Below are 264,278 nucleotides of genomic sequence, written 5' to 3'. Positions count from 1 at the left end.
GCTACCACCCTACCCCTTGAGCCACAGTGTTACTTCTGCTTTTCTAGTGGTTAACTGGTGATAAGAGTCTCATGGACTTTAGTGCCTGGGCTTGCTTTGAACCGCGATCCTCAGATCTCAGCCTCCTGAGTAGCTAGGATTACAGGTGTGAGCCACGGTGCTAGATAAAAAGGCACTATCTCTTAATACCAAATCAAATGTATATCAGTCTGAAACACTTGGCTGTCAGTGTTTAGAAAACACTTATCACATTGCTGGAGATTAGTGTTACCTCAGCAGCTATACAAACAGGGTCACAGGCTCGTTTTACACATGCAGGCAGAGAGGTCTGAGATTACTGAGCTGGTCTTAGAAAGCAGATCCTAAGTCTTTTCTAGCTATGAAGAACATAATATTAGAACATGAAAAATGAAAGGCTAGTGAGCATTATATGCACAACTAGTAGTCCACCCACTAGACTGCCTCAGTAACAATTACCATTTGCATCAACAATTTTACTTAAAGTGCAGCAGGATGGAAACTCCTCTCCATAGACCTGGCTGTGTAGATGACTCTTCTGAGGAGAAAATGCATATAGGACAAATTCCTAACTGTTGGAATTGAAACAAATGGGTAAGGAATGTGGCAAAAAGGGAAATGCATAGTAGGACAGTACTATTTGCATTAAGTCAGGTACAAGTGGCTGCACAACTAGCAGCCAAATTGAAAGATCAGTTCCTAATCTCCTAGCTAGTTTACAACTGTAAGCTCGCTAGTCTGCAACAACTAAAGAGAAATTCCTTCCAGTAGCTCAGAGGATGGACTGTGAATACAGGTGCATCTTCATCAGTTTCATGGTCAACAATACTACGAACAGTAGGAATGTTTATTGTTCGGCCTCTCAAAGTGCCAAGTTGATAGCATTTCCAGAGATGCTAACATGCAATCCAGGCCTATAGTTGTAGTCAGAAATACTGTTTAAAATGGCATGGCTCAGATTTTCTTCCACATACTAGTGATACATAAGGAATTCTTATCTGAGATGATTATCTTAAAATGACTTAAGACTAAAAATACTAGGCTATCATTACAAATTTTAGTGCTTGTATACAAACATAAATGTCTTTCTCAAAAATACAAATTTGAAGTAACCAGACAGACTTAGACAAATGTACTTACAAATTAAGAATTTATTTTAAAGTTTTCATATTTTTAGAAATAAAAGATTTAAAAAACAAAAACTTTGCAGAAATGATAATTTTGTTATATCCTAATTGTCTAGGTGTTCTGTAAATTAATATAAAAATATACTTTCAAATCTTTATAGGACAAAAAGAAAACCACATTAATCACTCGATACTTTTGAAGTTTCTTTACTCCTCCCACAGATGAACTCACAGATATAAAAACTGATTTACACTCTGAAGTACAAATCTCCAGAAGCCACATAATTACCCAGTTTTGTTACCTGTAAACTTGCTATACAAATTAAACATTGTAATTACATGCAAAGCTGTTGTAAAAATGTACAGAAGTACATAGACTTTGGGGGAATTATGTACTTTTTAAGTGACTGAAACTTTTAGTCGTAAATCTTTGAAGAACTGTGAGGTAAATTTGTCAGTAATCTCAAAAATCTCAGCCAGGGGAGGATCCTTCCTTTTTCTTCCACGTGGTTATCCCAAGGAAGGCCTGATGTAGTACGAGAAAGTATTTTATAGACCCACAACCCAAGTTTATTGTCAACTAAAGACACCGCCTCTGATGTGGATGGTTTCATTCAATCCATGTTCTACCAACTTTATATCTTCTAGATCATCTTTTATGATGCTAATCAAGTGGCTGAGGCCTTCCTGTTGTTGTTTCAAATGCTAGAATTAAAGAAAATAAATGTTAATAAAACACTGATGTACTGCTGTTAGTTGGTACTTTATTTAGAACTCTTGAGTAGTGTTAGGGCCCTCAGGATAATTTCTATTTTATAGTTAAGGAAATGACATAGGTAAGTAAGCTGCCCAGAGTAGAGTTAGCCAGGATCTGATTTCCAAACAATGTATTGTTTTATTTTTTTCAAAGATAAGGGGTTTCATAGTTTCATTCTTATTGCACATATAACCTTTAAAATACAGCTCTGTGTTATGCTGGTACTGTTTAATTTTATTTCACGCACTTAATGGAACTATATATTTTCCAAGGATAGTTTTTAAAAACATAAAACAGCAACACCTAGAGCATATAATACAGAGTCGCTGCTTATAACCAACCACCTGCAATCCTCACAGTAGGCAAGTCCAACCTGTGTCTCACAAAATTTACCATCACACTACAAATGAATATAAGCAATAGCACTGCTGTTCTTCCTCACAAGGTGAACCTTAATGGTGGATGAAGTTCTGCTTCCAGCACAGTTTCATGAACGCTTATTTATTTCTTGGTGTGTGTATATGCTGGTCCCAGGACTTGAACTCAAGGCATGGGACCTGTCCTTGAACTTTTTCACTTTCACTCAAAGATAGCACTCTGCCACTTGAGCCATAGCTCCACTTCTAGCTTTTCGATGGTCTTACAAACTTTCCTGTGTGGGCTGGCTTTGAACCTTGATCCTCAGATTTCAGCATCCTGAATTGCTAGGACTACAGGTGTGAGCCACCAGTGCCCAACTATTTTCTGTTTTATGAATAGTAGCTCCCTATAGGACTTCCAGTGACACCTACCTGCTTGATTTCTCGTAGTAGATCTGCATCTACATAGTATCTTTCTTCAGATTTGACTGCTCCAAAATGATTCTGCATTCTGATCTGGGACATCAGTTCATTTAATCGGCCCTAAAATTTAATCAGAATCCAACAGCTAAAAACAGCAACCACATTTTTCTTGTGCAGCCACAGGAGTTTTAATTCCCTGTGCCATGTCTTCCCCTTTTACATAGTGTTTTTCATTTCTTGTCAGGATATATGCCAAAGCACGATCTTATTTTCTGCTTCCTTTGGTAGCTGGGACGACTGGAACCTGCCACCAATGCTCAGTTTTGTCCTTGGAGAAAGGAGTCCAGCAGGCTTTTGTGCACTGTCTTACCTGGACCATGATCCACCTCCTCTTACCTCCAAACTCCCGGCCCATACTCCCAGTTTTGTGTGAAAGAAAAAGTTTGTTTTGAGTCATTTTCTATTCATGATCTATATAACTCCAATATAAGCCAAAAGAATCACAATTGAGTTTAATCAAGCTTTCTTACTAAAGTAAACAAATGATTAACAAACACAACTGTACAAAATTTGTTTAAAGACCACTTAGCACTTTCCTGCAGATGCACTTGGAAACAAGCTGGTTTTACAATCTTAGAAATGGTTACCTTGGCCGGGAGTTTGGCCTAGTGTTTAAAGCCCAGGACTGGCAAAAAAAAAAAAAAAAAAAAGAAATGGTTACCTTGAACTGAGTAGGTGCATTTAGTTCACACTGAATTGTATCTAACTGAACCCGCAACTGCTCTTCGTCAGCCTGGATGGCATAACCACTCTTTCTTTGAATTTCTTGTTTGATTAGGACCTGTACAAAGAAAAGTTATCAGTACTAATTATAATCATTTCTTCATTTACACAAGTCATTTCACTATAACTGCTGACAAAAATCAGTTGAAAGCTATACTAACAATACAGCAAGACTCAACAGTTCAAGACCTGAATTGTTTCTGTCCCTATTTTAATTAGAGTAGCAGTAGTAAGGGACATACATTTTTTTCTTTTTGCCAGTCCTGGGGCTTGAACTCAGGGCCTGAGCACTGTCCTTGGGCTTTCTCAAGGGTAGTTCTCTACCACTTGAGCCACAGTAGGTCTGGCTTTTCTATATATGTGGTACTGAGGAATCGAACCCAGCACTAGTCTACACTCCCAGCCACTAGGACACTTATTTTGGCACAGAGTTTTCCATCCTTCATTTTCTCTCAGTTTTCCCCCTCATGCTCCTACCCAAGTTGTATAGTTCATTTCCAACAGTGTCTAGTGAACTGCTGACATTAGTTCACCATTTGTCCCTCTGGTTTTTTTTCTTGCTTATCCTTCCCTTCCCCAACCAGATAAAACTAGTCCAGCTTCTGGCTGCTTATTTTGGAGCTGGGAGTCTCCTGACTTTTTCCACCTGGACTGGTGTTAAATAATACTCCATATTTCATGCTGTTACCTCGAGTAGCTAGGATTATAGGGATAAGTCACTGCATCTGCCTAAAACTGTAACACTACAAAAAAAAAATAGGTTAACATAATACCAGTTTTATTTTTAAAAGGTTACAAGGTTTGAAGTTCAAAAGGGCCCGGCGCAAGCCAAGGAAGGTATATTCTGCACCACTGAGCTACCTCCAGCATTAAAGGTGTTCTTGTTTTGTTCTTGTGGTAGCAAGGCTTGAACTTAGGGCTTCTTTCTTGTTAGACTGGTACTTCCCATTTATACCACGGCTGTAGTCTTTTATAGCTTTATGATCTGAGTAGGGGACTGCTTTTTGCCAGGGCTTTGATGGTGATGCTCCTATATACCAATGGATAGATGTGTACTATGCAGCCAGCTTTTTACTGGTTGACATGAAGTCTTGAGACTATTTTGCCTTGACTGGTCTTGAATCATGATCCTCCCAAACTTGCTAAGGTTGTGGGCATGAGCCACTGTACCCAACTGAAATTTTTATTAAGCTTTTTGTATTATGTATTATGTATGCATCATGAAATAAATATGAGAATGTGTGATTGGAAGGATTACAGTTCAACCTTTTAGTAAGACCTCATTTCGACAAGCCAGCTGGGTGTGATTGCACGCTTGTCATCCCAGCTACAAGGGATGCATGAGGTTTGCAGCTGGAGGCCAAAGATGGGTAAAGGTGTAATACCTTTCCTGGAAAAACAGAAAAGGTGCTGTGGGTATGGCCCACATGGTAGAGCACCTGTCTAGCAAGCATCATTTCCTGTTTTCAAACCTCTGTAAGAGTAATGCCGTGTGTGTGTGTGTGTGTGTGTGTGTGTGTGTGTGTCAGGCAAATGCTCTCATTCTTAAGGCAAACAGTGCTGGCTTAGTTCACTGTCCTGTAGCCTTCTTGTCCATAAAAACACAGAGCAAGCCAGGAGCCAGTGGTTGAGGCCTGTAATCCTAGCTACTCAGGAGGATGAGATCTAAGTATCATAGTTCATAGCCAGCTCAGGCACCAAAGTGGAGACTTAAATCCTTCCCATTTTCCTATGAGTATAGCTTTTGATAATTGGTTCTGATATGTAATAATTCTATTCTCATAATAGTTTAGTGCTTCTGTTTTTCACTAACCTGGAAGTTCTATTTTTCAATGAACAATGACTTTCTTCTAGCAGTCAAAATAAAAACTTTGTATTCTCTTCACCTCGTAAGAGAGAAATGCTTTGATTTCTAAGTTTCACAAAGGAAGTTTAGTTTCATTTTCAAGCTAGTAAGTCTTTTTTCTGTTACCCATTTTGCATATATTTCACATACACCATCTTATAAATGTTGAAAATTATCAGAATTACTACCTGTAAAGTTCTATGGGACAGATCCATGAGTTTCCTCTTGTACTGTGCAATTTTGGCCATGGTTGTAGTCTGATTCTTTTGTAGTTCACTAATATCTTCAGATATAATCTGTTGGAAAAAAATATTTTTTGCTTCACTCGTCTCATAGACACGACTACATAGGAACTCATTACTCTCCTAGGATTTAATCCTGTGCTGGGATTAAAGGCATATATCATGACACACGGCTGAAAAACGTGTTTTGTTTTTTGGTAAATTAATTAAGGATATCACAATTATCTAACAGGTTCACTTATATGTAAAGTCTTATTCTGAAATGTTTTTCATCTTCCCAAATACAAAGTCTTACTATTTTATATTCCTTCCCTTCTTATCAAAGTACTAAAAATTTCTTTATAGCTTCAGAGAATTCAGAGATAAACCAATATTATATATAGTAAAAATAACATTTCAGAAACAAGAAACTTTAGATAACATTAGAGAATAAGATGGAAAATGATGGGTAATGGGCCCCATATTCCAGGCTACTGAAGCCAGAAAGTATAATACAGTGACATAAGTGTCACCAGGGAGTAATCAGAGAGAAAAAATTTCACATTTCTATTTCCAGTTTTTTTGGTACCAGTACTGGGGATTGAAATTGGGCCTAAGCACTGTCTCTTAGCTTTTCCTGCTCAAGGGTAGTGCTCTACCACTTGAACAACAGCTGCCCCACTTCCAGCTTTTTGCTGGTTAACTGGAGATAAAGAGTCTCACAAATTGTTCTGTCCAGGCTGGCTTTAAACTGTGATCTTTAGATCTCAGCCTCCTGAGTAGCTAGGATGAGCCCCTTGCATCCAGCCATGCCTCTGCACTTTTTTTAAAATATATTTTTATTGTAATTAATAGAAGGGTTACATGATATTTGCCAGATAAATGGTGCCTTAATTCCCACACATTGATACCCTTTTACATGTCATGGTCCCCATTTCCCTTCCCCCCTCCCCCACCCCTCATCTTGTTTTCCCCCGTTCCCTATCCAATTTCAGATAACCAAGCCTCTGCACTTTTATTTGTTCTCTATCCCCAAATCTTATTCTGATGAAGCCTTAAGATACAAACATGAAGTCTCCCTGTTAAAGCAGCCCAATCAAGTTTAATCTCATACTTGTCACTGTATGCCACTGGCTTATTTTATCAACATGCCCTAGGAAAGAAAATTAAGACTGCAAAAAATTTTAGCATGCGGGCACATAAGTGGAGAACCTGTGCCAATCAACTTTTGTTGCTGCTGTTGGTTGTGGGGCTTGAACTCTGGGCCTTGGCACTGTCCCTGAGCTCTTCAGCTCAAGGCTACCAGCCTACCCTTTGAGCCAAAGTGCCACTTCCAGTTTTCTAGTGGTTAATTGGAGATAAGAGTCTCATGGGCTTTAGTGCTGGGCTGGCTCTGAACTGCAATCCTCAGATCTCCAGATCTCAGCCTCCTGAATAGCTAGGATTACAGGTGTGAGCCACTGGGCCCAACTTGTGCCAATTAACTTGTAAAGAAATGGACAACAGGATATTAGGAGGAACAAAACCAGGTAGCCACAATACTGTCACAATATTCTATAAAAGAATACTTAAATGGGGCCAGGAGCATAGCCTAGTGGTAGTGCTAGCTTAGCATGCAGAAAGCCCTGGGTTCAATTCTAGGTACCACATACTCAGAAAAAGCCAGAAGTGATGCTGTTCTCAAATGGTAGGGTGGCAGCCTTGATCTGAAGAGCTCAGGACAGAGCCCAGACCCTGGGTTCATGCCCCAGAACTAGCAAAGAAAAAAAAGACTTAAAAACTACTTTTATGAGCCAGGAGCCTGGCCTAGTGGTAGAGTGCTTGCCTAGCATGCATGAAGCCCTGAATTCCACTCCTGAATACTACATGCACAGAAAAAGCCAAAAGTGACACTGTGGCTCAAGTAGCAGAGCTCTAGCCTTGAGCGAAAAGTGTCCAAGGACAGTGCCCAGGCCCTAAGTTCAAGCCCCAGGACTGGCAAAAATCAAAAACAACAAAATTTTTATTACTTTTTTTATGGTACTGATCCTGGGACTTGAACTCAGGGCCTGAGCACTGCCTTTGAACACTTTTTGCTCAAGGCTAGAACATTTTTGCACAGAGCTAGCACTCATTTGAGCCATATCCTTAAAATTTCCCTTTAAAACTATTGTGAAAACACATAAAGTTCTCAGTGATTAAAGAGATACAAATTATTCATAAGTGACATGTTTAAAAATTCAGTTTTCCACCAGACATGGTGGCTCATGCCTGTAATCCTAGCTTCTCAGGAGGCTGAGATCTGAGAATCGCAGTTCAAAGCCAGCCTGGTCACTAAAGTCTGTGAGACTCTTATCTCCAATTAACCACCAGAAAGCCGGAAGTGGTGCGGGGGGCTCATGGGGTAGGGTGGTAGCCTTGAGCTGAAGAGCTCAGGGACAATGCCCAGGCCTAGAGTTCAAGTTCCCCAACAGACCAAAAAAAAAAAGAAAATCAGTTTTCCACAGATTAGTCTTTACACTTAGCAATTACAACCCAAATTATAGCATTATGAAAAGCTAATTCCCATCCAAAGCTTTGTTTTGGTGGTACTGGGGGCTTGTTCTTAAGGCTTGGCAATTAACTAGGCAGGTAGATGAATCACCAGAAAACTGGAAGTGGCACTGTGGCTCAAGGGTAGGGTGGTAGCCTTGAGCTGAAGAGCTCAGGGACAGCTGAGTCCAGGCCCAGCTCCCAGGCCCAGAGATAATAGCATATATAGTAAAATAAGTAAATGTAATCCCTCTTTATATTTCCAGTACTAGAGAATGAATGGCTAATTGCTTACATCTAATCTGGTCTGATGCTGCTTAGTCATCTGATCTTGAACCTTTAATCTTCGGAGGAGTTCTTTGAAGCCCACCATGGGTACAGGAATTAACCTAAAATGCAAGTAATCAACATTCAGGTTTGAAGCCTAACACACACACACACACACACACACACACACACACACACACACACACACACACACACACACACACACACACACACGATATAATGATTTAAACAGTAACAGTCAAGTAATTTTACATCAAATTTCTAGATCCACAATTTTTTTTTTTGGTGGGGCTTGAACTCAGCCAGGGCACTGTCTCTGAGCTCTTCAGCTCAAGGCTACCATCCTACCTTTGAGTCAAGCCCCACTTCCAGTTCTCTAGAGGTTAACTGGAGGTAAGAGTCTCAGGTCCTTCTGTGTCTGGGCTGGCTCTGAACCTTGATCCTCAGATCTCAGCCTCCTGAGTAGCTAGGATTACAGATGTGAGCGACTGCGCTCAGCCATAACTATAAAATCTGATGCTACATTATATTCAACCTCCCTTGCTTGTAAAAGTGAATATATTTTTGTCTGAAAAAACAAAAAACAAAAAACAAAACAAAAAAACCCCAAAAGTTTGGCCTAGTGGTAGAGTGCTTGCCTAGCATGCACGAAGAGCCAGGTTCAATTCCTTGGTACCACATACACACAAAAAAAGGTGGAAGTGGTGTTGAGGCTCTGGTAGAGCTTTAGCCTTGAGAAAGTCCAAGGACAGTGCTCAGGCCCTGGGCTCAAGCCCTGGACTGGCAAAGATAAATAAATAGAAAAAATAAAAATAACTACAAAAAAAAAAAAAAAAAAAAAAAAAAAACTCCTGTAATCTTAGCTACTCTGGAGGCTTATCTGAGGATCAAGGTTTGAAGCCAGCCTGGGCACAAAAGAACTTGAGAGTCTTATCTCTAATTAACCTCTAGAAAAAAAATGGGAAATGGGGCTTGGCTCAAGGGTAGGGCAGAAGCCTACCCTGAGCTAAAGAGCTCATGGATGGTGCCCAGGCCCAGAATTCAAGCCCCATGCCCCCCCCACCACAAAAAAAAAACAAAAACAAAAACAACTTTCATATTTAAATGCAAACACAGTTAAGGGAACTCAAGATTTCTCTTTCCCTAGCTCATACTTTAGTGTTGCCTCTTACCACAACAGCTATGTTTTTAAATATGATGAAGATGAAAGTAAATTTGCCTCAAATGTAAGAATTAAAATATCTCAGTTCACATTTGTTGGCTTCCCAAGTAGTAAATATTATACATATTTAGATGTAGGATACACTTACTTTTCAGAGTCAGGGTTATCCACCTTGGCTTGTTCCCAAATAATAGGATCAACACCTACCACAAAGAAAAATTATTTTTTCTAAAACAAGTTTCCATGTTTATATTACTTATACGGGAAAGGTGTCCCCAAGTTAAAACCCCAAACTCAGAAGCTATCATAAAAACAAGTATGATCATTGTAAAAAATTTTGTAAGGTAAAGCTAAATAAAAGTACAGACTGAAAGGCTATAACCTAAAGGCTTCTGCAATATAGAGAGCTCTTATAAATAAAAAGACAAAGATTCTAATAGAAAAGGGGAAAAGATAAATAGTAAATAGGTAATTTACAAAAAACAATGTGCTAATACACACAGGAAAACGCAGATTAAAAACAATTTAGTGGCAAAAAAAAAAAATCCACCAAAATCAAACTTTCAAGAATGTAAATCACAGAGCTTTCTTTGAAGGGCAATTTGGCACTGTCACACTACATATCTGACATACACAATCTTGACCCAATTTCAACACCGGAGATCTATTCTAAAAATGTAGACACCCATGTTTTCAAAGACATTTTTACAAGGAAGTTATTATATTGAAAATATATGCCAGGCACTGTGACTCATGTCTTGTAATTCTAACTAGTCAGGAGGTTGAGATTGAGAATTGTATTTCAAAGCCAGCTGGAACAGAAATGTCCTTGAGACTCTTATCTCCAATTAAACACCAAAAATGCAAAAGTGGAGTTGTGGTTCAAGTGGTAGAGTGTGATCCTTGAACACAAAAACTCAGGGACAGCACCAGGCTCAGAATTCAAGCCCTAGAACCAGAAGAAGAAAAAAAAGAGAAAAAGAAAAAAATAGAAACAATACTATAAGAAAACAACATAAAATCTGTAAAATATACTATCTGGTACAATTTGTCTTTGTCTTCATTTACTGATATGAAAATTATTAAGAATTACTGGAAATTCCTTGAACACTTGTATGTTAAACTTGTCATTTAAAATATGATGTAAGGGGCTGGGAGTTTGGCCTAGTGGTTAAAGTGCTTGCCAAGCATGCACAAAGACCCGGGTTCGATTCCTTGTACCACATACATACAAAAAAGCCGGAAGTGGTGCTGAGGCTCAAGTGGTAGAGCTCTAGTCTTGAGAAAGTCCAAGGACAGTGCTCAGGCCCTGAGCTCAAGCCCAGGACTGGCAAAAAAAAAAAAAATACACACACACACACACACACACACACACACACACACATATATGATGTAAAAATCAACGTTAATAAATTCTTAAAAAAAAATTACTGGAAATGAACAGGAAAGGGGTGGTAAACATGCAGTATTAAACTTTTTTCACTGTAGCTATACCACGTATATCTGTTTACATTTTAAATTACAGATAAAGGAACAGAATTCAGCAAATTTTTAATAATTTCTTCTAAGGAAGAGATAAAGGGGAATATAAAATAGACTACTTAAGCTGTCTATAATCATTTTTTTTTTTTAAGGAATGGTAGAAAAGCTGGGAGTGTGGCCTAGTTAGTATAGAGTGCTTGGCTAGCATGCACGAAGCCCTGGGTTTAATCCCTCAGTACAACACACCCAGAAAAAGCCAGAAGTGGTGCTGTAACGCAAGTGGTAAAACTCTCTATCCTTGAGCTGAAGAGCTCAGGGACAGAGCGCAGGCCCAGACTTAAAGCCCCATGCAGGTTCCATTAACACTAATGACCAAAAAGAGAAGGATCAAAATAAAATAAAAGATATGATGTAATTTAGAAAAGAGAGAAGGATCATTTATTTCAAAAGGTTTCATTTTCTCAACTCTCTGACTCTAGAAACATACCAGCAGGAGGATTCTGTAAAAGCTGTTTGATCTGTGCAGGAGAAAGTTCTGTTCTTGTCATAGAAAGTGTGACACCAAGTTGCTGCAACTGTGTTTTTATATTGGCTTGTTCAAAATGGGCAAAGAGTGTTGTAGCTGGAACTCTCCTTGAGGTACCATTAGGAGAACGCTCAACAACATAAATGACAACTTCTGTCCTGGAGAAAAATGATCAATTCGCAAAATATTGAGCATGTAACTCATAAGCCATATAAAATATAATTTTTTTTATAAAATATAATTTTAAAAGGGTGTTTAACTGAATTCAGAAATAGTTCCAACATGGAATTGAAATGTTTTTCTCAAGTCTTAGAAAATGTACTTGCACATTATGTTCACTTGTAAATGAACACAGATCCTACAAAGTGTAATGGGTTGCTTCTTTGCAAGTAAGACCCAAGAAGAAAAATCTGATTCAGTTACTGTATCTCACTAATAATAAATAATAGTGAAAATTCATCTAACTTTAGATATCCTAAAACAAATGTCTTGCTGCTGAAACTAAAACTATACATAGGCAAAGGAAGTAATTGTAGTTAGAAATGAATAAACACAAATAATGTATCTAAACATGAATAAACACAAACAGTAGTTAATAAAACTCTTTGTGGCAGCACATAATTTGCACAAAGCCACAGTAAATGTCTATTCCAAGTCCTAAATGAAAATCTACAAAATTATTAGAATTTAATAAGATGAAATAAAATACTTGAAATATTTCTATAAACACTGGATAATAACCAGCTGAATAACATTCTATCCTAAATTTAATTTTATCTCAGTAATAAAAACACTTTCTTTTGAACCAAAGGCATACAAAATAAAGGGTATTCTATGTGTACTTACTGGTCATCAGGCAATGTTTTAATACCCTCTACATTTACAGTAAGGGTCTGGTTTCCTCCCAAAACTTTATGAAGTGATTCTACCAACTGCTGTTGTTGATTTCGAATATCTGTTTCTTTTTTGTTGAAAACTAAAACCACTAGACCATCTTCATCTTTATTATTGGGCATACAACTATAACCTACAGCCTGTAAAAATGACAAAATAAATTACATAAAAATTTGTACAGACCTTAACATGTAGTATTAATAGCTTAATTATCTACTAAAATAGGAAAACAAATTAATGTCTGATAAATCAAGGGATTAATTAGTCCCACTCTTCTTTATCTAAAGACCTCACATTCATAAAGAAAAAACTGTTGGCCTGGACTGTGGCCTAGTGGTAGAGTGCTTGCCTAGCATGTACAAAAACCCAGGTTCAATTCCTCGGTATCAGACAGAAAAAGCTGGAACTGGTGCTGTAGCTCAAGTAGTAGGGCATAGGGCACTAGCCTTGAGAAAGCTCAAGGAGAGTACCCAAACCCTGAGTCTGAGTTCAAGTCCTGGTACTGGCCAAAAAAAAAGAAGGGGGTGGGGTAGGGGTGGAGAGGAAAAAAGAAAAGAAACATTGTGTTAATCAAGAATAAAATAAAGCTAATACAAGTGGCTTTAAGCCTTTAATCTTAGCTTACTCAGGAGCCTAAGATTTGAAAGTGAGGGTAGTGCACAAGGTATTCTCAGCACTCTAGGGGCTAAGGTAGGAGGATCATGAGTTCTAGGACAGCCTCGTCTACTACATAGTTAAGTTCAAGGCCAGCCTGAGTCATAGAATAAAACCTTGCCTTAAAAAACATACTAGGTACATAAATATTTGTACAGCATGCTTATGGTCCTCAGTTCAATTCCCAACACCTCAGGGGAAAAGGAAAGGAAATGAGAGTATGCTGTCTAGTGACCTAAATACCTGCTACTCAAACTGATGAACAGGTTATCTGAAGTCAACCTTAAATTAGCCAAAGAACCAAAAAGATGTTTTTAAGGGGGTGTATGTGTAATATTCTTTTGTTGCCTTTGACACACACCTATATGTAGCAGGGTTAGACATGCCTAAGAGAACTCTCGTCCACTGACTGGTATGCACTTTCTTGGACAATGTTATACAAATACATCCAGTTTTGAATCCTGTTTTTACAAGTCCCCAAAACACCACTGTGTCTCTATAACATTTTTCAATCACCTGTTAATCATTCTAATCATACCTTCCTTTCAGATAGTCTGCTTACTCTAGAACCACCATATGAAAGAAGTTACTTTAGGCTGGACGCAGGCATGGTGGCTCACGCCTGTAATTCTAGCTACTCAGGAGGAGATTTGAGGGTCCTATTTCAAAGCCAGCCTGGGCACTGAAATGTCCAGAAACTTTTATCTCCAAATAATCACCAGAAAACTGGAAGTGGCGTTGAGGCTCAAGGGATAGGGTGATAGCCTTGAGCTGAAGAGCTCAGGGACAGGGCCCAGGCCCAGAGTTCAAGTCCCACGACAAAAAAAAAAAAAAAAGAAAAGTCACTTTGACTTTATACTTTTTATATTCTTTAAATAAAAGTACTAAGAACCAAGCAACTGTTTTCATGATGTAATTTTACTCTGAAGCCAAGTTCTTGCTTATACTTTCAAATGAAAATCAAAAACAGTATTATTACCTTAAATCGGCAAAAGGGATTTTCTTGTGTAAATTCCACTGGGGGAATATTATTGTTGAAATATCCTTTTCCTGTTCCCCAAAAGGCCTGCAGTTGATTCCATTTTGCCAAAATAGCATCTCTCTCATCTCCCAATAATGTTGGAGCAGAAAGAGCACTTGCAGTATTTATCAGTTGGTTGGACTGGGTAGGAGCTTGTGTAGGCTGACTGAAGAGACCACCTAATGCTAAAATAAGAAAAATTACTTAATTCATATCTTGGCATGGAAGAAAACAATGTACCACCACCCCCTACAAATTAGCTCCAATCTATAGAACCTGTATGTTATCTTACACGGCAGAAAAGGAGTTCTAAGATGTGATTAAGTTACGCATGTTTTAAGAGAAGGTTTACCTGGATCAACACAGCAGGTGCAGTAAGTGTCCTTTAAAGTGAGATGGAGCTCATCAAAGGAGACTTGAAGACAGAAGTGGTTGATCACTTGCCCAGCATGTACAAGGACTTGGGTCCAATCCCCTCTAGGTGTGCATACACATGCATGCATGCACTATGGAGAAGGAGCCAGAAGAAATTTTGGAAGATTATAGAAAGTAATGGCTCACACTTGTAATCCTAGCTACTCAAGAGGCTGAAACCTGAGGATCACAGTTCAAATCCAGCTGGGGCAAAAGTCTGTTAGACTCTATCTCCAATTAATCACTAAAAAACTGGAAATGAGAACCATGAGTTTGGCGTAGTGGTAGAGTGCTTGCCTTAGCATTCATGAAGATCCGAGTTCAATTCCTTGGTACCACATACACAGAAAAAGCCAGAAGTGGTGCTGTGGCTCAAGTGGTAGAGCTCTAGCCTTGAGAAAGCCCAAGGACAGTGCTCAGGCCCTGCGTTCAGGGACCAGAATTGGCAACAGAAAAACAAACCTGGAAATGGAGCTTTGGCTCAAGTAGTGGAGCTCCAACCTTGAGCAAAAAAGGCCAACTGACACTGTTCAGGTTCTGAGTTCAATCCCTAATGTGGCACGCGCGCGAACGCGCGTGCACACACACACACACAATAGAGGGTGAGTACAGTGGTGAAACTTGTAATTCTGGCACTCAGAAGCTGAGGCAGGAGAGTTCAAAGCCAGTCTGGCTAAAAAGCAGACTGTAATTATGAGTGCCTATATTTATTTGCAATCACAAATAGAAAAAAGGAAAAAGCAAAGTCTAAAATCACTAGAAATAAATAATAAAGATCAGGGTGGAAAATAATGGAGGGAGACTAAAAGAACAAGAATTAATAAACAGTTGGTTCTGTTAAAAGCACAAACCTGGCTGGGCACGGTGGCTCATGCCCGTAAACCTAGCTACTTAGAGGGCTGAGATCTGAGGCTCAAGGTTCAAAGCCAGCCCTGGCACAAAAGGACCTGAGATTCTTATCTCCAATTAACCTCTAGAAAAAAAAACAACAAAAAACAAAAACAAACGGGAAGTGAGGCTTGGCTCAAAGGTAGGGCGGTAGCCTTGAGCTGAAGAGCTCAAGGACAATGCCCAGGCCAAGGGGTAGGGTTGTAGCCTTGAGCTGAAGAGCTCAGGGATGGTGCCCAGGCTGAGTTCAAGCTCCGTGACACCCCCCCACCACCACACACACAAAGACAAACCCCACAAATCCTTGGCCAAACTAACTAACAGAGAAGAGACTCCAAAAAAAGAGGGGGGGAGGTAGGACCTACCAAAACAGAACCAATCAAATATAAATGACCTAAGCATATCAATTACACTAAGACTGAAACAGTAACAAAGGAAAGCCCAGGCTAAATGGTTTCACTCCTGAATTCTACCAGACCCTTGAAGAAAAAGTAATACCAGTGCTCCTAAAACTAAGATAGGAGTATTTCGAGATGTACTGTATAAAACTATTACCCGAATAAAAAATAGATGAGTGATGTACCACAACAACAATAACAAGCTACAGACTACCTTCCTATACAAGATTCACAATAAAATATTTGGGAACCAAATTAAACAACACATCAAAAAGATGATTAATTATTTTCATTCAAGGAATGCAAGATAGTTTGGCATATACAAATCAATTTGGAAGCGTGGCTTGATGGATGCAAGACCTGAGTCTCCAGTATCATTCCCCGCACCAACAAACCCCACAAATCAAGAGATGTAATACTGTATATTGATAGGACATCATATCATCATCTCAACAGAGAGCAAAAACTCAGCATCCTTTATGTTTAAAAAGCCTGGTAAAACTAGGAATAGAAAATCATACCTCATCACCACAGCTATATATGACAAATCTGTAAGCCATCATCATACTGAATGGGAAAAGGCTGAAAGCATTAGCACTAAACCAAGTAATGTGACAAGTGTCCACTGTCGGCACTCTTATTCAATATAGGGCTTAAAATCTTAGCCACCGCAAGAAGAGGAAGAAAAGAAATACACACAGGAAAGAAATCAAATTATAGCTTTTTGCAGTAAATGATCCTAAGACCCAAAAGCTACTGCCCAGAAACTCTTAAAGAGATAAACATTTTCAGCAAATACAAATCACACACAAAAACCAGTAGCTGTTCTATATGCCAATAAGGAACAGATTTGAGAAAGAAATCAAGAGAACAATCTATCAAATAGCCACAAAACAAAACAAAGAAGTGAAAGATTAGACATGTTGAAAATTAACTATACAACTTGTGAGTGGGGGTAGGAGGGAAAAACTGGAAGACAGAAGAGGTGATACTGTCCAAAAAGAAATGTACTCTGTATCTGACTGTTTGTTACTCCTCTATACATCACTTTTACAATAATAAAAATAAAACCAGGCACTGTGGCTCATGCCTATAATTCTAGATATTCAGGAGACTGAGATATGAGGATCAAGGTTCATGCATGGGCACAAAAGTCCCTGAGACCCTTATCTCCAATTAAATACCTAGGCCCAGAGTTCAAGCCCCATAACTGACAATAAATAAATAAATGCATACATAATACAGATTTTTAAAAACACTGAGAGTAATCTACAGACATAATGCAATCTCTACCAAAAGTCCACAGGAAAAAAATCTTAGAACTTCATATTTATGTACAAAAGATCTTACGAGCTGGGAGCCGGGTGGAGCTGGTACCTTGGCTCAAGCCTGTAATCCTAGCTACTCAGGAGGCTGAGATCTGAGGATCAAGGTTCAAAGCCAGCCCAGACACAAAAGGACCTGAGACTTCAATTAACCTCTAGAAAATGGGAAGTGAGGCCTGGCTCAAGGGTAGGGCAGTAGCCTTGAGCTGAAGAGCTCCAGGACAGTGCCCAGGCCTAGGGGTAGGGTGGTAGCCTTGAGCTGAAGAGCTCAGGGACAGTGCCCAGGACCAGAGTTCAAGCCCCATGACCCTCCCTCCCCCCAAAAAAGATCTTAACGATATCTGGAACAAAATTAGAAATGCTGGAGTGTTGGAGTGATTCACAACATAGTTCAAGTATATCTTTGACACTACAGATCTCTTTCTCCCCCGCTTCCCTTCCCCACATTCTTCCTATCCTCCTCCACCCTTATTCCTTCTTTATGTCAGTCCTGGGACTTGAAATCAGGGCCTGGGCACTGTCCCTGAGCTGCTTTTACTCAAGACTACAACTCTGTCACTAGAGCCACAGTGCCACTTCTGGCCTTTTCAGTTTATGCGGTACTAAGAAATCAAACACATGCGTGCTAGGCAAGAACTCAACCACTAAGCCACCTTCCCAGCCCTCCCGTAGCTTTTTTGCTCAAGGCTGGCACTCATCACTTGAGCCATACCTCACAGTCAAAGACCATAGTCTGAGACCAGCTCCATCAGGGGAAAAAAAAAAACACAAGATCCTATCTGAAAAACTAAAGCAAAAGAAGCAGAAACTCAAATGGTAGAGCTCCTACATAGACAAATGCATAAAATCCTGAATTTAAAACCTAGTGTTGGCCTGCAGACATTTTCCAAAAAGAAAGAAAACAAACAAAAAACATGCTGCCAAGGATATGGGGAAAAGAAAAGTATTCATACTGTTGGTGGGCAGGTAAATGAGTTCAGCCATAGAGGTATCTCAAAAAAGTAAAAGTTGGGTTCAAACATCATGATGAACAAAAAAATTAAAAATGAGTATAGACTGACAAGATGGGAGACACGTAGACCCAGGATTTCAGAGGTAGAGGTAGGAGGAGTGTGACTTTGAGAAAAGCTGAGCTATATAAGACCCCATTGAGAAATAGAAAAAAAAAAGAATTACCATATTTAAAGTCAACTAACAATAGACATCTGCACACATGTTTAAACTGTGACACTATTCACAACAGCTAACTTGTAGAATCAATCTTTGTGCCTATGAATGAATGGATGAAGAAATGTGGTATATGTACACAATATAATACTTAGCCACAAAAGAAAACCATGTCATTTGCAGGAAAACAGAATTGGAGATCACCAGAGTAATCAAAGTAGTAAGTCAGACTCAAAAACAAATATCACATGTTTTCTCTCACAAGAGGAATATATACGTATGTGCACATACATGACACATCAAAGTAGAAGACTCCTTGGGAAGAAGATACCAATGAGAATTGGGACAAGAAAAAGTAATTTGCAAGGTGCATATGATTAAAATACACTGCAGACTTGTATAAAATGCCATAAATAATAAATTTTGTCCAATTAATATATAGTTAAAAGGAGGAAGGAGGTTTGAGAGTTAACTTAAGAGACTAGCACTGGCTAAAATGGAACATTATAAATACCAAGTGATAAAAGGGGGGGGGCAACAAAAGAAAGAATATGATTTTCTTGACAAAGGTGTTTCAGGAATCAAGGTTTTAAAAAGCACCATTTTTTAACCCTAATGAAACAATGGGTCTAGGTAATGGCTGCTACCATCATTACAAAGATAGTCAAATACTTCTCAATTCTACTGAGATGGGGCTGGGAGTTTGGCCTAGTGGTAGAGTGCTTGCCTAGCATGCACAACACTCTGGGTTTGATTCCTTGGTACCACATACACTGAAAAAAGCCGGAAGTGGTGCTGTGGCTCAAGTGGTAGAGCTCTAGCCTTGAGAAAGCCCAAGGACAGTGCCCAGGCCCTGATGTCAAGCCCCAGGACTGGCAAAAACAAAAAAAACCTCTGGAAGACAAAGGATTATTTCAGCAATTTTAAATATGAAAAAGAGGGGACCCTACAGATTTAAGAAAGGTAAAACAACATTATACTTTACCTACCTGAATGAAAATGTTATAAAGAAAAGCTGAGTACTGATGACTTATACCTGCAATTCTAGCTACTTAGAAGTCTTAGATCTGAGGATCTTGGTTCAAAATCAGCCCAGTCAGAAAGTACATATACACACACACACAAAATGAAGCCAAAAGTTGAGGTCTGGCAAAAGTGGTAGAACAACAGCCTTAAGTGGAATAAGCTAAGGGATAGTGATCAGTCACTGAGTTTAAGACCCACTAGTGGCAACAGAAAAAAAGAAAAAAGAAAGCAAAAGTGACTAGAAGTTTGTGTTTGTCTTATTATTAAAGCATGTTAATGGAAATAGACAAGAAAAATCAGAGGTGAAAAAATAACTGTAAAAGAAGTGACTTCAAGGGGGGATGTGGTAGATTTCTGAAATGATTGACAGAGTTCATCTTCTGAAACAGTTACAATGGTGTTTACCTTAACACAGTTCAGTCAGTTGTGTTCTTGAACAGTTTCTCTGTACATGTCATTTTAAAATCAACAAAAAGCCAGGAGCTAGTGGCTCACACCTGTTATTCTAGCTACTCAGGAGGCTGAGATCTGAGGATCGAGGTTCAAAGCCAGCCCAGGCACGAATGTCTGTGAGACTCTTATCTCCAATTGACCACCAGAAAACTGGAAGTGGCACTGTGGCTCAAGTGGTAGAACAGTAGCCTTGAGCTGAAATGGTCAGGGGCAGTGTCCAGGCCCAGAGTTCAAGCTCCATGGCCAACCAAGACAAGAACACCACCACCACCAAAACATTTGAACTGAATGATTCTAAACAGGGTAATGGTGGTGTCAATCCGTCATTCCTTAATTGCTGTCAAATATGAAAAAGGCCTTTGGAATAGGTATTAAAAAAAAAAAAAGAAGAAAGAAAAGAAAAAAGAAGCTAGTTGGTTGCCAGTGGCTTATGCCTGTAATCCTAGCTACTCAAGAGGCTGATATCTGAGGATCCTGGTAGCCGGCCTGGCCCAGGCAGATAAGTCCCAGTGAGACTTTATCTCCAATTAATCCTCAAAAACTGGAAGTGGAGCTGTGGCTCAAAGTGGCAGAGCAGATGCATGAGCAAAAGAAATCAGGGACAGTTCAAACCCCACAACCACCACCCCCAAAAAAGCAAATCCATTAACGTGCTTCCCACTGATATTATAGCTATTGTTGTGGTTTTATATCCAAAGATGAAAATCTCATACTCACTAGTTTGCTGCTGTTGCTGCTGCTGTGTATTGAATCCTCCAAATCCTAGGCCAGTTCCCAAACCAGTACCTAAACCAGTACTAGTTCCTGTTGCCGTGCCAAAACCAGTACCAAATCCAAAACCTTTGTTCTGAGTACCACTGAAGAGTCCTTTGAATAAAAAACCAGATTTGTATAAGTTAAAAAGAAAAAAACAATCTCTCCCACATTTTCTTCTACAAATGACTTGGGATAACCTTACCAGTAGTGCCTGTATTTGCTGGGGCAGAAAAGCTGAATGCAGAACCTGCACTGGTCGTTGTTGTGCCAAATCCTCCAAACCCTCCTAATTAAAAAAAGAGTTTAAAAAAGAAAGATTATTTTGTATACATAATGGTAATTTCTCTTTCACTTTATTTTATAAGTAGTCACTAAATATAGAAAAAAAAAAACTTGATCTAAATTTTTCTTTCCCTACCTTCATGATCAATTAAAAAAACTGTACTGATAATCAAGAAGTCAATGTATTACAACTTAAACAGTTTAAGTAGGACTATCACAATGTAATACATGCCCTTTAACATTTATACCTAAGAAGATGTATTACACTGATATAACTCCAAAGTGACTATGTACTTTTAGGATAGAGATTATATATTCAAGATTCACTCTAGTAAATGAGTAAAACTAGACATTTCCTGGCAGTAGAACTGTTTGTGAAATTTAAAAAATGGCGGCAAGATGGGGTGAATTTGATTAAAGTACATTACATGCAAGTAATACCACAATGAAATCTCTTTGTACAATTCATGCTAACTAAAAAAAAAAAAATGGTAGTAGTCTCTAAAATTTCAGCAGATTATTGTTGCAGAATATTAGTTCAGCAAGGTTATATGCTCACATCCCCTCCCCCAAGAGAAACAGGAATCTAGGATTGGATTTTCTATGTGATTTTTTTTTTTTTTTTGCAATGTTAAGGCTCCAACCCAGGGTCTTGCACACATGCTAGGCACATAGTCTACCTTGTGCTACATACATCTCTAGCTCAAATTTCAAAGCCTAACTTAATTTAAAAAAGATATCCAGGGCCTGGTGTTTGGCCTAGTGGTAGAGTGTTTTTGCCTAGCATGCACGAAGACCCGGGTTCGATTCCTTGGTACCACATACATAGAAAAAGCCAGAAGTGGTGCTGAGGCTCAAGTGGAAGAGTGCTAGCCTTGAGAAAAATCCAAGAACAGTGCTCTGGCCCTGAGCTTAAGCCCAGGACTGGCCAAAAAAAAAAAAAAAAAGATATCCATTTCACCATGTCAGCAGGGTAGTCAATTTACAATCATTGGTGAATTAATATATCTGTGCTAGCCTCATTTTCTCCCTAGTCTATGTCTACTTTGCAAAAGGAATGTATAATGATACTAAACAACGTGTTTCCTTAAATGAAGAGATGAGGAAAATCCCCAAGTGGAGTCAATAGCAGGGAATGGAATAGGTCTCTATATCACTGTGATAATTCAGATAAATTTCACTTCTAGTAAGTCTAGAAACAAATTTAATTTTAACTATATTTAACAACAAATGAATGGAATAGCATGCTATCCAACTAAAACTGTTTTTTCAGTTACTGCTAGTCTTTTAATGATTATCAATGGGGTGTCAAAGACTTTCAAGATAAATGCTTGCCATTAACATCAATGCCAATTATACTTTAGAAGTTATTTTTCTTTCTTGGTACTAGTACTGGCAATGGTACCTGGGTGCTGTCCTTTCACTCGCTTAAGGCTGGCACTCTACCACTTGAATGACAGCTCTGCTTCCAGCTGTTTCTTTTTTGTGTGTGGTAGGTGGAGATAATGGTCTTATAGACTTTCCTGTCTAGGCTGACTTTGAACATTAATGCTCAGACCACAGCCTGCTGAATGGCAAGGATTACAGAAGTGAGCCACTGGTGCAAGGCATAACATCAGCTAACTTTTTTTGTGGGGTGGTACCAGCACTAGGACTTTAACTCAGGGTCTGAGTGCTGTCAAGATTGTAATTTTTAAAACCATCTATTTCTTTCAACCAGTAATATTCATCACTATTGTAACATGAAAGATACAAAGTAAAAAAAACAATTACTTTATATTAATCACATAATTATGATGTAGAAAATTAAGAGTAGACTGAATGTTACATGTGCAGGCACAACCCAAGAGTCTACTTACTTATAGGTTCTATTATAGTACTGCAAGTTAAGCATATTCTGATAAAAGGATCTCAAGTATTAAACACTTGTTAAATATCTTCATTACTCCTTTCTTCTATTTTCATGACATATTCTGAACTGACTACACACTAAAATACTAGTTAACATCATATTCTGAAATATTCAAAATATTTTATTCCCAGTAATGGTTCTGCACAGATTGAAAATCAAACAAAAAAAAGTGGCTGGGTGTGGTGACTCACACCTGTAATCCTAGCAACTCAGGAGGCTGAGATCTGAGGATCAAGGTTCAAAGGCAGCCCTGGCACAAAAGGACCTGAGACTCATCTCCAATTAACCCCTAGAAAATGGAAAGTGGGGCTTGGCTCAAGAGTAGGGTGGTAGCCTTGAGCTGAAGAGCTCAGGGACAGCGCCCAAACCCAGAGTTCAAGCCCCATGACCCACAAAAAAACAAAACAAAACAAAACCCAAAAAAGTAACCTGGAATTTCTAGCAGATTTTTCTTAAAGGATATAATTATATACAGTGATCAAAATAGACATATCTCAATTCAAAACTTACAGTGATAATTCTAATGACATGAAACCAAGCAAATATCAATAGGTTTATTTATTGTTGAATTACAACATGGGTGACTTTATTTGAAAATGTAGAATTCAAAATAAAGTTTTACCCAATGCCAATTTCAAGCAAATCACAAAAGGTAAAGATACTACTAATATACATGCCCATTTCAAATATATCTCAATGGGTTATTTCATCTTTAAAATTTTCAAATTGTTTTCAACTTAGATGCTAAGGTGATATTCACACTGCAGCAACAAGTGAATGAACAAAATACATGACTTCCCAAATAAGTTTACAGAAAGAAATATCTACCAGGTGCATATAATTGGCATGGGCATAAGTGGCATAATGTAAGAGAATATGAAGGATAAATTCATATACGAGCAGCTGACGAAAAAGATTTACCTATGCATTGATTGTAAAGTACATATAAGCCTATTTTAAATTTGAATATATATCCAATATAGTTTATATTCTGCAAACTTCTGCAAACTTCAAACCACATTGTAAATGTCTTCATTTTGTTTTGGCACTAGGGTTTGAACTCAGGGCCTCTTACTTGCTAGAAAGGCACTCTACTACTGAGCCATGCATCCACCCCCAAATACATTTATAAACAAACATAAAGAGGTCTAACCTATCTCTTGGAACTTAGTTTTATTTAGCAGAGTAAACTGCTGAGAATTTCCAAAAAATTCAGTGTGAAGAACTGGAGATCTTTTCTACAATTATGTATTTAAGAACAAAAAAGAAATAATTATACAGGTGTATTTAAAAAAAAAAGACAGTGTACTGCTGTTCGTATAAGACTTGTTTCTCTTGGAAACACAAGGACAATAAAATGAAATTCCAATGAAAATGCAGAAAAAAATGAAGAATGACTGCGGGAGTCCAAGAATCTCTGGAAAATGATCTTGACTGGTTACCTTATACTTTGGAAGATATAACTAATAATTTGAAAGACACATTCATTTTAAATAAGGATCTATTCCTAATCATTTGAAAGATGTATTGTTTAATTGCATGCAAATTGAATAAGGCAACATTATAACCCTCAAACCTTCCAAAACCCCCATTTTTTAAGTCAAAACATGACTGTTAAAGGAAATTTAATTTCCTTCCCTAATCAGACAAGTAGTCGTTCTTTCCCCAACACTCTCGGAACCACGAATTATTCTTGGACTCCAGCTCCCAACACTGGTCACACATACGACCCACGGTAGGTACCTGCACTTGCCAGACTGTTACCAAAATTGAAAGGAGTCGCCGAGGTAGTGGAAACACCGAAATTCCCAATATTAAAGTTCACTGCAGGATTAGCAGTTAATCCGAAACCCCCAAAATTAAACCCACTGGCGGTGGAGTTGGCAGTCTCAAGCCCACCAAATCCTGATAGGCGTGTAAGGCAGAGAAACAAACAACATTGGGGAGGGGGGGGGGAGAAGAAGAAAAGGAAAAGAAAGCAAGATAAAGATTAGACGACCCAACAAGAGGTTTCACCTGAACCAGGGGAGAGAGCGGAGCTGGGGATGGACAGGAGGCGCTGGAAGCCCGGCAGCGAAGACCACGGGGGGTCGGGGCGCCAGCTCCGGCCCCTCCAGGGCTGGGACCCGAATGCTGCAGCCCGGGGCTCCCCAGCCCCAGCCCCTGAGGCTGGGCGAAGGCCAAGAAGGGCGCCCCCGCAAAGGGAGAGGGGAGCAGCCACGCACCCCTGCGGGTCGAGCTTCCCAGCGGCGAGAAGCGAAGCCCCGGGGACCCGCGGCCCGGCGCGGACGCACGCGCGGAGCCGCCCCACACCTCCAGGTGGGGCCTCGGGGCCCCGCAGGCCGCCGCCCGCCCTTTTCAAATGCCGGGGTTTCCGCGCGCGTGGTCTAGAGGCTACGACTCCCCACGCCCGAGGGGCGGGCCAAACGCATGCCCTCCTTCCCGAGAGAAGGGCCGGGGGAACTCACCCGCGGGTGCCGCCGTGGCTGCAGCAGTGCCGGAGGTGCCCGAAGGAGTCCCAAAATTGAAGGCCATGTCGCGGGAGCAGCAGGGGCCGAAGACCGAAGGAGCTGCTCCCGCGACGCGACGCTCGGCGCACCCCCCTCTTCCGTCCGGCCCGGAAACTGCAGGCGGCGCACCAGAGTTCCGCCTCCCAGACGTAGTGTGGAAGACGGTAGCCAATCAGAAGCTTAGTAGGTGGAGCCCGAGCGGGAACGCCCCCGACGGTCACTTCCGGGACGCTCGTGGCTGGTCGGCGCGGGGTGTCACCGCCGTCCACTGTGCTGTGCGCGGCCTGGGGATCCTTAGGAAATGCTGCAGCGCGGACCTTGGAAAGCAAGTCCTCCAGGCTTGCTCCTACTCTTCTCCAGTTCCCAAGCCTTGGCATCACAAGCCATCCATTGGTAAAGCTGGAAACCAGAATCTCCTACGAGATCCCCCTTCCCCTCACAACCCAGTCTCCATCCCTGTGGCCTACCGGAGCTCTAGGAACCTTGCAGTAATTAACGTTGTAGTGATTTGCGTTGCAAACATATAAAATAGCCGTGATTCCACGGTTTAATGTTTGCATAACTGTGATGAGCACTGTTACATTTTCAAAAAGTACAAGGGAAATCAGAGTAAAAAGCTTTCCTACACCCTTACCTCCTGCCCATTCAAATCACTTTCGCATAGTTGATTTATTTTAAAGTTTAGTCCTGCCAGGCGCAGTGGCTCACACCTGTAATCCTAGCTACTCTGGAGGCTGAGATCTGAGGATCAAGGTTCAAAGCCAGCTCAGGCACAAAAGGACCTGAGACTCTTATCTCTAATTGAGGTCTAGAAAATGGGAAGTGGAGCTTGGCTTAGGGGTAAGGCGGTAGCCCTGAGCTGAAGAGCTCAGGGACAGCGCCAAAGCCCATTTCCAGCTTTTTCTGTTTATGTGATACTGAGGAATTGAGCCCAAGGTTTCATGCAATCAACTACTAAGCCACTCACCCACTAAGCCACATTCCCAGCCCATCAAACTCCTTTTTTTTTTTTTTTTAATTGTCAGTTGTGGGACTTGAACGCTAGGCCTGGGCTGTTGTCCCAGAACTCTTCAGTTTAAGGTTACCGCCCTATCCTTTGAGTCACAAAGCCATTTCCAGTTTCTAGTGGTTAATTGGAGATAAGAGAGTCAGGGACTTTAATGCCTGGGCTGGCTTTGAACCGTGATCCTCTGATCTCAGCCTCTTGAGTAGCTAGGATTGCAGGTATCAGCGCTCAGCCAAGCTCCCTTTTAAAACTCAGCTTGTAGCATAATAAAGTTACATATACCAGCACATAAATTTTAAGAATTCTAAAAGTAGTATTCAAATAAAGAGGAGTCCTTCATTTCCATTTACTCCCTTTATTTCCCATTTCTCCCTACTTTATCATCCAAAATAAATCAATGGTAGGTACTTGTGGCTCACACATGAAGCTGACATCTGAGGATCTGTTTCAAGCTAGCCTAGCCTATGCAGACAAATTTGAGAGACTCTTATTCTCCATCTAAACAGCAAAAAGTTGGAATTGGAGGTGAGGCTCAAGTGGCAGAGCACTAGACTTGAGTGATAAAAAATTGAACAAGGCATGAGATCTGATGTTCAAGCCCCAGGACTAGCAAGAAAATAAAAAATGTCTGTAGGATGTGGAGTGTGGCCTAATTGTAGAGTTCTTGCCTAGCATGCACGAAGCCCTGGGTTCAATTCCTCAGTACCACATACATAGAAAAAACCAAAAGTGATGCTGTAGCTCAAGTGGTAGATCACTAATGTTGAACAAAAAAAGCTCAAGGACAGTGCCCTGGCCCCAAGTTCAAGCCCCAGGACTGGCAAAAAATAAAAATGTCTGTAGATGCTTATATTAGTGTGTGCATGTGTGTGTGTGTGTGTGTGTGTGTGTGTGTGTGTGTGTGTGTGTGTGTTTACCAGTCCTGAGGCTTGAACTCAGTCTGTTCCTGAGCTTTTGTACTCAAGGCAATCAAGCATTCTAACACTTGAGCCATGGCTCCACTTCCAACTTTTTGGTGGTTCATTAAACTCCAATCTTCATATTTCAGACTCCTTAGTAGCTGGTATGACAGGTATGAGCCACTAGCACCACTGTCTTTGTTATCTTTTCACAGTTAGTCTACATCTCTCTTGGCTGGCAATGTTAGTTGAACAATTTTTAGTTAGAAATTCACTATTGCCCTCTAGCTAGCGAGAGGGGCCAATGTCACTGGCAAACTGTCAGACTGTTTTAAGAGATTAAGAAGAGTCCTTACATTGGCAACCTGAGATAAAAGTGGCTAAGTGCAGCCAAGGCTGGCTTCTGTCAAATGTGGCTTTGTTTGAACAGACTCACCAACTATTTCAATATTTTTCACAGCTCACAATCAGAATTCTAGGCTCACAATAACAAAATGGATTAATACGGGGCACATGTGGCTTGCAAAGTCAGAACTGTTTTCAATTTGGTGTTTTGCATAAAAGTTTTCCTCCCTCGCCCTGGAGCTCTGCAGCAGCCCCTGGTTTCCCTGATCATCTGATGATGGTCTGGAACAACCATTCTAGGCTGTATACAAGTGAGTTGGCTGGGACTGGGGTCCTCCTTCTAGGGAGTTAGGCATACCCAAACCACACCCCCATGTCTGGCTTCTTGTTGATTATTGGCGCTAATAGTCTTATAGACTTTCCTGCCAGACTGCCTGATTTAAACCCTGATCCTCCGATTTCAGCCTCTTGAGTGCTTAGGATTACAGGCATGGGTCATACTCACCTGGCTGGCTCTGTACATTTTTTTTCTTTCTTTCTTTTTTTTTTTTTGCCAGTACCTGGGGCTTGAACTCAGGGCGTGAACACTAACCTTGGGCTTTCCTAAAGACTAGAGCACTGCCACTTGAGCCACAACACCACTTCTGGCTTTTTCTATGTACGTGGTGCCAAGGAATCAAATCCGGGTCTTTGTGCATGCTAGGCAAGCACTCTACCACTAGGCCAAACTCCTGGCCCCCCAAAATAAATTTTCTACTCTTTGATTTAAAATATTTAGTATACTTGTATTATACTACAAACTTCTATGCATATCTTTGGACAAGAAATTGGTGCAAGGAGCTTTTCTGTGACATGACCAGCAGAAACTAGATTTGGGATTCCTAAGAACATATGCTAAACAACCAAGTGACCCTGATACCTGAGAACATATATAACACTGAGCGAGGGACTTTATGATTGCTCCAGATCTACTCCGATTTCAGAAGTAAGATGAAATTTTGAAAACAGGAAAGGTTTTAATGATCATCTGAATTTAAAATTTGTAACTTTAAGCAGGGAACTGGTGGCTCATGCTTATAGTCCTACACAAGAGGGTGAGATCTGAGGATCCAGGTTTAGAGCCAGTCTGAGTAGAAAAGTCTGTGAGACTCTAATCTCTAATTAACCAGCAAAAAAATAATCCAGAAGCAGAAGTGTGACTCAAGTGGCAGAGCACCCGCCTTCAGTGAAAAAGCTAAGGCCTTGATTTCAAGCCCCAGTACACACACACACACACACACACACACACACACACACACACACACACACACAAAGTGGTTACTTCAGTCCAAATATCCCTACAAACAAAAGTCCCAGAACCTACCCAACATATCTCTCATCCTCCACTCCTCTTGTGAGTGGACTTTTCTACATCTTAGTTGGTGTTCCTGGAGGCAGACTTGAGATAGGGATGTTGTGTGTGGAGGATGCTAGGATGGCGATGCACTGGATAACAAGAAGGAAATGCTAAAAGAAACCATTTCCTAGTCCAGTAATGTGTACTGTACTCTTGGGGGCTGTCTGGATTTTTGACCTTCTGTGATGAACTCTCCCTCTGCTCCTTGTGAGGCTCTGGAGAAAGTCCTGATGTAGAAAATCAGAGGATGGAGCCTGCATGGAGCACAACCACCAGGCTGCCTGTAAACTGTCTTTCAGAGGTCAGAGGTAGCCCAAGAGGTGGGATGCAGGGTCCTATCTGTTAGGGGCATTTTCAAAGAAAACTTTATAGACAACCTTCTTTCCGGTGACATATGATTTCCCAGTGCAATTTTATATAAAATTTTATTAGTAAAACATTTCATTGCAAGAAGGGTAAGAATAAAATCAGTCAATAATCACATGAAATGAACCAACTATCCTGCTGAGATAGGCACGAACGATTTTCTCTAGATAATGCCTCAAGGTCTAACTATAATGATCACATTTTTTTCAGAATTCATTATCTCAAACAATTTAAGTTTAAAAATTAGCCTCCCTCAAGTAAAAACCACAATAGGGGGTTAGTCATGTAGTGCTGGTTCTACTTGATCTTTAGTGATCTATCTGCAACACATGCAAGTAAAGTTTAGTGGGAAATAAAAAGTGGCAAGACCCATTTCTTGTCCTGTGCTCAACTCCCTTTTTCTTGCCTGCCATTCTGTGATGGAGACAATGATTTCAAAATTTTACAAAGCTCTTGAGGTCTTTCCCCAAGCAAATGGGTACATTCCTTCATTCTGAGGCAGTCTATAATTTTGACTTCAGTTTATTTTCCAAAGAAAAATATCAACTGTGACTTCCAGTCATCACTATTAAGGATTACGATATGAATAGGAACTTAATACATGTTTGGTCTCATTGCCATGTGAGAAGCTGTCTAAATGTATATATCACTAGCTAGTATTTACAGCATTTAAAAATCTTCCCCAGATGATTATATCCTGAAAATAGGATTGAATCAGTGAGTATACAATAGTTTATCAATTTATTAGTGTGTATAAGTTGATGCATAAAGACTAAGACATGCCAATTATAAAAAAACAAACTAGGTATTTGCCATTAATGACGACCAAATATTTTCAGTTAGTTTTTTTTCACATTTTGGTGAATCAGGGTATGTAACAGTTTTATCTTGGTTTATAGAAAAGTTGAGAGTTTAATGGCTTATCCCTTGTTCCTATGTATATATTGTGTACATAGGAAAATTGGGGCATGAAATTGAGATATGAAAGCCATTTATTACCTCCAAACATAGATAAGAAACTATGTAAGTGAAATCCCTGATTTTTTTCATTTGTTTACATCAAATTTCAGATTTAAATAACAAAACAACAAAAATGAAACCCACAGAATGATTCGATTGTTGGGAAAATTCTATCAGCACTTTGCTGGATAAATTGTGTAAGTTTCTCAGACACCATGGACTTAAAAGATCAAGGAAAATGCCCATAAATACACTTGAGAACTGAACATTGTGATTCAACAGTGGCTCCTTTCATGCCTTTGGTTTTACTAAAAGACAAAAAGTCTTCTGAAGAGAAGTGACTCTACTTCTGGTCCCAATGGACTACTTTTTTTTTCTTTTTTTGCCAGTATTGGGGCTTAAACTCAGGGCCTGGGTACTGTCCCTGAGCTTCTTTTGCTCAAGGCTAGTGTTCTATCACTTGAGCTTCTATCACTTCTGGCTTTTTCTGCTTACTTGGTACTGAGGAACTGAACCCAAGGTTTCATGCATGCTAGAAAGCATTCTACTACTGAGCCACATTCCCAGCCCTAAAAGACTTTCTTTAAAGACTCTCCTGTGCAGTATTCTAAACCTTCCACAATCTTTTAGGCAAGATGATTGTCACAGAAAGTGTAGGGCACAATTCTCTCTACTTAGTGAGTGACCATGGACACATAACACCGAAAAGAACTGAATCTGATTAAAGAATTTATGAAAATATCAAAGTTAGCAAGAAAAAAATCGAGGCAGTGATTTGTCTATGTGTAACTCAAGCTACAGATGGATAGACTTCCTATGTTCATAAGTTACAATCACACACCAGACGGTAATCAGTATAGAATCATATTTGGCCAGGGTGATTGGGGGAGGGGGTTGAAAAACATTCATTGATTATATTCTCCCCAAAGCAAGTTTTCTATAGCAAGATAATTTTGATTAAAAATAACAGCTAGCAGTCTAGAAATGTTATAACTAACCTTTTAGTTCTTCTCTTTGTGAAAGATCTATATTACTACTGACCAACAGTATTTATTCATTCTCCTGGCCCATGAAAGTAAAACTTAGAAATCTATAGTGGCTAATCCTTATCACCTCACTGGTACCACTCCCCCTCCCCTTATGCCACCCCCCTCACCCAGACCCTTCCCTAGTTGATTCCTACCCATTATACACACAAGCAGTCAGAAGGCCCAGTTAATTTTCCTGGATGAATTTTAGTATGAAATGCAGTACATAATGCTTTTTTTTTTAAAGGGCAACATATCATTTCAGTAGTGTATGGGATAAGGCTACATATTACCCTGGATTCCGAACTCTAACTTCTTTGTGGGGACTGAAATGGAAGAATACAGCATAGAGATACATAGGTGTTTTTGCACACAAAATTGGGTGAAAGAAGTATACCAAATAAGGTTAACCCATGTAGCTTTAACAAATAATGCAAAGACATACCCATAACAATAGTCATAAAATTCTACAGCTGTCAGAACCCAACATCAAAGTTATTATACAAGAGTTTATTAAATACTTGCTAGACACATAAAAATCATTTTGGAGACCAGGTGATTTTATGAAGCACACTAGCCAGCCATATCAGCCTGCTCTTTACCCTCTGGTCAGGATGCTTTTGTTATTTGCTCTTGTCATTGCTTCGCTCTCCACCCAACAGACTAGGAGCCTGTGAGGATGGTGGGATTCCCTGGTCATGGTCCAGGTCAGGAGAGTCCCCGCCATGCTTAGATGATGCTTAAGTTCCTTCCCTTAGCTTCGAATGAGGGGTGCTCTTTCATCTGCGGTTCCCTGAAACACAGAAAGAAAACCAGGGAAGGTTAGGTATTCATGATAGAAAGTTATCTTCAGGTGTGATAAGTTGGGGCAGGGTTAGGAGGTGAAGGAAAATGAGAAGGAAGAGAGACTGACAGGATGGAGGGACTATTCCTTAGCTTGTGTCTGTGTGTGTGTGTGTGTGTGTGTGTGTGTGTGTGTGTGTGTGTGTGTGTGTGTTTGCTCTGGAGCTTGAACTCAGGGCCTCCTGCTATCACTTAGTTTTTTTTTTTTATTTTCAATGCTATTATTATTATTATTTTTTTTTGGCTAGTTAACTGGAGACAAGATTTTCCTACCAGAGTTAAGCTTCCAACTGTAATACTCACTCAAATATCGGCATCTTTTTTTTTTCTTCAGGCTTGAACTCTGGGCCTGGGAACTGTCCCTAAGCTCTTCAGCTCAAGGCTAGTGCTCTACCACTTGGGCTACAGCACCACTTCTGGTTTTCTGGTGTTTAATTGGAGCTTAAGAGTCTCATGGACTTTAGTGCCTGGGGTGGCTTTGAACCGTGATCCTCAGATCTCAGCATCCTGATTACAGATATAAGTCACCAGTGCCTGGCAGCATGCTTCTTGCTCTTCTAAGATGTAGGCTTAAACTGCTTACAAGCATTCTCTGGTCACTGCCACCTCAATGCCACTGGACTGTAAGATGTATTAGAGTCTATGCGATCTGTCTCCCTCCTGGTTTGAAACCTAGCAGGAAGCAGTGTGTCAGAGGTGCCCAGTAATGCTTGCTGAATATATTAAGAGGGTTCCTTGTGAGCTATCAGATCTGGGGCACCACCAGAAGGTCTTGATCTCATGGGAAAAGAATTCAATCAAAGACAGGCACAGGGGAGACTTAGCAAGAGTGAGTCTATTAATGCAAAACAATGTGAAAGCAAAGCTAACATACTTTCCAGGAGAGATAGTAGGCTAGCACTCCAGAAGGAGTGCTAGGCTGAGGGTCCTGAAACCTCAAGCTTTTATTAAGGTCTATGTACCTGGGAGGGTCTATGTCCCTGGAAAACTGGGACTGTGTCATTAAGTCCTGAAAACTAGACTACCCATCATTAACTCTTCTCATAAGATGAGTGGGGGAGGTTTTGACTTTGGATGGTTCAGATGGAACTGTCCTCTTCCTCTAACTATAGGGCTGTGGGTCAGTGAGACTCTGCTGTGTATCACTAGTCACTTTGTAATGTCAACAGGTCAAAAAGTAATTTTTTTTGTCAATATCCACATCATGTTGTCAGCCATCAGGCTTTCTTGACTAACACCCAGGTTGGTTAAGAGAATAATAAATCTTCCCTCCCCCCCCATCTCTCTCCCTTCCTTCCTTCCTTCCTTCCTTCCTATCCTTCCTTCCTTCCTTCTTTCTTTCCTTCCTTCCTTTCTGCCAGTCCTGGGGCTTGAACTCAGGGCCTGAGCACTGTCCTTGGGCTAAAGGCTAGAGTTCTACCACTTGAGCCACAGCACCATTTCCAGCTTTTTTTCCCCTTCTATATATGTGGTACTGAGGAAGCGAACCTGGGTGGGTCTTCATGCATGCTAGGCAAGCACTCTACCGCTAGGCCAAACTCTTGACCCAGTAATTAACGTTTCTGAGAGGTTTAATTTGTACTTAGAAAAATCAGAGACAGCACATATTCAGACAAGAAGATCCAGAGATGGAAATGTCTAAAAGTATCAGCCTCATGGCAAATTCAGGTCACAGTAACTAGCAATGAATCAATGCTAGAATGTGGAAGGCAGTGTGATGCAAGCTAGGAGCATGCATGTATTTTCCATCTATGTCATGATATAATGATATATATTCCTCATGCTATATGTTATATACTCTTCCTCATTATTCAGGTTGTAGTCTTAAAAGATATAAAGCTACTTCTGCTAGGATATACCCTGGATTCCATCCTCACCAAGAGAACCCCACATATCAGAAGGCATTATTCTATCTCCTGGCCTTCCTTGAAATGTCCTTCTTTGACACAACCACCTTGTTTTCCATTTGGTCCAAGAGTCATATAACTATGAAATCACCACAATGTACCTTAAGTCCTCAGATGATAGCCTCTTTCTTTTCTTTTTCTCTTTGCCAGTCCTGGAGCTTGAACTCAGGGCCTGGGTACTGTCCTTGAGCTTTCTCAAGATTAGTGCTGTACCACTTGAGTCGTAGCACCACGTCCAACTTTATCTGTGTATGTGGTACCAAGGAATTGAACCCAGGGATTCATGAAGGCTAAGGCAAGCACTCTTCCACTAGGCTATACTCTGGGCCAAGGCTGATAGCCTTTCAATGAAGCACAGCTAAAGAACTGCTATTCAGTAAAGGGAGAAATTCCACCAGCCAGGACTCACCTCGTCCATGGATCCCTGTCCTTTGCATGCCATCCAGGTGAAGATCAAACCAAATAACACACCCAGTGCCATGACAATGTAGGGGATGTTGGTGACAATCACAGTAGTGTTAATCACAGACTTCAGTTGTCTTGCACTCTCTTCATCAATGAGAACACTCTGAAAGGACAAGTAAACAGAATGCTCTTCATGACTATGTATTTGGGTTATCTATTTTCTTTTTCTTTGTTTTATTTTTAAAATTTTTGATGTCTTGCATATCATCAAACACAATTTGGTTAAATCTTCTCAGTAATTCAACTATACTTGAAATCAACTTAAAAATTAGAGTGCCAAGAGAGGGAATTTATTCATCAGTATCTTTCTTTTTTTCATGTATTTTTTATTGTAATTAATAGAAGGGTTACATTATATTTGCCAGATAGAAGGTACATTAATTCACGTACATTGATACCCTTTCTCATGTCTTGGTCCCCATTTCCCTCCCCCCACCCCCACCCCTCATCTTGTTTTCCCCCCTTACCTATCAAATTTCAAATAACCAAATACAAATATATCCAATATATCAGATAACAAAGTAAGATTCTGTAACAATATGAGATAATCAAGGGATAGCAAAAGAGATGAGAGATAACATAGTACATTAAGGACAACAATTACTCATTATATGGCTTTTGTTTCTATATCCTAGAGGTCCTTTCATTTGCGTCATACTATATGGCCTTATGTATCTAGGTTTTGCTCTATTGCAAATCTCTGCTAGGAGAGACCAAAGTTTCTACTGATTATGATAAATGAGGGAAACCATTGAGACTATGTTCCTTTGAGTCTGGCTTACTTCACTTAATATGATTTTTTCTAAGTCTTTCCATTTCCTAACAAATGGGGCGATGTCATTCTTTCTGACAGCAGCATAGAATTCCACTGTGTACAAATACCACATCTTGTTGATCCACTCATCAACTGACATCTGGGTTGGTTCCATATCTTTGCTATGGTAAATAGTGCTGCAATGAACATCGTTGTGCTAGTGGATTTAGTATGGACAATTGGGTAATTGCCTAGTAGTGGAATTGCTGGGTCATAGGGAAGCTCTATGTTTAGTCTTTTGAGGAACTGCCATACTGCTTTCCATAGTGGTTGAACAAGTTTGCACTCCCACTAACAGTGTAGTAGTGATCCCTCCTGGCCACATTCCCTCCGACATCTGTTGTTACTAGTTTTCTTGATCCTGGCTATTCTAACTGGAGTGAGGTGGAATCTTGAGAGTTGTTTTGATTTGCATTTCTTTTATGACCAGAGATGTTGAGCATTTCTTCATGCGTCTATAGGCCATTTTTGTTTCTTCTTCAGAGAAAACTCTCTTTAAGTCTTTGGCCCATCTTTTAATGGGATGGTTGTTACTTTGGAGATTAGTTTTGGGGTCATTCAATTTTTTGAGCTGTTGATATATTTTAGATATGAGGCCTTTGTCTGTTGTATGGTTGGTGAAAATCTTCTCCCGTTCTGTAGGCTTCCTAATTAATTTACTAGCTATGTCCTTTGCCCTACAGAAGCTCTGCAGTTTAATGCAGTCCCACTTATCCAGCCTTTCTCTGATTTGTTGTGATTCTTGGTCCTTATTAAGAAAGTTTCTACCTGTGCCAAGGAGGCCTAGTGTATCTCCTATTCCTTCTTGTAAAGTTTTCAGTGTGTCGGCTTTTACCTCAAGGTCTTTGATCCATTTGGAGTTAATTCTCGTGCAGGGTGACAAAGAAGGATCCAACTTTAGTTTTCTGCAGGTGCTTATCCAGTTCTGCCAGCACCACTTGTTGAAAAGGCTGTCTTTCTTTCATTCTATTTTTTTGGCTCCTTTGTCAAAGATTAGGTGGCCATAGGTCTGTGGTTTAATATCTGGGTCCTCAGTTCTATTCCATTGGTCTTCAGGCCTGTTCTTGTGCCAGTACCAAGCTGTTTTGATGATTATAGCTCTTTAATAGAGTCTAAAGTTTGGTATTGAAATTCTTCCTGAGCTGTTCTTTCTGCTAAGAAGTGTTTTTGCTATACGGGGTCTTTTATTATTCCATATGAAATTTTGGATTGCCTGTTCTATTTCTTTAAAGAATGACATTGGGATATTGATGGGTATTGTGTTGAATTTGTAAATAGCCCTTGGCAAGATTGTCATTTTCACAATGTTGATTCTTCCAATCCAGGAGCATGGGAGGGTTTTTCTATTTCCTCAGTTCTGCTTTAATTTCCTTTTTCAGTGTTTTAAAGTTTTAATCAAAAAAGTCCTTTACATTCTCAGTTAAGGTAATTCCTAGGTACTTTATTTTCTTTGAAGCTATTGCAAAAGGAGTTGCTTTCCTGATTGTTGCCTCATTCCTCTCACTGTTAAAGAGTTCTAGCCTTAAGAAAGCCCAATGACAGTGCTCAGGCCCCAAGTTCAAGTCCCAGGATTGGCAAAAAAAAACTATGGGGGAAATTAAGGAGATATAACTACAATAAATTTTATATATGACTTAGAAAAAAATCAATAATAGGGGCCTTAAGATGACAGAGTTTCAAAGGAGACAAAGAAAGTTTAACTGGATGCCTGAGTGCTGGCAATTTCGTCTGCTTCTACAGAGCCCAGGAGTTGAACCCTAGAAGTCTACCACTTGAACTACACTCACAGTTCTTTCCTTTTTAGTTTTCTTTTTTTTTTTTTTTTCAGATAGGGTCTTATGTTTTTGCCTTTGTTGCTGTCAAATCAAGACTCTCCTATCCCTGCTCTTCAAGTAGCTGTAATTTCAAATGCATACCATCAAGCCTAGTCTCCAACTAATTAATATTCTTGGAAAGCAAAATTAATTTCTGTCATTTCTCCAACATAATCCCTAGGCATAAGCATTATTAGCATTTAAAAGAAATTTCTGAGTATAGCCAGTGGTTTTTAAAAATTCTTTTTTCCTTTCTTATATCTTTAAATTGCACATAGTGATCACAATAAACATCATCAGGGAAGTTCTTGGCCAGTCAAGACATTCCCAGCCCCTGGCCCCTTGGACTTACCTCACTGAGATACATCACTGGGAAAACCATGGTTCTAATGTCTCCAGTTTGACTATAAGACAAAAGTTAATATTATTTTATAGATCCCTGCTATGGCAGGCTCACTTGGAGAGGCATTTACATGCAAATACCAGTACACTTATTCCATTCAATTTTCTAGAATTGACTCCAGTCATTTGAGTTATCTTTGTAAACACATAAAGAGGAAGTTACCCTGTAGTATATTACCAAGTATCCTAGTGTACATGTAGTTCGTTCAATATTACAAGTATTTTTATTCAATATTACAAGTATTTTCTTACCACCACAAAAGTTGGGACAGGAGATTGGTTATACTTAGGAATTCTAATGAAGAAGTGGCTTCTTGGGGCCGGGAGGTTGGCCTAGTGGTTAAAGTGCTTGCCTAGCATGCATGGAGACCCGGGCTCGATTCCTTGGTACCACATATATAGAAAAAAAGCCGGAAGTGGTGCTGAGGCTCAAGTGGTAGAGTTCTAGCCTTGAGAAAGTCCAAGAACAGTGCTCAGGCCCTGAGCTCAAGCCCAGGACTGGCCAAAAAAAAAAAAGAAGTGGCTTGTACATGGTCTGTTGGAGGGAAAGCCTGGATTCAAGAGACTTTTTTTTAACCATCCAGACAAGGGCTAGGTCTGGCCCCAGGTGGAAGCAGAGGGTATGCAGAGAGAAAGGGATGGAAACTGGGGTCAAGGTAGGTAAGATATAATCTCCAGGGCATGGATAAAAACAGCCCCTAGACCCTACAGTTCTTCTAAGTTATATGATTTCCAACAAGTTACTTAAACTCTCTGTGCTTCAGTTTCCTCATTGGTACTAGTGGCCAATACATGTGAAGTAATGCTTAGAACAATGCCTCCTCCATGACAGTACCATTGGAAGTGTCTGATGAAGTAAATTCCAAGAGCAAATTCCTTGGCCAGGTGGATCCTGAACACCTGAGATTGGAGGCGAGCAGTGGGAAGAAATGGACTCCCCCCCCCCCACTGCACACACTGACCCATGTCTGCCTTAGCACAAACAAGCCAAACTTACATAAAGTCACTGACTTTTTGAACATAAATGTTGATTTGGAGCCTCTTGGCTGCTCTGAGGATAACTCCAGTCAACTGCAAATCAGAAGGGAAGAGAAAACATTAGGATTTGTTAAGTCTCCTAAGAGACCATCATTTCTGTGGATTCTATGGTTGAGGGTGGCCATGAGTAGATTTAGCAGGCTGAATGGTACCATAGAAAACCAATCCCAGAATATGGCAAGTACGACTGGATAGACAGACCAAGGTTTTATAATATAGATGTGAGTCTTGGAAGATCCATTCAAATACAGAGTCTATGCAGTGGGTCTGGGGTGGGGCCTGAGACTAGGTATTTCTAGTTAGCCTCTCAGGCAGCTGACACTTTGCATTGAAAGCCCCTGCAGACTCCAGCTGGAGGAAGAGCCCACAGGTTCCCAGTTAGATTTGGACATGCAGGAAGATGGCTTGGGCTCAGAGGAAAATGGTGGTCCCTGCCAGAGAATGTTGTTCAAGTCCAAGATGTCCAGAGGGAGTGACTGTAGCCATTTCTCAACTTTGCATTGAGGTCATGGGACAGTTCTGATACCTGGGCTACAGCTACCATTAGTTTGACTGCTGAAAAGGAATTGTCTGACTGACAGCTAAGAGAGAAGAAAGGCAGTCACATGTGCTATCATTCACTGCTTCCTTAGACACAGGCTCAATGAGCATAGCTTATAAAATAAAGTGTATTGCTTCACAGTATTCAAAGCCCCCAAAATAAAGTTATCTGACCTGTAGTTTAGCTTCTGTAGTGAGAGATCCTCATGTTGGGAAATGTTAGCTTAGCATATGAAATGATAGATTTTTCTCCTCTACAGTGTATGTATATCTGATACTTTGTAATATTTATTGTATAATTAACCCTCAAAAGTACTTGTAAGAGGGCAGGGAGTTTGGCCTAGTGGTAGCCTGCTTGCCTAGCATGAAGACCTGGGTTTGATTCCTCAGTATCACATACATAGAAAAAAGCTGGAAGTGGTCCTGTGGCTCAAGTGGTAGAGTTCTACCCTTGAAAAAGTCCAAGGACAGTGCTCAGGCCCTGAGTTCAAGGCCCAGGACTGGAAAAAAAAAGTTTGACAGGCATGGTGGCTCATGCCTGTAATCCTAGCTACTACTCAGGAGGCTGAGATCTGAGGATCAAGGTTCAAAGCCAGCCTGGGCAGAAAAAGACCTGAGACTCTTATCTCTAATTAACCTCTAGAAAATGGGAAGTGGAGCTTGGCTCAAGGGTAGGGCAGTAGCCTTGAGTTGATGAGCTCAGGGACAATGCCCTGCCCAAAGGTAGGGTGGTAGCCTTGAGCTGAAGAGCTCAGGACAGTGCCCAGGCTGAGCGCAAGCCCCATGACCCACACACACACAAAAAAAAAAGTACTTGTAAGAAAGAAGGATGGGGCCAGGAGTTTGGCCTAGTGGTTAAAGTGCTTGCTTAGCATGCACGAAGACCCAGGTTCAATTCCTTGGTACCACATATAGAAAAAAGCCGGAAGTGGTGCTGAGACTCAAGTGGTAGAACTCTAGCCTTCAGAAAGTCCAAGGACAGTACTCAGGCCCTGAGCTCAAGCCCAGGACTGGCAAAAAAAAAAAAGAAAGAAAGAAGGATGCTGAAAGTAGTAGAAGCTAATATGGAATTTAAATTTGTAGACCACTGGCAAGAAGTAAGCAGAGGAACATTTTCAGCCCAGATCTGAAGATCACAGTTTGTATCCAGTATGGGCAAGAAAGTCTGTCTGACTCTTATCTTCAATAAACCAACAAAAAGCTGAAAAAGCTGGAAGTAGAGCTATGGCTCAAGTGGTAGACTGCTAGGCTATGTAAATAAGATAAGAGACAGTGTCCAGGTCCTGAGATCAAATTTTAGGACTGGACCAACACAATAAATAAATAAAATTAGGTCAGTAGATAGGTAGACAGAGTGTGTGTCTTCATATTTTTGCATATCATGGCCACAATCTGGCCTTCTAGTTGCAGGGCTAAGAGACCACATCTCAGGGAACCCGATTGAATGCATTAGGGTAAAGATTGTATGTTCCTTTTTTTCTATTTTGGTCAGCTGTGGGTCTTGAACTCAGGGCCTGGGTACTTTCCATGAGCTTTGTTGCTCAAGGCTAGTGCTCTACTACTTTGAGCCACTTCAGGGTTTTTTGGTGGTTAATTGGAGCTAAGAGTTTCTTGAGCTTTCTTGCCCCAGCCTGGCTTTGGAATGTGATGATACTCAGATCTCAGCCTTGTGAGTAGCTAGGATTATGGGTCTGAGCCACCACCAGCACTCAGCAAGACTGTGGTTCTTAAAAGAGAGTGCTTAGGACTGACCACTCCATACACAGGATGAAATCCTCTGCCCTCTCCTCAGGAGGAAGGCACTCACAGGGTTAATGTCCACAAATGTCTCGTGGTCTTCCTTATTTGGATTCATGCCGCGTATGGCCGAAACAAACTTCTCCTCTGCTTGGTAGAAGTGTGGAAAAGACATGACAATGGGAGCACCTGAGTATTGAGGAGACAGACAAGAATGATGCTAAGTAAAAATTCAACAAACGTGGCTCCTAATGGATAAAAAGTCATATGGAAGTATGACTAGCTCAAGATTTATACACTTTTTCCTGCCATCTCTTACGCCCAATTGCACATGACACACGGAAGTACTGGCTAAATTATTTCTTCTTCAACAAACATTTACTGGGTTTATAAAGTATAAGTGTTATGCACGTATAAAGTAATGCTTTCGAAAGCTCTATGAAACTAGCACAGTTAACCTTATATTGCATTTAGTAAAAATGAGGTTAACGCCAGAGTGAGGGTGAATGCCTGCAATCCCGGTACATTGGAGGCTGAAGCAACAGGAACATGGATAGTGTGAGGCTACACATGAAGATCCTATGGCAAAAAAAAAAAGGAGGAGGAAAAAGGAGGAAGAGGAGGAGGAGGAGAAGGAGGAGAAGGAGGAGGAGGAGGAGGAGGAAGAAAAGGAGGCTGCTAAGCTTCATAGAAGTTATAAGATTTGGCTGGGGACATGTAGCTATCTGGGCACTGTCCCTAAGTTCTTCAGCTCAAGGCTAGCGTTCAACCACAGCACCACTTCTGGTTTTCTGGTGGTTAATTATAGATAAGAGTCACATGGACTTTCCTGAGTGGGATAGCTCTGAACCCAGATCCTCAGATCTCCTGAGTAGCTAGGATTACAGGCATGAGCCAAATCCCTACTGAGGGCTTAATGGGAGCCAGACGTTCTGCTCAGTGATTTGCATATATTATCTCTTACTCTCATACAATTGTCCACAAACTTACAATCAACCCCTTTTATGGATGTGAAAACTGATGTGTGGAAGGAACCTCTTTTTTTTGCTAATCATGGGGCTTAAACTCATGGCCTGAGCACTCTCCTTGGACTTTCTCAAGGCTAGCACTCTACCACTTGAGCCACAGCACCACTTCCAGCTTTTTCTATGTATGTGGTATTGAGGAATCAAACCCAGTAGTGCTAGGCAAGCATGCACTACTAGCCCAGGCTCCCAGCCCTGGAAGGAACCTCTTAACCAGCACGGCCAGTGTGCTAACAAGGACTCAACCCCCAATCCGTCTGCTTCCAGGACACTCAAACCACTACCTAAAACTGTTTCTCTGGAGAACTGAAAACAACTGAAGATAAACCCGTGGCGGTTAACTTCTCAGTCTAAATTTGGGGATTCACAGAAGGAAGAGGGAAAGGATGTCAGCAAGAGGCTTGAGTGTTGAGAAACTTTCTGTGGACTTTGGCAACATAGCAGGAAAAAATGTATATGCATTTATGTCTTGACAGGGCTGAAGTAATGGGACATGACTGCACAACTCTTCACCCAATAAGAGAAAAGAGAGAGCAGAACCAGGAGCGGGTGCCATTCCCTAGGCAGCGGTATTGTGTTCTCTTACAAAAAGAGACACAACTGTCTAAGCACTGGCAAGCTCTCTCTTTGGGGGAGGGCCACTTGGTTTAAACTGACGCTTGCTAGAATATTTTGAGATAGGGTCTTGATTTTCTGCTTGGGCATGCACCTCATAAATTATCCCAAAAGGAGGTTTAAAAGTCAAGTCGACTACAGAGCAAAAGTTAGCACATTGATTTATTTAGGAGAAAGCATCAGAAAGAGGAAAAGTTGCCTGAAGGTGTGTGTGTGTGTGTGTGTGTGTGTGTGTGTGTGTGTGTGTGACAATACTATGGCTTGCTCTCTCATTTGGCCTTTTTTTCCCCTCTCAAGGCTGTCACTCTGCCACTTGAGGCACACCTTTGGCTTTCTACTGATTAATGGAATTAGGAGTGTTTTGGAATTGTTTGCTAGGGCAGGCTTCAAAATCTCAATTCTCAGATCTGAGACTCCTGGGTAGCTAAGATTATAGAAGTGAGCTATTAAAGCCCAACTCCCAGGGAAGTTATAGTATAAAAAGAAGCAGGGTGAGTATTAGAAGATCACCAATTGTAGCAAGTATTAATGCAGAGATGAACTTTTATAAAAAGCACTTCCCTTCTTTAAAATGTTTTTTCACAATTTTTTTGCCAGTCCTGGGCTTGAGCTCAGGGCCTGAGCACTATCCTTGGACTTTCTCAAGGCTAGAGCTCTACCACTTGAGCCTCAGCACCACTTCTGGCTTTTTTCTATGTATGTGGTACCGAGGAATCGAACCCGGGTCTTCATGCATGCTAGGCAAGCACTTTAACCACTAGGCCAAACTCCCGGCCCTTTTTCCACAATTTTAAAAGAGAGAGAGAGAGAGAAAGAAAGAGAGAGAGAGATTTTGAATGGCTATGTATTTGTGTCATTGTAAATAATTCTGCAGCACCTGACTTAAAGCTCATCTTTAAGAGAAGGAATCCAGCTTTGTCCCACTGATAATTCTGCTTCATTCTTGAAAAAAAGCAGAGGCTCAGCTATTAAGAGATGATAAGTGTCAGGCACTGGTGCCACCACACCTGTAATCCTAGCTACTCAGGAGGAAGGATTATGATTTGAAGAAAAGTCTCGGAGATACCATTACCAGAATTAATCAACCAAAGTTAATTAACACAATTAATTAGTTAACCACAAGTAACCAGAAAAAAGCCAGACTGGAGACATGGCTCCAGTAGTACTGTACCAGCCATGAACAAGAAAGCTGAGCAAGAGAGCATAAGGCCCTGAGTTCAAACCCCAGTACTAACAAAAGAGAAATTTATAGTCTGAAAATGAAGTTGTATAATTTCTTTTTTAGCATTATTTGGAACATGAAACCTGTTAATTCTTTAATATTAATGAACCTTATATAAGTATATAAAGCAATTAAGACAGCAACACATAGGAAGTGTTCTATAAAATAAGCCATTCCTGCAATTAAGACTTCTAAGTAGTTGGGCATGGTGGCTCATGCCTGTAATCCTAACTACTCAAGAGGCTGAGATATGAGGATCCAGGTTCAAAGCCAGCCCAGGTACTAAAAAGTCTGTGAGACTCTTATCTCCAATTAATCACTAGAAAACCAGAACTGGTGCTGTGGCTTTAAGGGTAGCATGGTAGCCTTGAGCTGAACAGCTCAGGGTCAATGCCCAGGCCCAGAATTCAAGTCCCAAGACCAAAAAAAAAAAAGACTTCTAAGTAAACCATTGCCTAGAAAAATACAACATAATATTTATGAAAATCACAGAAAAAACAATACTTTGTAAAACATCCAGTAGCTATGTTGTACAGTCTCTGTTTAACATAGGGTCTCTCTGTGCAGCCTCCGCTGGGCTTGACCACTGGATCTTCCTGCCAAAGCTTCCAGAGTGCTAGGATTATAAGCCTGTGCCAAAAGTATCATTCTTAAAAAGGTCAGATTTGTTCTATGCATTGGACTGTCCCTGTATTCTCTGTGGTACTCTGCGTCTACATTCTAGACACCCACAATCCTGGCCCCTTTGGGAGATCGTACCATTCTTGCAGATGCTGACATTCAATACTCCTGAGCCCAGGCAGTTGCCTTCTGGTGGGCAGAAGCCAGCGTTGTCAGAGGAATTGGCTAGGACTTCTTGAGGTATCGTATAGCGAAAGGCAGGCAGTCCGTGTATGCTCTTAAAGTCACTGAATGTTATATACACTGACCTGTCAAGATGGAAGGATTAAAAAGTCAGGGTGGGTTCTACTCAGCATGTATCATCTACCAGAATGGTGAGTCAGCAGTGGGGCTCAGTTACAACATAGAAGCTTCTGGACTAAGAAGAAAATGACACAAAAGAATGCCTGAGAGGAACTCTGCCAGCTTACTATGGAATAAGGTTGTAGATGAATTGTAACAAAAAATACTCATAGTGCCAAGAACTGGTGGCTCATGCCTATGATTCTAGCTGCTCAGGAGGCTGAGAGCTGAAGATCATGGTTTGAAGTCAGCCTAAGATGAAAAGTCCTCATGAGACTCATATCTACAATTAATCACCAGAAACCAGGAGTGACAGTGTAGCTCAAAATGGTAGAGGGTTAGCCTTGAGCAAAAGACCTACAGGGACAGTGCTCAGGCTCTGAATTCATGCACCTAGGCTGGCTGACCAAAGAGACGGGGGGTGGGGGGCACAACTCCCATGTCCTCATAAGAACCCCTCATGCGGAGGGGTTCTACTTGTATCCATATTTTACAAAGGGAAAAATGAAACACAATGATTAAATAATTTGACCAAGGTCACACAGCTGTGAACAGTGCAGCCAAGTGCAGCAATAGTCAGGCTATGGAGTCTGTGCCGTGCCCCATCAGGCAATAGTATCTCTCAATATGCCAATAGCACATAAAGATTCATAAATATATGTGAACATTCGTACACAATAAGTACACCTGCATATAGCCAACACATTTTGGGTAGTCCTGCAATCAAAGACTGTATTAAAAAAATACCTATTATTAAAGTTCCTACCTGCAGAAGTCTGATGGGAAGACATACAGGACCTCGTCTTTGGCTATCAGTGGGTGGAAAGAATCCCCGTCTGTTCCGTTAATCATATTGCATGTGTCTGTCATCCACCAGTCCAGTGACCTGTATTAGATAAGCACCCAAGGAAAGACAATCAATCTGGGTTGTAATGTCTCTGAGAGGACCAGGACTTCTCCAGGCATAACTGCAGCGGATTACCCAGGATCTTATTCACTCCCTCACAGGAGGGTTTATGGATTCAAAAGCAGGAAAAAAAAAAAAGTAGGCCCCGGCCCCAAGTCAACTTTGATAAATAGAATAACTTCATGTTCTCATTTCTTTCCTCTAAAAACGTGTATATGACATACAGATTTAGAAATAATGATCTGCTTAAAGCATAACCTGGTTTAGAATTAATAACAGGAAAGAAGCAAATGGACTTTGGATAGACACGTCCAGTTCTTTAATATTTACAACAGACCATTAACTCTCCTACCTTTGAAAAGATCTCTTCCCAAAATAACAGAGAACTTGTCTAGGATCATAAGAAAGACTGAGGTCAAGAGTGTGGCCTAATGGTAGAGTGTTTTCCTGGCATGCATGAATCCCTGGGTTCAATTCCTCGGTACTATATACACAGGATGTGGTGCTATGGCTCAAGTGGTAGAGCACTGGATTTGAAAAGGTCAAGGATAGTGCCCAGGCCCTGAGTTCAAGCCCCAGGACTGGCAAAAAGAAAGAAAGAAAGATTGATACAAAATTGATAGAATGCTTACTTAAAGGACAACAGTGAAAACAAGCCTCTCTCTCTCTTTCTCCCTCCCTCTCTCTCTCTCTCTCTCTCTCTCTCTCTCTCTCTGTTTTCCTGCCAGTCTTGGGGCTTGAACTCAGGGCCGGGGTGCTATCCCTGAGCTTCTTTTGCTCAAGCTAACACTCTACCACTTGAGCTACAGCACCACTTCTGGCTTTTTGTGTCTATGTGGTAGTAAGGAATCAAACCCAGGGCTTCATGCATGATAGGCAAGCATTTTATGATAAAACCACATTCCCAGCCCTGAAAGCATCATTTTAAGGAGTTTAAAAAATAATGGCTACATGTCGCTGGGCTTTTTGGTGTATGTCTATAATCCCAGCAGGCAGGAGGCTGAGGCAGGAGGATCTCAAGTTCAAGATTCTTATGTCCCCTCAGCGTATTTGAAGGGTGATGGTGGGCTTTCAGGAGATGAATAGATCATGAAATCAGAGCCCTGATAAATAACATTAATTCTCTTTTTTTTTTGTCTGATATGGGGTTTGAATTCTGGGACTGGGTGCTGTCCCTAAGCTCTTCAGTTCAAGGCTGGCACCCTACCACTTTGAGCCACAGCACCACTTCCAGTTTTCTGATGGCTAATTGGAGATAAGAGTCTGCCCAGGCTGACTTTGAAGCTTGATCCTCAGATCTCAACCTCCTGAGTAGCTAGGATTACAGACATGAGCCACAGGCATCCAGCTGAGATTGGTGTGTATGAGACACTTCAGTGCACCACTTAGCCCTTCTACCATGTGAAGCTACAGTAGGAAGAAGGACAGCTGTGGGGAACTGAGCCCTCCCAGACACCACATCTGTCCTACCACTAAAGCTATCCTCCTGGCCTTAAAACTCAATTTTCAACAGTGTAGATTCAGTTTAAATGAAAACAATTATATTAACAAGTTATTAGACTTACCTTTTCCCTTTCCACTCCACAATCTTTGTAAAGTTAAGGTAATTGTCCTCTCCAGTTAGAAAAACATAGTCTCCATCATTTGTTCCATTTTTCTAAAAATAAGTGAATATGCTAGTTAATAGTAAAGACAGTGGTTAATCTTATGTCCCCTTGTGTAGCTCACTTGTTTGGTCAAACATTAGTCTAGATGTTTGACAGAAGTAGCTCATACCTAGCTTAGTACCGGTGGCTCATACCTATAATCCCAGCTACTCAGGAAACTGAGATCTGAGGATTGCAGTTCAAAGCCAGCCCTGGCATGAGATCCTTACCTCCAGTTCACTGCCAGAAAACCAGAAGTGGCTCAACTGGTAAAGCAACAATGCCTAAGCCCAGAGTTCAAGCCCCTAATGACCAACCAAAAAAAAAAAAAAGTAACTCACAACTGTAATCCTAGCTACTCAGGGCCTGAGATCTGAGGATGGAGGTTTGAAGCCAAGATTCAAATCTACAATTAACTAGTAAAATGCCAGACTGGTGGCATGGCATTCTTAGCAAAAAAGCTAAGAGAGAGCATGGTACCTTGAATTCAAGCTTTAATACTGGCACAAAACAAAGAACACACAATTTTTTTTTTAAAGGCAAAAGCTAAAGTTTTCTGGAGAGCAAGGAATTGTCCACAAGACTGCAACACAGAAATTCTGCCTAAGCTGTGATTTCTGGGAAACAGAACAAGTTCTACCTCCTTAATTATTATTTATAGTATTCCTGGTATTGGCTCCAATTTTTTTTGCATGATCAAATCTTATGAACTTTCCTGTCCAGGGTGGCTTCAAATTGAAATGCTTAGATCTCAGCCTCCTGAGTAGAGAGGATTACAAAAAGAAGGCCATTTGTACCTAGTTTAGTAAGTTTAGAAAGATACAAATTCCTCACAATCCTGGAGCCCATCTTGTAATGTGTAAGACTTTCTTCTTGAGGTGAACATTTTTGTTATTGTCTACATCCCAACTATCCATTTTACTTCTATATTTTCCTTCCAAGATCACTTTCTGATTTTTTCCATATATTCTACATGATATTTAGATCTCTAGGCATCTTCTGGATTAAGACTTTTTCCCCTTAATCCAGAATGAAGATGAAATCTGATATGGGGTATTTGTGCTATCCCCCACCGTCAGAGAAACAAAGACAAGTCAACTTACCTCATAGAACAGGCCAAAATTGGGGGGGACATCAGGTCTGAAGATATGGATGAGAGACAGGATCTCATCTTTGTAACCCCAGAGCAGTTCGTGCACTGTGTGAGTCACGAAGAGTTTCTGCTCATAGGCTTTCACCATGGCCTCGATGATCTCCCTGATGAAGTGGTTCTGGGACCATTCTATGACAGTCTGAGGAGCAGAGACAAGTTCACACAGGCTTGGCCCCTCCAAAGTATCACACACACTCTCTTGTACCCCTCAGCACTGGGAGCTGGAAACTTCAATGAAAATGTTGACATTCAATAACTGAAAAATGATCCAGAGTGTGGACGCTGTGGCCCACACCTACAATTCTAGTCACTCGAGGCTGAGATCTAAGGATTGTAGTTTGAAGCCAATCCCAGCAGGAGAGTCCATGAGACTTTTTTTTTTTTGGAGTTGGGGGGGGTTCGTGCAGAGGTCCTGGGGCTTGAACTCAGGACCTGGGCACTGTCTCTGAGACTTTCTGTGCTCAAGGCTAGTGGCCAACCACTTAAGCCACAGCACTACTTCTGGCTTTATCTGAGCAGTTTACTAGAGATAAGAGTGTCACGGACTTTCCTGCCAGTGCAGGCTTCCAACTCTGATCCTTATATCTCAGCATCCTGAGTAGCTAGGATTACAGGTGGGAGCCCTTGGCATCTGGCTTCCATGAGACTTTTTTTTTTGGTCATTTGTGGGGCTTAAACTCTGGGCTTGGGCACTGTCCCTGAGCTCTTTAACTCAAGGCTACCTCTCTACCACCTAAGCAACAGTGCCACATCTGGTTTTCTGCTGGTTAATTGGAGAGAAGAGTCTCATGGACTTCATTGCCTGGGCTGGCCTTGAACCTTGATCCTCAGATCTCAGCCTCCTGAGTACCTAGGATTACAGGAGTGCGCCACCAGCACTTGGCTTCCATGAGAGCTGCAAGCTGGAGGTGTAGCTCAAATGGTAGAGCCTCAGCCTTGAGCCAAAAGCTAAGGGCTCTTGAGTTCAAGCTCCGATAACACACACACACACACACGTAAACTCTTCTCTGGTTGTATTGAGAAGAATAAGGATATTCACTTCATACCTTTCATTGTATTACATTTTGAATGTATGAGCTTAGTATTGTCATTTACAGACTGCCCTGTCACGGGAGAAAAGCTCTTGCAGACACAATGGCATCATTAGCCACAAGGTGGCAGACCTGTCCTCTGGAGCCAATCTGGTGGCGAGGCCTTCCTAAACTGCACAAGTAGGCAATATGGCAGGACAGGATCTGAGGCGTACTCATTAGGTCCTGCCCACCATCAGTGTTTAGCTACCAAACACCGAGAGTCACACATGCAAGTTCTGTACCACTAAACCACAACCCCAGGCTATCTAGGTGTGTATGAACACAACAATAATAGTTCCTGAGTTAGGTTAAAACCATGACAGCCTTATCTTTTCCCCTTCTAAAAGTCACAAGCATGATACGAAAAAGCCAACTTACCATTACAGGAATATTTATGGTTCTAATTAAGTCGACTTTGGGGTCTCCAACAGATTGATTTCGTTCAAAAACATACGCCTTGTTGCTAACAGCAGATATTGTTGTTCCATTGTCTCCAAACTGAACATTTGCCTTGCTCCTGAGTTCCCTGAAAGAAAAAGACTGTCTTTGAAAATGGACACTACCTAAACAAGCAAGAACTTCCCTTCTTGTCAATATCAAATTTAAAATTTTCACACTTTTTATTTTTGGTTCAAGGGCTTAGACACACCTTACCAGGCCTGCTTCCCTTGGCTGATACTCTACCTCTTGAGCCACATCCTCAGCCCTCAATATATATCATAGATGTATATGATGTATATGTACACACATGTATACATGCAATATATGGATACATATATGTATATATCTGTATAAATTTTATTACTAGGAGGATATTTTTGTTATTCTCTACACATATTTATAATATATTCCAACCAATTTCACACACCCTCAATCATTCTCCCTTCCCTCTTTCTTTTTTTTTTTTTTTTTTGCCAGTCCTGGGCTTGAGCTCAGGGCCTGAGCATTGTCCTTGGACTTTCTCAAAGCTAGAGCTCTACCACTTGAGCACCATTTTTGGCTTTTTTCTATGTATGTGGTACCAAGGAATCGAACCCGGGTCTTCGTGCATGCGAGGCAAGCACTAAGTCAAACCCCGGCCCTCCCTTCCCTCTTTCTAAAGTATATTTTTCAATAACACTCCCAATATAATAATTATTAGAGTGTGAAGATATCGAGCCCTAAAAAATCTTGAAAGTTAAAGCTAAACTATGAAAAGGAAATGGAGCCTAGGACCAGCACCTCAAAACCAAATAGTTATTTTCATTCTTTTCTCCCATGATAGGGCAAGTTCAGCAGTGAAAGGAAATTAAAGCATAGAAATTTTCTCTGGGGGTCCAATTCATTTGAGAAAGGGTATCAATGTATGTGAAGTAATGCATCTTCTATCTGGTGAATATAATATAACCCTTCTATTAATTATAATAAAAATATATGGAAAAAAAGAAATTCTCTGGGTTATACTTTGCTCTTGAAATATTTTCAAAATTTTAAGTCCAGTTCATATATTCCGTCTGCCTTTTAACTTGTTTAGTAATGTCTTTATTTCTAACTTGAATTCAATTGAAAATTCGTTTTAAAAAATGAGGCCTAAGCCAAGTGTGGTGGCTCATGCTTGTAATCCTAGCTACTCTGAGATCTGAGGATCAAGGTTCAAAGCCAGCCCAGGCACAAAAGACCTGCGACTCTTATCTTCAGTTAACCTCTAGAAATAGGAAGTAGGGCTTGGCTCAAGGAGGGGATGGTAGCCTTGAGTGAGCTGAAGAGCCCAGGGACAGCGCTCAGACCCAGAGTTCAAGCCCCATGACCCACAAAAAAAAAAAGAAAGAAAAGAAAAGAGGCCTACTAGCTGATGACTCACAGCTGTAATCCTAGCTACTGAGGAGGCTGAGATCTGAGGATCACAGTTGAAAACTTGTCTGGGCAGCAAAGTCTGTGACACTCATATCTTCAGTTAATTACCAATAAGTGAGAAGTAGAGCTGTGACTCAAGTAGTAGAGTGCTAGCCTTGAGCATAAAAGCTCAGGGGCAGTAGTCTGGCTGAGTTCAAGACCCAGTACACACACACACACACACACACACACCCCAAAAGCACTGAATTCTGTACAATATCATAAATCTGATTGCAACAAGGCATTTCAAAAGGTTTAACTTACAGATTTCATTTTCTTTCTTTTAATCCTTACAAGGCTGTATTCATGACAGGGTAAATAATACTATGGTACTGATACAGATAGGGACATAATACAAAGATAAGCGGGAAGAGTGTCAGAATATGACCCCAAGCTGTCTCATTCCCTCTGGGTCACACCCTCTAAACAGAGACTAATAATATGTGGGGGTTGAAACCAATGAATGCCTCTGACAAAAGTCACATGGTGTCTTGATGAGAAAAAAACATGATTATACATCCTTCCAGTTCACAAAGAGCATGTAATGGATCAGACCTAGTCCTGTCCAAACACCTATGCAGTGGGAATTTAGCAGGTGTTTGCCATAGACTTTTGGTTGTCTGAGGTCCAGTTTTCTTTCTCCCACGATAGCCCCGATCTTCTTTCTTCCTGGCACTGGATAGCTGTGTGGGAGAATCAGCTACAGCTGCTGGGGACCCGAGCTCAGTCAATCCATCCAGAAGTCTGGACGACTTCTGATCTCTCAGAACCTTTGATGGAAGGATTCCCATCTCATTCAAAGTAGCCAGAGGTACTTTCTCTTACTTGCAATCACCTCTCAGCTAAAAGTTGTAACCTAGTCTTGTGTGCGTATGGGTGTGTGTATAGGTGTGAATTCAGGGGCCTGGAGGCTGTCCCTTTTTGTTCAAGACTAACACTCTTCCACTGGAGCCACAGCTCCACTTCTAGCTTTTTGTTGGTTAGTTGGCGTTGAGTCTCATAGATTTTCTTGCCCAGGCTGGCTATGAATGATAATCCTCAGATTTTAGTCTCCTGAGTAGCTAGGATTACAACCATGAGCCATAGCAATTTAGCCTTTTTTTTTTTTTTAAATCAGTCATGGGGCTTGAACTCTGGGCCTGGGCACTGTCCCTGAGCTCTTTAGCTCAAGGCTAGTACTCTACCACTTTGAACCACATGCCACATCTGGTTTTCTGGTTGTTAATTGGAGATAAGAGTGTCATGAACTTCCGTGCCTGGGCTGGCTTTGAACCACAATCTTCAGATCTCAGTGTCCTGAGTAGCTAGGATTACAGGTGTGAGCCACAGTGCCCGGCTTCACTTAGCCTTTTGATAGATGAGAAAATGGAGATGTAGGAGCCAATCAAGTTTAAAATCCTGATCACCTGACCTCATGGTCAAGAATTTCCCTGACTCTTCTCAGCAGTAAATACAAAGAAAGTGATCTAGTAGATGGTAGAGAAGAGGAAGTTTCAATACCAAACCCCTGCTCAGTGGAGGCTAGAATCTTAAAAAAAAAAAAAAATGTCGGCCCAGGGGCTTGAATTTAGACCCTAGTCTTTGTCCCTGAGCCTTTTTGTGCTTAAGGTTAGCTCTCTACCACTTGAGCCACAACACCACTTCTGACCTGTCCTATTTATATGGTACTGAGGAATCAAACCTGGGGCTTCAAGAATGTTAGGCAAGCACTCTACCACTAAGCCACATTCCCAACCCAATGCTAGAGTCTTAGTGAAAGCTTTGTCCACATCTCTTGAGCCTCCCGGGAGGATAATATGGATTCTACTTTCTGTAGGAGAAGGTGCTTATAACACATATACTTAGTGTCCATGTTGGCCTCACCCACCCCAAGGCAGTGAAGCAGAAAAAGTGACCAAGGATAAATGTCAGTTTGTTTACAGACAGTCCAGGACAGAGAACCAAATAGAGGACTCAGAATACGTCTAAGAAATCCAGATCAACTTTGCCAAGTTTTCTGACTAATATAAAAAATCAACAGCCATACCAGGCTGTTTTTGTTTTCTTCCCACAAGTCCTCAGTCATGAACCTAAAAAGCCTGAACAATCAATCCCAGGCATAGGACTTCCTTGATTGCTGTTTATTGAGCATGAAGATACCTATCACGTGAAGCCTGTAGCTCAACTTGGTTCCTCAATGAAGTTCAAAAAGTCAAATCCAAGGTTTTCCAAACCACTAGAGATGTAATTCCCTTGGTGGAGTGAGTAAGTCAGGTCACTCAAAGCGAATCTCATGACTTCCCTCAGCTACTTGCAGTCCCCACCCAGCCTGCTACCCAAAGACATGACTAACTGAAACATGACAGCGAGACTGGCTTCCCTACCCCTACAGAGGCCAAAAAATGATACAGAGATGGTGAGCAGCTTTCCTCTCAATACATGGCAGTCCAAGGAAATCCAAGGAATTCTTCCCCTGTACTCCTGTCACTCTGGAAATGTTAGGATGAACCCAGCACTGGGAGAAGGGGTTTTGGTAACAATATCAACCAATCTGGTGCCTGTCACCTGCTGTTGATCAATGATCAGGAGCAGGAAGGTTACTGGAAAACAGCAGGTTGAGAGTAAGAAGGGATCAATTATGGCCCTACACTACCACAGAAAACCAAAGAAATATTTGGAAATGCAGACAACAGTTTAGACTAAAATTAAAGGCAAATCTTGAGTCTAGCCAATTAATCAAGGAGACACACTTAAAAGTACCCAGTGTAGCTCCTCTTATTTATTAGATGCCAGTGAACCTCAGACTATCATTTCACATTCACCAATCGCAATAGTGGTTCTGGTTACATACTAAGAAATGGTTACAGAGCTGGGCACTGTAGCAAGCACCATTCAGAAGGGGGAAACAAGATGATCACCTGAACCCAGGATTTTAAGACCAGCCTAGACAGTACAGCAAAACACTGTTTTCATCCATTCCTACCTGCCTGAGGGGTGGGGGAAGGAAGAAAGCAAGTAATGAAGGAAAGGGAAAGGGGAGGAAAAGAGGACGGGGAAGAGGAAGGGAAAGGGGAAGGAAGATGGTTGGCTTAAGCTCCATCGACTATTCAATCAGGCAGGAGAGCACATGCTCAAGTTTAGAAATAATAAGGAATATAAATCAATAATAATAATTTTTAAATTTTATTTTGGTGCTGGTTCTGGGACTTAAACTCAGGGCAAGGGCACTGTGTCTTAGCTTTTTCATTCAAGGCTGACTCTCCACCACTTGAGCCACAGCTGTACCTCCAGCTTTTTGCTGGTTAACTAGAAACAAAAGTCTCATGGATTTTTCTACCTGGGCTGGCTCTAAAAGTGATTTTTTTTTTGACCAGTCTTGGGGCTTGAACTCAAGGCTTGGGCACTGTGCTTGAGCTTTCTCAAGGCTAGTGATCTACCACTTGACCCACAGCACCACTTCCTAATTTTTCTGTATATGTTGTACTGAGGAATAAAACCCAGGTCTTCATGCATGTGAAGGAAGCACTCTACCACTAGGCCACACTCCTGGGCCTGGTGCCAGGCTCTTAAAAGGATGGTTTTAAGTAGCTGGAAATTAACATCTGTGCATTTCTCTGAGATGTTGGGAAATGGGTGTGTACAATGCTATTATAAAATCCTTATTGGGGCCAGGAGTTTGGCCTAGTGGTAGAGTGCTTACTTAGCACACACATAGAAAAAAGCTGGAAATGATGCTGTGGCTCAAGTGGTGGAGCTCTAGCCTTGAGAAAGTCCAAGGACAGTGCTCAGACCCAGAGCTCAAGCCCAGGACTGGCAAAAAATAAATAAATAAAATAAAATCCTTATCATCTGACTGGAGATGTTACTCAATGGTAGAGTACTTGCCTACTAAGCTGAAGTCCCTGAGTTCAAAGCCCTTACCACCACTACCAATAATAATGCCAATCATCATTAGCATAACAAGAAAAATTTTAAAAGGCATGTCACGAGACAAAAAATAAATATTGGAAAGGCTGCAAAAGTTATGGGTTACAGTAAATCAAATACGAATTTTTAAGCATGTATGTTACTAGAAAAATTAATGTGAACAGACCAGTCTGTTCAAGACAGTTTTACAAAAATGCAAAAAAGCAAACATCCCTTATACCAGACTGACTGGTTCTTACCAACAAGTGCAGCTGCCATCGTCCTTTCTCCAAGGATGCTTGTATTCTGAAGTCACCATTATATGACTGGGGAGTGTGCCAGCTGTGAGTTGTGTAGCCCCTGCTGCCTCATGTAGCTTACCTCCCACACCTTAGAGACTGCCCTCACCAGACTATCCCATATTGATTCTTGGCCTCTGCTCCAGGCCCTCAAAAATACAGGTGAAGGCCAACTGACTAAGTGGGGAGAGAATCCATGGAATGATCAAAACCTGGAATATTCAGTCTCAACCTAAACAACAGCAATGACTAAGTCATTATTGACAGAAATCTGACTCATTCAGTGAAAAAGGGCAAACATAGAAGCCAAAAGTTCTATCAAGGGGTTGGACTTCTCCCTGAAAAGTCATGTTTTTCTACAAATTCCAGATCTTACAACCTACTCGATCTAGCTTTGAGTTCCTAGCAAGCTGGGCTTGCAGACATTGCTAACAAAGCCATTCATTTTTCAAGGCCTTTCTCTTTCAACTTATCCTAGAGTCTCCCCTGATTAAGTGTGTGAGTGTGTGAGTGTGTATGTGTGCGTGTGTACTTGCTCACACTACACTACTAGGACTTGAACTTGAGTATTTTCCCCCCTCAAACATAGTGCCGTATATTAAATGATTAAAATGTGTTCAGCATTTGAAATATGATGTAAAAATCACTATTAATAAAATCTTTAAAAAACAAAATAAACATATTACATATGTAAAAAAAAATGTGCGGGGCCGGGAGTTTGGCCTAGTGGTTAAAGTGCTTGCCTTGCATGCATGAAGACCCGGGTTCGATTCCTCGGTACCACATACATAGAAAAAAGCCAGAGGTGGTGCTGAGGCTCAAGTGGTAGAGCTCTAGCCTTGAGAAAATCCAAGGACAGTGCTCAGGCCCTGAGCTCAAGCCCAGGACTGGCAAAAAAAAAAAAAAAAATGTGCTCAGTTACCCTTATCACAGTCACAGCAAGGGAGAGAGAATTCTAAGTGGGAACAAATCTTAGAAAGAGACAGACTTGAGCTAAGGAAGGTGTGAAGTCAGGATTGGTGGTGGTAAACTCAACCCTGAATCAAGCAACGACATAGATGCTGGCATGGTGATGTCTTGAGAGCTTACACATAACTGGAGTATGGTTAGAGGGGTGGGGACATAGTTCAGTGGTAAAACACCTTGGCCCAGGGCTCAATCCCTGGAACTGCATTAAATAAAGATTTGAAAATTGAAGTATGGTTAGGATTCAGCTGTCTAACTTAGCCACTGCTGGCCACCTGTGGCTGGTACACACTTGAAAAACAGTTTAAGTTGTGTGTAATTATATGCACTTGTACCATGGCACCTTGAAGACTAAGATAGGAGGAATGGGAATTTGAAGCCAGCCTGGGTGATACAACGCAAGTTCTAAGCCACCTAGGCTATATATTTATACCCTCTCTGAAAAAAAAAATAACAGTTATAAATTTAAAAAAAAAAATGAGCTCGCATCAGGCGCCAGTGGCTCAAAGTAAATACAGGAGATATTCATCCATCTATTTCCCTTAAGATTAAGGGACTAAAAAATCAGTTTATGGGGAAAATGAGCCACAATAAATTAGGGAACATGAGGCCTGGTAAAGGCAACTCAGAAATAAGGTATTTAGAAACATAGAAGCACTTTCTTTGCTTTTAAGAGAGAGAGCAGTCATGTATTTCTTATGGTGACAGTATTATTGGGAGATTGTGGCACCTTTAAGTGGTGGCGCCTAGTCAGAGGCCTTCGATGATTGGTGCCCTAGGAAAGGATTGTGGGACCTTTTCCATCTCCACCCCCACCTTCCCAGCCATAAAGCTCTGGCCCACCTACGAGCTCCAAGGCATGGGGTCACCCAATTGTGAACTGAAACCTCCAAAAATGCAAGGTTAGTTTTCCCTTCACAGCCTGACTTTCATTCCTCTTTGTAAGTTGATTACCTAAGGCATTTGCTATAGTAATGGAAAGCAAGTGCCAAATATAAAATAGAAGTAAAAAGAGTTAGCAATATAGAAAGGACCAAGCTTTTAAGGCCTTGACTATCACACAGGGTATTACAGTGAGCCTGAGTGAGGTAAGGAAGGAAATATCAATCAAAGATGTCCTTTGGAAAGGCAGTAGACTAGAAAATAAATGAGAACAGGGATTAAGACAAGCAGAAACACCAAGGAGATGAAAATAAGATAGTCAAAAAGGGACAATTGTTTCTATGTGTAACTATGTGGGCTTGGGACATCTCTGGACCTTTGTTCATTTAAACATTTTTAAAATCAGGAAATAAGAGCGGGTGCTGGTGGTCATGTCCATAATCCTAGCTACACAGGAGGCTGAGATCTGAGGATCATAGTTTCAAATCAGCCAGGGCAGGAAAGTCTGTGAGAGTCTTATTGCCAGTTAACCACCAAAAAGCCAGAAGAAGAGATATGGCTCAAGTAGTAGAGCTTTGGCCTTGAACACAAAAACTCAGTGGCAGGACTCAGGCCCAAAGTTCAAGTCCCAGGATAGCAATAAGTAAATAAATAAATAAATAAATCAGGAGGAGGTAAAATAACCAGGATTACAAAGGACGCTAAACTTCAGCTGTCCCTTGATATACGCTAATAATTGGTTCCACCTTTCCACCCCCATACTGGAGTCCCCAGATGCTCAGGCACCTTAGGGGAAAATGCCACAAGGTTTGCTTGTAATTATGATCCTCTTGCCACATACTTAGATCAACTCTAGGCCAGGCCCTGGTGGCTATAATCCTAGATACCCAGGAGGCCAAGATCTAAGGGTCAGGACTCAAAGCCAGCTAGGCAGAACAGTCCACGAGACTCTTTTCTCAAATTAGCCAGTAAAAAGGCAGAAATAGAAGTGTGGTTCAATGGTAGAGTGCTAGCCTTGAGTAAAAAGGCCAAGCAAGAACATGAGGCCCTGAATTCAAGCTCCAGTACCAACATTAAAGGAAAAAGATCTCTAGCATACTTACATCTAATGTGCAAATAGTTACTATACCATTGTAGTGTTTGGGAAATACTGATAAGGAAAAATGTCTGTCCTTGCTCAGTATAGAAGCTACCATCATTCACAGAATGCATGAGCAAGGACAGAACATGTTTTCCCCAAGTACTTTCAACCTACAGTTACATGAGTGGATGAAAAAGTCAGTGGAACTGGAAATTGGATTATATATTGAAAGTCATCATTTTTTAAATATGAGATTTAAAAAATAAAATGTGTGTTTTCTACTGACGCTTATGTAAGATAGCATCATTATTGATCATACTGCAGTTATAAAGTATTCATGATATCAACAATGCTTTACATAGCTGCAATGACACACATATAAATGTGGAGCAGGGGCTAGGAATGTGGCCTAGTGGTAGAGTGCTTAGCTAGCATTCATGAAGCCTTGGCTTCAATTCCTCAGTACCACATAAACAGAAAAGTCAGAAGTAGCACTGTAGCTCAAGTGGTAAAGTACTCAAAGGAAGATTTTGAGCAAAGGTCTTGAGCAAAGTCTTGAGCAAAGGAAGCTCAGGCAGGGACAGTGTCTAAGCTCTGAGTTCAAGCCCAGGACTGGCAAAAAAAAAAAAAAAAAAAAGTAGAGCAGGGTCTAGGTGAGGGTTTAGCGCTTACACTGGGACCATATCTACAACATGCGCAATGACCCAAGAGACATTGCAGCAGACAAATATTCAACTTGCTTTGCATTATGATTCGAATTTATTATTAAAATCAGTTTTTAAAATGTTTGTGTTGGTTATAGGACTTGCGTGGTTGTAGGGCCTCATGCTTTTACTTAGTTTTCTTCCTGCTCAAAACGGGAACTCTACCACTTGAGTTACACTTCTATTTCTACTTTTTTGGGGGGTACTTGGAGATAAGAGTCTCTCAAAGTTTTCTGTCTGGAGCTGACTTCAAATCATGATTCTGCCAGGCTTCAGTTACTCAGAAGACTGAGATCTGAGGTCTGTCCTTCAAAGCCAGCCCAGACAGGAAACACGGTGAGACTCTTATCTCCAATTAACCACCAGAAAACTGGAAGTGGTGCTTTGGCTCGAAGTGGTAGAGTACTAGCTTTGTGAAGAGCTCAGGGATAGCACCCAGGCCCAGAGTTTAAACCCCACTGCTGGGGTTCCTGAGTAGCTAGAATTAATTTATGAACTAACAGTTCCCAGCTCTTCTTTTTCTAATAAGACTAAATTTATTCAATACCCTAGTAAAAGTTTTTATTTTAATTATCCAACAGTATAAAAAAGTACAAAACAGATCTTGTAGATTTCTAATATATTAATACAAAGTGCATGACTCCAATATCGAACATCCTACAGTTAAAGAGAGGTGGGAAGGAGGAAAGAAGACTGTGGTTGAGATCTAGTAATAAATAAATAAACACAGAAGTCAAGATGATCAAATTATAGTATATCCTACCACCAATACTGCAGCCAAATGTACAAAACATAAAAAATTAAAAAAAACACCAATGGAATTCTACATAGCCAACAAGCCAACAGACAAGATAAAGTAATGGCATTCGCAGGGAAGTGGATGAATCTAGAGCGAATCATGTTGAGTGAGACAAGTCAAGACCTAAGGAACAAAAGACGCATGGTATCCTTAACATGTGGCTATTAAATCCAAAGACTACAAGAGCAAGGACTCAATATCTGCATACCCAATGCTATGGACATGGTAATGGAAATATAAACGTAACTATATAGACATAAAAACCTATGACTCTATAGACATAATGTTTTATTTCATAAATTAATATATTTCTATAACATACAAACCCTTAGTCTAATTTTGATTAAGTTCTAAATACTAAGTTCCAGTGATTGTAAATAGAGATTCCCTCCTTGAACACTTGTTTGTTAAACTTGTCATTTAAAATATGATGTAAAAATCAACGTTAATAAATTCTTTAATAAAAAAAAAAACACACTTCCAAACAACTCAGGAGGAAGATGACGGCTGGACTCAAAGGCAGAGCAGACGTAATTCACTGTGCATTCCATGTCCACGGTGGCTTGTAGCATGTGGAGTTTTCTTTTTTACAAAAGAAAAGTTTAGATTAAGAATTGTAAAACTATAGGATCCAGCTTAAAAGTGGCTCACTCTGTATTATGATACCAATTTGTGCGTGCCTGTGTGTGTACACAGGGTCCTAGGGCTTGAAATCAGGACTGCACGCTGTTCCTTAGCTTGCTTTCTTTCGGTGGTGGCCCTGAGGTTTCAATTTAGGTGCTGTTCCCCAGCATTTTATTTTTTTATTTTTTTGCTGAAGGCTGGTACTCTCCCATTTGAGCCATAGCTCTTTTGGCTTTTGCTGTTTAATTAGACACTGACTTTCCTTCCTGAGTGGCCAGCTTTTTAAAAAATTATTTTATTTTGTTTTATTGCCCAGGCTGCCTTCAAACTCCTGGAGTCAAGTCATCTCCCTGCCTCACTGGGCAGTATCACCATGCCCTGCTTAGAATCCATACCTTTCTCTCATTTTTTGCAGAGGACCAGGATAATGACCACAGACCAAGAGACCCAGAAAGGAAATTCCATGCAGGCTGTTTTGGTTGGGGTGGGGGAGCAGTCATTTTTACAAAGCAGCAGAGATCTCTCTGTCTCATCATAAGCAATTGCCTTAAAACAAGCCTCGGGCACAAAACTGTTCTAGAACAGACATTTATCTACAGAAGGTGTGAGGCATCGAAAGCTGTCTTTAAATGAAGTTTCAGCCCATCACAGTGGCAAGCACGTGGAAGACCAGCACCTTGGGAGGCCAGGGCAGAAGTATTGTTTGATCCCAGGAGTTCAAAGCTGCCTGGGCAATATAGTAAGACCTCTTTAAATAGATACATACAGCTGGATGCGGTGGCTCATGCTTGTAATCCTAGCTACTCAGGAGGCTGAGATCTGAGGATCAAGGTTCAAAGCCAGCCCAGGGACAAAAAGGCCCTGAGACTCTTACCCCCAGTTAACCTCTAGAGAACAGGAAGTGGGGCTTGGCTCAAGGGTAGGGAGCATACAAACACCCAGACACACACACAGGGTAATAGTATACACTTAGTTATCGTAAGTTGTGTGTTTGGTAATAGTCTGAGCACTTTCTAATTACTGACTCATTAGCTCATTTAATCTTTGTGGCAATCCTATTTTTAATCCTCATTTTAGAGGTAAGGAAGTTGAGGTACAGCAAGTCATAAGTTGCACAAGCAGGATTCAAAGCAGGCCATGAGGATCCAGAGTCAGATGAGCACCAAGGCAAGTGTATCTCTGAATTCCTAGCACCAAGAACAATGTTGATTCATAAGCAATGAATCAGCCACCAATCATTCAGGAAAGTTTTGATTACAACAGACTTACAGACAGTTTGACTACTTCGCAGTCCCGAAGAAGAAAGGATAGACTATTTGCTTCTTCTGCTGACGTAGCCTTTTTTTTTTAACACGGCAAGAAGAGACTATTGGGAAGTACAGCTATGGTGTTAGAGCCTCAGCCTGGAGCAAAAAAAAGGACACCTCTGGGGGTCAGTGTTGGGAAGAAGGGGGCAGGGGGAAAAGGGGAAATGCTTTGACCATGGATTCCTAAGCAATTCCTCTGTTCATCTTTTACAATGCTACTGGGTGCAGGTGGCTCATTCCTGTAATCCTAGCTACCCAAGAGACTGAGATTTGAGAAAATCATGGTTCAAAGGCAACCTGGGTAGGAATGTCTGTAAGATTCTTTTTTTATTTTTTGGCCAGTCTTGGGCCTTGAACTCAGGGCCTGGGCACTGTCCTGGAGCTTTCTCAAGGCTAGAGCTCTACCACTTGAGCCACAGGACCATTTCTGGCTTTTTCTATGTCTGTGGTACCAAGGAATCAAACCCGGGTCTTCGTGCTGCTAGGCAAGCACTCTACCACTAGGTTGGCCCTGTAATACTCTTTTTTTTTTTTTTTTGGTGGGTAATGGGCCTTGTACTCAGCCTGGGCTCTGTCCCTGAGCTCTTCAGCTCAAGGCTACCACCCTACCCTTGAGCCAAGCCCCACTTCCCGTTTTCTAGAGGTCAATTGGAGATAAGAGTCTCAGGTCCTTTTGTGCCCAGGCTGGCTTTGAACCTTGATCCTCAGATCTCAGCCTCCAGAGTAGTTAGGATTATAGGCGTGAGCCACCTGCCAGGCAAGAAAGTCTGTAAGTCTCTTATCTCTAATAAACCAGCAAAAAGCTGGAAGTAGAAGTGTAACTCAAGTAGAAGAGCCTTGAGCAAAAAAGCAAGGCACAGTGGTTAGGCCCTGAGTTCAAGCCTCATTATGATCACAAAAAGAGAGAGGAAAAAAATAGAGCAACGACATTTCTTCTACCTCCCCAGAAAATGAAACCAATAGTCCTTGCCTAAGATTCTTAGGCCCTTATCTCCCACCCCCACATCCAAGTACTGTAACTTAATTACCTGTTGTACTTGGGAAGGATGGGGCTGAGAAAAGTATGACTAAGAAACAGAAAAGTATTTCCCAATAGTGGCTTCAAGAAAGTTGTTTCAAACTAGTTCTACAGGAAGAGCGATGGGAGGAGGTCCTAAAAGTCCCAAAGGCTCTCAAGAGGTGACCTTCAAAGGGCCCAGGGTGAAGACTGGCTCTTCACAGCTGATTAACCACATCCAGTGGACAACGGAAGCTGCCACATTTCTCAAAAGAACAGAATGAGACACAGCTAAGTCCACAAGCCACTGCCTCCCTATTGCAAAACCACAGGTAGTGTTTTAGACAGAACAAAAGTAGATGTGTGCTCTCTAGGAAGCTCGCAGGACGGGGTGATTGTTGTGGCAATCGTCAGGCCACCACAGGTCATTTTCTATTTCTAGCATGGCAAGGAAGTGGTCGGGACTCACCTGTATGTGTACGGCCCCACCTCTTCTACCTGAGGCTGCTCTCCTTGGAGGATCTCCTCTGGGTTGGTAACATTGAAGAAGTAGAACTGGGTGTACACAGGCAGAGGAGGCTTCTTCCAGGTGTCAAAGATCTCAGTACCATTCCGTAACACCATATTCTAAAGGGAAAGAAAGGGAACTTGAACTTCACATAGGAGGACACTTCCTACTCTGACCTCTTAGCTCACTTATTTACATTATTTCATAGGCAACCAAGAGATCAGGGCCATATTTTAGCACTATGGGCTGTTCTATTAGGCTGTAGGTCTTCGTGTTAAAGGAGGATGTAATAAATACTGTGTGTGGGTGAGAACTTGGTGGGGCAAAACTAGACCTTCCTGGCTTTGGTTTTATTTTTTTAATTAATTTGATTTTTGATTTTGCCAGTCCTGAGGCTTGAACTCAGGGCCTAGGCATTGTTCTTGAGCTTTCTTAAGGTTAGCACTCTACCACTTGTGCCACAATACCACTTTCAGCCTTTTCTATGTATGTGGCAACCAAGGAGTCGAACCCAGGGCTTCGTGCATGCTAGGCCAAACTCCAGGCCCCTTTAGTTTTTAAAATTTTGCTATTATAAAGGTTTACAGAGGGGCTACAGGTACATAGGTAAAGATTCCATTTCTTTTTGGACAATGTCACCTCTTCCCATGCTCTCTCTCAGTATTTCCCTCCCATCTCTACCCACAAATGCATGCACACCCATCTGTTAGTCTTGGAGCGCTGTCCCTCCACTTCAGGCTTTTTGGTGGTAAACTGGAGATAAGAATCTCAACAAATTTCCTACCCAGGCTGGCTTTGAACTATGATCTTCATATCTCAGCCTCCTAAAGTAGTTAGGATTATAGGTATGAGCCATTGGTGGCAGCCCAAGTCTAAGTTTTTAGTGAAGGTGCTTAATGCAAAACAACAGCCCCTTGTATTTTTTTGTTTGTTTGTTTTGTCAATCCTGGGTCTTCAACTTAGGCCTGAGCACTATCCTTGAGCTTTCTCAAGGCAAGCACTCTACCACTTGAGCCACAGTACCACTTCCAGCTTTTTCTATGTTTGTGACTGAGGAATCGAACCCAGGGCTTTGTGCATGCTAGGCAAGCACTCTACCACCAGACCATACTCCAAGCCCCTCTTGTGCTTTTTAATGAACACTGCTAAAACCTTGATCACAGACTTTTATCCTCCAGAACTAGGAGGCAATACACTTGTGTTGTTGAAGCCACCGTATATGTGGTATTTATTATGGTACCCCCTAGCAAAAATTGCATCACTCCCTACCAACTTCAGGCTGGCCAAGTAAGATCCAATCAACAGAAAGGAAGGTAGCACCAGCTGGAAAGCTGAGGCCTTGGAGGTATGGGAAGCTGTTGGGAGCCAGAGTGTGGAGTCAGACTGACCCATGAATCTCCATAACTCAGTAAGATAACCACACAAAGATATGAGCTGTCATGTATGGCGCCAGGCTTAGGAACTTTTGAGCTACATTGTCTGTATTGTGAGCTCCCAAACCTTATCGACTTATTGCTTTATTGCTTTATTGTTTTAGGGTCTTGTCCTTAATAACTGATCTGAGATTTACCACTTTGTACGAATATAACCCCTGGCAGTTCCCTGGTTTCAAGAAAGTATATAAGACTTGATTTGGAAATAAACAGCACTACAGTCTTAAGCTCACAGCCTTGTTGGGTTGCTGACTTAGGCTGTCGTCCTCCCGACCCCATCTGTTTGTCTCTTTTCTATTTTTTCCCAGTCTTCAGCCCCAAAGTCAGGAATCCCGGTTCGCTGCTGGTTGGCTCCGGCAGGAAACTACCATGTTCTTTCCGGGAAAACTCCCAGTTCTCCCAAGAGAAAAGCACGCCTCAGGTAGCTGGTGATGCTTCAGCCTAGGTCTTCAGTGGGACTGTGCAGAACAGCTGGGGAGTTGATTCAAAGCAGAGTGGCCAGCTCACTGTGAATTGAAGTTCAATGAAGAAGCTGCTTTTGTGCTAAAATTATGTCCCAGCTTGACCTTGGCTAACTAGAACATCATAGTGAGAGAAATGGAATATTGTGGGTTGAGAGCCATAATCTGGGGCCAGCCCTCATACCCACCAGTGTGACACTGATGCTACTGTGCAAAAGCAATGAGACCTAGGAGTGTTTGTTACTCACCATTGCAACAGAAGTCTGACAAATACATTGCTAAGTTGGGAGTTTTAAGAATCTTCAATTGATTAATGGAGAAAAATGTATATTTTGTATATTTTGATATTCTCTCTCTCCCTCCATCCTTCCTTTAGTATGGGGGTTTGAACAGGCTGCCCTCCCTCTCCCTCCCCTACTCACATTCTTTTTTTTTTTTCTTTTTGGACGTGGGGCTTGAACTCTGGGCCTGGGCGCTGTCCCTGAGCTCCTCAGCTCAAGGCTACCACTCTACCCTTTGATCCTCCGCTCAACTTCCAGATTTCTAGTGGTTAATTGGAGGTAAGAGTCTCTTGGTCTTTAGTGCCCGGGCTGGCTTTGAACCTCAATCCTCAGATCTCAGCCTCCTGAGTAGCTTGGATTACAAGCATGAGCCACTGAGCCCAGCTCCTACTCCCATTCTTGTTAAGTAGCCACACTATCACTTATGTCAAACTCCCAGTCCCAAACTTTACATTTTTATAGTAAAAATTATTGAGGGATATAAGCAAGATAAAAGTATGGAACAGAAAGTAAAGATCAGTGTATTTCTTTCTATAATGGGGTTTTGTATTTTCCAATTTTACTTAAGAAAAAATTTTATATGCAAATCAAGCAAAGAGGGGAGAGAGAAGGAAGGAAGGGAAGGAGAGGAGAGAAGGAGGAAGGAAATTAGAAAGGCCTTCAGAATGAAAAGAAAGTATTCAGAGACCCCAGAAGGGTGAACCCTTTCTCTGCTACTTCTCTCAAGCTGGATCATGAGCCGGGCGTGGTGGCTCACGCCTGTAATCCTAGCTACTCAGGAGGCTGAGATCTGAGGATCAAGGTTCAAAGCCAGCCTGGGCACAGAAGGACCTAAGACTCTTATCTCCAATTAACCTCTAGAAAAAAGGGAAGTGGGGCTTGGTTCAAGGGTAGGGTGGTAGCCTTGAGCTGAAGGGCTCAAGGACAACGCCTAGGTGGAGTTCAAGCCCCATGACCCCCCCCCAAAAAAAAAGCTGGATCTGGAACCCGCCCAATTCTACCTCTTCATACATCATTTTATTTACTTTGTTTGTGTGTGGGGGTCATGGGGCTTGAAATTTGGGCCTGGGCACTGTCCCTAAGCTTTTCAGCCAAGGCTACCACCCTACCCCTTGAACCATAGCCCCACTTCCCCTTTCCTAGTGATTAGAGATAAGAGTCTCAAGGTTTTTAGTGCCTGGGCTGGCTTTAAACCGCAATCCTCAGATCTCATCCTCCAGAGTAGCTAGGATTACAGGTGTTAGCCATCACACCCCCAGCTTTATACATCATTTTAAAATAAAATGTATTTCTCTTCTGTTATTTTGTTTCTTTTTTTACTGTTACTACAGGTCTATCTACAATTTCAGCTATAAAAGTTTCATAGTGAAGTCTCTACACTATGTATCATGCACACAGCACCTAAGGACAGTCATAGGAATTTAACCTATCTAAAATGCATACAGCAATTATGAGATCTAATGTACAAATAGTAATGCCTTGCTTTTCAGAAGATTTTTAAAGACCCATGGTTATTTAAAATGGATTTCATTAAAACAGAGATCTCGGGGAGAAGGGGGAGGGAAATGGGGACCATGTCATGAGAAAGGGTATGGATGTTTGTGAAGTAATGCACCTTCTATCTGGTGAATATAATGTAACCCTTCTATTAATTACAAAACAAAAAACAACAACAACAAACCAGAGATCTCTTCCCCTTGTTCAGAAATTTCCAGATGCCGGGTGTCAGTGGCTCATGCCTGTAATACTAGCTACCCACAAAGCTGAGATCTGAGTATGGAGGTTCAAAGCCAGCCTGAGTAGGAAAGCCTATGAGACTCTTACCTCCAATTAACCACCAAAAAACCGAAGTGGTGCTGTGGTTTAAAGTTGTAGAGTACTAGCTTTGAGCTGAAGAGCTCAGGGACAGCTCCTAAGCCCTATGTCCAACGAAAAGAAAAGAAGGAAGCAAGGGAGGGAAGAAGGGAGGGAAGGAGGTAGGGAGGGACCCATACATGACACAGGATCTGGTGAGCACAGACATCTCAAAAACTGAAGCTGTTACAAATGGACAGAAAGGAGAGGAAATTGGCAACTTCAAATGTAAAGAAAAACACGGTGTTTCAGTGTGGTGAAAAATAAGGTTCACAGCAGGCCTCTCAATACAGAAGACACTAGTTACAAAAACAACAACAAAAGAATAGAGGGCCAGGAGTGTGGCTTAGTGGTAAAGTGCTTGCCTAGCATGCACCAAGTCCTGGGTTCGATTCCTCGGTACCACATACAATGAAAAAGCTGCAAGTGATGTATGGCTCAAGTGGTAGAGTGCTAGCCTTGAGAAAGTTCAAGGAGAGTGCCTGGGTCCTGAGTTTGAGCCCCAGGACAGGCAAAAAAAAAAAAATGAATAGAGCAATAGAGCCTCTTTTCATGTTTACTTTGGGAATGAAGGTTTTTGAATGCTTTCTATTGTGCCTAGTACAACATATTTCTAAATGGAATACTAGAACACTTGCATACTCGCTTCCACCTTTGCTTGTAGATGGGAGAAGAGAAGACAAGTCAAGCTCCATATCAAATTCCTTTGGCCAGGCAGAGAAAGATTATGGGGTAGAGCTGGGGCAGAGACTGGGAAAGGACTTACATACCACAGCCTGCCACTAGCTGTGGCTCTTGTAGGCTGTTGTTATTATTATCATTTGTGTTCTCATTTGCTTGTTTAGTTAATGGGGTCAAATGTAGTCAGTGTTTACAGCTAGCCTGAAAGCCAGTCACAGTAGGAAAGTTTAACCCAGGAAATTAACCTGGCTCATTTTCATTAGCTGAGTCTCTTGGGGTTCATTATTCTAAGGTGATTTTCTTTCACAAATAAATAAGTTCCAGGCCATTCATATTCTAAAATTTTCCACACACTATAATGTGATGAATACATTGGGGTATTACAGATTGCTACATCAATGTCCTGGCAGTGTCAGGAAGAGAAATACAGCAGAGCCCAGGCAATGGGTTCAGGGGTGGCGCCTTCTGAGGGCCTGGAAAACAACGAATTTCAATAATACACCATCAGGCTCTCGTTTCTTCTGTAAGAGAAGAGGCTGTGATGTATGCTGTGGTTTTATTTCCATTTCTTCTCATTCCCTGAGGATCTATCAACAACTTTATCACCGTTTTTTTGTTTTTAATTTTATTTATGCTGGAGATGAAACCCAGGGCCTTGAGCATGCTAGGCAGTGCTCCACCAGTAAGTAAGCCATGTGCCTAGCCCAGCAATCTCACAAACCATCTTTACTTTCAAAAAGAAAAAGGAGGTGGCCTGGAGTTTGGCCCAGGGGTAGAGTGCTTGCCTAGCATTCATGAAGACCTGGGTATCATTCCTCAGTCCCACAGACATAGAAAAAGCCGGAAGTGGGGCTGTGGCTCAATGGTAGAGCTCTAGCCTTGAGCAAAAGAAGCTCAAGGATTTTAATTATGTTCTAAAATCTAAGTGCCAGTGACTGTATATAGCAATTCCCTTCTTGAATACTTGTTTGTTAAACATGTCATTTGAAATATGATGTAAAAATCAATGTTAATAAATTCTTTAATAATAAAAAAAAAAGCTCAAGGACAGTGCCCAGGCCCTGAGTTCAAGCCCTAGGATTAGCAAAAAAAAAAAAAAAAAAAGGAAAGGAATAGTTATTTTTTTCTGCTAACAATGTACTTTATTTGTTGGATACCAATGGCTCTTACCTATAATTCTATCTCTCAGGAATTTGGACCATCTTATCTTCAGAGGTATAGCTCAAGTGTATCGATTTGAGGAAAAAAGAAAAGAAAAACCAAGGGAGATTATGAGGCCCTGAGTTCAAACCCAGTATTGGCATACTATTAGAGAGTCACTGAGTTCTGTCCTAGGAGACCCACACAGCACCACTCAATCCCTACCTCCTCTGAAGCCAGCCCACCTAGATGAAATAACTCTCACTTAAAGTCCACAGAACCAGAAATATCTTTCCTGTTTGAACTCAATACAGGTAGTGTGGCACAGTGATCAGGATTGTCCAAGACAAACTAAATCTAATGGGTAAGGAAAGATGACTCGGAAGGATCATTGCCAGGGAAGAGGGGCAGATGGAGGCGAAAGAAACCTCTCATGATGGTCTCTTTATGTGTCTCAAGTGTCAGGTAAGAGCTTCTTTTACAAGGAGTCATTAACAGGGCTGGAAAAGTCAGGATGTGAAGTGAGTAGGGTAAGAGAGAGAGGGAAGGGTCAGTGATTAGAATTTGATCTCACTGAGTTGTTACAGATCACCTTCAAGTTGTGAACCCCAAGAGAATCAGCAAGCCAGGTTATATCTATTTGCATATAGTTCTTGGGCACCAAAAACCCAAAGATAAGTGGGAATGTTTCCAGAAAGAAGTAGGGAAAAACCATTTCCAGGAGTATAATCCACCTGTTCAGACATCTATAAATAATCTGACTAGAATTAGTATCTCTGACTTTGAGGAGAAAGAAAGACTTGGTAGACTTACAATGAAGAAACCAAAGGAAAAAATTACCATTAACAATTAAAAAAACAAACAAACAAAATCCTCAGGCCTCTAATCCTCCTCACTTCTCTGGTTTGAAGCAAGCCTGGGCAAGAAAGTCCCTGAGGGTAATACTCGATTCACCAGAAAAAAAAAAAAAAGGCAGAAGTAGAGCTGTGGCTCAAATAGTAGAGCACTAGCCTTGAGTGAAAAAGCTCAGGGACAGTATCCAAGCCCTGAATTCAAGCCCTAGTACCAGCTATCCCCCAATCAATCCATAAATATAAAACAGTTCTTCCCAGATTGCAAGGGTCTCACCCCAGAGCTCTCCCTGCTTTCATCCAGATCCACAGCAGTTTTAGCCCTGGCTATATCTTTGCTAAGTCAATGTCATGTCAACCAATTCTCCTAATCCTCTTCATTGCGTTCAAATTTCTTCCTCAGCAATGCTGACTTCTTTTGGTCCTTGACTGGGTCCCTTTTCCTCTACCCACATGGCAGGATGTTTGTCAAGAAACTATCAATCCCAGAGTAGATCCTAAGCTGGTGTGTGTGTGTGTGTGTGTGCGCGCGCGCGCACACACGCGTACAGGGGAGAAAAGAAATGAGAGAACAGAAGGAAGTTGTAAATACAGCTGCCAGCATTCCTAGAACAGTTTCATCTTTATATTTTCTTTGCTCCTGTCTTTCCACTCTGAAGCTTGTTGCTATCACCAACCCTGCCAGCTTCAGTTTGTTGTGTGTGCTGCTCACTAGGGGCATTAGATAGACTGTTTTTGAGTTTTAACTTTGGACCTTCAAAAAAGAATTCCTATTTGGGGGGGAGGGGTGTATCAGCCAAATAATCAAAAAAAGAAAAGAAAGGAAGGAAAGAAAGAGAAAAAGAAAGAAGTCCCACGAATGCAGTCCATGAAATCCAGGCAAGTCAAATCCATGTGTGCGATGCAGTCCTTGCTTGTCCAGCCCACCACATGGAAGAGAGTCTGCAATTATGTTCTAGTAATTACAAACTAAATGTCTCAGAGAAGAATACAAGTGACTGGGAGCTGGGAGTTTGGCCTAGTTGGTAGAGTGCTTGCCTAGAAGGCATGAAGACCCAGGTTCCATTCCTTGGTACCACGTACACACAGAAAAAGCTGAAAGGGTGCTGTGGCTCAAGTGGTAGAACACTAGCCTTGAGAAAGTTCAAGGAAAATGCCCAAGCCCTGAGTTCAAGCCCCCAGGACTGACAAAAAAAAAAAGTGACAGGGCCAGATCTGGCAGCTGAAAGCGGTTAGGAATGTTGTAGAAAACACACTCTCATTCAAAGTATGACTTGCTATTTATCTGGGCTTAACTAGATAGCTTCTATTTTCTCTAGCCATCCTGGTCAGAGGAACTATAAGATTACGAAGAAAACATGCTTAGATTCTGAAATTTCCATGGAGTCACGCTTATCTCTTGTGGAAAGGGAAAGAGAACAGCAATGTGACATCACTGTTGGGTCCGGTCCACACAAACACATGAAGAACTGAGGGAGGATTTGAACCTGGGGCTCCAAGCCCCCACCCATTCAAGTACTAAGATAATCTCAGAAAGCACTGGAACAGGTCACAAAAGAGATCCATTTTGATTTAAACTTCCAGTTGCTGTCCCACGTACTCTGGGCATTGAGGAGTTTGGCCTACAAAGGAAAGACAGACAAAAGGAAGGACTAACAAATAATAACTTCAGTCCCCAGCCTGGAGAATGTCTAGCACAGGAAGTATTCATTCCTCTAGACACAAGGAGCCAGTGTCCCCCATCAGACCCCTGTGCCAGCCAGAACCTGAACCCACAGCTTGGGAACAACTGGGCATCTCACTGAGGGTTCTGCTGTGGAGGAATGGAGGGGGGGAGGAGAAGTGGCCACCAGACAAACACTGATAATCAGCTAAATTTTCTGAATCATAGAATAAAACATCCGCACAAGGCCTCAAGTCCATTTCGCAATGTGACTTTGGATGGTGGCTTCTTAATTACAGCCAATAAAGAATGGGGGATACTGGGGAAACCAATCTTCATTCTTTGCAGTCTGTTACAAGTGAGCTTGTTTTCCTCTGGTCTTTAAACTGGTGAATCTGAACAAAATCAAAGTCAGGGGCTGGGAATGTAGCTTAGTGGTAGAATGCTCACATCGATACACAAAGCCCTAGATTCAATTCCTTAGTATCATAAAAACAGAAAAAGCCAAAAGTGGTGCTGTGGTTCAAGTGGTAGAATGCTGGCCTTGAGCAAAAGAAGCTCAAGGACAGTGCTCAGGCCCTGAGTTCAAGCCCCATGACTGGCAAAAACAAACAAACAAAACAAACCACCACCACCAACAACAACAAAAAAACCTTCTTTAATGTCTGCATATTTATCCACCCTATACAGATAAATTAATTCACTTAATCATTCTCTGACTAGTACATGTGTTATACCATAATAAATGAATGTTCTTCACATCTCTGTCCAAGTCATTGATTAGTTCCTTAGAATGGATTTTTAGGTCAAAGGAACTCATAGATCTTTAAATGTTGTCAAGTTGCTTCCAGAAAGCACGGTATTAACAATTTTGACTTAGTGTCACAAGTCTCTCAAAAGATTTTTGAAAATGTTGCTAGTTGAATAGCAAAAGGATCATCTTAGATCATTAGAAAAGTGTTTTTTCACAATGTATGAAATGAGACTGTTAAAAAATTAATAAAAGCAGAGCGCCGGTGGCTCACACCTATAATCCTAGCTATTCAGGAGGCTGAGATCTGAGGACTGCAGTTCAAAGCCAGCCCAGGCACGAATGTCCATGAGACTCTTATCTCCAATTAACTACCAGCAAAACAGAACTGGCTCTGTGGCTCACTCAAGTGGTAGAGTGATGGCCTTGAGCTGAAGAGCTCAGGGACAATGCTCAGGCCCAGAGTTCAAGTCCCAAGATTGAATACTACTACTACTACTACTACTAATAATAATAATAATATCTCCAGTTGGTATACATATTTTTATTGATGATGTGATTCCACTTATTTTCAGTTCAAAAATAGTTACCTAGTATATACAAGACTGAGGGTATAAATCCAAATCTCAGAAGAGAGAAAGCCAATTGATTAGAAAGAATCAGTCCATACCTGAGCCAGCTGAGCTGACCACAGGAGTCTCAGTGGCTGAGCAGTGATGTGACAGGTCAGACACAGGCTGACTGCTGAGAACAGACATGACAGACACATTATTTCCAACACAGCCCAACAGTGACCTTTCAGGAAGGGGACCATGCACGTCCTTGAACCAGCTGCTCTGGTCTGAGCCACTTCCAAACGATAAAAATAAACACGTAGGGATTCGCATGAGGCTTGATGGGAACCTGTAACACTTCTAGGGAAAGTCAGGACTCAAGGGCACTGCTGGCTACTCTTCAAGGTCAATAGAGAGCTACTTAGTAAACACAACTTAAGCATCCACTTAGTCAACTACATAGACAGCATTCCCCCCGGGGTAGTGCGGACCAACTTTAAGAACCTTGCCAAAGCGTTCATGGTTCTCACCAGACTGACTAACACATAACAAACACAAAATACCAGTTGGTTTGCCTTTTTTTTTTTCCAGCGATGAGGCTTGAACTCAGGCCCCTGGCACTGTCCCTAAGCCTCTATGTGCTCAAGGCTAGCGCTCTATCATCTGAGTCACAGCATCACTTTTGGCCTTTTCTATGTGGTGCTGAGGAATCGAATGCAATCCAGATGGTTAGTATTTAAGAAATCCTCACTACTTACATATATTTGGTATTGCACTAAAAAAAAAAAAAGTGATGTGATCAACAACCTATCATCATTCTCTGGCCTTATTTTAACTTGGAAGCAACTGTATTTGAATTCATGTTTTTGTGGGGGGTGGGTGACATGAGCAGAAACTCATTGTAGACCAGGCTGGTATCAAACCCACAACTTTGCCTTACCCTCTCAAGTTGCGAGGATTACAGGCATGTGCCAGTGTGCAGTATGGTATCCACTATTTTATTTATTTTCATCACTGTCCCTCACTCACTATATTTTCATCACTATTTTTTATTAACTCATCTTGTTTCCTTAGAACTGACATAATTTTAGTTAATGAGATCTGACAGTTCGTGTACAAATGCTAGCTGATAGAGGTGCTATTTCCCTAGAGAAATCACACACAGGACCATATGGCAGAATAGTTATTGCCAAACTCTCCTACAACAATCCAACCACTAACAGTATACTTTTAAAGGTTCTAGGTGATTGTAAATGCATAGCAAAGGTTGAAAATTGCCAGTCTAAAGGGGGAAAAGGTCATGTGCCAGTGGCTCACACCAGTAGTCTGAGCCACTCAGGAGGCTGAGATCTGAGGATTGAGAGTCTAAGCCAGCCCAGGCAGAAAATGTCTGAGATTCTTGGGGCTTGGGAGTGTGGCCTAGTGGCTAGTATGCACAAGGCCCTGGGTTCAGTTCCTTGGTACCACATACACCAAAGTGGTGCTGTGGCTCAAATGGTAGAGTGCTAGCCTTGAGAAAGTTCAATTGCAGTGCTCTAAGTTCAAGCTCTGGGACTGGCAAAAAAAAAAAGTCTATGTGTATGTGGTACCAAGGAATCAAACCCAGGGCTTCCTGCATGGTAAGCGAGCACACTTACCACTAGGCCACACTCCTGGCTGATGAAAACCTTATCTCTAATTCACTAACAAAAAGCTGTGATGAGGAGCTGTGGCTCAAGTGGCTAGCCTGGGGGAGAAAAAATTAAGGACAATATGGGGCCGGGAGTTTGGCCTAGTGGTAGAGTGCTTGCCTAGCATGCATGAAGACCCAGGTTTGATTCCTTGGTACCACATACATAGAAAAAAGCCGGAAGTGGTGCTGAGGCTCAAGTAGTAGAGCTCTAGCCTTGAGAAAATCCAAGGACAGTGCTCAGGCCCTGAGCCCAAGCCCAGGACTGGCAAAAAAAAAAAAAAAATTAAGGACAATATCCAGGCCCTAAATTCAAACCCCAGTGCCAGCATGATAAACAAATGAACAAACACATAAGAGAAAAAAACAACTACCCAAAGGAAACTAAAATATAAGAACTGAGAAAACATGGGTGGCGAGGGTGGGTAGTGACTGAGGAAGGAGGATTTGAGACATGAAGAAATAAGGATTGTGACTGTGGGAGCAATCCCTAGGTTTCTGTGTAGCCTGTGCAAAGTCTCCTTATCCCTCAGCCTGTTTGGGGTTCAACCTTAAGGCTGAACCTTGTGATGTGTTCCTCACCTACCTATATATCCCAGTGACTCATTCCCCCCTTATTACTCTTGGCTATGAGCAGTAATCCTAATTACTCTGGAGGCTAAGATCTGAGGGCTGTGATGCAAAACCACCAACCAGGTAGGGAGCTCCCAGCCCCTCCGTGAGATTCTTATCTCCAATTAACCAGCAGAAAACCAGAAGTGGAGCTGTGGCTCAAGTTCTAGAGCAGGAGCCTTGAATGAGAAAGTCAAGCAAAAGAGGGAGACCGGGACCAGGAGTTTGGCTTGTGGTAGAGTGCTTGTCTAGCATGCATGAAGACTCAGGTACCATTCCTCAGTACCACATACATAGAAAAAAATCCAGAAGTGGCTCTGTGGCTCAAGTGGTAGAGCTCTAGCCTTGAGAAAGCCCAAGGACAGTGCTCAGGCCCTGAGTCTAAGCCCGGGACTGGCAAAAAAGAGAAAGAAAGGAAGGCAGGCAGGAAAGGAGGCAGGAGAGAAGGAAGAAGGGATGAAAGGGGAGGGAGAGAGGGAGGAAAGGAGGTAGAAAGGAAAAGAAAAGATTCAGAGTAAGTGTTTGAGGAGGTGTTAAAATACACAGAATTTCAAGCCAGGCATGATGGCTCACGCCTGTAATCCTAGCTACTCAGGAGGCTGAGATATGAGGATCAAGGTTCAAAGCCAGCTGGGGCACTAAAGTCCTTGAAACTCTTATTTCTAATTAAGCACTAGAAAATGCCCAAGTCTAGAGTTCAAGCCTCATGACCCACAAACAAAACAAAACAAGAAAAACCCCACAGCAGCTGGGCGGTGGTTCATGCCTATAATCCTCGTTACTAAGGTTCAAAGCCTGCCTGTGCACAAAAGGACCTGAGACTCTTATCTCCAATTAACCTCTAGAAAATGGGAAGTGGGACTTGGCTCAAAGGTAGAGTGGTAGCCCTGAGTTGAAGAGCTCGGGGACAGGGCCCATTGCAGAGTTCAAGCTAGACGACCAAAAAAACAAAACAACAACAACAAAGCCCACAGAATTTCAGTTAGACAGGAGGAGAAAGTATAAGATTCATTATACACCACACTATATTTTACGAATGCTTTACTTATAATAGCAAAGCAGATTTTCACTGTTCTCACCACACACACACACACACACACACACACACACACACACACACACACACACACACACAAATATGGGAGGTAATCCAAATGTTAAATAGTTTAATTTAACTACTATACAATGTGTTCATGTATGTCATGCTATACTCTATCAGTATATGTGATTTTTACTTGTCAGACAGAAAAATAAACTTCTTACATAGAACTGTGGTGAGTGATGACACGACTCTGCCTCACTCTGTCTGAACAAAGTGTAACCTTGAGATGGAGGAGCTGGATGGCAGAGGAAAAGGAGCTGTTGGGCTATATATTTATTTGGCAAACCCTGTAAAAAAAAAAAAAACCAAAAACTTGTATTCACTGCTCCACAGAAATCACTGCTGCCATAACCCTCTCAAGCTGTGCTTCGTAGTCCTGATTTTCATAAAGAACTTTATGTAATTCTCAAGCCCAGGATGATGTTATCAGAGTAGGGCCTTGAGAAGTGGTCAGGTCATAAGAGCCCTGGTCAATGAGATTGGCACCCCTGTAAAAGATCCAGAGAGCTCATTCACCAATTCTACCATCTACAAGTGAGGCAGAGAAAACCATCAATTATCTACACAAAGAAATATGCAGTCCCTAGGTTCCAAATCTGCTCTAACCTCTAGGCTTCCAGAGCTCTGAGAAACACAATTAGTGTCATTCATTCATTCATTCATTCATTCATTTTGGCCAGTCCTAGGGCTTGAATTCAGGGCCTGGGTACTGTCCTTGAGCTTTTTCAAAATTAGCTTTCTACAGCACTACTTTTGACTCTTTTTCTGTATGTGTGGTGCCAAGGACTCAAACCCAGAGCTTCGTAGATGCCAGGCAAGCGCTGTAGCACTAGGCCACATTTCCACCCCCACCTCCCACTGTTCTTGTGAAGGTAATTCAAATGAACTGAGACAGTGAGGTCAGACCCTACTCCTCGTGGACTCATGTCACAGGGAACTTAGAGAACTGTGCTCCACAATGGAGTATATGCAGTATAGTTAACCACAAACAAAATCATTCCCAAAGACATAATTGGGGTTTTTTTTGGGTTTTTTTTTGCCAGTCCTGGGGTTTGAGCCCAGGGCCTGGGGACTGTCCTTGAGCTTTTTTAAGGTTAGTGCTCTACCTCTTGAGCCACAGCACCACTTCTGGCTTCTTTCTGTGTAAGTGGTAGCATGGAATCGAACCCAGGGCTTCAAGCATGCTAGGAAAGTATTCTACCACTAGGCCATATTCCCAGCCCCCAAAGACATAATTATTTTTTGGGGGGGGGGGCGGGTCGTGGGGCTTGAACTTGGCCTGAGTGCTGTCCCTGAGCTCTTCAGCTCAAGGCTACCACCCTACCCTTGAGCCAAGCCCCACTTCCCGTTTTCTAGAGGTTAATTGGAGATAAGAGTCTCAGGTCCTTTTGTGCTCCAGCTGGCTATGAACCATAATCCTCAGATCTCAGCCTCCTAAGTAGCTAGGATTACAGGTGTGAGCTGCCCTGCCCAGCTAAAGACATAATTCTTATTCATCTATCCTTCCATTTATCCAAGGATGTTTATTGACCATCTTAAAAGAAAAAGAGAGGAGAGAGAGAGAGAGAGAGAGAGAGAGAGAGAGAGAGAGAGAGAGAGAGAGAGAGAGAGAGAGGAAAGAGAGAGAGAGAGAGAGAGAGAGAGAGAGAGAGAGAGAGGAATGAGAGGGATCAAATCCAGGACCTTGCACACACCAAGTAAGTGCCCTATCACTGAGCTATACCCCCAGATCCTGATTGTCTATCTTCTATAAGGCTTTGTATGTGGCAGTAAAAGAAGATGATATAAACTGGCTTGGTGGCTCACCTGTAATCCTAGCTACTCAAGAGGCTAAGATCTGAGGATAGTGGTTCAAAGCCAGCCCAGGCACTAAAGAACATGAGACTTGAGACTCCACTTAATCACTAAAAAACTGAAAGTGGGGTTGTGGCTCAAGGGGTGGAATGGTAGACTTGAGCTGAAAAGCTCAGAGACAGGGCCCAGGCCCAGAGTTCAAGCCCCATGAGCCAAAAAAAAAAAAAAAAAAAAAAAAAAAAAAAGAAGAAGAAGAAGAAGAAGAAGAAGAAGAAGAAGAAGAAGAAGAAGATACATACTAAATATGACAGAATCTCTTCATTCTAAAAGAACATAAATTCCAAGTGATGGAATATGAATTGAAATCACCTCAGAGCTGGAGCTACAATGGAGTCAGGGAGTAAGTCAGCCCTACTGCTACTGGTACACAGAGAGAGATGGGTGATTATCAGGACTTCAGTCACACATGACCCAAACTCTCATCTCCAGCACTGGATTCATGAGCACACTAGAACAATACAATAAATAAATAGTATACTAAACAGATACATGGTGGGTTTCAAATTGATAATATAGTTTCCAAATTGGTCTTATAGAAATATAAAGTAGGGTTATCATGTATTTTTTAATGTTCTAAACAATCAGCATATAAATTTAATCAAAACTGGATGAATGTGATTTGTGCAACTCCTGGGATTCCAGAAACTATCTCAGAGCATTCAGGGAAGGAAAGTCATTTTTAATTAATTTATATAATTAAACAGGTGATATACATAGTGGTTACAGTTACATAAGTTAGGTAATGAGTTTCTTTTTTGTTGTTGTTGTTGAACTTGAACTTTGGGCCTGGGTGCTGTCCCTGAGCTCTTCAGCTCAAGGCTATTGCCCTATCCCTTGAACCAAGTGCTACTTCTGGTTTTCTAGTGGTGAATTGGAGATAAGAATCTCATAGATTTTTGGACTGTCTTTTCTGGTAGTTAATTGGAGATCCAAAAAAGTCTCACTGACTTTGTGCCCAGGCTGTCTTTGAACCGTGATCATCAGATCTCAGCCTCCTGAGTAGCTAGGATTACAGGGGTGAGGCCCTGTGTCCAGCTGATTTTATTTCTTTTTGAACAATGTCACCTCTTCCTTCATTTTCTCCCAGTTTTTCCCTTCTGGCCCCATTTCCTACAAGTGGTACAGCTCATTTTCAACACAGTGTTTAGTAAGGATCACTGCTGCATTTGTTCACCCCTTGTCTCCCCACTTCCCCCACTCCATGGGTCATGGGGCTTGAACTTAGCCTGGGCGCTGTCCCTGAGCTCTTCAGCTCAAGGCTACTGCCCTACCCTTGAGCCAACCCCCACTTCTCATTTTCTAGAGGTTAATTGGAGATAAGAGTTTCAGGTCCTTTAGTGCCCTGGCTGGCTTTGAACCTTGATCCTCATATCTCAGCCTCCCAAGTAGTGAGTATTACATGTGTGAGTCACGGTGCCCAGCCTGTCCCACAACTTCTGCTACCCTTCCCCTCCCCAAAGCAGATAAACTTACATACAAGACAAAACAGTACAGAAAAAAACAGAGACAAAGGAGAAAACAAAACAAAAATAACAAAAAACTCTTCTTTCTGTTTCTCAGAGTTCATTTTGATAAACATCATTTTATATGAACAAACCCTAAAAGAAACAACAATCCAGTAATACATGGGCTAAAGTCTTAAAGAAGCTTTTCAGAAGAAGAAGTAAAAATGGCCAATAGACCCATGAAGAAATGTTTAACACCTCTGGTCATAAAACAAATGTAAATCTAGCACGGTGGCTCATGTCTGTAATCCTAGCTATTTGGGAGGCTGAGATCTGAGGATCTTGGTTCAAAGTCAGCCCAGGCACAAAGTCAGTGAGACTCTTATCTCCAATTAACTACCAGCAAACCGGAAGTGGTATTGTGGCTCAAGGGGTAGGGTGGTAACCTTGAGCTGAAGAGCTCAGGGACAAGGTCCAGGTCCAGAGCTCAAGTCCCACAACCACAAAAAAAAAAAAAAAAAAATAAGTCTAAACAACGTTAAGATTCCATCTCACCCTAGTTAAAATGGCCATTATTAAGAAAACCAACAATAACAGAGGCTGGTAGGGAACACTACTATACTGCTGGTGGGAATACACTGTTGGTAGAAATGTAAGTTTGTTCATCTACTCTGGAAAGCAATATGGAGATTCCTCCAAAGCCTGTACATAGAGCTTCCCTATTACTCAGCAATCCCACTACTGGGCATTTATCCAAAAGAACATAAACAAGGCCACACTAAAGCTACCAGCACAACCATGGTCATTACATCAGTGTTACCATAGCTATGATAAGGAATCAACCCAGATGCCCCTCAGTGGATGAATGAAAATTATTTTAATAATAATACTAATGTATCATTTACATTTTTAAATTCTCTTTCCCTACTTGAGCACAGTATAAAACTTTCCAGAGGGGCCGGGAGTTTGGCCTAGTGGTTAAAGTGCTTGCCTAGCATTCACGAAGACCTGGGTTCAATTCCTCGGTACCCCACATAGCAAAAAGCTGGAAGTGGTGCTGAGGCTCAAGTGGTAGAGCTCTAGCCTTGAGAAAGTCCAAGGACAGTGCTCAAGCCCTGAGCCCAAGCCCAGGACTGGCAAAAAAAAAAAAACTTTCCAGAGACCTGACATATAACACATGCTCTTACTCTGATGGTTGATAGAGTGTGCTAGTGCATTCCTGAGTTCTAAAATTTTTCCCTGAGCTGGGGCACTTATCTAGTAGATTAATAACAAGTATCACAAAAAAAAATCCCCAAATGTCCATAGTTTTATGCTGATATTATAAATACTAACATCTATTGCCTACTAAAGTGTAAATTCTTTAGAGTCTTCAATAATTTCCAAGAGTGTGAAGCAGCCCGAGGCCAAGGCTTTGCAATGGATTATAAACTCTACAGGGGGACTGGGAATATGGCTTAATGGTAGAGTTCTTGCCTCGCATGCAAGAAGCCCTGAGTGATTCCTTAGTACCACATAATAGAAAAGGCTGAGGGTGGTGCTGTGGCTCAAATGGTAGAGTGCTAGCCTGGAGCAAAAGAAGTTCAAGCCCCAGGACTGAAAAAGTAAAATAAATAAAGTCTACAAGGGCAGGTATTTTTGTGTCCTCATAGATACACATTTTCTGCCTCGCAGAAAGTATACACTTTAGCCAGGCATGGTGGCTCATGCCACATATCATTTTTAAACAATTTAATTTAATTCTGGGAAGTGGCTCCAAGGCTCAAGGGGTAGGGTGGTAGCCTTAAGCTGAAGAGCTCAGGGACAAGGTCCAGGCCCAGAGCTCAAGCTAACTAAAAAAATAAATAAGTAAAATAATAATAATAATAATAATAATAATTCTGTTGTCAGGGTGATATAGAGAGAGGTTACAGTTATATACATAAGGTAGTAGATACCTTTCTTTTTCTTTTTTTTTTTTTGTGGGTCATGGGGCTTGGACTCTGGGCTTTGACACTGTCCCTCAGCTCTTCAGCTGAAGGCTACCGCCCTACTCTGGAGCCACAGCCCCATTTCCCATTTTCTAAAGATTAATTGGAGATAAGAGTCTCACGACTTTGTAGTGCCTGGGCTGGCTTTGAACCGCAATCCTCACATCTTAGCCTCCTGAATAGCTAGGATTACAGGCATGAGCCACTGCACCCAGCTAGTGGATCCATTTCCTATTGGACATTGTTACCCCCTCCCATGAATGTCCACCTGCTTGGCCAGAATCCTATGTTTTCATTAACAAGCTGATTTCTACATGCTGGTTCTTCTCTGTGTAACAAGCAAATGTCTGGTAGAACAGATGGGCCCTTGCAGTGGCCTGGCAGAATGAAATCTTGTACTAGATCATAAAGCAAAATGATTTTGGTATGCAGGAACCTCTCCCTCTTCTAAAACTAATGTTCCCTCAATGTAAATTTGCAGAATAATACTAATTATTCATATTAATCTCCTCCACTGGAATCCCATCTCAAGGAACCTGACATGAGCTAAAATAAGTATTGTCCAACTCAGCAGTGGATTTCATCATTAGGTCTTTAATCTTGTTCCCCAACCAAATAATTCTGACTTAGCAGATCTGGAACTTTTTACATCCCCTCAAGGGATTTTAATGCATCTAATGCATTTTAATGCATCCCTGATGTCTACTGACTGCTATGTGAATTACAGGGCTATTCCACTGTGGCAATAATGTGCATAATGAGCATGCTCATGATCAACATGGATTAGGAAGAAGCTGAAGGAAACAATATGATTCTGCTATCGGAAGATCAGGGTAGAGTTGGATCATTTTGTATAAAAGTCAAAGAATCCTAAAAGGAAAGAAAGAATGCTTCTTCCTGATTTTTTACCTACGCTCAGCCAATCCCATTGTATTACTCTGCTAAGAACTTGGAAAGTTAATGTGGCGCGCTGGTGGCTCATGCCTGTAATCCTAGCTACTCAAGAAGCCCAGATCTGAGGATTGAGGTTCAAAGCCAGCCCAGGCACTAAAGTCCATGAGACTCATATCTTCATTTAACCACCAGAAAACTGGAAGTAGTACTATGGCTCAAGCTCATGTGGTAGAACAGTAGCCTTAAAGAGCACAGGGACAATGCCCAGGTCCAGAGTTCAAAGCCACAACCAATAACAAACAACAACAAAAAGAACTTGGAAAGCTAGGTGCTGGTGGTTTACACCTGTAATCCTAGCTACTCCGAAGGCTGAGGTACAAGGATTGAGGTTCTAAATCAAGTGGGGCAGGAAAGTCTGTGAGACTCTTATCTGCAATTAACCAGCAAAAAGTTGGAAGTGGAGCTGTAGCTTAAATGGTAAAATACACCAGCCTTGAGTGAAAGAGCTAGAGGGCAGGGCAGTGCTCAGGTGCTGAGTTCAAGGCCCAGTACTGTTGAGGAAAAAGAAGAAGAAGAAAACGAAGAAGAAGAAGAAGAAGAAGAAGAAGAAGAAGAAGAAGAAGAAGAAGAAGAAGAAGAAGAAGAAGAAGAAGAAGAAGAAGAAGAGGAGGAGGAGGAGGAGGAGGAGGAAGAGGAGGAAGAAGAAGAGGAGGAAGAGGAGGAAGAAGAAGAGGAGGAAGAGGAGGAAGAGGAGGAAGAGGAAGAGGAAAGAGGAAAGAGGAAGAGAAAGGAGGGGGAGGGAGAAAAGAAGAAAGAAGGAGGAAGAGGAAGAGGAGGAGGAGGAGGAGGAGGAGGAGGAGGAGGAGGAGGAGGAAGGAGAAGGAGAAGCAGCAGCTGCTGCGGCTGAGAGATGAGTCTCAGGAGCCAGAAGGCCATGCAGAAGTGGGCTTGGGAGGCCAGGGTGAGTAGTAAACAGCCAGGACAGGATGAGTAACTAGAGGAAGCTGACCTCTGGGAAAGCAAAGGAATGCATGGCAGACACAGATCAGCCTCTCTGCTGACTCTGAAGTTTCTGTTGTACTCTCTCAGGAGTCCTAACTGGCTGGACTTCTCTATTCTGTGTCTAGGTTTTCTGTGTCTAGCTTCATAAAAAGAAATGAGGACAGCCAGGCACTGGTGGCTCACAACTGTAATCCTAGCTACTCAGGGGGCTGAGATGCGAGGATTACAGTCAAAACTAACTTGGGTAAGAAAGCCTGTGAGACCCTTATCTCCAATTAACCACCCCCAAACCAAAAGTAGAACTGTCAGGTAAAGTGGTAGAACACTAGCCTTGAGCAAAAGAGCTCAGAGACAGCAACCAGGCCTTGAGTTCAGCCCTAAGACAACAGGGAAGAAAGGAAGGAAGGAAGGAAGGAAGGGAGGAAGGGAGGAAGGAAGGAAGGAAGGGAGGAAGGGAGGAAGGGAGGAAGGGAGGAAGGGAGGAAGGGAGGAAGGGAGGGAGGGAGGGAGGGAGGGAGGGAGGAAGGGAGGAAGGGAGGAAGGAGATCCTATATTGCTTTAGCCAGCTTGAAGAGTATGGCTCATCTTTAATATCAAAAAGTATGCCATGTAGCTTGTGGATGGGGTGGAGGTGGGTTGGAAGGTAGCCATAAAAGTTATTGTTCAGTGAGTACCTGCACCCCTTCTCCTGCAATTTTAGAGAGATTTCCTTCCCGTTCTTCCACTGCTTCGAAAGTCTCATTGTGAATGGGCTACTAAAATGGGGAGATTGCCTGTCTTGACTTTTCTGTTTAACTGTTGCGATACTATTTCTGGTTCTGTTACCCTTGCCAATCATAGAGCTATACTGGAAATACATAAGTCCCATAGAAGACCAACTTTTCACTTCTAGGGCAAATCTGAATAGCAGATACCATAGGCTTGTTTTACCTCTGTTGATATTGCTTTGACATTAATTTGAGCTTTTCTGTTCCTATAATAACTGGGGATGGAATTTTCTCCCAATAAAGTTCCGGGAACTGCCCTAATGGTCTTCTGGGGGTAAAAAAAAAATTATTGTCCAGGGGCTAGGAGCTTGGCTGAGTGGTACAGTGCTTGCTTAGTATATATATATATGAAACCCTGGGTTCAGTTCTTTGGTACCATATACACAGAAAGCTGGAAGTGATGCTGTGGCTCAAGTGGTAGAGCTCTAGCCTTGAGAAAGTCCAAGGACAGTGCCCAGGCCCTGAGCTCAAGCCCAGGACTGGCAAAAAAAAAAAAAAGTTATTGTCCAATAAGTGCCAATGACTCAGCACCATAATCCTACCTACTCAGGAGACTGAAATATGAGGACCATGGTTTGAAGTCAGCCATGGTAGGAATGTCTGGATGACTCTATTTGTGTGTATGTTATGGTGGAGGGGCGGTGTCATGGAACTTGAACTCTGGGCCTGGGCATTGTCCCTGCCCTCTTTAGCTCAAGGCTACTGTCCTACCCCTTGAGTCACAGCGCCACTTCCCATTTTTTGGAGCTCAACTGGAGATGAGTCTCATAGTCTTTAGTGCCCTAGCTGGCTTTGAACCTTGATCCTCAGATCTCAGCCTCCTGAGTAGCTAGGATTATAGGGAGGAGCCACTGAGCTTGGTAGAACTACTCTTATCTAATTAACCACAAAAAGACAGAAGAGAAGCTGTGGCTCAAGCGACAGTGAACCAGCCTTGAGCACATAAGCTAAAGGACAACTGATAAATTCAAAGCCCAGTAACAGTGGAAAACAAACAAACAAACTGAACCAAAGATTGTGACAGCTGGCATTTATGCCAGAACAAGTACATATTATCCAAGCAGGATGATCACAGGCAGATGAGACACATAGTCATTGTTGAGTGTGAACAGTGTTCCATATTAGGGTCTCAAACTTGCACAACTCTACCTCTCTCCTTGGGCTTAATCTCCAAAGATGTTTTTTTTTTTTTTTTTCCCCCAGTTCAGAAAAGTCTTTGTTTGAGAGTCTTCTTAGCTTTCACTGGAGGCAACTCAGGAGATGAGGTCACTGTGGAGAAGTCCTTGAGGATTACCCAGCTGAGATGTTAGCTGAAGCTATAGCTCAGCAGTAGACAGCTTGCCTGGTACACACAAGACCCTGGGTTGGGTCTCCAGTTTCACAGAGAATAAGGTGAAAAAGAGAAACAACAGCTAAGTAGTAAGGCTGAGATAGATGTTAAAGCCATTTGCTTTCCAGAGGAACAGTCTTTTGGGCCTCTGCAAAGCTCTGTCCTCAGGAAGTAAAAGTGCTTGACAAAGAAGGCCTTGCTAATGCACTCATATCCCCCCAGGAAGTAGATGTGGGCTGAAGAGGAAGGACGGTCTGTGCTGCTTTTGCAAAGGAAAACATGGATGCCACAACAATTTCAGGGCTTGCCCAATGGCAGACAGCTACCAGTGAAAACAAGAATATCTAGTTTCTGGAACAGAGGCTCTTTTGAGGTTGGCCTCAGCTCCCTCCTTCCCTTCTAGCCTTTCCACCAATCCACTGGCCGAAAAGCTCCATTTAGGTAGTTAATATAATGGCTAGATCATTCTTTGCATTCATAGAACACAGATAACATCTACAACATTCTTCCTTAATGACTAGCCACAAGAAGTCAAGGTCAGGGTCCACTCGAAGTTCTGAAGAAGATATGCCCTTGCTGAAAAAGACTCTTATCCAGTCTGTTGCCTCTCTGTATCTCCTTTGCCTCCCATAAAATGCTTTGTCCAGCCTTCGTACCTCCACTACAGAGCTTTGAGAAACTAGCCTCTCCATCTTCTATAGGACTAGCTCTGATTCCTCTCTACCAGCTCTTGTCATCTATATTTTGGGTCCCTCAAGCATAGTTCCTTCTTTCCACTATCATCACTAGCCAAAATAAGTCTTCCTTCCATCCCTTGCGTCACTGAAGAGTGACTGGACGCTAACCACTTGAGACAAATTCTTCATACAATTATTTTAGTAAATTTCTAACAAGTAGATAAACCTACATATTTGAATTTCATCTCTTTCCTTTTACTTTTTGGTGGTCCTTGGATTTGAACTGAGGCCTTGAGCTTTCTAGGCAGGTAGGCAGCATTCTACCAATTGAGCTCACCCTTACCTCCTTTTGTTTTGTTCTCCAAATAGAATGCTGTGCTTCTCCCTAGGCTACCCTGAACAGCAACTCCCCCCTCTTTTTTTGTGGGTCATGGGGCTTGAACTCAGCCTGGGTGCTGTCCCTGAGCTCTTCAGCTCAAGGGTACCAACCTACCCTTGAGCCCAGCCCCACTTCTCATTTTCTGGAGATTAATGGGAAATAAGTCTGTCCTTTTGTGCTCAGGCTGGCTTTGAACTTTGATCCCCAGATCTTGGCCTCCTGAGTTGCTAGGATTACAGGCAGCCACAGGGGGGCTTCCCCTCCCCTCCCTGCCCTTTTTTGGTCAGTTAAGGGGCCTGGGAATTGTCCCTGAGCTTTTTACTCAAGGCTTAGCACCCTACCACTTTGAGCCACATGGCCACTTCCAGTTTTAGGGTGGTTAACTAGAGATAGAGTCTCAGGCTTTCCTGCCTGGGCTGGCTTTGAACCACAATCCTCAGACCTCAGCCTCTTCAGTAGCTAGGATTACTGGTGTGGTCACCAGTGCTAACGCAGTCCTCCTGCTTACATTTCCTTTGTAGGTGAGACAACTACTGTGCCTAGCTTTTCAATGACTGAGGTGAGGGTCTTAAGAACTCTTTGACATGGCTGAGCTTACACCATAATCCCCCCAATCTCTGCCTCCCAAGAAGCAATTTTCATACAGACGAGTTTGGGCATGGACCATCTTCAAATGAAAGAAGTAAGAACTGGCAACATTAGAGTGGATTATGGTCCAACTGCATGACAGTCAAGTTATGATTGAGCAGTGCTATATTAATAGTGATGAAAATAATGACTGCCATGCACTGATCTCCCCCTCTTGCCCGTCCCTTTGTGAAGTGCTCTACCCCACAATAGTACACACATAGAGCAGATCCAGGTTTTGTTGGTTCTCACACAAGTGGAAGTTTCTCCTAAGGAAACAAGTTTTGGTTAGAGAATTAGGTGCAGGGATTTGGAAGTGAGAGACCTAAAGCTTCAATTTGTGAGTTTCATGGTAAATGTACAGCTTGAGGTGGCTGTATCTCTCCTCATTTTTATAAGTTATTAAACTGAGACTAAGAGATGTTCAATATCGTGTCCCAAATCAGAGCTTGAAAATTGTAAGCTAATCCAGGTTGCAGTGGTTCACACCTGTAATCCTAGCAACCCAGGAGGCTGAAATCTGAGAATCATGATCTTAAGGCACCCTGAGCAAACTCAAGAGAACGTTATCCTCAATTAACCACCCCAAACCCAGTAGATCTGTAGCTCAAGTGGTAAAGCACCAGTCTTGAATGTAAATGCTAAACAAGAGCACAACAAGGTCTGGAGACCTAGTTTTCCACTTTCTCCCACCCACAAAAAAAAAAAAAAAAAAAAAAAGGCAGCTTAAAGATCTAAACATAACAAAGTCATGCACAGTTTGGTGTACATTTGCCATCCAGGCTACATACAGGGCTCACAGGCAACAGAATCATGAGTGTGCTCCAATTTGGGCAAAGTTAGTAAAACCCCATTTCAGAAGCAAAACCCCCAACAAACAAAAACAAACAAATCTAACCATGGTGTTTGAATTATAATCTCAAGTATGTTTTTGTTGTGTGCCTTCTAATACAATTGCTTTCATTTCTTAAGCATTAATTATACTCACCCACTTACTTAACTAATTCTTACAACCTTTCTATTTACATTAGTCTATTTACATTATTTCAGTTGACAGGGAAACATGAATCCAGAAAGTTAAATGACCAGGCATGCTCACCCAGCTAGCATGAAGGGGCAGCAAAGAACAGACTGGTATTCTGGGACCTCTAACTCTCTCAAATCTGTCCACTGAGACTGAGTGCTGTCACAGCCTTCGTGTCACATCCCCACTGCACAGGGCTCCCGAGCTAGATGCTTTCCAAAGTCCTCTGTCCTGTAATTTCTCAGTCAGACAGCAGCTATTCCTTCGAAAAAGCCACTTGGAAAAACCAACACAAACTCAGGCCCTGCCAAACTGCCTGTAGCCAACCCCTCCCCAGAGAAATGGGGAGCCCCACAAACTCAGAGAGAGGGTGGCTGCCTGAGGGTCCCTCATGCCATAGGGCTCCTCTGAAACAATCTTTTACAGCTACCCCAAATAGCTCACATTCTGATGTGACACAGCTTAAGTCCACCACTCAAAGCAAGAGTTTATGTCCTCAAATGAGTCTCCCATGGATATTTAGATGTGAGAGTAAAGAAAGAATTTCATTAAGATTTTTTTTTCCCTGAGTATAGGTCCTCAGAGGAATAAGGTCTTTGCTAAGCTCTAACTGTAGATCTTGTCTTCCCTTAGCAATATAAACTTAGTAAAAATAAGTGATGTGAGGCCGGAAGTTTGGCCTAGTGGTAGAGTGCTTGCCTAGAATGCACAAAGGCCCAGGTGTGATTCCTTGGTACCACATACCAAGCTGGAAGTGGTGCTGTGGCTCAAATGATAGAGCTGTAGCTTTGAGAAAGTCCAAGGACAGTGCTCAGGCCCTGAGTTCAAGCCCCAAGACTGGCAAAAAAAAAAAAAAAAAAGTGATGCTTTGTTGTAATACTTTAAAGGGTTTTCTTCTCCCTCCTCCCCCCTTGCAAGTAATTGATTACTTTTGGAAACCCCTGTTCCAGAATATATCTGTTGTCTCCTGGAATAAGGCAACTTTACAACTAGGGGAGCACAGTGAGTCTACTGAGACCAGGCCCAGGCTTTGTATTTGGCAGAAGGCAGGTACAGAGATCAGTAAGAGACATTGTGCTTCAGGTTGTGGGTGTTAACAAGGAAGGCTGCTCCACGCTGGGAGCAGGGGCTCATGTCTATGATCCTGGCTACTCAGGGGGCAGTGATCAGGATTAGTTTGAGGCCAACCTAGGAGAAAAATTAGGGAAACCCCCATCTCAATCAGAAAGCTGGACATGATCACATGACTGTGTCAGCCTAGCTGTGAATAGCAGAAATAGAAATAAAAGGAATACAGTACAGGTCCTGAGTCCAAACCCCCAGGATTGCAAAAGAAAAAAATAAACGACTGGCTAGTCTAGAGCCCTTTTTTTTTTTTTTTTTTAAGGAAAAAGTGATTCCAGTAACTCTCTCCTGTTCCTCTTTTTACTATGCTCCGTGGATGTGGGCAAGAGGGGAGAAGCAATGACCAGGAAGCCAGAGAATAGGGAGGGCTGGCAGGACTAGCTCTTCCAGACGGATCTCAGTGCCTCTGGGCCTGAAAGGGATGCTTGTCTGAGAAGAGCCGAGAATAATGGCCAGACATAGCCACACTGGCTGTCCTTACAAGAGACAAAAACCAAGTGGTGCCAGGCACAGGCTGCCAGGCTACAGGCCTGGGCCTGCCTGCCGGGGGTCCCGCCCAGTCCACGGGGGCAGGCACGGGGTAGACGCAAACCCCTCCTTCATCCCCAGCACACCACACCACTTCACAGGCCAAGACGGCAGCCCACAAGACCCGCCTCTCCTGCGGTGCTTTTGATTTCGCCTTATCACTCCTTCCAGTGGGAGACAAACAGGAGGTACTCAACAGAGATCGGGGTGTGCAGCGGGGGTGGGGAGAAATGCAAATGACAGAACACGCGAGAAGGCCTTAAAAAAAAAAAAAAGAAGTCCACATCTTTTTAAGGGAACCCCTTGGCCTCCGCGCCTCCCCATCCTTCCCTCTCGGCTCCATCCCAAGTCTGGCAGAGCGGCGAGGAGGAGTGAGGGGGTTCAGTCTGCACGACTAGCCCCGGCGCAGGTCTTCCGGGCGTCAGATCCAGAGGGGAGAGGGACCTGGAGTCACACGCGCGTGTGCGCGCACACACACACACACACACACACACACACACACACACACACACAGTCGCGTGCGCTCCCAGCCTGACCCGACTCACCTTCTCGATCGTCTGATCCATGGCCTTCTGGAAGACCCGGGCCACTAGCAGCGTAACGCTGGTCACCAGCAGGAGCAGGGACAGCGTCCCCACCGTGTAGAAGCAGCATCTGCCCATCCTGCGCGCGGCTCACCCTCAGCGCCGAGCCGGCCGGCGATCCCGGGGCTGCGAGGGAGGAGCCGCCGCCCAGGCCGCTCGGCGGCGGTCGGAGGAGCCAGGGGTGCGCGCCGCCTTCTGGAGCCGGGCCGGGGCGGGCCGGGGCGGGCCGGGGCCGGCGGGGCCGGCGGGGCGGGCCGGGGCGGGCCGGGGCGGGCCGGGGCCGGCGGGGCGGGCGCGGGGCCGGCGGAGCGCTCGGCTCTCCCCTCGGCGAGCCGGCCGGCGGGGCGGCGGGCGGCGGGCGGCGGACACTTTCGGTTTCCTCCGCCGGCCGCGGCTGGTCCGGAGGGCGGAGGACGCGCAGAGCGGTGACGCCCGGGGCCCGCCTCGCAGCCAGTCCGGGAGAGGACGACCGGCGACTGCGCGGGGAGGCGGGCGGGGCCAGGCAGTCATGTGTCCCGCTGCGCGCTCGCCATTCGGCCCGGTGCCGGTCCCCGCGGGCCCCCGCCGGTGACCCTGGCCAGACCCGGTGGTCATCCCGGGGCCTACTTAGGAGATTGGAGATTTCGATGGGGATGACAGTTCCCTGGCTCTGGAGAAGCCCCGAGCCGTCCCAGACACTATCACAGCAATTAGAGTGCACGGTGACTAGTGCTCTGGCAAAGAATGCCCTGAACTCTTGCTTAGGTCAGCTCCAGGGTTGAACTGGGTGGTGCAGGATACGTAGGAGTTCGTGAAGGAAAGGAGGTGTGCAGAAAGGCAGCAGGTGGCATTTCACTCCATGCAGGAGAAAACTGGGGATAAAGGACGTGGGAGCGCAAGAGCAGTGTGGTGTAGGTGGCACTGGCTGTAGCCTCGGGTGCAGGTGTGGATGGAGGGGCGAGGCCTCCAGGTGGGATCTGAAAGGCTCACGGTGTCAGGGAATCAGCAAGAAGCTGAAACAGCTTCAAGTGTTGCTTACCATCTGCTTTGCTCAACGAAGTCCTGCCAGGTACCGGCAGGTGGCTCTTTAAATGTTAGTTGAGTGCAAGAGGGTCAGTTTTAGGCTAGGCTTTCACTGGTGCACAGCACGCGTGAAATTTGCTCCAGGAAGCTGGCAGGAAGGGAGGGGGGGGGGACGGAGGTGTGAGGGATTCTTTTGCAGGAAGGAGGCAAAGGAAGGGAGTTCTGATGGAAGGAAGCAGTGCAGGTCTAACCAGTTCAGCCAGGCCCCACAGGCCAGAAACAGCCTTGCCTGAGTCTCAGCTGTGCTTGGTCACCGGCTAGTGGAGCAGCCTTAGGAAGCTAGCCTTGGTACCCACCTGGGGAGAAATGTCAAAGGGGAGGTTCCAGCAGAGCTCAGCAGCTGAGGCCAAGGCCTTGGGCTCTTTATGCTAGAACTCAGGGGCTAGGGGCTCAAGGCTAGTGCTCTACCATTTGAGCCAGCGTGCCACTTACAGTTTTTGAGTAGGGACTTGGAAATAAGAGTCTTACAGGGTCTTTTCTGCCTGGGCTAACTTTGAACCCCCATCCTCAGATGTCAGCCACCTGAGTAGCTAGGCTTACAAGTGTGAGCCACCAACACCAGGTGATGGCTTCTTCCTCCTCCTCCTCCTCCTCGTTCTCCTTTCTGCTTCTTTTTCTCCTTCCTTCTCCTCCTCCTCCTTCTCCCTTCTGCTTCTTGTTCTTCTTCTTTCTCCTCCTCCTCCTCCTCCTCCTCCTCCTCCTCCTCCTCCTCCTCCTCCTCCTCCTCCTCCTCCTCTTCCTCCTCCTCCTTACCCAGCAAAAGACCTTAGTCATAAGGGTTCAATCAGCCAGGAACAGAAAACTTGGGCAGAAAAGCTCCATTGTTGGGGATATCTACACTGTAGTTAGACTTGGTCTGGTTGTTTCTTGTACTGAATTTGTCCCCATCCTTTTCTTGTCTCCGTTCTCTAAAGTATACAAATATAGCTAGCTACTGTTTACATTGTAGCACTGGAATTCATCTGCAGATGGTTTATGTGAGAAGGGGGCTGGGAATGTGGCTTAGTGTTACAGAGTGCTTGCCTAGCATGTATGAAGCCGCAGTACCACATAGAACAAAAAAGACAGAAGTTGTGCTGTGGCTCAAGTGGTAGAGTGCAGGACTTGAGCAAAAGAAGCTTAAGGACAGTGCTCAGGCCCTGAGCTCAAGCCCCATGACTGGCAAAAAAAAAAAAAAATGAATATGAGAAGGTGTGTATAAGTTCTATATAAATACCAGATGGTTTTCCCTTAAAGGATCTGAGCATCTAGAGTCTGAATAGCCCTGGGTAGAAGACAGTTCTAGAACTGATCACCCGGACTGTGACACATCATTAGCATCATCTTACATGCAAAGAAATTGGGCTGTAGGAGAAGGCGCCGTGGCTCAAGCCTGTGATCCTAGCTACTCAGGAGGCTGAGATCCGGCCTGGGCACAAAAGTCTTATCTCCAATTAACCACCAGAAAACTGGAAGTGGGGCTTGGCTCAAGGGGTGGTAGAGTGGTAGCCTTGAGCTGAAGAGCTCAGGGACAACGCCAGGCCCAGAGTTCAAGCTCCACGACCCCCCCCCCCCCCCGCCTCTCCCACACACAAAAAGTAATCTACCACAGGTAACCAGTTGTTGAGTGGCAGGTCTGGCTTGGATGGGGAGGTAGGGTCAAGTCCTCAGAATGAGAATCTAGAGGGATCAGGAGGGTTGGCTGGCTGAGGCTATAGTTAGAGTGGGTGATAGGTTGAAAATAGTAATGAATTGCGGGAGTATGGATACCGTGTCTTGAGTTTGGGCTGGACTTCTTAAACTTATTGATGTGGTGGAAATGACCACATCCAGGAACTCTGAAGCCAGGTCATAAATACCTTGCAACTGCTGCCCTGGCCTCTCAACATTCTTAACTCTTGGTATCCCCACCTCCCTACTAAGTTGAGCTAGCCTGAGACTTCCGTGCTGGAGAGAAAGAAACCACATGGGAGAAACCACAGCTTGCTGAGAGAGAAATGGCCTTTTCCCAGCTCCCAGGCCTCCCAGCTGTCAAGCAAGCATTATGGAATGGAGAGGAAGGGTCCCTGCCTAGTCCTGCTCAAAATGCAAAATTAAAGACTGTTGTTTTGAGTCCCGACGTCTTGGTGTGGCATGTTACTGGATTATAAAGAACAAGGCACGGGTAGGTGGGGTGACTATGAGGCTGGAACATTGGTGGTGGCTGTGACTGCCCTTCCAGGAGGGTTCTCCCAGCCTGGCATGCAGTTAGAACCCAGCTACGCCAGCCGGGCGGCCCCAGTCCCTATGTCAGCAGCTTTTCCTTCCACAGTCACAGCCCTCTGGCGGGGGCCTCCATTTACTTAGCCTAACTCTCTCCCCCACCCCCAAGCTCACTTGCTTCCTTTCTAGCTTTCCAGACATCGACTGGGTTTGCTACAGTGGAGTATGCATCCTGGGTGAGACAAAAGATTTGGCAACTTGACTTGCTGCTTTACACTTAGGATCATGCTCACATTGAACACTTACCCACACCCTGGTGAGAGCTCAAATCAGAACCTCTATTTGCTGGCTCCAATCTGGAGAGTGAAGACCATAGCGCCATACCCTGTCCAACCCTGGCCACTGATCTCAGTGCATCTTATCTTCCCTCCAATTGCTCTCTGTCTTTGTCCCTCTTTCTGCATTCTCTCTCTCTCTCTCTCTCTCTCTCTCTCTCTCTCTCTCTCTCTCTCTCTCTCTCTCTCTCTCTCAGCTTTTTGGTGATTGGCAATAAGGGTCTCATGGACTTCCACATGGTTACTCTTCAGATCTCAGCCTTCTGAATAGTTAGAATTATAAGCATGGAAAGAGACCTCTAACAACAATGGCAGGAGCTGGGCATTGTCTTTTGAGGTCTCTCTCACATCCTGGGCCTGGCTTCTGTTGTTTTCAAAGAGGTTTTTGTTTTGTTTTGCCTCTTGCCAGGCCATGTTGGTAGTAATGGATTGCAGGAATGAAAAGATAGAAACAAAATCAATAAACTAATCTCGGAGTATATGACCAAGGGGCTTTGAGTTTGTTTGTCCTCAGTTTACCTCCTTGTTGAGGCTTTTCACTGTGTTTCCACTAGGTCAGGCAATTGGAAAAACTGTTTCCCCTTTAAATCTCTAGCTCTGACTGAACAAAAACCTCTTTCTTCCTCTTAGCTCTGCTGAACACCACAACAGAACAAAAATGTCCTAATTACAGAAAACAGAAAAGCAGCTTTAAAAAGAGAAAGCATGCTCCCCAGATAGCAGTGTGAGAATACACTGTAATTTCTGTTTTATGAAGGCAGATTCGACTTTTGAGCAGCTGGTTAGCTGTGTTTCTGTCCAGTTCCACATTCATCCCCATGACAGCTACTCTGAGGGATTCAGTGACCCCAAATTCTGATCTCAGCTTCTCATTCCCCTTGTGACTGTTTCCTCACCTCTGATTTGTAAGTCATATGTGGCCTCTAATTGGCACTATTGCCTTAATTACTAGAGTCATCTTACTCTGCAGGTGAGTCTCCTCCCTCTACTTTAGGAGTGGCTATGTTTGGTAGGCACCCAGACTAATGGCCCCTGACACACTCCAGAGCATTATGGCCTAGGGTCACCACTCCTGTATTTTGTAGAGAGGAGGATCCTGGGCCAGGGAGACAATGGGGAGTTTTGCCAATGAACTCTCTATACAGACAATCAGAAACGAAGATCAAAGACCCTTAGGAAGGAATGATTGTTAGCACCTTTTGAAAATCCACAATCATGGCTGGGAGTTTGGCCTAGTGGTGGAGTGCTCGACTAGCATGCACAAAGACTTGAGTTTGATTCCTTGGTACCACATACATAGAAAAAGCTAGAAGTGGTGCTATGGCTCAAGTGGTAGAGCCCTAGTCTTGAGACAAGGACAATGCTCAGGCCCTGAGTTTAAGCCAGGACTGCCAGAAAAAAAAAGAAAAGAAAAAAATCCACAATCATGCAAGACTCGGAGAAAGAACTTTCTTCATGTATTCTAAGACAGGACAGGCATGAGGAAACAAAAGGGCACTTTGGGCCCCACTATAAAATTACAATATCGACACTCAAATGAGGTCAATCATGCAGTCATTGTATACTGTTCTGTTGAAAGTAGTCAGGTATTCAACGTTAACGTTTATAGTACACCACAGTTTTTTTCATTTTTTATTATTAGTATAAAGGTGATATACAGAGGGGTTCCGGTTACAAAGGCAGGTAAAGAATATATTTCTTTTTGGATAATCACACCCTTCCCTCGCTCTCTCCCAGTTTTTTTTTTTTCCTCCTGTCCTCACCCACAAGTTGTATAGTTCATTTTCAACATAGTGTCTAATGAGTTCCACTGTTATTCATGCATCCTTTGTCATTCCATTTCTGTGTTCTCCTTACCTTCCCAAAGATAGACAAATAAACACATAAGACAAAAAGAAAAAGCAAAAACAACACTTGTTTCCCTTTCCTGGAGTTCATCCAGTGTTTTTTTTATAATCCTATGTAGCTCCAAAGATTACTGCAGTAAATCCTCCCTCTTTTGTGTATGTGTGGGGAGGGGTGGGAGTCATGGCTTGGACTCTGGGCCTGGACATTGTCCCTGAGCTCTTCAGCTCAAGGCTACTGCCCTACCCCTGGAACCAAAGTTTTTTTTAATGGTTAATTGAAGATAAGATAAGAGTCTCAGGACTTTTTTGCCTGAGCTGGCTTTGAACTGAGATCCTCAGATCTCAGCTTCCTGAGTGGCTAGGATTACAGGCATGAACCACAATGTCGTGTTTTTTTCCTGTTTTTTAAAAATATTTTATATTAATATTTTTATTTTAATATTTATATTGCCTATCTCTTCAAAAGTGGAAAGCCAGATACTGTTGGTTCATGCCTGTAATCCTAGATACTGGGAGACTGAGAGCTGGAGAATTGAAATTTGAGGCCAACATGGACAGGAAAATACATAGGACCCTCCCCTCCTCCACCCTGCCCCATCTCCAAAATAATCAGCAAAAAGCCACTGAACGTATGGATCAAGCAAATTGAGCAAGCATTTGTTCTAAAGTTAAACCCCAGCACTTAAAAAAAAAAAAAGAAAGAAAGAAAAGAAAAAGAAAAAAGGTGGAATTTATCTCCTCCCCATCAAGCTGGAGTATCCTTGTGATCTACCTTGGCCAGAAGAATGTCACAGAGCAGATAAACTTATGATACTGCATCAGTTACAAGGTTAGACTTTGGTGGGCCTGGCAGCTGGTTTCCTTTGCCTTGTTGAGCTCTACTGCCACAGTACGAACTCAGATCAGACTAGTGCATATAACAGACTACCTGGTGGGAACCCTGGAGAATGAGAGACCTTTGTAAATGTCACAGCCTCAGCCAAGTTCCCAGAGGACAGAGGTGACAGTCATCCTTTCCAAGCTCTGTCCACGTCACAGAAAAAAATGAATGAGAGAATGCTATACATTAAGCTACTAACTTTGGGATGACATCATGACAGATAACAAAAGATATGTTTTAAAATTTGCTACTTTGGGCTGGGAGTTTGGCCTAGTAGTAGAGTGCTTGCCTAGCATGCATGAAGAACCGCCTCCATAGAAAAAGTCGGAAGTGGTGCTGTGGCTCAAATGGTAGAGCACTAGACCTTGAGAAAGCCCAAGGACAGTGCTCAGGCCCTGAGTTCAGGCCCTGGGGCTGGCAAAAAAAAACCCGTAGTTTGCTATTCTAAAAAGCCAATGCAGTTGGTGCTTGGCCTTGGTTAGTAATTCCGGTGCTGAGATTGAATTAAGAACCTTGGCTGGTGCTCTATGAAGCACCGCTCCAGGGTTGGCTTTTTGCTGGTTAATTGGAGATAAGCAGTTCATAGTTCTGCCTGCCTGAACTGGCTCCAAATCCCGATCCTCAGATCTCAGCCTCCTAAGAGGCTGGAATTATAGGTGTGAGCCATCATTACCTGGCTGTTGCTTAGCCTTTGGTAAATATGGTTCCAAGATGTCTCACAAATCACTGGTTAGTGGGTGTTGGTGGCTTATGCCTATAATCCTAGCTACTCAGGAGGCTGAGATCTGAGGATCACAGTTCAAAGCCAACCGGGTCACAAAATGTGCTTGAGATTCTTATCTCCAAATAACCACCAGAAAACCAGAGGTAGAGCTGTGGTTCAAAGTGGTAGAGTGCTAGCTTTAAGGTAAAGAGCACAGAGATGGCACCCAGGCCCAGAGTTCATGCTCCCCCCCCCCCAAAAAAATTGGTTTTCTTCTTATTATTTGAAGATGTTCTATGAACTGTATCATCATGCCATATATCATTTATAAATGTTTATGGAGGAAACATTCCTGAGCAATGTAAAAATTCTCTAAAAAAAATAGACTGGAGTAGGGCATATCTCAAGTGGTAGGATACCTGCCTAGTATTGCCAAGCCCTGAGTTCAAGCCCTAGTCCATATATTAGTAGTACTAGAGTTTGAACTCAGGGCCTGGCACCTGTTTAGCAGACATTGTAACACTTGAACCACCTTGTAGCTCTGTGATAGGGTTTTATCCCTGCCTCCTTCCCCCAGTCTGGACTAAAATTCTCCTATTCACATTTCCCATCACAGCTGAGATAACAGGCATGAACCACCACATCTAGAATTTTCTATTCAGATATCTTTTAACATTTTACTCAGGCTAGCCTCCCATCATGGAGTGAAGATTATAGGAATGAGTACTGAGCCCAACTGAACTTGCAAAGTTTTTATCCAGACATATTAGTATTCCCCAGAGTAGTTTATTTCCCATTTACATTCTACTACATACACCCCATGCCAGAGCAATGACAATCTTGTTAGACTGTCCACAAAACACTCTATTGCCTTATCCAACCAAGACATTCTCCTGGCTTTCCATGAAAATTTTTGTACTCCAAGAAAAAGTAGTCATTTGTAGTTTGTTTTTATTTTTGTTTGAGGTCATGAGAATCCTTCTCTTCTTTTCTTTTTTTTCCTCCTGTAATATTGCAGACTATTTGATTGTTTGTTTGTAAAAATGTCTCCTTGTATAGCTGGGCTTAAATTTGTACCCTCCAATCTAAGCCCCCTGAGTCCTAAGATTACAGCCATGTGCAGATAGACTTTTTTTTTTTTGCCAGTCCTGGGAATTGAACTCAGGGCCTACATACTGTCCTTGGGCACTTTTTACTCAAGACTAGCGCTCTGCCACTTGAGCCACAGCACCTCACCTGACTCTTATAAAACACAAGAATTAGGAAGAGAGAAACCATTTACTTTATTATATTTTCTCCCTTTGGGACCATAAGCAAAATGTCTTCCCACTCTCCATGCCCCCAAGTACTGGGGCTCAAATCCAGGCCCTTATGCAGGGCAGGCAAATATCTGCCAACTAAGCTATGAACCCAGCCCATGTAGTATCTTCTAATTGTAGGTAGTACACTATGCGGATGGGGTGGGGATAGGAGATGGAGGCAGAGGAGCAAAATGAGAACTGAAGCCAGATGTGGCAAATACTTATAATCCAAGCATCTGGGAGGCTGTGACAGGAGGATCATAAGTTGGAGGCCAGCTTGGGCTAAATAGTGAATCCTATCTCAAAACAAAACAAAACAAAAAAAACCCCATGTGGCTCAGTGTTAGAGCACTTGGGTCTGGGAATGTAGCTTAGTGGTTGAGTGTTTGCCTAACATGCATGAAGCCTTGGGTTTGATTCCTCAATACCACATAAACAGAAAAAGCCAGAAGTGCTGCTCTGGCTCAAGTGGTAGAGCTCTAGCCTTGAGCAAAAAGAAGCTCAGGGATAGTGCCTAGATCCTGATTTCAAGCCCTAAGACTGGCAAAAAAAAAGTTTGCCAGAAAGGAGCATTGTGACAATTATGAAAATGGAAATAGAAAGATAAAACCAATGAAAACAAAGAAAGTGTTCTTAAAGTCCTCAGATTTAAAAGCCTGCCTTAAGATAGAGATGCCTGGGAAAGCAACATATTTTGCAACGCCCCCTGGTGGCTTCTCTCTGTAGTTGTTGGTATTGCCTGGTTTATTTGTAAAGAAACCTGTTATTGTGGATACATGCTGTATTTGAAACAGATGTATGATGGGTGTTACATGTCCTTTTCCTAAGGGAATCATCAAGAGTGGAATGTCTCCCATTGATCCTCAAATGTATGTAGGCACAGGATTGTTTGTTAAAGATTTTGTTGACCTTAGGTTTTATAAAATATAGTTCTTAAGACACTGATCTTGAATTGACTTCTATAAACTGATGTCTGCTCAAATTACTCTCATGTTTATATTTCACTTCATAAAAAAGTAAAATTTTAGCTCTATGCATTCATCTTGAAATCAAAATGTCATGAGAATTTATTATATGTAAAGTCATCAAGAACAACCATATCTCTCCAAGCTGAAGTATTTGCATGCTACCAGGTCATTTTCAGTTTGTAATAATTTGTGTTTTTGTTGTTATTGTTTGTAACGTGTGTGTGTGTGTGTGTGTGTGTGTGTGTGTGTGTGTGCCACAGTCCTGGGGCTTAAACTCTGCCTGATCACTCTACCACTTGTGCCACAGCTCCACTTCTTGCTTTTTTGGTGATCAATTGGAAATAAGATTTTCACAGACTTCCCTGTCTAGGCTAGTTTTGAACCATGATCTTCAGATCTCAGCCTCCTGAGCAGTTAGAATTACAGGTGTGAACCACCAGCACCCAGCTAAAGTGTTTACTTAAAAAGAGAGAATGGGGGCCAGGAGTTTGGCCTAGTGGTAAAGTGCTTACCTGGCATGCATGAAGACCCAGGTTCGAGTCCTTGGTACCACATATACAGAAGGCCAGGAGTGGTGCTGTGATTCAAGTGGTAGAGCTCTAACTTTGAGAAAGCCCAAGGACAGTGTTCAGGCCCTGAGTTCAAGTCCCTGGATTGGAGAGAGAGAGAGAGAGAGAGAGAGAGAGAGAGAGAGAGAGAGAGAGAGAGAGAGAGAGAGAGAGAGAGATGTTCTGTACTAAACATCTGTTTCCACATTAAGAGCAAGCTGTGGCAATGGCTCACTGTAGGTGAGTTGGCACCCAGGAGGGCCGGCCTATGATGGGTTGGGAGAACAAACACTTCTGCCTGCCTAGACTTGATGCCAGAGTAGAATGGTGAGCCAAGAATGAGTTCCCAGGGCAGTGGCGAAAAGCAGAATTTCCATGTTCTGACATGAACAGTTCTCAGTGGAAATAGTTGAATGCTACTTTCTAGCAGCAAAGAAAATTTGGGTTGTGTTTAAGTTGCTATTCAACTGAGTGAAGGAAAATCAGTATTACTAAATGTCAGAGCTGTCTGATCTCCTCTGTATTGTGAAATCAGCTGAAAAACAAGCACAAAAGTTCAGTTATTCCCAAATGAATCGGTCTATTAGGGTAGATTGTTGAGAAATAAGAATCCAAGTGGAATCTGTATCTCCCTCTAAGGGGGCAGGAGTGCTGGAGTATGAGAGGAATGGTTTGCCAGTCAAGACAAGTCTTGACAGTCCCAAGCCCTGGAAAGGGAGTGTTTGGGGAGGTGGGGGGGTGGGGCCTGAGAAATAAAACCAAACCCAGAAAATGGAAACATGGCTTGTTTTTTTTTTTGTTGTTGTTGTTGTTGGTTTTATTGATTTAGGGTTTTCTTTGCAAACGGGGGATTGCAGAAATGGATGGAGGAAGGGTGAACAAATGCAGTCAAGCTATTCCGTATACACAATGTGAGAAATTAACTATGCAATTTGTGGGCGGGGACAGGAGAGGGAAACTTGAGGAAAATGAAGGAAGGGATGACATTATCCAGAAAGAATTGTACTCATTACCTGACAGCTCATTACGACTGGCAGCTCCTCTGTACAGCACTGTAATCATAACAATGAAATCGTATTTTAGAAAATAAAACAACCAAGCAACCTAAAGAAAGGTTTGTTAGGGCTCATGGATTCAATCAAGGTTGTCTGGCTCCATTGTTTCTGGGCTGTGGGGAGGTAGTGTCATGGTATAAGATGAGCAAAGTTGCTGACCTCCTGGTGGCACCAGGAAGCAGAGTAAGACAGGACTGGGGACAAGATGTTCTGTTTCAAAGACTCTCTTCTGTCCCCCAGTGGACTTTTTTTTATTGTCAGTCATGGGGCTTGAACTCTGGACCTGGGCGTTGTCCCTGAGCTCTTCAGCTCCAAGCTAGTGCTTTACCTCCTTGAGCCACAGCATCACTTCTGATTTTCTGGTGGATAAATTAGACATAAGAGCTTCACACTTTCATGTCCAGGCTGACTTTGAACCATGATCCTCAGATCTCAGTCTCCTGAGTAGCTAGGATTCAGGCGTGAGCCACTGGCAGCCAGCTCAGTCAGGGATTTCTCCCAACCAGGTTCCCAGCTCAACAACGCATCAGAAAGCTCAGGATCTCCTCATTTCTCTGTAACGCCACCACAGGGAACAAGCCCCGAACACATGAGATGTTGAGGAGACACTTTCTATCCAGACTGCAGTCATATTAGACTACAGAGAGGGTAAAAATAAGACCTACATCTCTGACCAAGTTCTGGTGCTCACAGTTGTAACCCTAAATACTCAGAAGGCTGAGATGTAAGGATCAACTTTGGAAACCACCCTGAGCAAGAATGCCCAGGAGAGTCTTCTCTCCAGTTAAGCACCAAAAATCCAAGAGTGCTACTGTGACTCAAGTGTAGAGCACGAGCTTTGACCACAAAAGCTCACGCACAGTGTCCAAGCCCCAGGACTGGTTTGAGGTAGGTCTCTCTCCTTTATTGCATCAGGGAAAAGTATGATTGTTCCTTGATTTATATTTACTCTTCCAGTGAATACCTTCATGTCTCTCTGGCCCCTCTCTTCAGCTTGCTCCACAGCATCTAACACACCATCATGCTGGGTGTTCTAGACTACTCTATCCAGGCTACTTTGACTGCTTCAGAGTTGGAAGAGGAATTCCAGGGAGGAGCCAGGAGATGGGCTCAGGAAAAAATGAAAAATATTCCCAATGGATTCATGTGTATAGTGAGAAGCTGCAGACCCACATGCTTGTCCTACCTTCCCACATAACTTTTTTTTTTTTTTTGCCAGGCCTGGGCCTTGAACTCAGGGCCTCACTGTCTTTGGGCTCTACCACTTGAGCCACAGCACCACTTCTGGCTTCTCTCTATATATCTATATCTATATTTGTATCTATATCTATCTATCTGTGTGTGTGTGTGTGTGTGTGTGTGTGTGTGTGTGTGTGTGTGTGGTATGGAGGAATCAAATCTGGGTCTTTGTGCATGCTAGGCAAGCACTCTACCACTAGGCCAAATTCCCCGCCCACAACTAACTTCTTTTTATTGACAATTGCATCTCAGGATGCTTAGTTGTAGCCTCTGACAAAGCTCATTCATTGCCAAGGCTTTAAAGCATGATGTAATTGTTGTTACTGGTGAGTGCGCAGGTCTGGATGATCCTCAATTCTTTGGGTACATCTAAGTACAGGATGCTGCCCAAGTGCAGCCAAAGAACCTACAAAGAGTAGGAAGATGGCAAGAATGACCTGTCGTTCCAGGGAATCTTGTATGGCATTTCCGCATTCCTATTCTCATCTTATCTTTCTGTCTGAGCTGACCCAGAAACTAGGAAAGGTGAAAACAATAAAAGAGACACAAACTGGGTTCCATTGCTCATACTTGCAATTCCAGATACTCTGGAAGATGAAGGCTCAAAGCTGGGATTGATGGCATGCCTGTGACCCCAGCTATGCTGAAGCAGGTGGAAAACAGAACTACAATTAGAGGCCTGCTCCAGATGAAAACTTGAGAGCCTGGAGGGAGAAGGCATATAGGGAAAAACTAGGGAAATGGAAAGAAACAGAGACAGCCAACAGATTAAATAAAATGTGGCTTCTCTTCTTGAAGACTCTGGGAAGCAGAGATAAATCCTGAAAAAAGATGATGCCCCTGAAAACCCTGGAATAGACCTGGGCAGGTGACAGGCGCCTTTCCATTTGAGGTGAGGTGGACAGTGACTGAACCCGATCCAAGAACAACTGATAAGATGTGAAGATTAAGTTTCTAAGCCAGCTTGGGCAGGAAAGCTGTGAGATTCTTATCTTTGGTAATTTGCCCTCCCCCCAAGAAAAAGAAAAAAATCCAGAAGTAGAGCTGTGGCTCCAGTGGCAGAGTGCAAAAAAGAAGCTCAGGGACAATATAGGTCCTGAATTCAAGCCTCAGGATCGGCACAAAAATTAAAATAAAAAAACAACAACAAAAAAACCTCCCCTCTGGACGGAAGTTTGGCCTAGTGGTAGAGTGCTTGGCTAGCATGCACAAAGGCCCAGCCAAGTTCGATTCCCAGGTACCACATACACAGAAAAAAGCCAGAAGTGGTACTGTGGCTCAAGTGGTAGAGTTCCAGCCTTGAGAAAGCCCAAGGACAGTGCTCAGGCCCTGAGCTCAAGGCCCAGGACTGGCAAAATAAATAAAGATAGATAGATAGATAGATAGATAGATAGATAGATGATAGATAGATAAAAAGAAAATGGAAGGATCTATTAAAACAACAACCAAAAAAACCCCACAGAGGGCCAGGAGTTTGGCCTAGTGGTAGAGTGCTTGCCTTGCATGCACAAAGACCTGGATTTGATTCCTCAGTACCACATACATAGAGAAAAGACAGAAGTGGTGCTGAGGCTCAAGTGGTAGAGCTTTAAACTTGAGAAAGTCCAAGGACAGTGCTCAAGTCCTGAGCTCAAGCCCCGGGCTGGTAAAAACAAAACAAAACAAAACAAAAAAACAAAACACCACTACCAACAACAAAAACCAATCACAAACCTCACAGGACTTCTGTCTTGGGTAGAAATCTGATCACCTAGGAAAACATAATGAAGTGTTGATCCTTCCCCCACACTGAGTCCTGGGTATTGGATCATAGCTATTTCCAAGGGGAATAGGACAAAACAGGACGGAAGCATGAACAAAGGTTCAGTATATTCAGGAGAAGATTCCAGTGATGTAACTCCTTTGAACAACTGAATAGCTGACAAGGGTGGAAAGGTGATGTCAGGGAAGGGAGTAGACCAATGAATGATGAGAGGAAGGTGGGTGGCGATGTAGTCACCACAGTCAATGTGGATATATGAAAATGGAAGTAGAAATATTGAGGTGATCAGGAGGCTGAGATCTGAGGATCAAGGTTCAAGGCCATGCCTGGGCATAAAAGAACCAGAGACTCATTTCTAGAAAACAGGAAGTGGGACTGTTGCTCAAGGGTAGGGTGGTAGCCTTGAGCTGAAGAGCTCAGGGACAGCACCCAGGCCCAGAGTTCAAATCCCATGACCCACCAAAAAAAAAAAAAAAAAGAAATATTGAGGTGGGGGGTGGGGAAGAGCTGAGAAGAATGATGGAAGGGGTGACCGTTATCAGTCTTACACTGTACTCGTAACCTAATGTATGGAATTTAAACACTTTTGTACATTGACTTAATAGAATAATAATAATGATAGTAAATATAATGATGCATTGAACTGATAATAAAAAAGGTCAGCTGAAATTTGCCCGAAAGGGCTGTGAAAAGGAGCCTCAAGGACATCAGCAAACCAGTTTAGCCAGGTTGTCTCTCCACCAGTGGCCACCACCCAGGGGAGGGTCTTGGGTCTTGCCATAATTCAGGCCTGCTGCTACAAGCTATCCTGAGAAGGTCCTGCCTTGGGTCCTTCCATGTCTGAGGGAAAACCCATCTTTCTGAGGCCACCACCCAGGAGAGGGTCTGGCCTTGTCCCTCCCGCCCTCCCTGTCTCTGCTTCTGCCTCTTTCTCTATCTCTGCCTGTCTCTCTGTCTCTGTCTCCATCTCTCTCTTTCTTTGTTTCTTCTTCTTCTTCTTCTTCTTCTTCTTCTTCTTCTTCTTCTTCTTCTTCTTCTTCTTCTTCTTCTTCTTCTTCTTCTTCTTCTTCGTGGGTCTTGGGGCTTGAACTTGGCCTGGGCACTGTCCCTGAGCTCTTCAGCTCAAGGCTACTGACCTGTCCTGGAGCCAATCCCCACTTCCCATTTTCTAGAGGTTACTTGGAGATAAGAGTCTCAGGTCCTTTTGTGCCCAGGCTAGCTTTGAACCTTGATCCTCAGATCTCAGCTTCCTGAGTAGCTAGGATTAAAGGCGTGAGCCACCAAGCCCGATTTTCTTTCTCTCTTTCTTTTTGCCAGTCCTAGAGCCTGAACTCAGGGCCTGGGCACTGTATTTGAGCTTTCTTTTCTTTCCTTCACTTTTTTTTTGTGTGTGGGGGGTCATGGGGCTTGAACTCTGGGCCTGGGCACTGTCCCTGAGCTCTTCAGCGCAAGCTACCACCCTCGCTCTGAGCCACAGCTCCATTTCCCATTTTCTAATGGTTAATTGGAGATAAGAGTCTCACAGTCTTTAGTGCCTGGGCTGCCTTTGAGCTGTGACCCTCAGATCTCTGTCTCCTGAGTAGCTAGGATTACAGATGTGAACCACCGCACTTGGCTAAATCAACTATTTAAAATGGAAATAATATCATTATTCTTGGTATTATTTCTACACTAGTAGAGAACAAGACTCTTCTATGTTCCCATCATGTACATCAAACTACATTAGGATACTAATGTCTAGGCCCTGCTTCTTCTCTTGCTTTGAGAGGTCTATATTTTCCTCTCTCTTCTTCCTTGTTGCCCTGGAAGCATATGGACAAGACTTCCTATGGCCTAAAGCAGCCCTGAGCATTGTACCAACCACCGCTAGCTAAGAGGTGCTGCTGATTAGCTTTCCTGACAGTCTTGTCAGAAAGAGCAAACCTGGGGCCGCGAGTTTGGCCTAGTGGTTAAAGTGCTTGCCTAGCATGCATGAAGACCCAGGTTCGATTCCTCGGTACCACATACATAGAAAAAAGCCAGAAGTGGTGCTGAGGCTCAAGTGGTAGAGCTCTATCCTTGAGAAGGTCCAAGGACGGTGCTCAGGCTCTGAGCTCAAGCCCAGGACTGGCAAAAAAAAAAAAAAGAAAGAGCAAACCTGAGCTGGAGTGCTCTGGCTTCCTGCCTCGCTGTCAATGCTCCTTCTCACGTGTTTTCTCACCATGATGTTGTCTACTATTAGGACTTTGAACCTCTGTCACCTAACACTGTGAGCCAAAGAAACTTCCTTACCAAATATTCAGCCTTTAGTAAGTAATCAAAGTAATCATCAAAAGTGAAGAGTAAAGAACTGAATTAATGTCATTATCTAATTGAGAGTTTTAAAGGGGGCTATAGAATGATTAAATCTTTGCTTACCAAGACTAAATATTCTTCTGTATTAGGATTGACGCTGCTCAAGCTGAATGTCTCTGGTCATCTTGGGTTAGGCTGCTGCTTCCAAGTTTGGTTCAGTGTTCAGGAAGTAGGGACAGATTTCTTTTACTTCTAATTCCACGTGGAAACCTGATGTAGCTCTGGGAACCTATTTCTATGATTCTGAAATAGAAAAAAATTTCCCCCAAATAATGGCTTGTGGGCTTGCTGAAGGGTGTCCTAGCAGGCTTCGGGGTAATGTACCCACCTATATCTTAAGCATGCTTGCCAATGCGAGGCACGGGTCTGAGTTGGTAGAAGCCTCATCAAGTATTAGGCAGATAAAGGGAAGGATGAGACAAGCAAGGAGCAGATTTCGAAGGGACAAGTGAAATAAACCTATAGTGTCTGCTGAGGACCTAACCTAGCCAAACACAGCTTCCGTGATATCAGTGCTGGAAGTGGATTGAGACAATAAGAGATACTAACAGGAGAGCGAAAGGGGGCAGGGAAATAGGCGAGTGACTAGACAACAGGCCCAGTCGAGACTAAAGGAGTTCCACAGCCTTCCAGAAAACACTTTTGTGCTAAAAGTCACCGGATCCTTTCCTTTCCATTCCCTTTCTTCAGTCATCTCTTTGTGTGTGTGTGTGTGTGTGTGTGTGTGTGTGTGTGTGTGTGTCTCCTGCAGCCCTGTTTCCTTTTCTTTCATTCACTAAATTCATTTAATAAATTAAACTTGTGACAGTTACTGGGGCTTGAACTCAGGGTGTCCTGCTCTGGCTTAGCTCAAGGTTGGGGCTCTACCACTCGAGCCACACTTCCATTAGCGACCTTTCCTTCTAGCACAGTTCTCAGATTTCCAGCTCCTGAGAACCTTGGGTTGCAGGCATGAGCCGCCAGCGTCCCTTTTCAGTCAATTAAAACAGAAATCGAATCCAGAAGGCCCTGTGCAGCTTATGGTGGTGGTGTTGGAAGGTAGGAGTTGCAGAGTCAAACAGAGGTTCCTTCTCCTGGCCCTGCCAAGCGCTCCCCCATCGCCCCAGGGGCATCTGGCTTGCCGCGGGCAGGATCGGGCAGGCCCGGGCAGCACCCCCTGGAGCGGTCTCCTAGCGACATGAGAGGCGGCCCAGACACAGCCGCTAAGACCTGGCAGCGGTGGTCAGCAGCGGGCACCACGGCGGGCCTGGGGCGGCCATGCGTGCCATGCTGGAGGACGCCCACTGCAGGGCCAGGTGAGCCAGGCCCGCGGGCCACCAGGGCGCGTCCCGCAGGTGCCGCGAGGGGGCGCGGGGATCGGGCCTGCGGGGCTGGGGTAGGGCTGAGCCCGGGTGGCCAGAGCTCCCTGCCGCCTGGGACTGCCCGCTGGCAGATGGCCCGTGCTCCACGCTCCCCCTGGCAGGGGACGCTTCCTTCATGTTTCCCCAACCCACCAAAGGTGAATCCCCCAGGCCAGAAGAGAAAAACAGAGCCAAGTCTGATGTGGAGGTTGCCTTAGCCTAAGCCTCAGCAATCCTGCCTCCAGCCCACCTGTCTCCGGGTTGGTCTCTGTGCCCTCAGACTCCGTGGGCTTCGTGGATTCCCCGTCCAGGGTAAGGCAGAGGGAACGTTTGGCCTTCCAGCTGGTGACATTAGCCAAGCAGAACCCTCGGTAGAGGTGGTGGTAGTGGTGATGATGGTGATGTGTGGGTGTGTGGAGGAGGGGTGGGTGCCTGAGGTCCCAGGAATGCTGGCTGCCACTTGGAAGGGTTGGTGTCACGGCCACCAGGCAGGAGCAAGGGGCTTTCTCCTTTTGCTGACTGCATGAGAGTGGAAGGTGGCTCACTTGGTGACAGTTCAAAGCAGTGGTTGGGGTGCTATAATTAGGAAGGCCAGTTCTCTTGCTTGCCTGCTGACTTGAGATAATTCAGTCGTCTTTTTTGACCTCACTACTGTGAAATGGGGAGGATAGAATGAATCAGATTTATAGTCATTTTGAGGCCTAAAGGCCAGAGTCTTGTATACCTGTTAACATACTGGTATGTTACTGGTACATACTATATTCATGTTAGCAATTAAGAACTCTTTAAGATGGAGGAGCTGGTGGCTCATGATCTTAGTTAAAATTGAGGAACTGAACCCAGGGTTTGCTAGGCAAGCACTCTACCACAAAACCACATTCTCAGCCAGCTATTATAATTCTTAATAAAACACCACAAGTTTGCCCTGATGGATATAGAATATCCCTAGACTACCATTTTCTTACAGTTCACCTCCTGTGGCTCATCTGCCCCCCTCCCCAATCCCAATCTCATGTGACTGCCATGTTGTCTTCTAGGAACAAAGAACACCTGCCTTCCAAGCCTTTCACACGGCACAACAGGCTGAACAGCCAGCGCTGGGTGTTTGTGAGTGAGGGGCTGGATGACTTCAAGAAAGTTTGTTCACCATACCAAGGTCTGGCCACCACTCAGGGCTCCCAGAAAGCCTTTCTGCCTCGGATTCATCCCAAAATTCTCCAATCAGCCCTTAAGAAGGGGCAGCATGAGTGGCTCACAAAAGCAGCCCTGTTCTCCAAGCCATCACTGGCCTCTCAGACACAGAAGCAATTGATAGGGGACAGGGAAGGCCTCCTGGCCACACATCCCCTGGCTCTCTACCCTCACCTGGAGGAAGCGCTGCCTGCAGAGGTAATCCTCCTGTTGGCCTGAAGGGGGCGCTGCACTGCGGGGGCTCTGAACATCATTCTCTCTGGATGCCCAAAGGGACCCAGGGGCAGAGGGTGTGTTTATGAGGAGGAGAGATGTCCCCAGGGTGAGGGCTGTCATAGGGATGTAGAGCAGCCTGCTTTCCCTGTCTCCAGGAAACATAGGCAGCTCCATTCAGTTGCTCCATTTGCTTCCTGCGAAGCCAGTGAATTGGCAAAGGTTCAGGAAGCCAGAAACTCCTCAAGATGCTTCACAGTGTGATCTTCTTTCAGAGGAGGGAGCTGCCATCAGCCTGGGGTGAGGCGGTGTCCTTGAGTAGTCACTGGCTAATGGACAGAGCCAAGGGGAACCTGAAGGTCATGTGGAAAATTATCCAGTTGTGAAGGTTGTGGTGAGCTGCAGTTCTGCCATGACATGGACATCCCAGGCTTCTGATGATCAGCTTAGTGTATGTCTCTTGTCCCTAAATCTCCAAATGGCATTCTGTGAGGATAGGGACAAAGAAAATGCCATCACTCTCTTTCAATGAACTCATTGCAGCTTTCTCAGCCAACAGTTCATACATTTGACCTTCACCAGCAGCCAGCAAGTCCGGAATTGAATTATGTAGTTGAGCATGGAAGCTTTGAACAAAGCCCAGGTTTCATTAGAGTTCAGGAGAAGGGCAGAAGGGATAGAGCAGCGAACTAGCAACCTAGCTCCCCACCCACCCCTGCAGCCCTTCTGTGCTTGGTGTCTTCTTCCCTTCCTTCAGCCTTGCTCAAGTGTGAACTCCTTGCAGAAGCCTATATTCAGTTCCACTGTCCTTCCACCTGCTCCTCTGCCCCTCACCACCCTCCACTTCTCATCAGGGCATTTGTCACCCCTCCTCACTGGGACAAGAACTCTGGGAAGGAGAGGCTTTAGCTATGTTAAAGTGTGTACATGGGGGAGGGGGGAAGCCTCTACCCGTAGGACTGTTTGAGGCTGGAGACATCATTGGGTATATTATGAGACCAACAAGTATGCTTCACAATGGCTGCTTGTGAACATCTGCTTGAATTCAGATAATTTTGTGTGGCCTGGTATTAATAATGTTACAAATATTATAGTGGCTTTTGACAGCAAAAAACAAAACATTCTTGGGGCTGGGAGTTTGGTCTAGTGGTAGAGTGCTTGCCTAGCATGCCCCCAAACCCAGATTAGATTCCTAGGTACCACATACATAGAAAAAAGCCAAAAGTGGTACTGTGGCTCAAGTGGTAGAGCTCTAGTCTTGAGAAAGCCCAAGGACAGTGCTCAAGCCTTGAGTTCAAGCCCAAGGACTGGCAAAATAAAAAGTTCTCCACCCTGGAATATCTGATATGTTGTAGGCTTTCAGTATTTTATTTTTTTTAATTTTTTTTTTTGCCAGTCCTGGGCTTGAGCTCAGGGCCTGAGCCCTGTCCTTGGACTTTCTCAAGGCTAGAGCTCTACCACTTGAGCCTCAGCACCACTTCCAGCTTTTTTCTATGTATGTGGTACCGAGGAATTGAACCTGGGTCTTTGTACATATTAGGCAAGCACTCTACCACTAGGCCAAACTCCCGGCCCCTCAGTATTTTATTTTATTGGTTGTGGAGCTTGAACTTAGGGCCTAGACGCTGTCCCTAAGCCTCTTTGTACGCAGGTTTAGCATTCTATCCCTTGAGCCACAGTACCATTTCTAGTTGAGTGGTTGATGGGAGATAAGAGTCTCACAAACTTTCCTGCACTGGCTGGCTTCACACTGTAATTCTCAGATCTCAGCCTCCTGAGTAGCTGGGATACAGATGTGGGCCTCCTGTAATCCTGGTGTGAGCAGTAAATAGTTTTGAATGAATGAATGAAGTGATCAGTGGAAGACAAGAATATAGAAAAGATGGCTGGACTTGCTACCAAGTGCCAGAAAGCTGGGGCTTTCTTTCCTTCACACCTCCTGCAGGTCATGGCTGTCATATGGCAGAGAATGTGGACATGGCACGAGGCTGTGACTTTCATTTCCATGCCAGGACACTGTGTGTGTGTGTGTGTGTGTGTGTGTGTGTGTGTGTGTGTGTGTGTGTGTGTGCTAGTACTAGGGTTTGAATTCAGGACCTCTTGCTCTCACTGGGCTTTTTCACTTAAGGCTGGCACTCTAACCCTTGAACCACGCCTCCCCTTTTGAATGTTAGATTAGAATCTTGCCCAGTGCAGTGGCTCACACCTGTAATCCTAGCTACTCAGGAGGCTGAGATCTGAGGATCAAGGTTCAAAGCTAGCCCGGGCACAGAAGGACCTGAGACTCTTATTTCCAATTAACCTCTAGAAAATGGGAAGTGGGGCAGGGTAGGGCAGTAGCCTTGAGCTGAAGAGGTCAGGGACAATGTCCAGGCTGAGTTCAAGCCCCGTGACCCACCAAAGAGAGAGAGAGAGAGAGAGAGAGAGAGAGAGAGAGAGAGAGAGAGAGAGAGAGAGAGAGAGAGAGAGAGAGAGGAATCTCTCAGGTTTGTTTGCTCAGGGTAATTCTGAACATTGTTCTTAGCTCTCAGCCTACACATACGATCCACCAGCACCTGGGTTAGGCAACCCCCTCTATGTTTAATGGTACTGACATATAATAAGTGCTATTCATTTAGCAACCCTAGCAGAAAAGGAACACCTCTTTTCTTCCTCTTCTTCTTCCTCCTTGTCTTCTTCTTCTTCTCCCTCTCCTCCTCCTCCTCCTCCTCCTTCTCCTCCTCCTCCTCCTCCTCCTCCTCCTTCTTCCTCTAGAGGCAAAGTTCCATGGCCTAATTTCCATGGCTGTGACATGATCCTAGATATTCCCAAGGAGTGCTGTGACTATGAGATCTGGTCTGCCTGTGGATGACGTTTGGTTGATTGAAACCAGAGGGTGGAGGGAGAAGTGCTTATTCCCAGGAGAAAGGGTAGATGGTGGACTGGCAGAATCCACAGAAGTGTGTGTGTGTGTGTGTGTGTGTGTTTCTTTAGAGGAACTGCAGAAAAACCAGGACACTTCATGTCCAGGGGCAGAGCCCAGGACAGGGTGGGGCATGAAGTTGGTAATATTGATTCACTGTGAAGGAAACACAAAGCAGTAAGTGGTTCTGTATTGCTTTAGCCTGGTGCCTTTTCTAGCCATATTTCTTCATCTTGGTAAAGCTGTTTTCTGTTTGCAGCTCTTATTAAAAGTTTTGGAAGTGCTTGATCCTGAGAAGAAGCTGCAGGAAACTTGGGCTTATTGTCAGGATGCTCAGAAAAGAATGAAGGAACCCACAGCACTCTTCAAAAAACCTACTCGAATAGACCCAAGACTGTGAGTACTGTTTTTAATGCTTTGCTCCTAGATATTGTGTGCTAGCAATCTAGAATTTCCTTTTCTGAGCTCCTCATCTTCAGAATGATATTAAAGAAAAACAGAAAGAAGCGTGGGGGGTTCTGTTCTGAATAGCAGTTATCTGTTAAATGGATTCGATTTATCTAGAAACAGTGCAAATGCAGGTGCTCTTTGCAGTCTGGTTTGGCAGGAAAGGAACTGTAGAAGGCCTCTTCCACTAGCTTAGAATATCTCATGAATTATGCATAGGAGAAACCCATTATTCAACAGTAGTTTGTTGGCAGTAGTTGGTTGTATTATCACAAACAATTAAAAATACAAGGAAATACAAAAGATGATACATAAGTAATTGAAACATTTAAATTTATCTGAAAGCATAATGTATATTCACATGGAAGTTTTTTCTTTTTCTGGAAGTAGGGTTTGATGTCTCAATTTTCTGCTTTCCTGGCTGGTACTCTACCACTTGAGCTATACCTGCATTCTAGCTTTTTGTTGGTTCTTTTGGAGATGAGGTCTCTGGAACTTCACTGGCAGGCCTTGCTTTTGAATCCCTACATGCTAGGTCTCAGCCTCCTGAGTAGCTAGGATTATAGGAGTGAGTTACCAGCACCCAGCTCATCTGCTAGTTTTTAATCTGAAACCTTGAAGGTTTAATACCTGGAGTTTTTATTAATCTTTCCCACATAAAACACACCCGTGGAAACCTCTTCTCTGGAACTTTCCAAAGCCCGGTGTTTAGTAGAAGCATCTTTCTTTTGTATCACATTCTTGTTTTCTCACTACACATAGTTCTTAAATAGTATAAATGCCTTGATAAGTGCACTTGGTATAAATAAACTTAACTTTGGGGGTGTTATAGAGTAGGGTGAGTTAGAAAATAGTATAACTGTAGCCCCCTGAATGAAAGTTGATAGGAGCAGGACTCTGGTGGGCTTTTTCTTTTTTCTTTTTGCCAGTCCCAGGTCTTAAACTCAGGGCTGGGCACTGTCCTTGAGCTTCCTCAAGGCTAGCATTCTGCCACTTGAGTCACAGCACCACTTTCGGCCGTTTCTGTGTATGTGGTACCGAGGAATGGAACCCAGGGCTTCGTGCATGCAAGGCAGGCACTCTACTACTAGGCTATACACCTGGCTTTTGGGGAAGGGCTCTGCAGAGGTCCATGGGTCATGTGATCTATCTACATGGCGGTAGACTAAGAGGAAATCCACTATATGAAATTACACATGCTTGCCAGGCACCAGTGTTCATATCGCTAATCCTAGCTATTCAGGATGCTGAGATCTGAGGATTGTAGTCTGAAACCAGTCCAGGCAGGAAAGTTTGTGAAATTCATATCCAACTAACCATGGAAAAGCCAGAAGTAGAGTTGTGGTTCAAGTGGTAAAGTGCTAGCATTGATTAAAAAAAAAAAAAGCAAAAGAAAAGAAAACAACAACAAAAAGTAAGCCAGGCACAGCGACTCATGCCTACCTTAATCCTAGCTACTCAGGAGGCCGAGATCTGAGGATCAAGGTTCAAATCCAGCCTGAGTACTAATGTCGGTGAGACTCTTATCTCCAATTAACCACTAGAAAACTGGAAGTAGCGCTGTGACTCAAGGGGTTGGGCAGTAGCCTTGAGCTGAAGAACTCAGGAACAATGATCAGGCCCAAAGTTTAAGCTCCATGACCGACAAAAAAAAAAAAACAACAACAACCAAAAGACACAAGTAAGAGCTAGAGGCCTGAGTTCAAACCCCAGTATCAGCATACACACACACACACACACACAAGACTAAATTATATGTGCTTGGCAAGAATTAGGGTGGGAGAGCTCTTTGTTGTGACACTCCTACCCTTTCAGTGTGCTCACTGGTAAATTTGGGGAGAACAACTGGGCATGCTCATTTCAGTTTTATTTTTTGCATTGCAGAGCAAGACAGCAATGCTGAGCATGAGTTCCTCTATTCCTCCACCTTAGGGGGTCCAGTCTGCAGTCCTGTCTGTAGGGGTGAGGTAGGAGAGTTCATAGTTGTGGGGTTTTAGGTAGTAACCTTCTTGAACCCACAGCCAAGTCTCCAGTATGGCTGTGATAAAAGTGACAGAACTAACCTTGAGCACAGGTGAGAGTCAGGGACAGAACCCAGGCCTGAGTTCAAGCCCCAGGACCAGGAAAAGACAGAAAGGAAGAAAGAGAGAGAGAGAGAGAGGAAGAAAAAAAGAAAGAAAGAAAGAAAGAAAGAAAGAAAGAGAAAGAAAGAAAGAAAGAAAGAGAAAGAAAGAAAGAGAGAGAGACATTTTGGCTTTGTGTTTATTTTTTTGTGTTTTGCCTCCAGCCGAGGTGTGGAAGAGAGACGATCTCTGGCATACTCAATATCTAACATGTTAGCATAATTATGTATATGCATGCATGTTTATGTGATCCTTCTTTCACCTTCGGCAGTTTCTTTGGTTAAGCCTACAAAAATCTCTAAGGCAAGAAGTTACAAATGAATGGACTATCTATTTAAAAGAGGACACTATTCATATATTAACAAATTATGTCACAACAGAAATGTGCACTTACACAATGGTAAGTTTTATTCTCTGTTGGTTCCCCTTGACTGCTCTACAAACAACACAAACTTGCTGGCTTCAAATGACAGAAAAATTATTATGTCCCAGCTCTGGAAGTCAGAAGGCTGACATCAGTATCACTAAGCTGAAATTGAAGTTGGCAGAGCCATCCTCCCTCCAGCTTCTGGAGACTGCTAGCATTCCTGGGCACAGCACTGCAATCCTCAGGACCAGCAACGTTGTATTATTCTCTGTCTTCACATTGCCTTCTCCGTCTTCATAGTCTTCTCTGCCTCCCTCCTATGAGGAAACCTCATTGAAGGCCCATTTAGATAATCCAAAATAAGCCACCACCACCACCACCACCACCACCCCCATATCTCAAAAGCTTTAACTGATACACACCTGCAAAGACTCTTTCTAAAGAAACACTTAGAGTTCCAAGGATTAGCACTTGATCTCTCTGGCAGCCATTATGAGCCTACCACAGCATGAGCTAATCCCTCCCTTCTCAATCACATAGTCTCTCCTTGTCTTACAATAAAATCCCTTTCAGAGCCCTCAGTCCTTCCAACCTCCCTCACTTTCTCAGTGCTCTGCAATGGCCTTGGCCTTGGTTGACATCCATATTACGAAAGCAGTTTTCCCCATGCATCATACTCAGTGGATTAACAACATGAACACAATTCTCATAGTACTACCTTCATCTGGCTTCTGAAACTTCCATTTTTGTTGTTGTTGTTGTTTTTCCTCCTGCTTTGTCTTGCTTCTGGTCTCTGTTCTCTGCCGTTAAATCTTACAATGCTTTGGTCTCTATCATCTTGTCTGTACATACGCTCACATTCCAGTGACCCTGTCTGGACCACCTATATGTGGATGAATCAGTATTCATCTTTGACTACAGAACTGGCAGCTCAGATCAGACAAATCCTAAACTTGGGAGTACTAGGATATGAGCTTAGGGCCTGCTTGTCAAGCAGATGCTTTACCACTTAAGGCCAGCCTTCCTGCCTGTTTTTGCTTTTGCTATTTTTGGAATGGGAACTTGATTTTTGCCTGCGTTGGCCTAGACCGTAATCTTCTATTTACACTTCCCATGTAGCTGGTATAATAGGCATGTGCCATGATGTTCAACTTTGTTGGCTGAATGGAGGTCTGGCAAAAATTTTATTTAGGATAGCCTTGAACTGTGATCCTCTTAATTTCCACCTCTGCATTTAGCTGGGATTACGAACATTAGCCATCAAGCTCAATCCTAATGAAACCTTGGTATCTCCCAAAAATCTATTTTTTATCCCGTCTTCCTTTGCTCAGTAAGTAACAACTCCATTCTTTCAGTTTGTCTTAGAACAATCTGGCCATAGATTGTAATGGTTTTGTGTTTAAAGCATAAGTTCTAACCTCTGTCCATTCCAAGACACCAGCATCCTCTGCTTAGATTATTCTAGTAGGACAGCCTTACTGATCTCTTTCAAGTCTACTTGTCAGTAACTGAAAGGATCTTTTAAATGACTTAAATAGTGTCATTCCTGTGCTCAAAATTCTCCCATTACTTACTTGTTCTGACTAAACCCCTCAATATCCTGTTTCTAAGTAGATTGGACTACAGGTTAGCCATTGTGCTGATTTCAGAATTTAGAAATGGTGTATTTTCCTTTACTACTATAAAATAATATTTAAGTGAAAAAAAAGATAAATCTTGGGGCCAGGAGTTTGGACTAGTGGTAGAGTGCTGGCCCAGTGGTAGAGTGTTTGCTTTCCATGCGCAAAGACCTGGGTTCTATTCCTCGGAACCACATACATAGAAAAAGCTGGAAGTGGTGCTGTAGCTTAAGTGGTAGAGCTCTAGCCTTGAGAAAGCCCAAGGACAGTGCTCAGGCCCTGAGCTCAAGCCCAAGGACTAGCAAAAAAAGGTAAATTTATGACTATACTGGCATACAAATTGATCTAAGATTTGTGTGTGTTTGTGTGCAAGTTATATAGATCTTGAACTCAGAGCCTGGGCACTGTCCCTGAGCCTCTGCTATTTGGTAGTTTAGTGGAGATAAGAGTCTCATAGACTTTCCTGTCTGAACTATGATCATCCAGTCTTTGCCTCCTGAGTAGCTAAAATGACAGGCACGAGCCACTGGTGCCTGGCTCTACGTATTTTTTAAGTTACTATTTGAGGAGGCTTAATATAGTGAAGTGTAATGAATTTGACATGCTCACAGGAAAGAATGGACTGGACATTGGGAAATAGAGGAAACACAGAGATAGTAATAGGAACCCTTTGCTACAGTCCAGGGGTGGTGGTGTGTGTGGACTAAAATCAGCTGGGTGCTGTTGACTCATACCTGTAAATCCTAGCTACTCAGGAAGCTGAGATCTGATGATCAGAGTTTGTAGCCAGCCCAGACAGGACTCTTATCTTCAATTAACTACTAGAAAACTGGAAGTAAAGTGGCACTGTGACTCAAAGCAGTAGAGCTCTAGCCTTGAGTGAAAAAAGCTCAGGGACAGGACCCAGGCCCTGAGCCCTGACTTGAGTTTAAGCCCCATAACCAACTAAAAAAATTATATATATATACATATTATATATATTTTCCCCCAATAGTGTGGGCTTCCTTTCAGAGACAAAATCGAAGATGTCTCCTATTTGTTAAGATTGTCTTGAGACTTTAGGAGACCTCAAGTGTACCAGTTTGTGCATCTACCTGATCGTGTAGTAATATCTAGTACCCATAATTTAAAAATTCAACAAAGAATGCTTGATTCAGTGTTTCAAAGGTGAGGCACTGGATGACTTACCCCTATAATCCTAGCTGCTCAGGAAGCTGAAATCTGAGGACCAAGGTCTGAAGCCAACCCAGGAATGAAAATCCAGGAGACTCATCTCCAGTTAACTATTAACCATGTTTTCATTATTATAACTAACCATAATGTACTTGTCTTTAGAATACTGATAATGAGAATGTGGTCCTTTTTTATGTTCTAGGTTTGAACTCAGAGCCTTGCACTTGTTAGGCAGGTGCTTTACCACTTAAGCCATACTGCTAGATGACTCACTCTCCCCCACCATTTTTTTTTGAGCTTTACTTTTCAGATAATCTTATGTTTTTGCCTGTCGTCAGCCTTAGACCACAGTCTTTCTTCTTTACAGCCTTACATGCAACTGTGTCACAGACCCACACTGCCATGCCCGACTGGTTTGTTGAGATAGGGTTTTGCTAACCTTTCTCCTGGCTGGGCCTTAACCTTCAAGCCTCCTATGCTTTGCCTCCCAAGTCCCCAAACCAGAATGTAATCTGTGAAAAATTAAAATATACTTTGTAGAAGTTTTTAAGAGGCTGCTAGAAGTAGTTGTTTTAAGATTTCCTTTTCCCAGGATATTGATTGAAATCTACTTTGATTCATTGTATTTCATATTATAATTCTTTGTGATATAATGATTTTTTAGTTCCAAGAAGGCTTCTACGCTGCACTCAGGACAGTGGCTTTATGAAGAAAAGCCAAATGTAATGGGTTTGCTCCATGAAGACAGCCCTCGTGTTCACACCAAAAACGTCCACGAAGGAGTCAGAGACTTCTGCAACTGGACTACAACTTTGGTAAATTAGTAGCAAGATGGCAACCTGCTATTGAAAGTCCAACTCAGAGTTGCTTTTATTAAAAAAACAAAAACAAAAAACAATGCTGGAATAAAAACAGTCAAATCATGAGCGTCATGAAGGAAGTTGTCTCTCCCATCACTTGTAATAGAAATGTTTTGGGCCAGGATCTTGGCCTAGTGGTAGAGTGTTCGCTTACTATGCACGAAGACTCAGGTTTGATTCCTCAGTACCACATACATAGAAAAGCCAAGTGGCTCAAGTGGTAGATTGCTAGCCTTAAGGAAAAAGACCAATGATAGTGCTCAGGCCCGGAGTTCAAGCCCCAGGACTGTCAAAAACAGAACCAAACAAGACAAACACACACACACAAACAAATAAAAAATGTCATGATTAATGAAAAGCAAGAGAAAGAGTTTGCTTCTGATTAAGTAGACATTACTTCCCACTGTGCCTTCGTACTCTGAACTGACTGTTGAGTATTGACAATGCACTCCAGTCCCCAAGTACTTCTTTTTTGTTTGTTTTGTTTTGTTCCCGTCCTGGTACTTAAACTCAGGGCTACCGGGTGCTTTCCTGCTCGAGGATAGCACTTTACCACTTGAACCACAGTGCCACTTCTGCCTTTTCTGTTTATATGATTGAACCCAGGGCTTTATGCATGCTAGGCATGCACTCCACCACTGAACCACATTCCCAGCCCTAGCAGTCTGTTTCACCCGCAGCTCCATTTTCAGATTTTTTGGTACTTAATTGAAGATAAGGGTATTGTGTACTTTCTTGCCTGGGCTGGCCTCAAACCTTACAGCTCATCTTCCTGAGTAGCTAGGATCACTTGTACTTGTACCCCAAGTACTTACCTGCTCCCCCTCCCACCCCATCCCATGACAGAGGAAGCCATTTGTACTCAGTGCTGGCAATGTGGCTCTTCCAGGGAATTCCAGACATCCATGAAGAGTTCATCCTGCAACAATTTGACCTTGACTGTCAGACCTGTCACCTGGAGCCAGAGAAGAGCAAGAGCATGGGTCGGGGTGACCTACAGTCCACAGAATTCTTCCAGAAACCAGAGCAAAAGAAAAAACTCCAGAAACCCCAGGTGACTCCAGAAAGGAGCCAAATGAGAAAATTAAGATACTTTAAAACCCTAAATATTTCTGAGTTCTGCTCCTAATTCTGTGCCACCTCCACCAGCCACTGAAGGCCAGTAACTGATTATTCACAGAGCCCTTGAGCTGTTTCCAGCTTCTTCTGCAGTCTACTCCAAGCTGTGTGTGTGTGTGTGTGTGTGTGTGTGTGTGTGTGTGTGTGTGTGTACACTCAGCAGCCCCCTGCACAAGGAAAGGCTGTGACTGTGATGTGTTTTCTAAGTGACTGAAGATCGAGGCAATTCTGTACATAGCCTGGATGTCACTGTCTTAGAGGTATTATAGGCATGCACTCTGTGCAGGTAGCTCTTTTTTTTCTATTAGCGTGTGCTATATTATCATCTGGCTAGTTCTCCCTGGACTCCCAATTCTGTCTCCTCAACTCAGAGAATCCCCTGGGCTCTTTCCAGCGTCTTTTTTCTGGGTATAATCTGGGATCTCTTTTATGGTAGCAAGCTGGCTGCAATTATAGCACTTACCTTGTTTGTTGCTTGTCCCTGAGGGATGATTGCCTTTGTTCTCTGAGGTCTGGTCTCTTGAAAACCATTGGTTTTTTTTTTTTGCCATGTTTTTATTCTTTCCTTTTTTGGATATTGTAGGTAGGATGTCAATTCAGGCCCTCGTGTGGAAATACACATTCCCATCTTAATTTTTCTCCTCTACATAGTATTCTCTGAACTGTGATCCTCCGCCTTTGCTTATTTGTTAAAGGTCTGAGCTTTCCTGCTACCTTAGCTGTACTGAGTGAGTTCTCTCTTTCTGAAGTTGCTATCCTCTCCAGTGATGTCCAAACATTTGCTTTTAGACATAGAGCATAGGCTAATTTCTCCACTCCGAGATTTTTCCAAGTTTCCTTATTGATGTTAATTTATTCTAAACTCTAACAACACTCTTTGCTCTAGCTTAGCATATTTCTCTTTGTCTTGTATATCCATTCATGCATCAAATGCTTGTGAGCATCCATGTGTGCAGAAATGTTGGGAGAAAACCCCACAAAGCTCCAAGACAGTTTCTGGGGTCACCAGGAAAATGATGAATGATGACAAAAGAGTGTCACATATGCATAGAACATAGAAAGGCAAGCAATTCCACCAAGCTTGAGATAGGACCATTCTAATAAAGACGCACGTGTGCGTGCGTGCGTGCGTGTGTGTGTGTGTTCTAGTACTGATGCTAGAACTCAGGGCCTAGACACGAAAGCTTAGCTTTTTTGTTCAAGGCTGGCACCACAGCTCCACTTCCAGCTCTTTGGTGATTAAGTGGAGATACAAGTCTTATGAGCTTTTCTTCCTAGGTTGGCTTCAAATCATGATCCTCAGATCCTAGCTGGCTGTGTAGCTAGGGTTACAGACATCAGCAACTGGTGATAAAGACTTTGGGAGAATAAAGTATGTTTGTGCCAAGCCTTGGCTTCTTTAAGAGTTAAGTCCCCTTCGTGAGGTGACAACTGTGGGTGCTGTGGCCACAGCATCAGGATAAGGGCCAACATGAGACCCTCGTTACAGCCTGGGTGGCTATTGAGGAAGTCTAAGGGTTCCTTATCCTCGTCTCTCTTCTCAAAATAGATGCAAATGGATGTATCAAAAATAGTATACTAGCTGGGAACTAGTGGCTCATGCCTGAAACCCTAGCTACTCAGGAGGCTGGGATCTGAGGATCACGGTACAAAGCCAGCCTGGGCAGGAGAGCCCATGAGACTTTTATCTCCATTTAACCACGAGAAACTGTAAATGGAGCTATGGCTTAAAGTGGTAGAGTGGCAGCCTTGAGCAAAAGAGCTCAGGGACAGCACCCAAGTCCTGAGATCAGGCTCCACGACTGACAAAAACAGAAAGAAGAAAAATAAAAAGGAAGAAAAAGGAAATAGTGTACTTACAAAGTAGAGTCTAATACTGGGCCTAGAGTAGGTTGAATAAGTCAATATTTTGATTGGCTGAGGTATGTGATGTGTAGCTGATTTCTGGCTGTTGTATTCTAATCTTTGGTGCTATAAGGAGACACTCTCTCATGAAGAGTTTCAGCATCTCACCTATGGACTAAACCTGCCATGGGAAGGAAGGCTGATCTGTTTACATCCAAAAGCTGTCTTCTTGAGCATTGCATTATTTTTGCAATTATGTATCTTTTTGCAAAACCAAAGCCTATGGAAACCTCATAACCTTTTTTGACAGGGACTATAAGCATAACTGTTTGCATAAGCTGGGCCTTAGATTTTTATTGAAATGACCAATCAAGAAAAACATCAACATCACCATCAACAACAACAACACAAGTAAGGACACTGCAATTTTGTTGCTTTCTGTAGAAGTCTCCTAAAGCAAAGTGGGTGAAGATGCGCTATGGAGCCTGGTACCTGCACACTCACTTGTGGAAAAAACAAAGAGCAGCTGAACCCTTGCTGGACCCCAAAGTCTCCTGCAAGGCTGGAGAGGAGCAGCTTAGAAAGGAGCTGGAGAAGCAGGTGTGTATGTATGCTAGGGTTGATTGTCTGAACTGAGGACTGGCCTCTGTGTCCCACCCATCATCTCTGGGGTGATAATGGCTCCTCAAGTCTTCTAAAGTGCATAATGAACTCAGAAACATGGTAAGTGAATGTCGGGGAGGAATAATCAGCAGGACTGAAAATCTGGTTTCCTGGTAAGCTCTGTGTCTTTCTTTTTGGGGTGTGTGGGGGGGGGGAAGGGGCTTGGACTCAGTCTGGGCATTGTCCCTGAGCTCTTTAGCCCAAGGCTACTGCCCTACCCCTGGGTCTGGGCCTTATCCCTGAACTCTTCAGGTCAAGGCTACCACCCTACCCTTGAGCCAAGCCCCACCTCCCATTTTCTAGAGGTTAATTGGAGATAAGAGTCTCAGGTCCTTTTGTGCCCAGGCTGGCTTTGAATCTTGATCCTCAGATCTCAGCCTCCTGAGTAGCTAGAATTACAGGCGTGAGCCAATGCGGTCTTTCTTTCTTCCTTCTTTTCTTTCTTTCTTTCTTTCTTTCTTTCTTTCTTTCTTTCTTCCTTCCTTCCTTCCTTCCTTCCTTCCTTCCTTCCTTTCTTTCTTTCATCAGTTCTGGGCACTATCTTTGGACATTTCTTGCTCAAGGCTAGCACTCCACCACTTGAGCCACAGAGCCATTTTCAGCTTTTTCTGTGTATATGGTACTGAGGAATGAAGCCAGGGGCTTTGTGCAAGTTAGGTGAGCACTCTACTGTTAGGCTATGCTCTCAGCCCCAAACTGTGTCTCTAAAGCTGAGATTGCCACTCATGGCACTTTTGCCATTCCATGGATACTTGTTCAAGGGCAGGTGAGCTGGCAGGATCATCTCAGTGCTTAGGATGTCATAGTCACTCACATAGTGTGAGGGTGATTAGTGGGAATCTTATTTTCCATCAGCAAGAGATAACTGTCAAAGAATTCAGTTTCAATTGTGAATTGTCTCCCTTCCTCCTCTGTTTTCCTCTCTCTCTTTCTTCCTCCCCTTTTCCTTCCTCCTACTCTCTCTTCTCCCTCCCTATTCTCCTCTCTTTCTCTTTCTCCCCTCTCTCTCTTCTTTCTTCTTTCCCTTCTCTCTCCTTTTCTGTCTCTCTTCTTTCCCCTCTCTCTCAGAAGTTCTCTCTTTTTTTGGTGGGTGGAGAGAGGGGTCATGGGGCTTGAACTCTGGACCTGGGCGCTGTCCCTGAGCTCTTCAGCTCAAGGATACCACTCTATCCCTTGAGCCTCAGCTCCACTTCCCTTTTTCTAGTAGTTAATTGGAGATACGAGTCTCACAGTCTTTAGTGCCCGTACTGGCTTTGAACTGTGAACTCAGGGCCTAGGCACTGTCCTTGGGCATTCTCAAAGTTAGAGCTCTATCACTTGAGGCACAGTAACATTTCTGGCTTTTCCCCCCTCTGTATGTAGAACCAAGAAATTGAACCTGGGTCTTTGTGCATACTCGGCAAGCGCTGTCTGACCAAACTCCTGGCCCCAGGGTTCAGGAGGCTGAACCAGACTGGGCATGAAAGTCCATGAGACACTTACCTACAGTTAACCACCAGAAAACTGGAAGTGGTGCTTTGAGCTGAATTGCTCAGGGACAGCACCCCAGCCCAGAGTTCAAGCTCCTGAAGTGGCAGAAAGCAAAACAAAACCAAAAACAAAGTGATAGCAAAGTTTATTAGGAAAAGAAGATTTCAATAAACTGAAAGCAAGTCATCTCTAGGATGAAAGACTTTTACTTCACACGCTTCCACTCAAGTGTAAGGGGCTTAGAACATTAAGATCCCCCTCAGGACCAGCCAGGGGGCAGAGCCACTGTACCAAGATGTTTCCTGACTTTTCTTAGGCCTTTAGGCAATGGTTTCCTGATCTGGGCAGGTAAGTTAAAGACCTGTTGTTTTGGGGCTATTTTCCCCACCCACTTAGGCTAAAGTGAAGTAAATCTTTTATCTTTTATCTTTTTTTTTTTTTTTTGGCCCAGGCACTGTTCCTGAACTGTTTTGCTCAAGGCTAATGCTTTACCATTTCAGCTCCACTTTCTTTTATGAGTGGTTAATTGGAAATAAGAGTCTCTGGAAACTTTTCTGCCTAGGCTAGCCTTGAGCCTAGATCCTCAGATCTCAACCTCCTGAGTAGCTAGGACTACAGGCAAGAGCCACCAGTGCTGCTTAAATCATTAGTCTTTAGGGAATAGAGTACTAAAGTGGGGCTGGGAATGTGGTTTAGGTAGTGTGCTTGTCTTCCATGCCTGAAACTATGGGTTTGAGTCCTCAGTACCAAATAAGCAGAAAAAGACAGAAGCAATGTTTTCACCCAGAGCCCTTGTGATCCCATCCTCCATTTTAGCTTTCCTTTGTATTTCTCCATCATTCTTGGCTAATTGTTACTGTTATGCCCAATGTTCAAAATCCCCCCTGAAAGACCACCAGAGACCACGACCAATGCAAGCAACAAAGAGCCATCTATTAGCAAGCTCGAGCTTGGTTCTCCGCGCCTTAGAAATCAGTGACACTTGGAGGCTTCGAGTACAGAATTAGCACAGCTTTTATAGTACAGAAGAAACAAGCTTTAGTTTTCATTCTCACAGCCTCATGTTTTAGTTAACTTTTACATAGAGACATTCCTCAGTTTCTTATCGGTTCTGATGTTATTGTCTACCCGCAGAAGTTTCGTTTTAGGTGTCCTTGCTAGCGGTGGAACACGGCTGCTGTCCTAGAGATGACCTTTGAATGTCCTTGCGAGCTCTCTGAGTCAACAATTGATGGGGCATCTTGCAGTTCTCTTGAGAAGAGGCAGTTGGGGATTTTTCATAACTTTACAAAATGAGGCTGCGTAAAACTAACTTTTTACTGAAGTTTATCAAAACTTTGAAATTAATTTAGGCCGCACAATCCCTATCTTTGCCCAGTCAAGGGCTGAAACCTGTCAGGGAATGGCTACTTCCGACTGGTTTATCTCCTAAGCCTAGATTTGAGACCTGCTCTTTGTCTATGGGGACAGCAGAGATCCGGGGTGCTGGATGATCCAGGAGAACCTCCTGGAAGAGGTGGCATCCTTTGGAGATCATAATCAGCTCTAGTTGTGTCTGCAGAGGAGGAGCCATGCTGCTGAAACAGAGAGACACAACAGTCAATATAGCAGCAGAGGAGGAGCATCAAAACCAGCCCAATAATAAAATGCTGCTCTTTTTTTCCCCCATGTAACTCTAGACAACCATAAGGACAGGTGACTCCAGCTCATGGCAGAGTCACACATTGAATTGATGGGGTCTCAGCTATCTTGGCTGCATGGTCTGCATGGACTCCAGTGAGTCTTGATCCTCACGTTGTTGGTCCTGTGCCATCATAAATGATAGGAAATGACTCAAACAAAACCCTCACATTTCCCTCTGATAGCCATAAAACGGCAGGTGCCCTGCTGAATTGGAATCATCTGCTACCCCGCCCTCCACCCAGTTCCCAAGCTGGTTCTGCACTTGTAAAAGAGATAACCTGTGAAATGAGGGTGCCACTGTTTGTTGACATGTCTGCTAAAAACAGATGCTTCCCTACAACTCAAGATTCGAACTCTGCACTAAGGTCCCCTTCCTGTTTCCAACCTGCCCCTCTTTCTGTGATTAAACTACCCCAGACCCCTGCCTGCCTGACTTCAAACAAAAGGAGACCACTGTTGTTTTTTTGTTTTTTGTTTTTCTTTTGTCAGTCATGGGGCTTGGACTTGGCCTGGGCGCTATCCCTGCGCTCTTCAGCTCAAGACTACCATCCTACTTCTGGAGCCACTTCTGGTTTTCTAGTGGTTAATTGGAGATATGAGTCTCTCAGATTTTAGTGCCCGGGCTGGCTTTGCACCTCGATCCTCATATCTCAGTCTCCTGAGTAGCTAGGATTACAGGTGTGAGCCACCGCACCCACTGAAACTTCAGTTATAAGAGCCATCATTGTCTCTCCAGACTAGAAGATTTGGGTATCCCTCTCAAGCTTTTAGCTTTAGTCTGTTGGTGCCAGCCTAGGCAGGAAAGTCCATGAGAACCTTATCTCCAATAAACTGGAAGTGTAGCTGTGGCTCAAAAATGGTAGAATGCTAGCCTTGAGCAAAAGAGCTTAGGGACAGCATTTAGCCTCCACGACCTACCAAAAACAAAAAACAACAACAACAAAAAAACCCCCAGAAACCTGTTGGTCTTTGAGTTTGCTTTCTGCTCTTTCTTGATTTGAATACCCTCATAACTCAGTTTTCTTACAGTCAGGATATTAAAGGCCATCCTGTTTTGAAGTGTTCATATCTTATCATCTAGACCTTATGGTTTAATAGATCTGCCCTGTGGTAAGCTGTCACTTGTCATTTTATAGACTGGATACAGAAAAAACAAAATTGGCTAACACAGGAACAAGGTAAGGGCCAATAAGGAGGTGCAACATCAGGGTTTTACTGGGATCTATAGAGATAGTGGATGATAGAAAGATGTGTGTACCAGTTTCTGTGCAGTGGGAAGGGGGACAGGCCTGGGTATCAGATCACCATGTTTGTGAACCATTTCCTCTCAAACTTGCAGCCTTACTTTTTTTTTTTTTTTTTTTTTTGCCAGTCCTGGGCTTGAGCTCAGGGCCTGAGCACTGTCCCTGGACTTTCTCAAGGCTAGAGCTCTACCACTTGAACCTCAACACCACTTCTGGCTTTTTTCTATGTATGTGGTACCAAGGAATTGAACTTGGGTCTTCGTGCATGCTAGGCAAGCACTCTACCACTAGGCCAAACTCCCAGCCCCAACAGCCTTACTTTTCTGTGTGGGTCATGGGGCTTAAACTCAGCCTGGACACTGTCCCTGAGCTCTTCAGCTCAAGGTTACCAAGCCCCACTTCCTGTTTTCTAGAGGTTAATTGGAGATAAGAGTCTCAGGTCCTTTTGTGCCTGGGCTGACTTTGAACCTCATTCCTCAGATCTAAACCTCCTGAGTAGCTAGGATTACAGGTATGAGCCACCGTGCCCAGTGCAGCTTTACTTTTTGTGAGAGCTCAAAAAGCCGAACTGTGAGACCCGAGAGGATTGAGAGATTAGAAGGCTTTCTTCCAACATATGCTCAGAACACTGAGAGTTTCCTGGAAAGGTCAATCAGTCCTGGCTTAATAGGAATTCTTTTTCTTTCTTCTCTTTTCTTCCCCCTTCCCCTTTTTTGTCAGTGCTAGGACTTGAGCTCTGAGCCTGGGTGCTATTCCTGAGCTCTTCAGCTCAAGGTGATGCTCTTTCATTTTGATCCACAGAGCCACTCTGGGTTTCTGGTGGTTAATTAGAGATAAGAGTTTCAGGGACTTTTGTGCCTGGGCTGGTGTTGAACTATGATCCTCAGATCTCAGCATCCTGAGTAGTTTAGGATTATAGGTGTGAGCCGCCAGCACCTGGCTAGGAATTCAGTTTTATTCAGGGTATGGGCTAATTTTACCTTAAACTGCCTGGGAATTGTGGGTAGACTAAAGTTGATGCAAATTATAAGCTGTTTACTGTTTAGGTCTCATTCCCAAGATGAAGAGATCCTCTACCACTTGTATATCAAATATTATCACTTGTTGAGGTTTATGCCTTACTGTCTGCACACATTTCCCTATATGAAACCAATAAAAACCATGGTTAATGGACCCTTGGGATATGAAGCTGGTGGAAGGCGACACCAGATCTCAGTCCCATGGTCTTGTCTCCATTACTGCCTTGCTCCATGTTGCAGTGGGCTAAGAGGCACATGGCAGCTTGAACAACTTTTTTTGTTGTTCCAGTTCTGAGGCTTGAACTCAGGGCCAGGGTCCTCTCCCAGAGGTTTTGCTCAAGGCCATTGCTCTACCACTTGAACCACAGCTCCACATTTGGCTTTTATGGTGCTTAGAGTATCATGGACTTTTCTGCCCAGGCTAGCTTTGAACCACTATTCTCAAATCTCAGCCTCCTGAGTAGCTAGAATGACAGGTGTGGTCCCAGGGCTCAGCAGGGGAATGCTCTAGTAAGGAGAGGCAATAAGGTTTGGTGTTGGTGGGGTCTAACAGAGAAGCCCAATGCTTTTAGGAAGACTAGAACAGTAGGAGCAGAGGGTCTTTGGGGATGGGGGAAGAGTATTCCGTAAAAGTTAAAGAAAAGCCTGGAAGTTTACCTTCTGGGAACACTGAGATGTTTTCCATGAGAAACCAGAATACCCAACCCTGCTGAATCAAACAGCCAACCCAAATAGCACTGGACAGGGCGGAAAGCAGTTTAAGCTCTGAGTAAGAGAAAGGAGAGCATGGCTAAAAGCAAACAGTCTGAAGCATGGAGACAGACAACATAATTTAATTTGCCTCAACCCCAAATAGGAGGGGAGAAGAGGTACCCTCCCTGACTCAATCTAAAGCAAATATAGTTACCTCAGTCACAACACACACACACACACACACACACACACACACACACACACACACACACACACACTCTCCTCCTGTCCCTTTCCAACCCTCTCTCTCCCTCTCCACGCCTCTCACCACTTCTCTCCCCTTCCCCCTCCTCCTCCCACCTCTCCTTCAGGATACAGAGTCTCACTGTTGCTCAGGCTGACCCCGAACTGATGATCCTCCTGCTTTACCTTTGCAAGAGGTGGAATTATGGGTCTGTACCCATGCCTGGCCAAGGAAGTGAGTTAAAATGAAATACTTTATAAATGTTCTTTAACTTTCTCTTTCAGGAAGAGTTACTGGCACACCTTTATGGAACCATTGCCTTTAAGGATTTTATCATAAACAGAGGCTACAAGATGCCCAGGGTAAGCCTTTTTTTTTTTTTAAATCCTCTTAGGAGGCGCTGTTGGGGGTGGGAGTGGTTGCTGATGAGAAAGGGTTAGTACCTGACCACATCAGAGCACCTAGCTCCCTGGCATCCACGCAGACACACCACCATGAAGGAAAGATCAGGCTTTTCCCAGACAGGGATGGCAAATGTTCTACAAATTTGGCTTCTCATTCAAGATGGACCATCTAGTCTAGAATAAAAACTTCTGCCTGGTGGTTTCCATTGTCAGAGGTGTTGTCTTCCAGCTGCTATTTGATTCACTTTGCTTGGATTTATTTGCCATTGGAGGGACCAATGTGAAAGGAAGCCATGGTGGGGGCACGTGCCTTGCAAATCCTGACTTTTACTTAACTGTTTTGAACGCTCCTAAAATCTTCATATTGCCTTTATTTTCGGGTCTAAGAACAAATGGTTGTGGCTTGGGTCAGGCGAAAGTGCTTGGGATCTGCAATTTTATATCAGTAGCATGAGCTCTGCCTCCAGTGGGAAGAGACAGGAGAAAGCTTCACTTTAGGGATTTGCCTTTGCCCCTCTCTTCCATTCTGTCCTCTGTCTTCTGCTTCCTTCACTTGTCCAGTAAAGGTCCAGCCTTCCCCACCCCCGTGGCACTCTGCCTCTCACTGGGACCATCAGGGTGCAAAATGGCAGCAGAGCTCCCATCCTGGAGAAAGGGGTCTTACAAACTTTTATATCCAGGCTGGTCTCAAACCACGATCCTCCTATTCTCAGACACGCAAGTAGCTAGAATTAGAGGCATGAGCCACTGGTGCCCAGTGAATACACCATGTGTTATTACGTAATTGTTCACACACTTGGATATATAGTATATGCATACGTCATTAAGTAATATATACATATATTTATTCTTAGTATTATTGTTTCGTATTTCTACTTTAACACTCAGGGCAAAAATATCTCTTCTTTCCCCATGTCAGTTTAGCTCATTCTGTTGACACATTAATCTGGGGCAGAAGCAGCTTGCTGACATCTTGACTGTCCAGTTCAGCTGCATTAACACACAGATGATGCCTCTCTCCATACCTGAGCCCTCCGTGGACACAGGTCACTCCAAATCCTACAATATTTTGTCCCTTACTTCTTACTTCCTACAGCCTCTATTTTATGGATAAGGGATATAAGCCAGGTCACAGTGGCTCATGCTTGTAATCCTAGGAAGCAAAAATTAGAGGATTCAAAGCCAGCCCAGGTTAAAAAACGTCTTTTTTTTTTTTTTTTTTTTTTTTGCCAGTCCTGGGCTTGAGCTCAGGGCCTGAGCACTGTCCTTGGATTTTCTCAAGGCTAGCGCTCTACCACTTGAGCCTCAGCACCACTTCTGGCTTTTTTCTATGTATGTGGTACTGAGGAATCGAACCCGGGTCTTCATGCATGCTAGGCAAGTACTTTAACCACTAGGCCAAACTCCCGGCCCTAAAAAACATCTTTGAGTAGCTATCTCCAACTAACTAGCAAAGTGATGGTCTCATGGCCGAAGTGATGGAGTGCCGGTCAGGAGGAAGAAAGCTGAGAGAGAGCATAGATCTCTGAGTTGTTCAGGCTCTGGCACTGGGACACACACACACACACGCACACACACACACACACACACGTTACAATCAGTATGACACACACATCTGCGTACACATCACAAACTATATACCCTGATTACTTAAGTTTATAAGTGATCATTTTCTTTCTCACCCTAATTGTGTTCATTGCTCACAGCTCATCCCTCGTGCTATCCAGCTGGATCCCTGGCCTTTAATGGCAAAGACCGGCAGCCTGAGAATGGGGTGAGCCGAGCTGGGCTGGACTAGGGAACAGGTTCAGTGTAGATCCAATCAGTAATTCTGATGCGGTATAGCATTACACGTTTTACAGGAGAGATATACAATGCAGATGTTGTCTAAGGACCAATCTCCCCCCTCTCTCTTTCTTTGTCTTTGCTGGGGTTTGAACTCAGGGTCTCACCACTGTTCCTTGGGCTTTCTCAAACTAGTGCTCTACCACTTAAGCCAAAGCACCACTTCTGGCATTTTCTGTTTATGTGGTATTCATGCATGCTAGGCAAGCACTCTACCACTAAGCCACATTCCCAGCCCAATCAACATCTCTCATAGTCAGGTTTCAACTTGTCTAGGGTATAATTGTATGTCTGAGTGTGAGATGGATTATACAATTGTACAGTTTTTATTTGGCAATCTAATGAAGGGTCTTTTTTTTTTAGTTCCTTGAGAAGATATACAGTGGAAAGAAGGGCAAATCTGAATTTGATAAGACTCCTACTAAGTGCACTTGAGCACGGAAGAATGTTGGACAGATGATGAGGCATGTGGTATTGACTATAGGCTTGGCTCTCACTTGCGCTTTAAACATTAAGCAGAATTTACCATGGATTCCCTCTGTGAATGTAAAGCTGACTGAGAAACCTCTGTAAATGTTAAACCTACTACCTACATACTGGTGGCACATGTCTGGAATCCTAGCTACTCAGGAGGCTGAGGTCTGGAGATTTAGGGTTCAAAGTTAGCCTGGACAGGAAAGTCTGTGAGACTCTTATTTCCAATTAACCATCAGAAAACCAGAAAGTGGCTCTGTGCCTCAAAGTGGTAGAGTACTAGCCTTGAGCAAAAATGCTCAGAGGCAGTGCCCAGGCCCTGAGCTCAAGACCTACAACTAACGACAAGAAAGTCTATAGATACCGTTATATGCAGTACTAATGCATACATCCTCTTTTTTCCATTACAAAAGTATAGCCTGGAAGCTAAGCAAATGAACATGTGCCTAGCATGGATGACGCCCTAGCTTTCATCCCTAGCACCAAAGGAAAAACAAACAACCCCCCCCAAAAAAAACCCCGACAGTACAAATAAACAGGATCTTCTTCATTATTATATCAACTTCCAAATACAAAATTACTGGGTGATGTAGCCTGTCATCCTTGGGTCTATTATGATCCATCTCAACATATTTTATGATGAACTAAGTACATTACAAATCTGCTGGAACACAGTGTGACTGGGAAAGTGACAGGAAAAGAAGAAACTTGTTATCAGACAGCAAGAAAGCACACAGACTTCTGGGAACTCAGGGTCTGGACACTGTCCCTGAGCTTCTTTTGCTTAATGCTAGCACTCTACCACTTGAGCCACAGTGCCACTTCCCACGTTTCCTATTTATGTGGTTCTTAGGAACGGAATCCAGGGCTTCGTGCATGCTAGGCAAGCACTCTACCACCAAGCCACATTCCCAGCCTCTCTTTATGGTTCTAAGACAGCTTAGGCAGGAAAGTCTATAAAATGCTTATCTCCAGTTAATCAGCAAGAAGCTAAAAGTGGAGCTATGGCTCAGGTGGTGGACTGTTAATCTTAAGCAAAAAAGTTCAGGGATAGCATTCAGGCCTTAAGTTCAAGCTCCAGTATAGGCAACCCTCCCCCCCCCAAAGAAAACAAAGAAAAAGAAAGCATATAAATATATATTCATCTCTGAGAATCCAAAAATCCAACTTGTCAGACCCCAAAAGGACTGGGAGTTTGGAATGTCTTCTCCCCATACACTCCCAAAATGCTGAAAGTTTCGTGGAAAAATCAAGCAATCCTGGCTCGATGGAACTCAGACTTGTATTCTGGGTGTGGGCTTCTTCCACCATTAAACTGTGTAAGAGTCTGGGCGTAGACTTAGGTTTTTGTAAGCTGTTTACTGTTCAGCTCTCCTCAGAGAACAAAATATTGTCTGGAGTTATAGTTTCTATCTTACTTCCTTGTACAAGACCAATAAAAGTCCTTGGTTAAGGGAACCTTAGGATCTGAAGCTGGCAGAAGGCTACAGGTCCCGCCTCTGTGGTCTCTGTTACCGCCTTGCTCCGGGGGTGGTGTGTTCCAACAGGCTCCACAACTCGTCAATACACTGTTGTAGCTGTACATAATTTCCTCATCCATTTTCCACTCCATGTTCTCGTTGCTTTTTTTTTTCCCTTTTCTCTACTTCTCCAATTCTCTTTCTCCCTCCATCTTCTTCCCCCTTCCTCCTTCCCCTCCCCACCCTCCTCTCCATACAGAGTCAGCCTCTCTCTCTCTCTCTCTCTCCCTCTCTCTCTCTCTCTCTCTCTCTCTCTCTCTCTCTCTTTCTCTCTCTCTCTCTCTCTCTCTCTCTCTCTCTCTCTCTCTCTCTCTCTCTCTCTCTCTCTCTCTCTCTCTCTCTCTCTCTCTCTCTCTTTCCTCTTCTCTCCCCTTCCCCCTCCCCCCCTCTCTCTTTGTGGATCCTCGGGCTTGAACTCTGAGGCACTGCCTCTCAGCTCTTCAGCTCAAGGCTACCCTTGAGCCAAGCCCCACTTCCTGTTTTCTAGAGGTTAATTGGAGACAAGAGTATCAGGTCCTTTTGTGTCCCAGCTGGCTTTGAACCTTGATCCTCAGACCTGTCTCCCGAGTAGCTAGGATTACAGGCATGACCCATCACGTGGCAGGCTTGTACTGAATCTTGAACTCAGGGTCTGGGTGCTGCCTGTTAGTTTTTTGCTCAAGACCAGAGCTCACAGCCAGGCACTGGTGATTCATGCCTGTAATCCTAGCTACTCAGGAGTCTGAGATCTGAGGGTCACTGTTTGAAGCCAGCCCAAGCAAGAAAATCCATGAGACTCTTACCTCCAATTAACCACCACAAAAGCTAGAAGTAGAGCTTTGATTCAAGTGATAGAGCTCAAATCCTTTATGGTAAATGGCATAGCATTAGTACGTAAGTACATAAGCCCACACATTATCTCCTGTACCATGAGTCATGTCTATATTATTTACAACACCTGATGCAATGCAGATGCTATGCACTGGTTGTTTTAACAGATGAGGGGGAAAAAACCCCCAGCATATACATGTTCAATACATTTTCAGTCTGCAGATGATTGCAGACCTGAGGTAGTCTTTCCCAGTTAGAGCTGTAAATAAGGCCTATTAGGGGAGATGGAGTACCAACTCTATAGTGTTAACCCACTTTTATCAGTTTGGCCTCAGCATTAGTTTCTTTTCATTATTTTAATTAATTAGTTAATTAATTAATAGGTGCCAGTACTGGGTCTTGAACTTGGGGCCTGAATGCTATTCCTTATCTTTTTTGCTCAAGGCTAGCACTCTACTACCTGAGCCACAATTCTGTTTCTAACATTTCTGTGGCTAATTGGGGATCAGAGCCTTAATGGCCTTTGTTGCCTAGCTACAAAATAACTTGTCTTCTGATCTCAGCCTTCTAAACAGCTAGGATTACAGACATTGGCACCTGTCTTTAGTCTCCTCATTTAAAATCAAGATGATCTCAATCTCCTACGGAAGTGGTGAGATTACAGGAAATGTTACAGGTATGGACAGCTGAACCTGGCACAGTTGCCTGCGCACTAGAGTTTCATGGGTAAGATAATCCCCTTTTAATGCTGGGCACCTGTGACATGCTTGCCCACTGTCTCAGGATAAGGCTCCTGTATTTGCTATTTCCTAGTAAAAGCCAAGATCTGCTTCTCAAAAGTAGCCACAAGGGTTTATAGTTCAGCTGCAAATCTCTGAGTCCCCATGTTAGAATTCTCCACCCCTGCCCCCTCTCCTGGCTGCACTGAGCTTCCTGGCTAGGCAGAAAGCCTTCTCAGGCATCATGTCCCTCTAGTGCCAGCAGCTTCTCAGATGACTAAGGAAAGGAGCTGAACCAGCATGTCTAAATCTGTCCACCTTATCACTTCTCGGCCTTTTGGCTAATGTCAAGTGTAAATCTGCCTTCTAGACTCTGGAGCTCCGTACTGGGTGGTGTTTCTGACACGTAGACATGATGAACATTAAAACACACACACACACACAAACACACACATGGCAGGGAGAAAAACTGTATTGAACATGTTAATTGGCAAGTGCTGGGTGTCTAAATTATTACTTTTGTTTTAAATATCATTTATGTAGCTGCGAGTGTACATAATTTAAGTTTTAGTCAAGCTGTATTGAACAACCAGCTCTCTAAATTCTTGAGATTTTGTCAGTTGTTTGCTTGTCCTTGCAGTCACCGAGCTTTATCTGCTCAAAGCTGGTTCCAAACCACTTGGAGCCAGCTCACTTCCAGTTTTCTGGTAGTTAATTGGAGAGAAGAGTCTTGGACTTTCCTGCCTGTGCTGGCTTTGAATCATGATCCTCAGATCTCAGTCTCTGGAGAAACTAGAATTATAGATGTGAGTCACAGCGTCTGGCTTTTTCCTTTTTATTGTTCTGGTGTTTGAACCCAGGGTCTTGCCCATGATAAGCTAGTGCTCTACCACCCTAGCCACAACCTCACTTGTGTTTTCGTTTTTATCTTTAGTTATATAAAGATTTCAATTCAACAAGTCAGATTATGACTGCAACACTTTTTTTGGGGGGGGGAGGTGGTGTCATGAGGCTTGAACTCTGGGCCTGGGCCCTGTCCCTGAACTCTTCAGCTCAAGGCTACTGCCCTACCCCTGGGCCTGGCATTTTCACTGAGCTCCTCAGCTTAAGGCTATGGCCCTGACCCTGGAGCCACAGCCCCACTTCCTGTTTTCCAGTGATTGATTGGAGATAAGAGTCTCACCGTCTTTAGTGCCACTGCTCCAGGCTTTTGAGTGCAACACTTCTTAATCAATGTTACCTTTTCCATCATTTTCTCCCATCTTTCCCTATCTTTTGTTTTTGAGAAAGTGTCTTGCTACTTTTTTGCCTGAATTCATGGTCCTCTTATGTCCATTAGGGTTATTGGGGTAAACCACCATAGCAGTTTAAAAATTACAAGAGCAAATCTTAAAATCTGTATAGAGAGGGAATTTCATTGATACAGGTTTACAAGATTCCAATCACTCTCGCTCCGTCTACCACCCACTCTTCCCTCTTCCCCAAACACTTTCAACACACTTCATCATTTCAACTTTTATCAGTTGATAGAACTTATCTCTCTACTACTCAGTTGGTTAGGACATTCAAAGCCAAGAGGGAGGTAAAGGGTGGAAAACGGAGAAAACAGGATTCCCAACCTCCTCTAATGTTTGTTTTCCCAGAAAAAGGATCATCACAGCCTTCACAGGCAATGGGAAACCCTCAGTACACGGGCTGAAGGGAGGAGATTTTCTCTGGTGAGGAAAACAGCAGTAGTAACAGAAGCAGTGGCAAGATGGGATTTGAAGGCATCTGGAAAGGATGGAGAGCGGCTGTGGTGCATGTCTGATTTTAGGAGGAAGGAGTATTGCTGTGAGAAGAATCTGATAAAGGTTCAGGCTCACAGAGTGTCATCCTCTGGCTGAAGAGCCCCAGGAGGGAGCGGGAGGGAGCATCTCCTCTTGCCTCAGGGGGTCTGCTGTGGAACTTCTGCTTTGCTGGGTCACTGACCCAGGAGGAGTTCCTGCAGGGTGGACTCTGGGGGAGGGAGGAGGGCCCGGGTCCATAAGGGAGTTGTGCTGTCCAGCAGATCTGAGTGGCAGTTTCATAGTGCTGTCTAGGCTATATGAAGCCATCTGCATCTTCGTACGTGTTCCTGTTTTGGGCCTTGCTCTTGTCCAATCTATATACACTGCTCTGCTTCTAATGAGTAAATATAGCAGGACTACTTGGGGTTTCCAGCACTGGTGTTAACTGCACTGTGATCCCTCTTGTTTGTTCACAGCTTGAGTGCTCTGGGGCAGGATTCCTCAGCATAAACAATATTGACACTTATTAATTTTTTGGCAGTACTGAGGTTTGAACTCCGAGCCTTGTACTTGTTAGCCAGGTGCTTTACCACTTGAGCCATGCCCCCAGCCAGGTTTTAACAGTCCTGGGGCTTGAACTCAGGACCTGGGCACTGTCCCTAAGCAGCAACTTTCTCCTCCGCCTCCTCCTCCTCCTCCTCCTCCTCCTCCTCCTCCTCCTCCTCCTCCTCCTCCTCTTCTTCCTCCTCCTCCTCCTCTTCCTCCTAGCACTCCACCACTTGAGCTACAATGCCACTTATTTTTTCTGTTTATGTGGTACTGAGGAATCAAACTCAGGCCGAGGTAAACATTCTCTATGGTGGCTAAGCCGCATTCCCAGCCCCTGCCAGCCATTTTTTTTATTTAGGTTTTGTTGGCTGTGGGGCTTGAACTGAGGGCGTTGGGCACTATCCTGGAGCCATTTTGTGCTCAAGGCTCGTGCTCTACTACTTGAACCATAGACCCATTTCAGTTTTTGAGCGATTAATTGTGGATAAAAGTCTCACAAGGGGCTGGGAATGTGGCTTAGTTGTAGAGTGCTTGCCTTGGATGCATGGAGCCTTGGGCTCAATTCTCCAGTATCATATAAACAGAAAAAGTGGCTTGCTATGGCTCAAGTGGTAGAATGCTATCCTTGAGCAAAAGGAACTTGTGGACAGTGCCTAAGCTCTGAGTTCAAAACAAACAAACAAAAACCAGAAAGAGTCTCATGGGGCCTTCTCTTCCTGGGCTGGCTTTGAACCACAATTCTCAGATCTCAGGCTCCTCAGCAGCTAGGATTACAGGCATTAGCCACCAGCACTTGGCTTGATTTATGTTTTTTTTTTTTTCTTTATTCCCTGTGTATGTGGTACTGAGGAATTGAACCCAGGTCTTTGTGCATTCTAGGCAAGCACTCTACCACTAGGCCAAACTCCGGGCCCCTGATTGATGCATTTTTAAAAATAGGGTCTTGATTTTATAACAGGCCAGCCTGGACTCTAATTCTCTTGTTTATATGTTTTCCATATAATTGGGATGGCAGGTACACACTACCACATCCTCTCTAATGGATATGGAATGTTGCAGTATCATTGTTATAATTTGCATTTCTCCAATTACCAGTGATTTTTTTCGGGGGGGGGGTGGGTGTCGGTTGTGGGACTTGAACTCTGGGCCTGGGCATTGTCCCTGAGCTCTTCAGCTCAAGGCTACATACAGCCCTACCCCTTGAGCCACAGCATTACTTCCAGTTTTAGGGTGGTTAATTGGAGATCAGAGTCTCACGGACTTTAGTGCCCAGGCTGACTTTGAACCGAGATCCTCAGAGCTCGGCCTCCTGAGTAGCTAAGATTATAGGTGTGAGCTACCATGCCCAGCTTAGCAGCAATTTATGAACATTTCTTTATTGTATTTATTCTACCAAACACTTGTGTGAGAGTTTGTTTGTTTGTTTTTAATGGTCCAGGTCTTGTTCTGAGCTTGGAGGTCGGAGCATACAGTGGATTTCATGTCTTCTTCTTACAAGCGTTCATTGTATAGGGGCTGGGAGTGTGGCCTAGTGCTAGAGCCCTTGCCTAGCATCCCTGGGTTAGATTCCTCAGTACCCCAAACACAGAAAAAGTTACAAGTGGTACTCTGATTTAAGTGGTAGCACTGGCCTTGAGAAAGCCCAAGGACAAGTGTCCAGGCCTTGAGTTCAAGCCCTGGGATTGGCAAGAAAACAAAACCAAAACCAAAAAACCAAAAAAAAAATAGAGTTCATTGTATAGCTGGATATGAATTCCTTGCCAGTTGCATTTGTTCTGAGAAAGGATCTCACTGATTTGAGACTTGCTCAGGCTTCATAGTGTTACTATCTCAGTCTCCCAAGGGATGTGTGAGCTTCCTTGTCAGTTTTAGACAACACAAATCTCTGCTCTTAGTCCAGAACTATTTGGTAACTTTGCCTACAGCACACTTCACTAAATGCTGTCATATTTTGGTGAAGTAAAAAGAAAATTGCTCCTATGTTAGGCAACAAGTCTTTTTTTTTTTTTTTGTCAGTTGTGGGGCTTGAACTTTGGGATTGGCACTGTCCCTGAGCTAAAGAGCTAGTGCTCTACCACTTGAGCCACTTCCAATTCACTGTGGTTCATTGTAGATAAAAGTCTCAAGGACTTTCGTGCCTGATCTGGCTTTGAACAACAGTCCTCAGATCTCAGCCTCCTGAGTAGCTAGTATTACAGGCATGAGCCACCGGCACTGGCAGTCCTTGGATGTTATTGTCTTATTGTTGTGGTTTTCCATTTACATTTAGAATCATGTGGAGATCATTTCACAAGACAAAGTTCGAATCCAGCTCTACTTTTCACTATGCAGCTAGGCAAATTTCCCAACACAGATTCTTTCTGATGATTTCATCATTTAGCAAACAGCTCAGCCTGTAGTCTATTCTGGAACTAAGATTAGTCATCGGTTTGCAAACAGTTGCAGGCAGAAAATGTCTCTGTGAAACCTGAAACTAGGCAAGCCTGATGTGACTGCTTTGCAGGGAGGATTTGTTTGTGGAGAAGGTTACATGGAGACCCAGGAGCAAAGGTTTGACATGGATGGACAGGTGATGGTGGTGATGAGGTTACCCTGGGAAGCAGGGCTGTGGAGAGAGGGGCTGTGGCGCTGAAGGAAGGGAACATCTGAAACTCATCACAAGGTTGGGATACTCCCACTGGGAGTTCTGGTTTCACACATTCAGAGCTGCCTGCTCACTGCTAAACTTTGTCTTGAAAGTGGACATGGTTTAACATCGATGGGGATGCAGGGTAGTTAGAGTTTCAGAATATGGGGCCTGGGCTTAGGGTACTGGGTTCACGTTCCAGTCAGTTTGTTCACTAGCTGGTTGACCTTGGATAGATTATTCCTCAGAAAATCCTTCTGAAGGCCTCACCCTAGTGCCAGCATTTGCAAGGCAGTGAATAAATATATATCATCAACAACAACAAAAGAGAGGTTGTTTTGATGACACGCTTGTCATTCCAGGGAATAAAAGGAATGATCGAATTCTGGCTCTCAATGGGTTCATGATCTAAAGAGGAGATAAGGCAAATTACAACATTACTTTATGCAAGAAATTTATAATATGCAGAGTTTAAGTGAAAGAATGATGTGCTAGCTGGGTGTTTCTGGCTCACTCCTGTAATCCTCGTTTCTCAAGATCCTGAAATCTGAGGATCACAGTTCAAAGCCAGCCTGGACAGGAAAATCCATGAGACTCTTACCTTAAAAATTAGCCAGCAAAAAGGTAGAAGTAGCGCTGTGGCTCCAGTGGCAGAGTGCTAGCCTTGGGTAAGAAAGCTAAGAACAGCACCAAGATCTTGAAATCAAGCCCCACTACTGGCACAAAAAGATAAGGAAGGAAGGAAGGAAAGAAGGAAGGAAGGAAGGAAGGAAGGAGCCAAATTGGAGGGATTGGGATAGTGGTAGGAATGTGGGAGAAAGCTACATGGAAAGAAGAAGTGTAAGGAAACATCATACCATGATGTGGCTTCTGGTAGGAGGATGCCAGTTTGGCTGTGTGCAGGTAAGTGTGAGTGGGGAGTGGACATTGGAGCCCTGACCTAGGGAACTTTTAAAGTTAAATCTGGGTGGGATTTAACCTGCAGCTCAGTGCCATGCTGAGAGGGCCTGAACCTGGAATGGCTGCCTGAGCAGATGGAGGCTTTGGGTGACATGGATCACTGCTGGGGTCATCCAGATGAAGGAAGAAGAGGGCATGGATGGGTGAGAGCATTGGGGACAACATGGAAAAAACAGCTACTTAAAGAACTTCACTTCTGATGACTAAAACTGGGAATTGGAGACACGTTTTCTGCACCAAGAAATTTTCCACCTCTCCACGGATACCTGCTTCGTGTTCCGCAATTCAGTCCAATCTGCCACTGCCCACAGGCTTGTCCTGATTGTCCCTACTTTAGAGGCCAGTCCGAATCAGCCTTGCCCTGTAACTGCGAGATCCCAGGACTCCTCTTTTGGGTTTGGTAACCTGTCAGCAACACCAGTCATTGCAATGTGCACCCGACAGGGTGGGTATTTGCCAGCTGTGGCCTCTAGCCATTGGATGTGGGAGTATGGGGATTTCAACTTGAAGTGGGTAGAGCATCATGCCAGCAGAGTGAATTAAGAAATGTGTACAATTCTCTCTCCTCGTGAGGATCAAATTAGATGTATACACTTGGAATGCAATGATTTATGTCAGGCTGCTATTTTTATTAAATGGACTACCCATTTCTTAATAAATACTCCCTGGACAGCATCCATTGGGACAGGTGGTACGCATTTGGCAGCAACCACACATCCTTAAAAGGGGCTGAGGAAGACGCCAGGCCGGGACTGGGCTGGGATGGCTGGCATTTCCGCATGATTGGGTCCTGGGTCAGATCCTTTCGTTTTATAAGGCAGGGAACCTAAGTGCCCTGGCGGGGGAGGGAAGCGTCCCATTAGGTCAGTAGGTTTCTCTGGGTTGGGGCACCGCGCCCGCTGTCCTCTTCACCCCCATCCAAATGTGCTCCCCGTCTCCCTGGTTTCAGGAAGCGCTGAGCCCCTCGGTGGAAGACCCGTGCAGGGCGCGCGGCCGCGGTGCGTTCTCGGGCTCCTGACGCGCAGGACACGGGTGGAACGTGACAGCCACTGGGATCGCAGGGCTGGGAATCTCCGCCTCAGCCGGAGCGGAGGCGGTGCCCGGGGGGCGGGGAGCGAGGCGGGCCGGAGGGCGGAGCCTGGCTCGGGAGGGTCCCCAGCCCGCACCATAAAAGGCTGGAGCAGGCGGGGTGGGCGTGGCTGTCTGGGGGACCGGAGCCTGGGTGCCAAGGCCCGCAGCAGCTTCAGCCTCCCAGCCATGGGCGCCGTGTGGTCCGCTCTGCTGGTCGGAGGGGGCCTGGCGGGAGCGCTTTTCGTGTGGTTGCTTGGGGGCGACCCCGGGGACGCGGAGCCGAAGAAGGGCGCGCCTCCTGGGGAGGCTGCAGCTCCCGGAGGTGGTCAGGTTGGCGGCGGGCTGAGTCCAGGACCGTGCAAGCAGGAGCTGAACACCAAGCCAGGTAATCTCCCTCCCTGGCTGGGCCGGGCAGATCGGCCAGAAGTTTGGAAGTGGAGCGGGAGAGGGGAGAAGCCGCCGTGCGCCCCCGCGGGCGAGCTGCGGGGAGAGGTGGGGGGGGGGGGAGGGTCCGCACACTCCTCATTTTCCCGGCCTGGGAAGGTGTGTGACTCCGGGAAGTGCGGGAGCTGCCCTGGCCGATCCTGGGAGCACCGCACCCAGCCTCCCGAGTCCTCCGCGCCGGGCCCTGAGGGCCTGCTCCTGGGAAACTAGCCCTCCGCCCCGCGGGGCCGGGTGCTCGGCCCGTGGCTGCAGGGGCAACGCCTCCTTACCTAGCCTTGGAGAGGAGGGTTTAGGCGTGGGGACCTCACCACCCTCGTCTGTGACCCCGCAGGAATATGTTCTGAGTTCTGACGCCTCAGTCCGAGCTCCTGTCACCCCACAGTCCTCGCTAGATTTGGGTTTGAGCACTCAGGGCGGTGAGTGCCTTCTGGCTCTCTGGAAGGCAAAGTTCAACTTGAACTCTGGCTGGAGCCGAAGCCCGGAGCTAGCGGTGCTCTGAACTTACAGGTCCTCCCACGTGCCTCCCCACCCCGCGCACAGAATGGCGCAGAGTGGCCGGATCTCCCGGGAAGGACTCTTAATCCGGCACCCATCTCCGATGAACCCTACATTTTAGAGGTTGGGCTGGGCTGGGCAGAGAGCAAGCCCTGGCGCCATACCCTACCTTCCAGTGCCCTTCTTTGGCAAGCTGCCCGCGCTGGACAGCAGCCTGATGGTGAAATGTCATCTGTGGACTTTTATCTTAATGAAGTAGGGTTCATTTGTAACCCCAAGAAAACCTGCAGAGTTAATCTTGTTTCTGAAGGCCAGCATTTGCTGGTGTTCTCTTCCAGCTATACCATTAAATAAAGAAAACTGAAACAAGGCCGCCTCCTTCTCCATACTTCTGTATGGACAGTAGATTCCAGTCTTTTAGGGAGATATCTGGACAGCCAGGAAGGTGGCTAACAAATCTTGAGTCTGTCTGGGGTTGGAGTGCCATGCGTGGGCCTGTGCATGGGCCTGTGCATGTATGCATGGCAGTGCACGTGCTAGGACTTGAACTCAGGGCCTGAGCACTGTCCCTTAACTCTTGCTCATGGCTAGCATTCTACCACTTAAAACCACTCCTCCAAGTTTTGTTGTTATTGTGGTTTTAATGGTCTTAATTGGAGATTAAGAGTCTCTGGGAGGTTTATCTTTTTTTTTTTTTTTTTCACTGTCATAGGGCTTGAACTCTCTGGACCTGGGCTTTGTCCTTGAGCTCTTCAGCTCTACCCCTTGAGCCACAGCTCTAGGTTTTCTGGTGGTTAGTTGGAGATAAGAGTCCTGGATTTTTGTGCTCTGGGCTGGCTTTGAATCGTAATCCTTTGATCTCAGCCTCCTGAGTAGCTAGGATTATAGTCACAGCCACCTCACCCGGCTAAGAGGCTTATCTTTGTGATTGTTCTTGGTGTACTACGTGAAGGTATTTCTTTTTTCTTTCCCCCTTAAAGTTTATCTCCTGTTTCTACCGTATCTGACTTTGGTACCTAGTTAGTACATTGTATATGCGTTTATTTGTGTATTTGAAAACGGGAAGGTAAGGGAAAAACAAGATGAGTGGGAGGGGCAAGGGGAGGGAAAGTAGGAGAAAAACATGGGAAGGGTAACCGTGTTCAAGAAGTAATGTACTATCAGATGAATCTAACTGTGAGCCCTCTGTATATCACCCCAACAATAAATTTAAAAAAATGTGAAAAGAGGCAACTGAAAAAAACATTTCTAGGACGTTTTCCCCCCAGGGTGGTTTTGAGTCACACTGTTCTAACTTACCTACTAGCCTGAGACTGATGCCTGCCCTAATGGCATTTCTTTTGAGTACTGGAATAATTTTTGGAGGAGTAGGATAGCTATGCAAGCCTTTGTTCCACAGTTTTGGCTTGTGCTTTTTAGTCCTGAAATTGAACTCAGGGCCTTGTGCACAATACTTTCTCTACCACTGAGTTCAGTCCCTGGAGAGCAATTTTTGATGAGCCAAGCTGTTTGACTTGGCTGCATGCTAGCATGGCCTGGACAGTGAGATTGAGGGCAGGTTTACAGTTGGACCTTGACAACTTGCCACTTCCTTTATTCTGGTGCAATGCTATTCTTGGATTTGCTCTGGCTGTAGGATATGCATACATACTCTTTTGTGACTGAACATTAGTATATGTTTTTTTCCCTTAGAGCATCTGCAAGAAAGCAATGGACATTTGATTTCTGCAAGCAAAGGCCCGGATAACCTGCAGGAAGCCACGTGGGCCCAGCAGAATCTGTGTGAAGTGGATGGGGACACTGCAAGACAACGTGGCACTGCTGCACAGATTATAGACACACGCTCGCCAGCTACCTCTGAGACGGGTAACTCTGCACGTCACTCTGCAGCTTTGAGGAATGAAAGCCATGAATCTCATGGAGAAGAATGGAGTATCCAGAAAGGACAAGTGACGCCTGCTACTGCACCTACATGTTTTGGAAAGAAGGTGTCCTCTAGTGACCTGCCTATGGACGTAGTTGAGGGAGTGAGCCTGGCACAGCTGGAAAGTCAGGCCCCAACTAACCAGGAGGACTGGGAAGTGGTATCTAGGCATTCATCCTGGGGGGACATTGGCTTAGGTGGCAGTCTTGAGTCTTCTGGGGTAAACCTGAGTCAGGGAATGGACTGTGACAGCCCTTGTGTGGAATTGAGAGGTCGGGAAGCAGATGGGAAGGTCAGGCCTTTGGAGCCTCAGCAGGTCAGCATTGGGTTCCAGGTTCATTACAACACAGCCACCTGTGCCCAATTCCTTGCAGTGACTGGAGACCACCAGAGTCTTGGGGGATGGAAGACGTACATTCCACTCCACGACCACAAGGATGGGTTCTGGTCCCATTCTCTTTTCCTGCCAGCAGATACAGTGGTGGAATGGAAGTTTGTGTTGGTGGAGAATGGGGAAATTACACGCTGGGAAGAATGCAGCAATAGACTTCTAGAAACTGGCCATGAGGATAAGATGGTTCATAGATGGTGGGGGATTCATTGAGTTAGTTGGCAGAGTACTGGAGAGACTACACCAGAATGTGGTACACGGAGAATAATTTAAAATGAGGACAACTCCAAATTTAGCCATCAAGAGTTGCTTCAAAGTTGCTAGTGGCTTTTATCTAATGGGTAGATATATGTATTTGTAGATAATGCTGCAGCAGTGTGGACTTTTTTTTCCCCTCAAGGCACTGACTGGGTTGGTCTGTGCTGATATGCACGTCTTTTCTTTAGGGCTTCAACCTCTTAAGGGCGTTATCTGGCCAGGTAGTGTGGTGAATCGTGGAAGCTAACAGGCTACCTGAGTACAGACTTGAGTTCTTAGGGCTCCTGGTTTAGGTTCTAGGGAGTAAAATAGACGCACTGAAAAAGAGCTGGGGAAATGCTCTTTACTACAAGCATATTTTGCTTTTTAAAAGTAGTCAGTTACTATTACCTGGTGATTGGTAAGCATCTGTGGCAATGCCTGAGACTCCACTGGTTTTTGTTTGGTTTTACCTCCTGTGTAAGAGTTAGCAGAGGCAACTACTTCAATCTTAGTGGCCTAAGGCTGATATGGAAACAGAGCTGTATCTGGGTGGGTCTTCTAGGCAGTCATGGGCCAAGCCCAAGAGGAATGGAATCAGAATGGGGTTGGGTTATGGTCCAGTGTGGCCTGAAGGATGGCTCTTTGTAGACTGGTCCCGGGTGGCTCCAGTGAGGGACACATCCATCATTTCCCATGGGAGCCCTTGTAGGACAATCTCTGTGCCCTCACCTCAGCACCCACGAGGACTCCACACATGGACTGTCCTCCAGCAACTCTTGTCCCTGTCACTGCCTTCCCTTTCCTTTCATGCTAGTAGCTGTAACCTGGTGATAAAGTTATGTAGAACTGTGATACAGAAGCCCATCCATCCTTGCTCTGAGAAGAAATAAATGGTTAAGTTATATCTGAACAAATAATAAAACCTGAGCTATTAAATGTCTTTATTAAATGTCTTCATTATCTGTCTCAGGATTATAGTTATCCAGATGTCCAATAAAATAGTACATGTAGTATTATACATAGAGAAAAAGCAAATGTTAGAAATGACGTAAGAAGCTGAGCTCTGCTGGCTCACGTGTATGTATAATCCTAGTTACTCAGGAGGCTGAGATCGGAGGATCACAGTTTAAAGCCAGGCCAGGCAGAAAAGTCCCCCAAAGTCTCTTCTCTCCAATTAGCCATTTAAAAACGGGAAGTGGGATCCAGGTGCAGTGCCTATAATCCTAGCTACTCAGGAGGCTGAGATCTGAGGGTTGCAGTTCAAAGCCAGCCCAGGCATTTAAGTCTGGGAGACTCTTATCCCCAATTAACCACTAGAAGATCCGGAAGTGGCCCTGTGGCCCAAGGGGTAGTGTAGTAGTCTTGAGCTGGAATTCAGGGACAGTGCCCAGGGTGAGTTCAAGCCCCATGACTGACCAAAAAACAAAAAATTGGAAATGGCCCTGTGGCTCAAAGTGGTAGAGCACTATCCTTAAGCAAAAGAGCTTAAGGGCAGCACCCAGCCCCTGACCAACAACAAAATTGTATAAGAAGACATAAAAAAGCTTCCTCCTCCCTTTGGGAAAAAATTTAGAATATTTATTTTAAAGCTTAGCTATGCTTAGAAGGGGATTTTAGCATATCTGATCTTGCAAATAAACCTTATGTATTAATACCACTTTTTATAAGTATAGAATTGCTAAGATGGTCTTTACTGAAAAGAAGCTAAACCTTAGCTAAACCCAGCCTTAGGAAATCTTAGGAAGGGCTACCTGATGTGGCAGTATACACTGTGCCCATGAGAACTGCTGAGGCTATCTGCTATTATGTGAACAGTTTGCTGTTAATGCAGAGTATTCCTATGAGGAAAAATAAAGAAAAACAATTTCAATAAAAATCCCTTGATAGGGGGACAGGAGTTTGGCCTACCATGTACGAAAACCCGATTCCTTGGTACTACATACATAGAAAAAAAAGCTGGGTGTGGTGCTGTGACTCAAGTGGAAGAGCTTCAGCCTTGAGAAAGTCCAAGGATAGTGATGAGGCTGAGTTCAAACCCAGGACTGGCCAAAAAACCCTTAATAGGATACTACCCGTAGCCACTTTATTATTGTCTGATGAAATAAAAGTTAAACCCACTAAAGGGGGTACTGATTCTGCTGTGATGGTATGTCTGTCCTCAATCTTATCTGCTGGATAGGAGTGACAGCTGCAGTGAACAGACCAGTCATACAGGCAACAGACAGACTTCTTCTTGGACCCAGCAGGGGGTCTTAATAGCAGAGAAATAGCACCGCAGGTTCTCTTCTACCTTGTGGTGCTACCATCCTCCAAAACCTCCCAAGTGGCTGCATCAGACAGGGGGAGGCAGGAAAGTGAGACATATCACAAATACCTATTATTGCCTTTGATCTGCCTCTCGGCTTCCATTCAACTAGTGACTGAACAGTGGGGACGGCTCTAGATAAAGGGAGGGATTGTGCAGCAGGCCCCCTCTTGCCTGGCAGCTGTGATTTCCAACAGCTCTGAACTAGGGGGCAGGAGCACATTTTTGTTTTTTGGATGGCTAGTTGTTGACCACATTGCCTCTGATATTTTGGCATCATAAACTATCTGTCTTGTAGATCATTCATCTATACACATGTTTACATTTATCAAAATCCAATCAAGGCAGAGTGAATTAATAATCTAGAAGTTACCAGCTTACTTGCTATCCTTGAGCCAAGCCCAACTTCCCATTTTCTTGAGATTAAGTGGAGATAAGAGTCTCAGGCCCTTTTGCTGTTCATTCCTCCTGAGTAGCTAGGATTACAGGCGTGAGCCACCCCACCCATGGAGACTTCTGAAAATTTTGAGATGTGATTACTCACTGATATTGACAGAAGAAATAGTGAGTTCAAGGTCATGAGAGGAAACCCCTGTCCCGGTGCTGGAGTTTGTCCTTCTATTCTTGGCATTACACCATTCATTGGCATGTGGGCCAGAATGCAGCGCTTTGCTAAAGACTTTCTAAGCTGGAAAAAATGCCGGTTGAGCAGGACACTGACGACATCTGCAATCCTAGCTACTCGGGGCGGAGACTGGGAGAATCAGTTCAACGTTAGCCCAGGCAGAAAGTCTTAGAATCTATCTCCATTTAATTAACACAATTCTGGGCTGAAAGCGTGGCTGAAATGGTGGCCCCCAAAACTATGAAAGAAGTGAGAGTGAGTGTGAAGCTCTGAGTTCAAGCCCCACTATAGACAACAACAACAAAAGACTGTCTTAGCTCTAGTAAAGATAATTTTAAAAAATATAATTGTTCTAACAGACTAGAATTAACCTTAATACCTTATAATGTATGAACAGTTGCAAATCTAGCTAGGATTTTTTGTGTTTTCCCTCTCTTTTTCTTTCTTTCTCCCCAACCCCCCCCTAGCCCCCCCAGTCCTGGGCCTTGAACTCAGAGCCTGAGTACTGTCTAAGCTGCTTTTGCTCAAGGCTAGCACTCTACCACTTGAGCCACAGTACCACTTCTGGGTTTTTTCTGTTGATATGGTACTAAGGAATCTAACCCAGGGCTTCTGCATGCTAGGCAAGCACCCCCATTCCCACATTCCCAGCCACACTAGTATTTTTTGAAGTTTACGTTGAGAGTATTCAAAAACAGTTTATTTCAAAATAGTTTACAGGACAGGGTATCTTTTATTAAATTTTGACATAAAAAGAAAAAAGTACACAGGGCATATAAGTAACACCACAATAAATCAGGTACCCTCCCTCTGCAAAGAACAGGCAAGCAACCCATCATTTTAGCAACATTTTTTCTTGGTCTTTCACTTTCTGAATCCTCTTTTCTTGATTTCTGATCATTGAAGACATTGCTGAAAATGTTGACAAAATAAGTTAGAGTAGCAAAATCTACTTAGGGTTTAAACTCCATTATGTACTTTTAAAAATAAAATGTTAGGATATAAATGAGATTTGCTTCCTTACCTCTCTTTATAAACAATACTATTTTAAATCCTCTTATGCATTTGCACCACCATTTTTTTTCCTAAAATAAACTGCTGAAACTAATTTCTAGCTCGAATGTTACATATGTTTAAGGACAGGGTTGGGGTTTTTTTTTGGCAGGGGGGAGTTGCTAGGATTGAATCTAGGGTTGTGTGCATATAGGCAAGAGCTCTGTCACTGTACATCTAATAGATGCTCCCAAAATTCTCTCCAAAAATATTTTTTTCAGTATTCTAAGAAATATCTTTGGGCTGGGAGTATGGCCTAGCAATAGAGTGCTTGTTTAGCATGCATTAAGCCCTGGGTTTGATTCTAGGTACAACATACACAGAAAAAGCTGGAAGTGGTGCTGTGGCTCAAGTTGTAGAGTACTAGCCTTGAGAAAGCTCAAGGACAGTGCCCAGGCCATTAGTTCAAACACCAGGACAATACTTCCCCCTTTACCTAACAACTCTAGGGACAGAAAGCTGGACTAAAAATAATGGTTGCCCTTCAAATTAGTATCTCTCTGGCAAAGACTCCTAAATCACAGTTTAAGTTAGAAAAGTATGCAACAGGTTGGGAGTTGGCCTAGTGGTAGAGTGCTTGCCTAGTATGCAGGAAGACCTCGTTTGATTCCTCAGTATCACATACATATAAAAACCCGGAAGTGGTACTGTGGCTCAAGATCATTAGCCTTGAGAAAGCCCAAGGTCAGTGCTCAGTTCTGGAAAAACTAAACAAAACAAAACAACAAAAAAGCAAACAAAAGTGTGAGTGCAATGGCTCATGCCTGTAACCCCTACTACTCAGGAGGCTGAGATCTGAGGATCAAGGTTCAAAGCCAGCCTGAGCACAAAGGGACTTGAGACTCTTATCTCCAATTTATCTAGGGCACTAAAGTCTGTAAGACTCTTATCTCCAATTTACCACTAGAAAACGGGAAGTGGCTCTATGGCTCAAGGGCTAGGGAAGTAGCCTTGAGCTGAAGAGCTCTGGGATAGCACCCAGGCCCAGAGTTCAAGCCCCATGACCGACAACAACAACAACAGCAAACAAACAAGAAAAATCCAGAAGTGGTGCTGTGGCTCAAGTGGTAGGGTTCTAGACTTGAGAAAGCTCAAGGATACTACTCAGGCCCTGAGTTTAAGCCTCAGAACTGGCAAAAAAAAAAAAAAAAAAAAAAAGAAAAGAAAAGAAAGAAAAGAAAAGAAAGCATGCAACAAGATAATCACCCATGTCTTCTGTACTTAGGATTTATACTCTAAAAAGCTACCAGTCATCAGCAGATTGAAACAGATTATCATCCATGGCTTTAGTATATTTTTTCCTTTTTTTTTTTTTTGCTGGTCCTGGGCTTGAGCTCAGGGCCTGAGCACTGTCCTTGGACTTTCTCAAGGCTAGAACTCTACTACTTGAGCCTCAGCACCACTTCTGGCTTTTTTTTTTTTTTTCTATGTATGTGGTACTAAGGAATCAAACCCAGGTCTTCATGCATGCTAGGTAAGCACTCTACCACTAGGCCAAACTCCTGGCCTGGCTTTAGTATTTTTTGAAATCACTTATCTTGTAATTCTTTTTTTGTTTTCCAGTCCTGGGGCTTGAACTCAGGTCCTGAGCACTGTCCTTGGGCTTTCTCAGGACTAGCTCTCTACCCCTTGAGCCACAGACTACTTGTAGTTTTTCTATGTATGTGGCCCAGGGGAATCGAACCTGGGTCTGTGCATGCTAGGCAAGCACTCTACTACTAGGTTACACTCCTGGCCCTTATTTTGTAATTTTGTGTTTCATTCATTGGGTAGCATGGTCTCTTATAACACTATGTTAATTTAAATTTTGAGGAAGCTAAATACTTTAACATTTTGTATTCTGATAAAAGCATTGTCATTTTATCCTGGCTAAAATCACATGAATGAGTTTTAGAGTAATGGGGACAGAAGTGTTGGTTGGTCAGCAGGATATCACCATTGGTTAAGGTCATCCCTTCAGCTAAGGTTTCTGAATTGCTAATTCAATACCTTGCTCAGTCTACAGATAGAAGACCTAACCTGAGGGGAAGGGAAGGGAAATATTCTTATGAATGAAAAGACTGCTCCCAAAACTGCACTGTACCTTGGTTTTTCATCTGTAAATCTTCTACCAGGGTTTGCAAGCTTTCCAGTCTGTTCTGAAGTTTCCTGCATGTTTTTCCTGTTGTTTCTACTGGCGGAGACTGTGAATCTATTAGAAAATTGCTTAGCTGTGATATTAAAAGTCTATCTGCTACTTCTTTTTAGAAATCATTCAATCCAATTACATATTAAACAATTTTCCATTCATTTATTTACTTGAAAGTCTCTTTCTATGTAGCTCGGGCTGGCCTCAAACATTCTTCCTGCCTTAGCCTCCTGAATACTGGAAAATTTCCTTTAAAATAAAACTTTCAAGTACTATTTTCAGTTTAATTGTTTCCTGTTTACTATCTAATTTTATTTACTATTAACCCCAGTGCAATGCTAGCTTCTTCAATACTAGCTACTTCAAATTTAATTTAAACATTCTCTATTGATCAGCTTTTTTTTTTTTTTTTTGTGGGTCATGGGGCTTGAACTTGACCAGGGCACTATCTCTGCGCTCTTCAGCTCAAGGCTACTGCCCTACCACTGGAACCACAGCCCCATTTCCCATTTTCTAGTCATTAATTGGAGATAAGAGTCTCTTGGTCTTATGCCAGGGCTGGCTTTGAACTGCAGTCCTCAGATCTCAGCTTCCTGAGCAGTTAGGATTACTGGCAAGAGCTACCACACCTGGCTTTTTTTCTTTCTTTCTTTCTTTCTTTCTTTCTTTCTTTCTTTCTTTCTTTCTCTCTCTCTCTCTCTCTCTCTCTCTCTCTCTCTCTCTCTCTCTCTCTCTCTCTCTCTCTCTCTCTTCTTTCTTCCTTTCTTTTTTAATAGCAAACTTAAGTAGTTCTATTAGCCTAGGGTCTGAAAGAGCAGAATCGACTTCAGACACTGGCACCATTGTTTTTTCTTTGTTTGATTTTTGTTTTTGTTTTTGCCTTTGTTTTTGGTAGGTCATGGGGCTTGAACTCTGGGCCTGGGCACTGTTCCTGAGCTCTTTAGCGCAAGGTTACTGCCCTACCCCTGGAGCCACAACCCCACTTCCCATCTTCTAGTTATTAATTAGAGATAAGAATCTCAGGTTCTTTTGTGCCCAAGCTGGCTTTGAACTGTGATCCTCAGATCTCAGCCTTCTGAGTACCTAGGATTACAGGCGTGGATCATCACGCCCGGCTACTGGCACCTTTGTTAACTGTGTGAGACCAGTGCCCATGCCCTAGTTGTTGACACCTGAATGAAGACAGCATTGTATGAGACAGCTGAATAAGTGTTAACATGCCTTAGGAAAACTACTGTAAATGTGAAGAGCCTAGAGACACGAATGTTATTCTCTAGTGAATATGTTAGATCCTCAATTTCTAAAAATACTTGATTGACAATCTGCAGATTTCACTTTGGATCTTAGCTTCTGACTAGCTAAATAATCTTGACAATATTTTTCTGGAGGCTCATTTTCCTATCCTGCATTATCTTTTCCATTTAATATGACAGATGATAAAAGAAATTAATTCAAGAGAATAAGATATACTTTTTTAGAACTGGTCTTAGCATGAAAAGTATAAAACATGAAGACTGTTTGGGATCTGACCATAGCAGGAAAAATAATAATGCCAGGCTATTATGTAAGTAGGTAAATAAGATGACAAGCAACATTGCTCTATTCCTGTAGTAATTATTTGTGCTGATAGGCAAATCATTCCACTGTTTACAATGTTAAAAGTATTAAGCAGTTTAGGAACATAGCTGTCCAAATAATAATAAATAGGAAGATGGACTTACAATGTGATTCTGATTTTCATATATTTTTGGGATCTAGAAGTCTGTATGACATAAAAAAACTAAAGTAATCGAGGTAAGGCTGAATCTAATTAATTTCCCCAATCTGGTTAATTTCCAAGAATTTTATATGTGGCCTGGCAATTCAAGAAGTATATTTCAGTAGTCAGCAGATTGACTTCAATAAAGGAAAGCTGTTATGCTGTTTGACTCAAAAGAATTTTAAGCCAGGTGAGGTGGGGGTGAGGTGGGGAGGGTGGCTCATGCCTGTAATCCTAACCACTCAGGAGGCTAAGATCTGAGGATCAAGATTCAAAGCCAGTCCAAGCACTAAAGAATGTGAGACTCATCTTCAATTAACCAGTGGAAAACGGAAGTGAGACTATGGCTCCAGGGGTAGGGTGGTAGCCTTAAGTTGAAGAGCTCAGAAACAACACCCATGCCCACAGTTCAAGCCCCATAACCACCACCACCACCAAAAAAAAAAAAAAAAAAAGTATAAGAACTTCACAATGATGTGACAACTGTCTGGTTTATCCTTTGCCAATGGGAAAGATGGCATAAGAGCACTAGACTGGTTTGGCCATTGTCATACATGCCGGGAAACATTTCAAGTCCAATTTAACTTGTTTGTATTTAACATGGTGTATTTATCAGGCACTTACTCCAACTCAATTTATCTTTTCCATCTACATAACAAATAAACTTAATTTTTACTGTGTGCCAGTAAACTCGAGCTGCTCAAGGCTGGTGTTCCACTTGAATCACAAAAAGCCATTTCTGGCTTTTTTGGTAGTAAATTGGGAGTTAAGAGACTCATAGCCTTTACTGCCAAAGCTAGTTTTGGACCAGGATATTCAGATCTCAGTCTCCTGAGTAAGATTATATGTGTGAGCCACCAGTGCTCAAATTGATCTTAAAAAAAGTAAATAAGAAAATTTTGATGAGTTTATAGACATTTGCAACTACTAAGGCAGAAACAGAAGTACAACAAGGCAACAAGGCAACAAGGGAGAAAAGCCACAGCATTTAAAAGATCCAAAGTCTTAAAATAGAGGAAACTAGTTCATTTATATCAAAGAAAAATAACATATTTACATATAGCACCTATATTGTTACTGAGGCTTGGATGCATGTATACAACAGCTGTTTTATTGTAGTAAGACCATAAAAAATTACATCAATTAACACCTCCTACCTAAAAACTTCATACAGAGCTGGTGTGGTGATGTCTACCTATAAGATCCCAGCACTCAAGAAGCTGAGGCAGAAGAATTTGAGAATGAGGTAAGGCTGAGCTACATAGTAAGATAGTGCCTGCCTCAGAAAATCAATATCCATGTTAACCAAAGAACAGCCTGCTAATGTTAGTAATTGTTTCTAGGAAAGAAACTATAATTCATCAGAAAAAGAAATCAATTAACCCATCAACAACATCAACTCATTCTGACCTTTAACAGAATCAGGCGAATGAATAGGCTTAGTAGATCTGTATTGTGATGTGGATCCAACTGAATCTTCAGCTGAACTTGTCAGGAGTGAATGAACTGGAGACTTTTTAGGAGAAGTGAAGGAACGAGTAGCTGAGTTTTTCACAGATGGGCTTACTAAAATATTTTCAAGAACAAAAGTAAAAAGACTGAGTTAATTAGAAATCATATACTGCATCTTTCAAAAATGACAACTTTTATGAGAAAATGAGCCCAGTGATGGAGTTGGGAGGAGAGAGGAATGTTCTGGCAAATATCCAAGTTTTCAAGTTAGACATGAAAGGGTTGTTAAGCCTTATGCGATAATTCATCTCTGTGGACACCTTGATAGGGCTGAGAGATGGCAAGAAAAGTGGTAGCCTGGCTGGGAAAGCCTGTGAGATTTTCATCTTCACTAAACTTCCAAAAAAGCTAGAAGTGGAGTTGTGGCTCAAATTGTAGAGCAGTAGCTTTGAGCAAAAGAAGTTCAGGGACAGTGCCCAGACCCTGAGTTCAAACTCCAGGACCAACACAAGAAGACGAAAGGAGAAGAAAGAAGAAGAAAGGAGGAGGAGGAGGAGGAAGAGGAAGAGAAGGAGGAGGAGGAGGAGGAGGAGGAGGAGGAGGAGGAAGAGAAGAGGAAGAGGAAGAAGAGAAGAAGAGGAAGAAGAGGAAGAAAATCAAGGAAGACCACGGCTCCAGGCTCCTGTGGCTCACACCTGTAATCCTAGCTATTCAGGAGGCTGAGATCTGAGGATCAAGGTTCAAAGCCAGCCCAGGCACAAAAGGACATGGGACTCTTATTTCCAGTTAACCTCTAGAAAATGGAAAGTGGGGCTTGGCTCAAGGATAGGGTGGTGGCCTGGAGCTGAAGAGCTCAGGGACAGTACCCAGGCCCAGGGGTAGGGCATGCTAACCTTGAGCTGAAGAGATTAGGGATAGCACCCAGGCTAAGTTCAAGACCCATGACCCACAAAAAAAAAAGAAAAAAGAAAATTAAGGAAGAGGAGGATAGGAAGGGGGAAGAGGGAGAAGAAGAAGAAGAAAAAAAGGAAAACAGGAAAACAAGGCATTTTACATTTAAATGGCAATATTTAAACTTATGTTGATATATAAACTTGTTCAACCACTCTGGAAAGCAATATGGCAATTCCTAAAAGACTAAACATAGAGCTCCCGTATGACCCAGAAATTCCACTTCTTGGCATTTACCCAATCTTCCTGAAACAAGGACATACTAAAGCCACTACCACATTGCAGCATTATTTACTACAGCAAAGATATGGAACCAACTCAGGTGCCCCCCAGTAGATGACTAGATCAACAAGATCTGGTATTTATATACAATGGAATTCTATGCTGCCATCAGAAAGAATGACATTGCCCCATTCATAAGGAAATGGAAAGACTTGGAAAAAATCATATTAAGTGAAATAAGCCAGACCCAAAGGAACACAGGCTCAATGGTTTCCCTCATTTGTAATAATCAGTACACATGTAGGACTCTCTTAGCAGAGAATTACAATAGCGCAAAACCTAGATATGTAAGGTCCTATAGGATGAGACTAAATGAAAGGAATTCTAGGATATGGAAACAAGAGCTTTATCTTGTGTTATTATTGTTCTTAATGTACTATGTTATTTCTCTTCTCTTTTTTTTTGCTCTTTGGTTAATTTCATATTGTTACTGTATCTGACTTTGTTACCTGGTATATTGTATATATATTTATTTGTTTATTTGAAATAGGAAAGGAAAGGGGGAAAAACAAGATGCCTGGGAGGGGGTAGGGAGAGGGAAATGGGGACAAAAACATGGTAGGGGACATCAGTGTGTGAGAAGTAATGCACCTACTACTTGGCGAATATAACTGTAACCCCTCTATATATTACCCCGACAATTTTATAATAAAACTATGTAACAATTATGCCATAGCTGGAAAGTGTAGTGAACAGAATTAATGTGTTACACAGTAATTTTCACAGTATATGAAAAAATGTAAACTCATTTTTATTAACATAATACAGTCAGGATAGTTACTAATCAATTTTCTGGAGTTATCATTAAGATGTGTAGGACATGTAGGATATATATATATATATATATATATATAATTTACAAACTAGAAAAAATTAACTTCATGTAAATGTGCTTTTCTCAAAGTACTAGTTTTTCTCAAAGTACTAGTTCCTAAAATGGTTAAAATTAAATGCCAAAAATGATTAAAATGGGGCCCGGAGTGTACACTAATTCCATAATTTTTTTTATTGTTATCTGTGGGGCTTGGACCCTGGGCCAGGACATTGTCCCTGAGCTCACTACCCTGGAGTCAAGCCCCACTTCCCATTTTCTTTTTCTTTTTTTTTGGTGGGTCATGGGGCTTGAACTCTGCCTAGGCACTGTCTCTGAGCTCTTTAGCTCAAGGCTACCACCCTACCCTGGAGCTAAGCCTCACTTTCCATTTCTAGAGGTTAATTGGAGATAAGAGTCTCAAGTTCTTTTGTGCTTGGCTGGCTTTGAACCTTGATCCTCAGATCTCAACCTTCTAAGTGGCTAGGATTACAGGCATGAGCTACGTACCAGGCTTTGTGGTTCTTTTATCTCTTCCTTTAGGAGTTATTTTTCACTTTTTTTTTCTTTTTGCTGAGCTGAGGACCAAAAACTCAGAGCCTTGCACTTGCCAGGCAAGTGCTTGTCCACTGAGCTAAATCCCTAACCCTCTTTAGTTTATTTTTTATAGAGACCATCTCATCTCTATCCTTGGAAATGTTATGTAGAAGCACCTGTCTCAAAACATGCTTTTCCTCTCATTTGTTCTGTATTTGTTGTGTATCTGCTTTGTGCACTGGGGGAACCAAATAGTTATAAGACTGAAGTTGTTGGTTTTTATGGCACTGGGGCTTGAACTTAGGATCTGCTGTTTTCTATCCAAGCACTCGACTGCTGAGCCAGGCTTTGAGCTTTCTTTTGTATTTTTTATTTTGAGATACTGTCTTGTGTCCAGTGTGGGTGTAGCTAGACTATGATCTACCTATGCTTCACGTCTTTTGTTGGTGGGATGTCAGACGTGCACCCCAACATCCAGCTTCTTCCATTGACTTTCTGCTTAGGCTGACACTGAATCTCAATTTTCCTGATCTCAGCCTCCTAAGTAGCAAGGATCACAGATGTGAGCTGCTAGCATTTGACAAGATTGTGCAGTGTTGGACTAGCAGAGGGTAATTCACAATGAACAACATAAATTATTAGTAAGCTAAACAGTATGTCAGAAGATAATGTGTAGGCGCTTTTTATTTTGTCTGTTATGAGCTGAACTTAAAGCCTCAGCACTGTATCTGAGCTCTTCAGCAAAAGGTTAGTGATCTACCACTACAGTGTCACTTCCGGTTTTCTAGTGATTAATTAGAGATAAAGAGTCTCATGGACTTTCTGCCTGGGCTGGCTTTGATCTGTGATCCTCAGATCTCAGCCTCTTGAGTAGCTAGGATTACAGGTATGAGCTGTGAACCACTGGTGCCTGGGAAACGTGTGGTTTTAAGAGTGGGAAGGTTGTGATTTTTTTTTTTTTGCCAGTCCCAGGCTTGAGCTCAGGGGATGAGCACTGTTTTTGGGAATTCTCAAGGCTAGAGCTCTACACTTGAGCCACAGCACCACTTCTGGCTTTTTTATGTATATGGTACTGAGGAATCAAACCTGGGTCTTTATGCATGTTAGGCAAGCACTCTACCAGTAGGCCAAACTCCCAGCCAAAGTTGTGATTTTTAAGTAAGCAGTGAGAGTTAAGTCTCACTGGGAAAGTGACATCTGAGGAAATCTATAAAGAAGTTGAGGTGGTTAGCAATGTGTGGGGCACAATGGATGCCAAAGCCTGGCATGCTCAAGAAACAATTTTAGGACAGATAAAGCAGGAGGAATAGAAAATGAGACCAGAGAGTTAATGGCACTCACTGACTACTGTGGTGAATGTGGATTTTGTTTTCATGGAAAGGGGGCGCATGATAGAGTTTTAAACAGAGTCTGTTTCTCTGCTTCCGTTGAGAACTCACCTGCAGATGGGAATGCGAAGCAACTATGTGGATCTTCCAGGTCTCCTGCGTGTAATGTGACTGGATCTCTGGAAGCACAAGAGCAATGTAAAGCTGTTGCACAAACACAGCACTGCAGTATGGGCAGAAGCAAGCCAACACAGGTAAGTGTGATGCCTATATTATCAGCTCAGTGAGGATGACAGTCAGTTATGATGGAATCTCGCTACTTAGGAGGCTAAGTGATCTGAAGATCATTGTCTGAAGATAGCGTGGGCAGGAAAGTCTGTCAGACTATAATAAAGTATAAAAAAGCTAGAAGTTGGGCCAATAGTTTGGCCTAGTGGTAGAGTGCTTGCCTAGCATGTACGGAGGCCCGGGTTTGATTGCTCGGTATCACAGACATAAAAAAATGCCAGAAGTGGTGCTGTGGCTCAAGTGGTAGAGCTCTAGTCTTGAGAAAAACCCAAAGAGTTGCTCAGGCCCTGAGCCCAAGCCCAGGACTGGCAAAAAAGAAATAAATAAAAAGGTCCCAATTTCAAAAAAAGCTGGAAGTGGAGCTAGTGGCACTAGCTTTGAGCCAAATTGCTCAAGGACAGCACCCAAGTCCCAGCCACTTGAGCCACAGCACCACTTCTGGCTTTTTCTCAGTATGTGCTACAGGGGAATGGAACCTAGGGCTTTGTGCATGCTAGGTGAGCACTGTACCACTAGGCTACGCTTCTGGCCCAACTTTTTTTTTTTTTTTTTTTTTTTTGCCAGTCCTGGGCCTTGAACTTAGGGCCTGAGCAATGTCCTTGGGCTTTCTCAAGGCTAGAGCTCTACCCCTTGAGCCACAGCACCGCTTCCAGCTTTTTTCTGTGTATGTGGTACCGAGGAATAGAACCCGGGTCTTCGTGCATGCTAGGCAAGCACTCTACCATTAGGCCAAACTCCTGGCCCCCCAACTTATTTATATTTGTACTGATATCTTAAGAAAAATTAAATAGAAATCATTAATAACTTCTGATATAAAGATGGCTTGCATGTTTCTATTTGTATAAATGATGAAAACAGGAGATAAAATAAGGTTTTCTCCAGCCATTTAGTAAATAAATAGACCTTATGACTGTAAACAACTTGAGCACAGGGCCAGTATTGGTTCTTATACTCTAACGGCCTGGCACAGTGAGTAGCACATTATAGAGAGTTAATGATCTTCTAAATTAATGAACAGTTGTAAGAGGGACACTGTGAAATCTGGGGGTAATGTAGTTTCTTACCTGCTAAGGGTTTCACTTGACTTGCTGCCTTCAGTGGATTCCCTTAATGAGTTGTTGCTTCTGTTGGTAGGATGGGAAAAATTAAACTTTACAATGCTCTTTTCTTGCCAATACAGTAAAAGTTAGTGAGAAAAATAATCTGCCCCTCTTTTTTTGTGTGTGTGCTGGTCCTGGGGCCTGGACACTGTCCTTGAGCTTTCTTGCTCAAGGCTAGCACTTTACCACTTGAGCCACAGTTCTACTTACAAAAGCTATACAAGTCTCACAGATTTTCTTGCTCAGGTTAAGTTCTAGATCTTCATATCTTAGCATCCTGATTAATTTTGATTTATAAACTAGAACTTCCAATGTCTGGTTTCCCCTATCACCCCTCTTTTTGATGCTAGGAACTGAATGCAGTGCATTGTAAGTGTATGCATTACCACTGAGTTATACCCTAGGAGTATTTATTCTCATAAATGGTAAAATTATATCATGCAACAGATAAGATAGATTATAAAGCATAAAGTTTGTGGAAAAAAACCAAAACTTTTTAGCTGAACTTTAATTTTAGACAGATACAGATACGAAAGTGTGAAAATGGATCTCTGTCTTTAGAGGGTGGTATGGAAATGAAATCAGGGAACAAGTCAGAAGATTCTTCGACGCCAGGCTGAAGGTCTCCATGCCTATTGCAAAGCAATGAGGAGCTACTGGAGATTTTTCTTTTTATGGGTCATGGGGCTTGAACTCAGCCTGGGCCTGGGCGCTGTTCCTGAGCTCTTCAGCTCAAGGCTACCACCTCACCCTTGATCCAAGCCCCATTTCCCATTTTCTAGAGATTAATTGGAGATAAGAGTCTCAGGTCCTTTTGTACCATGGCTGGCTTTGAACCTTGATCCTCAGATCTCAGCCTCCTGAGTAGCTAGAATTACAGGCATGAGCCACCACACCCTGCTCTACTGGAGATTTTGAAACAATGGACTCTGTCTTTTGAGATAAAAAATTAAGAGTTAGCATTTTTCACTGGCTAAATGTTGTTCTCATTAGTTGTCTTTTTTATTAATATATATTTATTGTACAAGGGAGGGAGGTTTCATTGTGTTATATAAAAATCATTTTTATTTCTTTGTCAGTCATGGGGCTTGAACTGTGGACCTGGGCATTGTCCTTGAGCTCTTCAGTTCAAGGCTACCAACCTATCCCTTGAGCCACAGCCCCACTTTCACTTCCCATTTTCTGGTGATTAACTGGAGCTAAAAGTCTCACAGTTCTTTAGTGCCCAGCCTGGCTCTGAACTGAGATCCTCAGATCTCAGCCTCCTGAGTAGCTAGGATTACAGGGGTGAGCCGCTGTGCCCAGCTTGAAATCCTTTTTAGAGTCAAACAGCATAGCAGCTTTCCTTTACTGAAGTCAATCTGCTGACTATCCAGATATACTTCTCGAACTGCCAGGCCACATATAAAATTCTTGGAAATTAACCAGATTCAGACTTTCATTTTCTTACCTGTGGCATAGGTCTGCTCTCAGACTTGATTCAGTAATACAATCTCTTACTCTATCATCTCTGTATGGACAAATAAAATTGGTTAATTATATGCAGATTAATGTCTAGACTCTGGATCTTTAAAAAGTATCAAATTGCTCACAAGTATTTTATTTTTCTTTAAGCCACAAGTGTATATTTTATGCCTCCAAGCTAATTTAACCAAGAGCTACCCCTGGAATTCATCAATTTGGATATGGTACCCTCCATGGATTCTTAAGCGTTAAGTTGTTTAGACTTTATCAACAAGGCCATTCATAGGATGACAGAATATTAATTTGAATTTTCTAAGGTATCCAGTTCAACTGAAGCCCATCTCTAGTAGCTGGAGTGATGGAAATTTGAGCCATGTAATCCTGGCACTGATTAGTGCTTTGAACTAGGAGATTCTGTTACTTCTAGCTGTTCCCCTGAGCTTCACAGAAAAAGGTAAGACAATAATTTGTTTTTTCAACCAATACTGAGGCTTGAACTCAGGGTGTGGGCACTGTTCCTGAGCCTCTTTTACTCAGGCTAGCACTTTACAACTTGTGCCACAGAGCCACTTTTTCTGTGCATGTGGTACTGAGGTATCGAATCCAAGGCTTCATGCATGCTAGGCAAGTACTCTACCACTAATCCAGCTTCCCAGCCCACTATGTTGAAATTTACTTATATGCTAATAAACTAATTAAAACTGTTCTGGCTTAAAAAGACACATTATAGTTATAATAAAACAATATTCCTTTATGGAGCAGCCAACAGAATATTTCTGACATTATTTGATTCAGATAATTCAATGTTATAGTAGATAACTCAGTTGTTACTAGTATTTTTCTATTATAACTAATAACATTATTCATAATAATTAGATAAATCCAGATAATATTTTGTCATCTATTCATATATGAAACTAAGCATCTGAAGAAACTGAAGAGTATTTACATATATATGGTATAGCTGGGTGCTGGTGGCTAACATCTGTAATCCCAGCTACTCAAGAGGCTGAGATCTGAAGATTATGGTTTAAAGCCAACTCTGAGCATGAAGGTCTGTTAGACTCTTATCTCTAGTTAACCACCAGAAAACAACAAGTGGAGCTGTTCTTCAAAGTCCTAGAGCACTATCCTTGACTGAAGTGCTGAGAGACAGCTCCCAGGCCCAGAGTTCAAGCCCCATAACCTACAAAAAAAATTGTGTAAGATATAATTTCAGGAAGTATTACTTTAAGATACTTTCCATATAATCAGAAGTGAATATAAAATTGGCCTCAATGCTAAAAATAGATGTATCATACTAAAATAATTTAAGGTAATCTAAGTGACAACACAAAAGAAAATTTGGAAGCATTATTTTGAAAAGAATATGAAGGGGCTGTGAGTTTGGCTTAGTGGTAGAGTGCTTGCCTAGCATGCACAAAGATCTGGGTTCGATTCCTCAGTATCACATACATAAAAAAAAAGGCAGAAGTGATGCTCTGGTTCAAGTGGTAGAGTTCTAGCCTTGAGAAAGCCCAAGAACAGTGCTCAAGCCCAGGACTGGCAAAAACAAAACAAAACAAAACAACAACAACAAAAAAAAATAAAAAAGAATATGAAGACTTCACTGATTTCTGCAGGTATATATACATAGAGAATCTGGTAATCTAGTTGTATTGTTTTAATATCTGCCTTTTTATTAATTTGATGGAATTAATTAATTTGATGAATACATGGGGAACCAGGATCTTTCCTCTTTGTTTATACTAATGTGGTTCTCAGAGTTTTAGCATGTCTACCAATGGACTATGTATTTCAGACAAATCAACCACTTGGACCAGCTTTTTTTGGGGGGGTGGTGGCAGTACTGTGGTTTGAACTCAGGCCCATTTGTAAGGTAGGTGCTCTGAACTTGAGGTATTTCACCAGCACAAATGAACTGTTATGTCTTCTGGGTTTTTTTCCTTTCTGTTTGTTGTTTATGAAATGGGATACATAAACACAGTCCCACCTGTCACAATTTGCTGTTGTGATATCATGGGCAGAAAACTTGCTGGGGATTACAGATTACTATATAATGTAAGGTGAGTAACACCTTGTTCTATTTATGAATAGAAATTTTCTCTTAATGTCAAGTACTTTCTTCTATATAACTCCTCTACTTTGGTATTGCTTTTCTTGGTAACTTCAGGTTCCCTTTGTTTCCCAGAGAGTGACAAATGACAACTTAATGGTGAACCACTTCTGAGAGGAGCTTTCCCATTCTCAGCACAGGCAGTCTTACACAGCCACACTCAAGGCTCCCAGCGAAGGTGTTCTCCCATCATCCTCTGCCTTGCTCAGAGGCACGGCTGGCTCCTCGTTAATCACACTTCTCAACTCTTGTAGAAGCTGTTTCAGGTCTCTTGTTGGATCTTCCTTTAATGTGTTTGCCTTCATAGAGTGCTGAAATAAAACAATGTGCAAAACAATGGCTTAGCTTTTCAGAGTTGTATGTTGTATACTGTATAAAATAAGTCAACTGATAAGCAGAAATTATGATAAGCAGAAAAAAACAAGGAGCAGAAAATTAAAATAACCTGAAATCTTCCTGTGCAGGGATAACCAATCATAACCAATTACTAATCAATAGAAGATTATACCTACATTATATATGCATATACAGAAAAATGTGTGTCATAGCTGAGCGTGGTGGCTCACCCTTGTTATTTTAGCTACGCAGGAGGTTAAGATCTGATGATTGGGGTTCCAAGCCAGCCTAGACACCCAAGTCCATGAGACTCTTATCTCCAATTAGCCACCAGAAAACCAGAACTGGCATTGTGGCTCAAAGGCTAGGGTGGTAGCTTTGAGCTGCAGAGTTCAAGGACAGCACCAGGCCCAGAGTTAAAGTCCCATGACCAACCAAAAAAAAAATGTGTCATATACATATACACTATTATCTTTCATTCTTTAATTTTAATAACACTATAAACATTCTTTCCATGTCATTTTATATTTTCAGCTATATCTAGGCAAAATAATTTTAATTCCTTATTTAAGATTAACCATTCTTTTTGCCTGGGCTTGCCCCAAACTTTGATCCTCTCCCAGCTGGGCTGGAGACTGACACACTTAAAAAAAAAATTTTTTTTTATAGTCTTGGGGTATAAACACAGGGTCTGAGCACTGTCCATGGACTTTCTCAAGGCCAGAGCTCTACCACTTGAGCCTTGAGCTGGCTTCTTCTGTGTATGTGCTACCGAGGAATAGAACCCAGCTCTTTGTGCATGCTAGGCCAGACTTCAGGCCTACTTTTTTTTTTTTTTGGCCAGTCATGAGGCTTGAACTAAGGGCCTGAGTACTGTCTCTGAGCTTTTTAGCTCAGAGGCTAGCACCCTACTACTTTGAGCCACATGGGCATTTCTGATTTTCTAGGTTAACTGGAAGTAAGACTCTCATGGACTATACTGCATGGGCTGCTTTTAAAACATAGTCTTCAGATCTCAGGCTCTTGAGTGGCTAGGATTATAGGTTTGAGCCCCTAGCCCCTGATTCTGATTTACATTTATTAAAGAATTTATTAACATTGATTTTTTTACATCACATTTCAACTGATTTATTTTATTTATTTATTTTTTTGCCAGTCATGGACATGCTAGGCAAGCACTCTACCACTAGGCCAAACCCCCGGCCCTCAACTGATTTACTTTTTTTTTTTTGCCAGTCATGGGCTTGAGCTCAGGGCCTGAGCACTGTCCTTGGACTTTCTCAAGGTTAGAGCTCTACCACTTGAGCCTCAGCACCACTTCCGGCTTTTTTCTATGTATGTGGTACTGAGGAATCGAACCCGGGTCTTCATGCATGCTAGGCAAGCACTTTAACCACTAGGCCAAACTCCCGGCCCCTGATTTACTTTTTAACTCTGAATATTCTGGTATTTTTATTGATCCCATACAAGACTGAGAAGTAAATATACCTGAAAGATACCTATATATCTATGTTTATATATATATACACACACATTTATCATGTATTTAAAATATATAAATGCATTTATCATGCATATGTGTACATACATAATATTAAATATTATATAGACATAAATAAAAATGAAATATCATTTTGCACAGAAGTAGATGGAATTGGGAGGACTTTTTTTTTTTTTTTGCCAGTCCTGGGCTTGAGCTCAGGGCCTGAGCACTGTCCTTGGACTTTCTCAAGGCTAGCACTCTACCACTTGAGCCTTAGCACCATTTCCGACTTTTGTCTATGTATGTGGTACCAAGGAATCGAACCCGGGTCTTCGTGCATGCTAGGCAAGCATTTTAACCACTAGGCCAAACTCCCAGCCCCAAAGGGAGGACATTTTTTTTTTGAGGGTCATGGGGCTTGCATTTGGCCTGGGTGATGTCCCTGAGCTCTACAGCTCAAGGCTTCCGCCCTACCCTTGGGCCTGGGTGCTATCCCTGAGCTCTTCAGCTCAAGGTTACCATCCTACCCTTGAGCCAAGCCCCACTTCTCATTTTCTAGAGGTTAATTGGAGATAAGAGTCTCAGGTCCTTTTGTACTGGGTCTAGTTTTGAACCTAGATCCTCAGATCTCAGACCTCTGAGTAGCTAGGATTACAGGCATGAGCCACAGTGCCTGGCAGAGGGTGAATGATTTTGAAATACATAGCAACTATATATGAAGACAATGTGAAAATTTAATGAAAGTTGTTCATCATTAGGAGGTTGGGGGCAGGAGAAGAGTTAGGTAGGAAAGGATGAAGTATATTGCGTGCATGTATCAAAAACAATGAAACTTGTTGAAACTGTTTTAGGAAGGAGAGAAGAGGATAAGGAGAATGAAGAGGAGATTGATTAGAATACATTGTTTACATATGTGGAAATGTCACAAGAAAATCTACCTCTGTGTAACTATTATATCCTAATTTCACAAAAACAAAATATGAGTTTAAATGAAAGAACTGATATCCAAAATAGCCAAAAACAAAAATAAAATAAAAAACATTAAAAAAATGCTTAAAACTTACTAAGGGGCAGGGACAGGGGGTGTGGCCTAGTGGAAGAGTGTTTGCTTAGCATGCACGAAGACCAGGGTTCAAGTCCCGGTACCCATATATAGAAAAAGCCATAAATGGTGCTGTGGCTCAAGAGGCAGAGCTCTAGCCTTGAGAAAGCCCAAGGACAGTGCTCAGGCCCTGAGTTCAAAAAAATAACCAAGTATCAGCTACCAGCTGGGCTGGAGACTGGCACACTTAAAAAAAATTTTTTTTTTGCTAGTCCTGGGGTATAAACACAGGGCTTGAGCACTGTCCTTGGACTTTCTCAAGGCTAGAGCTCTACCACTTGAGCCTCAGCACCACTTCTGGCTTTTTTCTATGTTATGTGGTGCCAAAAAATCGAACCTGGGTCCTTGTGTATGCTAGGCAGGCACTCTACCACTAGGCCAAACTCCTGGCCCAAGAAAAGCATTTTTTCTGCTTCCCTTACTTCAGAAGGTGATTGATGTCATCTGGAGATTGTTGGAGACTGAGTCACTCTGGAAGCCTGAGGATAAGATAAAATTATGGACTGAGTATTGGAATACTTTGCCACAGACTCTGGTGTGAGCTGGTCAGAAAAGGTGGCTGATGGATGGGAGAGTTTAGCAGCCACCCCACCAAAAGAACTTTAAAAGCTGTGGAGAACTCTGCTGGTAGCTGAGATGCAAAAGGAGGCTGCTCAAGATACTGGCAGATACGAGAGACAGAAGCATAGGAGTCCCTGTGGAGGCACTCACTGAAGGCTTGGGCTTGGCAGTCATTCTAGTGGCCTATGGAGTTGAGTGGTTATGAATAAAATGCCTGGTGAATGTGCCACTGGATGTAGCTTGGATGCTGAACACTTAGACATGGAAGCCCCATCCTCCCTAGCAAGGAGTGACTCCGAAGGCCAAGGTGGTAGCAAACCTTTGAGCCTCCAAGGGCCTCCTCCTTCTTCTATGGGTAGACTGCTGGGAAGGTCAAAGCTCTCCCACCCAGACCTTCTTAAATATGTGATTCCCATAGTCATTTATATCCCCATATATACACTTACACATACATATGCCCACCTATTCCTGTGCATATGTCTATACACCACTGTGGTTCCTCATTCTCTTCGTCTTTTTATTTATTTTTATTTTATTATTATTTTTTTGCCAGTCCTGGGGCTTGAACTCAAGCCTGGGCACTGTCCTTAGACACTTTTTCCTCAAGGCCAGTGCTCTGTCACTTGAACCACAGCACCACTTTTGGCTTTTTTTCTGTGTATATCCTACTGAGGAATCGAACACAGGGCTCTGTGCATGCAAGGCAAGCACACTACTACTAGGCTACGCTCCCAGCCCTCTTCATGTCTTTCAATCAGTATTTATACCTATATATATGCAAACATATACATCTACTTTATATATACATATACATCTTTCTATTTTGGTTTTGGAAATCAAGTTCAGGGTTTTGTCTGCAGTAAACAACTGTTCTAACATGGAGCTACATCTCTAATCCTATAATGAACATTTTATAAAGAAAGTAATTATATAAAGTATTATTGGCAATCAATTTAGAAAATACAGCTGGAGCTAGGAGTTTGGCCTAGTGGTAGAGTGCTTGCATAGTGTGCACGAAGACTCAGGTTTGATTCCTTGGTACCCAATACATAGAAAAAGCTAGAAGTGGGGCTGTGGCTCAAGTGGAAGAGCAGCAAGCACTAGCATTGAGAAAGTCCAAGGACAGTACTCAGGCCCTGAGTCCAAGCTCCAGGACTGGCAAAAAAAAAAAAAAAAGAAAAAGAAAATACAGCTTATTTTTTTGCTGTTTTACATATGTGTGTATATATATGTGTGTTTATGTGTGTATGTATGCATATATATATATATATATACACAGAGAAAGAGAGAGAATGAGCAAGAGAGAGAGACAGAGACAGAGAGAGACAGAGACTTGTTTTGATCATCAAAATCCATGGAATTTCAGAATTGATCTTTCTAGATAACCTTAGAAATTATCTTGTCCAGACTCCTCATTATAAAGAGACAAAAATCACACAACATAATTAACTTACAAAAGATCACACAAATACTCTTTCTGTGCTTCTTACAACCTTAGATGCGTTTTGTTGTGTTTGTGTGGAGAAAAGCTGTAATTTCTATCAACATTAGGTTGCTTAAAAGTTCCTGCTTTAAGGACAACAATCACTCATTATATGGCTTTTGTTTCTATATCCTAAAGGTCCTTTCATTTAACGTCATACTATATGGCCTTATGTATCTAGGTTTTGCTCTATTGCAAATCTCTGCTAGGAGAGACCAAGGTTTCTATTGATTATGACAAATGAGGGAAACCATTGAGACTATGTTCCTTTGAGTCTGGCTTACTTCACTTAATATGATTTTTTCTAAGTCATTCCATTTCCTAACAAATGGGGTAATGTCATTCTTTCTGACAGCAGCATAGAATTCCATTGTGTACAAATACCACATCTTGTTGATCCACTCACCAACTGAGGGGCATCTGGGTTGGTTCCATATCTTTGCTATGGTAAATAGTGCTGCAATGAACATCGTTGTGCTGGTGGATTTAGTCTGTCCTTGTTTCTGGACAATTGGGTAAATGCCTAGTAGTGGAATTGCTGGGTCATAGGGGAGCTCTATGTTTAGTCTTTTGAGGAACTGCCATACTGCTTTCCATAGTGGTTGAATGAGTTTGCACTCCCACCAGCAGTGTAGTAGTGATCCCTCCTGGCCACATCCCCTCCAGCATCTGTTGTTATTAGTTTTCTTTATCCTGGCCATTCTAACTGGAGTGAGGTGGAATCTTAGAGTTGTTTTGATTTGCATTTCTTTTATGACAAGAGATGTTGAGCATTTCTTCATGTGTCTATAGGCCATTTTTGTTTCTTCTTCAGAGAAGACTCTCTTTAAGTCTTTGGCCCATCTTTTAATGGGATGGTTGTTTTTTTGGAGATTAGTTTTGGGGTGATTCAGTTTTTTGAGCTGTTGATATATTTTAGATATGAGGCCTTTGTCTGTTGTGTGGTTGGTGAAGATCTTCTCCCATTCTGTAGGCTTCCTAATTTACTAGCTATGTCCTTTGCCATACAAAAGCTCTGCAGTCTCTTTTGCTATTCCGTGATTATCTCATATTGGTACAGTATCTTACTTTGTTATCTGATATATTGGATATATTTGTATTTGGTCATTTGAAATTGGATAGGGAAGGGGGGAAAACAAGATGAGGGGTGGGGCTGGGGGGGGAGGGAAATGGGGACCAAGACATGAGAAAGGGTATCAATGTATGTGAATTAATGCATCTTCTATCTGGAAAATATAATGTAACCCTTCTATTAATTATAATAAAAAATATATGAAAAAAAAGTTCCTGCTTTACAGGCAGGTGGCTCACGCCTATAATCCTAGCTACTCAGGAGTCTAAGATCTGAGGATCAAGGTTCAAAGCCAGCTTGGGCACAAAAGGACCTGATACTCTTATCTCTACTCAATTTCTAGAGAATGGGAAGTGGGGCTTGGCTCAAGGGTAGGGCCGTAGCTTTGAGCAGAAGAGCTCAGGGACAGTGCCCTAGCCTAGCTCAAGCCCATGACCCACCAAAAAAAAAAAGTTTTATGTGGTTTTTATTTTCAGATTTCATCCTCCTAAGTAGCCAGGATTATAGGTATGAGCCACCACACCAGATAATGTAATTACTAAGTGCATATATAATGAAACATAACAACATAAACTTCAAGATATGGAAACAAGATGTTATTATGTCCTGTATGCAGTTTTTCCCTTTTCTCTTTGTTTTCTGTACCTTGCGTACAGAAATATAAGAATATTTGATCTGTGGGCTAGGAGTATGGCCTAGAGATAGAGTGCTTGCCTAGCATGCACAAAACCCTGAGTATGATTCCTCGATACCACAAATATAGAAAAAGCCAGACATGGTGCTGTGGCTCAAGTGATACAGTGCTAGCCTTGAGAAAGCTTAATAATCGTGCCCAGCCCTGAGTTCAAGCCCCAGGACAGGTGAGAAAAACAAAAGAAAGAAGATTATTTGGTCTGTGGAAGGGAAAGGGAATCATAGAAACAGCAGGACAAAGGATGAATTAAAGCAACATTGATTCTCACTTGACCCTATGCTGGATATGAATCTTACAACTTGGCGGGGAGGAAGGGATAAATGGCAGAAAAGGGATGGGGTAACAGTGTGTAAAAAAAAATACTTATTACCTTATGTATTTAACTGTAACCCATTGCTTATCACCTTTTCAATAAAGATCTAAAAGAAAAGTTCCTGCTTTAGTCTGTAGACTGGGCTCTTTTATTATTATTATGCTAAGACAATATTGGCAAATAAAGGCAGAAAAAGAGGAACTGCTTTGGGATAATGAAGGATTTTAAAAAATGTAGACCAGTTAAGAATGGCTGCTTTAGCCAGGCGCCATGACTCATGCCTGTAATCCTAGTTACTCATGAGGCTTAGATCTGAGGATCTCGGTACAAAGCCAACCTGGGAACCAAAGACTGTGAGACTCACTCTCTCTCTCTCTTTATATATATATATGTATGTATATATATGTATATATATGTATATATATACATATATATATGTATAGAGGGGTTACAGTTATATTCACCAGATAGAAGGTGCATTACTTCCCACGCATTGATACTCTTTCTCTTGGAGACTATAAGACTTTTATCTCCAATTAATCACCAGAAAATGAGAAGTGATGCTGTGGCTCAAGGGGTAAAGTAGTAGCCTTGAGCTGAAGAGCACAAGGACAATACCACAATGGCCCAGAGTTCAAGTCCCAAGACTAACACGCACACACACACACATACACACACAAAGGATGGTTGCTCTGCTAGAGTGGTGACTCATGCCTATAATCCAAGTTACTTAGGAGACTGAGATGTGAGGATCTTGGTTCTAAGCCAGCCTGGGCACTAATTTAAATTTCATGAGACTTTATCTCCATCTTATCTCCAACTAACCACTAGAAAACCAGAAGTGGGGCCGGGAGTGTGGCCTAGTGGTAGAGTGCTTGCCTCGCATGCATGAAGACCCGGGTTCGATTCCTTAGTACCACATACTTAGAAAAAGCCCGAAGTGGTGCTGAGGCTCAAGTGGTAGAGCTCTAGCCTTGGGAAAGTCCAAGGACAGTGCTCAGACCCTGAGCTCAAGCCCAGGACTGGCAAAAAAAAAAAAAAAAAGAAAACCAGAAGTGGTGCTGTGGCTCAAGGGCTTCAGCTCAAGGCTGAAGAGCTCAAACACAATAATGCCCAGGCTCAGTGGCCAACAACAACAGACAAAAAAGAATAGCTGCTCTAAGATTAGACACACCTAACAAGACATCTCAGATTGTACAAGAAATAGTACAGGGTGTGCATATGTTTTGAGACTGCTTGTGTAGGGTGGGTATATTGCTTAGTGGTAGAGTGCTTGCCTAGCATGCATGAAACCCTAGGTTCAATTTCTCAGTACCACCTAAAAGGAAAAAGCTGGAAATGGTGCTGTGGTTCAAGTGGCAGAGTGCTAGCCTTGAGCAAAAGAAGCTCAAAAAAAAAAAAAAAAAAAAAAAAAGAAAAGAAAAGAAAAAAAAAAGAAAAGAAAAGAAAAACAGGGCTGGGAGTTTAGCCTAGTGGTAAAGTGCTTGCCTAGCATGCACGAAGGCCCAGGTTCGATTCCTTGGTACCACATATATACATAGAAAAAAAGCTGGAAGTGGTACTGTGGCTCAAATGGTAGAGCTCTAACCTTGAGAAAAAAAGTCCAAGGAAAGTGCTCAGGCCCTGAGTTCAAGCCCCACGACTGGTGCAAAAAACAAACAAACAAACAAGTAAATATAAATAAATAAATAAAAAATATTAGAAGAAAAAAAGAGTGAGATCGCCTGTGAACTGTACATCTTATTTCAAAGTATGTATGTATGTATGCATGTATTTATTTTTGTTGGTTGTGGGGCTTGAACTCTAGGCCTGAGCTCTTCAGCTCAAGGCTACTGCTCTACCACTTTGAGCCACAGTGCCACTTCCAGTTTTCTGATGGTTAACTGGAGATAAGAGTCTCATAGACTTTTGTGCCCAGGCTGGCTTTGAACTGTGATCCCCAGATCTCAGCCCTCTGAGTAGCTTGTATTATAGTCATGAGCAACCAGGACAGGCTTTAAGTCTTTTAATGGTTACTTTATATAAATAACATTTTTACCCTCTTCAAACTAGTTGATTCTAGGCAGATTGCGAATCTGAGCTCAACCAATCTGAGGAGAGGGGTAGACCAGCTGTTAAGGATAAATTAAAAGCAGCCTGCTTACTCTGTGTGCGTGCTTGCCAGATTTTTGGCTGATAGTGCACACTTCTGTAGAAATAGATTTTGCCTTGCTCTGTTTTTCTATTATTGTGAGTCTGATGGTTTTTGGAGTCTGATTTGCAGGGTTACTTTTAGAAGATAGATGTTAATTCAATTGTTATCAATGTTCATGTTTTGAAAGTAATAGAGTTTTAGAATACTTAAAAAGTATACTTTTTTGTTTTTCCTCTAGCCATTGTCAATTCCAGTGAGAAAGAGAATTATGCTGACCTTCTAATATCATTAATATTTTATTTTATTTATTTACTTACTTATTTAGTCAGTGATGGAGCTTGAGCTCAGGTCCTGAGTGCTGTCCCTGAGTTCTTTTACTCACAGCTAGCACTCTACCACTTGGAAGCTCAGATCTACTTCTTGTTTTCTGGTAGTTAATCAGAGATAAGAGTCACATGGACTTTCCTGTCTTGGCTGGCTTTAAACTGCTATCCTCAGATCTCAGCCTCCTAAGTACCTAGGATTACAGGTGTGAGCCTCCAGCACCAGGAGTATTCTACTTCTTCATAGAACATTCAGTTATTTCTGAATGATAGTTCATTTTCAGTACACACATCTTTTTTTTTTTTTGTGGGTCATGGGGCTTGAACTCTGGGCTCTTCAGCTCAAAGCTACTGCCCTACAACTCCATTTCCCTGTTTTTAGTGATTAATTGGAGATAAGAATGTCATGTTCTTTAGTGCCCGGGCTGTCTTTGTTTTTTTTTTGTTGTTGTTGTTGTTTTTTTGTTTTTTTTTTTTTTTTTGCCAGTCCTGGGCTTTGGCTCAGGGCCTGAGCACTGTCCTTGGACTTTCTCAAGGCTAGAGCTCTACCACTTGAGCCTCAGCACCACTTCCGGTTTTTTTGTATGTATGTGGTACCAAGGAATCGAACCTGGGTCTTTGTGCATGCTAGGCAAGCACTTTAACCAGTAGGCCAAACTCCCAGCCCCCCGGGCTGTCTTTGAACCTGCATCCTCAGATCTCAACCTCCTGAGTAGTTAGGATTATAGGAGTAAGCCACCATGCCCGGCTACTGCACACATTTTTTTTTTCCTGGCCAGTCGTGGGCTTGAGCACTGTCCTTGGGTTTTCTCAAGGCTAGAACTCCACCACTTGAGCCTCAGCACGATTTTTTTTTTTTTTGTGGGTCTTAGGGCTTGAACTCTGGGCCTGGGCATTGTCCTTGAGTTCTTCAATTTAAGACTACCACGCATGGAGCCATAGTCCCAATTCCTGATTTAGTGATGGAGAAAAAAAGTCTCCAAATCTTTAGTGACTGGGTTAGCTTTGAACTGGGATCCTTAAATCTTAGCCTCCTGAGTAGCTAGGATTACAGGTGTAAGTCACCATGCCTGGTTACAAGCCTGAATTTTATAGAGTGCATAGTTTTCCTTGTGCTCTCTAAAAGTATGAAAAGTTACAAAAAGTTTCACAAATTGCTCTATTTTTTTTGTGTGTGTGGGGAGGTCTGTTGTGAGACTTAAACTCTGGGCCTGGGCATTGTCCCTAAGGTCTGCAGCTCAAAACTACCACCTTACCCCTAGAACCACAGCAACACTTCCGGTTTTCTGGTGATTAATTGGAGGTAAGAGTTTTAGGGACTTTTTAGTGCCCAGGCTGGCTTTGAACCCTAATCTTCAGATCTCAGTCTCTTGAGTAGGTAGGATTACAGGTGTGAGCTACCTTGACTGGCTAAGTTACTCTATTTTAACTAAAGGGGAGAAAAATGGCTTATGACTAGTATGCTTACTATAAACAAATATATGAGAAACAATATACAACATATACTTTTCAGCTTGGTAAATACTAGTTGGCCACAGCATTTGAGGTGATGCTTACTTCAGACATCTCAGTGTTTGCTTTGATAAGTGTGATTGTTTTCTTCTGTTGTTTGTTTAATTTTTGGTAGTTCTGAATTTGTACTCAGGACCTGGTGTTTGTTACACACTCTACTGCTTGAGCACTTCCAGTCCTCAACATCTGCTTTGTGTGTGTGTGTGTGTGTGTGTGTGTGTGTGTGTGTGTGTGTGTATATGTTTTTATGTTTTATTGTAATTAATAGAAGGATTACATTATATTCACCAGATAGAAGGTACATTACTTCACAAACATTGATACCCCTTCTCATGTTTTTGTCCCCATTTCCCTCCCCCCAACCCTACCCCTCATCTTGTTTTCCCCCTTCCCTATCTGCTTTCAAATAACCAAATAAGCATATATACAATATATCAGATAACAAGGTAAAATACTGTAATAATATCAACATCTGCTTTGTAATCAGAAAATGTTGGTGATGAAAATAAAAAAAAAAGAATCCTAGCTACTCAGGAGGCTGAGATCTGAGGACAGAGGTTCAAAGCCAGACAGCTGGGTACTAAAGTCCAAGTGCCCAAGAGACTCTAATCTCCAATTAATCACTAGAAGTGGAGCTGTGGCTCCAGGGGTAGGGCAGTAGCCTTGAGCTGAAGAGCTCAAGGACAACACTCAGTCCCAGAGTTCAATTCTCATGGCCGACCAAAAAAAAAAAAAGAAAGAAAAAGAAAAAAACAATTGAATATAATATTATTAAGTAATTTACCTTGATAATTATTGCTAGCATTAATCCAATGAATATTTCAATTTTGCTTTCTCCATAATATATCTAATAGTGTAAAAAGTATTTCACTTATCTGGATTTATAGGAAGATGTTAAGCATAAAATCTAGTAATTAAAATGCCAGTTAGAAATATCTTAATTTTAGTAAACTTTTCTCCAACTTAAAAATACTTACAAATGACATCATTTCCTTACTGGCTTACAACCGTTTACTTACATGTGACAGGAAGCTGCCAGTAGACTGAGAAGATGGCACATTCGAATGAGAACGAGTAACAGATGCTGGCTGGAGAAGGCGTGGTTTCAATGAAGAATTTGAGGTATATCCAGGTCCCTGAAGTTCCTGGTAAAAAAGTATAGATGTAAATAAAATAATTACTAACCTACAACAATAAAGCTTTGCAAAATTAAAATACATTTAAAAATGCAAGTCAACATCCATTATCAAGACTTCAAAATATGTCAGCAATTTTTTTTCTTTTTGCCAGTCCTGGGGCTTGAACTCAGGGCCTGAGCACTGTCTTTGAGCTTTCTAAAGGCCATTTAAGCCACAGCACCACTTCCGGCTTTTTCAGTTATGTGGTAACCAAGGAATCGAACACATTCGTGTTCAGGCTTCCGGCACATTAGGTGAGCACTCTACTACTAGGCTATGCTCCTGGCCTTAATATGTACTATTTTTTAAAAAAATATTTTGTTATGTAGGTTACATTACTGTTGCTATTCCTCTAACAAACCACATATTACTAGTTCTTTGGGTCTTTGCACTCTCTGAACTTGTGTGAGACAAATTTCCCTTGGAGATTCCCAAGGCTTTTGAAACTTGTTAAAGTTGTTTACTGTCAAGTAAGGATAACGTGTGGTGTTTCAACTTGCTATCATAAATAAAAAGGATGGATACAGTATGTAACTATATTTGGATTTTGTAATTGTTAGTATCATGTAATATTGAAAGATAAGAGCACATTAAAAAGGCATTAGCTCTGCTTACACAACTATTTATGATGAAAAATTCCTTACTTTAACATCCAAAGTGTGCTGAAGTTTTAGGCGTACAGACTCTTGCTCTTGGCGTTGTATTATATCTTGACACTCTGCAAACTGCAAAGATGCCTACGATCAAGCAACCATAAGTGATTTATGCGCTACTCTTTATGGACTTTTATTTCATTAACCTGTAAATGTGGAGCTGCTATGTCTTCAAGGACCCCCACTGTCTCCATCAGCATATCACACTGAGGTTACCTGTTTAGTCAGTAAGCTGCAGCTATATGTTTATTCTTTATATACTCAGCAAATACATAGAATTTATAACATTTAATTTGTGGAGGATACTCAAAAGAATGAATGGTGTTGAAAGGGAGTCCCTCTTCCATATTAGTAAAGCATTAGTAAAGTTCATACAGGAATAACAAGTGCAAGGCCAGGAGTTTGACCTAGTGGTAAGAATGCTTGGCCAGCATTCAAGAAGACCTGGGTTGGATTCTTCACTACCACATACATAGAAAATGACAGAAGTGGTGTTGTGGCTCAAGTGGTATAGCTCTAGCCTTGAGAATGCTCAAGGGCAGTGCTCAGGCCCTCAGTTCAAGACCCAGGACTGGCAAAAAATTCAAAAATAATAAATGCAATTATTTGACTTGGTATTACATGTTTAAAAAAAAAAAACAGGGCTTTCATAGTGGGATCACAGATTGTTTTTTTCTAACCTCTTAGAAATGAAGACTTGGATTTAGTAGTTTTAAGCTCCCAGAGTTTCTAGACAACAGGAAGACAAATATCCTAATACATCTCAAGGATAATACAGTTCCATAACCAGTGGAATGTTGTTAAGTTGTAGGATTTTTTTGGGGGGGGGGTTGGTGGGTTTTTTTTGGTCGGTCATGGGACTTGAACTCTGGGCCTGGGCACAGTCCCTGAGCTCTTCAGTGCAAGGCTACTGCCCTACGCCTTGAGCCACAGCACTACGTCTGGTTTTCTGGTGGTTAATTGGAGGTAAGAGTCTCACAGACTTTAGTGCCAAGGCTGGCTTTGAACTGTGGTTCTCAGATCTCAGCTTCCTGAGTAGCTAGGATTACAGGAGTGAACCCAGCAATTAAGCAATTGTGTTTGTTTTTTTTTTTTGTGCCCAGCAATTAAGTTGTGCTTTTTGCCTATACTTTCTGGACCCCTTTTCAGTTTACTGACATTTAAAAGGCTACCTTCCACCTAATGCCAGGCCATTCTTTGATGGTCAGCTGCTCCTGGAAGTGTTCTTGCTTATTGAAAGAACTAAGTACATATGAACAATTTCTTACATTTCTTACATCTTTTTTTTTTTTTGGATTGTGGAGCTTGAACTCTGGACTTGGGCACTGTTCCTGACCTCTTCAGCTCAAGGCTACTGCTCTATCACATTGGGTCACAAGGACACTTCCAGTTTTCTGGTGGTTAATTGGAGATAAGATTCTCAAGGACTTTTGTCCCCTGGCTTGGCTTTGAACCATACTCCTCCAGCTTCCTAAAGTAGCTTAGTATTACAGGTATGAGCTACTGGTGCTGGGCTAAGAATTTCTTACATGTTCTGTCCTACTGTTCCTGTGACTGTGTTAGTCTTAAAAAGGTAATGTAGTAAAAAGTATGCTTCATGGTTATGTTCCTCAAACTCAGAGGAGTCTGCTCTATACAGTATAGTTTCACTGTGTACATTGATATATGATACAGGTTGATGGATTCCTTTCCTAATTACATATACCCTTTATTCAGAACTATTCTATCTAGCTATTATTAGGATGATAATTACCTTATATATTTAGTTTATAATACCTTATCAAGAGCAACTTCCATATTAGCAACCTTATCTTTCAAGCGGCGTTCCTGTGATCGCAGAACTTCTAGTTCTCCAGCCATCTTGTTTTTTTCTGTTGCAACACTGCTCAATTCCTGGCTGAGTTTACACTTCTCTTCTTTTAAAAAATGCTTCTCCTATCATTATAGAGGAGAAAATATCAGAGATAGTCACTGATGTAGATGCTAAGAGGTGATGAGAATATAAAACACTTATTAAAAGACCTTGAAATATACAGGAATTCCATTCTTGAATACTTTTTTTTGTTAAACTTGACATTTGAAATATGATGTAAAAAATCAGGGATACAAGTGTGGAATAAATTCTTTGTGCGGATTCTGAATGTCAGTGACGAATCCACAGAGTTGGTTCTGAGAGAACTTGCAGCAGAAATGAATAAGGTTTTTTTTGTTTTGTTTTGTTTTGCATTTTTTTTATTGTAATTAGTAAAAGGGTTACATGATATTTGCCAGATAGAAGGTGCATTAATTCATGTACATTGATACCCTTTCACATGTCTTGGTACCCATTTCCCTCCCCCCCCACACCCTGAATAAGGTTTTTGACAGCACATTCCACAGTCACCTGAACAAAGCCTTGTAGAATGTAGGGAAGTTAACTAGTCCTGGGGCTTTGCTCCTTCAGCAGGACAGGCAGATTCCTACCTGACTGGGTGGACTGTGGAGCACTTGATCTGCACATGAGGTAATTAATTGATGGTACTTATAGGCACACTACCAATACTTTTGTCCTTTCTGGTAATTACTCTGGTCTACTTTCTGAGTAACTGGCATTTTCTGCACAGTAGTGGGCCTGTTGTCAGCCTTATCTGACTCACTGTTTTATTCTAATGGTTGCACAAGAATGAGTTTCCCATGGGGCCGGGAGTTTGGCCTAGTGGTAGAGTGCTTGCCTAGCATTCATGAAGACCCGGGCTCAATTCCTCGGTACCCCACATACATAGAAAAAAGCCGGAAGTGGTGCTGAGGTTCAAGTGGTAGAGCTCTAGCCTTGAGAAAGCCCAAGGACAGTGCTCAAGCCCTGAGCCAAAGCCCAGGACTGGCAAAAAAAAAAAAAAAGAAAAAAAAAGAATGAGTTTCCCTGTACACAGATAACCTTGTAGTTTATAAATAATAAAGTGTATTTGTTAAAAAAAAAATCCATGTTAATAAAAATCTTTTAATAAAAAGGATCTTATATTAGATACATCTTACTCCTATGCCATTTAACTGCTTCTAAGCTAAAGATGGGAGTTACTAAACTATGCTATTACACATCTACTGCTTTCATCACTATTATTATTTCTTTCTTTAGTCTTAACAAATCTCCTATGAAATCAGCAAAATACTAAATAACGAGGTCATAAAAAGACACTATTTTGGTAAATTAGGATTGAGTAATCACATATTCAATTTTACTGAATTTATTTTAAATGAAAAGAGATTTAAGATGGAGGTATGGCTTAAGTGGTAGAATGCCTGCTTAGTAAGCACAAGGCTCTGGGGTTGAATCCTAATACTGCCAAAAAAATTTAAAGAGAGGTTTAGAAAAAATACATTTACTCAAAAAAATGTTTCATGGCTGAATATTCATTTCACAAATGTCTACATTTGTGATGATAACTTCTTAAAGCATTCAGTACTATCAAGGAAGACTAAACAGTGTTGTAGACTTCCAAAGGCAAAAAAGAGGGTCTGAGAAAAAGAAGGGAAGAAATAGGAACAAACAGGAAATAGGTCAGTTCGTACAATGAGGGGATCCAAAAACACATGTCCACATTTGCTAATACTTAGCTTCAGTCTAAAGTATTCTAGGCTGTACTGTGAGGTAATAAACTAATGAATTGTTTTAACTATCTTACTGTTTTGTGCTTATGCCAGTTGTTTTCTTACCTCATTATAGTCAGATGTTATAAATCTGAAAATGCAAATTTGCCTCAAAATGACTAATAGCAGATAATGTTGGAGTATAATATAAATTTGATGTTTGCTGATAAGCAGTTTCATTCATAGTGTACATTGCGTCAATGCAGAAAACTGTACTACTCTGAATAAAGCTGCCTGGGGATACACAGACACATGCCCAGTCCTCAAATACTATCTGCCAGCTACCTCAATTATAAGCCGCATTAATTCACATTTATGTTATAGAATACCTTCCCTCCACATCTTCTCAATAACACACAAATGTAATCCTCTGTGTATAAACATCACGTCTTTTCCAAGATTAAGAGTCACTTATTTGGGCTGAGAGTGTGGTCTAGCAGTAGAGTGCTTGCCTAGCATTCATGAAGCCCTGGGTTTGATTCCTTAGAACTACATACACAGAAAAAGCCAGAAGTGGTTCTGTGGCTCAAATGGCAGAGTGATAAGCCTTGAGCAAAACTGCTCAAGGACAGTGCCCAAGTCCAGAGTTTAAGCCCCAGGAGTGGCAAAAAAAAAAAGTCATTTACTATAGTTGTTTTTGTTTTGGTGAAAGCCCTGGAGCTTGAACTCATAGCCTTGTGCCATGCCCTGAATTTTTGTGCTCAAGAATAGTGCTCTATCACTTTAAGCTACAACTCTACTTTTGGCATTTTGGTAGCTAACTGGAGGCAAGGGTCTCATAAACTTTCCTACCTGTGCTGGCTTTGAACATCTAACCTCAGATCTCAGCTTCCTGAGTGTTTCTTAACTTGATGTGTAGAACTGTGTTACTATATTTATTAGCTTCGTGTTTTTCTGTGTCGTGAATATAACTGGTTCTACTACTCCTGTGATGTTATCTCACATGTAGAGCACATGGGTGTCAGGAAATAGTCGACATATATCAGAACGGACTGAACCTTGCTTATAATTGTTTCTTGACTCTTAAAACACTAGCTATCTTCCAAGTTCCTGTTGCAATGCTCCTTTGAGAACTTTTCCCCTCATTTTTTTAGTCACTCTGAATCTCTCCTGTCTAGTTTCTGTCTTATAAAATGTTTTTGAGTGAACATATGGGTTTCTTCCACTCTGACAGAGACTTACCTTATTTGCAGTTGTCATGGCTTCTTCCAAAAACTGAATCTTGCTCTGAAGGGCATCAATCTGCCCTCTTTTGGCTGTGATTTGCTTTTGCATTCCCATTGCCACTTTCATGGCTTAAAAAAAGAGAGAGAAAAATATGCCAACTACAATAAAATTTCTAAATTTTGAGACTACTATAGCTGATACTAAATACATTAATTTATAAGAAGTGACACATAAGATTCTCTGAGATACCTGGACAATTTCAAGGAAAAGATCACAGAAAAATGTGAGATTCAAGACGCTGCTGCCGCACGATCGCAACCGGGAGCATCTGAGTAATAGCTCATCAAGTCTACAATTAAAAATGGCCTCTAACAAAACTACATTGCAAAACATGGGAAAGAAACAAAACGGAAAGAGTAAAAAAATTGAAGAAGCAGAGCCTGAAGAATTTGTTGTGGAAAAAGTACTGGACCGACGTGTAGTGAATGGGAAGGTAGAATATTTCCTGAAGTGGAAGGGATTTACAGATGCTGATAAGACTTGGGAACCTGAAGAAAATTTAGATTGTCCACAATTAATTGAAGCATTTCTTCATTCTCAAAAAGCTGGTAAAGAAAAGGATGGTACAAAAAGAAAATCTTTATCAGACAGTGAATCTGATGACAGCAAATCAAAGAAAAAAAGAGGTACTGCTGACAAACCAAGGGGCTTTGCTAGAGGTCTAGATCCTGAACAAATAATTGGTGCCACAGACAGCAGTGGAGAATTGATGTTTCTCATGAAATGGAAAGATTCAGATGAAGCTGACGTGGTGCTGGAAAAAGAGGCTAATATGAAGTGTCCTCAGATTGTAATTGCTTTTTATGAAGAGAGACTAACTTGGCATTCTTGTCCAGAAGATAAAGCTCAATAATTGTTTGCATTGTTTTTATATATATTTATACATATATATATATATATAATCTGAGTCTTGGTTTTTTAATTAATGGCGTGAAACAACTACATTCTAATGAAAATCAAGTTTGATATGTTGGTTTTGAAAGTAGTATTGGGAGTTGTTGAGTTTGGTTTTTTTTCCCTCAATAGCACTGGTTACTTTGAACAAATATAATTAAGGCTTTCTGTAGTTGCTTCCTTTATCAGAAAAGAATATTTAATACCATGGTATATTTCCTCTGTATTCAGGAACAGATGTTTTTTTTAATAAGGCAACTTTTTCTGGCAATTACTTAATCAGAACAACTTGTCTTTAACTGCTATGTTGAAGGACCATCCTGAATTTTTTTTGTGTGTTTGTGTGTATGTAAACAAAATACTTACATGGGTAGTTTTTTGTTCCGGAGATTGTGCTTGTTTAGAGGTGTTGGGCATCAGACCCAGAGCCTTGCATATGTAGGCAAATGATGTATCACTGTGTTACATCCCTAGCCCTTTTTTATTTTGTTGTTGTTTAAGACAGGGTCACTAGGCAGCTCAGGCTGGCCTTGAACTTAGCAGGTAGCCAGGCTAGCCTCAACTTTAGGTCCTCCAGTCTCTGCCATAGATAGCAAATGCAATATGTTTGCAAAATGTCTTGAAAGGAAAAGTGTCTTATCAACAGCTTCCCTCACCCAGATGAGACAACTAAGATAAATTTTAATTTCCTTTCATTAAAAGTTTGTGTAATGACAACAATGTTCATTGCAGCATTATTCACCATAGCAAAGATATGGAACCAACCTAGATGTCCCTCAGTTGATGAGTGGATCAACAAGTTGTGGTATTTGTACACAATGGAATTCTATGCTGCTGTCAGAAAGAATGACATCACCCCATTTGTTAGGAAATGGAAAGACTTAGAAAAAATCATATTAAGTGAAGTAAGCCAGACTCAAAGGAACTTAGGCTCAATGGTTTCCCTCATTCGTCATAATCAGTAGAAACCTTGGGCTCTACTAGCAGAGATTTGCAATAGAGCAAAATCTTGATACATAAGGCCATATAGTATGAAGCTAATTGAAGGGACCTCCAGGATATTGAAACAGCCATATAAGGAATGATTGTTGTCCTTAATGTACTATGTTGTCTCTCATCTCCTTTGCTGTCCCTTGGTTATCTCATATTGTTACAGTACCTCACTTTGTTATCTGATATATTGAATTTATTTGTATTTGGTTATTTGAAATTTGATAGGGAAGGGGGGAAAACCAAGACGGGGGGAGGAGAGGGGGGCTGTGGGGGGGGAGGGTAAAGGGTACCAAGACATGTGAAAGGGTATCAATGTATGTGAATTAATGCACCTTCTATATGGCAAATATCATGTAACCCTTTTATTAATTACAATAAAAAATATTTAAAAAAGTTTGTGTAATGAGCATTCCTTTACAGAGTATTAGAATCTGTATACTAAAAGCTCATAGATCATGAGCTATCTAAGACTCTGCTCATGGAAATGTAAAATCAACTGGTTAGAGATTTCGACTATTTAGGACCTACTGGCCTAAATGAGTGGACAAAATTTTATAATTGTTGACCTGCATGCTTTTTCTTTACTCTAACTCATTCCTAACATGTAGGCTCAATTTTTTTCAGTATTGGGTTACTGGTTCCACAAAAGCCAGAAAAACAACTTTGTAGTAATCAGAATGTTACCCAACTGTATATTGTTTACTTTACTGTAAATAATGGTGAACAGTGGTCAATAAATAGTTTTATATTCCTTTAAAAAATGTGAGATTCATAATATTAGAATACAGTAATTTTCAGCAACCACCCAGAGATTATGAGAATAATATATATATGGTGAAGTAGATTTTTTTTTTTTATTTGCTGGTCCTAGGGTTCGAAATCAGGGCCTGGTCACTGTCCTTGGACACTTTTTGCTCAAAGCTAGTGTTCTACCACTTGAGCCACAACGCGACTTCTGGCACTTTCTGTGTATGTGGTACGAAGGAATGAAACCCAAGGCATCCAGCATGCTAGGCGAGCACTCTACCACTAGGCTACGCTCCTGGCCTACTTCATCAATCCAGAAGTTGCCATATTTCCCATGGTAACAATAGTATTAAGTAAACTCATATACTTATAACAAATATGTACACACACATTTTACTAAATGTTTTTCCAGATACTTATATTTAAAATACTACATAAGACAGCACATATTAATGATCTTTTTAAAGTTCTAATGATAAATGATAGCAAAAATTTTCATTTCAATTTTCATTTCCTGGGTTGTCATGGGCTTGGAATTCATAAAATATCAGTCTTATATGTGATTATTTTTTGAAAACTATTCATAAAAGAGAATGTTCTAGATGGGTAAAAAATATAGAATGTGTAGAACTGAAAAGATAAATAAATCTATTCCTTACTTAGAAATGTAAAGTCAAAAGACCTTACTTTATTTTTATTTTTATTTTTTTGCCAGTCCTGGGACTAGAACTCAGGGCCTGGGCACTGTCCTTGGACACATATTTACTCAAGGCTAGCACTCTGTCACTTGAGCCACATTCCGCTTCTAGCTATTTCTGTGTAAGTGGTTCTGGGGAATCAAACCCAGGGCTTTGTACATGCTAGGCAAGCATGCAACCACTAGGCCACGCTCCCAGCCCAACCTTACATATTTTTTTTAAGATTTGAAAATGACACTGCTTTAAGTAGGGCCTGGCTATAGAGGTAAAAAGGAAAAAAGAAGGAAAATATACCATTCATTAAGAACAACATCACAGGAGAATGCTGGAAGGAGTGGTGCTAGTCAAGATGCACTTTATACATAAATGATCATATTAAAATTAAAACTTGGGCTGGGAGCATGGCCTAGTAGTAGAGTGCTTGCCTAGCATGCAGGAAGCCCTGGGTTCATTTCTTCGGTACCAAATATACAGAAAAAGCCAAAAGTGGTGCTGTGGCTCAAGGACTGAAAAAAAAAAAAGGAAGGAGGAAAGAAAGAAAGAAAGAAAGAAAAAAAGAAAGAAAGAAAGAAAAGGAAGGAAGAAAGAAAAGGAAGGAAGAAAGAAAAGGAAGGAAGAAAGGAAGAGGCCAGGAGTTGGCCTAGCGATAGAGTGCTTGCTTCACGTGCATGAAGACACGGGTTCGATTCCTCGGTACCACATACATAGAAAAAAAAAGCCAGAAGTGGTGCTGGGGCTCAAGTGGTAGATCTCTAGCCTTGAGAAAGTCCAAGGACAGTGCTCAGGCCCAGAGTTCAAGCCCTGGACTGGAAAAAAAAAAAGCAAGCAAGCAAGCTCATTTAGTACAACTAGTTGAAGACAATAATAAAATATCATAGAGAATGAAAGATCTGACTTCTCATTAAGAAGATGTAGTTCTTACAGATAATCTGTTAAACCATGGGTTAATACATTATACACAGTACGTTGATTGATAGATTCTTTTTTTTTTTTTTTTTTTGTCAGTCGTGGGGCTTGAACTCTGGGCCTGGGCTCTGTCCCTGAGTTCTTCAGCTCAAGGCTAGTGTTCTACTTGAACCACAGTACCACTTGTGGTTTTCTGGTGGTTAATTGGAGATAAGAGTCTCATGAACTTGAACTTCGGTTCCCTGGGCTGGCTTTGAGCTGTGATCCTCGGATCTCAGCCTCCTGAGTAGCTAGGATTACAGGACTGAACCACCAGCACCCAGCTCCATTGATTTATAAAGAGAGCCAAAATCTGATATAATTTTCTTACTGCTTGGAGGAATTCTGGTCTGATTAAGTGGGCCATGGTTGGCCTTCAGAGGTAATTTTCCAGAATAATCTTTTTAAAGTTGATTTTGCCCAATAAAAAAAAAGCATTTGAATGCAAATGCATGGATTACTTAGGTTATTTTCACAGGACTGGGATGACTGTGTAGATGCCTAAGACACTGAGAAAGAGATGTTGGTGAAGAGGGGAACAATTCCTAAATGGGCCTCTTCAGTAACCTCTCCAAACCCTATCATTTTCTCAGTCTTAACTAGCCAGACACCCAGTTGCTGAGAATCACACAAAATATGGAACTCTGCATAATTCGTAGGTCATTCTAACATAGGAAACAGTGATCTCTGTATTTTTTCCAATTTCAGAATATGTACTGTCAAGGCACACATGGAATGCTTTAGTTTGATAAATATTCTTTTAATAAAACGTGAATAGGTTTTTTTAATAGTTTTTTTTTAAATAATTTTTGAGTGATTGGGATCAAGCTTATACCTGCTAGGCAATCAGAACAGCTTGAACATTCTAACAAAAGAGAGAAAGAGGTCTTTCATGTTATATGTAAGAAAAATCTGTTGAAGAAAATTAGCTCCTACTGGAAAATAAATGATAATGGACCATATCCTTATTTTGGTTTAAATTTAACACCTTCTCATATTTAACATTCTAATGCCTTTCAAGTTACTAAAATAATCATATCTTGCTGTTTAACATTTGACAACTATTAATTCTTATTGCTAGCTAATATAGCCATATCAATTATATGAATGACAGGAAAAAAAGAGACAACTTTATCTCATTAGGATAATGATAATAATCCTAATGTCACTGAGAAAATACTTACATAGAAAGTATGATCAGCAAGATAAAAAGGGAACAGTAAATGTGACAGGAGACTCAGTAGTTCAATAGCTACAGTTTATGAAGATGATACACAGGCAAAAGATGTAATAAAAATTATCAGTAACTTATATCCTTGAAAATAACTGGTTAAGATTACAGGCATTAAATTGAAACAGCCACAAGACAGAGAAAGCTTTTTGCTATTTAGAGATTTTAGATGCATTACAGATTAAGTATGGATTTCCCTTAACCCACGGAATGGAAGTACTGCTACCTAACATCTAGCATCAACATGCATGCTCTATATTTTCCACATTATCAGGAACTGTGAAGCGCTTGGAAGCAATACATCTAGGTTTGTGTTCTAATAGTCTAAAAAGATAAAATTAAAGATGGAGGAAAGAAAGAGCAGATCTACTAGAACATACCATGACCATCGGACCCTTCCATGGATTTCAGTGTATTCCTTGTTTGTTCCAATTCAGACTGTGCAGATTTTAATTGCATTTTTAGCTTATTTGTTGTAGTTTCCATTTCTTCACTTTTGTTTCGAAAATTTCTTTTTAAAACTTCATAGTCCTCTATATGATAGTTAATAATAGATGATTACTTTTTTCTACCCATATACATGAAAGTATATTCGATTGGTAATTAATGATCAAAGAAGTTAATGATATATAATTTTGGAAGCTGAAAACCCATTTGCTTATATTTCATTTGTTATAAGATGTATTCACACATTTCTGGGGATCTGGTAGATTCTTCTTAACTGGCTTAAATGGATCATCATCCTCTACTTATTATTATTTTTCCTAACCTTTGTAATTATCTCATATCTGTTTCAACTTAAACCTTCTTGGATGACCATATTATCACAACAAGATTTTACCACCATTTGTATCTATGGATTGATGACTTTCCATCACCTTGTAAATGATCTGAGGCTGCCATAAGCCTTTATTTTTAAATGATTATAATGTATCTTAATCACTTTTTTTTTTTTTGCCAGTCCTGGGCTTGAGCTCAGGGCCTGAGCCCTGTCCTTGGACTTTCTCAAGGCTAGCACTCTACCACTTGAGCCTCAGCACCATTTCCGGCTTTTGTCTATGTATGTGGTACCAAGGAATCGAACCCGGGTCTTCATGCATACTAAGCAAGCACTTTAACCACTAGGCCAAACTCCTGGCCCCTGTCTTAATCACTTTTTTCATCATATCTGAATCAAACCCAAGGCTTTGTCCACACTAAGTAAACACTCTGTCACTGAAGTATATTCCTTTTCCTGTTTAATTTTTTTTTTTGGCAGTCCTGGGCTTGAGTTCAGGATTTGAGACCTGTTCTTGGACTTTCTCAAGGCTAGAGCTCTACCATTTGAGCCTCAGCACCACTTCTGGCTTTTTTTTATGTATGTGGTACTGAGGAATCGAACCTGGGCCTCCATGCATTCTAGGAAAGCACTCTACAACTAGGCCAAACTCCCAGCCCCATTGTTTAATCTTCCCATTTCCAGTACCTATCAAAATACTCAGCACAAATTCATCTTTTGACATGTTATAAATCACCCATGCATCCATCTATTTATTTATAATATAGATTTGTATACTAAGGTAATAAAAATCCAATTCTATCTCTCTGGACATTTCCATGTAGATATCCCACTGCTTCACAGTGAATATTACCAAAGTTTTACCCCTGAGTTTGTTCCTTCCCTAGTTCCTTCTCTCAGTTGTGGCTACCACTACTCTTCAAAAATACAAGCTAAAAACCTGAAAGTTAGATTTAACCCCTCCAATCATTTTTGGATCTTGTTGATCCAACCTCCAAAAATATTAATTTTTTATTCACACTTCTTCTATTGTCATTGTCATACATTTGTTCAGGTCCTCATTAAATTTTCTTTTCTTTCTTTTTTTTTTTTTTGATTGGTTGTGGGACTTGAACTCTGGGCCTGGGTGTTGTCCCTGAGCTCTTGAGCTCAAGGTTACCACCCTACCCCTTGAGCCAAAGTGCCACTTCTGGTTTTCTAGTGGTTAACTGGAGATAAGAGTCTCACAGAATTTAGTGCCCGGGCTGGCTTTGAACTTTGGTCCTCAGATCTCAGTTTTCTGAGTCGCTAGGATTACAGGTGTGAGCCACTGCAGCTGGCATCATTAAATTTTCTTAGACCAACCCCATGTCTTCCTTAACTGCTTAGTAGTCTGACTTTTCTGCCATATCTTTCACTACTTTAACAAACATTACCATAATATGGTTTTAGAAAATCTGATGACAATTTCCTACTTAATATCTGTTGGCTTCATATTGTCTTGTTTTACACCTCATTTCTTTGTACGTTTGTTTCAATGAATGCTTCTCAGGTTACATTATGTTATTCATGCCCTCATGCTTTTGCTCATAATGTTCTCCCTGGTTGAAATAGCCTACTTTGTTCATGTGCCAAACTTTCTTCTTCCTCCAAACCCAGCACAAATATTTCTTCTAGATGGCTATACTCTGTGCTTTCTTTGCATCCAGCATACTTTCACTGTAATTAACTCATTTCTTTTTTTAGAACCCCATTATAGACAGGGCCATCTCCTCAATAGACTGTGAGCTTCACTTTGGTGTTTCTATGATTTTTCACAGTACCTACTATAACAAATGTTCTGTAGCTATGTCAGAGTCGTGTGTGTGTGTGTGTGTGTGTGTGTGTGTGTGAAATATGATACTATCATGCTAAACATGACCTAGAGTTTGATGTACAGCCTTAGATTTCTTTCATTAAAATTCACTAAATATTTAATAAAGCTATTTGATTCAAAGGACTCAAGTTTTCACTTCCACAAAACCCAAACTATGAGGTGAGGTGAGGTGGGGAGAAGTAGGAGAAAAATGCAGGAGGGGGTGACAATGTTCGAGAAGAACTGTACCTTACATATGTAATTGTCATCCGACAAATTAAATTAAAAAACAAATATTTATATTAAACACCTGCCTTCCTTCTGGAATCTGGATATCTTACCTTTCTCTTGGGAACTCAGTACAGATTTTCCTGGATTCAGAGGAATGACTAAAGCCAGTGATTAGTGAGAAGAAGACATGGAAGGTGTTCATGGAGAACTATATGGATTTCAGCCATGAATTGTCCACTGGGGCAGCATAAGCTTTTGTATTTGTCATATGAAATGAGATGTTCTTCTTTTGTAATTGGGGCAGGGTCTATGTTGACTTTTATTGTACGGTGGTCCAATGTCTTAGTAGAATTTGAAGTAAGTAACATACCTGACAAACTGTTTAATTCACTCCTACTAGTCTTCACCTCATTTAATAACTGATCTCTCTCTTGTTTGATGTCCTTCACTGCACGGAGCCGCTCAGAGCCTGCATTCACCAGCTTCACCTTTTCCAGCTCAAGGTCACTCACTCTGGCCTCAAGTTCACGGATCTTGGCATCTTTTTTATCTTTTAAAATCTAAATATGCAACCAATACAAAGGACATAGAATGAAGCAAAAAATGAATATGTACAGTACCAGTTGATGTCATAAGTATTCTTATCTGTATTTAGAAGTTGTCATTATTTTTCATGACATTAGATGTCTATTATAAAACATCACCAGTAACTGGCTAAAAAAGGAACATTTTAATTTTCTTTTAGACTTAGATATGAATTCTCAGGGACAATGAATGAGAAAGATATAGCCAGCTTCAAAGCTTTGAATTTATAGGTCTGAGATGCAGAAAGGAGTAGAGAGAAAAGGCACAAGCAAAAAGAGATGTTAGACATTTAGTCCTTTCTTTGTAAGGGTCTGGCTCTGGGAGCTGTAGTTATTAGGAGAAGGTTTTCCCAGTTTCTTAGTTGTCATTGTGTACAGTACCTAGCCTAAGGAAAAAAGAGAAACACAAAAATTTTGTTGTTTTTTTTGTGCTAGTCCTGGGGCTTAAACTCAGGACCTTGTGGTTCTTGGTAGGCTTTTTTGCTTAAGGCAAAAAGTGTTCTACCACTTGAGCCATGCCTCCAGTTCTAGTTTTTTGCTGGCTAATTGGAGATGAAAGTCTCAAGGATTTGTCTGCCCAGGCTGACTCTGAATGGTGATCCTTGTGTCTCCGCTTCCTGAATGGTTAGGCACTAGCCACTAGCCCCAGCAAAACCACAGCTTTCAAGGTTATGTATTCCCCTTTTTCCTCATTGGATTTTTTTTTTTTTTTTGCCAATCCTAGGGCTCGAATTAGGGCCTGGGCACTAGCTTTCTCAAGGCTAGTGCTTTACCACTTGAGCCATAGCACCATTTCCGTTTTTTTCTGTGTATGTGGTACTGAGGTATCAAACCCAGGGCTTCATGTATGCTAGGCAAGCTCCCTACCACTAGGCAATGCTCCTGGAACCCCTCACTGGATTGTGAAGGGAAGGGGATGAGGTATTAAAGCTTGAGTCTTTAGATGACCCCTCCAGGGCTTCTTTTCTTAACTGCTCTAGTTCTGTCTGAATCTGAGGACTGAAATTTCCTTTTCTTTTTCTTTCTTTCTTTTTTTTTTTTTTTTGAGGATGCTTAAGGTACATGGTGTGTGTAGGGGTATCCCACACTTTACTTTTTTTTTTTTTTGAAAGATTTTATTAACACTGATTTTTACATTAAATTTTGAATGTCATGTTTAACTAACAAGAATTTAAGAAAATAATCTCTATATGTAATTACTGGCAAATAGATTTTTGAGAACATAATTAAAATTAAGCTGAGAGTTTGTATCATAGATATATATCAACCTATATAATATTATGTCTATAGAGTATATATATCCCATCAGATATTTTTATGTCTATGTAGTTACGTTTGTATCTCCAAGACCATGACCATGACTTTGGGTATTTCCATTCTATATTTTGTGTGTGCCAGTCCCAGAGATTGAACTCAGGGCCTGAGCACTGTCCTTGGGCTTTCTCAAGGCTAGAGCTCTACCATTTGAGCCACAGTACCACTTCTGGATTTTTCTATGTATGTAGTACCAAGGAATTGAACCTTGGTCTTTGTGCAAGCTAGGCAAGCACTCTACCACTAGGCCAAACTCCCGGCCCTCCATTCTACTTTTATTATGTACTTATGTCAGATCAGAACTCTGGGCCTGGGTGCTATCCTTGAGCTCTTCAGTTCAAGGCTACCTTCCTACCCTGTGAGCAACAGCCCCACTTCCTGTTTTCTAGTGATTAAATGGAGATAAGAGTCTCATTGTCTTCAGTTTGGGCTGGATTTGAAGGTGATTCTCAGATCTCAGCCTCCTGAATAGCTAGGATTATAGGTGTGAGCCACCAGGCTCAAATCTTTAATACTACATTTTTCACACCCTCCTCTCTACTCTCCACCTATAACAATTCCCACATCATTGCCAGATTGATCTACAGGCTGAGTTTCACTGAAATGTCTTCCTTCCTCTATCTCTAACTCATGAGAATGCTTTGGATTGGCAGTATCTACCTCTTCTTGGAGCTAAAAGATAAGATTCTAGACCTACTTGGGATGGAGCTCAGAAATTTGGCAGGCCTCTACCTGATTCTGTTTCTCACCTAGAACCCCTTCACAGTAATAACTCCTCATGTACTACTAGGATCAAGTCCCAAAGCAGTGCTGCTTCCCAACCAGTTATTCAATTTGTCTGACTCCTCATCTGTAAAATATGATAATAATGTCTCCTTCACAAAGATTTTTATGAATATTAAATTATTTAAATTTTAGAGTACTTCTCATTGCCACCTAAATGACTCTAGGCAAGAAAGCAGAACACTCATTCCTCTTTCCTGTATGTTTTGCTCTGCATGCCAATCTACCTAAAGCTTTCACTGCAGGACTGCCTACTAAAAGCTTTGAGTGCTTTTGTGGTAAGTTTGGCTATTTAAATAGACATACATGTATAAAATCAGGCAAAAAATAGAACAAATTTAAATTTTTATATGATATTATTTCTACAAGATAGATAATAATCCACTCTTGGCATCTAAAGTTTGTGTGATTTGCCTTTTATTACAAAGTTAGAGGTAAGAAAACTTAGCAAATCTAAGGTTTAAAAATGCAATTATTATGTGAAAGGGTATCAATGTATGTGAATTAATGCACCTTCTATCTGGCAAATATCACCTTTTACTAATTACAATAAAATAAATAAATAAATAAAAATAAAAAATAAAGGTTTTTCAAAGAAAAAAAATGCAATTATTTTTAAATTTAACAAAGTTTAACTAAGGACCTTCTAGGGATAATGCACAAAGACATGGAACAGGAAATGAATGATGAGTAAGTTATGTATCCTGCTTTATGAAATCTATAGTGTTGTGGGGATAATGCAATACTACTTCTTAAACACATACTCAGACACAAAGGCATATGCACATACACACACACATCACATGTTACATACGTAAGCACTAACATATTTTATAAACATATTTTTTTAACTTTTTTTTTTTTTGGCCAGTCCTGGGCTTGAGCTCAGGGCCTGAGCACTGTCCTTGGATTTTCTGAAGGCTAGAGCTCTACCACTTGAGCCTCAGCACCACTTCCGGCTTTTTTCTATGTATGTGGTACCGAGGAATTGAACCCGGGTCTTCATGCATGCTAGGCAAGCACTTTAACCACTAGGCCAAACTCCTGCCCCCCATAAACTTATATTTATATACAATTATAAATATATATTTAAAGCCTCATAACCCAATAGGGTGTTGGGTTTTTCTATTTAGGTTTTCTTTTTTCTGTTTGGTTTTGCTTCCTTAGCAGGCAAGGAAACCAAGATTCAGCAAGTAGGCCAATGTAGTATTAAGTGGTAGGAGACAGGTCTATCTAGAGAGAGAAAAGACCTCAAACTGTAGAATCAAGAAAGACTTCATGGATTGGAGGTGTGGCTCTGGGTGTAGAATGCTGGTCAATGAATGAAAACAAGTGCCAGATACCAAGTCCCAGTTTTGTATTTAAAAAAAAAAAAGACTTCACATAGCAGATGGATCATCTGATTGTTTTTGTTGTTGTTGTTCTTTTGCATCTGCAATTCTGAACTATTCTAAAGCCATATATTCCTTTTCGTGGTTAGGAGTTTTCTGTTTGATTTTTTGAGACTGGGTCTCACTACCTAACTCAAAATCCTCCTGCATCCAGCTTCCAAGTACTGAGATTACAGGTATGCACCACTACACCCAGCTCTTCCTACTCCTTTTGAAACTTAAACTATTCATCTTTTTTCAAAAACATGCATACTCAAACTCACACAAATACTTTCCATTTCAGGGGATCACAGACATAAAGAACTTCTTTTCAGGAAATCAGGTCATACTTGTTTATGAGAAAAAAGAAATTTCAGAAGCCAAACCCACAGAAACTGGACAGACCTTAAATTCCTGCAGTTCCAATCTCCTATCATTAATCTCTTTCTCCAGCTGAGCCTTTTCTACTTGCATAGCACCGGCAGTTCGTCCATGCTGGCCAACCAGCTGTGTCATATTTTCGATCTGCTGCCGCAAAATCTCAATCACTTTGTCCTTTTCTGCCATTTGAAGCTTGAGTGCCTCACATTCAGTCTGCACATTTCTAAGATGATCTCCTTCTGTTTTCAGGTGCTGAAGCTCCTGCAGTTTCAAGTCCACCCGGGAGCGAAGCTTCGTGATCTCTGCATTGGTGGCCTCAATGGCTCGCTCTTTTTCCTGAAGGGAAGCTGTCAGGTCTGACACTGTCCTCTCTGAGCTTTCCAGGGTCATCTTCTTGGCTGTCAACTCTTCTACCACTTTGCGCAGCATCTCCTTGGTGGACTCAAGCTGTGCAGTGAGAGAAGACACTTTTTCCAGACTCTCATTCTTCCCTTGAATTGCTGCCATCTGATGACAAAGAAAAGTTTTGCAGTTTGGGGAGGATAAGTACAGGCAGGCTCAAGAGCTATGACAGGCTAACTCCAAAGCATCCAATCAGGAGTTGCATAGCCTAGCTCAAATCTTTTGCTGTCAGAGCTCCAGATCAACAAAATGTGTAAGACTAACATGCGTCAGAAAAAGTGGAGAGACCTAATTAAATAACATTGTTTCTCCATAATGGTTTGCAGGCTAAGAATCTAGGGTGTTCTAATGATGTTAGGTTAAATAACACTAGTAATGTGGGAAAGATGTTAAGCTTGAAAACTGTCATTTTCTATTTCGCTTCTATCTTCCCTTAATTCTTCCTCTGAAGGAAAAGGGAATAATAGTTTTTGTTTTGGGCCAGTCAATCCTGGGGCTTGAACTCTGGGCCTAGGGGCTGTCCCTGAGCTCTTCAGCTTAAAGCTACTGCCCTACCCCTTGAGCCATAGAGATACTTCCAGTTTTCTGGTGGCTACCTGGAGATAAGACTCTCATGAACTTTAAGGTGTGGTGGCTCACACCTGTAATCCTACAAAGGAGGCTGAGATCTGAGGATCAAAGTTCACAGCACAAAGGGACCTGAGACTTTTATCTCCAGTTACTCTCTAGAAAATGGGAAGTGGTGCTGGGCTCAAGGGTAGGGCAGTAGCCTTAAGCTGAAGAGCTCATAGACAGTGCCCAGGCCCAAGGATAGGGTGGTAGCCTTGAGCTAAAGAGCTCAGGGACAGTGCCCAGGCTGAGTTCAAGCCCCATGACCCACAAAAAAAGAAAGAAAAGAAAAAGAAGAATCTCATGGGCTTTAGGGCCAGACTGGCTTTGAACTGTGATCTTCATCTTAGCCACCTTATGAGTAGCTAGGATTACAAGCATGAGCCTCTGGTGCCGACTGAATAATAGTTTGTTTTGTTTTCTTTTGTTTTTGCCAGATCTAGGCCTAGGCTTAGGGTCTGATCACCGGCCTTTGGTTTTTTCAAGGCTAGAAGTCTACCACTTTTTCTATGTATGTGGTACTGAGGAATGGAGCCTAGGGCTTTATGCATGCTAGTCAAGCATTCTACCACTTAGGCTAAACTCCCGGCCCCAGGAATAATAGTTTTTTTATTCAATACACATTCATATACTCTGGGTAGGATTCTAACTTCCTACCATTTCTTTCATCTTTCTTCCTGTGCAAGAGTGATAACAAAACAGAGAATTAGCTGGGCCTTCATCTCCTTGGCTTGCTTTCACATTTGAGAAGCTTGCATATATGTGGGTGGGTTTTGTTTCTGTGCAGTAATTGCTTGGATACTGCTAGCCTCCCAGCACTGAGGGTACATATTGTTAAGAAAGCAGTTCAGGGGCCAGGCCAGAGTGCTTGTCTAGCAAGCATAATGCCCTGGGTTCAATTCCTCAGTACTGCATAAACAGAAAAAGCCAGAAGTGGTGCTGTGGCTCAAGTGGTAGAGTGTTAACCTGAAGGAAAGTCCAAGGACAGTCCCTAGTTCCCCAGTTCAAGCCCCAAGACTGGTTTAAAAAAAAAATGCACCGGGTGTGGTGGCGGCTCACACCTGTAATCCTAGCTACTCAGGAAGATGAAAACTGAGGATTGAAATTCAAAGCCAGCCCTGGCACTAAAATCTCCATGAGACTTTTATTTCCAATTAACTACCAAAAAACCAGAAGTGGCACTGTGGTTCAAGGGGTAGGATGATAACCTTGAGCTGAAGAGCTCAGGGACAATACCCAGCCCAGAGTACAAGTCCCATGACCAACAAAAAAAAAAGGAAGCAAGCAAGCAGTCTACACCTGCTGCAGGTGCACTGGAATGACATATTCTCAGCAGTCTTAGGCAGTGTGTGTGAGAGAATGTGTGTATGTATGTGTGTGTGTGTGCGTGCATGCACGTGTGTGATCTTTTAGGGGGGATAAACAAAACAAAAAATCTGCTGTAAACTTCTAACCCTAGTGTTTCTCAGATTTTGAAACTTTTTTGCAAAACAAATAATTACTAAATGACCAAGTTCTACATGAAGATGAAAAACATGGTTGATGAGTTTAGTATTTAAATAATATTCAAATGAGATAAAGCTTCATATGTTCAGTTTAATAAATAATCAAAATATGAGTGCCAAATAAGTGTTCACAGAATCCATAGGTTTGTTTTAGAGCTATTTTAGCCCCATTAATAAAAAAGAAATAGAAAAGCTTTACCAGTAGACACAAAATACATATCCTACACTCCGACTAGAGGAGGCCATCGAGGATGATCTGGCCCACATGCCTGCACATGCTCTGACCTGCCGCTCCATCTGGCCCTGACATTCACTCTTCATGGCCTTGAGCAGGGCCTCCAGGCGCTGCACTTCCATGTTCCGGTCATCTAGCTCCCTCCGCAGGTGGTCAATGGTGATGCTGTTGCCCGTGTCACGGTCCCAAAGACGCTTGTTCTGCTCCTTTTCCAGACTTAGCTCTTTCTCTCTCTTATGTAGATCTGCCTAAAAGAAGGAAGGCATGCTTTTACCCCCATAATTAAAACATAACTATTTTCCTTACATAGTATTAGAGTTTGTGTGATTTAAGGAACTTTTGATTTTAGAATTCAATTGGTTTTCAATGATTTAAAAGCTGGAAGTCAGTGGCTCACTTCTGTAATCCTAGCTACTCAGGAAGCTGAGATCTGAGGATTGCACTTCAAAGCCAGCTTGGGCACGAAAGTTCATAGGACTCTTACTTCCAGTTAACCACAGATGCCAGAAGTGGAGACATGGCTTGAGTGGTAGAGCTCAGAAACAGTACCCAGAATCCTAAGTCCAAGCTCCAGTGCTGGCACACACACACACACACACACACACACACACACACACACACACACACACACACACGGATTATTTCCTAGAAAAGCAAGTTGTGAAGGATTTTGCTAGAAGACTCCACAGAATCAATCTATTCATATTTTAGAGCATAATCTTACCAGTAGCTTTTGAAGTTGATCATCCAAATTTCCAGATTCCTGACTGAACTGATCCCGTTCAGTGCGAGCCTCAGTGAGCTCTGAGTTGGCAAGGACCAACTGCTTCTCCAGGTCTTCTATCTGAAAGAAAAATGCAAATCAAATGGACCCTATGAATAAATGTGGTGCTAAGGATACCCCTCTTATAAATATTATTTACATACCATTATCAGGTCAATTATCTTTTTTTACATTGTATTTATAGGTTTATTTGTTGAATGGTACAGCTTCTTACAACAACTTAAAGATAACAAAAATACAATGTAAAAAGACTTGCTGCAGAATAGTTCATTGTGAGACAAATGTCAAAATTTGGTTAAAAGTATCTAAATGAGAATCCATGTGATTTCTAGGCTTTTACTTTAGCACACAATGCCAGAGGAAACATTCCTCAGGTAAATGTAGGTGTCTGCAGATCAGTAGCTACACATATACAGTTCTGCATTGCAGACTCTCAATAAATTGGCTGGTTAGATTTTTGCATTTTTAATTTTTTAAATTAAAGAATTTATTAACATTGATTTTTACATCATATTTCAAATGACATGTTTAACAAGTATTCAAGAAGGGAATCTCTATATACAATCACTGGCACTTAGATTTTAGAACATAACCAAAATTAGGCTGAGGGTTTGTATGTCACAGATACATAATAATCTATGTAATAAAACATTATGTCTATAGAGTCATAAGCTTTTATGACTATGTAGCTGTGTTTATATTTCCAGTACCATGTCTATAGCATTGGGTATACAACTTTTGAGTCCTCGCTCTTGTACTGTTTGGCTCTAATAGCCATATATTAAGGATACCATGTGTCTTTTGTTCCTTTGGTCTTGACTTGTCTCACTCAACTTGATTTGCTCTAGATTCATCCACTTCCTTGCAAATGCCATTATTTTATCTTGTCTGTTGGCTATATAGGTCAATTATCTTTGATGACCCAAAATTGCTCCTTAAAAATTTCACCTGATAGGGGCCAGGAGTTTTGCCTAGTAGTAGAGTGCTTGCCTAGCATGCATGAAGACCCGGGTTGGATTCCTCGGTACCACATACATAGAAAAAGCCAGAAGTGCTGCTGTGGCTCAAGTGGTAGAATTCTAGCCTTAAGAAAGCCCAGAGAGAGTACTCAGGCCCTGAGTTCAAGGCTCAGGATGGCAAAAAAATTTCAGCTGAGAGATGGAGGCATAATTCAGTGGTAGAGTACAAATTTGACACGTGCAAAGCTATATGTTCAATCCACAGCACCCCCCTCTCCAATAATACTCAACTTACAAATGCTGTTACTTGCCAAAGCTGGGTGTTAAGTATATAGCTACTGAACTATTTTCCCCTATTTTTGTAGCTGATTGACTATACCCATACAATGTCTTTTTAAAATCTATCTATCTAGGGCCAGAATTTGGCCTAGTGGTAGAGTGCTTGCCTAGCACCTACATACATAGAAAAAAGTCAGAAGTGCGAAGTGGTGCTGAGGCTCAAGTGGTAGAGCTCTAGCCTTGAGAAAGTCCAAGGACAGTGCTCAGACCCTGAGCTCAAGCCCAGGACTGGCAAAAAAAATCTAACAAATATATCTTAATATACTAGTTCAAATTATAAAATTTTAATATGGATATATTTATGTAAATATGTTTGTTCACGTATAAATAAATGTGTACATTTGTTTCACCTTATTGGCTGCAATACGAACAATAGTTAGAAAAAGTTAATTCCAAGAGACCCAAATACTTGAAATAATACTTGGTTTGTAGCCAGATAAAAATACTTTTTTTTGTCCAGTCCTTGGGCTTGAACTCAGGGCCTGAGCACTGTCCTTGGACTTTTTCAAGGCTAGAGCTGTACCACCTGAGCCACAATACCATTTCTGGCTTTATCTGAGTATGTGGTACTGAGTAACTGAGCCCAGGGCATGGTAGGCAAGCACTCTACCACTAGACCAATCTCCTGGTCTCTACTTGTCATATATATATATATATATATATATATATATATATATATATATGATTTTTTGCCAGTCCCTGGGCTAGCATTCTACAAAAAACAAACAACAAGCAAAAACACCTCAGGAACAGTGCCTAGGATCTAAGTTCCAGGACCATGAGCACGTGTGCATGCACGCATGCACACACACACACACTTGAAATTCTGTTTCTACCTGTCTTTTAAGCCATAGGTTTAAGAACAATACTTTCAGTTTGAGTAATTCAGTGAGTTAAAGCAAATATTTCTAATTTTAGTCACGAATGCACCATTTTCATCCTTGAACAAAAAATATTTTCATGTAAGAAAGTCATCATGTATATAACATTGTAGTGCTGTGATCTCCAGCTCCTGACATCTGAAAATGGGGGTAAAACCTGTAATTTCTAGTTTTGAGCCAACTAAATCTCTAGATGAACATGGCCTATTTTTTTGGAAATCCAGGTGTGGTGTCTTTATGGCTGGAAAGGGAGTGTAAGATGAAAATTCGTGACAATTATGCTGGAAAGGGAATGTGAGATGAATATTTGTGACAATTATGATTGTATACCTGAAATTAAAGAAGAACTCATATCACAGCTACTTGCTCTAAAAGAAAAAAAATTTTTTAGTTAACAATGGAGCAAGTATTATTACATTTGATGAATCTCAAAGAAAAAAACCCTCATGCACTGCACAAGATGGAGATAGGTATTTATCTCTATTTCCAAATGACCATAGACAGACTACACAAATGTTATGGTTCTGAAGATCATTGTAAGATTAAGAGCATACTTCTGGGTTGTGGGAGCAGATTTTTTTTTTACCCTATACTACAAGCCATAATGTAAAACTAAGAAGGTAAGAGCCAGGTGCTGGCTGTAATCCTAGCTACTTAGGAGGTTGAAATCTAAGGATCATCATTCAAAAGCTATCCCAGAGAGAAAAAAAAAATCCACTAGGCTCTTATTTCCAATTAATGACCAAAAAAGTCAAAAGTAGAACTGTAGCTTAAGTGCTAGAGCACTAGCTTTGAGCAAAAAAGCTCACAGACAGCACCTAGGCCCTGAGTTCAATTTCCAGGACCAGTGCATACACAAAAAAAAGAGACCAAAGTAGAGAAAGTGGAGGCATTACTCAAGTGGTAGAGCACCAACTTTGAGCAAAAATGCTGAGTTTTGGGCCTGGAGTTTGGCCTACTGGTAAGAGTGCTTGTCCACCATGCACGAAGACCCAGTTTTGATTCCTTGGTACCACATATATAGAAAAGGGCTGGAAATGGTGCTGTCACTTCAGTGGTATGAGCACTAGCCTTGAGAAAGCCCAAGGACAGTGCTCAGGCCCTGAGTTCAAGGCCCAGGACTGGCAAAAAAAAATGCTGAGTCTATAAGATCCTGAGTTTATACCATAGTACTACACACACACACACGCACACACCTTTTTTTTCTTTTTCTTTTTTGTGGGTCATAGGTTTGAACTCTGCCTGGGCACTGTTCCTGAGCTCTTCAGCTCAAGGCTACCACCCTACCCTCGAGCCAAGCCCTTCTCATTTTCCAGAGGTTAATTGGAGATAAGAGTCTCGGGTCCTTTTGTGCCAGGGCTGGCTTTGAACTTTGATCTTCAGATCTCAGCCTCCTGAGTAGCTAGGATTACAGGCGTGAGCAACCGCACCCAGCACACATACATCTTTTTTTAAATTTTATTTTAATGTATAGAGGGGTTACATTTATACTCACCAGATAGAAGGTGTATTACTTCTGACACATTGATACCCTTTTCTCATGTTTTTGTCCCCATTTCCCTCCCCGACCTCCTCCCCTCATCTTTTCCCCCACTTCCCTTCCCTATTTCAAATTAACAAATACACCAGGTACAATATACCAGGTAATAAAGTCAGACATCTTTTCTATCCAACAGTTTTCTTGACATTTCTAGGGCAACCATCATCTCCTTCACTGTTATCCAACCTAAGGTTCTTGGAAAAGTTGTCTACATGTTCTTTGGGTCAACCTTATGAAATCTTGTTAAAATGGACAGTCATTTTAATTTAACTGGATCTTTTGTGAACACGGAATTGTTTTTCTCCTTTCTCTTTCTTCCTTCCTTCCTTCTTTTCTTTCTTTTTCTGTCTCCTTCCTTCTCTTGCTTTCCTCCCTCCTTCCCTCCCTCCTTCCCTCCCCCCCTCTGCTTCTCTCTTTCTTGTCCCAGGGCTTGAGCTCAGGGCTTGCCCACTGTCCTTGAGCTTTCTCAAGGATAGCGCTCTATCACTTGAGCCATAGCACCACTTCTGTTTTTTTCTGTGTATGTGGTACCAAGGAATCAAAGCCTTGGGTTGCATGTACCTGTCCTGGGGCTTGAACTCAGGACAGTGCTGTCCCTGAGCTTTTTTGCTCAAGGCTAGTGTTCTACCCCTTGATCCAAAGCTCTGTTTCTGGCTTCTGTGGTGTTTAGTGGGAGATAAGAGCCACGTGGACTTTCTTGTCCAGGCTTGCTTTGAACCATGATTCTCAGTTCTCAGTCTCATGAGTAGCTAAGATCCCAAGTGTGCGCCGCCTGTGCCCAGATGCTTCGGTAAACTCTTAACATCATTTGAAACTATTCAACTCAAGACTGAGAAATCTAAGTTCTGATAATATACTTCCTCAATCAGAATGAGGGGCAGCAATGTGGAATAAAAACAGAATGAGGGGCAGCAAGCAATGTGGAATAAAAACAGAGAGGACTGCTTGCATAGTATGCTTGCTGATCTGTCAGTTGTGTAACTGTCTGAAGAAGTAAAATTTGCCTTGCCTAGTAAAATATTTAAAACTTATTTTAGATATGTTTTCACTTTAAAAAATTCTGCCTGACTAAATCTATGAGAGCAAATAGAGGGAGGAAGGGCAAGGAGAGGTAAGGGAAAGAGAAAGGAGACAGGAAAAGTGAGGAAAGGAAGGAGGCAAGCCAGCTACATCTTTTCTTTCCCTCTGTTGATTATCAGAAGTTCCTCCAGACCCTTGCAGGAATTTAGTTTTATAGCTGTCAGTAATGACTCAGCTGCTATAGCTTTTACCTTTCACTTTGTAAGAGTAAAAACATTCAAATGAATTGATTAATCAAAAAGATAAATGGAGAGTGAAAGGGAAAACCACTGAAGTAGCAACTGAGCTGATACAAACAGCTGTAAAAGAAATAGACTACAAAGAAAAGCCTTTAAAAATGTCCAGAAAAAGTACTGACATATGAAATACAGTAAAGGTTTTTTCTTTTCTTTAGTTTCTCTATAACAGCACTGGTTTTCCCTTTCACCATCTATGAATCCACTTCTTGCTTTGTACCACACCACAAAAGAGTTCTGGGGTCTCATTCTAATTATACATTGCTTTTAGTAGTATCAACCAATCATATCAAATAATTTGGATTTTTTTCTGTTTGCTTTTACAATAGTGGTGTTTTTACTATGAGGTTTGGGTTTTTTCCCCTGTGCTCAAAATGACACAGGCATAGCATAGCGAGGCATGCTGCAGATCAGCATAAAGGTGCGTTGGCACCTACATGAGGGATGTGCACAGCATCTTCTGCACAGTATGTAGCTCTTCACTTTTGGAGTATGAAATTCAGCCCCAGATACTTTCAAAGTAGGAGAAATAAACTTAGAATCATTGAATTTTTTTGTTGTTGTCAAAAAGCGAAAGTTAAGAGTAAAAGCCAAATCTACAGAGCCAATAGTGACAGCTTCTACTTGTCCAAATTCGTAAAGGGGAATTCTGGAGGTTCTCCTAAAATGGAAAGAGAAGAATAGAAAACAGCATTACAGCAAAACACTTGTCAGCTACAAAAAGTCACATCTAAAATTTTCTTGAAAACACAAGTTCTATTTTCACCAATATAAAAATATTTTTATTGAGATATTATCCTCCTAAATGTTTTTTCTCTTATTCATTCTAGTTGAACATTTCTGTTCAGGCATGTCATCAATTCTAAAAAATAATTGTGACAGTACTAGGGTTTGAACTTAGGGGGCTCATATATGCACTAAGCCACAACTCCAGCCCTTTTTTGCACTGGTTATTTTTCCATAGCATCTTGCTTTTTGTCCAGCCCCACATCTAGATTTCAATCTGCCTATCTAGGTTTCCCACAGAATCTGTGACTACAGGCACGCATCACCACACCCAGATTCTTTTTCAAAGATGGACTCTCCCAAATGTTTCTGCCCATGCTTACCTGGAACCTCCATTAGTTTCCCTAAGTAGATAGGATTATAAATTTGACATAGAAACATCTAGATAATAAACATTTTTGATTTTGTGCTAGTACTGGGGCTCGAATTCAGGGCCTCATGCTCTTACTCTGCTGTTTTACTCAAGGCTGGAACTCTTAACACTTGTGTCACACCTCCCAGTCCAGCATTCTTTCTTGCTGGTTAACTGGATATAGTCTCTCAGATTTTTCTGCCAAAGATTGCTTTGAACCAGATTTCAGACATGAGTCATTGACACTATGCTTAATCACTTAAGAAATATTTTTCCCAAATAGTTGCAGAAAGCGATTTTAGTTTAACATGCCAATCTCTTCCAGAGCTGAGGACTGAACTCAGGGCCTTGCACTTGCCAGGCAAGGGCTCTTCTGCTGAGTTGAATCCCCAACCCTGTATATATGTGTCCTGATCAGGGCCACTCCTTCCACCCTTTGCTTCCCTCCGAATCTATCCTGTCCTCATCCATCTTCTTAGATTTAATTTTTAAATGAAGGGCTATGGACTCAGGAGAGAAGACTAATACTAACCCAGATAAAGTAAGTTGATATATGTGTAGTATTAACACACCTTTCATGTTTTTCTTTCATACAAACTTTACTTTTAATCAAGGCTTTTATGTATTATTTTATTTTGAAAAACATATACCCTGTACTAAAGCAGAAAAAAAAAACAGATTTTAAGGCTCAAATACATTTTATCATGGTGAAGTCAAGGTATATGAAAAAGAAATTAAGTAGAATTTTTTTCTTTTTAGAATTTTTTTCTCAATTTAGTATAATAAAAGTACTACATAACAATAGGGCCAGGAGTTTGGCCTACTGGTAGAGTGCTTGCCTAGCATGCACGAAGACCTGGGTTTGATTCTTTGGTACCACATACTTAGAAAATGCTGGAAATGGTGCTGAGGCTCAAGTGGTAGAGCTCTATAGCCTTGAGAAAAATCCAAGGACAGTGCTCAGGCCCTGAGCTTAAGCCCAGGACTGGCAAAAAAAAAAAAAAAAAAAAGTACTACATAACAATAGAATTTCTGTGACCCCAAAAAAGAAATTTTTGTTAACTTGATCTTCTTTACTCAGTATTACCAAGAATTCATGCCAGAGTATAATGACATTATAAGAACAGGTATGCATACAGTCATTTCAGTGTTCCCTGACTAAGAGCTTAGTACAATGCACTATATACATACTCTTAGCTTTTTTTTTTTGTCCTGGGACTTGAACTCTGGGCCTGGACGCTGTCCCTGAGCTCTTCAGCTCAAGGCTACTACCTTACCGCTTGAGCTACAGTCCCACTTCTGGTTTTCTAGTGGTTAATTGGAGATAAGCGACACATGATCTTTAAGTCTGTAGTGCCTGGGCTTGCTTTGAACTGCAATCCTCAGATTCCAGCCTCCTGAGTAGCTAGGATTACAGGCGTGAGCCACCCATCCAGCTTCCTGTGTACATACTCTTATAGGATCAGTATGCCACATTTTATCAACACTTCAATGAATTAATCAAAACCATTAGGCTATGTGCCCTACTTCTTGTTCTTTTTGTTTCCCTTCTTTCCTTTCCCTTCTCTTCCTTCTCTCCCTCCCCTTTACTTCCCTCTCTCTCTCCCTCTCCCTCTCCCTCTCCCTCCCTCTCTCTCTCTCTCTCTCTCTCTCTCTCTCTCTCTCTCTCTTTCCTTCTCTGTCAGTCATTAAGCTTGACAGGGCCTGGGTACTGTCCCTGGGATCTTTTGCTTAAGGCTAGCATTCTACCACTCTGAGCCGCAGTTCCACTTCCAGTTTCGGATGGTTAATTGAAGATAAGACTCCTGGATTTTCCTGCCTGGGCAGGCTTTGAATCATGTTCCTGAGATCTCAGTCTCCTGAGTAGGTAGGATTAAAAGTGTAAGCCACAAGAGACCAGTCTTTTTTTGGGGGGGGAAGAGGCGGGTCATGGGGTTTGAACTCTGACCTGGGCACTGTCCCTGAGCTCTTCAGCTCTTCAGCCCTACCCTCGAGCCACAGCTCCACTTCCCATTTTCTAGTGATTAACTGGAGTTAAGAGTCTCCAGGATTTTAGTGCCTGGGCTGGCTCTGAACCTCCATCCTCAGTTCTCAGCCTCCTGAGTATCTAGGATTACAGGTGTGAACCACTACACCAGGCTTGTCAAGATTCTTGGTGGTAAATTACTTACATTAAAACAAAGTAAGATAATGGTTCTGATATTTTGTTTTTATCTATGTGACACCCCTCTCAAACAAACTTAATCTAAAACATTTACAGCCTTTGATGCTTATGTTTCTACTAATGTTTATAAATGCTCAGGAATTGGGGGCTGGGAGTGTGGTGGCCTAATGGTAGTGTGCTTACCTATCATACATGAAGCCCAGGGTTCGATCCCTCAATACCACATGTACAGAAAAAGCTGGAAGTGGTGCTGTGGCTCAAGTGATAAAGCATTAGCCTTGATAAAGCCCAGGGACAGTGCTCAGGCCTTGAGTTCAAGCCCCAGGCCAAAAAAAAAAAAAGGACTTTCCCTTTGTGATCCTCAGATCTCAGCCTCCTGAGTAGCTAGGATTACAGGCATGAGCTACCAGCACCCAGCTAATTCTACTTTCTTTGAGAAACAATTGCTTAGCTTCCTCAAAAATGCTTAGAGATGGTAGTAATTAAAATAATCTTCCCCCAGGGATTAAGAGCTATGGAAGGAGTTTTACAAAGAAGGTGATATTCCAACCACCATCTACCAGGTAGTCATGAAGTCAATTTAATAAGTTTCAAATCGGTAACAGAAGAGAACAGGAAAATCCCACATCACTTACAATGGAACAAATATTATTTTATGAAAAATTAAGCTTCAGTTGTATATGTATCATAAGGTAGACTGCCTATCTTATAAGTAGTGGTCAGACATTTGAAAAGCCAGGTGTGGCTGTCAACGCCTGTAATTTCAGGCCCATGCCTGTAATTTCAGGCCCATGCCTGTAATTTCAGGCTCATGCCCATAATTTCAGCAACCTGGAAGGCAGAGATGGGGAGGATCATGGTTTGAAATCAGTCTGGGCAAAAGGCTAAGAGAAACCCTCATCTCAACACATAGTGAAATGTAGTTATATAGGAATTGTAGCTATATAGGAAATCCAAGGTTGGAGATCCACCATGGGTAAAAACATCATAAGATCCTACTCAAAAAGTAATTTAAGAACTGGGAGTTTAGCCGAGTGGTAGAGTGCTTGCCCAGGATGCACGAAGACCCAGGTTTGATTCCTTGGTACCATATACATAGAAAAGGTCAGAAGGTGCTGTGGCTCAAATGGTAGAGCTCTGGCCGTGAGAAAGTCCAAGGACAGTGCTCAGGTCCTGAGTTCAAGCCCCAGGACTGGCAAAAAAAAGTAATTTAAGCAAAAAGGAGTTGGGTTATAGTTCTAGCAAGCATGAAAGCCTGAGATTAACCACACCACACCACATCCAAAGTTTCAAAACACTGCTATAGAAGATTCTGATCTGTTCTTAAGATTACATAGTTTCATGTTATTCTTCATGGCTTAGATGAGTAAAATCACATCTAAGTTTTCCATCTTTAACTTGTTATATAGGAATTAAGACCTAATTTCCATGCTTGAACTAAGGGAAAAGAGAACGTTCATGTGGCCAGCACATAAGACAGCACAGGAGTGACAGCAGAAATAAAAATGAGTTGCCCAAAGGCAGGCAGATGTCTAGAAAAATTAGTGCTACAATAATCAGTTTTCCCTATATGGAACTTTCTAATCCTGCACTGTAGAATTGTTACCCCATATAATTGTTTTTGTTTTATAAAGGGAGTCTTGTAGCTTCCTTATATTTTATTTATCCTAACTTACCACTGCAAATTATTAATGTGTAAGAAACTGACTAAATATGATAGAACTACATCTAAGCTATCTCTGCAAGACTATCTGAAGGTCTCTTACAGGTAGGAAAACTAAAGATGGATTTATCTTTCACTATGGCATATTCTTCAGATAAAAGATGACATTTGCAAAATAGAAAATTGGGTTATCAGTGTTAAACTGAGACCACCTTAGATAACCATCAGTATAGTAACTCTTCTCACAAGGAATGAACAGCAAGAAAATGAGCTCCTCTAAATGGCGGATCTTTGCTTCTTTTTTTTTTTTAAGGAATTTTTAGTGTTTTATAAATGGCTGAAATTAACAGAAACTTCAACTCTGGAGAAATTGTTAATAATGATATTGAGTAATTTCTCATTCAACAAAATTTTGAATACAGTATTGGGTTAGGAATGTGGCTTAGTGGTAGAGTGCTTGCCTAGCATGCATGAAGTCCTGGGTTAGATTTCTCAGTACTACATAACAGAAAAAGCCAAAAGTGCCACTGGCTCAAGTGGTAAAGTGCTAAACCTAAGCAAAAGAAGCTCAGGGAAAATACCCAGGCCCTGAGTTCAAGCCCCAGGTCTGGAAAGAAAAACAAACAAACAAACAAACAAATATATATATATATATATATATATATATATATATATATATATAGTCAAGTATCAGCATCTGATTTTAAGGGAATTAGGTGATAAAAGATAAAATACAGCATAATATATTATTTTTCTTTCCTCCTCCTCCTCTTCCTCCTCCTCCTCCTCCTCCCTGGGCATTATCCTTGAGCTTTCTCAAGGCTATCACTCTACTACTTGAGTCACAGAGCCACTTCTAGCTCTTTCTGTGTATGTGGTATTAAGCAATCAAACTTAGGGTTTCATGCATGCAAGGCAAGCACTCTACCACTAGGCCACACTCCGGGCCGTGTATTTTTTTTCTTGGTCATTTTAATCTTAAAATTCAGTTTGCTAGTCACATAATGATTATTTGGAATGGAAAGAGGTAAACTCCCAAAATGGAGTGGTGGGGGTAGGCCAGCTGGCACCAAAGTATATTCTAAGGCCAAGAATTATAAAAATAATTAAGATGGTCCTATTTTAAATATTTACTTATTGTGGTACTGGGTTCTAAACCTCTGACCTCAAGTGTGCTAAGTAAGCTGTATACTCACAGCCACTGAATTTCTTTCTTTGAAACAAAAATGTATTTCAGAGAATAAATTCATTTGGGCATATAAATATCAAGTATTTATGATATATAATACAGTATATTCCTACTTTGGTTTATATGCAAACTTAAATTTGAAATGATTATTTTGAGCCTTCATTTCAAAGAAGCTAGTAAAAAAATTATTAATTCAGCAAAATCTATACCTACCTTGTCTTCATACATCCTTTTGGCTTCCCTCAGTTCAGAACGCAGCTGAGAAACAGTAGATTCCAGGTCACTGAGCTGACGCATATACATGGAGTTTTGATTTCTTGCTTGTTCTCTAAGTAGGGTTCAGAGGAGAATAAAAGCAAATGGCTAACTAAGAATAAGTGTGGTGCTAAGGATACCCCTCTTATAAATATTGTCATTAATTATTTATATACCATTATCAGGTCAATTATCTTTGATGACCCAAAATTGCTCCTTAAAAATTTCAGCTGAGAGATGGAGGCATAACTCAGTGGTAGAGTACAAATTTAGTATGTGCAAAGCTATGTGTTCAATCCACAGCACCCTGCACCCCAATAATATTCAACTTATAAACCTAGTTACTTGCCAAATCTGGGTGGTAAGTAGATAGCTGCTGTACTATTTTCCCCTATTTTTATATCTGATTGAATTTGCCCATACAATGTCCTTTTAAAATTTATCTCTCTACCTGTCATATATTTTAATATACTAGTTCAAATTATAAAATTTTAATATGGATATATTCATGTAAATGTTTGTTCATATATAAATATATGTATACATTTGTTTCACCTTATTGGTTGCAATATGAACAATATTTAGGAAAGTTAATTACAAGAGACCCAAATACTTGTACTAATACTTTGTTTGTAGCCAAATAAAAATATTTGTCTTATTTTTTCTTCTTTCTTTTCTTTCTCTTTCTTTCTTTCTTTCTTTCTTTCTTTCTTTCTTTCTTTTTCTCTCTCCCTCCCTCCCTCCCTCCCTCTTTCCCTCTCCCTCTCTCTCTCTCTTTGCCAGTCCTTAGGCTTGAACTTAGGGCCTTAGCACTGTCCTTGGGCTTTCCTCAAGGCTAGTGCTCTATACCATTTGAGCCACAGCACCACTTCCAGGTTTTTCTTTGAATGTGGTACTTAGAAACTGAACCCAGGGCTTCATGCATACTAGGCCACACTCCATTGGCTTTGTCTTGTATTTTCTATTCAGTTGATTATTTAACAAGTTCTGTTTTGGAGGGGTCAGTATAGTAGCTGAACCCAGGATCTCCTGCATGCTGGACAAGCCTTCTACAATTTGAGTCACACCCCCAACCCGAAAATATTAATTAAAATGACAAAGCCAGGCAGTAGTGGCTCATGCCTCTAATCCTAGATACTCCAGAGTCTGAAATCTCAGCATGCTTCAAATCCTAGATGCTCCAGAGTCTGAGATCTCAGCATGCTTCTAATCCTAGATACTCCAGAGGCTGAAATCTCAGTGTTGAATTGTGGTTAAAAGCCACAATTAACCATCAAAGAACAGAAGTGAAGGTGTGACTCAAGTGGTAGAGTCCACTCTTATACACAACAAGAGCTAAGAGACAACACTCAGGCCCTGAGTTGAAGCTCCAGTACCAGCACACACAGAATGAAGTGACAGTTTTCAAGTGAGGGTGAATGACTAGAAATTTCAAACCAGCAGGACACACATACTGAATAATTTCCAGTTGGCTTTGGATACTATTGGCTTGGCTTCGAGCACTGCTCGCTTTCTCGGTAAGTCCTGTTATTTCAATTTCATGTTCACTTATCAACTGTTCAATCCTATTGAAAGAATGTAATGATTACTATTTGATATAACAATTATTCCTATGAATTATTTCAAAACTTTCAAATTTAACATTTTGTTTGACTTTGTACAAACTACTCTTTCAATGACAAGTCCAGAATATGCATACTAGGCCAAATTCCTGGCTACTCACTTACTACCTTTATAGATCAATTCAAGGTTTACACAATCAAGGTTTAAAACTTTTGAAGGTTTGTGGTGGTCATAAATGTGACAACTGAGCAAAACATAATGTTTATGTAGAGCCAACTCCCTGAGAGGCTGAGACAGGAGGCATATTTAAGCCCAGGAGTTCAAGGCCAGGTTATGCAACATTGGAAGATGCCATGTTAAAAAAGTTATCAGTTACTTTATGCTGTAAAATCTACAGATGGTTCTAAGGATCTATAAACTAAACATAAATACGCAATGTAAGTATGTAAATATGCTAAATCATAAAAAGCTTTACACTAGTTCAAATCAGATGTTGCCAACCACTAAGTGTCAATCATTTCTTTTTCTTTTCCTTTTTTGTTGGTCATGGGACTTGAACACTGGGCCTAGGCGATGTCCCTGAGCTCTTCAGCTCAAGGCTACTGCCTACTCCTGGAGCCACAGTGCCACTTCCACTTTTCTAGTGTTAATTGGAATCTCCTAGTCTTTAGTGCCTGGGCTGGCTTTGAGACACGATTCTCAGATGGATTACAGGTGAAGATCCCCAATTCGTGAAATATCTTTTTCATAATTTTCCTTCACTGATCCTTTCACCCTGTTATAAATCCCTTTTCATCCTTGTTGTGTATTGATAGTTGAACTTGGTCGCTCGATCCTATAGTAAAATATTTATTGCAATAGTCTTGAATTGAGCCTTCTCTTACAGCTTTAATAAATTCCCCTCACCCCCCAAATTAACATGAGTTTGCTAAGACTTATGGAAAAAATATATATACAAAACATGTAACTTTTCTTGCCTGAGAACTTTTTTGATTTTTGAGTTACAAGTAATACTATGCTATAGTTTCACTGTGATATTTATCTGTCAGGAACCTACCTATCTTGATGTTGTTGAAGAAGTAGTTCTATTTTGTTCTGTGATTCAGATTTCAGTGTTTCAAGTTGCTCTTCTACCTGTTTTTTTTTTTAAGAGAGACATCAGTTTAAATGCTAGTAATTATAAATCTTAAAAACTCAAAGATTTTTCAACAAAAGGAGCATTTTAGAGAGATGCAAAAAAGAAGGGCTTATAAAGTCCCTTTTACTGAGAAATACTTCATTTATTTTGGCCCAGGAATATCTAGGAGCAGGCTAAAGGCTAGACACCCTAAAGTCCTCTATTTTGTATCTATATCCTTTGCCATAAGTCCTACAATCACTTTATAGCCATCTTGTAATTCAGCTCAACCTTGGAACAAGGTTTCACTTAAGCAATTCTGAGATACTGGACTATTGGACCGCCTAAGCCATCTCTGAATACATCCGTAATTTGGGATTGTTTTAACTGTGTATATCTTTCTCACCTCCTGCCCCAATTTTCTTTATTTAACATAAGGCAAAATTTGCAACCCTGAAGTTAGCTGAAGGTGGCTAAAGATGTACTGAAGTGCTGTCTTCATGAAGTGTTGCCTTTAGGAAGTGTTGCCATGTAATAAATTTCCTTTCCCTGCCCTCTACTTACCATGTTTCTTTATTGGACAGAGACAGTGGCAGAACCTAATAGTGGAACCCTGGAGTGTGAGCTCAAGGTCTAAAAATCTAATTTCTCAAAGAAATGATTCTAAAATCAGATAAATCGATTACTTATTAGATCATTTACTTTGGCTACTCTTTCATGGATCTATATAGATAAATCAAATTAATTTTCTTTCTTTCTTCCCTTTCTTTCTCTCTCTTTTTTTTTTTTTACTAGTTCTAGGGCTTGAACTCAGGGCCTGGGCACTGTCCCTGAGTTTCTTTTGACCAAGGCTAGCACTCTAGTACCTGAGCCACAGCGCCACTTCTGGCCCTTTATGTTTATGTGGTACTGAAGAATAGAGCCCAGGGCTTCATGCTTGCTAGACAAGCACTGTACCACTAAGCCACATTCCTAGCTCTTGATCTAATTTCTTATTAAGAGACAACCATGAAAGTTAACACCTGTTATCTTAGAGAACAAAATTGAAAACTTGGCTTACTTTTAAATTTTTAAAGAAAAAAATATGCCTAACACTGTTGTCTTAATGCATTGTAATATAAAATTGAAGTTGTGTTCTCACCACTTACTGGAAATATCCTCCCTTTAAGATAAGAAATCTCTGTGTCTAATTCTCTTAGGATTTTACTAATAGCAGAGCCCAAGCTTCGGAAGTGCATAGCAGACATGCTGTCATGTTCATGTATTTTCTTGCCTGAGGCTTCTTCAAAGTCAACTAGGATTGATCTGATTTCTTGAAGCACTCCTTCATGACTAAGCATCATTTTTCTTAGCTGCTCTATCTGTGTGCTACTGTCCTTCAACATGTCCTCCTTTAGGGATTTTGCAGCTTCAAGTTCATGAACTGTATTTTGAAGCTGATTCCTTAAATCCTCCTGGGACTGACTCTCCCTTCGTCTATGAAATAAATGGAAGAGAAATAATATTGACAAGCTTATTTTCATACTAGTTTTACTACAAAAAGTAAAATTTTTAAATAATATCAGGAGTAGGGATGTAGCTCAGTGGTAGAATACTAAGCATGTTTGAGTACAATTCTCAGCATAGAAAAAATAAATAGGAACCAGGAATGTGGCTAGTGGTAGAATGCTTTCCCAGCATGCATGAAGCCCTGAGTTCAATTCCTCAGTACCACATACACAGAAAGAGCCGACAGTGGCACTATAATCAAGCGGCAGAGTGCTTTCCATGAGTAAGTAAAAAGTGTCCCAGGGCAGTGAACAGGCCCTGAATTCAAGCCCCAGGACTGGTTTAAAAAAAAAAAAAAAAGAAAAATAAATTGATAAAATCCTAACCTGATGTCAGCCATGGCATCTCTTTCCATTTGCATTTCTTGAAGTTTTGTTTGTAAATCAATGACTGACTGCCTTAAGTAAAACTTTTGTTTCTCATGTAACTCATTGCTCTGAAAAACAAGCAAGGGTGGGGGGAGGCAAAGGGGGACAAAAACATGAAAAGGGGTATCAATGTTCGAAAAGTAATGCACCTACTACCTGACTAATGTAACTGTAACCTCTCTATACATTATCCTGACAACCACGATCCTCAGATCTCAGCCTCCTGAGTAGCTGGGATTACAGGCGTAAGCCACCACCTGGCTAATGGAGAGCTTTATGTATAGTGGTAAAACATTCAGTGGACTACTAGGATACAATATGCATCTGGAAAGTCAGCTTGTTCCTATATAAAGTTCACATGAATTTTATATCAAATAATCTTTAAGCTCTATTTTTATATACATATACACTTAGAATCCTATCTTCTATTATTGTATTCAGAGAGGAACCAAGTATCTTAACAGCAGGATGGCAGACCTGAGTCAATTATAGCTGAAGACATGGCATTTTGAACATTAAATTCCATTAAAATTATATCATAAAACCAAGACATTATGATCAGCAGAAGGAAAATACATTTTTTCACTAATTTTTATTACTAAAATAGAGGGTACAGTTCAAATTTAGAAGTTTGATCAAGAGATCCATAGTTAACTTTTTTCTTCCAGGAACTTTACAATTTTACATATGGGTAGTATACTTCCCTGTTGTCTAAAAATATTGTTGGGTACTAGAAGAAAGCAACTCACATCATTTAATCTTCTCTGTAAATCTTTGACTTGATGTGAATATTCTTCCAAAACACGTTCAATGTGTTCCTTTCCAGGGTAAGGGATGACTTTTCTATGAGAATCAAGTTCTACCTCATATTTAGGGAAAAACGGAATTTGTGTCAAAGTCCCACTTGAAGCTGTGTTTTCAATTATTGTACCACGAATAGATGACACAAAAAATGGGCTTGCAGAACCTAAACAGGAAAGAATAACTTATTCATAAATAACTTCGTAGCATGTATTATATTAGGTGGCTTTTTTTTGGCTAGTCCTAGGGCATGAACTCAGGGCCTGGGCACTGTCCCTGAGGTTCTTTTGCTCAAGGATAGAGCTCTACCACTCGAGCCACAGTGCCACTTCTAGCTTTTTCTGTGTATGTGATACTGAGGAACTGAATCCAGGGCTTCATGCATGCTAGGCAAGCACTCTAACACTAAGCCACCTTCCCAGACCTGCTTAATTATTTCTTTATTGAACCCTGAAGGACTGCAAGTTACTTGGGAAAAGCAGGAAAATGAAAGGACAGTAAGAACACTGAGATAAGCACAAAGTACTAAGGAAGAATAGATGGAGAGTATCTGAATAAGCCTCCAAGTATCTATGAGCAATGGTTAGGCAGTCTGGAAGACAGGAGAGAAAAGAAGACATTAAGGCAGTGGGAACACCATAATTCTGGGCTGGGAGCCTTGGATACTCTGAGAAGAAATGTAGTGGCTAGTGATTAAAAAATCAAACAAGTCTGAAATGTAAGACAGCAAAAGGTCATGCCAAGGAATGAAATGGCATAATCTGAAAGAATCACTACAGGAAATTGGGAAAAGACCTGGCTAAGATCATGAGAAGTATTTCTTAGTGGCATTAGAAGAACCCTGTTGAGATAGGAGACTGAGTTTCAAGGGGCAAATAAGTAGGACATTTTTATCTCTAGTTTCTCTAATAAAAGTCTTCCAGCAACCTGGTACAAACCTGGAGAAGATAATCACCCTGATAAGGATTTGGGTTTTCCTGTAAGGAACCAGCAGAAGAGTATTTGTAAACTAAAATCATGTCACAAAAGAGCATACAGATACAAAGAATGCTAATTTAGCCAGGTGCTGGTGGCTCATGCCTGTAATCCTAGCTTCTCAGGAGACTAAGATCTGATGATCACAGTTCAAAGCCAGCTAGGGCACTACATACAGTACATGAGACTCTTATCTCTAGTTAACCACCAGAAAAACCGAAGTGGCACTGTGGTTCAAAATGGTAAGGTGTTAGTCTTAGGATGAAGAGTTCAGGGACAGTGTCCAGGCCCAGAGTTCAACCCTCACAATTGGGAGGGGGTGGGGAATAATAAACAACAAAATCTACAATAATTGTTCCCAATCTTTATTATAAATTAGAATAAGACAGGTAGTTTTAAAAGAAACAAAAAGCTGTTGGGGCTTAAGCCCTATTCTATACTACTTGATCAGCATTTCCTAGTGTGAATTTAAGCAATTTAAATGTTCAAAATCTAAGAAAAGGAGGGCCGGAAGTTTGGCCTAGTGGTAGTGTGCTTGCCTAGCATGCATGAAAACCAGGATTCATTCCTCAGTATCACATACATAGCAAAAAGCCAGAAATGGTGCTGTGGCTCAAGTGGTAGTGCTCTAGCTTTGAGAAACCCCAAGGATAGTGCTCACCCAGGACAGACCAAAAAAAAAAAAAAAAAAAAGAATGCCTTTTGACATGGGTGATAATGAGAAACAACTGTGTTCATTCTGTGAGAGGGCTGAAAGACAGCAAGATTGTAATTTTTAAGTCCTACAGTTTGAATGTAGGTGGCTAGATGAGAAGAAATCAAGAAGCAGGGACTCTGCGATGAAAAATGAATGAACTTCCCATGAGGACCATATTATAGGATAATGGTGGGCTAATGTGACTGAGACCAAAAAAACACCAGAGGAGGCATTATGGAAACATGGTGGCATGTATTAAGGTTGAAATACTTCAACACAAATAATTTCTAAATCAAAAACTATAATGTAAACATATGCTAAAAACAGATATGTTAGCCAGTTGCCTGTGGCTTGCACCTGCAATCCTAGCTACTCAAAAGGCTGAGATCTGACAATCACAGTTCAAAGCCACCCTGGCACAAAAAGTCCCTGAGACTCCTATCTCCAATTAACTGCAAGGAAACCAAAAGTGGCGCTGAGGCACAAGTGGTAGAGTGCTAGCCTTGAGCTGAAGAGCTCAGAAACAGCACCCAGGCTCAAAGTTCAAGCCCCCCGACTGACAAAAAAAAAAAAAAAGCTAGGAGTTTGGCCTAGTTGTAGAGTGCTTGGCTAGCATGTACCAAGACCTGGATTCCATTCCTCCGTATCACATACATAGAAAAAGCTGGAAGTGATGGTGTGGCTCAAGTGATAGAGCTCTAGACTTGAGAAAGCCCAAGCACAGTGGTCAGGCCCTGAGTTCAAAGCTGGACTGGCCAAAAAAAGGGGGGGGGTATGTTATTTTAAAACACTAAGAAATTGCTTCTCTAAGAAAGTAGAATTAGCTGGGCACTGGTGGCTCAAGCCTATAATCCTAGCTATTCAGGAGGTTGAGATCTGAGGATCACAAAGCCAACCCAAGCAGGATAGTCCATGAGACTCTTTTGTTGGTTGTTGTTGTTTTTGTTTTTGCCCATCCTGGGGCTTGAACTCAGGGCCTGAGCCTTGGGTCTTCGTGCATGGTAGGCAAGCACTCTACCACTAGCCATGCTTCCGGGCCCCCATCAGACTCTTTCACCAGAAAATGAGAAGTAGAGTTGTGGCTCAAAGTGGTAGAGTACAATCCTTGAGTGGAAAAGTTCAGGGACAGTGCCCTGAGTTGAAGCCTGATGACTGAAAAAAAAAAGGAGGGAGAGGGGGGAAGAGGAGGAGGAGGAGGAAAAGGAAGAGGACGAGGACGGGAGTTTGGCCTAATGGTAGAGTGTTTGCCTAGCATGCATGATTCCATGGTACCACATACACAGAAAAAGCCGGAAATGGTGCTGTGGCTCATGTGGTAGAGCTCTAGCCTTGAAAAAGTTCAAGGACAGCACTCAGGCTCTGAGTTCAAGCCCCAGGACTAGCAAAAAACAAAAAAAAAAAAGAGGAGGAAGAGGAGACACTAGTGGCTCACCTATAATTCTAGCTACTCAAGAGTCTGAGATCTGAGTATCATGGTTCAAAGCCAGTTCAAGCAGAAAAATCAATGAAACTTTTACCTCTAATTAATCATCAAAAAGAAAAAGAAGGCAAAAAGCTGAAAGTGGAGCTATAGCTCAATGATACAGGACTAGCTTTGAGCAAAATGAAGCTCAGGGACAATACCCAGGCTTTGAGTTCAAGCACCAGGACTGGCACAAGGAAAAAAAAAAGAATTACAAACAACATAGTAGCCATTCACAACTATGGTCTAAACCCTGCAGTTTAAAACAAAATATACTAAAATCTAGAAGGGTGGATGAAAATTATGACAATAGCTTAATTCAACTTTCCCCCCATTTTATCTTATAAAGAGTACATACCTCCATTGGGTGTGATACCACTACTTGATAACAGATCTTCAGTATTTGCTTCACAAGCTTTTGCTTCCATTTTGACTATTTTTAACTCTTCCTGGAGATCTTGAAATATGAATGCCTCCCTGTTTGGATCTTTGGTTCTTATCTATGGAAGACCAAGGATTCAATCTTTATTAATAAAGAGCTATGTGAATCCAAAAAAGTTCATTTAATAGGAATTAACTTAGCCAAAATTTTAAACTGAGCAATTTTTCCTCCCAAACTAGATTCATGCCAGGCACAGTCGCTCATGCCTGTAATCCTAGCTACTCAGGAGGCTGAGATCTGAGGATCGCAGTTCAAAGCCAGCTGGAGCATTAAAGTATTGTGAGACTCATCTCCAATTAATCATAGAAAATGGGAAGTGGGACTGTGGCTCAGGGGTAGGGCAGTAGCCTTGAGCTGAAGAGCTCAGGGACAGCACCCAGGCCCAGAATTCAAGCTCTAAGAACCACAAAAAAAAGAAAAGAAAAGAAATGACTCACATACAGAAATATCATTGTGTAAAATAGGTAAATAGTCTTACTGTAAAATTACTCACTTTAAAGGTCAATGGAGCTTAAAGGGGACCTAGTTATTATGATAATAAACTAATTTTGGGCTGTTATTCTCTTAAAAATATCTTATAAATTACAATTAAATAACAGGAAGGATTTTTTTGCCAGTCCTAGGACTTGAACTCAGGGCCTGGGCACTGCCCTTGGATACTTTTTGCTCAAGGACAGCACTCTGCCACTTGAGCCACAGTGCACTTCTGGCTTCCTTTTCTTTGTATGTGGTTCCAGGGAATCGAACCTAGGGCACTGTGCATGCTAGGCAAGCACATTACCACTAGGCCACACTCCCAGCCCCTGAAGAAAATATCTTCTTAGCAAAAATCACAAATCAGCAAATTAGAAATCATTAATGAAATCTGGAGGTTTTCTTTGATATTAAGTAGAATTTCTGATTAACCAAGAAAACATTGGTGATATACCAATTACAAATCTCCCCTTTTCTTTTACTAAATTAAGAAAGAGAACAATTAAAACCACATGTATTCTATACCTTTAGAGGAATTTTTTTTTTTCTCCAAAGGAATCCTGTAGGAGACAACAGTCTAAACATGGAAAAGGACAGAGATGAGCCAAAGTCTGAGAGAAAGAACACACAAATTCACCCCCGGAAAGTAAAACGGTAAAAGCCAAAATAGTGGGAACTTGACAGTCCACAGCCTGACTATAAAGGAAGGGTCTGAAGAAGTTAACTGCTTCACAGTAGTAATGTTTGCTAAGGAATCACATATTGAGAGAAGATGTGGCTTCCCCCGAAGACTTCATGGAAAAGGGAAGGAAAGCAGGATAACAGGACAATTAAGAAGCCCACAAGAAAAAAGTAGAAGCAAGATACCAACTCTGTCCTAGACTTTCCATCCCATATCATATTATAAAGAAACTGCAGGGAAGAGGGCACTTTCAACTAATGAAAAGATAATAAAGGCTGGGACCTGGGTGCTGGTGGCTCATGCCTATAATCCTAGCTACTCAGGAAGCTGACATCTGTGAGGAGTGTGGTTTAAAGCCAGCCAAGGCAGAAAAGTCCCGGGGACTCTTATCTCTATACCAAAAAGAAAACTGGAAGTAGAGCTATTGCTCAAATGGTAGAGGGCTTGCCTTGAGCAAGAAAAAAAAAAGCTCAAGGAGAGTGCCCAGACCCTGGGTTCAAACCACAGGACAGGCACAGACACATACATGCGTGTGCACACACATGTACACACACGCATGTACACACACACACAAAGTGATGAAATAAAAAGGCAAAGTCACAAGGAAATAAAACTATTACATAATATCTAATTTAAGAACTTTTTCTAGAAATGAAGACTTGAATCTATACATTTCTACACAAGGAAAAATGAACCAAGAATGATCAACTCTAAGGCATGTAATAACCATTTTTTTAAGATTATATGAAAATCCTCAGAGCCTCCAAGCAAAAGCAATAATTTACAAATGCAAGATTAGACTGGCATAGTATTCTTCAAAAACTAGCAGGAAACAGTGGCTCACACCTGTATTCCTAGCTACTCAGGAAGCTGAGATCTGAGGATTGTGGTTCAAAGCCAGTCAGGGCACTAAAGTCTGTGAGACTCTCATCTCCAATTAACCACCAGCAAACTGGAAGTGGTTCTGTGGCTCAACGGATAGGGTGGTAGCCTTGAGCTGAAGAGCTCAGGAACAATGCCCAGGGCCAGAGCTCAATTCCCATGACCGACCAAAAAAAAAAAAAAAAAATATATATATATATATATATATATATATATTCTTTAAAACCAACCAACCCAAGTCAATAATGTAAGAAAGGAGGATTATAACTCAGGAGAGTATATACAGCTAATATCTCATCAACAAGTTCAAAGTTGGATTGAGAATGTAGCTCAGTGGTAGTGCCTAAAGACCTGAGTCTGATCTCCTCTTGCAAACCAAGAAAAAGTCTTGAGTGTGCCAGAACACTGAATTATGTATTCTTTGGAGGAATTTAGAGATCACGGAGCTCAGCCAACCAAAGATGACTGACAAGTGTGGTAAACTATTTACAGCAATGAAAACATTTTCATTTTTTTAGGTTTAAATTTTTTTAGAATAAAATTTAGGAAAGTCAGAGTTTTTTTAAAAGATGACTGGGAAAAATTTTGTGCAAAAGGACTCATGGTAAACATTTAAATATATAATTTTACAGTTCAGGCTAAATCAAAGGTAGAAGCCAAGCATGAATAGGTTGTCGATGTTCAGAGCAATTAGAAGGCTAAGACAGAGGGTTGAAGATCAACCTAGCATAGCAAGACCTTCTCATTTCAAAATAAGTGAATAAATAATCAACAAAATAATGGTGAGGAAGGGCAAAACAGAAGTAATGGCACTGAGGAGTAATATAGGAATATATAAATATTAAGGAATGCAAATCCAACTATAAATGGGAAGGGGAAAATGGGAAAAGATTACTAGCTGACACAAAAGGAACAGGAGCAGTAGAGGGTACCATTTAAAAGTGACAACAAGAGGCCGGGAGTTTGGCCTAGTGGTAAGAATGCTTGCCTAGCATGCACAAAGATCCGAGCTCAATTCCTCGGTACCACAGAAGTGGTGCTGAGGCTCAGTGGCAGAGCTCTATCCTTGAGAAATCCCAAAGACAGTGCTCAGGCCCTGAGCTCATTCCCAGGACTGGCAAAAAAAAAAAAAAAAAGTGACAATAAGGAATTTATATAGCTGCACTATAAAATTTGTTATGAAAGCAATCACTAGAGCACTAGAGTAAAACTGTAAACCCCCCTCCTTTTTTTTTTGCCAGTTCTGGAGCTTCAACTCAGGAGCTGGACCCCATAAACCTCTTAAATGAAAATAAATAAAGATAAAACAGCAAATTAAAAAATCGGGCCTGGCACTGGTGGCTCATATCTATAATCTTAGCTACTCTGGAGGCTGAGATCTGAGGATCATGGTTCAAAGCCAGCCCAGGCAGGAAAGTCCCCCCTGAGAATTTTATCTCCAATAAACTACTCAAAGAAGCTGGGGAGTGGTGCCCTGACTCAAGTGGTAGAGCACTAGATTTGAGTGCAAAGAGGCTCAGAGACAGTGCTGAGGCCCTGAGTTCAAGCCCCAGAATGGAAAAAAAAATAGTGATTATTATTAGGTATTATCACAAGACACTATAGTCATGTGAACATAATATGACCGAATTTAGAACAAACCAAAAAATGGGTCAGTAAATGTGAGAAGACTCAACTTGTTCACTGAAAGGATTTTCAAACTGGCTCATAAAAAAACTAATAATTAAAACCACATTAAAAAACAACTAACAATTAAAACCAGGTCTGGAGGTATATATAGCTCCATGGTTTGGTAAGTGACTAGCATGCAAGAAATCCTAGCAATCTCCAGTTCTGTGGTAGTAGGTATGGAGTATGCGGAAAACAAGACATTAACTCCATGCTGTGCAGGTTCCCCAGAACCACATATACAGGAAAAGCTGGAAGTGGCCCTGTGGCTCAAGTGGCAGAGTGCTAACCTTGAGCAAACATGTCCAAGTGCCCAGGCCCTAAGTTCAAACCCCAGGACTGGAAAAACAACAACAATAACAACTGCATCCTGTATACAAGAGGCACCCTTGAAACACACACATTCAAAGAGGCTAAAAATAAAGGGATAAACAAAGATCTGTCAAGCAAATGAAAACTGTCAAAAGCACAAGTTAAAATCCTGGTACCAGACTTGTAGCCAGAGTACTTTTTTATTTTTTGGCCAGTCCTGGGCTTAGACTCAGGGCCTGAGTATGGTCCTTGGGTTTTTTTTCCTCAAGGCTAGTGCTTTACCACTTGAGCCACAGCACCACTTTTGGCTTTCTTCTATGTATGTGGTACCAAGGAATCGAACCTGCGTTTTGGTGCGTGCTAGGCAAGCACTCTACCACTAGGCCAAACACCCAGCCCCACAAAGAGTACTTTTTTGTTAGAAACCCTTTTTGGGGCTGGGAGTGTAGCCTAGTGGCAGAGTGCTTGCCTAGCATGCACAAAGCCCTGGGTTTGATTCCCTAGTACCATATACTCAGAAAAAGCCGGAAATGGCACTGTGGCTCAAGTGGCAGAGCGTTAGCCTTAATCAAAAACCACCCAAGGACAGTGCAACCCCTTTTGTGTTTCACAATAAATATTGAATGTTTCTATGTACCATATAACTTAGCAAATATAAGTTGTAGAAGATGAAATAACTAGAATTACATTTGCCATGATGAGACAGGCCAAATGGGCAAAAAATGAGCAAAGATACTATAATCCCTAAGGTATAATTTTGGAAACATACTATATGCTCCATTTAATTAGTATAGAACATATTTTCTGTAAAGTATACACGTAATATCCATAAACATAAATCTTATTTTAGGATCTAAATGAAATACATGTTCCATAAATTTGAAATGTTACAAAGAAAGTCCTCTAGAAACTTTCTGGTTACATTGTAAAACTAGAAATTCTAAATAAAATCTCAAAACTAAAAGGACTTTTCCTGTTGGAAATTTTAAAAAGCCTTTTATTCATGGAAGAAAGTGAACTAGATAATTCTTGGGTAGAGACAGGAAGGAGGGACTGAAAGAGATGGGAAATAGAAGACAGTGTACAAAAGGAAATGCGCTTATTACCTGACTCATATAATTGTAATTCCTCTGTATATCACCTTTAAATAACAATAAATTTTACACACACACACACATATTATATATATATATATATATATATATATATATATTTTTTTTTTTTTTTGGTGGGTCATGGGGCTTGAACTTGGTTTGGGTGCTGTCCTTGAGCTCTTCAGCTCAAGGCTCACCCTTCCCCCAAGCCCCACTTCCCATTTTTTAGTGGTTAATTGTAGATAAGAGTCTCAGAGGGGCTGGGAGTTTGGCCTAGTGATAGAGTGCCTGCCTAGCATGCACGAAGGCCTGGATTCAACATACATACAAAAAAGCCCGAGTGGTGCTGAGGCTCAAGTGGTAGAGCTTTAGCCTTAAGAAAGTTCCAAAGACAGTGCTCAGTCTCTGAGCTCAAGCCCAGGACTGGCACAAAAAAAAAAAAGAGAGTCTCAGATTCTTTTGTGCCTCAGCTGGCTTTGAACACCTTGATCCTCAGATCTCAGCCTCCTAAGTAGAATTATAAACATGAGCTACCTCGCCCAGCTATAAATTATATGTTTAAAAGGTTTTAGTTGGGAGTTTGGCCTCAAATCTTGGCGTGAGCCACTATGCCTGACTCCTAGATCTTAAGAATAACAGGATGTGGTGGCAAAGGCCTATAATTCTCAGGAAACTGAGATAGAAGGATCTCAAATTCAAGGTCAGCTTGTGCCTTATAGCAAATTAATGCACCAGCCTGGACCACCTAGGGAGAACTTTTATCAGCAAAGGAAAAAAAACGGATGTGGAAAAAAAAAGGGGGAAAGATCATACATAAAACTTGTGTTTTAGAGCTATGGTGTGGCCTAGTGGTAGAGTGCTTGCCTAGCATGCACTAAGCCCTGGATTTGATTCCTCAGGTCCATACACACACATAGAAAAAGCAGGAAGTGGTGCTGTGGCTCAAGTGGTACAGCACTAGCATTGAAAAAGCCCAAGGATAATGCCCAGGCCCTGAGTTCAATTATCAGAACTGGCAGGAAAAACAAACAAAAGCAAAAAACTTAGGTTTTATCCTTATTTTTTAATAGTAATTGATGTTTGTAAATGTAGTGATTAAGTCTGGTTTTTGTTTGTTTGTTTTTTTCCCCAGTCCTGGGCTTAAGCTCAGGACCTGAGCACTGTCTTTGGACTTTCTCAAGGCTAGAGCTCTACCACTTGAGCTGCAGCACCACTTCCGGCTTTTTTTCTTCATATATGGTGCTGAGGAATTGAACCCAGGTGTTCATGCATACTAGGCAAGCACTCTACCACTAGGACAAACTCCCAGCCCCAATCTGTTTTGAATAGAATGCTTTTTGGTTTTACTCACAGTTTCTTTCCATCACAAAGGTGCCATTTATCAAAACTATCATTACAGATAAACACCCTAATATGTTTTGTGTTATCATTTTTAGGAACTAGGTAGTAGGCAGAGAAATACTGCACAAAGAACTATAACAAATGGAATGTTAGTCAAGATTGCTAAGCTATTTTAATGTTCTAAGTAGAATGTATTCCCAAGTACTGTTCTCATTTCATAAATCATGACTACTGATTTATCATTTTAGTAACATACAAAAATCATGCATGTGAATGGCACTAAGAACTTTCAAATTACGGGAAATGTTATATATTACAGACAGATCAAAAGCAAGAAGGAATGAACAGGACAGGGAGAATCCCAGCCAGGTACTGGGAAACTACTTGATACCCAAAACTTTTCAGCCAGCAGGAAGCAGAATTCAAACTAGAAGATGGACAAGCTAGAAGATGGACAAGAAAGGAAAGAGGAAGAAGGTTTGACTTAGAATATTTTGATTTGCAAACCATATTTGCTTTTTTGTAAGAATGCAATGCAATATCCTCATTAATTTAGTACAAATAGATAACAGTTGTCTTTTGGACAGCATCGTCCTTTAGAGAGGAAAAAAATTTATTAAGAGTTAAATGTACACTTGTTTATAAAAGTCATGTTCAGGATCTCTATTTGCCAATGCTAACTGTTATTTTATGAGTTTTAGAATAACTAAACAAATAAACTTAGAATGTTTAAAAATTATCTGTACTTAAGGAGATGGGTGGGGTTGAAAGAGACACAAGAGCAATGGGAGACATCAATCAACACACATTATACTCATAAATTGACATGCTGAATTGAAATCTCTTTAAGTACTTAAAGATTACACACAGATCAGTGAGTGTATTGGTTTATACCTGCACTTCTAGCTATAGGGGAGGCAGAGATCAGGAAGATCTGACTGTCCTATAATCAATGGCTCTATTTGTACAGAGGAAAGATAAACTTTATATAAGCCCATGAACAAAGAAGAAAGTGGGTATAGACTATTCACAGTAGCTATTACAATGGAACAGAATTAAGTTAAAACCATATTTCATTAGCACATGAAACCATCTGGTAGGGAGGTAATATGGAAACAGAGAATGTAAGGAAATTTCCTTCTTTCATTGAGTAAGCTGTTGAAGCACAGCAAAATCTTTTCACCTTTACCAAAAGAAATTATAATTGTACTTTTCAAATCTTTTCTGAGTGAAAGCCTTTCGCTATCTGTTTCCTATCTACACACCCACTGCCCTGCCTTAGAGATACTTTTATGACTAGTAGAGAAGGCTCCACTGAACATAGTCTGAAAACCAAAAGGTAAAACTCTGTAGTTTTTATGTTTTAGATATACCACTTCCCATATTCATCAGGTTCCAATTTTCAAGTTTTCTATGATAAATCAGATACAGACACAACAAACTGGTATATCAGTTGTATATGTTTATAATTCTTAAATGTAACTAGAAGTAAAATTAAAAATACCTTAATTTCTGGATATTCTTATTTTCAATTATTCTATTACCACCTGAAAAATACAAATCTGCTTATTAATACATTTCATTAAAATTTATTATTTTCAAAGTTTAACTCACAAGTTCATTTTTTATAATTTGAGGTTTTGACAGGACCTACCTAAATACTTGTTTTTAACAGCAAAATTATTCAATTATTTTCACTTTATACAGCATATATAAAACATGGAGCCTAGAAAAGGCTTTAATTAAAAATAACAAATAAAACAGTCCAATTACAAACCACTTGCAAGCTCAAGGCTAACTTTATTAGTACTGGCATTAACAAAATAATACAGCAAGTAAGCCTACAGATTACATCCTCCTATGTGGACATTCTCAGATCAGACCTTTCTCTAGGTACAGTCCAAACTTACTGAAATAGATAAGCTGAATAGTCTTCAGATAATTCAACCTGCTTTCACTCTGCCTTTAGCTAGGCAACAGGTATTATACTTGGTTTTAAATGTCACTGTGGGGGTCAGGAGTTTGGCCTAGTGGTAGAGTGCTTGCGTAGCATTCACGAAGACCTGGGTTCAATTCCTCGGTACCACATATACATAGAAAAGGTCAGAAATGGTGGCTGTGGTAGAGCTCTAGCCTTGAGAAAGCCCAAGGACAGTGCTCAGGTCCCAAGTTCAAGGTCCAGGACTGGCAAAAAAAAAATGTTACTGTGAAGCCGGGCGCACTGGCTCACCCCTGTAATCCTAGTTACTCAGGAAGCAGAGATCTGAGAATCAAGATTCAAAGCTAGCCCAGGAACAAAAGGACTTGAGACTCTTATCTCTAGGTAACCTCTAGAAAACAGGAAGTGGGGCTTGGCTCAAGGGTAAGGAGGTAGCCTTGAGCAGAAGAGCTCAGGGACAATGCCTAGGCTCAGAGGTAGAGGACAGTAGCCTTGAACTAAAGGGCTCAGGGAGAGCACCGAGGCCCAGTTCAAGCCCCATGATCCACACACACAAAAAAAATTAAAACTAGAGTTAAAACTCAAAGCCTTGTATAGTCTGACCTGAACAACCTTCCAGCTTCATCTGCCACTCTCCTGAACACTCTGCCTCAATACAAGGCTCATTTGCTGTCTTAAATATGTATTTGTACTTTTGCATTTATTCTTCTTTCCCTTTTTAGCAAAAATTTCATTTCAGTTTATAGGGACACTGAGGGAAAGGTTCAATACTATATTGCTGGTTCATATATAACTGATTGGGTCTAGGACTTGCTCTAATTGCGAAGTTTGAGGTTTTTTTTGGATGTGGGTCTTGAACTCTGGGCCTAAAGCACTGTCCCTGTGTTCTTCAGCTCAAGGCTACTGCCCTACCCCTTGAGCAACAGCACCACTTCCAGTTTTCTAGTGGTTAACTAGAGATAAGAGTCTCATATTCTTTAGTGCCCGGGCTGGTTTTGAACAGTGATCCCCAGATCTCAAGCCTCCCGAGTAACTAGGATAACAAGCGTGAGGCACCACACCCAGTGAAGTTCAAGGATTTTAAGCAGGTATATAAGGGTAGAAAATACACAAGAGTGTAGCCTGTTATGAAGCAGCTCCAGTACAGAAACTCAATCCGAAGTGTACAGTAGACCAGATACCAAAGGAGATGGTGTTTAAATGGAGAATGAGGACCAACTACAAATAAGAATTGAAAACTTCTTTGTGTAATGGATATGTTTTTATCTTTTTAAAATTTTTATTTATTTGCCAGTCCTGGCTTGAACTCAGGGCTTGATCACTCTCCTTGGGCTTTTTCAAGGCTAGAGCTCTACCACTTGAGCCACAGCATCACTTCTGGCTTTCTATATATGTGGTACTGAGGAATTGAACACCGGTTGTCATGAATGCTAGCAAGCACTCTTATCACTGGGCTGAAATCCTGGCTGGTAAATGGATATGTTTTTAAATGGAACTGTGCTGTTGACCCTACAACTCTGGAATTAGAAATAATTGCATTGTGCCTCAAAAATGCAGTTTAAAAAGAAAAGTGTGTGGGAAGAGTAAATTAGCTTCCTAGATTCCACAGTGAATCAATTAAAGCCTAACCACTACTTTTTCCTGAACTCATATCTTCATCCCAGATGACTAAAGAGGTCTCCTTTAGCCATATTTTAATGCCTCACACAGAAGCACTTCACATTTCTTTTCCCCAGTCCTGACCCTCCATCTCCAGGTATCTTCAATTCTTATTTAGTATAATTCTTACTTTCTGGATATACAATAGACTCCACTAAGGATTTCCTAAGTTACTTTTTTTTTTCTGTCTTCCCTTTAGCCAGATATAAAAACAGTGGCTCACACTTGTAATCCTAACTACTTGGGAGGGTGAGATATGAGGACCACAGCTCAGAGATAGCCCAGGCACTAAAGACCACGAGACTCTTATGTCCAATTAACTACCAGAAAACCAGAAGTGGCACTGTGGCTCAAGGAGTAGGACAGTAGCCTTGAGCTGAATGGTTCAAGGACAGTGCTCAGGCCCAGAGTTCAAGCTCCACGACTGACAAGAAAAAAAAGAAAAGAAAAACTAAAATATTTTACATATCAGTAGGAAAACAGAAGAAATATTTTTAAAATTGGTTTAAATGTCAAATTACTTCTTTCCAATGTACCACTTAATTTTCTCTATTTTGCCAAATTCCTTATTCAAGTCCTTTTTTTTTCTTTTTTAGGATTTCAAGGATTCAGAAAAATATACACTGGTTTCCACTGCTCTACTTGCCCCAGCTGTACAGATCTTAAAATATTCACCCATACAGAATTCAACAAGACTTAAGAGCACTGCCATGTGTGGCCTAAAACAACTCAGTGATGTTGTTTCTGAGTTCTGGGACCAGAAGTCCAAAATCAGTATCAGAAAGCTGAAACCAAGGAATAGGTAGAACTGGGCTCCCCTGGAGACTCTAGAAAGGCACTCATTCCTCTTCTCTTTCGACCGCCAGCATTTCTTGACCTGTGGCCACATCATTCCCTTCTCTTTCTCCATTGGTCATACTTCCGATTTTCTCTTCTTCTGTCTGTACCAAATCTCCTTGCCTCTTTAAGGCATCTTTAGGTAATTCATGAGAGTCCATTTCAAGATCTTTGACTTAATCTCATATGCAAAGACCTTTTTCCTTTATAAAATTTACAGGCTCCAGTGATGAATATTCACTATTTTGGTGTGGCTACTATTCAGCACATACTATACTATAAAATTTTAGATCACTTAAAATTATTATGGGAGCAGTTGGTTCACAAAACTCCCCATTCAATGAATAGTAGAGTTTTAAAATGGATCCATCCCTGGGCACTGGTGGCTGATACCTATAATCTTTCTATTCAGGAAGCTGAGATCTGAGGATCAAGATTCAAAGCCAGCCCAGGCAGGAAAGTTAGCAAGACTCTTATCTTCAATTGACCAAGAAAATCAGAAGTGGCAGTGTGGTTCAAAGAGCCCTGAGCCAAAAAGCTCAGAGACAGTGCACAGGCCCTGCATTCAAGCTAACAACTGAAAAATAAAATGGATTACCCTAGTTTTTACTAGGCAATACTGAGTCCTCACTTTAAAAAGAGAGGGGTAGGGAGGCAGGGGAGTGTGGCCTAGTAGTAGTACAGTGCTCTCAGCTAGCATGCATGAAGCCCTGGGTTTGATTTTTCACTACCACATACACAGAAAGGCCAGAAGTAATGCTGTGGCTCAACTGGGAAAGTGCTAGCCCTGAGAAAGCTCAAGGACAGTCAAGGGCTTTATTTCACACATATACAACTGCTGTTTTCTATTTGAGGAAAATAACATCTTTGCAACATAAAAACAATGTCACCTACAACAACAAAAATAAATTCATTATCTGGGTGCTGGAGGCTCACACCTGTAATCCTAGCTACTCAGGAGACTTAAGATCTGAAGGAGGATCACAGTTCAAAGCCAGCCTGGGCAGGAAAGTCTGTAAGATTCTTATTTCCAATGAACCACCAAAGATTAGTGGAGCAGTGCAAGTCGTAAAGCAGTATAGCCTTTTACTTTTTTTTTTTTGCCAGTCCTGGGCTTGAGCTCAGGGCCTGAGCACTGTCCTTGGACTTCCTCAAGGCTAGAGCTCTACCACTTGAGCCTCAGCACCATTTCTGGCTTTTTTCTGCATGTGTGGTACTGAGGAATCGAACCCGGGTCTTCATGCATGCTAGGCAAGCACTTTAACCACTAGGCCAAACTCCCAGCCCAGTATAGCCTTTTACAAAGAAAAAAAAAAGAAAGCTTAGGAGCTTAGGAACAGTCCTCGGGCCCTGAGTTCAAATCCCAGGACAGGCACCCACACCTACACACATGAAAAAAAGAATAAAAGGTAACTAGAAATGACAGCATCTCTCATCATTAAAAGAGCCAGGTGCCTGTGTGTCACAACCTGTAATCCTAGTTACTCAGGAAACTGAGATCGGAGGATCACAACTGTCAGGCCTAGCCATCTGTGAGACTTATCCCCGATTAACCACCAAAAAGCCAGAAGTGCAGCTGTGGTTCAAGTGGTAGAGCACTGTGTTGAGTGAAAAATCTCAGGGGCAATCCTCAGGCCTTGAGTTCAAGTTCCAGGGTGGATGCAGACAATCTATCTATCTATCTATCTATCTATCTATCTATCTATCTATCTATCTATCTATGTATCTATCTATGTATCTATCTATCTATCTATCTATCTATCTATCTATCTATCTATCTATCTATCTATCTGTCCATCCATCAATCATCCATTATCGATCATCTATCTATATCGGTCTATCTCTCCTACCTACCTACCTACCTACCTATCACCTAAGTCCCCTAACTGAGGCACTGGAGAGGGAGGATGCCCCCGCCGCTCCACCCCCCCACCCCCCCCACACTCCCCTATGCCAGAGACAGTCCTGTCTAGCTCGTCTCTGGGCTCCTTTCGTCTTGAATTCGCCAAGACCTGACCTCCGGGTTCAGGAGAGCTGGATGGGCGAGCTGAGTGGACGTCCCCCTCCATGGTGAGTCCCGACACGGTCTCCAGGGACCAGCGCCCCAGTGGCTGTCCCGGGCGGGACACCTCGTTACCCCGCCCCCCCAAGCCAGGCAGTGACCAGAAGCATGGGCTTGGTCCCCCCCCCCGCCCCGCCGCGGTGATTTCCCACAAACCAAGTCAGGGCCCAGGCCCCTACGAGTCCTGACACCCCCGACGTCTTGAACTCGCCCCCCAAACAGCCGCTGCGCATCCTGCAAACGAAGTCGTTTCCCTGAGCATCTACGGTGTGCACCGCAAGGCCATGGAAGGTTCCCGAAATGAACACCACCTCCGGAGAACGACTAGCCCCGGTCCCCCAGGTCGAGTCCTGCCCCGGTACCTGCTACTAACACCTCATCCTACGAGACCGGCCGCATCGCCGCGGGGGCAGCGGCCGCACCTGCGCGACCCGGGGACCGGCAGGCTCCCCGCGGCGCCCCGAAGCCCCGCGGCGGCGGCGGGCGGCTGCTCCTCGTCGGCGGCGGCGCCAGACGCTGCCCCGCCCCCACCCCGCGCGCGGCCTCGCCGCGCTGGCTCGGGCTCCGGCCGCCGCCGGCCCGGCTGCAGCCCGGGGGCGACCGTTGGCGCCTCTGTGGGACGTCGGGGGAGGGGGCGGCGCGGTGGTGGTGGGATAGCGGCGCGCACGCGCGCGCGGCCAGGCCCCGCCCCCGACGCTGTTGCCGGAGCAACAGAGAGCCAAAGTCCCGCCCCCCTCAGCCCAGCAGGAAATGGGCTAAGGCTGCAACCCGGCAGCCTTCAAATCTTGCACCTGCTGCCGGAGAAACTAACCTAGCATGGGAGTCCCTCTTGTACGGTCTCTCGGTACCCTCCCGTGTTCCTCCTGCCGCCCTTCTGCAGGCTGAGTTATACCTGGTCTGGCAAGCACTTAGGTGGCGTCGTGTCAGTCCCTACTATTTTACTTACGTTCTGTTTCCTGGTGCCAGGCCTTGGGCTTTTTCTCAAGCCCAGAGGACTTCCACTGGAGTCACAGCTTTTTCTGTGTATGTAGCACTGAGGAATCGAACCCAGGGCTTCAAACACTCCACCACTAGGTCACACTCCCGGCCCCTAAATCACCTTTCAAACCTAGACTGAGCAGCTTGTTTGCCATGGCGTTAAAGAGCCAGAAGAACCACTAGATGTCACTCTGGCTTTATTTTCACCAGGATGATCTATCCATAATATACATTGTTTCCCTTGAGCTGGCTTCCTTCTCATCTGTATGACAGCAAAGGTAACTGTCACCAATCCCAGATTTTATCTACCAGTTTATCCACTTGTATAATTCCTAATTAAAGCATTGAGCGTTAGTGGCTTATGCCTGTAATTCTAACTATTCAGGAGGCTGAGATCTGAAGATCCTGGCTCAAAGTCCGTTTAGGCAGGAAAGTCTGTGAGACGCCTTATCTCCAATTAATCAACAACAAAAAAAAAGCTGTGATTCAAGAAGAGGTGCATACCAGCTTTTTCTTTTTTCTTTTTTTTATTGTCAGGTTAATGTATAGAGGGGTTACAGTTACATTCGTCAGGTAGTAGGTACATTACTTCTCACACATTGATACCCCCTTTCATGTTTTTCTCCCCATTTCTCTCCCCAACCCCCTCCCAATCATCTTTCAGCTTTTTCATTTATAAATAAAGCTGCCAAAGCTAGCCCCAATAGGTAATATACAAATCTCTTTTTTTTCTTTTTTTGTTGGTTGTGGGGGCTTGAACTCAAGAACCTGTGTGCTGTCCTTGAGCTCTTTTGCTCAAGGCCAAGCACTCTACCACTTTGAGCCACAACTCCAAGTCCAGTTTTCTGATATTAACTACCAGTACCTGTCTCCATCAATCATTCTTAAAAGTCAACCGAGCAAAATAAAACTCACTGAAAGATGCTGAATAATAGGTAGTGGGGATGGGGAGAGAGTAAACGAGGAGGTCAGTTTTAAGATATTATGAAGCCGGGTGTGGTGGCTCACACCTGTATTTCTACCTACTCAAGAGGCTGAGATCTGAGGATCAAGGGTCAAAGCCAATTCAGGCACTAAAGACCATGAGAGCTTATCTCCAATTAACCTCTAGAAAACCGGAAGTGGTGCTATGGCTCAAGTGGTAGAGTGGTAGCCTTGAGCTGAAGAGCTCAGTGACAAGCACCCAGGCCCAGAGTTCAAGCCCAAGCTGAAGAGCTCAGTGACAGCACCCAGGACCAGAGTTCAAGCCCCTCCACCAACAACAACAACAAAAAAAACCAGTCTGGATGCGAGTTAGTGGTAGAGTGCTTGCCTAGCATGCATGAAGACCCCGGTTTGATTCCTCGATACCATATACATAGAAAAAAGCCAGAAGTGGTGCTGAGGCTCAAGTGGTAGAGCTCTGGCCTTGAGAAAGTCCAAAGACAGTGCTCAGGCCCTGAGCTCAAGCCCCAAGACTGGCAAAAAAAAAAAAAAAAAAAGTCAACCACTCTTTTCCACTTACTTTCATCTGGTACAATTGTAAAATGCTAAAACATTATCATTACATAAAAGTGACAGTATATTCTATTTTGTTTGCATTGACTCTGTAAGATGACACTGTTACTCAAAAGTCACTTATGCCATATGCTCAACATTAACTGCCAGTCTTATTTGCCTCTCTATATCAAATTTTCAATTAAATATAAGTTCATAGCCCCAAAACAAACCACTATCCTGCCTCACTTCAGTTTCCAAAATAAAATTCACACTACAGGAAATTTTTGGAAATATTTCTGATAACTCATGAGTTGCACTGTTTAAATTTTGAATAAAAAGTAATGATTTAGGGGCCGGGAGTTTGGCCTAGTGGTTGAGTGCTTGCCTAGCATGAACGAAGACCCGGGTTCGAGTCCTCGGTACCACATACATAGAAAAAAAAGCCAGAAGTGGTGCTGAGGCTCAAGTGGTAGAGCTCTAGCCTTGAGAAAGTCCAAGGACAGTGCTCAGGCCCAGAGCTCAAGCCCAGGACTGGCAAAAAAAAAAAAAAAAAAAAAAAGTAATGATTTAAATGTCATATATTACAAGAGTATATAGAAAAAGCTGCAATCAGAGCAACTTTGAGCTGTAAGTGCCTTATACTGACAAGGCATTAATTCATTTCTTAAGTTATGAAAACAGTCCAGTTGCCTACAACCCGTGAATATGAGTGTGTGCCTAGAAACAATAGATCAAGAAATATGTGTGTGTGTGTGTGTGTGTGTGAGTGTGTATCACACATACATACAGTACAGCTTTGTTCATCCATCATGAAGAATAATATTAAGTCATTCGCAGGGAAATGGATAGACCTAGAAAAGGCATATCAAGTGAAGTCACTCTTAGAGAGATAAAGGCACCTGTTTTCTCACATGTATGAGAATAAGATCTAAATATCATGAAATACATAAAGAACCATATGCATATGTATACCATCACACTGGCTAACGTATATACAGGAATGAATTTCCATGGTGAGACCCCTTTGAATAATTAACAGATAGCTTAACAAAATGCATACCAGGAAGCTGAGATAAGCCTTGTTTGAAAGGGGGCAGACAAAGGGAGAGAAGAATGGAGGGCAAATACATTCATAATACTCAATGTACGTATGTGAAATTGGAACTAGGAACCTGAGGAGATGGGTAGGGCTGGGATAAATGGGAAGAGGATTGTTGAGTGTGGCATAGATCAAGACGCTCTGTATTCCTAACATTGACTGTTAAATTAAAACTCCTTTGTGTGGCCAGGAGTTTGGCCTAGTGGTAGAGTACTTGCCTAGCAAGACCAGGGTTTGATTTCTTGGTACCACATATGTGGAAAAAGCTGGAAGTGGTGCTGTGGCTCATGTGGTAAAGCACTAGCCTTGAGAAAGCCCAAGGATAGAGCTCAGGCCATGAGTTCAAGCCCCAAGACTGGTAAGACAAAAAACTCCTTTGTACAATGATTGAAAGGTAAATCTTAAAAAATAATCACAAAGAATGGATAAAGAACCATCTATACTTAATGCAGACAGAAGGAACCCTGCTTTAAGTTTTCATTGAGAGCCCTATTTCAATATATGTGGTATTTTCTATATTCTTTGTGATATTGTCTTATGCTGGAATAAATAAACCCAGGTGCTATTACGTTGACATTTACTTAAAATGTTTTCCCAAACCACATAGGCACTCAAACTTGGCTGCATATAAAGCAGAATTGCCCAGAGGGTTATAAAAATCACCAATGCTGTCTCAAACCAGCAAGTTCTGCTTTAATTAATACCAGCTGGGCTCTTCTAGCAACTGTTTTCTAGTCCCTGGTAATTAGCTATCATCTGTATGGAATTTCTAACTTTCTATGCTTTATCAACTCTACGACTGATTTGATTGGCAGGTCTTTATGGCTAGCTATATTTTGCAGAGCTGCATTTGCTGTGCAGAAAAGTCTAGATGCTTTTGTGCCTTATTCTACTTGCCTCTGCTGCCTGCTCTGCCTTTCCTCTTTCTTCCAGCCTAGGCAAGAGACTGTGCCAGCAGAGCAGCTGTGGTCCGTCTTCACTGAAAAGAGTTAAGAAAACAACTAGCCAGCCTCCTTGATATTTTTCTTTCTCCATTTGCAATCAACATTTAAAAAATTATTTTTCTCTATACTTTGTTAAAAAGTCTGTTTTCTTCCTGAGAAGCAAATGAGGCAGTTTGCTGACCCAAAAAAAAATGTTTTGGCACAGCCTCAGAATCCGCTTGAGACAGGATAGAGACTTCTGAAGCCAGCTGAAGCCTGGGAAGGGCTCCCCCACCCCCTTTTCTTCTGGAAGGGAGGGGACTATTGTAATGGTAAGTTTCACTCCCAGAGGAAGAAAGGGTTGATGATCAATCAAAACTGTACCATTCCTTTGACTTTCTGCCAAATTCTTGCCAGATGATGAGAAGCTTTAAATTTTTTCTCTGGAAAATATACAGGGAAAGGTTTTGACTATTTAAGAGAAAAGCAATCTCCAGAGAGTCACGGGAGCAAGTTTCTGCAAACTCAATGGAGGAATCTACAACACTAGGGGCTTCCGAGAGAGCCCAGAACTTCCCGAGGATTTTCATTTGAAATGTGGACCTGAAGCGCTCTGTAGGGCCAGCACCTTGGTGTGAAGCTGGGAAGATATTGCAGATTGCAAAGAATTTGTTTCTCCAAACCTGTCGATTGGCAGGTATTTCAGGACTGGGTCTGTAGATGCTCCTTTGCCTGAGTCTGCTTTAGGGAATTCACTGCAGTCCAGAATCATGTGTATGGCAGGATGAGAACTCCTGAGAACTTGGATGAAGCCAGTGCCACGCTGAACCCCAAGGGAAGGTATATTTATCTAGAAATTTTCCTGGAAGGAGGAGCTCCCTGGGGCTTTACTTTGAAAGGTGGCTTGGAGCACGGAGAGCCATTAATCATTTCCAAGGTATGTTTCTTCTTTCAGTATTGTCATTATGCAAATTAGGTGTTTTCTTAACTTACATTAAGTTTGCCAAAATGCCAAAATAATTCTGAAAACTGCCTGTTAATTTGCTGTTTCAGACTTTCCTTGATTATCTGGGAATCTTTTTAGATAGCTCAGTATTTGAAAGAGAAATGTCTAGCTCATTTCTTTTGTGAAATACCAGGAAAGAAAAATGGGTTCATTTGATGAATAATCCCTGTGTGTGTGTGTAAATGAAATAGTGCAAGATAAGTCACCATGTGAGCTTTTCAGTTATAAATCAGATTAAAGATTATCAGCCCAGTAGAATGGTGACATTAGTATATGTGCAGAAAAAAATACGCTCATCCTTCAACTGAAAATATCTTTGATTTTTTTAAAAGTTGTTTATATGTTTGGATGACTGAGTATATAAATATCAACAGTTTTTATATGGAGAGGAGACTTATATCAGATTTTAGGATAACTTAAGAAGAAACACTATTTCTACCTAGTTATTTCTGTGTAAGTAAACATGCCTCTGTGTATTTAAATATGTTTTGGATCTTAGTTATCTGCCAACATGTCTCAATTCATTTACTCTTTGGTGTGAGTAATTATGACCCTTGAATGTCTTCATGTGCATTACGGTTGGTTTTTCTGCTCTTGTATTCCACTGAACTGATGAACATTATTTATTATATTTAAGATTGCAGAATAGTAACTGCCTGGTGCCACAGAATTTAAATGCTTTACACAAGTGTGCATTCCTCAAGAAATGTTTGTGATGGAGGGAGAAAAATTGTATTTCCTTATTTATTTGTTTATTGTGCCAATACTGGGGCTTGAACTCAGGACCTTGAACTCTTGCTTGGCAGTTTCTCCTCCTCCTCCTCCTCCTCCTCCTCCTCCTCCTCCTCCTCCTCCTCCTCCTCCTCCTCCTTTTCCTCTTCCTTTTCCTCTTCCTCTTCCTTTATCTTTTTTTTCCTCCTCCTCTTTTTTCTTCTTCATGGTTCAAGGTTGAAGATCTTCCACTTCTAAAAAAATGCCAGCAAAAGCTAGTACTTTTTAAAATTGGAGATAAGAGTCTCTCTGTCTTCTCTGTACTGGCTGGCTTTGAGCTGGGATGTTCAGATTTCAGCTTCCAGAGAAACTAGGATTACAGATGTATGATTTTGTCTCCGTGATCGCAGAATAGATGCTGTTTCTCCAGTATTGTATCTTCATTCCAGACAGGTTCTTGGCTTATTGTTTCCCTATCAGACTTCTGCTAAGTTCTCATTGATCATGAACTGGGCCACGTGCCTACTTGTAGGCCAATCACTGGCAAAAGGAAATTAAATTCCTGTGAGTAGTTTATACCAGTTCGGGATTCTTTCATGGATTCTGTAGTAGGAACGTTTCAGAAGTCAAGGTCTTAGCCTTGAAAAATGAGATGAAGTGGTGAATGACTACTGGGTAAACAGCTGAAAATATTTGCAGACAGTGTAGTAACTGCATTTTTATCTACCTATCTAATCATCTAGCTAGCTAGCTAGTTACCTAGCTAGATATCATCTGTATATCTCTATTAGCAGTAATAGCATTTGAACTTAAGGTATAAACTCCTGGTTATCTCTGGATTTTAAAACACAAGATTGCACATTCTAACTGCTTAGCCTTTAATAATAAAATATTATGGGCTGGGAGTTTGGCCTGGTGGTTAAGTGTGCTTGCCTAGCATGCATGAAGACCTAGGTTTGATTCCTCAGAACAACTTACATAGAAAAAGCCAGAAGTGGTGTGGCTCAGGTGGTAGAACTCTAGCCTTGAGAAGGCCCAAGGACAGTGCTCAGGCCCTGAGCTCGAGCCTGGGATGGTAAAACAAAAAAAAAAATATTATATACCCATTCATTAGAATGTTCTAATCCTGACTCTAATGAGCCAATATCTGTAAGCCTCCTGGATGTCTGCAGAATGGGTATATAATACTATACTTAGTGGGACATGTAAGATTAAATATGTCCATGTATTTAACATAGTGCCTGTTATACAGAAGGAACCCCCCCACCAAAAAAAGAAAATCTTAGCAAAGTTTATGACTGTGTTTTTTTTATTATTCCAGGAATCTTTTATATTAGGAGACTATCTGCTGTACAAAGATCCAAAATAACAGCAATCTAAACTACATCAGCAATTATATGTTTATCACAGAACAGCCTAAGCATGAGCCACTAGAAGATAACTCTTCATGTTGTCAAGGACCTAAGTTCCTTCTGTTTTCCCTTTCCATCCTGGGGTTTTGTCCTATTGGCATGGTCCTAGATGACTTCCTCCCACCTCTGCTTTCTAGCCAGCAGGAAAGAGAGAAAGACAAGGTAACTGATCCCAGGGTACACTCGGGCCAGTCTTCTCTATCCAGGATGTTAGACAACAACCAGATTGTGGTGATTTCTATTGCAAATAAAGATAATTGAAAAAGAAATAGAAATGGAAAATTCAACTTTTCGTTTGTACAAGCCATATTTCTAGTGTGGATCACCAGCAGCTCTTGAACTTCTCACCCATCTTATCTGTCTGGCAAAGTCTTAAACCTGACAGATTCACTGGACTAAGACCAAAGGAGCACAGTTGTATTCCTTTCTTGAGGCTCCAAAGGACACTGTATTTTCCTGTCATTTCTAGCTTTCAGAAGCTGGAAATTCAATAGCTTCCCCCATCTTTCCTGTTATGTTTTTCCCCTCCATCCATCTTCAAACTAGCCACAGCAGGTTAAATGCTTCTCACATGATCCAACTTTTAACGCTTCTCCTCTCCTCTGCTTTGTTTTTGTTTGCAATGCTGAGGATTGAACCCAGGGCTTCATTGGTGTGAGTGGAGTACAGTGCCACTGAGCTGTGCTCCTGTTTCTGTCTTCTATTTTTCATTGTCTACCAAGATCATCTTTCTTTTTGTTTCATACATTTTTATTGTAATTAATAGAGGGGTTACAGTTATATTCGCCAGAGAGAAGGCGCATTACTTCACACACATTGATACCCCTTCTCATGTTTTTGTCCCCATTTCCCTCCCCTTTCTTCTCCCCCAAGATCATCTTTCAGTTTTAAAATCAGCTAGTTAATATTCACAGAATCCAGAGGTTAGAGGGCTAATGTCTTTGGGGAGAAAGGGTATTATTTTGCCTATCCAAAGGGGTTGAATATGAGTGCGAGTTCACATATTGAAAGCAGAACCAGAGATGAGTCTAGGGTGGATTTTTTTTGGGGGGGGGAGTTGGTGTGGGACTTGAACTCTGGGCCTGGGTGCTGTCCCTGAGCTCTTCAGCTCAAGGCTACCACCCTACCCCTTGTGTCACAGGGCCACTTCCAGTTTTCTGGTGGTTAATTAGAGATAAGAACCTCACAGACTTTAGTGCCTGGCTCTCTTTGAACCATGATCTTCAGATCTCAGCCTCCTGAGTAGCTAGGATTACAGGTATGAGCCACCGTGCCCAGCTAGGGTGAAATTTTGTGGCAGTATCTTCTAGATCTTTTTTCGTGGGAAAGTGAAAAGGTATACACAGGCCCCTGAACTGTTTACCAAATGTCCCTTATTCTCTCAAGATAGGGTGACTCCCTATTGCAGAGGACTCACTGAGTCATATAAAGGGCATATATACACTATACACAGATGTTATCAACTGTCAATTTATGGATGACAATAGATTAGATAAAATATCATGTTTCTTTTGTTACAAATGAGGCAGGACAATGAATGGGAGCAAAGAAGCTAGAAAGGATTGGCAATCAAAAACATCATTTTCAAATTGCTTTCTTTGGGATTTAATGACCTTGAAAAGGAAAGATAGGGATAAGGAAAGAGCCCTGGTAATACGTGAACTTCAAACAGAAAGGGTAACTTAAAAAATTGTGGTTGTAAGTAGATGGTCAGGCAATTCAATAGTTCAGGAAGTTGGCAGCATGATCATTGTATGACTCACTGGCTCTGTTGTAGCTGGGAAAAGCAGCTCCACCTGCAGCTGGGATCCACCTGCAGCTGGGATCCGCCTGCAGCTGGGATCCACCTGTGAGAGGCCCATGCATTCAATGAATGGCAAGAAGAATGGCAACAAACAACAACTGCTGCCCTTACTGAGTGTTTACTCCTCTAGCCCAAAAGATCCACACGTGATTCATTTGCAACTCCATAAGGAAGGTAGCACTAGTTCCCCAATGATATCCACGAGGCCCAGAATTTCAGTAACTGAAGATTTTATACTTGTGGGTGATGGAGTTGGGATTTGAATGTTGATCTTCTACTTCAGAATCTATGCACTTGCTCTATGTCATCTAGTCAACATTGACTGCTCTGTCTAGATTCTACAGCTATTATCTGGGTGAAATACAGAATTGATCATATATATATGAATTGATCATATATATGATTCATATATTTTATTATATATATACATAAATTTGTTGGAAGAAAAAAAACTTAAAAAAAAAGTCCCATAAAATATTTATGGCTACTGTAGGACCGGGAGTTTGGCCTAGTGGTAGAGTGCTTGCCTAGCATGCATGAAGACCTGGGTTCAATTTCTCGGTACCACATACATAGAAAAAAGCTGAAAGTGGTGCTGAGGCTCAAGTGGTGGAGTTCTAGCCTTGAGAAAGTCCAAGGACAGTGCTCAAGCTCTGAGTTCAAGCCCCAGGACTGGCTATACATATATATATATATAATACATATACACATACATATATAATATAATATATATTTATATAATATGTATCTATTTATGGTTACTGTTTAAGCAACTCCTTCAAGTTGTTCAAGACCCATTACATGAGATCAAGTATCTTCCTGGGTATGTTCACCTGTAGAAGTATTTTCATGGGCTCTTCAAACACAGGCTTCAGAATTTAAGGATCAGCCATTTATCCCCTACCCTTCTTAGCCTCTTTAGTCATAAACAGACAGTAGTCTGTGATTCCTATTCCCTGGGAGGTGACATTTCTCTACTGAACTCTGTCCCATCCCATGTATAAATCCTACTGGTTCTGTCTTCCACACCATCTTCTTTACTGAGATTTTTTTATTAAAAATTTATTAACACTGATTTTTACATCATATTTCAAATGACATGTTTAATAAGCAAGTGTTCAAGAAGGGAATCTCTATATACAATCTACTGAGATTTTTTCCCCCACTGAAACACCAACTGATAAGCCTTGCACACCCTACCACCTCCCTACCCCTCACCCAACTCTTTCTTTCTTTTTTTTTTTTTTTGCCAGTACTGGACTTTAAACTCAGGGCCTGAGGACTGTCCTTGGACTTTCTCAAGGCTAGCACTCTACTACTTGAGCCACAGCACCACTTCTGGCTTTTTTCTATGTGGTACCAAAGGAATCAAACCTGGGTCTTCATTCATGCTACACAAGCACTCTACCACTAGGCCAAACTCCTGGCCCTCTTTCCATTTTTTAAATCCGGAGGACATGTATTTGCCTTGTGATAGTTCAGATACTTTCAATTAAATGTCCCTGGGTTTCTTATTGTCCAGGAGGACTCAGATTATAAAATGAATACAATCATGGGGTTCTTCTATTTCTACTTACTACCAATTATGGTGTTCCTTATAGTTAGTTCTGTAGAGAACCATTTAGAATCTTCTAGTCTGCCTGCCAATTTTAAGGGAAAATATTTTCTGCACTGTGAGAAATGTTGGAAATAGAAATAGGTTAGGAGGTTTATTTTGTAGAGTAGAAAAAAATTCATGTGGGACAGAATTGTCTAGATGATCATGCTGCAATTTTTCTCATTCTGGGATGTTGGATTTAGCACTTTGCAACTTGCTTTCTGCGTGTTCCTCTGAACTGGTACACTGGCCTCAGCCATAAATCTCTGTCCATTTCTTCTCCAACCAAATAAGGCTTACTCACCAGACCACCAGCCACAGCCCCCGGATTGAATTTGAAGCAATTCCCCCAAACCCTTGGCTGCCAATTTGGTTTACTGCAAGGTCATCTTTTTTGTTCCTTACAAGAGTGAAGCTTTTGGTTTTTGTCAGTTTGGAGGCTTTTGCTTAAGGAGAGTTTTCTACCACTTCCAGCCTTAGCTCCACTCCTGTTTATGAGCTGTTAATTGGTGATAAGAGTCTCAAAGGGACTTTTCTGCCTTGGCTGGCTTTGAATCATAATACTCAGATCTCAGCCTCCTCAGTTACTAGGATTATAGCCATGATCTACCCGATCCTTGTTATTTATTTCGTGTGCTAGTTTTGGTGCTTAAACTTGGCCTAGGCACTGTTCCTGGGCTTTTTTATTCAAGGCTAGTACTCTACCACTTAAGCCACAAATTCACTGCTGACATTTTGGTAGTTAATCAGTAATAGGAATCTCACAGACTTTGCCTGTCTCGGCTGACTACAAACCTTGGTCCTCATATCTCAGCCCCTGAGTAGCTAGGATTACAAGTGTGAGCCACCATCACCCTGCTGTTTATTTTGGGAGAGGGTCTTAATATGTAGGTCAGACTTGCCTGAAACGCTCCATCTTTGTGCTGGAGTTTCTAGAGTAGGAAGATTTACAGGCATACCCCATGGTACTTGGCTCTGACTTTTTAAAAATACTCAGTCTTTCTGAGTTTCTCTCTATACCTGCCTTGCTTTCCCCATTCACATCCTTTCCCTTTCAAACCAGATAGCTTCATTTCTCTGCTGCCCTTAAACTAAGTTGCTTCTTCCTCTAATGCACAGCTCTTCTGTTTGAGCAGTGTAGTACTTCCTATCTCCTGGCACCTTTCTTTTGTTTATGCTACTTTCCAATAAGGTAGCTGTTTTCATTTAACATCCTGTGAGCAAACTGTAATGTCTTTAAGGATTTGATTCATGCTGTGTATCCTGCTTCTTCTGACAAAGTACTTCTTATTTCACACCCAGCAAATTCAGAGTAAGTGATAAGTGGCTTACAGACTGTTTCCGCTCTAAGGAATCACAGCAATCATGGAATCTACTTTCTTATACAGAGAAAGCTGAGGCACCAAAAACTTGTGTGTGTGTGTGTGTGTGTGTGTGTGTGTGTGTGTGTGTGTGTGTGTGTGTGTGTTATAAAGCTCAGCTAGTGAGGGATACTTGTTTTCTGGTTGTGCTTGTTTATGATTTTGTATGAATCATAGCTTCCCATTGAGACTCTGAACTTGTAGAAGCTGAGAGGGTTCTTTAGGGCTTCCTTCCCTCCCTTCCCTTTCTCCTCCTTTTTCTCTTCTTTCCTCCTTGTGTTCAGGGCCTGGGCCCTGCCCCTGTGCTCTTTTGTTCCAGGCTAGTGCTCTACCACTTTGAGTCATATAGCGCTACTTCAGTTTATGAGTGGTGAATTTCTTTGTTGTTAGAAATGTTTAAACTGGGAGCTTGGCCTAGTGATAGAGTGCTTGCCTAGCATGCATGAAGACCTGGGTTCGACTCCTTGGTATCACTTAAGTAGAAAAAGCCGAAAGTGGTGCTGTGGCTCAAGTGGTAGTGCTCTAGCCTTGAGAAAGCCCAAGGACAGTGTTCAAGCCCTGAATGAGTTCAAGCCCTAGTACTGACAAAAAATAAATGTCTAGGGGCCGGGAGTTTGGTTAAGGTGCTTGCCTAGCATGCATGGAGACCCCGGTTCAATTCATCGGTACCACATACATAGAAAAAAGCCAGAAGTGGTGCTGTGGCTCAAGTGGTAGAGCTCTAGCCTTGAGAAAGTCCAAGGACAGTGCTCAGGCCCTGAGCTCAAGCCCAGGACTGGCAAAAAAAAAAAAAGTCTAAACTATATATAACAGATATGAAATTGAAAATATGCTGCTGAATAAAAGGGAATATAAGTGAATATTTTAAAAGATCTTAAAAAGGCTGGGAGTGTGGCCTAGTAGTAGAGTGTCTGCCTAGAATGCTTGAAGCCTTGGGTTCAATTCCTCCATACCACGTACACAGAAAAAGCCAGAAGTGGTGCTTTGACTCAAGTGGTAGCTTCTTTTAAAAATAAAAAAGGATAATTGCTGAGCACTGGTAGCTTATGCCTATAATCTTAGTTACTCAGGAGGCTAAGGTTTGAGGATTGCGATTCACTCTTTTAGCCTAGGCAGAAAAGTCTATGAGACTCTTCTCTCCAATTAACCCCTAAAAAAATCCCACACAAAACAAAGCAAACAAACCTGGAAGTGGAGGTGTTGCTAAAGTGGTAGAGGATTGGCCTTGATTGAAGAAGCTGATGGACAGTGCCCAGGCCTTGAATTGAAGCCCCAAACATGGACACACACACACACACACACACACACAGAATAATAATAATAAGACAAGCAGGCTAAGTTTAAGTTTAATGCTGCCTTTTCACATGTAGTATTTGGCAAATGCCTGTTGGATCAAAGAAGTTGGGAGAGAAAAAAAAGAAAAGCTCATGTTCCTTATCTAATCTTCCTAAACTTCAGCTAAAATGTTTATATGTATGGATCACCAACTAAGCTTTTGATCCTTTTAATGTTGTTGGAAATAACTTTTATTCAAGAAGCATGCTTATGTGCCAAATGGACCTCAGAATCAGCAAGAACTCTGTTTACTTTTAAAGCTAATATATTTCCAAGGCTTTGTTTCCTTTGCAGAGAATACATTTTAATTGAAGAAATATTCATCTCACTTTAGTGAGCTCACAGTTGTGGTTGGAGACACATAATGAGAAACTTTCTATCAATCTCTGAAAAAAAGCCCCACAAAACCTCAAAAGCCATTCTGGATGTGAACTCGCCCCAGGACAGATTTTTCCTCATCTCTGCCTTTGATGTGGTTCCAAGCTGTGAGCATCATCTCCAGAGCAAGACAGGGTTGTTCTCCCAGGTGGTCCAGCCCAGGACTCCATCTATCTCTGGCGCTCTGACCTCCCAGGAGCTTCTCTGAGAAATGAAACCAGGCAAAGGGTCTCCACTGAATCTCAGCATTGTCTCTCTCCCTCTTCTGACAACTCCCTCACAAAAGCTCCAGTAGTTTCCACCATTGGGTGTGTCTGATTTTAGAATAGAAGTGAAAGTTCTTTGCTGCCTTCCCAGGATGCTTTCCTAATTGGGCAGGGTGAACACTGAGTTTGTTCTTGTGTCATGTGCATTTTATTATTCCTCATCATCATTCCTCACTTTTTTCCTTGGAGACGTATGAGATTTTAATCTAAATTTTTATTTTTTAGATTTTTTTGGTATGTTCATAATTTTTGCTATTTCTTTTTCCCTTTCCTTTTCTTCCTCCTTCTTTTTCTTTTCTTTTTTCTCCAGTAGTGGGGCTTAAACTAAGGACCTTGTGTTCTCACTCATGGCTGATGCCATACCATCTAAGCCATGCCTTTACTTCCTGCTTTTGGCTGATTAATTGCAGAGGAGTTTCTCAAATTTTTCTTCACAGACTGGCTTCTGATCAGGATCATAAGAACTCAGCCTGCTGAGTAGCTAGAATTACAGGCTTGAGCCATCAGCATCTGTTCTCCATTTTTTTCATAAGGTTATTATCCACTGTAGAAAAATATATGTACCAGGAAATAGTTGGTCTGGAGTAAAAAGAAACTATTTCAATTTCTACCATGGTGATACTACTGGTTGTGTGAGCTTAGGCCGTACCATAACTTTCTTGAATCTTGATTTATTTATTTTTCAAAATGCAATTTTTTCCATCTAATGAAGTTGCTATAAGTACTTAATCAATTAAGATATACAATGCTACTTTAAATTACAACATGCAATTCGAAGGTGGTGGAACAGAGAATCCAGCAGAAGAGACTATTCATTTCATGATAATTGGATGGTTTTCCATAAAAGGTTAGAGTTGCTATATCATGGTGAAATAGTGATCGGGCAAATTTTTAGAAATGTATGTTTTGTGTAAGATAATTTTCGAGCATAGTAAATGCTCTGAAGCAATATAAAAAAATCCAGTCTGATGGATTCCAGTGTGAAGGCATTTGTGGTGAGCAGAGGGGACACTGAATCCGATGACTAGAGATTTCTGAGGTGATGTCTGTCCGTAGGCCTGATGGATGACAGGTAACAAATCAGAGGTTTAAACTGAGGCATAGAAGTCTTGTAATGTTCTAGAAACCAAAGGCAAGCCAAAGTCACAGAAGCATAATAAGCACAGGAAAAGGTGTATGAAAGGAGAATGGAAAGGCAGGCAGGTACCACTCCAAGTTTCTATTTACTTTTGGGAAGATGGGCTAATTGTAGGTAAACTCTAGGAAGTTTTTGGTGGTGGCTTTTCATACCAACTTCTTTTCTTTCTCATTTCTTCTTCCCTAACATTTCTTAGTCATTTCCTGGGACTATGCTCTGGAGAGACTTCCAAAAAACAACTCTCAAAATGATAACTCATGGATGATGTACAAATTAAAAAAAAGTCAGTCAGGCTCAAGTTGTAGAATACCTTTCTAGAAGTTGAGGCCCTGAGTTCAAACCCCGTACTGACTGGTTTGTTGTTTTTTTTTTTTTTGGAATGGGTTTTTTTTGTTTTATAGTTAGTCAAAAAATAGTCTTTTCTTAATGAGATAAAATTATTCTTCTCCAACCCTCTCTTGGATTATTTTTCAACCCAAGCTGACAAGATTTGCTGGGGTTGCTCTTGCCCCAGAGATATGGCCAACATGATTGGAGCCCTGCTTTGTGGCAGACATACCAGCACCGTGGGCTTTGCAAAACCCTGTGAGATGCTATTTTTGCATTTTGATGAAGAAATTAGAGCCTATATAAACCTTTTAAGAAATTAGAGCCTATATAAACCTTTTAAACTTGAAGCCTGCACAAAGGTCATTATCAATTTTCTAGTTCCAAATAACCCTTCCATCTATATCATGCAAATCACAAGAAACTGGTACGAAAGGGGTATGTGTGCAGTAGGAGACTCCATGGCATTGTTAGTGTGGCCTGTGTGAGAAAACAGGGGGCTGCAGAGCTCTATGTCTGAATGTCAAGTAGGACCCTCTGAATCCTCCCAGATTCTCTCTATGTGTGTTTTGTGTTTTCTTCCCTTCTTCTCCTTCTCCTTCTCCTTCTCCTTCTCCCCCTTCTCCTTCTCCTTCTCCTTCTCCTTCTCCTTCTTCTTCCTCTTCCTCTTCTTTTTCCTCCTCTTCCTCCTCTTCCTTCTCTTCCTCCTCCTCCTCCTCCTCGTCCATTTCTTCCTCTTCCATGGTTCAAGGCTGAAGCTCTACCACTTCTAAAAAAGTGCTAGCAAAAGCTAGTACTTCTAGCTTTTGCTGATTAATTTTAGTTGAGTCTCACAGACTTTCTTGCCCTGGCTGGCTTTGGACCACTGTCCTCAGATCTCAGCCTCCTGAGCAGTTAGGATTACAGATATGAGCCACAGGCACCCAGTTTGTGTGTGTGTGTGTGTGTGTGTGTGTGTGTGTGTGTGTGTGTGTGTGTGTGTGTGTGTGTGTGTGTTTTCTATTTTCTATTACTGGGGCTTGTTTACAGGACCTCGTACTCTTGCTTAGTTTTTTTACTCAAAGCTGGTGCTAACCCACTTGAGCCATATTTTCCCTTCCAGTTTTTTGGTGGCTAATTAGGGATAAATGACATTTTCCTGTGGTGGCTGGATTTGTGCCATGATACTCAGAATTCAGCCTCCTGAGTAAAAAGGATTACACCAGTGCCCAGCTCTTGCTATTTTATTTGTATCAGATTCTAGTCTTAGTATCGGTTTACTGTTCTGATTGTTCACAATGGAAAATTGGGTTGATAGTAACGGAGAACACTAAATGAGCATTAAATCTTTTGAAGCCAACAAGGGCTAATTTATGTTCATCTAGAGATTCAGACTCGAGCTGCCAATTGATAGAGTCTTGATCTGCTAGGGGACCTTTAAGTTGAGGCCACCTAACTTGGTGAAGATTTGATTATAAGATGGATGCAAGGGATGACCAGGTTTCCCAGTACTAAACCTGATCTCATTTGATTTCTAGTTCTTGCTTCGGCAATTAGGTATTTGTGCTATGTCTTCCTTGATTCTTTCCGTACTTAGTCTGCCTGTTTTGAGTCATTTACTTTTCTTGTAAGCTAGACTTCCCACTGCTCTCATAGTACACTAGGCAAGATTCTCTAAGCTATTGCTACTGTGGTCCAAGTCAACTGGCTCCATTTTTCACCTATTTTTCATTTCTGGAAACCTAAATTAGATAGATCCTGGTGTTACAAAGATCTCAAAAATTTGGCCAGGTGCTGGTTACTCATGCCTATATCCTAGTTACTCGGAAAGCTTGAGGATCATGGTTCAAACATAGTCTGGGAAGGAAAGTGGTACGCCGCCCCCCCACCCCACTATAGCACTTGAACTCTGGGCCTAGGTGCTATCCCTAAACTCTTCAGCTCAAGGCTACTGCCCTGCCCCTTGAACCACAGCCACACTTCCCCTTTTCTAGTGATTAATTGGAGATAAGAGTCTCATGGTCTTTAGTGCCATGGCTGACTTTGAACCGAGATCCTCAGATCTTAGCCTCCTGAGTAGCTAGGATTACGGGCAAGAGCCAATGCACCTGGCTCTTTCAGCTTTTTCTCAGTATTTTTTTGGCAGTAAGAGTCTCACTGACTTTCCTGCTTGGGCTACCTTGAAACTGTTCAGATTGCCTGGATTACAGGCATGAGTCACTGGTACCTGGCTTGTCTGTGAGAATCTTCAGTTATCCAGTAAAAAGTCAGAGCGAAGCTATGGTTCAAGTGATAGAGCATCAGCCTGTAATGAAATAATTACAAGGACAGTGCCCAGTCTCTGAGTTCAAGCTCCAGTATTGGCATGTGCCTGCATGCATGCATGCGCCCACAAGTACGCATGCAAACACACACACATACACACATACACACACACACACACACACCACAATTCTAAAAACAAACAAAAAACCCTCTAAAACCACTACTAACAACAACTGTGACATAAATTGGAACGAAATAAAGACAACTAAACTGGAAAGAGACCTTCCTCAGGTCTACTACACACAAAGCTGGAAGTAGTGCTGTGGCTCAAGTGGTAGAGCTCTTGCCTTGAGAAAGCCCAAGAACAGTGCCCAGGCCTTGAGTTCAAGCCCCAGGACTGCCTTAAAAAATAATTTAACTGGATGGGACTGGGAGGGGATGAGGGACGGAGAGAGGAACAAAAACATGAGAAAGGGTATCAAGGTCCGAGAAGTAACATACCTACTACCTGACGAGTGTAACCCTCTATATATTATCCCAACAATAAAATACAATTTAAAAAGTATAATTCTGCACAAGTAAATTTTTAAAAATGAGAGAGACAAATAATCAGTAGAAACCTTGGGCTCTCCTAGCAGAGATTTACAATAGAACAAAACCTAGATACATAAAGCCACATAGTATGACACTAAATGAAAGGACCTCCAGGGTATAGAAACAAAAGCCATATAATGAGTGATTGTTGTCCTTAATGTAATATCTCTCATCTCTATTGCTGTCCCTTGGCTATCTCATATTGTTACTATATTTCACCTTGTTATCTGATATATTGTATATATGCGTATTTGGTTATTTGAAATTGGATAGGGAAGGGGGAAAACAAGATGAGGGGTGGGGGTGAGAGGAGGGAAATGGGGACCAAGACATGAGAAAGGGTTTGAAATGTATGTGAAATAATGCACCTTCTATCTGGTGAATATAACCCTTCTATTAATTATAATAAAAATATATGAAAAGAAAAAAAGTATAATTCTGGAAAAATTATTGAAAAAAAGTTTAAACTTGATAGCAAAGGCTGGATGAGTATAACTTAAGGTTCTATCAGCTATATGTGTCTTCTGGAAAGTTAGGCAATTTTAGGACTTGTCTCATAGAAACTGGGAAGTAAGCTTCTGGAATTCAGACCCAGGATCTGGCTGACTTCCAGAAATAATTGTACATGTAGGATGTTAAAGCAGAAAAAGTGAAACAACGGGGAAATGGGGAAATTTTTGAGGATGGGAAGGCAAAAATAGCTGACATTTTCTCTTGTGTCTTGTGTGTTGTTTGTTTTCATATTTTTCCTATTAGTGTTTATTAATGAGCAGCTTGTCTAAAACAAAACAGCCATTGACCTAAGTGAAGGAGGAAGGTTAAAAGAATTTGTCTTACTCTTCATTATTGTATTCATAGTTGCAGAGTGTTACTTCAGATTCCAAGTCTTATAGCTGAGTAATTATTGGCACTCTCTTAAAAGAATTTCGATCATAGCTTTCCTTACAGATAGAGGTCAATGAATTTGACCTTCCAGTGATCGATGAAGGATGGCAAATTCCTGAATTAAGATAGGAAAAAAAAGAAAGAAAAAAAGACTACCACTGCCACCTTACTTTTATTTTAATGTTTTCTTGGCAGTATTTGGTTTGGATGTTGGGTTTTGTGCTTACGAGGAATGTACTGTATTGTGTGTCTGTGTGTGTGTGCACGCGCATATGTGCAGGGGTGTGTATATGTGCCAGTTCAGGGGCTTGAACTCAGGGTCTGGGCACTGTTCCTTTGCTTTTTTTTTTTTTTTTTTTTTTGTCAATCACTGGGCTTGAACTCTGGGCCTGGGTGTTGTCACTGAGCTCTTTAGCTCAAGGCTGCTGCACCATACCCCCTGAGCCATAGCGCCACTACCCACTACCCGTTTTCTAGTGATTAATTAGAGATAAGAGTTTCATGGACTTTAGTGCTCGGGCTGGTTTTGAACCTTGAGCCTCATATCTCAACCTCCTGAGTAACTAAGATAACAGGTGTGAGCCCTAGCACCCATCTTACCTTTCCTTTTTTTTTCCCAAGGCTGGCACTCTAACACTTGAGCCACTTCCCCACTTGTTTTTTATTTTTATTTTTTCTGGTTTATTGTATGTAAGAGTCTCACAGACTTTTCCACCCAGGCTGTCCTTGAACCAGATCTAAGTAGCTAAGACTACAGATGTGAGCCACCAGCACTGTTTTTTTGCTGGCGTCTTAACACATTGTCCCTTGCCCAAATCCCTGTTACCCCTTTGTTTCCCTCCCAGGTAAGGTAAATGAAAGCAACCAGCCCAGAAAACCTCTTGGCCACACAGTGAAAGGAATTTATTGTTAGCAGAGGCCGACAGGCTAGCTTTGGTGGGATTGTGCGGAAGGGTTAATCTATAAGGCCAGGGCTGCTGAAGGCGGACCAGAAGGCTGAAGGCAGGAACTTCCCCTGAAGGTGGAAAGTTTTCTGCAGCTGGAGGTAGTGCATTGCCAGGGTGGGACAGCGCCTGTGGTCAGACCTGGGTGAACAGCATTCTGCTGATGGAGCTGAGGCTGGAGATATGTGTAGTTTCTGGACTGGAGTGTGGGCTTAACACTTGTGACCAAGTCTGCCCTGGTCACCTGGTTTTGGAGAAAGGGCAGAGGAACTAAGTCAGAGGCAGTTAAATCAAAATGGGGGAGGACACAACACTAACCATACACACCTTGTACTTGAAGTTTTGTCTCAGAGCCTGCTTCTGAGGAAACATACACAAAGACAAACACTATGTAGAAAAAAAAAAACAAAACAGCAAGAACCAGAAGTCTGATGGGAATCTCTATTTTCACAACCTGTGGTCTACTCTACTATGGAATTCAAGCATAAGAACCCCAGAGACTCTTGAGACTTTATCATTTTGGAGGGAGAATGCTAGGAAGAATAGAAATCTGTCCCCAGATATGCTACTTTGTAATTCTCACATTCATTATCTCCCCTCTCACAATGGGTCTGTTTTCTCTTTTTGTCCACTGACTCGGTTGGTCAGCCTCACTTTATTTCTCTCTATGACTCAAACACCAGCAGATTTCTCCCCCTCTCCTCTGAGAATAACTCCTGACTATTCTCTGGTTTATATGCTCATGGCTAAGGAAAATGTGAACCTTAAGCAGAATAGACATAGAAAATAATTCTCACAGACTTTCCTTCCTGGACTGGCTTCAAACCTTTATCCTCAGATCCTGGCATCCTGAGTTCCTAGGAATATGGGACTGAGCTACCAGCACCTAGTGGTATCCTTGTAAAAGAAAGAGAATTTGTATTCAGTCATATTTGTCCATATTTTATCTTCCTAACTATGCATGCACTTTTTCATACTAACAGTGTTATTGAGATAAAACTTACATGCTGAACTGTTCTGTTCTCACAGACACTTTGAAAGTGCCATTGCCCGATTTATCTTTTATCTCATTGGAAGCATTTTATTAGAACATAAAGCACAATGCTGGAAGTGAAAGCAATTGAAGCAATTGCATTTATAAAGGAAGAAACTCTAGAAGGGAATAATTGTGAGTGAATTTTACCTGCCAGAGACTGATGTCCTTCCTGTGTTTGGAAAAACATTGGAAGCTGGCTGGCTTCCTCCCCCACCGCCCACCATGAAAGCTGGGCCAGAGAACTGGAATCCAGGAATCTGCCCACAGCAGGAGACAAATGGGAAGATGGAAGGCCTTGCAGTTTATTCCCTTGTTAGTTTAAAATTGCCTTTTCTTTTATTCCCTTATTCTTGGTCTCTCATAGAATCCACAGAGAACAGGGATGTTTGCACCTACACATCTGAGTATAATAACAGGTCAAGGTTTCTTTGAACACACCCTGCAAAGAAAAGAAGCATCTATAGCCATGGTACCCAGGAGACTGGTAACTTAATCTCTGATTTGCTGTTTGAATCCTATTAATTATAATTGTGTAGAATCATACAGTGAGCAAGCTTTGGGAGTTTCTGAGGCTGGATTTTGAAAGACTGCATTCCTCATTAGCCCTTCCCTATTAAAGCATGCTTGAATGATGCCACACAGCCGAATAGTTGGGATTTTTCCCCCCTCTTGTCACAGTCTGAAGACAAAGGCTTCTTCCGCTTGCCAAAGTTCCAGGGAGCCTAGGTTGAGCCTCTGTGACAGCCTTCAGCGGGGAGCTTTTTATTTCATTTTGCATTTGCCGACAGGCCTCATTCACTAAACAGGATCAAGTCAGAGCATTGCATAGAGAAGAAAAATCAAGGAGAAAATCTCCCACAGCCAGAAATGGTGCCATGTGCCCTTTCTTCCCTGCATCGATGCTGAGTCATGATGTGACCTGGGCTAAGGCAGAAAACACGTGCAGGTCCTGGTTCTATGTGTATTTCAGCTTTCAGCATCCTGGGTGTGCTTGGGTTTTGTTGTTGTTGTTGTTATTGTTTAGCTTTGTTTTTCTTTTTACTTGCCAGTCCTAGGGCTTGAACTCAGGGTGTGGGTGCTGTCCCTGACCTTCTTTGTGCCCAAGGGTAGTGCTCTATCACTTAAGCTTTTCTGCCAAGGCTGGCTTCCAACAGGAATCCTCAGATGTCAGCCTTCTGAGTAGCTAGGATTACAGGAGGGAGGCACAGGCAGAATGAGGCCAGGAGGCTTGGGAGCCCTGCCCTTGTCTCTAGGGGTCCATCAGGGCCCCACAGTCTTGCTAGACACTGCTCTGGTAAACTGATCCCCTTAGGAGCAAAGTAAGGATAATAGACTCCTGTCTTCCCAGCCACGAAGACTTAGTGAGGATCCAAAGAGATAATTAATTAGCTCCTGTGGACAAGTTTGTTATTTCATCAAGGCATTTTTTCCGGGGGGGGGGGGGCGTTGCCAATAAAGATATATTTAATGTTCTAATAATCTGGTAAAAATAATGGTTTGGAAATGAAAAAATTAGAAGTTTGTGTGTGTGTGTGTGTGTGTGTGTGTGTGTGTGTGTGTGTGTGTGTGTGTGTGTATGTATATGCGTGCGCGTGTACACGCCAGTCCTGGAGCTTGAACTGAGGGTCTGGGTTGTGTCCCTGAGCTTTTGTACACAAGGTTAGCGCTCTACCATTTGACCCTATACCTCTACTTCTAGCTTTTTGGTGGTTAAAAACAGTTTCATGGATTTTCCTGCCAGGCTGGCTTTGAATCACGATCCTCGAATCTCAGCTACCTGACTAGGATTATAGGCATGAGTCACCAGTGTCTGGCTTCCCCCCCCCCCCCCCCCCCGCCCCATGCTTTAATAGGCAAAAAAATATCATTTTGAGGTCTACTTGCTTGAGTCTGGAGGGTTTGTCCAGCAGTGACTGTGGACTTCTGGTGTGGGGCAGAGCTGCAAGCCATCATGGGAAACACACCAATGAGCCCCTTTATGTACAGCACTGGGTGAGGGTATGGAGGGAGGCAGGTGAGCCTCTAGGGTTTTGGTGCTCCTCTGAAGTTTTGCCTTGGGAAGGTTTCAGGAAAACAACCATCTTGTTGGTCTCTGAATGTTATTTCCTGTCCAGTGGGGCTCCTGTGAGCACCCCAGGTTGTCTGTGTCATTTCTGGAGTCTCTCTAGGTCAAGGCATGTTTTTAAATTTATTGTTAGATTTTTAAATTGAGCTTAGATTGAGCTTAGATTGCTTCTAGACCATGTATTCCTAGACTTCAGCTGTTAACAGATGACTTTTTAATATTATTCATCAAGGAAAATTGTTAACTTAAAAAGTAACTTCAGCCGGATTCGCAGGGAAGCAGATGAATCTAGAGCGAATCATGCTGAGTGAGACAAGTCAAGACCTAAGGAACAAAAGGCGCATGGTATCCTTAATATGTGGCTATTAAATCCAAAATATACAAGAGTGAGGACTCAATAACTGCATACCCAAAGCAATGGACATGGTAATGGAAATACAAACATAACTATACAGACAAAAAAACCTATGACTCTATAGACATAATGTCTTATTTCATAAATTAATATGTCTCTATGACATATGTCTCTATGATTAAGTTCTAAATACTGTCCTAGTGATTGTAAATAGAGATACCCTCCTTGAACAATTGTTTGTTAAACTTGTCATTTAAAATATGATGTAAACGTAAGCCATATAATTAATGATTGTTGTTCTTAAAAAAAAAGAAATGTACTCATGATCTTACATTTGTAACTGCCCATGTTCACTACCTTTACAATAATTTTTTTAAAAGAAATTTAAAAAAAGTAATAAACCGAAGGCCAGAGCCCATTAGTCAATTGTCAGAAGACATTTAGTAGGTTATAAACAGCATTGAATAATATATAATGAAATGCAATGTAATAAGATAGAAAATATATCCTAGCATATTACTCTGATTCACTTATGTGCTGACACTTCTTTTAACTGAGTATGTGAGGTCTAGATTATGTTAAATGTACTTGTTATTAAAATTTGGGGAGTGTTCCACAAAAAAAAAAAAAAAGTAACTTCAGCCGGGCTCAGTGGTTCATGCTTGTAATCCTACATACTCAGAAGCTGAGATCTGAAGATCAAGGTTCAAAGCCAGCCTGGGCACAAAAGACCTTGAGACGCTTATCTCCAGTTAACCAGTAGAACAGGGGAAGTGAGGCTGTGGCTCCAGGGTTAGGGTGGTAGCTGAGCTGAAGAGCTGAGGGACAGCACCCAGGCCCAGAGTTCAAGCCCTGTGACCCACAAAAAACAAAGTAACTTCAATTTAAATGTTGTAAGATATGAAGTACTTTCTCCATTCCCTACTGTTCAGTAAGTATAGTGTTTCTGAGCCAGGCACTGGTGACTTACACTTGTAAGCCTAGCTACTCAGAAGGCTGAGATCTGAGGATTGAGATTCAAAGCAGTGGGAGCAGAAAAGCCTGAGCGACCATTTCCTCAATTAATTAGCAAGAAAGCTGAGCTAGTGATGTGGCAAAAGTGGTAGAGTATCAGCCATGAACAAAAAGCTAAGTGAGAATACAAGAACTGAGTTCGAGCGCTTCATTCCCTTAGTGTGGAGATGAGGCCAGTTTCAAAGCACATCTACCTCAATGATACAGTAACAGACCCAGGAACTATTCCTATGTCCATGTAAGATGGACTTGAGCCCAAACTTCACTTATCACTTGAGAACCATATGTCTTCTCTTTGACCACTGATCTCCAGTGGTGATTTGGGTCCAGGAATTAACATCCACTCAAAAGTAGCACCTAGAATTCACCAACGATCTCTAGCATCTCAAATTCTTTCAATAGAGCAGATTTCTGTTAAATCTCACTAGCCAAGCTGATCCAAATCTACTTCTTCACCCAAAGGACTGGACAGATCCACATAAATATATCCAAAAATGTCTGAAATTGGCTAACAGTCTACCTTTTGGTAGCCAAGGAGATAGCTACACAGTTTCTACTGAATGTACTAGATTTCAGTTAATATATTTATATAAACGTTATAAATTAATTATAGGTTCCATTTATGCAATAACCAATATCCATATTTTAGTGTGATATGTGTGTATATCTATGTGTACGTGTGTGTATATGTGTATGTTTGTGTGTACAAATGTGTGTGCTTTGTGTATGTGTACCCTTGAGGTTGAATGCAGGGCTTTGTGCATGCAAAGCAGACACTTTACCTAAGCTAAATCTCTAGTCTCTGAACAGAAAATTTTAAAGTGGATCTAGGGGAGGGGTTAGATTCCTGGGATCAAGAATGGAAAACCAAAAACCTGAACAATATTTACACACATTTGTTGACCTCTGTTTTCTCTATCGTATTCTCATTGCTGATTATTTTATATCATAAAGTGTTAATGTGCCAAAAAATAAAAAATGTAGGGTTTGTTGGGTCTCTCACCAGCTGCCTGAAAACTTTTTTCCTATTTCCCAGGATCAGCTAAAATTGAATTTGGCATTGTTTGCCCTTTGTCGCCTGGGCGTGGGGGTCAGACTCTGGTTTGACCTCAGAGAGGCAGTGATGGACAGCTCCGAGCCAGGCTTTATCCCAGCCTAATCAGATCAACTGAAGGCAAAATTGTTTTTCTCTTCTCCCAGAGCACCTGCTCTTGGTTTTTCTTCTTCTTTTATGTTCTGACTTGCTCTGTGCATATTCAAGACAGTGCAATTTATTGTTATTAGTGAGTTAGAGATTTAGGTCACAGAAACTTTTGTATGATAGTTTCATTTGACAAGAACTGGGGACATTTGTCTCTCAGTCTCAGGTCTCACTGCCAACTCTAATATTTTTTTATCTAATAAGGAAAAAGGGTCCTGGATGTTTTAGACTTTCATTCAATAATAATAATAAAGCATTTAATTGTAGAATCTCAGATATTCATGTTGGAATAGTAACAATCAGTCTAAGACTCCCATCAGCAGAAACTTCACAAAAACTAAATACACCTAATAATGATAATGTCAAAAAGCTAATCTTAAGGGCAATGAAGGATCCTTTTATTGCTCAAGTTACCATTTCAGCAATATTAGAGGTAGGGAATAAACCTTGATGTGGAGCTGAAGATGCATTATATACTTAAGAGAAAGTAAGATACTGATTAAACTGTGTCATGCTTCTAGGCCAAGTAAGAAGGAAGCCAATACCTGTCATGTTTATGTTATGAGCTCATACTTGTACTAGATGTCTTTCTACCTGTTTTATTGGCTCTTCCCCAACGCAGAAAGGTAAGCATGCTAACTCAGTTCGGGAGTTTCCCCACTGTGTTTTAGTTTATTTGTTTGGATTTTTTTTTTGACACAAGTTCTTGTATAGCCCTGGCTATAAACTCACTCTGTGGCCCAGAATGGCCTAGAATTCATGATTGTCTTATCTCAACCTCTTGAGGGCTGAGATCTAAGACATGTACCACTACATTCACTATCACCTCAATTTTATCATTTGGTTAAGTGAGGTTTAAGAATGTTAATTGAATTCACATGTTCTCTTTGGGATCCAAATTCAGGCTTGTGTGGCTATATGGATGAAGAATATGATTGGTCCATAAAAGATTAATACTTGTAAGAAGTCTAATACTGGAGAGAGCTAAGGAGAGAGGTTAAGTGTGGAGCAAAGCAAAGATCAAGGTCTTTGGACAATCACTCACAATGAGCCCCGCCAAGTCCTACGCAAGCTCTCAGAGATGTACAAATGAAATCACTACAGTTGCAGTGGGTGATCTTCAAGGAACTCAGTGGGGGAGGAAGGGAAAAACTTAAGTAAAGTCTTATAGCTCTGGAGCCAGGAGCATGGCCTAGTGGTAGAGTACAACATCCACGAAGCCCTGGATTCAATTCCTCAGTACCACATATACAGAGAAAACCAGAAGTGGTGCTGTGGCTCAAGAGCAGAACGCTAGCCTTGAGAAAGCCCAAGGACAGTGCAAAAAAAAATCCCACAAAACAAAACACCTAACATATATTTCCAAATCTCATTAATCAAATAAATACACAAAAGAGTTATTGGCTCATTGAATAAGTTGATTGGCTTTGAGACATGCTGAACTCTTTGTTTCTTGGACTTGAAAATGTTATAACCAAAAGTCCTAGAAATGAGTGAGATGTAAGTCTGACTTCCAGAAATGCACGCATTGTTCCATTATTGGACATGGAAAGAGGAATTAGACATGAGCTGATTGTATTATTCTAAAGGGTGCTACATAAGGGAAAACAGCAGATAGCATTTGAATTCATGGAAGAGGGTGCAGTATTCTGTCGCATAATTTGATATAGGGTTAGAGCCTTAGAGAGTATTTATATACTGAATGAAGGAAAGTACTGTGGTGGCCACAGGTCTTGGTCAACTCCTTCCAGAACTGATAAGCCAGTTCTGTGGAGGACAGGTGGATGCTGCCTATTCAGAGTAGGGGCTGCTGATTGAGGGTACCTTGTGGTTAGGGGTAAAGCCACCATGTTCTTCCATTTAATTACAAATGGTTATCTGTTTTTCCTACAATATGTTTTTTTTGGAGGGAGAGGGTCTGGCCAGGGCACTGTCCCTGAGCTCTTCAGTTCAAGGCTACCCTTGAGCCACAGCCCCACTTCCCATTTTCTAGTGATTAATTGGAGATAAGAGTCTCTCTGCTTTGTATTGCCTGGGATGGCTTTGAACCTTGATCCTCAAATCTCAGCCTCCTGAGTAGCTAGGATTACAGGCATGAACCATGGTGCCTGGCTACAATATCTTAATAATATAATACTGTAGATGGATGAGAGGATTGGAGTCAGGAAAAATCACAGTAGGTCCAAGAATGGAGCTGGTTTTAATTTGAAGAAATAAGATCAAGTACAGTTGAGATGGAGCTATAAGGGGAGAGTGGGAATATAAACTGATAGGGGTTGAAAATAGAACAATAGCCAGGCGCCAGTGGTTCATGCTTATAGTCCTAGTTAATCAGGAGGCTGAGATCCAAAGAACATAGTTCGAATCCAGTTGGGCAGGGAGTCTGTGAGACTTTTTTTTTTTTTGGTGAATCGTGGGGCTTGATCTCTGCCTGGACCCTGTCCCTGAGCTCTTCAGCCGAAGGCTACTGCCCTACACAGATGTTAATTGGAGATAAGAGTCTCAGGTCTTTTTGTCCCTGGGCTGGCTTTGAACCTTGATCCTCAGATCTCAGCCTCCTGAGCAGCTAGGATTACAGTGTGAGTCACCGGCTTGTGAGACTCTATCTTGTTAATCACCCAAACCCTGAAAGTGGAGCTGTGGCTCAAGTGGTAGAGTGCCAGTCTCGAGTGGAGGAAAAAAGAAAGGTCAGATCAATAGTTATAACTCGTCAAATACTGGAAAGATAGCCAGGCGGTGGCTCACACTTGTAATCCTAGCTACTCAGGAGGCTGAGATCTGAGGATCTCGGTTCAAAGCCAGCCTGGGCACTAAAGTCCAAAGTACATGAGACTCTTAGCTCCAATTAGCCATCAGAAAACCAGAAGTGATGCTGTGACTCAAGGGTAGGGTGATAGCCTTGAGCTGAAGAGCTCAGGGACAGCGCCTATGCCCAGAGTTCAAGTTCCATGACCATCAAAAAAAAAAAAAATACCAGAAGGATCTCTTGATTTAAATCTTCATTATATAAACCATACAGAGATTTAGGATGGTTTTTGTTCGTTTGGTGGTGGACCTCCAAAACAGGGCCTTGGGCTGGGAAGGTGGCTTAGTGGTAGAGTGCTCACCTAACATGCGGAAAGTCCTGGGTTCAGCTCTTCAGTACCACATACACAGAAAAGGCCAGAAGTGGCACTGTAGCTCAAGTGGTACAGTACTAGCTTTGAGCAAAAGAAGCTCAGGGACAGTGCCCAGGCCCTGAGTTCAAGCCCCAGGACTGGCAAAGCAACAAAAAACCTGGAGCAAGTGCTCTACAAAGAAAGCACATTCCAATTCACTGGCATCTTTTTTGTTTGTTTTTCTTCTTTTGGTCAGTCCTGGGGCTTGAACTTGGCTTGGATGATGTCCCTGTGCTCTTCAGCTCATGGCTAGTGCCCTACCACTTGAGCTACAGCCCCATTTCTGGTTTTCTGGTGACTAATTAGTGCCAGGCTGGCCTTGAACCGTGATCCTCACATCTCCGCCTCCTGAGTAGCAAGGAATACAGGCATGGACTATTAGGGTCTGGCTTTTTTTTTTTTTTTTGCCAATCCTAGGGCTTGAACTCAGGGCCTAGACACTGTCCTTGGGCTTTCTCAAGGATAGAGCTCTCCATTTGAGCCACAGTGCTACTTCTGGCTTTTTCTGTGTATGTGGAAATGAGGAATTGAACCCAGGGCTTTGTGCAAGCACTCTACCACTAGGCATCTTTTTTTTTATTGATACATCCCAGTTTTTTATTATTAAATTTTTCAAGGTTCACAGGGATTTTTTTTTAATTTTTTAAATGATTTTATTAACATTGAGTTTTATATCATATTTGAAATGTCATGTTTAACAATCAAGTATTCAAGAAGGGATTCTCTATGTATCATCACTGGCACATAGATTTTAGAACATAATTAAAATTTTAGAACATAATTAAAATTAAGCTGAGGATTTGTATGTCATTGATACATATCAATCTATATAATATAGAGTATAGAGTATATATATCCCATCATATATTTTATGTCTATGTAGTTATGTTTATATCTCCAAGACCATGTCCATAACCTTGGGTACCCAAATATTGAGTCATCACCCTTGTACTGTTTGGATCTAATATCCACATATTAAGGAGACTATGCACCTTTTGTTCCTTCAGTCTTGACTTATCTCACTCAACATGATTTGCTCTAATTCCATCCATTTCCCAGAGAATGCCAATATTTTATCAAGTCTGTTGGCTATGTAGAATTTCATTGTATGTATGTATATATATATATATATATATCACATTTTTTGTATCCATTCATCTCTAGAGGGGGCATCTAGGTTATTTCCATCACTTGGCTACTGTGAATTGGGCAGAGAAGAGCATGGCTGTGCAGGTGTCCTTATCATATCCTGGGTTATGATGCTCAGGGTAGATGCCCAGGAGTGGTATGATGGGATCGTAGGGAAGGTCTATGTTCAGTTCTTTAAGAAGCCTCCAAACTGACTTCCAGAGTGGCTGTACTAGTTTGCATTCCCAGCAGCAGTGCAGTAGGGTTCCTCTTTCTTCACAACCCTGCCAGCATTTGTTGTTTTGTGAGTTCAGAATGTTGACCATTCTTGTTGGGGTAAGGTGGCATCTTAGGGTTGTTTTTATTTGCATTTCCTTTATGACCATGGATGATGAGCATTTTCTCATATGTTTTTCTGCCATTTTAACCTCTTCTTTGGATAAGTCTCTCTTTAGTTCCCTTGCCCCTTTAGTGACTGGTTTGTTGGGTTTGCAGGGTAGGGGATTAGTTTCTTGAGTTCCTTGTAGATATTGGATAGTAAGCATTTGTCTGATGTATTACTGGTAAATATCTTTTCTCGATTGGCTGGCAGTCTTTCTACTTTAGTAGTTGTGCTTTCATCTGTGCAGAAACTTTCTTTTTGAGATAGTCCCACTTGTTGAGTCTCTGTCCAATCTGTTGTGACCCTGTTGTGACCCTGTTTAGGAAGTTTTTGCCTGTGCCTATGGTTCCAGTGTCTCTCCTACTCCATCATGTAGCAGTTTCAAGGTTTCAGGTCTGATATTGAAGCCTTTGATCCATTTTGAGTTAATTCTTGTGCATAATGAAAGACTAGAGTCAATTTTTAGTTTTCTGCATGTGGCTGCTCAGTTTTGCCAGCACCAATAATTGAATAGGCTGTGTTTGTTCCACTATATCTCTGGCTCCTTTGTCAAAAATAAGTTGCACCCAGCACAGTGGCTCATATCTGTAATCTTAGCTACTCAGGAGGCTGAGATCTGAGGATCAAGGTTCAAAGCCATCCCTGGCACAAAGGGACCTGAGACTCTTATCTCCAATTAACCTCTAGAAAATGGTAAATGGGGCTTGGCTCAAGGATAGGGTGGTAGCCTTGAGTTGAGGAGCTCAGGAACAACATCGAGGCCTAGTACAAGCCCCATGACCCACAAAAAATAAAATGAATAAAAAATAAGTTGACTATAGGTATGTGGTTTTATTTCTGGATCTTCTATTCTGTTCTATTGATCTTCTGGTCTATTTTTGTGCCAATACCATGCTGTTTTTGTTGTTATGGCTCTATAGTAGAGTTTAAAGTCTGGTACTGTAATACCACCTGCATTGCTCTTTTTGCCTAGAATTGTTTTGGCTATTCTAGGTCTTTTGTTGTTCCATAAAAACCTTTGGATTGGGCTGGGAGTTTGGCCTAGTGGTTAAAGTGCTTGCCTAGCATGCACGAAGACCTGGGTTCGATTCCTCGGTACCACATACATAGAAAAAAGCCGGAAGTGGTGCTGAGGCTCAAGTGGTAGAGCTCTAGCCTTGAGAAAGTCCAAGGACAGTGATCAGGCCCTGAGCTCAAGCCCAGGACTGGCAAAAAAAAAAAAAAAAACCCTTTGGATTACATTTTCTATTTCAGTAAAGAGTGTCTTGTGGATTTTGATGGGGATTGCATTGAATTTGTGTATCAATTTTGGCAGTATGGGCATTTTCACTATATTGGTTCTCCCTATCCATGAGCATGGGATGCCTTCCATTTCCTGGTATCCTCTTTAATTTCTTTTGTTAGGTTTTTATAGTTTTAATTAAATAATTTCCTTTACATCTTTGGTTAATTCCTAAATATTTTATTCTTTTGAAGGCTATTGCAAATGGGATCATTTTCTTGATTTCTCCTGTTTGGTTAATGTTGATGTACAGAAAGGCTACTGATTTGTGTAGGTTGATTTTGTATCCTGCCACTTTGCTAAAGTGGTTTATTCATTCTAGGAGTTTGGGATTAGAGTTTATTGGGTTATTCAGGTATAGGATCATGTCATCTGAGTATAGGGATAGTTTGATTTCTTCTTTCCCTATGTGGATCCCTTTGATGTCCTTCTCTTGCCTTATTGCTCTGGCTAAGGGTTCCAGTACTATACTGAAGAGAAGTAGAGAGAGTGGATATCCCTGTCTAGTTCCTGATTTTAAGGTAAATGGTTCTAGTCTTTCTCCATTTAATATGATACTGGCTGTAGGTTTGTCATATATTGTTTTAATTATTTTGAGGAATGTACCTCCTATACACTAGGCATCTTTTTAACAAAATTTATAACTAACTCCTAATCAGAAATTAAAATGTGTTCAAACTTAATGTCCCATATGCATAGACTCATTAGTTTTGCAAGGCCTTTATGAAATGGGTTCTACTAGAAACCCCATTTTACAATCCAGGAAGGGGATTTTAAAGACTGATTTGGCTTGCCATACTGTATCTCTCTGTCTACTTTATGAGGTTTGTGTGAAAATCAACTGAGTTTTGTTTTGTGTTGTTTGTGCTGGCATTCTGCTTTTTGCTTACAACTGGTGCTCTACCACTTGAGCCTCTAGTCTAGTTTTTTTGCCAGTTGGTTGAAAATTAAGAGTTTCACAGACTTTTCTGCCCATTCTGGCTTCAAACCTCAATCTTCCAGATCTTAGCCCCTTCATAGCCACAATGATAGCTGTGAACCACCAATTCTCAGCTCAGATGAATTTTGATGTGAAAGTACTAGAAAACTATTGCTCTCAAGGGCTAGAAATATCATTCACACTACTCTGTGGAACAATTATTTAAATGTAGTACTTGGAAAGAAACTGATACCAAAGCTAAAATAAAACTAACCTCACATTAGACCAAGACTTGTACATGGCAAAGTAAATACTAAAGAAAAATACTATATTAATGTACCACCAATATACAAAACTAATTTTTTTTGCCAGTCTTGGTGCTTGAACTCAGGGCTTGAGCACTGTCTTGGGCTTTCTCAAGGTTAGAACTCTACCACTAGAGCCACAGCACCACTTCC

General features: G+C 41.9%; 5 protein-coding genes, 1 long non-coding RNA gene and 1 pseudogene across 13 annotated transcripts; 4 read left to right on the top strand and 3 right to left on the bottom strand.

The window, feature by feature from the left end:
- Positions 1 to 1,151: 1,151 nt before the first annotated feature.
- On the bottom strand, positions 1,152 to 25,275 carry Nup54 (nucleoporin 54). Of its 3 annotated transcripts, XM_090343403.1 has the most exons (13): positions 25,162 to 25,275; positions 24,437 to 24,598; positions 20,702 to 20,785; positions 20,461 to 20,610; positions 14,031 to 14,257; positions 12,350 to 12,537; positions 11,465 to 11,661; positions 9,644 to 9,698; positions 8,341 to 8,434; positions 5,502 to 5,609; positions 3,406 to 3,525; positions 2,694 to 2,804; positions 1,152 to 1,850 (listed from the first exon to the last, which is right to left on the bottom strand). In XM_090343403.1, exons 1-13 carry the CDS (start codon positions 25,226 to 25,228, stop codon positions 1,722 to 1,724), a joined length of 1,692 nt encoding a protein of 563 aa, XP_090199529.1. In that variant the 5' UTR covers positions 25,229 to 25,275; the 3' UTR covers positions 1,152 to 1,721. The 3 variants fall into 3 exon arrangements, with proteins under 3 accessions (XP_090199529.1, XP_090199530.1, XP_090199531.1); XM_090343404.1 differs by lacking the exon at positions 24,437 to 24,598 and having other exon boundaries at positions 25,162 to 25,274; XM_090343405.1 differs by lacking the exons at positions 20,702 to 20,785; positions 24,437 to 24,598; positions 25,162 to 25,275 and adding an exon at positions 14,425 to 14,578 and having other exon boundaries at positions 20,461 to 20,536.
- A 4,662-nt stretch (positions 25,276 to 29,937) lies between these two features.
- On the bottom strand, positions 29,938 to 90,732 carry Scarb2 (scavenger receptor class B member 2). The gene is made up of 12 exons (XM_090343402.1): positions 90,511 to 90,732; positions 63,253 to 63,410; positions 49,746 to 49,893; positions 48,245 to 48,433; positions 47,061 to 47,152; positions 45,355 to 45,474; positions 44,385 to 44,554; positions 40,834 to 40,952; positions 38,446 to 38,519; positions 37,399 to 37,450; positions 34,363 to 34,521; positions 29,938 to 31,996 (listed from the first exon to the last, which is right to left on the bottom strand). Exons 1-12 carry the CDS (start codon positions 90,625 to 90,627, stop codon positions 31,958 to 31,960), a joined length of 1,437 nt encoding a protein of 478 aa, XP_090199528.1. The 5' UTR covers positions 90,628 to 90,732; the 3' UTR covers positions 29,938 to 31,957.
- A 17,242-nt stretch (positions 90,733 to 107,974) lies between these two features.
- Fam47e (family with sequence similarity 47 member E) lies at positions 107,975 to 133,160 on the top strand. Its single transcript, XM_090343400.1, has 8 exons — positions 107,975 to 108,059; positions 109,142 to 109,493; positions 112,670 to 112,806; positions 118,804 to 118,954; positions 119,889 to 120,053; positions 122,408 to 122,563; positions 129,264 to 129,341; positions 131,592 to 133,160. Exons 1-8 carry the CDS (start codon positions 108,022 to 108,024, stop codon positions 131,661 to 131,663), a joined length of 1,149 nt encoding a protein of 382 aa, XP_090199526.1. The 5' UTR covers positions 107,975 to 108,021; the 3' UTR covers positions 131,664 to 133,160.
- Positions 133,161 to 141,866: 8,706 nt separating this feature from the next.
- On the top strand, positions 141,867 to 146,160 carry Stbd1 (starch binding domain 1). Its single transcript, XM_090343399.1, has 2 exons — positions 141,867 to 142,111; positions 144,358 to 146,160. Exons 1-2 carry the CDS (start codon positions 141,913 to 141,915, stop codon positions 145,191 to 145,193), a joined length of 1,035 nt encoding a protein of 344 aa, XP_090199525.1. The 5' UTR covers positions 141,867 to 141,912; the 3' UTR covers positions 145,194 to 146,160.
- Positions 146,161 to 148,901: 2,741 nt separating this feature from the next.
- Positions 148,902 to 231,319, bottom strand: Ccdc158 (coiled-coil domain containing 158). 6 transcript variants are annotated; one of them, XM_090343398.1, is made up of 25 exons: positions 231,162 to 231,319; positions 225,807 to 225,849; positions 217,766 to 217,907; positions 214,222 to 214,439; positions 213,431 to 213,540; positions 212,705 to 213,032; positions 211,497 to 211,573; positions 210,331 to 210,441; positions 208,835 to 208,949; positions 197,373 to 197,492; positions 196,699 to 196,896; positions 193,922 to 194,404; positions 189,836 to 190,025; positions 187,003 to 187,155; positions 181,070 to 181,182; positions 178,040 to 178,198; positions 176,255 to 176,347; positions 175,452 to 175,577; positions 163,570 to 163,730; positions 161,290 to 161,349; positions 159,804 to 159,863; positions 158,563 to 158,630; positions 154,501 to 154,656; positions 151,287 to 151,394; positions 148,902 to 149,062 (listed from the first exon to the last, which is right to left on the bottom strand). In XM_090343398.1, the coding sequence occupies exons 3-25, from the start codon at positions 217,833 to 217,835 to the stop codon at positions 148,986 to 148,988; spliced, it is 3,354 nt and encodes a 1,117-aa protein (XP_090199524.1). In that variant the 5' UTR covers positions 217,836 to 217,907; positions 225,807 to 225,849; positions 231,162 to 231,319; the 3' UTR covers positions 148,902 to 148,985. The 6 variants fall into 6 exon arrangements, with proteins under 6 accessions (XP_090199524.1, XP_090199520.1, XP_090199521.1 ...); XM_090343394.1 differs by lacking the exon at positions 154,501 to 154,656; XM_090343395.1 differs by lacking the exon at positions 154,501 to 154,656 and having other exon boundaries at positions 151,287 to 151,373.
- Positions 181,392 to 181,967, top strand: LOC150055582 (chromobox protein homolog 3 pseudogene; annotated as a pseudogene).
- On the top strand, positions 224,541 to 228,628 carry LOC150055581 (uncharacterized). The gene is made up of 2 exons (XR_016537380.1): positions 224,541 to 224,779; positions 228,497 to 228,628. It is a non-coding gene; the product is annotated as an uncharacterized LOC150055581 (long non-coding RNA).
- Positions 231,320 to 264,278: the final 32,959 nt, after the last annotated feature.

The sequence above is a fragment of the Megascapheus bottae genome, chromosome 13 (genome assembly GCF_031878675.1).
Source record: "Megascapheus bottae isolate mThoBot1 chromosome 13, mThoBot2.hap1, whole genome shotgun sequence".
Lineage (NCBI taxonomy): Eukaryota > Metazoa > Chordata > Mammalia > Rodentia > Geomyidae > Megascapheus > Megascapheus bottae.
The sequence above is the reverse complement of the archived record's forward strand: the minus strand, read 5'-3'. Positions and strand labels throughout refer to the sequence as shown.

Coding starts and splice junctions, on each gene's coding strand:
- Nup54 (XM_090343403.1), bottom strand. CDS start 25,228: ATGGCCTTCAATTTTGGGACTCCTTCGGGCACCTCCGGCACTGCTGCA. Junction 14,258..20,460: donor GCAGCAACAGCAGCAAACTA/GTGAGTATGAGA, acceptor TTCTTATTTTAG/CATTAGGTGGTCTCTTCAGT. Junction 2,805..3,405: donor ATGCACCTACTCAGTTCAAG/GTAACCATTTCT, acceptor ATTAAATTTTAG/GGCCGATTAAATGAACTGAT.
- Scarb2 (XM_090343402.1), bottom strand. CDS start 90,627: ATGGGCAGATGCTGCTTCTACACGGTGGGGACGCTGTCCCTGCTCCTG. Junction 47,153..48,244: donor ATTTTGGCCTGTTCTATGAG/GTAAGTTGACTT, acceptor ACTTATTTTTAG/AAAAATGGAACAAATGATGG. Junction 31,997..34,362: donor GACAGGGATCCATGGACGAG/GTGAGTCCTGGC, acceptor TCTGTGTTTCAG/GGAACCGCAGATGAAAGAGC.
- Fam47e (XM_090343400.1), top strand. CDS start 108,022: ATGCGTGCCATGCTGGAGGACGCCCACTGCAGGGCCAG. Junction 108,060..109,141: donor GACGCCCACTGCAGGGCCAG/GTGAGCCAGGCC, acceptor GTTGTCTTCTAG/GAACAAAGAACACCTGCCTT. Junction 109,494..112,669: donor AGGAAGCGCTGCCTGCAGAG/GTAATCCTCCTG, acceptor TTCTGTTTGCAG/CTCTTATTAAAAGTTTTGGA.
- Stbd1 (XM_090343399.1), top strand. CDS start 141,913: ATGGGCGCCGTGTGGTCCGCTCTGCTGGTCGGAGGGGGCCTGGCGGGA. Junction 142,112..144,357: donor GGAGCTGAACACCAAGCCAG/GTAATCTCCCTC, acceptor TTTTTCCCTTAG/AGCATCTGCAAGAAAGCAAT.
- Ccdc158 (XM_090343398.1), bottom strand. CDS start 217,835: ATGGAAGCAAAAGCTTGTGAAGCAAATACTGAAGATCTGTTATCAAGT. Junction 208,950..210,330: donor AGCCAACTGGAAATTATTCA/GTATGTGTGTCC, acceptor AACCCTACTTAG/AGAACAAGCAAGAAATCAAA. Junction 176,348..178,039: donor TGGAAGTTGCTCTTGATAAG/GTATTATAAACT, acceptor GCTTGATCGTAG/GCATCTTTGCAGTTTGCAGA.